The 221,709-nt window shown below is 34.2% G+C and overlaps 1 protein-coding gene and 2 pseudogenes across 2 annotated transcripts; all 3 read left to right on the forward strand.

Moving 5' to 3' along the window:
- The first annotated feature begins 66,197 nt into the window (after window positions 1-66,197).
- On the forward strand, window positions 66,198-219,716 carry LOC118192827 (uncharacterized). Of its 2 annotated transcripts, XM_085810773.1 has the most exons (5): window positions 66,198-66,355; window positions 141,640-141,664; window positions 198,816-199,000; window positions 199,169-199,259; window positions 219,200-219,716. In XM_085810773.1, exons 3-5 carry the CDS (start codon window positions 198,911-198,913, stop codon window positions 219,451-219,453), a joined length of 435 nt encoding a protein of 144 aa, XP_085666899.1. In that variant the 5' UTR covers window positions 66,198-66,355; window positions 141,640-141,664; window positions 198,816-198,910; the 3' UTR covers window positions 219,454-219,716. The 2 variants fall into 2 exon arrangements, with proteins under 2 accessions (XP_085666899.1, XP_035219745.1); XM_035363854.2 differs by lacking the exon at window positions 141,640-141,664 and having other exon boundaries at window positions 66,199-66,355.
- Window positions 114,511-115,480, forward strand: LOC118192825 (protein lethal(2)essential for life pseudogene; annotated as a pseudogene).
- On the forward strand, window positions 137,223-138,281 carry LOC118192826 (alpha-crystallin A chain pseudogene; annotated as a pseudogene).
- Window positions 219,717-221,709: the final 1,993 nt, after the last annotated feature.

Below are 221,709 nucleotides of genomic sequence, written 5' to 3' on the forward strand. Positions count from 1 at the left end.
AAATAAAGAAATAAGAAAAGTAAAATAAAGAATTCTGTACAAGGCAACAATACAGGTACCTACAAGCTGAAAATCATTTTGTTCGTCAAACTGTTCACAACAGACCCATGCACTAAATTTATAAGTTGAAGTACATCAATGCTCTTCAAGGCCCCGCCTAAACGAGAAAGCGGTTACAGACTCTGACTGCCGTACCGAAGGGCCGGAGCTTGAATCCCACAGAAGGCAAGGATTGTCTACCTTCATAGATGACTGTGGCCGCTTATTAGGTGCCTCCATAATGAAAAGCCCACCGCTTCTGTCCTTAGCAGAGGTCAAAGCCTAAAACGGCTAGTGCCTGCCATAAAAAAATTTTTTGTCAAGGCTGCTGGTCACATATAACCTACAAGTTAAGGCTTATTGGAAGTTCCCCCAAAGGCCAGTGATGAGGTAGAAGAATAAATTTCGATATTTGTTTAATTTAAATTAAGCTGAAGTATATCTCTTTCAGTCGAGTGTGCTGATCTCATATTACTTAACTCACTGATCAACCCATAGTCATACTACCCATAGTATACTATCAACCCATACTATCTCAGTGAAGTAGATTTAGCTAAACTATTAAAATGAATTAAAATCGTTATAAAATATTGCCTGTAACCAAAGGACATCGTTAACTGCCAAACTCATGCTCACCAGTCACTGCCAAGTAACGGTTTCAACGGTGATAAATTGCAGTCACCAATGCAGTGCTGTCGAATTTTGTTGCAGTGGAGGCTTTATGGTAGTTTCGGGGAAGCGCATTTTCAAAATTTTAGTAATAATTTTTCCCGAAGTTACCGGAAGGCCGGGCAGCGCTATATAAATACGACTACGACAGTTGATAATCTGTTTTAATATTAATTCTGAGTAATTTCAAATAAGTACATTTAAAAGAATAGCTGAGCTGACTGTGTGAGTGATATCAGTATTTTGCTATATTGCTCATGTGTTAAGGAGAATTTGTGTTATATATGTGTTCTTTTTTAGTTATTTACAGCCGTTATCCTTTCTGTGTGCTGTTATCAATAGCAATAAATTATAACTTTCTTGTTTAAAATAATCTTTGAATAAATAAGCTTATTATAAACGTAAAATATGCTTTATATATAAAATATATATGTATGGTACTATATTTATATGGCTGATATGCATTTGTACGCTACTTTCATTAATTTTAGTCCATGTATTAAACAAAATTTCTTAAAAGTTATTATAACTTCATTAAGGCAAATAACTCAGGCCGGAGTTACAGTTTAGACAGCTATTTTAAAGAAACATAAATATTTACATAGATTTTACAAAATACAAAAGAGTAAAGTACTTTTAATCAGTGTAACGAAAATGCAACATTTTTGTTTTCTGAATAGTGTGAATGAGAAAGTCTCAGTTCGCGGCCAAACGCTGCTTGTCAGTTACACATTCATTTTGGCAAAATTACAATTTTTATACCATTCTGGTTAAAATATATGTACTTTAAATGCAAATTTATGTATTTGATTATGTAAGTTGATTGTTATTGTAATGAATTACATAGTATAGTATATGGTGACAAATAATTCCTCGACCACTGAATTTACAATAGAAAATACCTAGATTTAAGATAGAGCTCTTTCTCCGAGATTTCATTAACATGCAAATTGATAGAAGTATTAGTGATGTAACCGAACTTCGAAATCGCATGAGTAATGTAGTTCAGAAAATAACATGAAAATTACACCTCAAATGCTAAAACATGGTGACAATTTACTGTTTGCAGAACTACTGTTGGTCATCTTGTGGAGAGCAATAAGTAAATAGCCTAATTTTTTATGGAATTTGTTTCGAAACATTTATATATTCATGTTCTAAACATGTGTTTTTAATTCCTATTATTTTCCAAAATAGAGACCGGATTTTGAGTTCCCTTCAATACATTAATTTGTATCAAGCATGGTTGAATATCAGTCTAAAAATATTAATATTCTGAACGGCTTTTGTGTCCCAGAAAGAAAAATTTACATTTTTATTACTCGTTTTAATTGATAATAAAATTTCCTCTTTGTCTGGAGGATTAACAGTCTTAATTAGCAACGACGTTTTATAGAAAATACATTTATTAAAGAATGAAAAAAGGAATCTTACGAGGTAAATATGAATAACTTTAATCTTTAAGAACAAAACCCCTTTTTTAGACAAAAGAACCCATAATAGCCTTAACTCTCAAAATCATTCTTCTATCATTGCACTTATGCAAATAACTGAGAATTTATGAATATGAAACAGAAAAAGAAATGTTGTGAAAATGTTTTAATCATATTAATTGCAACAAATTTAAAAAAAAATCGTGTAACGTTAATTTTATGTATTTGGATGCAATTTTATCTAAGAATATTTATGCTTTATTTCTTTATTTGGAACAACTGAATAAATTTACTTTGTTTGAAAGCCGTATTACGCAATTCTTTTTAAACCTTTAATGATTTTGTAAGGATTTATTCAGTTACTAACCAGTTATTTTATGTTAAATAATATCTCTACTGTCTTTCCGTTTTCCTACCAGAATGCTAATTATTAGTTCATGTGTATTCAAATAAGGTAGAAAGAGATAGCATTTAAAGAAAGTTTTTAGATCGTAGAATTAGAGCGTGTTCCTCCTGCTGAAGGCCGCGTTACCAGTTGAATCTATTGGTAGCGGTGTATCTGCGGCGTTGCGTTAATCTCGGCTTATCTCATTAGGCTTGTCAGGTCGATATTAAACTTGAGCCAACTTGCTCACATTCTTTTTTGTGTGGTCTTCGAGTTGACTTACTATTTACTTTTGAGTTACGCCAAAAAGCTGTCTGGTTCTGTAAGCTTGAGGAGTGCGTTTTATTAATTTATCTGAGGTAATAAAAGTGTTTTACACCATTTACAAATCTCTTGTGAATTCCAAGACATAGCGATAGATCGCATAAGTCTTCTAGAGTTCTCAGTTTATGTTAGCAAAGACGGTGAAACTCGACAACTTTATGAACTGTGTAGTTATACCTAGAAAGAAAGTGCTTTAAAATTGTTCAGAGAATAGTACAGCCAAAGAATCTGTAAGGAAGAGATTCTTTGGTACAGCTACCCCGCAGTGGAAAATCCATTGGAAAAGCTTCAACCATCAAATGTTCCGCAGCATAGCCTACACAGCTGAGCCCAGAAAAATACTCTGTATTAAATCTCTCAAAGTTTGGGATCTCAATCAGCTTCGGTTAATTAAAGTTTTATCCTCGAGATTTGTCGGAGAAATAATATAACAATGAAATATGAGAGTGATCTGACAAGTTATGACCTTTCCAACTGAGGTAATACGTGTCCTAGCCAAGTGCAGCTTTTGCAATGTGGGTTTTCTGTACCCCTCTATGATACTAGTACTTCAGATCAGCATTTTAAGACCTGGATTTTGCCTTGGATCTGTGCCAAAATTTTCTCTATATAGAGTCTGCTTTATCACTGAGCCAATGAAGCTGTCAACCTGCATCTGGTAATATATAAGTGATGAGTTAAGTATTTGAACTGATTGATACTTAAGTGTATAACGCATTTCTCCCGCTTTTCTAGCGTGCCTTCGTGGTGTAGTGGTTCTGCACGCTGGGCTGGTATTTCAGAGGGCCGTGGTTCGATTCCCGGCGAAGGCGGTTGCTAATTTTTCATCTCTCTCGCTTCCAAAAAAATTACCTAATGCTTCTACAGTGGCGCTCGAACTTAAAGGGTTGTGGATGATGAATCTCCACACCCAGGATTTGGCGGTTGGGTTCTCTAAAAACCCCAGTCGTCCTTTAAAAAAGGGGGAGTATATAAGGCATTTCTCCCGCCTTCCTAGCGAGCCTTCGTAGTGTAGTGGTCAGTAAACTGAGTCGTGTATTTCAGAGGTCCGTGGTTCGATTCCCGGCGAAGGCGGTTGCTAATTTTTCATCTTGCCTGATTCCAAAAATCCTAACGTCTCTACAGTGGCGCCCGAACTAAAAGGGTGTTAGATGAGGATTCTCCACACTCAAGATTTGGCGACTGGGTTTCTCAAAAACCCCAGTCACCCTTTAAAAAGGGGAGTATATAAAGCTGTCTGGTTTTGTAAGCTTGAGGAGTGCGTTCTATTAATTTATCTGAGGTAATAAAAGTGTCTTTTACACCATTTACAAATCTCTTGTGAATTCCAAGACATAGCGATAGATCGCTATGTCTCCGCTTTCCTAACGTGCCTTCGTGGTGTGGTGGGTCTGCACGCTGGCCGGTATTCCAGAGGTCCGTGGTTCGATTCCCGGCGAAAGCGCTTGCAAATTTTTCATCTCTGCGGCTTTTTGAATTAACCTAATGTCTCTACAAGTGTTTCAATGATTTTGTACGCAAGCGTTACCGGTGGCGAATGCTGCTTGACCCTTTGTACCCCCACGCACTCTTGCATTAAATTCACAGTTATATAGATGCTGACGTTCAAATACGCAGATATTCACCAGGAAAGATACTAGAAGGCAAACACAAATGATCCTTAACATGCTATATACTGCAATAATAAAAATGCCTTTCGTAGGTTTATACTTATTGAAAACACGATTTTCTTCCAAAAGCTAAAAGAATGAAATTACTTTTTATTGAATGAAAAAAAAAATAAAAAAACATCTCTTTTTTTAAGAAGTTTGTCAGATACTGTGTTTAGTAAAACTGTATGATAGCCAGAATCAATTTCCCTTCGATTCTGAAGAAAAACATTTTAATGATAAGCGCATTTTTTACGCAAATAAAATACGAAAAAAAGCACATTACTTCCTTCATCTAAACTTCTTGGATCAAAAATATTCCTGTGTATTTTGGAGAGATAAGCTCGAAAGCTTTAAAAGAACTCTGATACCGTCTGTGTAGTAGGAAAGACATGTCGTTGAATAATAAATCTTAAGCTATGAAACTTTCACGACTCAAGATTTATGAAGAAAGCTATTACATAACTGAAATAAAACCGAGAATTTCTTAACGGTGTCAGCATCAAGAAACTTAAATGAAGAAAGGGTGCGGTTGCCATGGTTTCATCACACATTTTTGAAGCTGAAAAAATCTCAGAAAACATTATGTTGTTTGCAGGAGAAAAAGAAGCCCATTACGTGACACAGAATTTTGTAAATATTTCTGTAAATGTGTCTGAAAAGTCTTAGAAACAACGAAATAAACTACTTCCTTTTTCTTTTTTCTTTTTAATAACATCTAAAATAGGTTGTAGTAAAAGGATTGCAAACGATATTCTGCTTGGGAGCGCAACTTTAAATAATATCTTAATAAATTTACAGAAGTCAGTTACTTTTCTTAAAACAATTCGTTTATTGTAAAGGAACGATCTTTGTGCTAGATAATTAAATAACTTATTGTCGGCCATTTGTGTGATTCTTCTATAGTAAAAGCAAACAAATTACAACAAAAACGGTCGATTTACGAAGTATTATTCTTTTGGTTAATAGAGTATTCTCATATCACACGACATTTAGAGTTTGCCTCAAAATAGGAAAGAAATTTTATGTAATAAATAATAAATAAAAATACCTTGGAAAAAAGTGGAAAACGTGATAATTTAACAGCGAGAACTAGTTGGTGGATTTTTTTTTATACGTTGAAATGCGTTTCAGTTTTTCAAATATTACTTTTAGAAGATAAATTAAAGACTGGACTATGACAAATCTGAGGCCGGGTGGCACAGTGGCTAGCGCATCGCGCAGCAGCACTACAAGTCCGGGCTGGGCAAGATCGACTTAGCTTTTCATATCTTGATTTTCATCCCTTGGGTCGATAAAATGAGTACAGAGTTCGCTTGGCGACTGAACACTGGAGGTTCTGCGACTAGCTGACCACTTAATCAGGGCATATGCTTACGCGCCCCGGGTCCCACGATCAAGAAAGCAGATTTCGGGTCACTGCTGGCCTTGGCCCATCAGGGCTATAGTGCCACTGAGTTTAGTTTAGTTTATGAAAAATCTAATGGATAACCTACTGAGTACTGAACATTTATTATTATTATTATTATTATTATTATTATTATTATTATTGTGGAAAAATATTGTTCGAAATGTTCTTCCGTCAGTGTCTACACGGCATTTAACACATTATTAGAGGATAATATAATGCAACATTAGGCTATATATGTACCAGCATAAAGATCAGTTTGTTGTTTCCGCAATCTATATAGATGTTAGATTCATCAGATCTACATTTGAGTCAAAGTCCCACATTAATGCCTCCAGTCACAAAAGATATATTTATTCTCTCTATAATGTTCTGCAAACACTTTGACCCACCGAAAGCCGAGCATTTACACCGCTGAACAGTAGTAATTCGATCTGTGTTCAAACTCTTGTGAGCGAGCTGGGTGCAAGAAAATTGTCGTAGTTAAAATTGTCGTATTAACAGTAAGTTACATATTATATGAGTAAATAATTGTTAAAAATGTATGAGTAATAACTATATGATATGAAAATAAAATTCTGTTCTTCAGAAGAGGAAATGTAGGAAACAGGCTTTATAATATCCAGTTTCGAAGCGTTGTAGTATCTACGCAAAGGCATTGGTCTTATGGGTATTCTACTTTTAACTAACATTTGATACTTGCCACCTACCTGTTAATATATTATAAATAGCAAATATTGTTAACTCATGCTCCATAGCATTCTATCTCAAAATTTTGTTTTAGTTTAAATACATTCTTCGTAAAGAAGCAAGTACAAGCTTTGTTAAAAATAAGCAGTTTTCGTTTTCTGATTGCACGTATGCAGAGACACACTGTAGTTTAGCTTTAGGTTTAAAACCGGAATCTAGACATTTATATGACAAATGCTTATTTGTTTATTTATGAAATTTTAGGTTGCAGGAAATAAATTGCTTTAACTAATACAGCGAAAAAAACATTATGTTGTTCTGATTTCAAAATGTTTATACATGCTTAAAGTTTCCAAAATTGAGAAACAAATGTGTATTAAAACTCAGAACTAAATGCTTCCAAAAAGCATCGATTTATTGCCCCGATCATCTGGCAGTAATGAGTCGTGAAATTCACCGCCATATGTTGAGAAGAAAAATATACTCAATCAATATGGTTTGTGCATTCTAAAGTTATTGGTTTATTAAACTTTAGGAATGCTATTTATCAACATTTATATCTGTATGTTTTTGCGTTTAAAATTTTTAAACATTTATATTCATGCATTTATTGACTCTAATGGGTAATTAAAGGACTTGTATTTAGTTTTGAGGCTGCAGTTTTACTAAAATTATTATAAATAACAAATTAGTGAAATTCATACTCCGACTATTTTGTAAAACTTATTTATTAAACAAAAGGTAAAGAGCAAAAAAAGATGCTACATGTTTGATATTATTAAAAAATTAGCGATTTTTTCTCCCTGTAGCAAATTACAAAAAAAAAAAAAAAAAAAGAAAAAAAAAAAAAGAAAAACCTATTTACAAAATACCAATATTACATGGCTGGTATGATTGTTAATACATTGTATGTCTCCCAGACGATGCAATACAGTCCGTACAACGCATAGGCATGCTACGTATCAAATTATCGATCTGACCTTGGGGGATATTACACCACTCAAAAAGCAATGCTCTCCGAAGCTCCGGTAGATTTGTAGGAGGCGGTTGACGGGCTGCAACTCGTCAGCCAAGCATGTCCCACACGTGCTCTACTAGATTCAAGTCCGGTGAGAATGCTGACCAGTCCATACGGGTGATATCCTCCGATTGAAGGCATTCGCTTACGATGTTTGCACGGTGAGGACGGGCGTTGTCATCTACAAACACAAATTGTGCAGCCATGGCGCCCCGAAACAAACGTACATGTTGTTCCAGAATGACATCCCGATAGATTTGGCTTGTCATGGTTCCAATTTGAACATGCACGTCAGTTCTGGAACCCAGAATAATTTCACCCCAAACGAGCACTCCTGCGCCACCGTAACGGTGTCGTTCAATGATGTTTTCTTGGTGGTAATGGGTACCTGGAGCTCTCTATATGAAAGTCCGGCGAGAATCAGACTGCAAGCTAAACCTGGACTCGTCGGAAAACATCACGCAAGCCCACTGTTGCGGTGTCCACAATGCATGCTCTCTACTCCAGGCTAACCGCAGGCGACAGTGAGTTGCAGTAAGTGGAACGCATCTGACAGGTCTACGAGCATATAGACCAATATGCCCTAAGCGTCTGTACACAGTCTGCCTTGAAATTGTCGTACCAGTGGCTGAAGAGAGCTGACGAGACAGGTCTGAGGCTGTGCTCCGCCTGTTTCTTTTGGTAGTAACTGCCAAATACCGGTCCTCATTCGGCGTTGTAACTCTGGGGCGACCTGTGCTGTAACACCTACTCACATTACCATCATCTTGGAATCGTTGCCAAAGCCTGGAGATGATACTCTGGGCAATTCCAAGTTCGTCTGATACTTCCAGTTGGGTACGCCCACATTCCAGATGGCCAATAATTCTACCACGTAAAAAATCATCTAAATGCGTCCTTTGTGTCATAACTATTCGGTTATTTCACTGAAATGCTTATAAAGCGCCTGCGAACAATTTTACTTCTTTGCCTGTATTCCTTATATATCACTCTCTTACACTCTCGTCATTGTGACGTACCAGCGGTGTCATGTGGTTACTTCCTGAAATTTGCATATGATTCTTGAAGATGTGTGTAGTGATTTTACAGGTGATATATTTATTTTAGAGTTCGATTTCCGCGTGACTCCGAATTATCCTTAATTTATGGACATGAGTGTAGATCAAATTAATCCCTTATTTGCAAACTCAAAAATCCTTAAGGAACGTGATAACATATTTTGAAGTAAGTTTCCCAAGCTTTTGGCCTTTTGCAGACCACTCACTTTATGTTACTTATAGCCCATATATTACAGGTAGTTCTCAGGATTGTGCTCTTCAAATGGCCAGGATATAAGGTATTTCTCCCGCCTTTTTAGCATGCCTTCGCGGTGTAGTGGTTAGCACGCTCGACGCGGATTCGAGAGGTCCGTGGTTGGAGTCCTGGCGAGGGCATTGCTAATTTTTCACAAATCCCGCTTGTAGAAAATCCTAATGTCTCTACAGTGGTGCCCAAACTAAAACAAAAGGTGGTGAATGATGATTCTTCACCACCAGAATTTGGCGATTGGGGCCCCTAAAACCCCTGTTGCCCTTTAGAAGGGGAGTGTATAAGGTATTTCGCCCGCTTTTATAGCATGCCTTCGTGGTGTAGCGGTCAGTACGCACGACGCGGTTTTGAAAGGTCCCTGGTTCGAGACCCGGCGAGGGCATTGCTCATTTTTCACATCTCCTGCTTCGAAATAACCTAAGGTCTCTACAAGGGCATTGTCTAGATATTCTTCTAATTTGACTGAATATTGAATCAAACCAAGAACGAAAGTTTTTTAGTTCTTTCCCTCTTGCATAAATGATTATTTACATATATTTTACTTTTTCACTTAATATATACATCCTTTCACTTGATACAAAATCCTCATGTATATTTGGCATTTCTTGTAAAGAAGATGTTGCTTGAAATTTTAAATCTACCGTAAATTTAATAAAGAAGAGCTAACCTAGTTGATGAAACTCAGTTCTAAAATATAATAAATAAAAAGAACCAAGAGCATAGCTTAAATATTCCATTTTGTAAAGCAGTACTTCTTAAACTTTTTTTCATTCTCTTTTTATAAGACATTTTCGCGGTCCCTGTATTAAATATAAAATAAAGAAATAAAAATAAATATTTTCGTATATATACATATTCGCTAGATAATATGCGTATGAAGTAATTTTAGGATTTGTTTCAAAATTACAAAAAAAAATACAAAAATTAATGAAAGAAAACCACATTCTAATAAGGCGTATATGCTTATTTTTTACTGCATAAAAATTTAAAATCTTAGTGCAATATTTGACACTCTGGATGTAAAGATCCTTTAGCGTTTTTCAGAGTTGAACAATATTTGGATTTAATAAGCGTTAAGGTTTGAAGGCATTTTCATATGGTTTTCTAGGATTTTAAGAGATCTGTGATTTGTTTTTTCAATTAAAGTTTTACAATTTTGTTTCAATTACAAAATCGTCGATAGAGAATAAAGAATTCTTTAGAATGAATTATTTTCCACTCTCTTTCCCCAAAAAATCTATCTTTTAATAAAACCTTCAGTCTTATTGTTCGAAGTAAATATTTTGCTATTTGTTCCTGCAAGAGAAAAATTGAGATTTTTAGTTTCTCAAACATATTTGACAAAAATCAAAGTTTTGATAACCATAAGTCATTTTAAAAAAGAGCAGCAACATCAGATACTTTGAAATTAAAAATTTAATAATTTCATCTTTTAATAACAATAATTTTCCTAAACCTAACAACCATCTTTCTACGTTTGATAATGAAGCTTTGTAATTAGAGTCCATGTCTTTACACAGATTTAAAAATAAGTGGCTGTTAAGGTCACGACTTTTAATTAAGTTTATAATATTGGCAGCATCCTGAAGCATATCGTTCAGTTTCGGTGTTAATTCTTTTAATGCAAGGACCTCTCGATAGAACAGGAAGTATGTAAAAGCTACATGATCAATTCCAGCAGCATTAAAAAATTATTTAAAACTAATATTTTCACGTGTAACCGCTTTAGACCCATATGTGCACAATCCAATGCAATTTTTTCTTCTAAACGTTCAGCTTAAAATATACGTCACCTTTACTATATATACCTTGTTACATGTTCCACTAAAGGACAGAATTATTCATCGCTGTTTTCTTTATAAATGTGTCTGACGTGTAATAACAGCCGAGTCTTTTTGAATTATCAATTGCATCGTTCAAATGAACTGCAAATTTTAGGTTTCCTTTGAGCTTAGTAGTAAGTTGCTAGCATTGGTCGTTGCTAATTTAAGAAATTCAATTGGCGACAATGACGTTTGACAAAAGAATTTTCTGAATTCCATTTCTATATTTACTTTTGTGAAGTACTTCTACTATTTTAATAGCAGCAGGTAATATAAGATCTCCTCCAATGATCTATGACTTTTATTTTTAGCAAACAGATATGAAATTTCGTATCTCCCGAGTAACTATTTTTCTCTAACAAACACAAATTTCTCAAAATATTGTTTTTTCATTAGCTTTTAACAGTCCTTCGATATATTTTTTTGCGGGGAGGGGTTAATTAACGTACGAAAGATGCCTGGATCCAACATGCATTTTTGGCTTTGATTGCTTTGTAGCATTGTCCATCTGTCTCATTACCTTTGTTATTCAAGTTCACCATTATTCATGGGTAAAAAATATTTTTATTATAAAATAACATCTAGTAACTATTCAAATAAATACCAGCTTTGATCGAGTAAAACAGTTAACTACAATATTGCATTTTGGGAGGGGGATGTAAACACTTGTTACGATGAATCAGAAATAACTTACTGCACTGAAAAAGCGCTATCACAACGCTCTAGTCCGTTTTAAAAATAGGGACTTCGGAGTCATTTTCAGCTACCTGACTTGCCTCGTAACCGAGGAAATGACAACTGCACCAGAAGTTTCAAGTCGCCTAGCTTTTTCTTCCATTCTATTTCATTTTATTGTATTTCGCTTAAAGAAAAACACGTAAAAGAAGTAACTAACTTGAACTACAGTCTGAAATAAGGTTAAACTAATCACTGTTACGCGATGATGACAATGTTCATTACGATTGGAAATGGGGGAGAGAAGCAAAGACATTTAAATTCCTATTTTTAAGAGACATACTGTAGGGTATATTTTAATTTTAGAACAGTTATTTCAATTTAGTTAACCTTTCCTATCTTGCTTCGTTTCAACTTACAATTCCCCACCAGAATGAGTTTTTAGAATCGCGTTGAAAGCAAATGCGTAAGAAATAGTATTAAAGGAAAGTTCAAATTACTTTGTGAGAAAGAGCTAAGAATCCTGAATAACGAGCGTTTGCCTTTGGGCTAAGTCTCTCTGACTGCTGTTAAGCTCGGCCGTTATTACGTGCTTTTTGCTAGTTCGCCGGCTAGTTTAGATTACGGCCCAGCTATGTCAGAATTGTGTTAGCTTCGACTAAATCTCTTAGTTAGTTATAGTTAGCTCTTATTATTTTTTAATTATTATTAATATTTTTTTTTAGTTTTTTTTTTTTTTAGTTTTTTGTTCAAGCCTGAGTGGAGGCTTTGTTGTAAGCTCAAGAAAAGGGCCAACTGTTCATCTTGTTTTCAGTGAATAAAGGGTAAATTAACCTTTCTTGAGTTTACTGTTCCTGTTCTTTGAACTAAGCGATAATTCGCTTAACATTTCATTAGGGTCCTCAATACTTAATTTAGCAGAATAAAAGTGAGGAACTGTACAATACTAAAGTTCTGCCGAGCTGATCTTATTTTTGGCACGTTAATGTAGCTCGGGATATTGTGCACTGTGCGTATGTTTTGATGTTGAAACAATATGCTTAAATTGCAATGCCTGACCTGTATATTATGATGCATTTAGAGGTATATTTTAATATGTAAACATAATTTATTTCTCAACGTGACAAGCATTACGATTTCGTAATTGCGCTGTACAGAAAACGTAATATATTAAATTACGGATAATGAAGAAACTGATAGTTCTTTAAATTCATATATCTGAGTGGAATTTTCGTGACCTCAACATTTCATTTTGCGATCCCATTTGGAACTTACAAAGTGATGATTAAAAACTGATGACTGAACTTGAAATGTTGTACAAATCAAAAATACATAATACATTCCAACATTTCAGCATATTATCTAATGAAATTCAAAGGCAATATTATTTCCTAATGCGAATACGTTTATTCATTGTTTATTGTTTTAGCTTACGTTGAAATGAAGAAAGATGCTTTGCAAAAATATTCGAGCATTACTTCAAAATATTTATTACGAAGACTATTAGGGAAGTTCCTTACCGACCATATGTTCGTTATATGTAGATTTCTATTAAGTATTTTATTTTCGAGAAAGGAATAGGTTATTAGTGGAGATTTAAAATAAACTCTACATAAAAGTATTGAACCTAGCAAGAAAACTGTAGTTCGTTAAATCGTATTTGCAAAATAGAAATATCATCATGTTCGTACAAAAGTCGGTCTTATTAAATTTTTGTTAAAGCTTTGAATAATGTGGGAGCTAAATTCTCTTATTTTTAATAGAAATTTCTTGAAAGAATTAGGTTTAATAAAAGAGTAAATTTTTATGGTAGCAGAAATCATACAATTTTCTGAAATCTAAATTTCATGTATATTTAAAGGAAATGGAGAATAAACGTTTGGAGGAAAAAATTCTAAAATCTATGATGATAAAATAGAGAAGCGTTATTTATTTTATGACACCTTGGACTGAAATGTCACATTAATTTCTTCGCTCCCATTTGGATTTCTTCTCTCCCGTTTTCGTCTCTCCCTTTTAGATTTCCTCCTAAAACGTTTTAAACTCTTTTAGATGAGTACGAGAAAAGTTTTGTTTAGTTAGTTCCAATATGGTATAGACATACAATGAAAATGGAACTCATATATGATAGCTGGCTATAAGGAGTCTTATATCTATCATATATAAGTTCAAAAATAAAACAAAACAAAATAAAATTACTGTGTTTGATAATTCGATTCATGTAAAATATAGATACTTAATGATTTATTAAATCGCTGTATCTGAAGTGATTTAACTATTAAATATATATATACTTTAAGTTTTATATTTTATGTTTTTCCAAGTAAAATATATTTCCTTATTTCCCATATAATTGATGCTGATAATGAAACGTCAATATCTCATTTGTATTAAGTTTGTGTTAAGTTTGAAATCTTTAAGAAACCCTCAAAAAATTGCAAAAAGAAAAAGCGCGCTTTTAAATGTCAAATAATTTAATTTTCTAGTAAAGATAATTTTTTCATATCAATCACTTATTAACATCTTTAATCCGGTCTTCCTTTAAAACCCTTTCGTCTTAATACCTTGATACAGATACATCTCGTTGTGGATAAATCTTGATATTCTCATCTTATATGGAATTGAAAGGTAAATATTACTAAGCAGAAAAGAAACTGCTACTTAAATTAAAGGTTGGAAAAGGACTTAAGCTAAATAAAATTTTAAAGTAATTATTCTTTTACTAAGATAGGAAAAGTAAACAAATTTATAAATCAACAAATCAATAAATTTAAAAATCCATTGATTTTTTAAGTTCCATTTCTCTTATCTATCTACAGATGAATAACCTTTCTTTATGTGATCTTTTGCTCTGGTAAGGAAGGTTAAGTCAAATGATCTCTCATTTTAAATTTTATTTCAGAATTTTTAGATATGCTTATTCAGATTGTTTCTTTTATGTACATTTTAACCTGATATATTTATCAATTTGTATTTCTTGTTTCATTTTTACCGGGATGTACTTCAGTTTTCTGAATTATGAAATTGGCCATCTTTTCCTTGATTTTGGAACTTGTGCTTTTGATTGCTGCTTTCTTTACTCTTTACATTTTCTGATCATCTAATAATATAAAACCGTACACTACATTTTATCGAATTTATCTCTCATTTTAAACTAGATGTACACAGAGAGTGCATTAGAAAAGATTCCACGACTATGTACCTCTTGAAATATTAGTCGCGGATCTATTAGACATTCAAATTTAAGAAATGATTCAAATAAGGATTCACATAGGAATCAATAACGTGGTGCGTTTTCATGAATAAAATACATGAAACTTAAATTTCTGTTCAGATTACATGCGAAGAAAGGTTTCAATGAAAAGGTATACTTATCGTAGCTGAATAGTCAAAATAAAATTAACCGAAATATTATCTTTTTTATTAGAAATAAAAAATTTCTGTGAGTGATAATGTGATAGTGTGGATAGTAGAATTAGAGCCACCAAATTTTGAACACACGTACATTTTGAATGCGCTTCGAAACCCGAATTTTGAATTCAAATATATTAATTTATTTTAAGTTTTGTGCGAACTTAAGTAATATTTTATTAACAAAATCAGCGTTTTAAAATCAGTGTTATGTCCTTTCCCAAAACAATAAATACACTTTTATTCTTCACATGCCAGTGTGGATTTATCTTTCAAACTTAATCAAGATTTCAAATTTCAAATCAACCTTTCAAATTTTATAAAGAAATTCAACTATTTATAAGAGACATCTTTCCACTACCCGAAATAAAATACTTTAATCTTCCACACGCTAGCTTATTGCCATTCAGTAAAGCGTAAGATGTTTAAATTATTTTTCAAATTTAATTTAATAGATTAACAAACAAACTGCTTTAAACGGAACACAGTTTTTAATGATATTTTTATTACTTTGATTAATAACTAACTGACCTTCTGTTATTATTCACCAGAAGTGTTTCAGGTATTCATTAAAACATTATTCTGTTCAGTCTATTCCATACCTTACTATATTATTTCTAAGTCAAATATCTTGATCTCTTTCGATGTTCTTTGAGAATAATTCTCCAAATTTCAATTGCGTCAACAGACTGCGTTTCCACGATTTTGTGCTATTCTGATTTTTCTCATCATTTAAGTTCCCATTTGCAAATAAGGCTTCAATTTGTTTTCATTTAATAAATCAGAAAAATTTCAGATCTTTTTTTTAATCTGTTTTTACGCTGTTTTGATTTTCTTTTCTCTCTACTGATATTATCAGTTTCGGAACTTATTTTATCAACTATCAGTCAAACGTTATTTGACCCAACTTTCCTACTTTCCTATATTTGAATCTAACCAGCATATCACCAGTCATATTATCAGGTTCAATGTTCCGCCTTACTTTCTTTGGGAACATGCACAGACCTGACTCGGAACAGGGAGCTTACTAAAGCTATGTTCAATAACTGTGGGAAGTAGACAAGATACACAGGAAGGGTATACAAAACCCTTTATTTTTCACTCTTTGCAATAATTTCCGTACTTCGGAATACAGAGACCAACTACTTGTGGTCTGAACGTAAGAATATAAAATATAACTAAACTCTAACTTAAATTTGGAATAATCAACAAGGGCCTACGTGTAAGATTGGCCGGATATTAACAGGAAGCCGTATGTAGTACAGAGAACTGTTAACACTACAATACGTTTAAAAATTATCACGAGGATTAAACCTCTGGCCTGGAAGGCAACTAGCAACTGAGTAAAACTTCGAAGGTAAGCAGCCTGCTTCGACTAACTCCTTCCTCTCTCTCGCTTGGCAAAAAGCCACAACTTAAGTACTTGGCGTTCGCCAGACAAATTTTGCATAAATAAGTTAACGCTATTAATTCTGGCCGGAACTAGAAAATAAGAAGTGATAGTAAAGATTTAAAATAAAAATAAACGTTAGTAAAACTTAAGATCCATACATACTTCCCGCCAGAGTTAATTAGTTTGAAACTGAGGTCTAAAACGACCTTGTTGAAAACTTTTAGCTCTAGAATCTAACGCGAGGCCAATCTTTTACAAACATTTCTCACTAGAAACTAGAAATTTTAAAAAAAAAAATTTGTTTTTACAATAGCAGCTCCATGGACACCCAATTTTTCATCTGTACTGCATCTAAACAGGAGCTTTTATTCAAATCTGGTTCCTTCCAGAGCTAGTTTAATGAAATGTTACACAATGAAATGGCAAGTAACATGCATATTTATATTTCTCTTAATATTCTTATTTCATTCATGACTATTTTAATTATCTCTCCCCGTGCTCTCTGACATGTGTTGTAAAAGAACACCAAACACGAATGTGTTTATGTATACGTGTTCAACACTGCCTCCTACAATCAAAACACTAACGTGTTAAAATTCAACATAACCAGACCTCGTAACACACCCTATCTTCAAGTCTAAACCCTGAGGTACTATTCTGAAAGTGGCTAACTCTGAAGTGTAGCGTCAGAGAGCCTAACTACATCATTCAACCTTTACCACATATTCGCCATGATTTAATCTTTACAGTCACACGAATAACAAATTTTTAACATTACTTTCACTTTTACCATATCACGGTATTTCTTAACATTTAAAGTAACAGAACATATCAACATGCCGTTAATTTTACAGATTTTAAAACATACATTAGTAGTACATTGTTAACTTCTATTCTTTTCCAAGCAAGTGCCAATTCTTCTACATTGAAATACTACATTTCAAAAGTCTTTCAGACTAAAACTTCTTTCTTGCCAGAATGTTTTAAATAAAATTTATACAATAACTTTTACAATATTTAAGTATTTACACATTCCTATTATACATCAACTTTAGTTTTACGCGCGAGTAATTGAAAAACATAATACCAAAATCGGTAACAACTCATTTCTCGCCTTTTTGGCGAAAAAGGTAGACCTCACATGAGGTAAAACTTTTTGAAATCTGCCACTTGCAGTAAGAATGAAAGATTAACTTAAGTTTGCAAAGTAACATAAAATTTTACTTATCTTTGTGATATTCGGACATTCTTTTCTGAGCCCAGTCCTGGAAGGTAGCGCAGATTCTGGTTTGATTTATCCTCCTTCTTGTGCGGGCTCGCCCTTCAGAGCCTTCCTCTAGAAGCTTTCTTTTTCCTCCAGTTCGGTCACCCTTGAATACCTTCTGTTTCGCCTCTGCCTGTGGTCTTGGCCGTTTGATGGCAGCTGGTCTTAGCGGAACCGGGACACTTCTTTCGCGTTCCTGCTTGGACCTCGTTGCTGGCCGTTCAAATTTTCCTTGTAACTTTTCCTCCGCCGCTGGTGGCCCTTCCGCAGTTCGGCGACATTTGCTGCGGAGAGTCCTGTCCGATGAGTTGATCTTCCGTTTGGAAGCCGGGTTATAGTTGCCGTTATTTCTCCTGGCTTTCTTTACATTCGTCGTACTTCTCCCTTCTTCATTCTGGGGGTGTTCGTGAGCTCTCTTTTCTGGACGGTGAAACGGCTTCTTTTTCTTGTTACCTTCAATTTTCCAACGGAGAAACTTTCTTTTCAATTGCTCCTGCCTCCTAATGGCTTGTCCTTGTGCTTGACGTTGTTCCATCTCTGGAGCTTGTGCCTGCCGTGTCTGCCGTGCTGGATCCTGCAAAAGATCTTTGAAAATTTGCATTTTATTACGATCATAGTAGGGTTTGATTTGATCAATGCTTGCGGAGCATGTTTCGCCATTCCTGGCTTTTAACACCACTACAGCGTGAGTATTTTTTTTTTCTATGACATATGGTCCTTCAAATCGTGGAAAAAATTTGGCAGTTTTATCTTCTGATGCTGAAGAAAGTGAATGCTTAATTTTTAACTCTTCATCCTCTACTTTATAAGTTACTCCCCGTCGTTTCATATCATAATAAAACTTCTGTTTTCTCTGTGCTACTTGAGTATTCTTTTTTGCTTCTTTAATTAATTTTTCTATGTCACTTATTTTAAATTCTGGGGCTCTTTGTTGCACATAAAATAATTTATCTAACGGCGTTATAATCTTTCTGCCTAAAAATAACTCAGCAGGAGTTTTGCTCGTTTTGCGGTCATGTTTTGCGTCATGTTAATATCATGTTTTGCGGTCCTAAATGGTGAAAGCAAATTCATTGACATAGTTATCCCAGCTCTTATGAAAATTTTTAACATAACTACGGATAATTTTCACTATATTTCTATTGACCCGTTCAGCAATATTTGACTGCGGCCGATACGGGACCATTTTTAAATGACGTATGCCCAGTTTTTGGCACATGTCTTCAAATACATTACTTACAAATTGAGGACCATTATCCGATATAACATTTAGGGGCGCCCCGTATTTTAAAATATATTTATTTAAAATAGAATTAGTAACTAATTTCGCGGAGGCTCGTTTTAAGGGAACAATTTCGGTCCACTTACTAAAATGATCAACCATAACAAGGAGATAGCGACTTTTATTTAACTGACTTTTTGGGAAAGGGCCCAATAAATCGACGTCAATTATTTCATTTGGAAATTCGGATTTAATACTATTTAGAAACCCGGCCGAGCGGAAATTAATATAATTAACTGCTTGACATGTTGGGCAGGACTGGACATACGCCCTTGTTAACTTTTGCAGTTCAGGAAAATAGACTGCCTCGCGTACGCGTTGTATAGTTTTTCGAATACCAGCATGAGAAGCTAAAGGGCTGTCATGCAACTCCTGCAGGATATTTAATCTAAGACTAGCTGGGATAACAGGTCGAAATTCGTTGTTGGAATTCGTAGTTTTTGTATAAAATAATAGACCATCTAGTAGTTCGTAATGGGCCGCCCTATTTCTTATCGCCACAATATCTTGGTGGCTAAAATTTTCAGGATCCTTTAAATACTCATAAATGCTTCCAAACTCAGGATCCTTACCCAGTTCGGTTATTACAGTTTCTCGGGAATTTATTGTACATGCTGTGAGCATTGCCACCTTTACAGTATTACCTTCTTCATCTATTTTAATTCTGGATAGGGCATCTGCTACGATATTTTCCTTTCCGGGGGTATGCTTGATTACCAGATTATATTCTTGTAGCTTGAGTGCCCATCTTATTAAACTTGGGGATAAGTTTTTCCCTGAGTACAATCTAGTTACCGCCGCATGATCAGAGTACACTGTTATTGGCGCCTTTCCAAAATAGACTCGGAACTTTTGCACTGCTAACAGAACTGCAAGTGCCTCTCTCTCGGTCGCGGAATAGTTTCTTTGTGTTTGATTTAAAGTTCGGCTAAAAAATTCCACGGGCTGCTGATTTTGTGAACCGCATAATCCGCATAATCCGCATCTACCGCATAATCCGAAGCATCCGCTGAAATTTCTAAATTCTCATCCTTTTCAGGAAATTTCAATGCTTGCTTTAATTTTTCGAACGCACTATTGGTTTTGGCCGTCCACGAGAATCTTGCCTTTTTCCTTTTTAATTTTAACAATGGTTCAGCAATAGCTGCAAAATCTTTTATAAAGGACCTATAATATGAACAAAGTCCTAGAAAAGAAGAGAGCTTCTTCGCCGTGTTTGGAGTCGGATACTTTTGTACAGCAATTATTTTTGATTCGTCTGTCTCGATTCCTTTCTGAGATATTTTGTAACATAAATATTTTAATTCAGGGGCTGCAAATTTGCACTTTTCGACATTAACTTTTAGACCGGCCTCATTTAATAAAGAAAACACCTGTCTTAAATCCTGTACATGTTGGTCGAGATTATCACTAGTAATAATGATATCGTCTATATAGATAAATGTGGACTTTCCAGGAACAGGTCTTAACACAATGTCCATACATCGCTGAAATGTTGCCGGGGCCCCTGAAAGGCCGAACGGCATACGCGAAAATGCATAAGTGCCAGACTTGGTTATAAAAGCAGTCTTAGGCACGTCCTCATGCCTAACCCCTATTTGAAAATAAGCAGTCGTTAAGTCTAAAGTCGTCATATATTTGGTGAATTTTATGTTCCTTAGAATTTCTTCAATTATAGGTAACGGATATATCGGATATTTAGTTATGGAGTTTAATTTACGGTAGTCAATGGCGAATCGCCACCTTTTTGGATGTGTCAATGGATAGCCATTATTTTTCTTACATAAAACCACCGGGCTAGCATAACTACTTGAGATGGGCGTTATGATCTTTTTACGTAGCATATCGGTGATATGCCATTCTATAATTTTTTCCTTATTCTTATCATACCGGTATGCTTTGTGGCGAACTGGCATTGAATCTCTGGTGTCAATACTATGGTTAGTAACCTGAGTAAATCCTGGAATATCACTAAATAACGAAGCAAATTCACTTACCACTTGTCGGATTCTTCGTTGCTCTTCATTAGGCAGGTGGTCAAGGTTTAACATCGGCGGTTCAGCCTTTTCTTCTCGAACTGGTTTCATCGTCAGCTTAAGGGACGCTTCATTAAAATCCAGCGTTGCTTGTGCCTCTGAAAGAAAATCTATTCCTAAGATATTATGTGCTTGCAGATTCTTTACTATGAAAAACATAACCTTTACTTGTTCGTCCTTGATACGGATGTATAGTGGTAATTTACCTATGCACTTACATCTTTCTCCTTGCGCAGCTAACACTGTCGTATTATCCGAATTATATATGCGATATTTACGAAAATACGTCCTAAAAAAATCTTCTGCCACACAGGAACACTGCGCGCCTGTATCCAGGAGTGCGGTGGCTGGGATATTATTCACCAACACTTCAATCTTCGGAAGAGTCAAATTTTTCACCATTACTGTATTTAAATTGAAGGAAGAGGGGTTTTCTTGGCCTTCGGATTTCCGCACCCTCCCGTCAGCAGAAATCCGTTTTAGTTTAAATCATTTTTCATTTCCATGCTTTCCTTCTTTTTCCGCTGGCCTTGAGACTTTTTTTCTGGATTTCTATTGAACTGTCGACGTTCGCCGGCTGTTTTTGAATGCTCGGGTTTCCTTGCCCACTGATTCGCTTTGCTTCCGTAGCCGTGTGCTTGACTTTGCTGTGGTCTTGGCGCACCAAATTGGTTTCGTTGTTGATATTGGCGTCTTCTTTCAATGTCCGCCGTTCTTCTACTTTCAAACTGGATTGCTAGCTCAAATAATTTTTCCAGTGTAGTCGGATTCCTTAATTCAATAAAGTCTTGCACTTGGGGAAGTAACCTCGGCAAAATCACTTGAATTATCTCAGGATCCGGACGGTTTCCATACAAGAGTTTTAAGACGTGAATTTTTCTTAAAATAAAGCTTAAGAGATTTTCGATTCTTTGCTGATGTATGCTGAAAAGTTCCGTTTCTAATTTCGCACGATCCCTTACAACAGGGAAGGCTTTTAGTAGGGCAGTCTTCAAATTTTCGTAAGTATAGGTGGGACTTCCTGCTTGACCCAAGAGACTTCTGCCTATACATTTGAACCAATTAAGCGCTTGGCCCCTCAAAGCGCTGGTAGCTAAGGTAACTTTTTGAAACTCGTGCACGGGGTAGAGCATGAAGTGGTCATCCAATTTTTCCAAACAACTGGTTACCGGTGCGTTTCCATTAAATGTTGCTTCTGGTTTCATCGAAGCGCGCATGGTCTGGACGATGTAACCAAATCTTTCCAGGGCGGCAGCTGGCATTTCTGGATTCTGAGCCGCTTCTGCAGGCAGCACAGGTTCTTCTTGAAACTCGGCCATGGTTATTCTTCTTCGTTGGGCGCCACTATCAGGTTCAGTGTTCCGCCTTACTTGCTTTGGGAACATTCAAGAACCTGACTCGGAACAGGGAGCTTACTAAAGCTATGTTCAATAACTGTGGGAAGTAGACAAGATACACAGGAAGGGTATACAAAACCCTTTATTTTTCACTCTTTACAATAATTTCCGTACTTCGGAATACAGAGCCAACTACTTGTGGTCTGAACGTAAGAATATAAAAATATAACTAAACTCTAACTTAAATTTGGAATAATCAACAAGGGGCTACGTGTAAGATTGGCCGGATATTAACAGGAAGCCGTATGTAGTACAGAGAACTGTTAACACTACAATACGTTTAAAAATTATCACGAGGATTAAACCTCTGGCCTGGAAGGCAACTAGCAACTGAGTAAAACTTCGAAGGTAAGCAGCCTGCTTCGACTAACTCCTTCCTCTCTCTCGCTTGGCAAAAAGCCACAACTTAAGTACTTGGCTTTCGCCAGACAAATTTTGCATAAATAAGTTAACGCTATTAATTCTGGCCGGAAGTAGAAAATAAGAAGTGATAGTAAAGATTTAAAATAAAAATAAACGTTAGTAAAACTTAAGATCCTTACAATATCTTTATAGTCTAATCTATAATACTTGTTCAAATGGTCATCATTTTTTTTCCATTCGGATCAAAAACTGGTTTAGGTTTAGAAATTACTTTAAGCAAATAAAAATTTTTTCCTAGCCCTTGTTTCTTCTGTGTTGACTCGATTATTTCTTTCTCAAATTCTAGTTAAGAATCAGTTTTAGAATTCGTAACCTCAACATGTGATTCTTCAGAAGCACAATAATCATCATTAAAAGTCTTTTTTATTTTCTTATCGTGTTTTTAGGATCGAAATCTTTTTGAATATAACTTTCATTAATATTCAATTCATCTTATCCAGACACTTCTTTTATTTTTAATTTTTTAAAACGTTTTTTCTCTTAAAAGGTTTCAAGCGTTTAAGCTTTCCTGTTCTTTCTCGTTTTTTTTTTTTTTTTTTTTTTTTTTTTTTTGTTTTCAATATATTCTTCATGTTTCTTTCTTTTTTTTACTGTTAACATGTCTGAGAAAATCTTCAATTGTTCTTGCGTATTGTTTAATGAACTCTGAATCCGGCTCTTCGGATCAGAAGTTATATTTATGCTCGAACAATTCTTGCATTTGCACACTTATCATCACTCAGCATTGCAATACCTGTAATTTCTTCATAGGTAGGGATCTTATCAGTCTTATCGTTTTTCTTATACTATTAGTTAAAAATAAATAGATAAACCTCACACGGTGATTATTTTCTTTAAATTTCTGGGACCTTAATAGCGAGGGCACATCCTCAATTAATTCCTTGGCTACTTCTATTAAATCTTGTTGTCTACCCTTGGCAAGAAAAGACATTATTGAAACAGACAGTGTATCAAAATTAATTTTAAAAAGCTTTTAGCCAATATTTAAATTTTTAAATTATCTAACACAACCTAGCAGCCATTTATTTGTTATAAAATAAGAAATTCCAATATGTCACAAAGTATTTTATTTCAAAGAAAACACTCAGTCATATTCCTTACATTACAATAAAAAGGCTCAATAAAAATCTGCCAAGATTTGCTCTTAATAAAGGAATTAAAGTAAATAAAACTTTCAGGCCTTTAACCTGATTCGCGCAACGAAATTCTTGATTTATATCTCTAATATAAGAGCTGAAATTTCAAAATGGATATATTCTATTATTACGTAATAAATCAGCTACTCTAACACATGAGCTCAAAAAAGAACAGACTAATCCAATTTGACATTTTAATAAAAAAGCTCAAATTTGTAATAATATCATACTATTAGCATTCCTTTCGTTTTTTAATATGAGCATTCGTTTCAGGTTTTGATCCCAGCGATTACCACCAGATATCTGAAGATATCTGATAATCTGACGTGAAGTATTTAAAGAAATTTCACCATTTTGGTCTAATATCATTTTTTTTTATTTTTCAAGCTTGCAAAACTATGACATTTCAAGTGAGGATCTTTCAAGGAGTACTTTTACATGTCTCTCTGGATGTTTATTTAGAAGCGTAGCAACGCAAAGACATTATAATGTACACTGATTTAAGGAATATTTTTAAATATTAATTTCGTTAAATTCGCTAAAAACAAAAAATAAGTAAAAACCAAATTCAAAATACAGGCTTCGAAGTGCCTACGTTCAGATGCAGGACTACGTGGTTCGTGGTTCTAAGGTGCAGCTGTCTTTCCACGAGGCGACGATATCACATACGAATTCCTTTTTCAATTTTTAATAATAGCCATTCCTGAAATCAAAGCGGTATAGTTTCGGCACATACCTTTAATTAATTATAATTCTGAAAATCTTTCTCAGATATTGCTTAACACAACTCATCACATTATACACTGCTGGCCACTGTAAATGCAACACCTGAAGGAAGCATGCAAATAACATGACATTTACAACATGCATTAGCGGAGGCGAGATATGCAAATGATCAGAGTTTCAGCTCAGACGCACATCAGGCGCGCCTGTGGCGCTACTTCAAAGCGCTATTTAAGGCTTGGAGTCTTCGACGATTTCAAGATCGTGTTGGAAGAAACCATGGAGGTAGGAAGTAAGATGGAGTAGCTCTAAACAAGTTTCTCCCGTACCCTGCTCTGAAGCACTGGCGATCCCTACGTGGTGACCAAAACATTGGGTCATTTAACATTGAGTTCAATGGGATTTGACGCGTTCGGATGTAAATATTTTGTAATTACGTCGTAAATATACATATAAATGTATATATTTTCTTTTTCTACAACACTTCAGAGTTCTAAGTATATGAAAACAACATATTTTTAAACAACATTTCATTATGAACGGAATTAAATGCTATACTTTTCACAGGACAGTTTTCTCAGAATGGTTTAATTTGAATGAAATATTTTCACAAGTTTTCGTTAAAAAATTAAGGTAATTCAATTTTATTCGGTTAAGGTACAAAAATTAAGATCAAAGTTTATTGTACTATTAATATTAAAATTATGCATTATTTCTTTTCTATTTATAGAGCTTCTTCCTAAAATACTTTCTCAAATATGACATGATTTTTGGGCTTCTGAGGCATCTTTTAAATCGAAAAATGAAGTCAATTTATAATTAATGCTCTATTCGGTTCATTTTAAATTAGAGAATTATTAGGAATTAGCGAAATACTTTAAATAGTACTTGACTTTCTCTGAACATTTCTGAAAGGGAATAAAATAAGGTTTTTTTTAAGTATTATTTAAAACTTGTAACTGAGTTATTATAAAATGTAAGGGGAATAATTCTTTTAATTATACTTATCAGATTTTTTTTACCCTTCATTTCAACAATACATATTCCAAAACTCTTTATTACGTTCTTAAGTGCGCATCTCATAGCATTTACTTTACAATACCCTTTAACAGATTGCTTTCCAATACGAACAATTCTTGCTTAAATAGTTTTATAACGTATTTGTCAACAGGATTTCAATTTATGTTTACAATTCAATATTAAGGTTATTATATATTTATTTTCACCTCCGTCGATTACCCTATTTTCAAATTCTTATAAGCTGTCGTGATGACGTATACAATTTTAAATGTACCGTCAGGTATCTTTCATTCTTTAAGCATAACATGTTTCTTAAAATCTATATTTTTGTAGTTCAACAGCTTAGAATTTTATAAAACAAATTCATAATCAAAATCGCTGTTGTTAGTTATCAAAAAATAACCAAGATGTGATTTTTGCGTAAATGTCACTAAACTATACAAATTGCTATTATCCATCACACTATGAATGTTTCTTTCATGCGAAAGTGTCCCTTTTTCGATTTGTATGGAACTGTCGTGTGTCGAAATACTATCAGAACCCTGTCAAGGGAGCTTCTGAATGTAAACAAAAAACACCCCATCTGGTGACCGAAGCTTCAAAGCAGTGCTTCACTTCTCGTGCCGGTTGGCCACTCCTTCCTTTCCTACCTCTATGGAAGAAACCAAACTACTGTAATGCCGATATGTAACCGTTAGATGCAGGAGTGTACGACGGATCGACGTGTTCGATCGCATTCACCTCAGTGCACCACTTCACGTGATGACAGGAACATTGTGCGCATGGCACTGACGGATCGCTCGGTCACATCACGAACCATAGCACAGCACATTCAGTCTGTAACGCATCATCCAATGTCTGCCCGTACCACTCGACGCCGTTTACAGCAGAGTGGTCTGTCCGCAAGACGTCTATTGTTTCATCTACCCCTGACGCAGAGCCATAGACATCTCCGACGCCAATGGTGCAATGAAAGAAGGATATGGGCGGCAGAATGAAATGAAATTGTCTTTACTGACGAGTCGTGCTTCTGTCTGCAACACCACGATGGTCGGATTCGAGTCTGGAGACACCGTGGAGAGAGGATGCTGAACAGCTGCGTTATGCACCGCCACACTGGTCCTGCGCCGGGTGTTATTGTATGGGGCGGTACTGGATGTCACTCTCGGACTTCTCTAATACGCATTGCCGTTACTTTAAACAGCCAGCACTACATCTCCGAGGTCTTGGAGCCAGTTGACCTTCCTTACCTTCAGGGCTTGTCCACAGCCATATTTCAACAGGATAATGCGCGACCACACGTGGCACGTATTGTCCAAGGGTTCTTCGTCAATCGCCAGATTGAATTGCTTCCCTGGCCGGCTCGCTCTCCGGATCTTTCGCCGATAGAAAACATGTGGTCCATGGTTGCTAAACGATTGACCCAGATTACATTCCGAGCTGCCACACCAGATCAACTTTGGCAACGTATGGAAGCTGCTTGTTCTGCTGTACCCCAAGAACGCATCCAAAGTCTCTCTGAATCAATGCCGAGGCGTGTGGCAGCGGTGATCTCCAACAATGGTGGCTACTCTGGCTACTTATTCTGGAAGGAACCACACTTCACAGAAGTCTATAAATTTAATCATTTGATACTTAGTCAACATGTTATCTACTAAATAAATTTTGTTGTGATATTTCTTGTCTTGCTTGTTGTTGAAATTTGGGTGGACAGCAGTGTATATTTGAATGAATTTCTAAAAGGCGGCTTTACGTCAGAGAACTATTATTTTATAATGTTTGAACTGCAATTTGTTGAAAAGCTAAAAATTCGAAATTTTATACTTATAGAAATTCCACTTAAATTTTCTTCGCTACTCAGGCATATATTTCTGACTTTTCCAGAACTGATTCTACACATTAAGAGCGATTTTCTCCTTGAAGATCTTTAATAACATATATAGCTTTGTAAATGGAACCTTCTTCGGGTACTTAATTTCTTATGTATTTCCCAAAAAGTACCAAACCAAAATTATCTTAACCGAAAAATCTACGTTATTTGACTCATTTCTTAAACTGTAACCTAAGCTCTACAAGCTTAATGACTTTTGAAATGTTTAATAACTTTTAAAATTTTTTGCATAGTTAATACGTTCTTCAGGCAATATAAATATTTATGTTATTTGCATCGTTCTATAATGCATTCCATAATCATTCTTTAATTTCTATTTGCTCTTTTTTCTCAAGAGATATTGTTTTATTTGTAGCACTTGTTATTATACTGACTGTTAGAATTAAAAAAAAAACTATTTTGCAGTTGCATGTAAATCTTTACTGCATATAAATTTTCTAATCTCTCAAATCGCCATTAAAGTTGCTATTTTTAATGGCTCTTATCCAGATAAATTTATATGAAAAATGCTATCTAACAGAAGAGCAAGAACAATGATTTTATACAGATAAAGTTAATTTCCAAATTCTTCTTTTTCTCTCTTGGCTTATTATATATATAAATAAATTATTTTTCCCCAAGCAAATATCAAAAGGCAGTATTGTTATCGCTATTTTCCTTTCAGCAGAAGTCCTGTAATATATCCTCTTAAATTTAACTAAAATTACTCAACCAAAGAAAACATTGTCTATTGTAAAGATCTCAAAAATTTCTCTCTCTCTCTCTGTATATATAATATCCTATTAAAGGATTACTTGAAAATATATGTATTATCTCATTAAGAGACTAACTGAACCATAAAAATATTTCGGAAGCAGGTAAGCAGAAAGATTTTTGTTCTGAAACAATTTAAACTCATAATCTAAATTTCTCTGTCTCTTAAAAACGAATGCAAATATCTATTTGCTGAAACGACGATATATTTGATTTAGAAAATAAGACTATAAATAAATTTTCAAGAGTTGAATCATTAGAAAACGTCGAGCATGACTTAACTGTAATCACGCATGATTTAACTGCTATGGTAACAACAGAAAATTTTTTCTCCACTACTTCTAATAATCGTCTTCAGTTTTATTTAACCATGCAACTGCACGTTTTCATTAATTGTTAAAAATATGTTTCAATGTGTGTTAAACAATAATCTTCAATACAATAATAATAATAAATAATAATATATATATTGACATATAAAAGATTAGGATTAATTAATAATTAGTGTTTGCTTATTCTGAAGACCTTGAAAATTGCATGAGTTTACAACTTCGAAGTACCAAAAAATGGTTTTGTTAAAATTTGAAGTTGAGATAGTTGTTAATTAAAAGTTCTAAAAATCGTATTAATTTTAAGCATAAACTTTGAGAAGATTTCAAGCTAATAATGTCTAATCTTCTTAGACCTACTTCCTGCATTTTTATTAACGATCACTTTTGAATATAAAGTGACTGCAACAGTTTTCCGTAGTTAGGATTTTTTCTCAGAACGATTGTGCCGTTTTATTAGTCTTTTCCAAGCATCCCGCTCTGGTTACAGTCCTAGTAAAACTCTGTTAGTACTTCCACAGGAAATTTACTCATTAAGGTTCTACCATCGAGGACACGTATAATATTTTAGAATTTCTTGCCAGAAATCAAATGACAAAGGAAATTCAGATTTAAATTAATTTTATGTATAATTTCTGCTCTGTGTTGTCACTTTCAGTTTATGTGAAAATAATCTACATTAAACGCAATTTGATTTCCGAATTTAAATCACAATACTGGTTAATAGTTGAAGTTTTCTTATAGAAAAGGAAAGCTATATTTGCGTAGTGAAGAATTACATTTGTGGAAGACTATAAGAATTTATTTTAAGAAAATAATATTTTTGTCTGCATTATCAGTTCATATTTTGTAAAATTTTTCAGTGCGGGAATCCAGCAGTTGCAATCAAAGAGGAAAGTATTAGAATTTAAATTTTTCTATTTAAAATTTGTATTAACATTAAACGCCTTCCTTGAACTATTATTTCAAGCCAGTACTATTTTCGTACTCTAAATTGCTAGTTCATTCAGACTTTCAAGGATAGTTATTCCCGCAATATAAAATTTTAAAAAATAATGAACAAAAAAAAAAAAAAAAAGAAGCTCACAATACTTTAGCATAAGCCAGGCTATAATTAAAAACTTTTAAAAAGAAATGAGCAGATTAAAGATAGACAGTTCGCAGATTTAAAGTTAATATATTACCAACACATTGTACTTACACTTTTTAAAGCTGACATCCACAATGTAATCTGGTACTTATAAACCTTTAGAAAGAAAATGGTTGCTGAAGCATGGTTAAAGAATGATTCTTAATTTTTTTTTTTTTTTTTTTTTTTTTTTTTTTAGAATAAAATTCTATAAAGCATACAGTGGTGAAAATTAAAAGTAGTTATTGTTGTTTTAAAAAGAGTTATCTCAGCCTGACGGCATTAATTAGGTAATTTAATATAATTTAATATTTTCTTATTCTTAAGAAAATTTAATAGTTTTGAAAATATCAAATTTATATATATTTTGAAAAATTAATACTTTTTCTATTTTTTATATATGAGATCATAAAGGCTTCTTAGGTACGCAGTAACTTATTACTGTTAATAACTCGTAGGACAACTAGTGTAGCGCTAATAACTTTTCTTGCGTTTTCAGATTTTAACTCTCACCGTTTTCTAATTTTTGTTTCTTTTTATTTATTTATTTATTTATTTATTTCCTTTTTTAGTTAGTTAGCGTTAGGAAGTCTACCAAAAGTAAGTGGAACTGAAAAAACTATTTTAATTATAACTTTTTAAACTGAAAAAATGTAACAATCTGTATAGTATCCGTGATTTTATAATGTTATAAGGTATTTCTCCCGCCTTCTTGCATGCCTTCGTGGTGTGGTGGTCTGCAGGCTGGGCGCGTATTCCAGAGATCCGCGGTTCGATTCCCGGCGAAGGCGTTGCTAATTTTTCATCTCTCCTGCTTCCAAAAATACCGAATGTCTCTACACTGGCGCCCTAACTAAAAGGGTGGTGAATGATGATTCTCCACACCCAGGATTTGGCGATTGGGTCCCCTAAAATCCCCATCCGTCCTTTAAAGGGGGGAGTGTATGAGGTATTTTGCCCGCCTTCTTGGCATACCTTCGTGGTGTGATGGTCTGCACGCTGGGCGCGTATTCCAGAGGTCCGCGGTTCGATTCCCTACGAAGGTGTTGCTAATTTTTCATTCTCCTGCTTCCAAAAGTACCTAATATCTCTACAAGGTCAAACGCAATTCAGCTTAATCTAAATCTAAACTAACTTTCTCCAGCCTTAGAGACAAATTTTCATTTTGGCTTTTGCTACAGCTACTTACGCCAAAAGAATGCAAGAGAAATAAAACATTCTAAAATCTATTATGTCTTCAACATCAAGTACAAACTAGAGTGCGGAATGCATTGGACAGAGCGCGAAATGCATTGGTCAGAGTGCAGAATTAACACTTCCACAGGAAACTCATTCACTCGGTATCTACTGTCTAGGACACATTTAATATTTTAGAATTTTTAGCTTCAAGAAATTGCTTCCGTAAGATGACTTCCGCTGCTCGTCTAAATTACAGACAAAATGGAATTCAATTTGTTTGCAGTTCGCAAGTTTAAAGCATCCGGTTCATTTAATTTTACTAATTACTGATTGATATTCAACAGCAAATGGAAAACTCACCAACTGTTGAATAAATATTGGTCGCGTCAGAAACAACAGCAGGAGTACTTTATAACGGCCTGAGATTGGAAATCCACATTCTCTAACTTGGATTCTAACTTTTATTTAAAACTCCTAGATATATTAGATACTCCTAGATATATCCTCCTTAGATATATTTGCATACATTTGCTGATACATTGCCAACTGTATTCAATGTATCAGCAAATGTATGCAGATATATCTTAAAGTACGTAGTACGTATAAGTATGCAGATGAAGCTATTTTTTTCTTTTGTTTTCAGACTTATTTATTTATGTCTTTTTTATTATTTTATATTTTCTATTTTTGACAGCTGTTTGTAAAAAAAATTATGTAAACAAGTCATGAATGTAGTAATGAATGATCGATATACTAGAAATAAGTTGCTTCTATCCACCTCAATTTACAACGTCATGATCAATTTTTACTTGCAAATAACAATGTACTGTTAGACAATAATGTGATTTCTGTTATAAACTGTAAATCAAAGAATTATTTCCGTTATAAAATTGTAAATCAAAATAAAGTACTTTAACCAGTCGCGTAAAGACTCAAGTCTTTACAGCAACAGAAGATTACAGACACAGATGATTAATATGTACGTTAGAATTACAGACATCTCTTTAGAATTTACATAAACTAAATAAGTGCATTAGATTTATGAGCTTGAGAGTTTAGAAACATATAGCACTTGGTTTCGTAGACTGTCTGCAACTTTTTTTTAAAAAACGAAGTTATGTCTGTCTTTATAGTTTTTATGCAAATTTTGAGCCACAAGTTACGGTAAGATTAATTTAAATTTATTTTATTCATATATTTGACTTTTAGGGAAATGTAAAGCAGTAGAATAAATTGTCCTTTTTTATAAGTGGGGGGAGGGACTCTTTTTCAATCCTAACTTTTAAAGAATATTTTGTTGCTGTAGCTGTTGGGACTCGTCTCACTTGTCTGACATAGCATCACAACAAGCCCACGAAATTCATCGCGGCAAGGAGTACAAGATTGCACCTGTTGTTAGCAAGAGCGCCATGCAGATGACAGTAGGACTTTGCACAGTTCCGCCCCAAATTTTCATGGAGTATAGTGTCATATTTAGAGTGTCTCAAGCCCCACAGGCACTATACATTTACAAACATGCATACTTTCTCCGGGATTCAAGCCCGACAGAATAAGGAAAAGCCAAACATACATAACAAATTTTAAATAACTGTAAAGAGCTGAGAATTTAAAGAATTTTTGAAGTTTCATTCAAGATTTTGTAAATTGTTTGAATGTCTTTCAATAAAATGGATAAGAATGTGAAAGTACGTGTTTGTACAGTTTTATGTAATTTTTTATCATAAATTCTCAAATTAGAATTTGCAAATTTTAAAAACATTAAAGATTTTCCTTTGCGTAAGTTTTAAAGCCATTAAAGATTTAAAGACATTAAAGATTTTAAAGAATTTTAAAGACATTATAAATTTCCCTTTGATAATTGCTGTGAGTGGTTAAAACATCAAGCTAATAAATAAAAAATCCGTGTTTCGGATACCTGCGGTAAAAATTTTAATGGTATGTACAAATTAATTCCATATTTTCCTTATAATTCTTGAGAAATGTAAAAGAACAGAAGGACTTAATGGAAACCTTCTTTATAAATAGTAAAGAACCTTTAGTTATTAGAGAATTTTTTGTAAAGACTGAATGTGAGTATGAAAGTTTAAGTAACTGCATTTCTAAAATAGCGACAATGATATTTCTATTGCATGTTATTTCGTTTCTTTAGAAATGTCAGAAAAGCAGAAATTATTTTGCCTGACTGAAGTTCAAATTATTTTTGAACTAAGAAACTGGAAAGTATGCATTAATTATTAAAATATTAGCTACATAAAACTCCCAAATCCATTCAAAAAGCACTTTGGTACTCCTATTAGTGAAAAGAATGGTGATTAAAAGTTAAATATAAAACTGTGATAATAGCTGCGCAGTTCCAAAACGTAGAGCATTAAAAGCGTTCGAAAGGAGTTATGTCTAGGCTAAGATATATTTTTCAAGTTATTAGCCGTCTCTGTCTTTTAAAAGAAAGTAAACCTCATAAAATCTCTCAGATATAGTTCATACTTTCAAAACTTTATATGTGTTTCTGTATTCTTTCTTATTCTTTTATTGTGGCAGCAAAGGAAGAAAAAAATAAATGAAATCTTTATGTTTCCATCATAAGTGAGAATTTCAAGAACTGTTAGAAATTTTGTAAAAGTTAACAGAACAAAAGAAAATGTTTTCTTCGCTTTAAGTCTGATTATATTTCAAAATTGTATTCGGTTTGCTGTTAAGAAGTTATAAATAAAAATTTTGCTTGAAACTTTTAGAATTACCTCTAAAAATGTGAAAAATGAATCTTTTCTCCACCGTTATAAAAATATAGATCGAAAGAAAATATTTCAACCAATTATGGAAAGTTCCAAGTCTTTAAAGTGGTCTGTTACTTATATATCATATCTCTTAATTATTTCTCATTAATATTTGTAATTTTGTTTTTCACAATTATTAGTTTTTCTTTTGTAATATATAGAATATGAAATATTAGTCTAATCCATTTCAAACATGTTGTCACCCTAAATGTACAATTACTATATAATTATTGTAATATCAGATCTCTGATATGTTATTTTAAATGAAATAAAAAAATATGCTTACATAAGTATAAAATTTAGACTGATTTTATAAGAAATTAAAAATACATATCTGTAAATCATATTAATTAAAATTTATGAATTAATTTATAAAACAGTTCTATTCCCGATAAGCAGATTGCTGCGTTAGTTTTCTTAGCTTTATCCGCAACCAGCGAAAATACAAACAATTTCCTTTACAAAATCCTTCATGAAGCCATTCTTTATAAGTCGAACAATCCTCGCGGTCTTTGCCATAATAATTTTAATCAGTCATCCTTAATAATAATTTGCATTAAAAATTTATTTTTATTGCTAAATTTTTACTTTATTTTTTAATTAATAACTTTGTAGATTATTAATTTTTTTTATCAACCAGTTATTTATGTTTAATTAGCTAGCTTTTCTGTCTTTCTCGCTTTCCTATTGCCTTCCAGAATGCTAATTTTCTAGTTTGCGCGTATTCAAATGAGGGAGGAAATAGATAATACTTAAAAGAAGGTTTTATATGGTAGATAGAATTAAAGCGTGTTACGCCTGCTGAAGGCCTCGTTGCTAGATGCTTTCTCTTGGTAGCAGTTTTTTGGTAGTGTTGCGTTACTCTCGCTATTAGGCGCGCTTGCCACGCCGATATAGGTCGGAGCCAACTTCCGCGTTTTCTGTCTGCTTAGTCTTTGGGTTAACTTACATTTTAGTTGATTTGAATTCATTATGTTTTTGATTTGCGCCATAATTGCTCGCAATTTCTGCAAGCACGAGTAGTGCCTTCTGTTAGCTTTTATATGAGTTAAGGTTCTTTTACATCCTTTACAGATCTCTGTTTTAATTTCGAAGACATAGCAATAAGTCGCTTACGTCTTAGGTCGAGTTCTCATAGTTTATGTTACCAATGAGAATTATTACTCGATAACTTTATTTTTTCTTTTTTTACTTTCTTTTTAAAATTATACAAAATTAAGACGGGAAGGATGTGATTTTATAGTAATCGGTAATTAAATTCTAGAAATTTAAAACTATCTAATATAGACTATCCAGTAAACAAGAAAAGGCTAAAGAGTTTTCCTGGTATTGATAACTCTACGCTTACCACTGAGATACAACATAGCAGCTCCATACATGTGCTACCTTAATGCAAGAAAACGTCTAGGATGAGATTAATGTGGAGTTGTCCGAATTTAACGAAATGCGATTATTTAGTCTTCTCATATACCTAACGTAGTTAGGTATATGAGATGCCATTCTATTGATCAGTTATGTTTGAAATATCTTTTTAAATTTTTTTTATATTTATATTATTATCGAGAAATTTTACGTTGACCCAATTATAGATTTAACCAGAGTGGCAGCAACAAATTTATGCTGGAATATTTAACTGAACGCACATCAAGGGCATTTTAATAAATAACTGTTTTAGTACTTTAAAAGCTTTACCAGTACTAACAGGCTTCTTTAAAAGTGTATTTATCTTCAGTGCCATAACCACAACCTGTCCTGAACAAATGAATTCCGGCTCGACTTCATTTTCTGTTCCGCCCATTCTGAAAACTAGCTTGGATAATTGCGATCAAAATTGGCCTTTCTGAATTTAGCTGGAAAATTAAACATTTTTCGACATATTCCCCCAAAAATAAAAAATGATGAAATTGTTAGAGGACAAAAAAAATCCCAGATCCATTCTCAAGAAAGACCCAGACCCATTCTCAAGAAAGTTGTCCATCCTTAAAACTTATTGATTCAAACAACAGTGAATTCCTAATGATATGAAATATCGAAAATTCAGTGTATTTTGATGTTATATAAAAGTACATTTAAATTTAAAGTTTTTATTATATTTAATAAATATACAAGGTGTAATAGGAAAGATACTGACTGCTTTGAGAAATGACAGAATATGGCAAACGTAACAATTTTCATAATATAAGATGTCGTGGAATGGGAAATGTGAACACGAAAATGCAGTAAATATGAAGAACGGGGAAAACGGAAAGTGATTTTAATAATGGATATTTATAAGAATTGTTCAACTGAACAACCACCACTATACATGTATCAAAATGACGTACCTTTGAAAACTCCCCGGCATGACACATACCGGGTAGTTTCAAAGCACGAAGTTAATTTTAGAGACAAGGTCTTCATTTAATGGCTATTCAAATGCCCGGTAGTACTTGAATAAGCAGTTTTCGAGCAAACAGACTAGACGTGACTAGACCCGTTCTTTTGTAACTTTTGATCCTTCTTTGGATCACTTTTGCCTCGATTACCTTCTCTAGGACTGTATGAAAAGCCTCGCGTATGGAAAGCAGATTGACTCTCCTGAAGCTCATGTCGGTAGAATTATCTTCATGCTGCAGAAACACGTGACATACCGGATAACTTCCAAAATGTATGCCTATCTCCCCGTCCTCATTTTGATTCAATTTTGCATCTGGTAGTTGCTCATTTCAACAATTCTTGTAAATATCAACCATTATTTCTTATAAATATAGATGATTAAAATGACTTTTCAACTTCCCGTGTCCTTTGCACTTACTGAACATCTGCGTTCACGTTTCCTATTCCACTACGCACGGTGTTATGAAAACTATTACTTTCGTGATGTTCGGCAGCTCCTCAAATTAGTGATTATTTTTCTCATACACGTTGTATATTATTTATGTTTTAACTACTAAATTACACTCACTTCCCAAAGGTTAAGCACGGAGAGGAAAATGCTAATTTCCGAAAGCCAATCAGAAATGAAGAAAATGCAATTCGCTGCAGAGGTAGATAGAAGTATGCAAATATGTTAGGTAACAGCCAATCACGCTTTCATGTCAAGAAATATGCAAAAAAGGCAGTCTTATAAGAAGCCAGCTTTATGAAGGGTTACAGAAGTTGATTGTAAGTGCTGATAGAAGGTGTTTAAAACTTTCGTACAATTTCTTTTCAAGTGTAACGTTGCGCGCCTCCAACTTGCACGCAACCAAGAGGTGACTGTTAAAACTGTATAAAACACAGTCTTGTGAAGGGTTTAAGTCCCTTTTTATTCAACGTAAAAATTACAATTGCGTGCTCTTGACGCTCACAGACTGTGCCAACTCGGCAGTCAAATAAAAATAATAACCTGAAAAGAAACTAAAGACAAGACTCTAACTACGAGGTTCTCTAAAATAACTAACTCACCGCGTTTTACAATACCGCTGCTAATTCAGCAGATTTGCAGCTCACTTGAACGATTAACACTACTTCCCGCCAAGCACATAGGCCGAAACGCGGGGTTCTTCAATTTCTCGCTAACTACCTCCGCGCTCGTGAAGTAAGAATATCACACACCGAACTCGTTTCCTTCCTATTTAAATCATAATACTTCCGCAGATAATTTGAATCCTTGCGCGTTCTACTAAAATTTACATATTCTGGCATTGGCAGTTCCAGGGGAAAGTAAGGCTTGACAGGAAAGATAGTTTAAACTTAAAATAAATGTTAGTTAAAATAAATATAAACCCTACATTTGCCGCTGCCAGAATTTGGAAAACTTGGAAGCAGGCCCTACAAACGACCTGTTGTAAGTTTCTCTAATTCTGAACTAACTGGTGAGAACCTCGTTTACACAAAAAAATCTTATGTAACAATTTGTATACTAAAATTCTGTTGATCGTTATAAAGCTCTCTTCTTACAGCAACTTTTCCTGGACTTCATCAATCAATCTTGGTCTTTCCTTCCAGCATCTGGAAGGAATAAGTATCAGTATCTTTCTACATACATTATAATTTACACTTTCTTGACACAATAAATTTTTGTTTTTAAACGATTCGTTTTTCTTAGTTATTGCTTACTTTGTAAGGATCTTAAGTTTTACTAACGTTTATTTTATTTTAAATCTTTACTATCACTTCTTATTTTCTACTTCCGGCCAGAATTATAAGCGTGAAGGTTTTTATGCAAAGTTTGTCTGGCGAACGCCAAGTACTTAAGTTGTGGCTTTTTGCCAAGCAAGAGAGAGAGGAAGCAGTAAGTCAACGCAGGCCGCTTACCTTAGAAGTTACGCAGTTGCTGTTCGCCTTCCAGGCCAGAGGGTTTAATCCTCTTGATAAATTAAACGTATTGTAGTGTTCACAGTCTCTGTGCTACATACGCTTCCTGTTATTATAAGGCCAATCTTCCACGTGTATTATTCTAAAGTTAAATTAGAGTTTAGTTTTATTTTTATACTTTTTTACGTTAGACTCCGAGTGGAGGGTCAGTGTATTCCGAAGTACGGAAGTTATTGTATATAGAGAAAAATAAAGGGTTTTGTATACCCTTCGTCTGTATCCTGTCTACTTACCACAATTAGTGAACATAGCTTTAGTAAGCTCTCTGTTCCGAGTCAGGTCCTTGTATGTTCCCGAAGAAGGTTAGAAGGAACATTGAACCTGATAGTGGCGCCCAACGAAGAAGACTAACCATGGCCGAGTTTCAAGAAGAACCTGTGCTGCCTGCAGAAACGGCTCAGAATCCAGAAATGCCAGCTGCCGCCCTGGAAGGATTCGGTTACATCGTCCAGACCATGCGCGCTTCGATGAAACCAGAAGCAACGTTTAATGGAAACTCACCGGTAACCAGTTTTTTGGAAAAATTGGATGACCACTTCATGCTCTACCCCGTGCACGAGTTTCAAAAAGTTACCTTAGCTACCAGCGCTTTGAGGGGCCAAGCGCTTAACTGGTTCAAATGTATCGGCAGAAGTCTCTTGGGTCAAGCAGGAAGTCCCACCTATACTTACGAAAATTTCAAGACTGCTCTACTAAAAGCCTTCCCTGTTGTAAGGGATCGTGCGAAATTAGAAACGGAACTTTTTAGTATATATCAACAAAGAATCGAAAACCTCTCGAGCTTTATTTTAAGAAAAATTCACGTTTTCAAGCTCTTGTATGGAAACCGTCCGGATCCTGAAATAATTTAAGTGATTTTGCCGAGGTTACTACCCCAAGTGCAAGACTTTATTGAATTAAGAAATCCGACTACACTGGAAAAGTTATTTGAGCTAGCAATCCAGTTTGAAAGTAGAAGAACGGCGGACGTCGAAAGAAGACGCCAATATCAACAGCGAAACCAATTTGGTACGCCAAGACTACAGCAAACTCAAGCACATGGCTGCGGAGAAAAAGCGAATCAGTGGGCAAGGAAACCCGAGCATTCAAAAACAGCCGGCGAACGTCGACAGTTCAATAGCAACCCAGGAAAAAAGTCTCAAGGCCAGGGGAAAAAGAAGGAAAGCACGGAAAGGAAAAATAATTTAAACTAAAACGGATTTCTGCGGACGAGAGGGTGCGGAAATCCGAAGGCCACGAAAACCCCTCTTCCTACAAGTTAAATACAGTAATGGTGAAAAATTTGACTCTTCCGAAGATTGAAGTCTTGGTGAATAATATCCCAGCCACCGCACTCCTGGATACCGGCGTGCAGTGTTCCTGTGTGGCAGAAGTCTTTTTTAGAAAGTATTTTTGGAAATACCGCATAAATAATGCGGATAATACAACAGTGTTAGCGGCGCAAGGAGGAAAATGTAAGTGCGTAGGTAAAGTACCTTTGTATATCCGTATCAAGGACGAACAAGTAAAGGTGATGTTTTTTATAGTAAAGAATCTGCAAGCACATTTGATCTTAGGAATAGACTTTCTTTCAGGCGCACAAGCTACACTGGATTTTAATGAAGCGTCCCTTAAGCTGACAATGAAACCAGTGCGTGTAGAAAAGGTTGAACCGCCAAGGTTAAATCTTGACCACCTGCCTAATGACGAGCAACGAAGAATCCGACAAGTGGTAAGTGAATTTGCTTCGTTATTTAGTGATATTCCAGGATTTACTCAGGTTACTAACCATAGTATTGACACCGGAGATGCATTGCCAGTTCGTCAAAAACCATACCGGTATGATAAGAATAAGGAAAAAATTATAGAATGGCATATTACCGATATGCTACGTAAAAAGATCATAACGCCCATCTCAAGTAGTTATGCTAGTCCGGTGGTTTTATGTAAGAAAAATAATGCTTATCCTTTGGAGCATCCAAAAAGGTGGAGATTCGCTATTGATTACCGTAAATTAAATCCATAACGAAATATCCGGTATATCCGTTACCGATCATAGAAGACATTTTAAGGAACATAAAATCAACCAAATTTATGACGACTTTAGACTTAACGACTGGTTATTTTCAAATAGGGGTGAGGCCTGAGGACGTGCCTAAGACTGCTTTTATAACCAAGTCTGGCACTTATGCACTTTTGCGTATGCCGTTTGGCCTTTCAGGCGCCCCGGCAACATTTCAGCGATGCATGGACATTGTGTTAAGACCTGTTCTTGGAAAGTCCACATTTATCTATTTAGACGATATCATTATTACTAGTGATAATCTCGACCAACATATACAGGATTTAAGACAGGTGTTTTCTTTATTAAATGAGGCCGGTCTAAAAGTTAATGTCGAAAAGTGCAAATTTGCAGCCCCTGAATTAAAATATTTAGGTTACAAAATATCGCAAAAAGGGATCGAGACAGATGAATCAAAAATAATCGCTGTACAAAAGTATCCGACTCCAAACACGGCAAAGAAGCTCTCTTCTTTTCTAGGACTTTGTTCATATTATAGGTCCTTTATAAAAGATTTTGCGGCTATCGCTGAGCCATTGTTAAAATTAAAAAGGAAAAAGGCAAGATTCTCGTGGACGGCCGAAGCCAATAGTGCTTTCGAAAAATTAAAACAAGCATTAACGCAAGCCCCTGTGTTGAAATTTCCTGAAAAGGATGAAAATTTAGAAATTTCAGCGGATGCTTCGGATTATGCGGTAGGAGCGGTACTTTCGCAAAATCAGCAGCCCGTGGCATTTTTTAGCCGAATTTTAAATCAAACACAACGAAACTATTCCGCGACCGAGAGAGAGGCACTTGCAGTTCTGTTAGCAGTGCAAAAGTTCCGAGTCTATATTGGAAAGGCGCCGATAACAGTATACTCTGATCATGCGGCGGTAACTAGATTGTACTCAGGGAAAAATTTATCCCCAAGGTTAATAAGATGGGCACTCAAGCTGCAAGAATATAATCTGGTAATCAAGCATACCCCCGGAAAGGAAAATATCGTAGCAGATGCCCTATCACGAATTAAATTAGACGAACAGGGTAATACCGTAAAAGTTGCAATGCTTACAGCGTGTACAATAAATTCCCGAGAAACTGTAATAACAGAACTGGGTAAGGATCCTGAGTTTGGAAGTATTTATGAGTATTTGAAGGATCCTGAAAATTTTAGCCACCAAGATATTGTGGCGATAAGAAATAGGGCGGCCCATTACGAACTAATAGATGGTCTATTATTCTACACAAAAACTACGAATTCCAACAACGAATTTCGACCTGTTATCCCAGCTAGTCTTAGATTAAATATCCTGCATGAGCTCCATGCTTCTCATGCTGGTATTCGAAAAACTATCCAACGCGTACGCGAGGCAGTCTACTTTCCTGAACTGCAAAAGTTAACAAGGGCGTATGTCCAGTCCTGCCCAACATGTCAAGCCGTTAATTATATTAATTTCCGCCCGGCCGGGTTTCTAAATAGTATTAAATCCGAATTTCCAAATGAAATAATTGGCATCGATTTATTGGGCCCTTTCCCAAAAAGTCAGTTAAATAAAAGTCGCTATCTCCTTGTTATGGTTGATCATTTTAGTAAATGGACCGAAATTGTTCCCTTAAAACGAGCCTCCGCGAAATTGGTTACCGATTCTATTTTAAATAAATATATTTTAAAATACGGGGCGCGCCTAAAAGTTATATCGGATAATGGTCCTCAATTTGTAAGTAATATATTTGAAGACATGTGCCAAAAACTGGGCATACGTCATTTAAAAATGGTCCCGTATCGGCCGCAATCAAATATAGCGGAACGGGTCAACAGAAATATAGTGAAAATTATCCGTAGTTATGTTAAAAATTTTCATAAAAGCTGGGATAACTATGTCAATGAATTTGCTTTCGCCCTTAGGACCGCAAAACATGATACAACGGGCAAAACTCCTGCTGAGTTATTTCTAGGCAGAAAGATTATAACACCGTTAGATAAACTATTTTATGTGCAACAAAGAGCCCCAGAATTTAAAATGGGTGATATAGAAAAACTAATAAAAGAAGCAAAAAAGAATACGGAAGTAGCACAAAGAAAACAGAAATTATATTATGATTTGAAACGACGGGGAGTAACTTATAAAGTAGGGGATGAAGTTTTAAAAATTAAGCATTCACTTTCTTCAGCACCAGAAGATAAAACTGCCAAATTTTTTCCTCGATTTGAAGGACCATATGTTATAGAAAAAATAACTCACGCTGTTGTAGTCTTAAAAGCCAGAAATGGTGAAACCTGTTCCGCAAACATTTATCAAATCAAGCCCTACTTCGATCGTAATAAAATGCAAATCTTTTCAGATCTTTTGCAGGATCCGGCACGGCAGACACCGCAGGTACAAGTTCCAGAGGTGAAAAAACGACAAGTACAAGGGCAAGCCAATGAGAGACAGAAGCAAGTGAAAAGAAAATTGCCCCGCGGAAAAATGGAAGGTAACAAGAAAAAGAAGCCGTTCCACTGTCCAGAAAACAGAGTTCACGAACACCCCCAGAATGAAGAAGGGAGAAGGACGACGTATGTGAAGAGGACCAGGAGAAATGACGGCAACTATAACCCGGCTTTAAAACGGAAGATCTACTCATCCGACAGAACTCTCCGCAGCAAAAGTCGCCGAACTGCGGAAGGGCCATCAGCGGCGGAGGAAAAAGTACAAGAAAAATTTGAACGGCCAACAACGAGGTCCAAGCAGGATCACGACAGAAGTTTCCCGGTTCCGCCAAGACCAGCTGCCATCAAACGGCAAAGACCACAAGCAGAGGAGAAAAGGAAAGTATTCAAGGGTGGCCGTACTGGTGAGAAAAGGAAGCTTCCAGAGGAAAGCACTGAAGGGCGAGCCCGTACAAGAAGGAGGATAAACCAAGCTACTATCTGCAGTACCTTTAAAGACTGGGCCCAGAAAAGGATGTCCGAATATTACAAAGATAAGTAAAATTTTATGTTACTTTGCAAACTTAAGTTAATCTTTCATTCTTACTGCAAGTGGCAGATTTCAAAAAGTTTTACCTCATGTGAGGTCTACCTTTTTCGCCAAAAAGGCGAGAAATGAGTTGTTACCGATTTTGGTATTATGTTTTTCAATTACTCGCGCGTAAAACTAAAGTTGATGTATAATAGGAATGTGTAAATACTTAAATATTGTAAAAGTTATTGTATAAATTTTATTTAAAACATTCTGGCAAGAAAGAAGTTTTAGTCTGAAAGACTTTTGAAATGTAGTATTTCAATGTAGAAGAATTGGCACTTGCTTGGAAAAGAATAGAAGTTAACAATGTACTACTAATGTATGTTTTAAAATCTGTAAAATTAACGGCATGTTGATATGTTCTGTTACTTTAAATGTTAAGAAATACCGTGATATGGTAAAAGTGAAAGTAATGTTAAAAATTTGTTATTCGTGTGACTGTAAAGATTAAATCATGGCGAATATGTGGTAAAGGTTGAATGATGTAGTTAGGCTCTCTGACGCTACACTTTAGAGTTAGCCACTTTTAGAATAGTACCTCAGGGTTTAGAGTTGAAAGTAGGGTGTGTTAAGAGGTCTCGTTATGTTGAATTTTAACACGTTAGTGTTTTGATTGTAGGAGGAAGTGTGGCACACGTAGACAGAAACACATTCGTGTTTGGTGTTCTTTTACAACACATGTCAGAGAGCACGGGGAGAGATAATTAACATAGTCATGAATGAAATAAGAATGCTAAGAGAAGTATATTCTATATGTTATTTGTAATGTCATTGTGTAACATTTCATTAAACTAGTTTTCCTTCCAGATCTCTGGAAGGAACCAGAATTGAATAAAGCTCCTGTTTAGATGCAGTACAGATGAAAAAAAAGATTGTTGTATATCCTGGGAGCTGCTATTGTAACAAATTTCTTTCTTTTAAATTTTCTAGTTTCTAGCGAAGTTGTGTTTGTAAAAGGTTGGCCTCGCGTTAGATTCTAGAGCTAAAAGTTTTCAACAAGGTCGTTTTAGACCTCAGTTTCAAACTAATTAACTCTGGCGGGAAGTATGTAAGGATCTTAAGTTTTACTAACGTTTATTTTATTTTAAATCTTTACTATCACTTCTTATTTTCTACTTCCGGCCAGAATTATAAGCGTGAAGGTTTTTATGCAAAGTTTGTCTGGCGAACGCCAAGTACTTAAGTTGTGGCTTTTTGCCAAGCAAGAGAGAGAGGAAGCAGTACGTCAACGCAGGCCGCTTACCTTAGAAGTTACGCAGTTGCTGTTCGCCTTCCAGGCCAGAGGGTTTAATCCTCTTGATAAATTAAACGTATTGTAGTGTTCACAGTCTCTGTGCTACATACGCTTCCTGTTATTATAAGGCCAATCTTCCACGTGTATTATTCTAAAGTTAAATTAGAGTTTAGTTTTATTTTTATACTTTTTTACGTTAGACCCCGAGTGGAGGGTCAGTGTATTCCGAAGTACGGATGTTATTGTATATAGAGAAAAATAAAGGGTTTTGTATACCCTTCGTCTGTATCCTGTCTACTTACCACAATTAGTGAACATAGCTTTAGTAAGCTCTCTGTTCCGAGTCAGGTCCTTGTATGTTCCCGAAGAAGGTTAGAAGGAACATTGAACCTGATAACTTCACATTCATTCAATTTTTCAAGCATTAATTTAACTTTACCCTGGCTCTCCACCGTGTGTGGTGTCAAACGGGAATATTCGTGTTTTAGTCTTACAACACTTCCCCTAACCACCATGATTTGTTAGAATTCAACGACCAAATAGACACACCTTACTCGACATTCTACAACTCAATGAGCTACTTTAATATTCTTAAAAATTCAAATGTAGGTGGAGAACCCTACAAAACACATTCATTCTAACTTCCCCCTCATTCATCTTTAAACATGCAGGCTTTCGCTCTAAAGCATGACTTTACAGTTTAATACTTAAATTTTGACTTAATTGCTTTTAAGCATTCACTTTTAGCATCTACAATTTTATGCTTCTAGACTAAATTCTACTTTTACATAATATTCAAGTATTTACGTACATTTACAAAATTTTAATACATATGATTTTTACAATTTACCATAAAATGAATAAGAGAAAATAAATTTTTACTTTACTCATTCTTCGCCAAGCTGGCGGCACTGAAACTAAAATTCTTATTAATACAAGAATACGAAGTTATTTTTATCTTCGGCCAAATTTTGGCTTTAACATAACAGAATTAGTCTTTCGACCAACAGAAAATGCTTGTTTTTAGCTTTTACACTTAAAGAAAATAATACTTTTGCCTTAGCTAAATAAAGTAAAACAAAACTACGTCTCAACCGAGACATATTGACTTTCGTCAAAACATAGAACTTCGTACTTATGCATAACATTTCGGAACAAAAGAGAAAAAAAATTATAGAAGGTTTTAACATATCTTTGAGTTTTCGATGCTTGAAACTCCGTCATTCGTTTTTGGCAAAATTGTTCCCAAGTTAGAGGTTTCATGGATGTCAATCTTCTCCTTATTGCCCTCCGAGTATCGTCCACACTTTTTCTTTTGCGTTCTCTACATGCTGGCCTCTTGGCGGAGTAATCGTCTGGTTGTTGACATTTCCGTTTTTCCCTGGGACGGCTGGTCTTGACGTCCTCCGGTCTGGAGTCCTTCTTGAATTTCTTCTGTTCCTCGTATTTTTGTGCCTCCTGTTGGCGTTTCAGTTTCCGGAACGGCGGCCTCGCTGGCACCTGACTCTGTGGCCGTGTGCGCGTTCTCCTTGATGTGTAATTTCTCCTGCTATCCTTTGTAGGTGGTGTTTTTCTCTTTACCACGGTTTCTTTACCCGGTGCATCTGTATTTTTGTTTTTCTTAAACGCCGGCGTTTGAAAATTATTTTTTCTTTTTGATACCGACGTCCGGGCTGTAGAAGGGCTAGGTCTCTCTTCAGTTCTCTGTTTCTTGGGTGGTGGAATAGTTGTTGTTGTCTCTGGATCTTCTACTTCGTTTAGACTTGAGTCCTGCAAGAAACTTTTAAGGATTTCAAAATCATTTGGATTATAGTATTTTTTCACCTGGTCGGGACTTGCTTTACAGATTTCCCCTCTCTCGTTCTTAAGATATAAGACTACTCCTTTGATTTCCTGAATTACATAGGGGCCTTCAAACTTTGGAGCTAGCTTTGCCATAAAATTGTCTGGGGCACTTGATAAAGAAAATTTCCGCTTCAATACTTTATCCCCAACTTTAAAATCTGCTTCACGGCGTTTTCTATCATAATATATTTTCTGTCTATTTCTTGCCGTATCCGAGGTTTTAAGCGCCTGATCAATTAACTTTTGCACATCTTTTTGTTTAAACTCCTGCTCTCTTTGTTGCACAAAGAATAATTTATCTAAAGGCGTAATTAATTTTCGGCCTAAGAATAATTCTGCTGGAGTTTTTCCCGTAGTATCATGATGTGCCGTTCTTAAAGCATAAGCTAATTCATTTATGTAGCCATCCCAGCGCTTGTGATGTGTGCTCACGTAACTGCGAATTATTTTTACTATGTTTTTATTAACTCTTTCTGCTATGTTAGCCTGTGGTCTATACGGAACCATTTTGATATGGCGTATGCCAAGTCCATTGCATATGTTTTCAAATATTTGACTAATGAATTGTTTTCCATTATCGCTAATGACTTTTATCGGTGCACCGTATTTTAAAATGTATCTGTGTAAGAATGCATCTGCGACTGTTTTGGCTGACGCGCGTTTAAGTGGAACAATTTCTGTCCATTTTGAAAAATGATCTACTATTACTAAAAGAAAACGATTTTTATTTAACTCGCTCTGGGGGAAGGGACCAAGAAGATCTATGCCTAAAATTTCATTCGGAAATGTAGCGCGAATGCTATTTAAGTACCCGGCCGGGCTGTAATTAATATCATTTATTAACTGACATTGATTGCAGGACCTGACATACGCCGTTACTATTTTGTATAATTGTGGGAAATATACCGCCTCGCGTACCCTTTTTAAAGTCTTTCTGACCCCTAGGTGGCCCGCTGTTTTTGCTTCGTGCAACTCCTTCAAAATGCTTAATCGAAGCGAGGCTGGGATGACTGGCTTATACTCAAGATTTTCGTTTGTTGTTTTCGTATAAAATAATAAATTATCTATTATTTCATAGTTTTTTTGCTCTATTTCTTATCGCATCGATATTTGTGTGCTCGAAGCTTTCGGGGTCTTTCAAATAAGCATAGATATTTCCAAATTCAGGATCAGCTTTCAGTTCAGTAATAACCGTATCTCTAGAATCTAAAATTTTTTAAGTCAACACAGCGCATTTAAGTTCATTTCCTTCATCGTCCAGTTTTATACGAGAAAGTGCGTCAGCTACATTGTTTTCCTTACCCGGTTTATATTTTATTGTGATATTATATTCTTGGAGTTTTAAAGCCCATCTTATTAACCTGGGCGTTAGGTTTTTTCCCGAGTAAAGTCTACCAACAGCCGCATGATCCGAAAAGACTGTTACTGGCGATTTTCCGAAATAAACTCGAAATTTGTGTACAGCCATTAATACGGCTAATGTTTCTCTTTCTGTAGCTGTATAATTCCTTTGTGTCTGATTCAACATTTTACTAAAAAATGCCAGAGGATGGTTATTTTGCATAAGAACCTCACCCACCGCATAGTCTGACGCATCTGCTGCGATTTCCAGGTTTTCGTGCCCCTCCGGGAATTTTAAAACAGGGGCATTAATAAGCGCTTCTTTTAATCTTTCAAAAGCTGTGTTAGCTTCCGCTGTCCACGTAAATTTACCCCTTTTTCGTTTGATTACTAAGAGTGGTTCAACAATATTAGCGAAATCTTTTATGAAAGATCGATAGTAAGAACATAACCCAAGGAAGGAAGAAAGTTTCTTGGCGGTGTTTGGCGGTGGGAAATTCTTAATAGCTTTTATTTTTGAATCTTGCGTTTCTATACCCTTTTGCGAAATTTTATAACCGAGATATTTAAGTTCTTTAGTTGCGAACTTGCATTTTGAGGCGTTAATTGTAAGACCGGCCTCTTTTAATAATTTAAAAACTTGTTCTAGATCATTAATATGTTGTTCCAACGTACTACTCGTTATAATTATATCATCTAGATAAATTAAAGTTGATTTTCCTAGGACAGGATTTAGAACAATGTCCATAGCTCTCTGGAATGTTGATGGGGCCCCACACAACCCAAAAGGCATGCGTAAAAATGCATAAGTGCCCGATTTTGTTATAAACGCGGTTTTATGTATATCTTCGGGTCTCATAGCTATTTGATAGTAGCCAGACGTTAAGTCCAAAGTAGACATATATCTTGTCGATTTGATCTGTCTAATGATCTCGTCTACAACCGGCAAAGGGTAAACTGGAAATTTGGTAATACTATTTAGTTTTCTGTAATCAATAGCAAACCTCCAAGCCCTTTCATCCGAAGGAGGAAACTCGTTCTTTTTCCTACATAGTACGACTGGACTCGCGTACTCACTATTTATGGGCGTTATTATTTTATTCTTTAACATCTCCTGAATATGTTCTTCGATGATTAAGTCTTTTTGTTTGTCATAACGGTATGGCTTAGTCCTACAAGGTTTTCGGCATTTAATTGAATCTTGTGCGTCACTATTTGGCAGTTTCCTGGTTTTTCTGAAAACAAATGAGAAAAATTACTCACCACTTGCTGTATCGCTTTCCTTTCCTGGTCATTCAGATGGCTAAGGTCCAATTCAGGTGTCTCCACAGGTTCCACCACCCTCTGGTCCATCTCCAACACCACGGAACTATCTTGAAAATTTAATTTGGCCCTCGCGGCCCTTAAAAACTCCATACCTAAAATAAGAGAATGTTGCAGATCTTTCACCACAAAAATTAATACTTTGAGACTTTCCTCTTTTACCTGTAAGTTTAATGATAATTTCCCGATGCAGTGACATGTTTTTCCTTGCGCCGCTATAATTTCCGTATTTTTGGTTTTAAATAATCGTACCCTATAAAAATTCTTTTTGAAGAAATTTTCACTCATAAAATTTCCTTCTGCTCCTTTATCGATGAGGGCTTCTACTGGTATATCGCCAACCAGGACTTGTATAATTGGTAGCTGTGAGTTTTTTACGATGACCGTATTTAAATGTCTATTTGAGGGTTTTTTTAAAACTTCCGGGGTCTAGACCCTCCCTTTCACAGGCCCCTCTACTCGTTTAAAGCTTTCCTTTCAATCTGTGTCTTCTGGGTACGCGGATGCTTATTTTCAAATTTTCTTTTTGGGCCTTGACCTTCGAGTTTCGATGCGTTAGCTTGATAGCTTTTTCCCCCATAAGAGCGATTTCCATTTCTGGTTTCCTCCTTTGAAGATTTCCTTCGGGTACTTTGAGAATATGTTTCCCCTCTCGCTTTTTCCGCTATTCTGCGATTTTGAAACTTCACCGCCAATTCGAAGAGTTCCTGCAATATGCTTGGGTTTCTAATTTCAAAGTAGTCTTGAACAGCGGGTAACAATCTTGGTAATATTATTTCAATAATCTCCGCATCGGGTTTCTTTCCATACAGCATATCCGTTAGCTTGATTTTTCGTAGAATAAAGTCCGTCAATTCTGCTGTATCCCGTTGATAGAAACTATATAGCTCGGCTTCCAGCCGTGCGCGATCTTTCACTATGGGGAAGGCTTTTACTAACGATTTTTTGAAATTTTCAAATGTATATGTCTGGCTTCCAAATTCCCCTAATAAAAATTTGCCTATGTTTTTCCACCATAGCGCGGCCTGTCCTCTTAGTGCTGATGTGGCGATGGCAACTTTTTGTCTTTCAGGCACAGGGTAGAGCTGAAAGTGGTTTTCTAGACCTTCTAGAAATACCGCCACCGAATTTTTTCCGTCGAAATAGACGTTTGGCTTGATTGACGCTCTCAAAGTCTGGACCAGGTATCCAAATCCTTCCAACTGAGTTGTCATTTCTTGGTGTTGTCCAGCGGCTTCCATCCAATTTTCGGCCATTTCGGTTCGATAAGTGTTCGGGCGCCAATGTAACGTTGCGCGCCTCCAACTTGCACGCAACCAAGAGGTGACTGTAAAAACTGTATAAAACACAGAGTCTTGTGAAGGATTTAAGTCCCTTTTTATTCAACGTAAAAATTACAATTGCGTGCTCTTGACGCTCACAGACTGTGTCAACTCGGCAGTCAAATAAAAATAATAACCTGAAAAGAAACTAAAGCCAAGACTCTAACTACGAGGTTCTCTAAAATAACTAACTCACCGCGTTTTACAATACCGCTGCTAATTCAGCAGACTTGCAGCTCACTTGAACGATTAACACTACTTCCCGCCAAGCACATAGGCCGAAACGCGGGGTTCTTCAATTTCTCGCTAACTACCTCCGCGCTCGTGAAGTAAGAATATCACACACCGAACTCGTTTCCTTCCTATTTAAATCATAATACTTCCGCAGATAATTTGAATCCTTGCGCGTTCTACTAAAATTTACATATTCTGGCATTGGCAGTTCCAGGGGAAAGTAAGGCTTGACAGGAAAGATAGTTTAAACTTAAAATAAATGTTAGTTAAAATAAATATAAACCCTACACAAGACATACGTGTTTATATGACTTCCAGAAGACGAATGGAAGATTCTGAGCGCTGATGTGCTGTGGGGCGCATTGAAGCAGGACAGTCGATCACACATGTTGCTCTTTTCTTCGGCGTTCATCATTCTGTAATTTCACGTTTATGGAAACAATTCCAAATGTCCGAAAACTCGTAGCCGGTCGCCCAAGGTTACAACCGCGGAAGATCGATATATTGCTATTGTAGCTAAGCGGAATCGCAGAGCCACCTCCACACGTGTGACATCTATGGTTACAGCATCCATTGGTAAGGCGATATCTGAAGCTAGTGTACGCCGAAGATTACATATGAGTTGACTGTACTCTTGGGTTCCTCGAGTTTGTGTTCCTTTATTTGTCCAATGAAGAGGGGCACGATTACAGTGGTGCCGGGAACATGTCAATTGGAATGTGTCTGACTGGGGCAATGTCATGTTAACTGATGAGTCAAGATTTGTTCTGGAACCAGATGACAAGCGTATAAGGATATGGCAAGAACAATGAACACGCAATCAGTCCCAAAACATCACCGAACATCACGCATTCCGAGGCGGAAGCATTATGGTGTGGGCAGGGATTTTATTAGGATACCGCATTCACATGCACATCTTTTAAACGGGGTTCTTTGATGGCTGTCCGCTATCGAGATGAAGTCCTAGAAGCCATTGTGAAATTGTACGCTGCAGCAGTTGGCCCTACTTTTGTTTTAATGGACGATAACGCACGTCTCCATAGAGCTGACATCGTCGATGTCTACCTGGAGAGTGAAGGGATTGCACGTATGGCGTGGCCAGCATATTCGCCCGACCTTAATCCTATTGAAAATCTTTGAGATGCTCCCGGCCTTCACATTTCCCACCCCCAGCCACTCTTATTGAGCTGGAAACTGCTCTACGAGAAGAATTGCGATTGCATAATTCTACGGTGGTTGACCACCTAATTGAAAGCATGGTCACAAGGTGTAAACTTTGTATACAGATGAGGGGGGATCACATACCCTATTAATGCCCTTTTTTTTATTTTACGCTGTTTATTTTCACTTTATACATAATTGTGTTTATGTCTCCAGTATGTCATTATCTGATAACTTACAAAAATTTAATATTATTTTCATTTCTGCATATAATTATTGATTATATATGCTATTTTCCTGCCGAATTTTGTGTCAATCAAAGCAGTATTTGTTAATTTTTTTGCATTTTACATCTTCGTGCTTAACTTTTGGAAGTAAGTGTATTTTTCTGTTTTATAAATATAAATATGACAGTGCTGCCATTGATTTTGCTGCGCTTACCTGGAGCCTGCGTTTAACTTTACCAGCCTATTTAGTTTACGTGATTTCCTTGCCGTAAGCAGTCTTTGTTGTGAGCCGTTTTCTAGATTCTGTTGCCGCCCAGACGGGTGATGCTAACTGCCGCACCGAAGCCCCAAGGTTCGAATCCTTAAGAAGGTATGCACCTTTTTAAGGTATGTACCTTCTTAAGGATTTGAACCTGGGTGCTTCGGTGGACCTTGGTAAAATCATTGTTCGTAAAAAAAAAAAAAAAAAAAAAAAAAAAAAAACGCAGATTTGCTGTCTGAAGAATACAATTTAGTTGCTCTTAAAGAAAAGGAAATGTGGTGGAATGGACCACCATGGATAAGGAAAGACGAAAATCACTGGCCGCAGTTCGAATAATGAAATTTTTGATTTGTTTGAAGCTGAGCCTGAAATGGAAAATTCTGCTACTTTGTTTTGTAAGAATTGAATCAGAAACTCTTTTTGACATACGAAAATTCTTCAAAGTTAGCAACGTATTACGAATAACGGCGTGAATTCGGAGAATGGCGAAGAATTCACGCTATAAGAAGAATGCGTATGAAAAATGGGATTACAGAAGAATTTCAGCTGGCTGAAAAGCCCTGGATCGAAAGAATACAGATAGAATACTTTCTTCAAGAATATTTGGCTTTGACTAAAGGAAACCCATTGCCAACAAATTCAATCATTAGGCCGTTTAACCCTATTTTAGATGAAAGATGAATAATTTTAGTCGGTAGGCATCTTCAATATGTTAATATTTTGCACCAAGAAGCACATCCAGATTTGTTGCCAAGTACTTGCCACTTGTCTGTTCTTATTTTTAAGGCCTGCCAGGAAAGCGTAAAACGAATGGTAGTATAAACAGTGACCAGTCCTAGGGGAAAAAACGCGTAATTTAGAAACCAGACAAAGAATTAAGATTGTTATATGTAAATTCATTTTATACCTGAAATTTCGGGCGAAGCCAACAACTCAGGTTCCTGCACCATTGCCAGCTGATATCCTTTTCAAACGACAGGATTGAATTATTTAGGACCATTATACATAGCAAACCTAGAACTGAATTTACTATGGAAAATCATAAAAGGGATAGAAGTAAAAAATTTGTTTGGGAAGTTAGTTATCAAGCGGAAATTTATCTTCGAAAAGGCCTCTTGATGGGGAGGTTTTGGGGAGCGCTTAATGAGATCAGTTAAGATGTCTCTTAGGAGAATCTTAGAAGAACATCAGTTTAAATTCAGGAAATGGAAGTTATATTCATAGAGATAGGGGGAATAATCAACTTCAGGCCCCTCACTTACGTTTCAGTGATACAAAATGAACAAGAACCACTAAAACCGGAACGTTTCTTGATCGGAAAAAGATTATTGACTCTACCTCGAGAAAGTAAAGGGATTCCTTCCTCTGAATCCTAAATTTTGAAAATGAGAAGACACTAAGAAGATTTACTTAATCGAATTTGGGAAAAATGAAAGGCATCATCCTTCTCGAGCTCAAGTCAGCTCATCAATCACAATCAGTCAACCGGCCCACAAAACTTCGAGAGAACAGTGTGGTTTTGATAAAAAAATGACAACGCACCTATACTTTTACGGCGAATGGTCATTGTGACAGAACTGCATTCTGAACGTAAAGTTGGTGTACGTGCATGCACTGTGAAGCTTGCGAATGGAACACTCATTGGGAGACCTGTGCAACTGTTATATCCTCTGGAACTTTCAATCAACAATTAATGAACATTTTCGTCTTCTGACGAACTTTTCGGCTCCGAAGGAAGTTGTGAAGTCAAGCAAATATATGGCGCTGATGCACCATATTTGTTTTAAAATTATGTTAATGTAGCTAAGATGCGTTGTGTATCTAAGTTGTCTCTGATTATGTCGTGGAAATAAAGGATTAATATCTAAAATAGGTTCAATTACTGTTCCTGAAGCTCATCAGATCAATCAAAATCGTAAAAAAAAAAAAAAAAAAAAAAAAAAAAACAACCTTATATTTAGCGTAGGTATAATGAAACACTCAATCGATTTCGAGGGCAGCTAAAGGTCCCTCCTCATCAGGAGAAAGAAATACATAGAAAGAAGAAAATAGGAATCACAGAAACACGTGGTGCTTATCAGCACTGCACGTGGTTATAACTAGATTTTTAATCAGAGTTGCACTGGCCGCCTACTTTTACTGAGCCAGGCTGTCTGATCAAGTATAAAGAAATATTAGCGAAGTTAAAATAGGGAGCGAGGGGCAAATGCACATTACGCTCAAAATCTGAACTTCAAATAATGGAAAGCAACCACTGAACGGATTTTTATACCCTCTGGTAGTACCAAGTGCGAGGAGGTAACGCCATCTATCGGCAAAAATAATTGAATTAAGACAGTAGAAAGGGGAAATTAACAAGTCTTCAATAGCGTATCATAGCTGGACTTTTAACCATAATTTTGATTTTGGGTCTGCAAAAATCATCCAAAAGGCTTCTTCCATAGGCGAATTGGATTTTCTTGAGGCTTTTCACATTCACAAAGATTTAGAAAGTTTAGTTAATGATTTGAAGTCCAATCCAGTCCTTCCTAATGCCTTTAGTGTTCTACTGTCTTAATTCAATTATTTTTGCCGATAGATGGCGTTACCTCCTCGCACTTGGTACTACCAGAGGGTATAAAAATCCGTTCAGTGGTTGCTTTCCATTATTTGAAGTTCAGATTTTGAGCGTAATGTGCATTTGCCCCTCGCTCCCTATTTTAACTTCGCTAATATTTCTTTATACTTGATCAGACAGCCTGGCTCAGTAAAAGTAGGCGGCCAGTGCAACTCTGATTAAAAATCTAGTTATAACCACGTGCAGTACTGATAAGCACCACGTGTTTCTGTGATTCCTATTTTCTTCTTTCTATGTATTTCTTTCTCCTGATGAGGAGGGACCTTTAGCTGCCCTCGAAATCGATTGAGTGTTTCATTATACCTACGCTAAATATAAGGTTGTTTTTTTACGATTTTGATTGTCACATTAGCGTGTTTCTCTTCTAGTCTACTCATCAGATCAGTTAAGAACTTTCTGTTTTATTTGAACTGGTTGTCGATTGAACTCTCTTTTGTTTATATAAGAATATAAATGGTATAAAATGTGATTGCCAATGCAAAATGTCATCAAGAGCTGTATTATTGTTTTTAAACGGTGTACTTTGGCCCACTAATAACAGATACTCTATTGATATAAAGATAAATGAAATAATCTCCATTTATCATTTATACTGGATGGATTAGTAACAGCTTTCTATTTTAATCGAACGTTATTTTCTTCGCAAAACAAAAATAAAAATACCTCTTTTAAATATTAATAACTCCAGTAAGTTCTTAAAAAATAAAAGACAAATCACTAATCTCATTCAGAAACTCTGAAAAGTTTTCAAACGTTCAGAATGAGATGAAAGGAAAGAAGAAAACTCATACTCAGCAACTGAAAAGGAAGCACGTTGGATTTGGATCTTCTTATATCTTCTTCAAGGTCACAGACACTTCTGGCTACTTATCTGAAGAGTCACGCGTGCAGGGAAAAAATAATAATAAAAAAGACTAGTATTCAATAACGTTAAGACCTTTCTTGTTCTGGAGTCTGCCCGCAAAGTTGCACAATCTTAAGAGATTCGATAAAGATGCTATCGATTATTTTCATCGTCGAATTCTATGTGGCTAGGAAAAAAATAAAAATAAAGCAGTATCATAAAAGTGTACTTTTGGCCTAAGGACATTCTCGAATTCATACGCTCAATATCTATACAAATTGTAAGATACAACCTTCGCAGTCAAGTGCAATTCAGCTACTTTTGGCTTCAAGCTCAAATTCAGTTTCACAATAAAATGCTTTTATTGGTTCAAAAGGACAGCCTTTGTCAACTAACTATCCTATGGTTTATTATTATACAATTTAATAATATTTAAGTCACGAAGTTATTTTCACGCTTTTTGGCTTTGATGTAAACTTTTTTCAATAAACGGTTTTTGGTAATATTTACTTTAGTAAAATTAATCTTATACAATATATAAAAGTTATTAAAACCAAGTTAAATATAAATAAATATGTTTCATATACCTTTCAGGTTTTAATAGTACATTTGATCTCAGGACATCCGAATTGTTTGGATAGCTCAAATATTCGGATATAGTCCCTCTGAATATTAAATCCCCATAATTTTGTTGACTTTTATTTCCAATTCAGATACGTATGTACTGCAGTGCAAGCAAGGAAATTTTATTTTTTCATTATCATACTTTTTCAACAAAAATCATCCAATTAAAAAGATGACAAAATACTTTTATTAGATAAAACCAAATGCAAAACTCCCTTCATTTACTAAAACTAAAGGCTGAAAGAAAATTTTATTTGCCTAAATACAAAATCCATTTCTTTATTAACTCAAATCTAAGCGCACCAGGTTTCCATTTCTAGAGTACTAAATTTAAACAAAAGAATTAACCTTATTTGAGTAAAAAAATGCATAACTTATTCTTTTACACTACAACTAATCTAGAACTTTTTTATTATATTTACTTATTCTTTATTTTTATTTTTTGATTGACATAAAGCATTAAGTAAAATTTTAACAAAATTAGCTTTATTTAAGTAACAAACCGTACATCCTATTGTTTTACAGCTAAAAGCTAATCCGAAACTTTTTTTATTGACACAAAATATTAAAACAGAAAGATACATGTACTTGCAGGGTAAACAAAGAGCATCATATTGTCTACTCTTATGTCTAATGTAATTGTCTACTGTTAAAAATCTACATATCTACTAAAACATACACTGTTAAATTATTAACAGTTCCAGTAAAATTATTCACTGATTGGTGTTAATTTTTTTTATTATTTAAGTTAAGGAAAAAATTAAAACATAAATACACAGGGTGTCTCAAAACTTTGTTTCTGAATATGGAGTGAAATGGAATGGCTTCGAGTACAAGAGAATATAATTGAGGAATTATGCTCGTGAATGTTCAAATTGATGACTATCATTGTCCAGACAACGCTGAAAACGTGCACCAAGGGATTCGCAAACGTCACGAAACAGATCATTAGGAACATCGCGACATTGTCTTTCAATTTCCAATTTCAGTGCATCAATTGTTCTTGGTTTAATGCGATAAACTTTATCTTTGAGATATCCCCACAAAAAGAAGTCAATGGGCGTGAGGCCTGGGGAACGCGGAAAGTATTCAATAGTACCCCTTCGTCATATCCATGTGTCTGCAAAAGCTGCATCAAGATGAGTTCGTACATCGCGATGGTAGTGGGGAAGTGCTCCATCCTGCTGAAAGTAAATCTCGTCGTCATCACTAAACATCTCTGAAATTTATGGATCGACAAACTTCTGAAGCAAGTTGGGGTAATTCTCATCATTGACAGTTCTGTTAAAAAAAGTGTGGGCCCACATCATACTGGTAAGTTTACATGGTGTTCAATTGTTACATGAAGATTTACAGGACCCCAGCACGTGCAATTATGGCGATTAATGGAGCCATTTAATTTAAAGGATGCCTCATCACTCCACACAATTTTGTGTGGAAACACAATTTTGTGTGTGTTAACAAGAGGAGTATTAATAACATTTTGATAACCTTTACCATATCCATTAATAACAATGTTTATAGCAAAATATTTGATGGTTGAACAGCTAGCTCCACACAGTAGTTTCAGCATTATTTATCAGAATTATAATTATTTATTATTTTAATTCCTCCACACAAAAACAAAAAAAAAAAAAGAAATATATTGGGTGATAATTAAGCTGTCGTGGTGATTAGGAGGACTGTTGTAATTTTAATGAAATTTAATGGAATTTAACTGCAGCAGGCAAAACTTTCATATAGTATTGGTATAATTTTGATAAAAAATAGAATTTAACTGCGGTAGAGGCATATACAGGTAAATTTTACACTGTTGTGCTCATTTTCAGAATGACGTGGATTTAAAAAGCTAGTCAAAATATGTAAGAATCAAACATATTGTAGTCTTCTTTAAATTCAGTGTCTTATAATGCCATGATATTACCAGGTAAGTGGTTACTTCCACTGGTTCCAAAATATTATACAGTGTATTTTAAGCGTGTTTTAAGATTGTAATTATGCAGCGTCTAATAAATACAACGTGTTTTTTAAATTACACAACTTACAGTGATACGCAGCGGATTTCTGTAATGTGAATGATAAGTAAAAGATATTCGGTACTGCAACTTAGTAACATTTTCAGTAGTTTAAAAAAAGGCAAATATAATATAAAAGAAATTTTAAAATTCGCATCTGAATCTTTCAAATATAAATAAAGTAATAAAACTCTGCAGTTAATTATTATATCTATATCAATACATTCAATTATTCTTTCGTCTTAATTTAAAAAAACTGTCCTTCTGATGATAGATTTGGCAATGAGTAATAGAATTAGCAAATCAAATTTTCACTCATAATGTTATGGCTGTTACTGGCGTCCACTTTAATGCTAGTCATGTACAGGCTTATTTTCTGTCTCAGATGGTACACAGAGAGCAATTTGATCATTCATCGAATTTACGAGTTCAATTAAAAGAGAAGATACGAATGTAAAAAGGGGAATTAAAACATACAATTTACATATGAAGTAGAGGCTGCATCGCCGAATGCAAATAGACAACTAAAATTAGCATGAAACATAATTCCGCAGTCCCACCACAACGCTTTAAAAAGGGGCATGTCGGACCTATGCGTCAGTTCGCAAGCAGTGATAGTCTCTGCAGTTTGAGGCAGCCGAAGATACCATTTGTACGATGAAATGCGTTGGATGGCTGTCGGGATGCTGTAGTCTTGTCCAAGACAATCTGCTGACACGAGAGAGCATCGTAATGTCATCAATAGGCTGTGGAATTGTTACCAAAGGGATCAAAACCCCTGTAGAAGACATGGGTCTGGACGCCGGAGGATTACGACAACGGCAGATGATTGCTTCTTGATGCTATGTGCAAGACTCCGCAAATCACTAACAACATGGATGCTGGTATCACATCTATCTGCTGCTGCAGGACGACTCGTATACCGCCAAAGTGTGTCGCATCGACAGCAGAAAGCTGTACTGTACGCCCGAAGCCTTGTGGATTGTGTTCCTTTGTCCCTACCGCATGTAAGAACACGGTTGAATTAGGCCGTTAAACTTCGTAGTTAGACAGAGCAGTGGAACCATGTAGTCTTTGTAGATGTGTCTCGATTTAACATCCAGAACGATTCCCGAAGGGCAATGATATGGCGATAGCCAGGGATATGCTATCGGGCGCCAAACATCGTTACTATTACAGAGGTACGAACATCGTAAGAGACCATTACAGAGAAGAAAGCTGGGCTGGGATAGCAACGTATGGGCTGGGATAGCAACGAACGGTCGCATCGTCCTCTACGTTATGCTTCGTGGTTCGTCATAGCCGTCTGATATCGCGACGAAATTTTACATTCTCCTGTGCGTCCCTTTATCGCTGCAATGTGTACGAACGGTTACTATTTTATGTATGAACGATAACACATGGCCGCAAAGAGCTCGAGGTGGTGCGAAGTTATCTGGAGAGTGAAACTATTCCACATCTGCCGTGACCTACTACATCGCTGGACCTGAATCCCATAGAGCATGTGTGGGATATGTTGGGACGACGGCTGATGGTAATGTGCACTTTTCACGAGCTCCGACCTACATTACTACAGGATTGGGGACTACTGCCATAACAAGCGATCAACGGCACTATTGCCGGCTTGTCTCGCCGTTGTCAAGTAAGTATTTCAGCTAAAGAGTTTCGTATACGTTATTAGCGTGATGTTTAAATTGCACATTCTTCCGGTCCATTTGGTCTTTCTCTAAGTGATGGTCCTAATATATGTTTTTTTTTATGTCTTTGTTTTATTGTTTGATTTGTGGTATAGCAATATAGCACCAACCTCTTGGATCAGTTTTATTCATATCCATTAAGTAGTTTTTGTTTTATTCCGTGTTTTGCCTTTGTTGCTTCTTTTTCAGCAGGAGTGTAATTTATAGTGTGGAGTAATGCGATGTTTATTCATTAAAATTTCGGGAGAACTGGACGTAAAAAAAGAAAATTGCTCTTCATAAAAAAATTACAAAAATAATGTGTGTGCTCAGTACAAGAGTCAGACTTTTAGGATATCTGTTTGAATGCATTACAATCTGCCCATATAGTCGCCTGATTGCACATTTTCGAAAGAGATTTTTTTTGGAGAATATTAATTTTTTTTTTCTCTTGCGTACTAAGTGTTCTTTTATTGTTATTATTAAGAGATAAAACTGAAAAGCTATTTTTAGTTTTTATTACATTCCTACGAACTTTTGAACTTTAATTTATAACTGATATTTTCTGATAATTTATAACTGATATTTTCTGATAATTTATAACTGATTTTTACTGATATTTTCATTTCTTCGCTTAAATAAAGATTTATTCTTGAACGCTCATAGCTCGAGAACAAAATCTGTCACTTTTAAGTCATTTTATTTTTCCAACATAAAAATACCTCTATTTCATTTTAGTCAAGCCTCAAATTTTTAGAAAAGTGAACCTCTTTTTAGAGGCAATGTAATGTGGAATTTTGGATAGAAGCTCAGAGAAAAAATAAACCATCCTTAAGCTTAATGTATATTAATGAGCCTTCAAGCAGAAACGTTAATTTTGGTGTACATAATAAAAAATAATACATTACTCTAAATTCAAGAATAAACGGTGAATGCTCGTAACGCCACCGCCTGCAAACTGAGTGACATTCGGCTGTTCTCGTACGTTGAGGTAGATAGACGGAAGGCGGAATTTCTTTTGCTAGTTTTAAATACTTTTTTCCAGCTGATACGGTACACTTAATACACTGTCCTGTTATAAGGGCAAAAATAAACGGAGACAACAAAGTAACTTACAACCTATCTTCTTTTAAATTTTCTGAAAACAAATTTAATAAATTCTTTTATAATTTCCTATAAAATCGGCATTCACTGGAAAACTACGTAAATATATTTAGTTAATCAAATATATTTAGTTACAATTTTATTACAAGATTGCATTAAAATTAATTATTACTAACCCACCGTTTCAAATATAAAGGCGGAAAGGCATCAAGCCTTCAATTATTAACTTCCACATTTAAAAATTATCTTTTCAATAATAGTATTTATAATTTAACAGAAAAAGATTAGATTAAAAATCTGCGCCTAAATTTTAAATGTTCTGTACCAATTAAAATTTTAGCAGTACCATCATGCAGTACGATACTACTTTTCAGTGCAATAAGGTAACTAACTGATTTTCAGTGAAAATAAAATCAGAAATTTAAGGGAGAAGTGTACAGATGGCGCCACTGAAAGCGAATCAAGTGTTTTCAGTGGTCTATTCTTATTTATTTGACAAGCGCATCATGCTTACAGAGTGTCTCGCCTTCCCCTCTCCCTCGAAACATATTTTGATTGCCGAAAACTGCAAATAAAGCGTTATATATCATCTGCGTGCGAAAACTATTTCGATAACTCACAGATTTTTCACATTTAGCTGGCAATTTGTGCGCAGTTTTATCATAAAAAGAAAGAAAAAGAAAAAAATGGAAGAGCCACAAGCGTAAGCAGAATGATGCACACAATTTATCGAAAGCTGTGGAAAAACGGAAGAATAATTAAAGCAAATGGTGTGACTGAATTGAGGGAAAAGCTTAATAATAATAATATTAATAATGCATGTGTTCATTTTCTACTGTATGAGAAAATGTTTTGCGAATAACCTAAACACAATTAATTTATTGTGTATTTAATTTTAATTGTCCAAATTATCGAATATCCACTGCAGTACATTTTATGCATGTCGCCCCAAAGATAAATCGTCAGACTATGGAAGGGATTTTTATGTCAATTTTTTGGATATTTATGATGTTTGTTTTTAATTTTTACTTTTTGAGCAATATACGGTCTATGAACGAATAGTTAACAGTCATGGGATGTAAACTGCAGCTGATAACATGATGTTGAAAAAGCACACTTACCCTTAAAGTAAAGGATGACAAATGGTGGAAGGATATGGAGCTTCTTGGATGGTGAAAACTATGAAAGGTAAAATTTCGATATCGAAATGTATTATGATGCAGTGTGCTTTGTTAGGGGTAGTCCGTCAAATAAACTTTGTAAGAAGCAGATGCTGGAGGTTGAAACTATAATGTTAGTCAACAGTTGTCTCACCATCAAAATGAAGACTAAATAGACATGGATTTCCATGAGTGGGCAATAATTCGAAAGAAATGTAGCACCTGTTCAATCGACGATGTCTCTATAAAGTGATCAACCAGTGGCAACATGAAAGGATTCTTTCGCAGTTGCGAGACTAGATCTTCGACATCACCGTGATCCGAAAACACCGTTCTTAGAAGTAAGAGTAATCAGTGCATTCTCCAGAGATCCTAGGACATGAGTCAGTGAAACGATGAGCAAAGTCTAATCTATGAGATAATCTATATGGCTTATTTGCCGACAAAAATCAACCAAACTAATATCATAAGCAATCGACAGGCGTTAACTATAGACGATTACCAGGTGTGAATAACGTTTGACAAATTTATGCTGGGGATTATTGCTAAAAATCCCACATTTTTACTGACCTGATGTTTATAGATCAAGTGATTAAATGGGAAAGGGAAATTAAGAGAGTGAAAAGACGGGTAACTGGTTATCAGTCGACGCCTACGCTGTTCTCCAGAGTCAACTCCAAGCACCCTTTCGCCTGAATATGTGGTTGGGATCATTAGTGCCGTGTCCATTGGACTCTACTTTCTGTTAGCAAAGTTTCACAGTTACTAGTACTCAAGTTTCTAAGCAATCGAATTACCGATGATGGTGGAAGGCACACCAATAGCCATACATCAATTCAAGCGGATCATGCGTAATAAAGTTACTGTGCATTATGCTTAAGTATTTGAGCTCATTTAAATTCTAGGTGTGGTAGCAGATAAATTAGAAGATGTGGCACCATAACGCGCGTAGCTTGTCATAAATCCGCAAAATAATGAGACTGAAACTACTGTACCTCCAAGTCCATTGTATTCAAACTGAGCCATACGAACCAAAATTCACTGTATTCAAATTGCGCCATACGAACCAAAATTCCAGCCTGTAACAAACCTCTCGAAGATAATTAATGGAACTTCTGGTTTCTTCAAATTTTGTATACATACAATGTTCTTTTATAAAGCGACAGAGAGCTCCAGATGTAAGCTATTCGAATATAATGAGATTTATAATTGTTCTTTTTCCTCTTTTTTTTTCCATGATTTTCCCCCAATTTTTTTAAAATTACAATTAAAAAATTAACGACTCATAAAATCATCTACGGTTTTATCATTAGGATAGTAACAAATATTCTATTGTTTCTCTGCGTGTTCTCTTATCTTCGCTTTTGTCGTTTCGGTTCTCTAGTCAAACTGCCATGTGAAGAAGTTACAATACCCAATTCTTAGAAATTTAGCTTAAGCATTAATTTAGAAGTCAAACAACAAAAATCAGCGTAATATTTTTCAAATTTTCGCCGGACTAGTGTTTCGATAGTTTTACCGAACCATCATACTCAGCTGCAAAAGCTCAAATGAACGAGATAAGATATAATGATTAGCTAAGGTAAGCTACTGGCGCCATCTGTTGATGAAACCAGAACTAAAACATAATTTCTTTAAAGGCTGAAGGCAAAGATGGATTGGAATTAGGTCGTTAACTAGAACAGAAAAAATTTTTTTAACGTGAAATGCATCTAGAAAATCCAGTTCATTAATGGAAGATGTTTTTTGAATAATTTTGGTAGCAGAAAAATTTAAAGTGGGATTTTCGGACCAACAATGTTGGGCAACAGAAAACTTCTGTGTTTCCTTTTTTCTAACATATGCCTCATGTTCCTTAACGCTTAATTTCAAGGCTGTCTTAGTTTGGCCAACGTAAATTAAGCCACATTGGCAAGGAATCCTGTAAATACCCCAGGCATTCATATCCGGAATGGAGTCCTTGAGTATGGAACTCGGAATTTTATTGATGAGAGGATATCTTATCTTATCTTATCTAATCATTATATCTTATCTCGTTCATTTGCGCTTTTGCGACTGAGGATGGTGGTTCAGTAAAACCATGGAAAACCATAATCTTGTGAAAATTTGAAAAAAATATTACGCTGATTTTTGTTGTTTGACTTCTAAATTAATATTTGTTCGGCGTGTTATTGTATCTTAATTATAACAACAGTAACTAACTGTAAACATAATGATATCTTGCATTGCACGTAAGTGAAATTCATTAGAAAAATAGTTATTGTTAGTATTTGTCAAGAATATAGTTTATTAAAGTCTATACATAGAACATGCAGAAAATTCTGGATTCCGAAATTTCTGCTTATGGGAAGAGTTTGTGTGCGAGGAAAAACATCTGAAAGGCCTAGCATAAGGACAGTTAAAGAAACATTGGTGAAATATTCATTCGAAGAAAAATAACCCATTCAAAGAAGATGCTGTCTTCTGGATTTCTTCCGAAAGCAAATGAATTTACCAATCTGAAGAGAATATCTTGTGCCCATGCAATATAATTCCTTATGCAGTATGATGACCGATTGGACACACAGTTCTTAGAAGCACTAAGAAACAGAGTAATATCATAAAGAAAAAATTGTCGAAGAATGAAAGTATGTTTCAATATATATGATGTTTAGAAACCAATAAAATGCTTGAAAAGATATCTGTCGTCAAAGGAGATGAAAATCATTTTTTTTTTTTTTTTTTTTTTTTTCATTCAAGTCGACGAAACTGTGCAGTTTTATATGATGATGCAAACACAGTGTTAAAGTTTTGAATTTAAAAACCTGCACTGACGAAAACAAAATGAAATAAATAAAATATCAGTGATGGTAAATCAAAATTCCTTCACGCACCAACTTGAATGCCATACATTCCTAAGGAGTAGAAAACTTTACAAAGTTAAACTGCTTAAAATTCTTATACTTTTTAAACCAATCCTAAAATATTCTTTAACTCTGAATTATTTGAAGAAGTGTTATGAAAGTCAAATGCAGAACTTTTGACCAAAATGCGAAGGATTTTACTGTAGAGGATGTTTTGTAAGTCTGGAGATACAGGGCAGATTAATTTTGTGTTCTTTACTAACATACTAAGTAAACAGACAAACTAACAGACAGATAATTCCTGTGGATGGGATTTAAAACATTCAGGTGAAGTCTCATGCGGTACCTTAAATTCCTGTAAGATTGTTTCTTAAAATAGTAGACCGGCTAGCTGCTTAATTGCTTACTTTGCAGGTATTAAATTGAAGTCTGAGTTTTTTTTTTAATTCGTGACTTCTATACTTTCATAATTTTTAATGTCTTCGTAACTTTTTGAAACTTTAATCTGCACTTTTTGAAATGCATGAGAAATGTTCTTCTGCCTGTAGAAGTTTAGAAACTGCAGAAATTATATTTTATGCTTTCGGTGTGTAACTGAAAGTTCATTTAACTGCATTCCGGAATCCGTAATTCATATCCCTGCGAGGGGTGGCTTACTTCTCGCATTTTCCGACATTGAAAAAATATAAGTCTGTACAAGTACCACCAGAGCTAAAATATTGTGTGCGATATTTCGTCACCACCTGGATTTGGCGACTTTAAGTGGGGGAGAATATAAGGAATTTCCCCTTTTCCCTGTGTTCTAGTATCTCATTTTCCATTGCATGATGTAATTGGTAGCACGTTGGTCTAGTAATCGGAAAATCCAGAGTTCGAATCTCAGTGAGGACATAGCAGATTTTTCTGATAAATTACCTAATGTCTCAATAACAGGCGTCCGAAATAAAATGTGGTAAAAAAAAATTTTTTTTTTAAATTCTTCTGTCATCTGTCTCTTTAAAGTTAAGTTTATGTTATGGAAAAAAGGTATTGTAAGTTATTATTTCGATTTTTCCTTTTGTTCTTTTCGTAACACAACTATGCCTTTAACTAATATATACTCCTTATACATATTCACTGCACTCCTTATTCACTGCTCTAATAAGTGGATATTCATTATTGTGTTCACCCACAAAACTGTGAATATTTTATAAAATAATGTGCAGTATTGTATTTTAAGATATAATTTTGTAATATTTTTAAGCTCAAAAACTGGAATTATACTATTTTTCATTGAAAATAGAACAGCATAATTCTGGAAAGCGTATGTACATATTTGCGCACAAAGTAGAGAGATCTGCTTAAAACAATGCTTACTAGATGGCGCTAACAGAAATCGACTTTCAATCGACAACCGCTTAAGTCAAAATGAGTTATAAATAGTTCAGCAGTGTTATAGGCCATCATGCAATGGAACAAAGTGGTTATTCGCTATAGTGAGCAACCCCATCAAACTGCTATTGCCCAATGTATATGAGTGAGCAAAAAAATGCCAAGAGAATCCATGATGTCAAGAAAGCTTTAAATTTACACTGGTGTACGCATTTCATATTGCAGGTAAGCTATTATACATAATTATCTCGCATTCGATTTCAATAATAATTGTATAAATTGTTTACGTTTCATTGATAGAAACATTTCCTCAAATAGAATCTTCTTCGGTTCCTTTTTCTAATTATGGTTATGTTCAATTTTGTGACGCAAATATACTAAAATAGCATATTTAGGTTTGAATCGATAACTCGTTTAGGTTATAAATTATTAAAAGGAAAAAAATGTAATATTTTGACAATTCGATACTTAAATAAAAATTATCTCACGCTCTCAATATAGTCTATTTTGAAAATTTTATAATAAATAAATATAACGACCTCTATATCAACGGAATTGAAAAAAATTATTCGTCAAGATTAATAGACAGTTAAGTAATAAAGATTAAAATTATGCTAAATCAATTTAATATTCAAAATTAAATGAAACTTTGTTTCAAATTTTTACACTCTCTATTTCTAATAATTTAAATGTGATAATTTAAATCACATATTTCTTAATAAATTTATTTTAACAAAAATCGCGCTATATCAGAATGTAATGTAAAACGAAAAACATTACCTGAATTTTGTACTAAAGCTATTTAAAAAACAAATTAGTCCTTCTTTAAAACTGGGACTGGGATTCTTTATCAATAATACTCTCAAGGCGTTTGATGTTCAGAGTAATTTTATTAAAGTTTACTTTTGAAGTTTAACTGACGAGCAGTATTTCAAATAGTTTGTTTCTACGGGTAAGCAGAAAAGACTAAAAAATGTTAATAATACATTAAAAATCCTGGAAACTGTAAAATAAACGTACAATAAAAAACAAGTATAATTCAACCTTCACTTAAAAGTTGTTTTGCTTTTTTCATCAAAAGCTGAATTAAGAAACTGTAATATTAACTTGTTTCAGAAGCATATAGAAATCCATGTCAGATTGTGTTTCGTAAATTCACAAACTATTACCTGAGCTTTAAGTGTTTATATATAGTAAAACAAAACTGAAGATAAATCTGTTCAACAGTTCAATAATAATGCAAGCAACTTTTTGTTCAGAATAATATTCGCAATGCTACGTTTGTAGTAAATTAATGTTAAACGTAATATTTGTAGATGCATATTTAAGGACTTTAGAATATTAGAGCAAGTAATCGGCTTTTTAAATTACTCATAATTACCTGTTTACTATAGAATTATATATATATATATAGTACATATATAACATAAATATATGTAAATTCTAGCTTAAATTTGCAATAGTCCTTTTACTCTCTATTTTAATTTGCTTATTTCCTCGTTCTGCCCTAAAAGTAGTAACTGCTTATAATAAATCGCTCTAAACTGCACCATTTTTAAGTTAATCCATGCCATATGATTTTTGCTCAATGGTGCAAAACCAAGCACAAAACTAATCACAGCAACAGCCGATTGCGTTTGTCTCTTACATAATGCCTCAGCCAATACAGTTTCAAATTTGGGAATCGAAACTTAAAATGAACCAATGTGTACAAATCTGAATTCATACTAAATCATCTGGAATCGGATGTCTAGCTTAAACTGGAATGATATCTACAAGTTATTCTCAACGGCGCGTCGAGAGTGATATTTCCTAAAATTTTCATTTTCGGTATATTTGATTGGTTAACATCTTAAATTTACTTTTAAGTTCAGTTAGGTATTTACAGTACTAAAAAAAAAGTAAATAAATAACAAAATTCTGAAAGCTTTCAGATTTTATATTACAACCAAAAGGACCTTTTTTTTAACGTTCTGTGTGATAACTTTATTTATTAAATATCATGTTCTTCTCGCTTAAACCATAAAATTCAATTCAACAGCAATATCAGAGAATAATTTAAAAACAGCATACCTTTAGAATGCCGATACCCAGTCTCGTGCGCTGGAGGTAAAAATGTTTTCCCCCCGTACAGTGTTGCCATTGCTCGCTTTGAAATCGTTGAGTTTGTTAATCAACAGTTCGTTACAGTTTTACGAAATATAAAATATAGATAATAAAACAAATTGTAAATTCCAAATTTCGGATGCAGGACTGCGTTATTCAAAACTTGACGCCTCTAGGTGTCATTGCTTACTCACAGTGCGAAAAACATACATTCATGCAGATTATTCGTTATTTAATTTCTTTAAATATAACGCTGGTCTCTAATATTTAATGGCACCAATTTGAAAAGTATAACGCCGTTTATATTGAACCAATGCAAAATACCAAAACAAAATTAATAGCCCTTCTTCGCGAGTTGCCCCCATGGGCTAAAGAAAGTGCAGAAGTTTGCACTCACGGCGCAAATAAAATATCGAATTCCGATAAATAACATTCTAACTACCTAAATATTTGGAGATAAACTCCCACTTGATTGTCACTTTATTTAACTATCAAGTAAAGTAAACTGAACTAAAATAATGTTTGTCAAAATATTACTTTTCAAGTAGACTATCGATTCCTCTCGACGAGGAAATATCAACACTTAAATTCATCGTGTAAGGTCAAGAAATAGTTAAAATACTGAAGTAACTGCTAAACTCAATCCTGTTTATCAATCAATCAATCATATTTTTAATCGAAAAAATATATAAAAGCTAAACATTTACCATAATTAATAACAAAAATTTCATTGCAGGAACCTTTCTCTTTTACTAAAGCGAGAAGAACGCCTTCGAAATATCATGCTTTGTTTTTCATCAGTGATTTCGTGAAGCATCCGCTTGTCGAGATTCTTGCTTTTTCTACTGTTGCCAAAGGAATACAATAGTTTGAAAGTATATATTTAGTGCCTAGCCGATATCTGATCCAATTTAATCCATTAATTCATTCCAATTAATGGAGGAAGGATGATGTTTTGTTGTTATTATTGTTTCGCTTGATGAGACTTGTTTTGTTCTTTAGATCTCTTGAGAGAAATTTTGTGAACTACTAGCGAATGGATCTCTCATTAATTGTTCCTGCAACGAATGTTTTTTATGGTAACCGCTTTAGAATTTCCCTGTTTGAACTCTTAAATGATAGCAGCTTTAGATGGCTAGATTCGATTAACTTAAAGTCCACAGAATTCTATATTTAATGCTTGATAACTGCGTAAATCCCAGTATTCCTATCTTCCGCAACCAGTAAACTTTTACCTCACTCAATGGCTATTCATTTGCAACAAGCCAATATATATCGAAAATGGGAGCACCACGATATTTTTATTCTCTTGTAATCAAGAATTTTATGATGGCTAAAATAATTATCGTGTATATTTTAGTGTATTTAGCTTACATTGTGCAACTTACAAAGTTTTGCCATACATTTTATTTTGTGCCTGTTAATTTACAGAATGAGGAAAAGTAATAAAGAAATAAAATGTCCACCATTGAAATTAGAAAACTCGCCCCCTCTCCGGGGGTTGACGTAGAGAACTCTGCGACGCTACCGGCTAGGATCTGTACCTAGGCAGTCTCGGCCACGGGGGCATAAAATTTATGAACTTGGTGGTTCTGAAGGCCCCGGAAAAGTCACTCATTGCCGGCCCGATGGTCTGGCACCTCCTTGGGCGACGTGGCACTAGTAGCCCGGGAGCTAGCGTCCCCGGGATACGCTGGTTAATGTCCCACTGCGACGGGCAGCCCGAGCGACTGATAGGTAGCAAATAACGACCAGTGCTGCCTGAGAATGACCCGTGTGGTGCGCTAACCTCTCTGAGGGGCCAAAGCGGAGGTTGAACCTCCGCATCTGGTTCTGAGGAGTGGGTGGACCTGTAGTACGGACCATTATGGCTAACGTGAAGCAGGGCATGCCAATATGTTGTCGTTGTTGTTATTCTACCTAATTAGTATATCAATTAAGTATGTACGCATGATGTATATTATATAAAGGTCTTGCATCTATCCGATGGCTTAAAATTACACTGAGTTCATTTAAATTTCTGTTTGCTTTGGAAAGCCGAACTCAACATTGGTTCAAATCGTGAGTCTCTTGCCGCCAATGAATGTATAATTATACATATCTAATAGATATTCTGATTTTAAGATCTAACGTCGTTAGTAACTCCAAGCTAGTTTAAAAAAGAAAGGAATGATTTTTGAACATCTTTTAAAATTCGGTAAATACACCGTAAAAAATTAAAGACGAAGTTGAAAAATTAGCTTATCAGTGGAATGAAGAAGCAAAGAGGACTGAAAGACTAATCAGGAGATCGACCAAGTACATTAGCACATGCGCATATATGCAGCTAAACGTATTAGAGGAGTGTCGGAGGGGTATACAGATCCCTGGAGGAGTGAGCTCTGCATTTGGAGGAAGCTATGTCACGGCATATATCAGTTTGATTGACGTCAAGTTGCTACATGATTGTTAAATGTCGAACAACATATCTGTTATACGACATCTGGAGGCTTTTATCCAAGATCAAATCATTGTAAAGACTGAGTAAGGCAAAGTATCAGAAGTATGGCTGTAGAGTTCGAAATTGCTCACAGCATTGTTTCACGACTTTGGAGACAATTTCAAACTACAGGAACATCTGCCTTATGGTTCAGCAGTTATCGTCCACGAACAACCACAGCAAGAGACGACCGGTATATTGCCTTATAGGCAAGAAGGAACAGTAACTAAACAGCGGGAGAAATCTTAAGACACGTGGAACAGGAGATTGGATGACCGATATTGTGTTTTACCTTGGCTAGGTGGCTGCACAGTGGTGGTCTGTTTGCATGACGACCTGTATGATGTATACTATTAACGCCTGCTCATCGAAGAATGAGATTTCTGTAGTGCAGGGAACACTAGAATTGGATAAATAATTAATGAGGTCGAGTACTCTTTACGGATAAGAGAAGGTTTAGTCTGAGTTGCGATTCTAGACGCATACACATCTGGAGAGAGCGAGGAATACACAATAACTCCTTCAACATCATCAAAAGGGACCGGTATGAAAGTCGCAGAGATCTCGTTTAGGGAGACACAATGCTTGGTAGCCGTACGAACCTTCACATCTTCCAAAGAAGTTCAGTTACCTGCGACTGCTTTCTTTCCTTACATGCGTCTTTTCACAGGTGCTATAGGTTCTCAGTTCCTCTTCATGGACGACAACGCTCCACCTCATTGCACAGTTGATATCGAAGAGCTGTTGGAGAGTGAAGATATTGAACACATGGATTGACCAGCAAGGTCTCTGGAACTAAATCCCGCCGAACATGGAACTTTATAGTGAGACTTGTGGCAGCACGTAACTTATCGCCAGTGACGATTCCGGAACTGTGATTGGTGTTACAAAAGGAATGGGCAGCAATGCTTCAACAACTCATTGACAACGTCATATTCAGCAAGGACAAAGAACGTGTAACCTGCACAGCAGTCAGAGGATATCATATCCCTTACTAAAGGTTGGATATTTCTTGCTGGACATCTCTCACATGGATGTTTCGGCCTTCTATTGCATTGTGCTCCATGCTTTTCCAATACAGTTCCTTCTTATCACTCTGATTGCTTTTTTCGGAAGTTTTGCTTATATTACCCATGTTCTTACATCTTGGGGATCATGTGGTATTATTTTTGTTGATTTGGAAAGCTTTTGCACAACGTTATATTGAAAAAGCCGTCTCGTCCTTAATTTTTGCACACCAGTGTAAATTAAAAGTACTAATAAGCTTGTAAAGATCATTTTAATTTTATGACCCGTTATTTTATGTTATTTGCCTATCCTATCAAGCGTCGTTTCATTTCCCTGTCAGAATGCGTGCTCGGTATTCAAATTAGGTAGAAAGAAGTACTTAAGGGAAGGTTCTGGAGGGTGAAATCAGAGCGTGTTCTGCCTGCTTGAAGGCAACGTTGCTAACTTTAATATTCTAGCGATTAGAATTCTAGTTATCCTTGCCATTAGGCTTGTTTACGCCAGCTCCTATCACAGCCAGTTTGAGCGTCAGTTAAACTGTAAAGCCATTAGACTATACTTAATTAATTTTAATTTTAATCATTATCTTTTATTTGATCCCAAAGTGTTGGCTTCTGTAAACACGAGTTGTTGCCGACTGTTAAACTTTATTTGAGTTAATAAAAGGTCCGTTACACCCTTCCCTTGTCTCTGTGGTACTTACAACACATACTGGTAATTCGCATATCGTCTTTTAGAGTTTTGGATCTAGTTTGTGTCACCAAATAACGCCAGACTATATAATCTGATAAGCCTATATTTGGACGATTACTTTTCGTTCTATTCGACGGTATAAAATACGAAATTTTGAGTTGATTAGTTTGATTGTGTAACAAAGATGTGTGAAAAGCATTCCAAACTAAATACAAAAATTCCGTATTGAACTTAAAGAAACTTTCGGCATATTTTATTGTCACTGTACAAATACCTATGTGTAAAAAAAAATTTTAAGAAATTTTAAGGTTAAAATAAAGGGTATCTGAATGTTATAAAATACACAAAGTCTACTTGCCTAAGAGCAGGGATACTTTCGTGGAGGACAAGGACTTTTCAAAGGGAACTGTCTCGTATTCACGTCATAAATGGAGAAGACAAAAAATATATATGCAACCAATCCATGTATTTCGAAATGCCATTCTTCAGCTGTCTTATTTACTCAGTCACTGGTCACGCTAGTTTGGAATCAGATAATAATTTCAAGATTTCACCCGAACAACCAAATCAGAAATAAGCAGAGAAACTAGTTTAAATCGTGTAGCAAAGAAATTTTGGTACTTTTCTGTTGGGCATTACTTGGTGACAAACATAAGCGTAAGTGCGAAACTAGATCGTGGGAACCTAACGATATGTGTAAGTCTGAATGAGCCCGGATTCGAGTTCCGGAGAAGGATTGTAAAAGTATTGTTTCCGTGCTTAAATGCTAATTGCTTATGCTTATATTAGCCCAGTTGGGCTTTAATAAGCTATATTGATCTAATCCCCTAAGGACAATCAGAATGTCAACTATCAGCTAGTTCCCAGCCGGGAAATCGGAGCGGGTAAGGAGGGCCCATCGGCCATAGTGACAAAGTCCAATCATCAAAGTAACTTGACTCTCACCGCTGAGACAAGAGTAATAATCACGTGTATGGAGCTATAAAGATGCAAAAGAAATGAAAATACATGACATGTGCATAAGATACAGTGTTGAACATGTAATAAACAAATGAAAGTGAAGTAATGTACGCATAAAAATGTGTTATTTACATATTTAAAAACGAGTGGGCTAAGTGACAAAATTGTGATCCCTCATTCTGTGAGCCGTGAAAGGCCTGATATTGTAGTCCTCAGGAATGCAGACATAGTTCAGTACAGCATTAAAGTTTCCTTTACTGCAATTCAAACCTTTGTCAAAGAACTTGCTGTTAAGTTTTTGCAGATATTTGTCAATATATTCAACTTGTAAATCATCGTGCAGGAGTTTGTTACGGATGTAAAAATGCGCTCTTGTAATGGTGCATAAGATTGTGTTTTGAGTCACCTGCAATTTGTTGATATCTGAGCTCGTAGCAGTAGCCCAGACAGGGGACGCATAATACATAATTGGTCTTAAAATGGAAATATAAATTTGTCTTTTCCTTCTCAGATCTAACTGCGAGCTGCGCCCTAGCAGTACTTGTAATTGTTGAGCAATTCCTCTGGTCTTGTTTGCAATGTAATTGACATGCGTACTCCACGTGAGTCTTCGATTCAAGTAAACACCTAAATACTTGGCCTTGTTTGCCATCGGGACACGTTGGCCGAATAGGTAAAGTGGCTGAACTGAAACCAGTATTTTCTTCCTTCTAACAAGAAGATGTGATTTAGTCGCATTGATGGAAATCCTGGAGCACAACTCCTCAATGTCCATAATTATATCCTGCATAACAGAAATTGCCCTGTTAGGCTGAATAGATCTGACCGCTACAGCGGTGTCATCCGCATAGCAGGCCAGCAATGTATTTCTGTTGAGTTTATCCCGTGGGAAATCAGCCGCATAGAAAAGATAGAGTACTGGGCCAAGACAGGACCCCTGGGGGACGCTTGCAGCGATAGTTTTGTATCCAGAATGACTTTGCTTGCAGCTAACAGTAAAGTAACGATTTGCAATATAAGATCTGGTGAGTAAGATCAGTTCTCTAGGCAAATTCATCATTATCAATTTATATATTAAGCCCTTATGCCAGACACGGTCAAATGCTTTGGCCACGTCCAGCATGAACACTGCAGTACAACTCTTATGATGCAGAGCAGAGCCGATAAATTCCACAAACCTAATCAGTTGTTTAGATGTGCAAAGTTCGCTCCTAAATCCGTACTGATCTTCCGGAAGTACCTGTAAATAAGGCTGGAATTTCCTTAAAATTATTCGTTCAAAGATCTTGCCTATATTAGAGAGCAAGCTTATGGGCCTGTGATTCTCCGCCTTAGTGATGTCTTTTGCAGGCTTCGGTAGTAGGAAAACTTTTGCGTACTTCCAGCAGTCCGGGAAGTAGCATAACGTAATGCATATATTAAAAATGCTGGAAAGTCTTGTGTTTCCACCGCGCGGGAGGTTCCTGATCATTAAATTTGTAACTCCATCAATACCTGGGGCTTTCTTGGGGTTCAATTTGGAGATAATATCCGTAACTTCTCTTAGATTAGTTAAACCATCGGCATTTAGAACCGTGGGAGTACCTAGCCATTCTTCTACTTTCATTCTCACTTGGGTCTCAAAGTGAATATTACGAGGTGTCTGATTGGGAGAAAACTGCTTTTCAAGATGGGAAGCGAAAATCTGACATTTGTCAGTATCTGAATAAGCAGTCACGCCGTTGGCAATAATTGGCCTATCACACTGATGCATCCTCTTTAACATTTTTGTAAACTGCCAGAAGGCATCACTGTCTAAGTTTAACTCCTCCATTTTATCATTCCAAGCCTCACACTTTAATTTATGCATTTCAAGCTTAATATGCTTACTGATCCTATTTAACTCCGTTTTAATAATTGGGTCCCAGGTGATATTATACCTCCTTCGCAGCCTGTTTCTTTCGGCTATGGGAGATTTGATGTACCTTGGAATCTTAGCGATTTTACAAGACCTTTGAGTAACCTTGGTGGCCTCACAGTAAGAGTCATTGAGACATGTAGTAAACTTATCAATCTCCTTATCAATATCAGAAGGGCTTTTCATAGCACCTAATTTAGGGAGCCTAACTTTCACAACATTGTAGTACATTCTCCAGTCGGTATGGGTCTTAACATTCGTATAATTAATACTGGTGACCCCTAGCGTAGCAATCACAGGAGTATGATCAGAGCTTAAGTCGTCTCGAACCTCCAGCACCATATTAATTCCTGTATTAGACAAAATGATATCTAGAATATCAGGAGTGTACCTGATGTTGCTGAGCCTGAACGTCGGCACGTCAGGCGCAAATATACCAACTGGTTGGTTACTGATATACTCTCTCAGTACTTTACCATTGTGATTGGTGCTGCGGCAGCCCCAATCTTTATGCTTACTATTGAGGTCGCCACCAACAATCATTATTGAGGAATCCGGAATAATATTTTGTAACATTTCCTCAGTTAGCCTATTAGTAGGGGGTTGTAGATTGCCGCAAATAAGGTATCTCCAATCTTAGGCAAGCTAATAAAGGCAATCACAATTTCATAGCCCTTGTCTCTTTCAGTCGAAATTAAACAAGATGAATATTTATAATGAACGTAGATGAGTGCTCCACCTCCTCTGTGATGTAACCTATCACATCGGTAGGTTCTATAATTTTTGATGCTAACTCTGTCTCCTGGGGTGATGTGCGTCTCGGAGATCAGGCAAATATCAATGTCGTTCTCATACATAAAGTCCTCCAACTCATCTTTCTTTCCTCTCATGTTGTTAGCGTTCCACACTAACATCTTGATTGGCCTAAAATTATTATCTTTCCTATCCATGATTGGGTTCATTATTGACCGCGTTGAAACTACTAGCATTTGCGCTAGGAGCTAAATTTACTTGTAGAATACCGGAAGCCTTAATAGCCTCTACAAGGTTTTTAAGCCCTTCAAAAATACTTCTAGCTTCATCTAGAGTATTCTTTGTTTGCCCGCCAACAGCGGCGGCATAAGATTTATTGATAATTACTCTATCACTGAAATTCTTCAAAGGCGGATTTTGAGTATTTATTTTGGGAAATTCGGGCAACCCCTGTAGTTGCTTGTATGATCTAATTGGCAATTTATACATTTAGGTTTATCTTCTCTTGGCTTGGGGCAGCCTTTGAATAATGATCGCCAGCACATTTCATGCATTTCGGGTCATGCATACATCTTGCCTGGGCATGATGAAATGCCTGACATCGAAAGCATTGTACCGGCCCTTTCCTTCCTTTGTAAGCTTCTACTTTAACATTCAGCAAACATAATTTAGTTATATTATGTATCCCTCTCGCTTTTTCATTCCTCTTCAAAATAACTAGAAACAGGGGCACATTAAATTTTTCTCCATTTCTGCGTCTTAGTAATTGCGAGACTCGTTCAACTGGGAAACCTCTATCTATCAGTTCATCAGCTATCTCTGAGGTTGGCGTGTCGATCGGTAAGCTGCGTATAACAACTTTAATCTTCTTGTTTTCGGGTAAAATTAATGAGTGATATTTCACTCCTTTGGCATTAAGTAATGCAGTTAAACTCTTATGAGTTTCTATACTGTCAACTTTTAGCTCATAGTGGTCTTGAGCTTTCATTATACCTGATTTTAGCTTAATTCCTGCATCTTTAAACATTTCCTTATATTTTGACCAGGAGTATTTACCATCTTGTATAATAATCGGGGGAGCTTTATTGCTCACTTTATTTGGATGTATGAATTTATCCACATCCTGCTCATTATTTTCGGCAGAATTGGTACCAGTTTCATAATCATGAGCATCACCTATTAGCCCAGCCGGGCACGTGACCTCATCTGCAGCACCGATAGGCCGCACCATGCTTTCCGGCTGAGACGTACTCGCAGCCGGCTTCTCGGGGATCTCACTAGATGGTGCCACATTAGCGGGGGCTGTGTCCATATTATCCACGTCTGGGGCTGTATCCATATTATCAGAAGTTGTTTCCGTGGTCGGCTGAGCTGTCGAAACTTCTGACAAAACAGAGGAATCCGTCAGAGTAGGCTTTCGAGAGGGTTTTCTTAGACTTCTAGTAATATCTCCTTTAGGACCTGAGTCCGTGTCGGAGCTGTCTTCATCCAGTGCTTTATATTTTTTCGACTGCTCTTCATCTGAGCGCGCAGGGCTGCTGGCTCGTCCGACATTAGTTTTGTTGATTCCAGTTATTGAAGAATCACTGTCATTAACCTTGGGAGCAGGGATGTTTGGTTTGGGAAGAGAAGTAGAAGAACGATCAGCGTTCAATTCTCTGTCGATGAAAAGTTTGAGGCGTCGAAAGAATTTAAGGTCTCGTGCGTCCTTAGATGAGAGAGATCCATCAGCTTCTTTGATGCATTCTAAGTTGGTAATCTCAGAGGCAGGTGACAGGTGAGAGCAGGTCCGGACACCCGGACGGCTTACATAGACTAGTCGGGTATCGTCCGGAACCCGCAACTATCTGAAGCTACACTCCGAAAACAATACAATGGCAAAGTACATGGCCATACAAGGGCAAAATATAGAGGCAATAAAATCAATCATTCGATCCATGGTGGAGCGGATGGCAGAAAATGAAGCAGCGGAGAAAGCAACCAGAGTCTATTGCAATGCCGGCCTACTGTTACTGCGGCATGCACTCTGATCAGTTAAAATAAAAGAAGAGTTCCAATATCACAAAATCAGGAGCGAGCAGATGTACGTTTTACATGTACGACAGTCAAAACTCGAAATCTCTGAGCACGTGGCCACGCAAGCGCGGCGATTAGGCCTAGGACAGGATGATGAAATCGAAGAACCGGATCTGGTCAGAATCGTATGAGCACTGAATGTTCCTAAAACGTACTCGCTGTACCTCCTGCTGTGTGTCCGTGCGGCATGGCGGCACTGTAAATATACGGCGAGCCAAAAGTCCTCTCTTGTGGATTGGTGGGAATGGAGAGGGGTGGGAGACACCCGGATCTCCCCCTCCCGGGCTGCTCTCCCTCAAAATTGGGAGTGGAAAATAGAAGTGTTAGCTAGTGAACCCGGGGGAAGTTCAATAACTCAGCTTAAACTGTGTAAACCACTATTATGCTGAATTGAATTCAGAAAATTTCTCTCTTGCAGGTACATTATTTGGGATCCTTTTCCAGCGCCTTATTCATCCTAGTTTCCATTTCAATAATAATTACTAAAAATGTTCAAGAAGTGAATTCATATTTGAATACATCATTTAAAAATCTCCATATCCAAAACATATTCATCTTCCAATAAATTAATGCTTGGTAATTTGTCTTAAGTTTATTTTTTATTCTTCATTATTTCATGTAAGAATTTTCTTAAATTTACTGATAATTTTTTAACATTTTAACACATATAACATCAATTAACTCAAAATATAAAAAGGCAGTCATCAATGGAAGGTACCTTCACTTCAATGTATACAATAAGTTTCGAGAAAATGTTTCAGTTTGTTTCGGCCACCAGAGCTCTCTGCCTGTCTGTTAGATATTATTTCGTAATGCGCAGATTGTATGCGTAGCTCGCATTTTGTTTCTTGCATTCTTAAAACCGATCATTGTAACTCTGTCGTTTTACCTTGTGCTGTGTTGTGTTCGAAAGTTCAAACCGCCGAATAAAGGTTAAATTTTACAGTCCACTCGCAGTGATGTATTCTTAGGTTTATTAATTTAAAGTTAAGATACCGCTTCGCTACATTATTTGGTCCGTCGAGCCGGAGCTTCGAGAAAAACCCGCGCTTGTGAATAAGAATTCTACGTGTCCGTAATGGAGTTGATACTGCAATTTCGGTTTAGAATTCTCAAGACTTACGGAATGGATACAGTGTTCGATGTGAGTGAAATAGTTAACGCATTTTAATTGCATTTGAGATTTCCTTATTGCTACTATTGTTGTGTTTAAAAATTTAGTAAAATCGTGAATTTAGAATATTTTCAAAATGTCAGATATAGAAAAAAAAGCGAAAGAAAATTTTGAAAACACAGTTAACTAAATTCATTGAGAGAATAAATTATGATAACTTAGATAATGCTGAAGCTGAATTAATCTTAGAAAAATGTAAAATCTTTAAGGAAGATTTTAAATCTCTATTTAGAGAAATTTATACAAATTGTGATGATGAAAAAATAGACACTTTCGTTGAGGAAGAACAGTCGATTTTAGAGAAAATTGAGGAGGTTCACTTAAAAATTATTCGTAAGTTAAAGATTTACAAGGTAGTAAATGCAAATGGCGACAAACCTGTCGTACCTGAATCAATCTCTGAAAGTTTAAAGTTACCGAAATTATCTTTACCCACATTTAGCGGAAATTTAACTGAATGGATAACATTTAAAGATTTATTTAACGCTAGTGTTCGCAACAATCCAAATCTTTCTGGAGCTCAAAAATTACAATATTTAAAGAATTCTTTGAAAAATGATGCTTATCGCATTATTCAGTCAATTCCCATAGCTGATCAAAATTTCAGTATTGCTTGGAATTTACTAGAAGAGAGATTTTCTAATAAGAGAGAACAGATATTTGCTTTTATTAAAAGAATTCTTAACGTTTCACAAATACAAAAGGAATCTGCATCCTCGATATTAAGTTTAGTAGATAACGTAAACGAAATAACTCGCTCATTGGAAATATTAGATCAAAGGATAGATAATTTTAGTGATACTTTGTTGTTGTATATTATTTTGCAAAAACTTGACGTTTCGACAAAGTTGTGGTGGGAGCGTCAATTAAAAAAAGACGAAATACCAAAGTTGAATGACTTGATAGAATTTTTGAAGAATTACGCTAGAACATTACAGAACAGTAAACCTTTAGTTAGTAAAACGCATAAATCAGATAAACCAGTGTATAATAGGGTTATTTCTCTGATTTCTAATTCTACCTGCTTATTTTGTAAAGAAGATCATTTTTTATACAGGTGTTCTAATTTTTTAAATTTACCAGTGCGAAAACGAATAGAGTTTGTTAAGACTAATAAACTTTGTTTTAATTGCTTGTCTAATGTCCATAAAGTTAAAATGTGTAAGAGTGCAAACACCTGCAAGCATTGTTTTAAGCATCATCATAGCATTTTGCATTTAGAAAATAATTTCAAACCAAAAAATGCATCTAGATTCCCTTCACCGGAAGCACAAGTGTTTGTTCCGAAATCGCAAATTAAACCAGAAAACAATTTGAGTGAGGTTTCTCCAACTGTTTGTGCAAACAACTATGAAAATAAACACTTTGGAGCTCATGCTAATGGTAAACGTAGTCATGTACTTTTGTGTACTGCTTTAATTAAGGTTCAAAACTCAAACCAGGAATTCATAAATTGTAGATGTTTACTAGATTCAGGTAGTGAAAAATCATTCATTCGTCGGAAAACAGCTATCAATTTAGGATTGAGCATAAAGGATTCGAAGATATTAGTGTCATGCTTAGGTACTTTCAATACAACTACTACTGGAGAAGTTGACTTGTTGTTTACACCTCATTTTAATACTAATTACAGAATTTCAACGTCCGCTTACATAATAGACAAAATTACAGGAAACATTCCAAGTGTAACTTTACCTTTGAATTTATATGAAAATTTCCAGGATTTAACTTTAGCAGATCCTACATTTCATGAATCGGGAGAAATTGATATTTTACTTGGAGTTAATGTATTCCTTACTTTAATAAATGGCGAGGTAATTAAAAGGGGCAAAAATCTTCCATTTGCATGTTGTTCTAAGTTAGGATGGATAATTGCTGGAACTACACATTTTGAATTCCCAAACCGTAAGCAGGTTTCAGTCAATACGCTAAACGTAAACACGGAGGAATTAGTTAAATCATTTTGGGATTTGGAACAAATTCCCACATCGAAACCTTTAACTAAAGAGGAAAGATTGTGTGAAAATCATTTCGTGGAAAATCACGTGCGTAGTGAAAAGGGTCGTTACTCAGTAAAACTGCCATTCAAGCCTAAAAGAAATGAGTTGGGTAATTCCAGACCATCAGCCTTTCGAAACTTTCTTAGTCTGGAACAAAAATTAATAAAAACTCCTGAAGTATATCAACAGTATAAAGACTTCATGTCCGAATATTTATCACTTGGACACATGGAAGAATTATCCGATGATAATCCAGATAAAGTAAATTTTCATTATTATATACCTCATCATCACGTGCTAAAAGAATCAAGTCTTACCACAAAACTACGCGTCGTTTTCAATGCTAGTGCCAAAACTACATCAGGGATATCGCTTAATGACACGCTAATGAATGGTCCCAAGGTACAAGACGACTTATTTACTATTCTTTTGAGGTTTAGATGCTATCCCATAGCCATTACTAGCGACTTATTAAAAATGTATCGACAAGTTCAAATTCATGATGAAGATCGCGATTACCAAAAAATATTTTGGAGAGATGATCCATCGAAGCCGATTAAAACTTACAGGTTGTGCACAGTTACGTACGGCATTACTTCCGCTTCATACCTGGCTACTCGCGTACTCAAACAACTAACAATTGACGAAGGAACTAAATTCCCAAAGGCAGCTGAAATAATATTACACAATTGTTATATTGATGATGTCCTATTTGGTTCAGACACAGTAGAAGACGCAGTAGAGTTAATTTCACAACTGAGTGAACTTTTACAAAAAGGTGGCTTTCAATTTCATAAATGGTGTACTAATGATCGCTCGATTTTGGAAACTGCTTTGAGTGCTCGGAACTCAAATTCTTCATGTACAGTAGTTGATACTAAATCAATAAAATTATTGGGTTTGGAGTGGTATCCAACGCAAGACGAGTTTACTTGCCACCTTGGAAATCTCGAAAACAGAGAGTGTTCTACTAAAAGAATAATTTTATCTTCTATTTCGAAAATCTTTGATCCACTTGGTTGGTTAGCACCTTTTATAGTTGCAGCAAAAATCTTGCTTCAAGACATATGGAAATTACAAATCTCGTGGGATGATCCCTTGCCAGATGAAATCAATCAAAGATGGAAAATCTATTGTGAAGATATCGCAAATCTTGAATGCATTCATATTCCTAGGAGAGTATTATTGCCCAAATCTACAAATGTAGAACTTCATTGTTTCTGTGACGCATCAGAGAAAGCTTACGCCGCAGTGATTTATTTAAAGTCTTCAAATCATTCTTCAATTTCGGTGCAGCTACTAACATCAAAAACTCGCGTAGCTCCCCTGAAAGTAATCTCTATTCCTCGTTTAGAACTCTGCTCTGCAGTTCTATTAGTGCATTTGGTTCAAGCTGTGCAGAATTCATTGCAAATTCATGTTGACAGTATTTACGCATGGAGTAATTCAATGATAGTTTTGTCCTGGATACAATCAGAACCAACACGCTGGCAAACATTTGTAGCCAACCGCGTTTCAGAAATTCAATCAGTCTTACCTTCATCACATTGGAATCACATAAAAGGAAAGGAGAATCCAGCTGATTGCGCATCAAGAGGTCTTTTGCCTTCAGAGCTTTCTACTCATGACTTGTGGTGGACAGGTCCTCAGTGGCTTAATTCAAATAATATTCCGTTCTCTATCAACTTACCATTTTCAGAAGAGTCTTTAAGGGAACAACGGAAAAATATTTCTTGTTCAATTGGAACAGTCGCTTCGCAAATTCCAGTCCTTAATGAAGTTTCATCATTTTTGAAACTTAAAAGAATCATCGCATGGTGTTTTCGGTTTGCGAATAATTCAGCTAAATCTACCGCAACAAGACTTAAGGGTTACCTTAAAACCGAAGAATTGCAATACGCTAGAAATGCAATTGTTAGAGTAGTTCAAATGGATGAGTTTTTTAATGAATATAATCTTCTGAAAAAGAATCAACCGTTAAACTCAAATAGTAAGATCCTTTCTTTGAACCCGTTTATCGATAAGAATGGACTTATACGCGTTGGAGGAAGATTAAGACAATCCAACATCGCGCAGGACAGAAAATATCCTATTTTGTTGCCCAAGAAACATCACATAACACAGATTATAGTGAATCATTTTCATGAATCCCATCTTCATGCAGGCCCCCTGCTATTGCTATCAGTAATTAGAAGAGAATATTGGATAATCCACGCTAGGTCAGTTGTAAGACAACAGATTTGGAAATGCGTGAAATGTCATCGTGTACGAGCTAAAACATCTACCCAGATAATGTCTGATTTACCATCGTCTAGAGTCGTTCCGTCAAAGGTTTTCTCCAAAGTTGGAATCGACTACGCCGGGCCATTTCAAGTGAAGCCCAGGCAAGGTCGAGGAGTAAAACCAATGAAATGCTACATTTGTGTATTCGTGTGTTTTACTACAAGAGCTATACATATTGAATTAGTAGGTAATCTTACATCAGAATCATTTATTGCCGCTTTGAAGCGCTTTGTATCTCGAAGAGGAAAACCGATAGAAGTGCATAGCGATTGTGGCACAAATTTTATTGCTGCAGATAAGGAATTGAAAAGAGTAATAAACTCCTTGAAGGAAAATGAATTGGTTAATAAATATTGCTCTACTGAAGATATTAAGTGGATATTTAATCCTCCCGCAGCGCCACATTTTGGAGGATTATGGGAAGCTGCAGTCAAATCTACAAAGTTACATCTCAAGCGAACCATAGGTGAACAACTTCTAACGCAAGAAGAATTTACGACATTGCTAGCTCAAATTGAAGCTTGTTTAAATTCGCGACCGTTGTGTCCACTGTCTGAAGATCCATCAGAATTTTCTGCACTTACGCCAGGCCATTTTTTAATTGGTACCCCGCTAACTGCCTTACCAGAAGAAAGTTTACACGATCAAAAAATTCCTATATTGTAACGTTGGAAGCTTGTTGAGAAAATGTTTCAAAGCTTTTGGAAAAGATGGTCCAATGAATACATTTCTAATTTGCAACGACGTTCAAAATGGTTGAAAGTGCAACCTAATTTAAAGGTTAATGATTTAGTTATCATAAAGAAAGACAATTTACCCCCGCTACGATGGAAATTAGGAAGAGTGCTGGAAGTTTTTCCTAGCTCAGATAATATTGTGCGTATCGTGAAGATCAAAACCGCTAACGGAGTTTTCAAAAGGCCAATTCACAAACTTAGTGTTTTGCCTATCAATGGTTAAGTTTTTTTCCTAAAGCATTATAACTTTGTACTTTGCTTTAGCTATAATTAAGTTCCTGAATTGTATCAAGGCTTCTGTGCATCTGTTTTGAGAATAATTTAGTTTCATTGCATAATTTCATATTATGTTTTCTTGTGAATATTTTGATGATACATTTTTGCATAATTTAATATTGTTATGATAATTTCATTTTGTAAAAGCTATTTAGTTTGAAACGATGTTTCAACGCCGGGCGGAATGTTTCGGCCACCAGAGCTCTCTGCTTGTCTGTTAGATATTATTTCGAAATGCGCAGATTGTATGCGTAGCTCGCATTTTGTTTCTTGCATTCTTAAAACCGATCATTGTAACTCTGTCTTTTTACTTTGTGCTGTGTCGTGTTCGAAAGTTCAAACCGCCGAATAAAGGTTAAATTTTACAGTCCACTCGCAGTGATGTATTCTTAGGTTTATTAATTTAAAGTTAAGATACCGCTTCGCTACACAGTTGTATAGCCTAAAGATAATAAATCAGTTAAATTACCCATTCAACCTATATCTCAGATAAAAGTTTAAAAAATAGATTTATGAGTCCCACTGTTTTAGTTTTCACTTTCAGGAGAAAATAACTGATCTAGCCATCGATTGATAACTGATCTATCCATTACAGAAACTAACTGGTGCGCTGCAAATGTATGTTAAAACAGTTTAAATACGTCCGAATAATGTCACAGGTCACATTGAATAATGTTTGAAAAATGCTGCAACAATAAAAGCGCTTCATCATAGCGTTTATGGTAAAGAATTAAAGGAGTACTTTTTTGTACTTTTAAGGATAAATTCTCTTTAGAGTATACATTTACCTGATGACCGTACACAGATCTTATTTGAGATGATCTGTGTACGTGATGAAAATACAGATATGTTTGGCCTGAATATGAGACTGATGCGCTTCTTCCTAAAATAATCATAAGGAAATGATAGTCGGCAATATGCTTAGCTTAAATATTTAAAATATTGTTACGAATTGTGTATATAGATAGATAATTTTATGTGAAATTGTTATATACTGTATCATGTAACTTTAAAATCTAGAAAGACGATGCTCTGCCAGAAAAATAAGGATATAGGGGCAAGTCTGTTTAACTGAGCAAATGGCTGTCTCGTTAATTTGGCGAGATATCGCCAAACTAACAACAGTTTTGGCGACTAACTTTTTGTAATTTTCGCGAATAATTTTTTTTTTTTTTTTTTTTTTTTTTTTTTTTTTGGCGACTAATTAATTCTGGACAGAAATCGCTAAAACTTGGCGACCATTTGGCAGTATTTCGGTTCAGTTTCTGAATCACCGTAATAGATCCTGTAATTGAATAACTGTAATTCATTTCATATGTAATTGTAACCGTATTCAACCCTCATATGTCTTCCAGAAATTTCGAGAAGCGGAAAGTTGTAGAAAAATTTCGGGGCCGGATGAAAACTATATAATGCCGGAGAGAGTATCAGTTTTTGAGTAGTTGCAGTTGTTGTAGTAGCTAGTTCAGGGTTAGTCCGGAGTATTAAAATATCTATAGCCTACATTAACATCGCTCTTTAGATGTTCTTTGCATTACTGAATATACTCTGTCATACTGTGAAGAGTTGTACGTCTGTTTTTGTTGAAAGTTCCAGATCTGTGAATGTTCCTTTGATAAAGTAAGTTTTATCAACCTATCGTCGGGTCTGTGTGCGCTCAATTTATTACGAATTCGTACGCACGCAACAATATATTAATTTATCACTGGTCTTATAATTTCTACATTTAAAGTAATTTAAGATGTAAGTAGTTTTATCTTAAATGCGGTATTTAAATAGTTTTTTGTGAAAGACCTTCGGAGTTTAAAGATGATTTATATGAGGCACAGTACGCACAAGTTTGAGCCCTTTTTCTACTAATAAAACACTTACAAAAGTAAGCAGCCATCGTATATCTGAGACTATTTTATATTCTGGCCAGCAACATGTTTAAAACATTATAAATATATCAAAATAAAACTGTTGGTGTTTAGTAAGCGCATTTCGCGTCCTGGTAAAATAAACAGGATCCGAGGGAAGACAACAGAGCCATTTGAAGGCAATATGTCTTACAGATCCAGTGAAATAAATACCCGGCTACGTCTTGAATAATTAAGTATTTTCTTCATTAAAAACGTGCAGAATTCTCCATGTATCATAACAATTTTTCTCCCTTTTGGCTTCGCTATTTTGAACAATTATTTAATATAATGACTTTATATCTTTAATTTCCGGCGTATTAATTTTTAAACTAGCAAACCTGTCGTAGTTGCTGAATTTAAAATTGCTTCATGTCTTAAACTGAAATCTGCATAACAAAATTAAACTGCATTTTTTTTTTTTTAGTCCAAAGGGGCTTTTTGTCCCTGTCCCTGAAGGACTATTATTTTCGTTTTGCGATTTTGCGTTGAATCCCTATAAACGGCGAATCACTTTCCAAACTGTTGCCACCAAATGGTAGAGTCCTGTATTATATTGGAAGAAATTAAATAATGAAAAATAAATATATGCATATTTCTCGCATTATTATTTCTCGCTTATTAACAAGGTACATATAGCCGTCGAATTTTGAACGACGTAATCCTCCTACAAATATGGCATGTGGAAGACCAAATTTGAAATTTGGAATTTGTTTTATTATCAATTTCATATTTTGTAAAACTTTTGCGAATTTTTTAGTAACAAACTCAACGTTTTAAAAGCGAGCAATGGTAACACTCTACGGGAAAAAAAAGAAACCTTTTTATCTCCAGCGCGCGAAACTGCGTATCGGAAATTTTAAAGCTTTGCTCATTTTAAAATTATTTTGCGATATTGCTGTTGAACTGAATTTTATGGTTTAAGTAGAAAGAACATGATATTTAATAAATAAAGGTAACACACAAAACGTTGAAAAAACGCCCCTTTAGGCGTAATTTAAAATCTGAAACTTTTCAGATTTTTTATTATTATTATTATTTATGTGTACCGTCCTAAGGCACAACACGAAAGCAAGGGACGTCTTCATGGAGGACTTTTTAAGGAAAATTGGCTCGTATTAACACGTTACACATTGGGAAAACTACTGAAACCCACATGCAGCCAGCCTTGTTGGCGAGCTTCGAACCTCGGAGAACTACCAATGTTCAGGGACTTTACCGCTCGTCCGCTGGTGGGCCCAGTTTCTCTTTAACCTTATAATTTTTAGATTTTTTTTTTTTTTTTTTTTTTTTTTTTTTTTTTTTTTTTGTTAAATCTCAGAAGTAAACTTCGCGATATAAGATCGCATTCTGAAGCTGTTAAATTGCAATTATTTTTAAACAGTTATTCTGGGATTCCATTTCAGCTGCATCAGCATTTCAAATTGGAAAAAACCAATTGGATTTTCTTGCGTTTGTCTAAATAGCATTAAAGAAACGCAAATATTATATCATTTGCCGCAAAAACTAATTTAGCCTGAAAGCAGCATATAATTTAAAGTACGAACGAATCTTGACATGTGTAAAAGTAATAACTCTTTCAACTTACGTTAGTAACGTTTTATATAATTCGCTGAAAACGTAATTGAGAAGTACTTTAAGTTTTTCAGGCATAAGAAATTGCAAATGAATTCGTTAATTAATAACATATTATACTTGTATGGATTTATATTTATTTTCACTAACAAATTAACTTTAAGCTTTCCTGTAAGCCTTCATTCCTCTAATTGTCAATGCCAGAATATTTAAATTTTGGTAGCGCGCGTAAAGTACTGCACATTCTACTTTGAGGAGAAAAAGTTTAAATACCGAATTTAGAAATTAGAGAAATTTTTATAAGAGTTTCTGCTATTTTAAGTATGGCATATACTTGTAAATTTTATGTAAATAGTGATATATTTTCTGTGGAAAATATGTATTTTATGTTTTTTGTACTGTTTAATTCTGTAAAACATGTTTTTCACATCCCTCACGTGACAAAGAAGTCACCAACTTTCCCCCTGTTCCTCTGGACCCACTCAAGCATTTTTGTACTTGCATCGCTCCTTGAAGCACCTCTGTTATACGATAGCCGGTATACAGCTTGCATACTTAGACGCGGCGACAGCGGCAACTAGAACTCAAAATGAAAAGGTAGAGAGTATGGGCAATGTGAGCAATGTGAGTTCTGGTTCTGCATTTATTGCAGGTTAAAGTGGCTAACAGATATTACTTTGCTGCCACTTGACGCGGTTTTAGGTAACATGATTATCTGAGCCCTGTAGAGTAATTCAACTGCGTATTAATATCTTCAAATTTTTAGCTCAGTTTTTGTTATTTTACTTACCGCCTAACAAGGCGTAGTTTGTTAGCGTCAAATCGACGTATTGTGAATTTTAAGAGGGTTCTTTTTAGGGGTTCTTTTAGCCCTTCTCCTGTATGTACGTGTACTTCAACTGTCACATCAGAAGCTAAATAAGTAGATATTACATACTACTGAAATGTGTTTAGTAACAATATTTTTAAAGAATCTAAAAGAAACTCGATTGCCGTAAAACCTTTTTAGTACTGCATTATTATGTACATACATACATATGACTTATTTTAACCATATTAGACATCTTATATGCCTTTTTACAGCAAATTATAACATTGTGCTTTTTTTCTTAGTCTGTATACAAGTGTCCGTAAAAGTCCTTAACTGGCCTTTATTTTCACAGCCGCTTGGATGTAGACGTACATTTCCAGTTATAAAAATATTTCAAATGGCGCAGAGCAGATATTCATGCTGTGATCTTTTTATATTTAAAAATTCAATTTTGTAAGAATAACATAACTTAGGTCTTTGCACATTCCTCCATCCTTGTGTATATTTAGTAAACGTTTACAGCAGTTTTAAAAAATAAAACACAAAACGTTTGACTGTGAATTATGCTAAAAAATTGACAGAAATTTTTAATTTGGAAATATTAGATTTTTACTGTCTTTTTTAGTTTGCCCTAAGATGTCACTTAACAAATAAAGTAAGATCTTTTAAGGTTATTTTTTTTCCTTTTTAATGTCCTTCAGTTCTAATCTTCTAACTACTGAGGTGTAACATTCTTTCATCTATAATTTTTGTTACATATGGCATGCCAAAAGAATTTTTACACAAGTAATTTATAAGGTTTCAAACGTTAAAAATACGTTATTGATATTCTCTCGCGGTTTTATTACTTTAGAATAATAATTTAATAGCCTTACAGAAACATTCTTTATATTTGAAATACAATGCGCTCCAAAAGTTAAGGAACAGCATGTTTTTTGTGTCTAATTTGAGAATAAAGCAACATAGAAACAAGAAATTTACAGGACATGTTCACTAAACAGTTCTTTATTGAATGCGTCAGGGAATGTTTCTAAAGGTTCAACACAAACGTGAATTACAACAAAAAGTTGTACTCTTCGCAGAGAAATCCAGTCTTGGAGAAACAGTATATCACAGTTTTCTAAAGAAAAATGGGGTGGTAACATTACAAAAATGGGTTCTAATGAGGAATGTGTTCACCCTTACTTGCAACACATTCAAGCTCATCTAACGACCTTGGAGGAGGACTTAAAGCAGCAAACTCTCTCCCAAGGTAGTCCCCAAAATTCTCTATCAGATTCAGGTTTGGGGATTGAGCTGACCATTTCATTCGCTCCATACCGTGACCCTCAAGATATTCTTCAGCAACCCGAACTCGGTGCGATCGCGCATTGTCGTCCATCAGAAGAAATCCAGGACCAATAGCAGTGGCATATAAGCGGGCATATTGATCAATGATCTCATCTCGATATCTCACACCGATTAGAGTTCATCCATGGAACACATACAGGTCAGTGTGACCACCGAGAGAGATCCCAGCATAGACCATTATTCCACCACCTTTGTAACTGTGTCTTTCCACAATGTGGATTGATTGTATCTGATGCGTTTTTTTCCTCCAGATCAGCTGAAGACCTGAATCACTGTCCAATGTGAACCTCGACTCGTCTGTGAACAGAAGAGACGCCCGTTGTTGACTAGTCCAGGAAACGTGGTCTCTTGCCAAACATAAACGGGCACCTGTGTGTCCTCTGGTCAAGAGAGCACAAACAACTAGTCGTGTTCATACAAACCTGTATTGTGCAGACGTCTGCGCACTATAGTAGCTGCGATTCTTGTTCCTGTTGCCACTAAATGATCTGCCCTGAGCTAAGGCATAGTATAGGCATGTTACTCCTCCTTCGTGTCGAAAGAGCTAAATAACAGTCTCCCGCAGCTTCTGTAACTCTGGGTCTGCCTGGAACATGTCTCCTATACACAGAATCCTCGGATTCAAACTGATTCCATAGTCGAAGGACCACACTACGAGAGACATTGAGATGTCTAGCAGATCAGCTTATGAAATCCCCATTTCCATCCATTCGATCGCCCACCACCTCAACGAACCGGGCAAACGACTTCTCATGGCCAATTGACATACTCTGCTGTATATTATCCACGAAACTGTAATAAGAATTGAACATCCACTCTCGTGAACAAAAATTACAATTTTTGCATATTTTCTCCAATTCCTATATAAGTATTCATTTTTAAAAGTGGAGCTATTGTTTTTGCATATATTTTCTTAAAATTCGTTGCTGTCATGCATATGAACTGTGAATTTAAACTTTAGTGACATTTTTATAATGGTGAGCTTTGAAAAATATGCTGATTCTTAACTTTTGGAGGGCAGTGCATTTTTCATTCTTAATTTATACAGTTAAGAGTTACGTTTATCAATACTTTCCAGTCTTTTCTGTCTATGAAATTCTGTAATTAAAATCTCTTTTATGAATATTTCTGTAATTAAAATCTTTTCTCTCTCTCTCTCTATCTCTCTATACACGGTGATCAATACTTTCACTATAATCTGTATAGCATGCTTGCCATTTAATCTGTTAATATCAGAAACCTTTCCTCTAAACTGGTGTTTCATTTATTGTTACTTACAGATACAGACATTTCGCTATTCAATTTATATACTGCTCTTGAACATTATTTCAATTTTTAACTTTAAATATATCGGTCATTTCTTTCATACGGGATCAAACTTTCTCTGTCTGAATTTTTTAATGAATATAAACTTTTAATAAATATAAATAAAAGAAAAGGTGACGTATAAAAACTAATATTTCATGATTTTTAATAAATTTAAATTTTTTAAAAATTCCGTAATATAAATATTTTCCTTAGTTAAACAATTTTTGTATCTGTAAGTATTCTTCAAAGGCCAACAGTTGAAAAATTGAAGACTGTATGAGGTCTCGTGTGACTTATATATTGCCCAGTTTAATATAATATTTCTTGTTATAATTATGTAAATAATCTGATTTGTTACATTTTAAATGGGTTTTATCTTTTCAAATTTCTCACCTTGATTCCCGGATTTGAAAATATTAGAAATTTGGAAATCTCGTTTCGCAGACATGACTAAGTTTCTTATTCGAGTAAAATAGCATAAGAAATCCGAAATGTTGATCATGATATGCTCAACTCTTGTATAATAACTGTATTGAAAGCAAAAGAATTTCGTAGTTTAAAATAATTTATTTTTAATTTCCAAATTTTGGTTTGAATATATGTATACAAAATTTCCAGTAATTTCTCTAGCTATTTAGAAACTATATGGATTAACTAACTATAACAAAGTTTATATAACAACAGTTTTAAGTCTATATAACAACAGTTTTAAGATGTGGGATTCAATGAAAGGAGAATTTGAGTAATTAGTTTAACTATAGAAATTATTTAAATCTTTCTAAACTTGTAATCCTCTGAAGACAGAAATGCGTGAACAGGTAATTGTTTTTGGTCAGAAACTTCAGGCAGTGTCTCGTGGTAATTAGATTTTCGATAAATACACTTCAATTTGGATGGTTTCTATCCTCGTTGAGCTCGCCTTAGTATTTATTCTACCTGCTTGGGTTTGCGTTACCTTTTGACAGATGTATCACCCTAGTCTCCTAAAACTCCTCGCTAACACACTATCCTCAGACCGGATCGTGTGGGGCTCATAGTCTCACAGGACCACGGACACGTGTGTTCATAGACACGTCTTCTCTTCGGACTGTTCTCCCCTTCACTGAGCCAGTAAAGGCACGAAAGTAGTGACAAGGTTTGATGGCACCAAAGAAGCTGGGAAATAATTTTAAAAGCCTTCTACTTATATCCTCCCACTGTTTCTTGAGAAACATTTAATACCACTGAATTTTACGTTCCTCTGCTCTGAGTAGACATAAACTATAACCGTTAAGTGGGATTCGAACCAAGTGCAGATAAAAATGTACAATGATATAGTAATATGTATCGAAGTATGTAGTAATATTTTTAATGATGCAGCTCAAAAGTATTTTTTGCTATACTTATGTGATAAAGCATCTGTTTGTGAAGGTTCCCTTGATCTGTTAAGAATGGTCTAAATAAAATCTGGCAGAAATATTGAACATAAATAAAATATTTGTTAATTTTTCCTTGTGTAATTTCGATTACAAGTAACTTGGAATTTTAATAGTGGCAACACTGCTGTACATAAGCCATGAAATGCAAAAGTTTCTCCCTTGTAAGACACTTTAATTTCATACCTAACCTGTTTCACTATAACTAGACTATGTCTTCCAAAGCTACGTGCATATGGCATGGCGAAACGAATGGTCTCATGTGAGTGGCGATCTGAAGTTTTGCAGTGAAGATTTTCTCGAAAAGTTCCGTGGAGATGTTGGAAATGGAAAAAGGTTACAATAAAGTAATGCTCGACACTACTTAAAGGGTTATGAACAGGATTTAAACTTAAAAAGGCCCTAAGCTGTTTGAAATATGGGGCCCTTTATAAGTCTGTTATACTATATTTTAAAATTTTTGGGGCGCCCCCAAGACATTGGAGGCCTTAAGCTATAGCTTGTGTATCCTATACGTAAATCTTGCACTGACTATGATTACAAAGGATATGCTTTCTTATTCCGTATCATTAGGGTGGATGAGATATGTATATGATCGCGAGTGCCAAAACTAAGATGCCAATCAATCAAGTGGCATCATTACAAGTAACCAAGAAAATCAAAAGTTAATCAGAACCCAGCATCCTAAAAAATTGTCATAAGCATCCTAAATGATGCTTCATAACAAACCGCAATATTTCTGCCCGTTTTTGTAATTTAATATGCAATCAGTGTGACAAAAGAAGAGGTGACCCTTTTAACACAATCTTTCCATCAATAGGAGAACAGTGGAGGAAAATTAACAATCTTGGGGCTGATTTATTTGCTCGAAGAAGTCTAGAGTCCACATCAATGGGTAACAGAAGTTTCGCAGATGCATCTCTTTTGTATCAGTTGTAAATAGGTATTTTAGTTAGCCTTTAGATCAACCACACTTTTAATTCTTCTCTTATATTGAGCCCACCAGCGGCCGAGCGGTAAAATCGCTGAACACTGGTAGTTCGGTCCGAGGTTCGATTCCCGCGAACGGGCTGGCTGCATGGGCGTTTTCGTGGTTTTCCCCATGTGTAACGTGTATACGAGCCAGTTTCCCTTAGAAAGTCCTCCACGAAAGGCATCCCTCCCCTTAGGCAGATAGCCCTAGTGTGCTTTGCCCTATTCTCAATACACCATACACTTCTCTTATATTGCGTAATACGTATTGAATGCTTGAAGCTCCACAATATACTGAATCAAGCTTAAGTTCTTCTTTCCAAGCCTTACAATAAAATTCAGGAAACCTTTGGAATTGACAGAGAGACTACTTACAGTGCATACATTGGTATATGGGAAGTGTTTCATTATTTTTATCAAAACAAAATTTGCTATATTCGTTAAAAAATTGAAATTGCACTTAAATTTATTTTATTTAGAATCTAATTTTACTAGAACACGTGTTGGCCAGTTGCATTTCCAAACTCTATATTCAATGAAAATTCGTGAAGTTAGATTTTTTATGCGACGAAATCGTAAAGAAGATTAAAATAACTGATAATATAATATTTATCAAAGATTTCTGTATGTTTCATTATATGCAACAGACAAAGCAAGAATTGATGACAACGCGTTAGAACAAACACCTGAGTAAAGCTGAACAGAAGTTTTAATGTTTATGTTAATTAATTATTAAAATTCGAAATTTTAATTCTACTTTCCATAGTCTTTACCAGAATGCAATTTAGTCGTTAAATTATTTAAACCGAGAATTTGAATACTTTAGAGTGCAGTTTACGTTCTGTCACTAAGCTCTGCCAAAGATTATTCCGGCTTCCATTGTCCTAACCGACATTTAATATGTGCCATTTATATAATTCAGTCAGTTCGAGATCACTTTGTAATTCAAATATAATAGTCTCCGACTATTATATTTGAATTTAAATATATTATTTTAAATTATGTTAAATTATTATGTTATTTTAAACACTTGCAAAAGACGGAATTTTGTTTTAGGCACACACACACGTTTATTTCAGACAAACAACTGTTTCAAACAATATTTCTACCTGCTTTACCACTGAAAGAAAGACACACAATTTTTTTCTTACTTCCGCAAAAAATTAAGTTGTTCATTTTCAACAACCAAGCAGCTAACAATGTCGAATCCCCCATCATCAGCCACCATTTGTACTGGAGAATTAGTTTCTCCTTTGCATGGAAACCCCAAAACGATCCGCGATGAATGGCTGTTGCATATCATTTGACAAAGCAGAAAAAATGTTTAAAGAGTTTTTCTTACGAAATATTTTTAATGTGTGATACGACCTTTAGAAGGCACAATTGTTGCCTTCTGTTAATTTTAAAGAGTTGAAAAATATTATTTCAACCTTCGTCAAATTTTGACATATTAATTCGGGCCGGAGGGATAACTCGCTTGTCAGTCTAATGGAGTCTGAAGAACATTGACTTGAACTTCTACCTAGTTAGAAACCTATGCACTTCTGAATTATTTCGAAAAGGAATATCATATTTCTTATTACTGTACAGTGCAATAATTACATACTTAGTTTTCATCTCCAAACTTAGCTTAATTTGAAAAATATTTGAAATTTGGGAACAATATTATGCTGCATAATTTTTTTACATTTGCTTCAATGATGCAATCAGATAAATTTATAAAATGTTTCAACCCAACAGATTCTGAAATCCGATGTTGCTTTCGGTGGTTTAAAAGTAAATTTCGGCATCAAGTTTCTGAAGTGGTTTGAAGCTTTGATACCCCTGTTTCGAACTTTAACTGAACAAATATTAAACCCTAGTACCGTGATCATTGATAATTCATCACATTGCAGAAAATTATGCTTGAAATATGCGAAACTTCATGGCATGTTTTCCAAGAGAATACAAGAAATTTTTCCTAAATTCTGCGAATTAGCTTGTGAATAGAGCAATAAAGTATAAACCTGATGTAGCTACATAGGTCATATGTAACTCCAAGTGACATAATTCTGAAGCTAAAGGGTATATGCCTTCAGACTAAAATATAAATATTCAAAAGCAGTGTTAAAGAAATGTGCATCAAAAAGATTCAAACACAATTTCCAGAAACTACAACTATCGACGATCCTTAACATGTATTCACTCAATGACTCGGATACTGAGCGTGAAAGCTGCCAAGGCGTCAAAATAAATACATATTATATTTTTCATACTATCTACTTGTGTTAATCTTTATCGAACAGCCGTCTTACTTCGCGCTACTCATGCTTAAATAATCAGGAGTAGGACATGTTACAAACTTGGACCCTCAGTTCTTCTCAGTAAAAGCTATTTTTCATGGTCCGTTTATTGGAAATAATTTCCCGAACAGTTCATTTGCTTCTGAAACATCATGAAGCCGTTTGTAGCGTTATCGGTTACCATAGTAACTTAACATAACAGTCAGCTATCTTTTTTATCTCCCCCCTTCGTCCGTTTTTACGTTAACCAGAAAGCATTAAGAATTTGTTAGAGCATAAACACACGAAAGCTGACAGCCAAAAATATATTTCCTGTATCTTTTTTATAAATGTCAAGAAAAATGCGTTTTAAATAAAGGCTGTGTCATAAATATTGCACAAATATATCTCTTGAACAATTTTTTAGAGACGAAGATATTCAGTTTAAGAAATGAATGAAATAAAGCGGACTTTCAAATTATGACAAGGTTGATCTCGTGACAGTTTCTAAGAGACGCAGCTTTTTTAGAGTAGTTGATAAATCTCATGATAGAATAAAGATGAACATGCTGCTCAGAGGATAAATAAAATTATGTCAAAACAATTTTAAAATTTAACTTTCCATAGGCAAATAAGTCAAATAATTAAATAAAATTCCACCATCATGTAATCAAAATTTTCCGAAGTATCCTTTATTAAATATTTTGGGGATTATAGATAGATATCTTTAAAAAGAGTACACATATTAAATTTCTGAATAAAATTTAAAAGAGATACTTCATAAGCGATATAAAAACTAATTTAGAGGACAATTAACAAAGTAAATTAAAGAGAATTAAAACCACAAAATATCTTTTATGTCAATAGTCTGACAATTTATAATCTCTCAACACCATAATTATGATTTTTGTTTAGGAATTAAAAGAATGATGAGTACAGCTTACTTTTGCCTTTCTTTTCAAAGAATAGTGTTGCAGGAAACGTGTCAAATACTTTTTAACTGACATTTTACTACAAAATTATACAAGAGTTGGACAGAAAGTATTAACAACACATTAAACTGAATCGAATTCAAATTGCTGAAATGCAAACGCATCAGTGACCGAGAGTTAAAATCACTGATTACATCTCATCGAACAGAGCTATATTAAGCACGTCATAGGAAAAGCTTATGGTATCGCCTGTTTGAAAATTACTCTGAACGGCCTCTCAACAAAATGAGACGGATATACTTTTGCGTTATAAGGCCAATTCTATGCTACTCATCTGCAGCCTGGGCGTCAGCCTCAAAGGCTTCAGGTAGTACAGAATAAGATTCTGAGAAGAACCGTAAATGCACATTACCTAATTAGAAACCAACTGATTCATGGCGACCTGCAAATCGAACTTTAGTGGACCACATTAGTAAACTTAATAAGCATTTCCTCAAAACTAGACTTAAATGTGACACTGCAAATTTTTCAAAAATTCTTAGTTACTAAATCCAGAAGATAATTTGATCAGACACATTTGTCACTCACATGCTTAAAGATCACCAATTTGCAACCTAGCTTTGACTAAGCGCCGCCTGAGATAACCACTAACGTTGTAAAAGTCTTACAGTGAAGTCTTACGCCATGAATCAGTTGGTGTTAATAGTCATCCTGGCAGAAGGCATTAATTCTTCCGTATAAAAATATAAATATTAAAATGGGCCTACAAGGCCTGTGTATAAGCATAGATATGTTAATTACACACATTGTATTGTACAAATTACATGTGATACTAGTTAGATACAATCATGACAGTTATGTGCACATTTAAACATTATCTTAATTCATATTTACAATACTTTTATTGAGATAATCAAAGTAAACTTGTAATTCAGTTATACATTGACTGGATTTTCTATGTCATTTTTAACTGCTTTGCAACATTATTTTTAACATGTGTATACAAAATGGATAGTAATAAGCTTACATTACAATAGTTTTTGCTCTTACAGTCCTGTTATTATTCTACGGGGTAAGTTATTTTTCTAATATTGATTTTCAGTTTTTGCAGTACTATCTGGCTTAAACTGGGTAGGGAGTTACGTAACTCAATTTCCTGGTACCTTAGCTAGACAATTTGGTCACTTAACTCTCTACCTAGCTTTACTGATAACGTTTACTTGTTTTCTTGCGCGGCGTGACTTTTGTCTATCATCGCATTCCATTAGATTGCCACATATACAGTAAAGACGACAATGGCCTCCCCAATTTTACCTCCCTTTCTTGACCTCTTGACCGTTCTTGGAGTTTCATCTACTAGCAGATCAAAATCATGTCCCCTCAGTGGTTAATTTTCTCACCTAGCTTCATTATTTCTGTAGTCATTTCTGAGGCAACATAAACAGCTTCATAATCAGTACCAGAATCGGTGAACAGAGCTGGTTCATGAAAATCCTTCCCCCGTGCAAAATGAAATTACCAGCCACTTTCTCCTAAAATGTACTCCGTTTATTTTCCTTTGTTTTTTATTTGTATTATGCATTTATTTTATTTGTGCGATAACTAAAGTTTTGGAGCTCTTTCTCTTTAAAATACAAATTCTACAAGATTTTAACCTTCCTAAATTTACTTTGTTCCTCATTGTAAGCTATATTTTCTTCTCTTTGCTCTTTCTTTCTCACCCATTTTTTTTCTTATACTACGCCAGAATTTTACAGCCTTTTCTTTATAATCCCATGATATATAACTGGTACTTTAAATTTTTCGATATTCATATTTAATTAAAATCTCAAAAATCAGATTTTTCAGTTGCAGTACAATCTTTTAATTTAAAAAAATCTAGAGCTACATGTATTTATACCAAAAAATGAAAATGTAATTTAGATTTAAAAGTCTAAAAATTTTAGATTTAAAAGTCTAAAGTCCTTAAACTTTATGACGCTCAATTTTGTTAATTGTAGCTCCTAAAAATAGAAATATTTACACAAGAATGGCAGTTTACATATAAGTGAACTCGTATGAGGCATCTGAAATAAAGCGTAAAAAATTTGGCTATTATTGACTTGGTCAGACCGCAATATTTTGCAACGCAAAATTTATGCAAATATTTTTTTTTATAATAACTACATGAGTTAGGTTAAAATAACACGCCGAATAATGATTATTGGAGAAGTTAAACAACAAGAATTAGCGTAATATTGATAAATTTTGAAGGACTAGTTTCAATGGTTTAAAGCTTCTTCAGCTGGCTAAGGGCAAATGAATAAGTTAAAATAAGGTGATAAGAATGGCTAGAAAAAGTCAAGTTACTGGCGCCATCTATTGATGAAACAGGAAAACTAAAACATCATTTCCTTAAAGACTGTGGGTAAGGCTGAATTGGAATTAAGGTCATTTAATTAGAACATAAATATTTTCTTGGAATGGGAAACGCCTCTAAAGAATCTAATTGACCAATGAAATATTTTTTTGTTTTGAATAATTTTGGTTGCAGAAAAATGGAAAATTTAATTTTCTGACCAACACTACTGGGCAACAGAGGAATTAAACCACACTAGCAAGGAATCCTGTAAATACCCCTAAAATTCATATCCGGAATAGGATCCTTAAGTATGGAACCGGGAATCTTATTGATAGGAGAAAAAACGGCCCCAAAGTTAAATTTCTGTAAAATACGAGCAATTTTTAGCACTTTGCTTTATTTATCGCACTTTATTCTGCTATATATTATTTTTTAGCATTTATTTTGCTGTCATTCCTTCCCTTCTGTCGATTAACTATAAAAGTAATACTAAGTCTGTAGTTCTAGGTAACAACTTAGATTAATAGCAACCTCTGGCAAAATCTAAAAGGAAATTTGATGATCCACAAAATTTAATCGCCAGCAATGAAATACTAAGCTGCTATTCGGCATGGTACTTCTTACGCCAATCTGAAATTTGAATGATAAAAATAAGTTCAATTTTGAAATTTACGAAAGTATAGGCTATTCTTGTGAAATGTTTCACTTCCTTTTCGGCTTTGATTGATGATGTAGCATTGAGATATTAAGAATGTCAATTTATAGTTTTGCAGTATATGTCACAATAATTCACAATTATAATAATTTCTTAATTATCACAATAATTTCCTATCTCTAAATATTTTTCATTATTATAAGTCAAATTTCCAGTGTAGTTCAATATGATGCCAAAATATTTCTTGTAATTAAATAATTTATTATTAAATAATGTTAATCTTTTAACAGTCTACAGTTATGATTTTTGCATATAAAAGCCGAGGAAAACTTAAAACACATTTATCTCAACTTCATTTTTCGAGTTGTGGTAGTATTGCAACATAATGGTTAAATCATTCATGACTTAAACATTATGTTGTGGAATAACGGAAACGATCATATTAGAGTTATTCTCCGTTTCCTTTTATTTCATTTAATATCTTCTGATCCCTTTATTGAAACATTTTTTAATAATTATTGCTGTAAGTTTCCGAAAATATCAAAATATCAAACGAAGTTCTGATATCATAACGCGAACTAAAATAAAAGAAAATCAAACATACTTTTAACTAAATGAAGGATGAATAACATAAAACATTCATAGAGGTTGATTTAATCTTTGACTCTCCATTCCAAGTAGGTTATCTCTATTGCTTTTGGGTAAATGAATAGGAAATCATTTATTCTTTGTGTATTCTTTGTATTTCGTCTTCGAGTATCTTTTATGAGGACAGAATATTACTGTTTCTTTCCCCTGTGAATGAATTTAACTTTATTTCCTGATATAATTTCTAGCAACAATACAGAAAACGGCAGTGCGTTTAAAATGAAAAATATCATTATGATTTTAGGCTCAACAACTTTCCACAAAATGTCCCTCGAGCACTGCAAGTACAGGAATATTATACAAGAATTCTGGTTTAAAACTAAGCAATAGCTATAAAACGCTAGAAAAATGTTAGATACATTTTTCATGTGCACATAATATTAAAAATTGTCTCAATTAGCTTATTATTATTATTCCCACTGAACCAAGTGGAATTTATGACGTAATTATTATTATTATTAAATGTTGCTTTTTATCATTTTTGAAGAAATTGAGTCTTTCTGATTTTGTTCGATGGTAGTAGTTCTGCTTAGATTTTTCATAACATTGCCAAAACGGTTAGTAGAAATAAGAAGTAGGTACATTCTACTTCTTACTTAATGTATTACCTAAGGATACAGAAGAGGTAAATGCAAGCCTCATTGAAGCTGATATCTATCGCAAATAGAAAACATTTAGGATGAGAAAAATCTTTGATATAATTTTTTCCCTTTACCACATGATGTAAAATAGCCAGTCATGAGAGAACATTAAGGTTACTATCAAAGTAAAGCCAGATACTCCTTAAAACCCTTTGCGACACGCATATTTAAAATATATTTTAATCTTTAAAAAAATGCCTTAGAATAAGTCAGATGGACTTACTTAAGTGCCTTTAAGGCTTGAAAAAAATTCTGCGCTTTTATTTTTTACGGGGGAAGGTGGGATACCGTTTGTCCCAGCATGCAATTAGCACATGTCTTATAGCATATTGTTGTATAGCAGGAAAAAAAAATCATATGTGGAATGAATAAACAAAATAAAGCGTGCATTCTAAAATATTCATAATAAACACACTAAAATGCATTTTGTACTTATTGCATATATGCAATTTTGCATATGCACATTTTGCATATATATATTTAATATTTTTAAATTTTAGGAACAAAAGAAAATATTTTCTTGAATATTATTTTAAGATTAAAATTTGATACTTGTACATATGATACTAAATAAAATATTAAAATTGGCACTTGATTCAAAAACATTTATGTATGATTAAAATTGAAAAAAAGTCATTTTTCATGAAACTTTGAAAAACATGTCGTTTCATTCTTTTGTAAGCATGGAGGCACTTCACATGTTTCACACATCCAAAATGTTCGTCGTTCTTCTTTCGATGTGCTGCAATATGCACATCTTCTCCTGCTCGTTCTCTTTGGCATGTGAATTACATTTTTTAGTCTCTTTTCTGGTTGTACAAACGGGTTTTTAGTTTTTATTTGAACTAGGGATTTCAGTTTTCTTTTCAGCTCTTTTTTGCCTGCAAGTGCCATTAGACCTTCTATAAATGAGAGAAGAAAATCTTTCATTGTTTTTACATCATGATCGGGTTCGCGAACAAACTTTACTATACTCGCATCTAAAAAAAAAAAAAAAAAAAAAAAAAAAAAATCATGTGCCACCATTTCTTGCTTTTGCGGTCTATTTCATATAGTACTTTCAGTTGATCAATCAGTCGACATATCCCATATTCTTATTATATGAAATAATGCTGTTTGGGCACAGTACTTTTTTTGTCTTTCCATCTCATTCTTTTCTATTACTTTCTTTCATTTCAGTTGCCTTTTCCAAGCAAGACAGGATAGAAACAGATCTTTTATCCTTCCATTTTATGCAATAAATTGAATCATCGCTTACAGTGCCACATGCATAGATGGGTCTGTGTCTTTAAAAAGCGAAACAAATTATAACTACTCCCCTTTCTTCTTCAGCAATAAATTCAACCTCAGTTATTCTCTCCTGGATTTCAATTTCATCTGAATCAGAACTTACATCTGAAGCATATGAGTCGCAATCAGATGGCAGTTCAGCAAAAAGATCCAAAGCTTCCTGAGTTGTTAATTTTTTTCTAGACATTTTAGCACATCAGAGCATACAACGGATGTAAAAACGCGCGCAATCACGAAAAAAGTAGATGGAAAGCATCTGTGAAAAAGAAAAGAAAAAATAATCGTGAGTGCTGCCATCTATTGAGCGAAAATTCAAGTGTGTGGTGGGACAAATTTTAACCCACTTATTTCAACTGCAAAATTAATGTTATAAAATATTGAATCCCATAAAGATTTTTGAAAATAAAATACCTTTGAATATTAAAAGAATCATACATATCATAAATTGTATACCAAAATTTATAAACTTAAGCCCTGGTATATAGTAGTAACATCTACTGAGAAAAATAATAACTAAAATAGATTATTTTTAAAAGATTAGAAAATATCTAACGGAAACTGCTAACTGAGAAAATAAATATTAATTAGGTGGGACATATATTGACCCACCATGCCGCAAAGGGTTAAAAACCACACAGATTTTTCGAAGCGTAAAAGTGATTGATTGAGAGAGAAAGAATCTGCAACTTTCTGTAGAAGGGAGAAAAAATACCGAGTATTTTTCTCTTTCAGTATAAAACTAGTAGAAAAGTTGTTCGCAACAGCCAGTTGCTCCAAAGAAGAGAATGTTTGATAATGTTCTAAGACATTACCTGTACAACATAGCATGCCGAAAATCATGCCATTCTTTTTTTCAGTTTCCGAAGTATTTTAGTTATTGGTCTCTGTAAGTTATATCTTTGATCCAGTCCCTATTTCAGGAAAAATGCTATTTACTGCATCATTTAAGGCCTGCACATGCATTCTGCTGTGATTTACTTTTTTTTTAAATAAAATGATTGAGTTTCTAAAATTTACTTACTTGATGGGTTGGAACGATATTCGAGACTGTCACTGTTTCACATATTATATATGTATTATGAACTTATATAAATTCACAAACAGTTGAAGATTATATAATTGCAATTTGAGAGAGAAAAAAATTATTTCTAATTGCATGTGTAACCAAAGTTAAATGTAGAAATCTAAATCAAAAGCAATTACAGCAGCTCTTTCAGCACAAAGTAAAACCAATAGGTAAATATGTAGTGTTATTAGGTTTGGCGGCGACGATATTTATTTTAATTTGGTGTACTTTAAATATACTGGGAGTATTTTAGGACATACTTTAAATTCTTTAATAATGCTCATGCAGTAAGATACAGAATAAATAATGTTTAAAAAATCTTATTATTATTGTTGTTTTCGTTGTTGTTAGCATCATCATCAGCAGCCTCCTTCTCCTCCTCAAAGGGCTATTAGTCTTGAACCCCAATTTTTCGTAGAATAACTTTTATGTTGTATTATTTTTGGTGTTGTTCAAATACAGAGAGGACGTCTTTTAACCAAAAGAATAAATAAATTAAATAAAATTTTTTTGCGTGAAAAAGTTAAGTAATAACATTAAAAGAAAGTTAAGTGACAAAAATAAACGAAATCGGAACAACAAAGAAACATAAAGGAGGAAATACCAAACGACCTAGAAAATAAACAATTCGAAAGTCCAGAAGCAGAAGAGCTGACATCGCGTAGAAAAACAAACCCTTTTTGGCGACATTAAATTCTTAACCACTTCCGATTATTACTATTATTAAATAATAGAGGCACATTTTATGCGTTACGCATTTGTCGGATGTTGCGCAATGCATGGCTTAGATAAGCCATTACTCGCTCTGACAAATACTTACGTCCTAGAAACTGGTAACTGGTTGGTTTGGTTTGGTTTGGTTTATTTGGTAACGGCATAGCACGAGAGGGCCCTCTAGGTAAAGGAAGGGATACGTTCCTGGAGAACTTTCTAGGAGTAACTGGCTTATATCCACGTTAATCATGGGGAGAAACACGAACACGCCCATGCAGCCACCCGGTGGTCGCCTCGAATAGAACCCAAATCGAAATGCTAGTGTTCAGTGACCTCTGAATTCGAAGCAAGTACATTTCTCTCAAGAGGAACAGGAAAAAGGTGAGATGATTATTTACTTCATGTGAAGCCTCGATGGTAGACATTTCCAATCATCCGAAAGTAGTATTAAGATCTAGTGAGAAGAGAGAGCCACATCCATATGAGAGACTGGGAATTACAGAATTCTTTAAAACATGCTACATAAGTAAACTCTAGATTTGACAAAATTCAAATATACCTATGAGGAAAAGAAACACATTGTAAGTGAAAGACAACTAGCCCTCCTACTACACGGCATCCTATAACACGGTTTCGCTATAACACGATTCATAAATTGCGAGAAACCTCTTACAACACGGTTTTCCTATAACACGGTTTCGGTTTAACGCGATAAGAAAATTGTCCAAACAATCCGAAGAAATTTAACGAACTTTGCGCGAAGTTTTTCCATATTGTGCAAAGCACCCATATAGTCATATAACACATAAGAATCCTTGTCTCGTAAGTTCTGACATTGTCTTCCAAGATCCGGTTGCCCGTAAGGATAAATTTCCTCAGAAGAACAAATATCTTTAGATTACCCGTATGAACAAATGTCCTCAGATAACAGTGAAGAAACCTCACTATCGCAGAAGGTGAACAACATGAGGTCATAATACTCGCTCTAAAACGCACAACCTGAATGTTCGGCATCCAAAATTCGAATCCTCGTCTCCATGGCCTGAAAACAAAAGTGTCTCACGCTGCTGGTCGGCAGTCTGCGCCGAGCCACGATGTGTTAAGGAAAATTCTTTTCGTCTTTAAAACATTACAGAAAATGAAATTGGTGGCATATTTCAGTCCCCAAACATGTCCGATAAAGATAAAAAAATAACGCTTAAGAGGAAATTAATTTTATTAGAAGTACAGATACAAATCTTGGACAGTCTTTTAAAAGGAGAAAAGGCATCTCACATTGGAAAATTTTTTAATTGGAATGGTGAAACAGTTCGGACTATTAAGAAAAATGAAAAAGAAATTAAAAGTACAGTTATTGCAGGATCTTTGACATAAGCAAAACGTACACTTCGCCCCCCGGTGGGGGCGGGAGCCAATAATTGAGAAGATGGCACTCAGCATTTGTACTGATGATAACTTTCAAAAAAGAATTTCGTTGGATGGTAATATCATTAAACAAAAAGCACTCAAAATTTTCAAGCACCTCAAAGAACATGGAGAACCGTCTGTCAACCCAGATTTTCTTTTGTAAAGATTCGTTCTTTACTTTACCTTTTGGCAAAGTAAAGAACCAACTGGTAAGTAAAGGTAAGTAAAGGTTGGTTCGAAAATTTCAAAAAGCATTTTTCAATTCACAGCATAAGAATTCAAGGAGAATCTGCATTGGCTGATTATGAAGGTGTTAGAACGTTTCCTGAAAAATTTCAAAGTATTATAGAAGAACAAGGATACACAGCAGTTCAAGTTTTCGATGCCGACTAAACTGGACTTTGGTAGAACAAAAATGCCCAGTAGAAACTTTATATCGGAAAATGAAAAAAACTGTATACTGATTTAAAGTATCTAAAAGTTTTCTAACGCTATTTTTGTGCAGTATGCCTTTATGACAAAACCCTTGTTAGTTTATAGATCTTTAAATCCTCGTGCACTTAAATGTGTAAATAAAAGCACCTTACCGGTATATTGGAAAGCAAATCCAAGCTGGAATGTATTTAAAGATTGGTTTTTAAATTGTTTTATACCAGACGCTGAACGTTATTTAAGGCAAAAAAATTCGAGCTTCGAAGCGGTTATTACTATTAGATAATGCTCCATGTCACCTACAAGATTTGAATCATCCCAATGTCAAAATACTGTTCCTACCACCTAACACTACTTCTTTACTCCAACCATATTGGATTAAGATATTTATACCTTTAAAACATATTACATAAGAAGAGCATTACAGTATGCTTTAGACTTCAAAATCGATTAATGTAATGGAAGCTTGGATGACATTTTCAATAAAGAACTGAATCGGCATCGTATCTTTGTCGCTGAAAGAACTGAAAGCATCAACGTTAAATGCATGCTATGTTAGAAGATATGGCCCTTTTCAGTTGAAATAGAAAACTGCGTGAATCGTCAGAAAATGAAATTGGTGGTATATTTGAACTTGCTAAATCAATCGGAGGCGAAGGTTTTGTGAATATGGCTATTGAGGACGTTCAAGATCTATTAGCGGAAGAAGAAATTGACGAAGATTTGATGGAAATGGCATCTAAAGCTGTAAATCAAATCGATTCTGAGGACACTACGGCTGATGAAAATTGTGAAGTTAATAATTTAACATTCAAAAACTTAAAAGCAGGGCTACGCTTAGCTGAAAATCTTTTCAAAAAATTAAAAGCAGGGCTACGCTTAGCTGAAAATCTCGAGTTATTTTTCTTGAGTGCAGACCCTTTCGGTGAAATAAGCCAAAAATTCAAAAGGGAGCTGGAGAACTGTCCAGGTCTATATTGAGAAATTTAAAATGACCCGGTAAGAACTAGTAAGCGAAGTAAAATTACAAATTTTTTAAAGAGGGAAGAAAATGCCAGAACTTTAAATGAAGAAAGAAATTCTGAAAGTGAAAGCGATCTCATTCCACCGAAAAAACGTTCTCTGTTAATTATAGAGCAATGAAAACGAAGAAATTTATTAAACTAAAGTTGCGTTAAATTAAAGTATGTAATATTTTTTGTACATACATATATATTTTTAACAAAAATTAAGTTGTTTATGTATAATTTTAAAAATATTTGTTTTTAATAAGTTTTCGGAATGTAGCCCCACTTTTTATACTGCCTCTGGGTCTCATGCAACAAGGTTTCACACAATACGACATTTTCTAGGAATATATCTACCGTGTTATACGAGGGTTACGTGTATATATATATATCCGAATAAGTATTTAAAATTATGTCGAAGAAGTAATGACAATGTCTGAGGTGACGATGTTTTGATGCCCATTTACTTGGTAGTAAATGGGCAGCAAATGCCCTAATGAATCTATCTTCATGCGGAATCTCATACCTGAGCCCAGAAGAATAATTCACCTTCGAGCATTAGACAGTCTTACAGAATGATTTCATTGCACTTTTGATGATGCAAAGCAATGAGGAGAATTTTAAAGTCCCTATACAATCAGTTGTTTATTATATATCTTTATGGGCGTTCCTGGCTATCTGCAAAATTTATTTTAGATAACTTGAAGTTTTGCAATATGTGTAGGAGAGGCTGCTACCCAGGCTGAGAAGGCATAGCAAATAACTATCAGTATCATTGCCGTACAAAAGAGTTCTTGTTTCTTGTTTTCTTGAGATCTAAATTAACCCATATCACACCAAGAATTGAACAAATTAAAATTTTTTTATAAATTCTTAAATATGTGTTTCTTTATGTTCTTTCTGAGTCCATGTACACTCATAAAACCAAAACATTAACCAAATTTTTATTAGTTTGATCAATACAGCCTGTCCTAAAAATAGGACAATGATATTATCCACTGCTAATTATTCTTACGTAGGTAGAATGGGAGAAAGTAATCTAACGTTACACTTTTACACATAATTGCTGGTTTTGTTGCACAGATCTTTAGTTGGTATCTTCTTTGTCTATTTTCTGGGATTTTCGCAATAACATGTTCCTTTTGAAGCTTTAGAAAATTTCCATTAACTTGTTGAACACCCAATTTTCTGCAAGATGGATTTCATGGAGTAGAAAGACCCAAATAGGCAACTGGTATGTATACCCAAATAAGCAACTGGTAACCTTCGAAAATCAAGCAGGTTTGCACTATCATCACTAAATGAGTGTTTGAGCTTCCATGAAGCAACTAGTGCTGTCTCACTGAGGAAAAGCCTTCGGAATACGTTCGAACTTGGGTTCACATTTTAACCCTTTGGGATTTACATCATGTTCGTTGTTATTTGAAACTAAAATTTCAATAGTGCCCGCAAACTCTTTAGGACTTACTTCATCACATATTATTTCTTCCCTCTCTCTTGTAGATAAATCATCAATCCTCTCTGTGTTTGCCATTGCATCAAGATCCGGAGGAAAAATCACTATTTCATTGTTTATGTCGACTGAATCACTATCATCGGCATCCCACAAAAATCCAAGCAGCGCTTCCAGCGCAGTTAAAAGTTCAGACACGCACCTGCCAGCTAGACTAAATAGCCTGGCTTAGTTGTAGAACAGTAATATTTGGAATGTAACAGAGAAAGAAAGAATTATCTCCATAACAAACTAATGGGATATATGTAGTAGTGGATTTTACGTTCGTCCCCCAAATAGCACACGACGTTGCAAAATGGCCGTGGTAACTTTTACGACATCTTTACAACGCTGCAAAGACGCAAAATATTTGCCGTTGCATCTTGGCAATTTGTCGATGTTGGTGAAGCGTCATGATATGACCGCTTTTAGACGTGGTAATTTTAGCATTTTTTTCATAGTTTATCAGAGTTACTTTTAGAATGAAAAGAGACTAAATCTGCCCTTTCAAGAATCTAAACTCCGCATAAGATTTAATTTGCAATGTTTCATTACTTTATTTCATCTAAGTATATTAACCTAAGGTAGATTCATCTAATGAAATATAAATTTAATATAAATACTTTTGATTGATTAAATTTAATTAGTACTAAAAATACGTGCTAAATTATTGTTTAAAATTTTGTTAAAATAATTAATACTTCAAATATTTTTTGTAACTATTATAGCAAAATATTTAAAAATGAAACTAATCTGTAAAGTAAGTTATTAAGTTATGCATTTAATATATTTTTAAAAATCGTATTTCCGAAATCAAAGCAAATCACATGTTAGCAATTATTTCACGACTGAAATATGACTTTATTTATTATTTTTGAAGAAGGGCGAATTTATTTGAATTAATATGGTGACATAATATGACACATTTTACCGCATACAATGCAAAAAGCACAATTTTCGAGAAGATATGATTGTGCGTGAATATGTATTCAAGGATACAAATGAGGCGATTTTAATAATTCCGAGAAAACGTCCAATATTAAAAGACGATGCCTATCCATGCATATTTAAAGGCTGTCCAATATATCTGCAGGAAAACTCACCGACAGTCAGGAGAAGAAGAACGAAAAAATTAATGGAAAAAGGGAAAAAAATATTAACAATTTTCATGGAAAACGACAAAATTAATGGATTTGATAAATTACTAATAAATGTTGACATAAAAATTAGAAAAACTGTGAACAAAAATACGAAATTTATTACCTATAAAAATTCTGATGAACTGTTTGTTATGTTTTTACGTTTTTGTCCATCTCCATACATTCAAAAATGCTTGTTTAATCTTGTACGGTACACTCGGGAATTTGCGACATTGACATTACAAATGTTTTAGCGAGCGCAATAAATATCTTTTTGTAAATATAATCTTGTGAATATTGTTCGTAATTCTATTCAGTTGAAATAATTCTTCTAGGTCATTTTAAAAAGATTCTATTAAATTATCAGAAGAACCGTCGAAAGGTTAAATCGCGGAAAGTTATGCTGCATTGCTCTTCAACCGATGACATTCCACGTACATTATTTACAGTTGCTTATATAAACGAACATATCGAAGTTTGCGCACTTTGGCTAGCTGCCAAAAGTTGTTAATTGCGCGAATACTTGAGATTCCAGCAGTTCTTTCAAGTAATTTGGTAAAGATGCCATCTGTAAGGCATTTGAAAAGACTGACTTCATGTTTGAAATTGAATCAAGCAATGACTGATGTAAATAATATTGATTATATTAAAAGCAAATGTAAGGCACTGTCAATCAAAGAACGCACTGTGAATTTTCTCATTGTTCTGTCCCCATCTACTTACTTCAACTGCAATCAGCGAGTGAAGTTGCATTGCTGTGAGCTCCTGTTTGGAAGCCTCTGAATTGAGAAGAAATCATTGTGAGAATGCGGAATTTATGCTTATTTTGTTTGTAAATATCTGCTCTACAAGAAGACACCAAAATTTTGGATTCATCATTTAGAAAATATCGGATGCAGTGTGCTTGCTAGAATGCTAATCGTGAATAGAGTGTTCGTGAAATGGTGTTCTCTTTTGGTGTTTTACGTGTTTCCGGTGATTAAAAAATTATATAGTGGTGTTCTCCAATCTTCTGTGGTTCCAGCGGTGCAATATTTGGATACCCCGATTAGCGCTGTGTTTTGGTTAAAACGTCCTAAGTGCTATATCGTATATCATTCATATTAATTGATTATTGTGTTCATAGTACTCAGAATTAATTCATATAAAACCAAAAATAACATACAACGGTAAAGCACTTTCTGGTTTTGCTGAAAATGCAATCAATGCAAAAGCAGCAACAATTCAAGCTGTTTTAATATGTTCATTATTTTCAAAATACAAAGAAATTATTGCACTGGTACCAACCCTCTGAGCGGTACAGGATTTTAGATCCATCATGAAGACTAGTACTTAAACAGCATTTATTAATTGAGTTTTTATAATAACTTATTTTAGTCTGTATTTTCATAAACTTACATTCATTAAAATGATATTTACATTATTAAAGAAAGTAAGAAAGCAAAATATTTTAAACTAGCAGCTTCGCTGCCAGCCTTCGTCTGGCTTTTAAATGTACCGGAAAAATGGCTGAAGGGAACACCAAACGTTAAATTTAAAAACTGCTTAGAATTTTACTCTGCAGAACAACTACATAAAAAAGTTATTACGTATAACAAAATTACAATGAAATAAGCAATATCCCTTAATACAAATATTAATTATCCTAATAAATAAATTATTCAACTTCCCTTTGCAAAATCTTAAGAACTCAAATGGTATAAAGGAGGTTAAGAACTTTGTTTGCTAAAAAAATCACTCAAAACTTTTCAATATCTGAAAAACAGTGAAATGAGCAATAAATAACATAAAAGAATACAAAAAACAAAACATTCTGAAAAGCAAAGTATAATTAATGATATTTTATCTTATATTTTCAAGAGAAAAAAATTACGATGAAATAAGCTATATCCTTTAATACAAAGATTAATTATCCTAATAAAAAAATTAACCAACTTTCCGTTGAAGAAAAAAAATCATGTAAAACTTTTCAATATCTTACAAATAGTGGAATAAGCAAAAATAACATGAAAGGAACTCAAAAAACAAAAAATTCCGCCCAGAACTTTACTCTACAGAACAACTTTATATAAAAAAAAAAAAAAAAAAAAGTCAATAAAAATCTATTATATAAAAAAATGGCAATGAAATATGCCAATCTCTAAAAAACAGTGACATAAGAAATACGATGAAAAATTGTTACCAAACCCATATTTCTAAAAGAATGAAACTATTCAAAATGATGCGATTTCATCAAAAATCTATCAACAACAATAAGAAAGGAAAATTGTTGCCAAAATCACATTTTTAAAGATGTGAGATGTGAGACGTGTACTCGGAAGCTTCATTTAAAAATTGTTTTAAAAATACAAAATATTATCATTTTTCCAAAATTCTGTTTGCAAAAGCAGTTGCAAGGATGAAAGTTTAACTTGTCCAAAAAACAAAGAAAAATAAACTGTACATTTTTCAAAATAAACTTTTTAAAAAAAATCCCGTTGAAAAGGTGTTAAACTCACTTTGTTAAATAAATTCGTATTTAATCTATTTATTGAAACACGAAATTTATTTTAAGTTGGTTTAAGTTAAGTTGTTTTAAGAAATTTATGTTAAGTTGGTTTTTTAAGGAAGTTGGTTTAAGTTCGTAAAATAGCTAAGAGCCTACGTTTCATAACGATGTGAAAATGGAGTGTGTAAAGTAAAATCTCGCTTTTCTATAGCTCATTATGCCTCAAAATGAGGCGATTTCGTCACAAAATATAAAATAAAAAAAAATCGAATTAGAATTTTGAAAAAATCGCTTCGAGGTGCACTGGCTCTTGTCTAGATGCACCTATGTACCAAATTTCGTAGCCGTGGGTCTATCAGCTTACGCGCAGCGCGAACGAAAGACACACACACTGACACACAGACAAACTCTTTCTTTTATTATATGTAGAGATTATCAGTTAATACATGCCAAGTAGCAAAATTTCTGATGACCGGATAAACCCGGTCATAACGCTCAGAGGGTTAATATGACTGCTGAAGATGAATTAGATATATGCAATTAGATATATACAAGAAGCAATGCTTTAAAACTGATAATAATGCATATTCTATAGTATGTTGTCTTTTGTATAGTATGCAGAAAAGGTTAATGATTTTAAACGGTGTATGAAATGTATCATCGAAAACATACTGTTAAGGAAACATTAGCATTACTATGAAATATTGTAATCAATAATTATGTGATATTTAAGTGTGTAATATTAAAAAACACTAAATATTTTTATTGATTTATTTTTTATATTTATTAACTACTTTATACATTCTTTCATTTGCATATCTTGGAGATGATCGCATTTGTTAACTACTCTATACAGTCTTTCATTTGCATATTTTAGTGCCCACCAGCGGCTGAGCGGTAAAGTCGCTGAACACTGGTAGTTCGGTCCGAGGTTCGAATCCCGCGAAAGGGCTGGCTGCATGGGTGTTTTCGTTGTTTTCCCCATGTGTAACGTGGATACGAGACAGGTTTCCTTAGAAAGTCCTCCACGAAGGCATCCCTCTCCGTAGGCAGATAGCCCTTGAGGCTTTGCCATAATCACACACACACACAGACATTTGCGTATTTTGGAGATATAGAAATTAATGGTTATAATTTTTACTATGAAACACAAATAAATTTATATTTTTATTCAGGTAAAATACTGATTATGTTACCTTAAGAACCGCTTCCTAATTTATTCTGACAGGGAAAATTTTCTATGTCTCTGAGATTTAAAAGAAATAAATGTGATAATGCGGTTATAATCAGAAACGCTCTTTTTTTATCCACATATATATCTTTACTTTTATTTATGTTTGATTGACTTTTATTTACTTAAAAACCTACTATTAATGTTATATATTTAAAATAACCACTTTCATAATTACTCTCACTTACATAATATAAGGAATGCAAAGATTTTTTTAAGAATGTATATATTCAAAAAATGCAATTATGTTAACCTTCCCGTTCCTCTCTTGCTCGTCATAAATTCGTCTTCTATAGTGAAAGAAGAAAAGCGACTTTTCTTTTATGAAATAGTTTTTAATTTTCAGCAGTAGAGGTAGAAGTAGAATTTTGGGCAACTCTAAAATTTACCGCGAATCAGTAGGCTAACAGTAAATGTTTGTTTTTAGTTAACAATTAATAATAAAATACGCACAATTTCCTTTTTACAAACTAATCTTCCCTTTAGTTATATTTGGTAATGCTTACTGTAACAAAACATTTTAGCAGTAAGCATAAAATAGCATAATTTCACAATTTCTTATTTTGTATATATTGTTAGATTAACAAATATTATCTATCGATAATAAATGTTAAAACGAATGTATTACTGCTGTGGAATTTAATATGAATAAACACAGGCTATGCATTGCAAAAATATATAAAATAAATTTTTGAATAAATCTTTTTCAGTTTTTCTACGTGAGCTGTAATTTATGTTTTGGAAAGAGAAATATTTGCATAAAATTTGAAAGAAGTATTTTCAAAATGTAATTATAGCCGCCAATACTTCGCCAAATAAAAATATAATACTAAGGAAGCATTTAACATCACTTACCCAAATTGGAAGCGATAAGTGAAAAAAAACTAAGTATTCTGCTAGAGCGGGAAATAGAAGAAGAGCGGTATAAATACAGGCGCTCAAGAAATGTCAGCCCCTTACCAGTGGTGAGTCCGGAAGCATTGTGAGCCTGTTATTTAACAAGTATTCTTTGTGCTCCTGAAAGTTCTTGTCAACCATGTCTCTCCAGTCTGTTCTTCCGCTGTTGTTTCAAAGAGGTTGGTGGGATATCTTTGATTATCCTCAATGTATAATGGATCAGTGTTTTGGAAATGAATTGCATGAAAATGACCTTCTACCATCTTTTCCTACCTACCGTGGAACGCTCGTGAGATCTCGTACGCAAGCTAATATTGATGCATCTGGAAAGTCTATGGTCAAGAAAGACGGCAACCACTTTGAAGTCGCTTTAGATGTTAGTCAGTTCAAACCGGAAGACCTGGAAGTGAAAATTGTCGGTAACTTTGTTGTCATCCACGGCAAGCACAATGAAAAAAATGACGAAAATGCATTGGTTTCTAGAGAATTCAAGCGTCGTTACATGTTACCTCGAAATTGCGAAACGGATATGATAACGCCAAGTCTCGGCTCTGATGGGATTTTAAAAATCAGAGTTCCAAAGAAAGTTATTCAAGAATCTAAAGATGAAAGAATAGTACCTATTTCTAAAGAAGAACCTAAGTCCGTTGAATATAGGAAAACATCTTCTCAAGAGGAAATTACTACAAAGACCTCAGAATGAACAGTGTCTTAATTCTGTAAGTTTTCTCTACTGGCTCTTTAGTACAAGTTGTCTGCTTAACGTGCTATTGTCTTCCCTCCTACTCAGAGACTTTAAACTACCTGAATTCCAAGTTGAATAACTACTAATATGCAATTGAGTTAAAATTGCTTTCTCTTTGAATTTATTTGTTAAAATAAGTTTAATATTCAAGTTGTGTGAAATGGAAGCAAAATAAAACTTTGAATCCTCTGTATTTAAAAGTGTATTACTTTAAACACTAAGAATTGGTATCTGATCAATCACTTGAATTTGAATTGATCAGTCGTGCAAGAGGGAACTAACTGTTTGAGACGAAATTTTTACATTACTTCCCATTGTCAAAAGGTAGTAAATTAAATCTAAAATGTTTCTATGCATGAATTTCTATCTTTATTAAGTTTTAAGCTAAACGGTTAAGGAACTAAATTTCTTGATGTTCATTAATAATAGACAAAAGCATATGCTATGTGTAAACTTTAACATTTCCTTTGAAGTTCAGGCAATATATAGCAAAAGTAATCCGTATTGAAGTAGCGCAGTTTTGCTTAAATCAAAATATTAAATGATATAGTAACGCTTCTTAACTTTCCAATAGCACTTCAGAAATGAAATTTCGGAATGTATCAAATATTCATAACCCACTGGCTCAGTAAGTTACAACTATAGTTCCAAAACGTAGCCACTTTTGTCATGAGGAAAATCTGACTGGAAGCGTTTTCAAGTAATCATGAACTCCGAGGTGTGAATTGACTAACCGCTGGTTGTTGAAAGAACTTTAAGCTTAAAGTAATGTAGTCATTCGTATTCGAATCACTTTTAATTCTGCTGTAGGTCAATGTTAAAAGCGAAATTTGATCTTTTCCTTTACAGGACAACAAGCAACTAGCTCTAGCAACAAGCAACTAGTATTATTAGTCGTATTTTATTTCATTCTTCTATGAAGTCGTGTGAAAACGCTGAAAAAGACTAACACACATGCGTTAACAGATCTTAACCGACATTATTGCTTATTCGCCAACTTTATATTAGTTTTCTATTCTCTTGTAAATGTTTTCTTGTTTCTAAGTTTAAAGTTAAAAAAATTTAAAGTGATTCATTTTATTTCTTTGGTTATTAAAAATTACTTTTATGTTTAGGGAAACTTTTACTACACATTAACCCTGTAACGGAAAAAATAACAAAATTTGCTATCTGAAATGTTCTTGATTTTGCTTTACCAAATGCGGTATAATTCTTATTTAATGGGCTAAATGAATACTGTGTTGGCATCATCGAGCCAAAAATATTTTGTAAGTACCTTGCTTCCTACGTCTAAATATTTTTTAACTTTCAAAGTTTTATATGCTTAATTAAAGCGGGGGCTAAAGTACTTAAGAAATTTCATGGCATCAAGTAGTAATTATTGTATTTTCCATAAAATATTGTAGAAAGAAATATAAAACATATAAAACCAGTTTTCTTTTAATGAACAGAAAAAAATTTTACTCCGCTTTAACTATTCCTACTATTTCGCGTAAGTTTCTTCTCGTAAATTTGCAGTATAATCGAATAATTGCCTGAACTTCTGCACAAACTGGTGATTAGACAATGACTCCTCAGAGGAAACTGGTTTTAAATGGTACAGTTTTTTGAATAATACTGTGTCTATTTGTGAATAAAGCTGGCTGAACATGATCATGCAACATAAATTCTAATTTCAGATAACGTCAACTAAGAACTAAGCTGTACTAAATAAGAACTAGATAATAGCAATTCCTGCGTTTAAAATTAATGTATGCAAAACAGAAGGGCTTTTCGTTAAAGCTCTTCTCAAAACATTTGACACGTTCAAGTGCACGTATAATTATGTAGCATTATCAGGGAAACTATGAAAGATAATCATAAGGAATTCTTTTTTTAAAAAAAAATTGAATAGTACTCGTACAACATATTTCTAAAAGTGCTTATTTAGGATATAATGTTGATGTAACTTACCGCCATACTCTAGTAGCCGCAGTGTTCCTCACCAAGCAAATCGAAAACTACTGAAACTTACTCGTGAGGGGGATTTTTCACTGTAAAAAGACTAAATAAAAATCTTTGAAAACGAGACTGATTTTTCAGTCTAAAATAAGCGAAAAAGGTTTTCAAAATATGTATTACAAACATTCGTTTACTTCGTATAGCAAAAGGGAAAAAAAAAAACTAGGTGACGTTTTACAAGTAAGAAATTTTCCAGTATATCTTTCTGAATTTTAATTGCACAATAAGCAGATTAGAATGGATTAGACTGGATGAGGAAGATTTCAGGGTTATATGTTTACGAGGAGGGCATGACTTTCTAGGCGAATTTTTAAGGGAAACTGGCTCGTAGTCAGGATACTCTTGCAGATAATCAGTCTTATGCAGACAGCCTGTTCACCGGGATTTGAATCTCGGGTCCCCAAATCGTAAGCGGAAGGAAGAGTAAAAAAAAGTCTGGGTACTTTTCAGACTTTGTATAACTAAGCTGAAAATACTTATTGGTCTTTAAACAACAATGGAGGAACTCTACTACACAATGAGCTAAATTTCTTGTTTCTAATAAAAGGCTTACCTGTCAGATGTAAACTTTCTGAATATTTTTGGATTGGATTTAGTCTAGCATATGTGTAGCTTTGCTATAATCTTTCCCCTTATAGCATATGTGGGCTATAAGGGGAAAGATGGCCTTTCTGTATCTTCTCTAAGAGAAATTGCCTTTTATACTCGTTAGATGAGGGAGAAAACACAAAAATCAACCATGCAGCTACCCCTTCGTTGCGATTCGAACCCCAGGCCGAAATACCATTGGTGAGCGACACTCAGCCGCTGGTGTGTGCGGAGATCAGCAAAAATGGAGGATTAAAATACAACGTGGTACAGATCGTGATCACTTAATTTCTGGAAGTTTTAAGGAGGCAGAGATAAGCTGCAAAGACTAGAAGTCTACATACTTAATCTTAGCCACAAAGGCCGAGAAGCGAAGTCTAATGTTATTTATAATGCGAATGCCGAACGATATCAGCCGGATGTAAGAGGTTAAGTCAATTAAGACAACAGAACTCGAGGGCTAACTGCCTATAGTGTAGAGATGCCTTCGTGGAGGACTTTTTACGAGAACTGCCTCGTATACACGTTACACATGAGGAAAAATACGAAAACCAACCATGCAGCCAGCCCGTTTGCGGGATTCAATCCCAGATCTAAATACAGGGTTCAACCATTTTATCGCTCTACCGCTGGTGGGGGGTGATGAGCAATATGGGGAAATAAATTGCAACCGGGTATAACTCGTCATCACTTAACTTGTCGGAATTTTAGGGACTCTGAGATAAGCTTTAAACAATAGAAGTTTGTCTGTTATTTTCAGTGCGAATGCCGAACAATACCCGCCGAAAGTATAAGATTTCGAAACCGAAAGGTATCCAGTAGATTGTTCGTGGTATATTGGCGAGTCTGAATAACTAGCACACCGATTAATTAACCAACGAACAATATCCGAAAAATGTTAATAAACACTAACTGGAACCTATGTATCCATTAATGGGTCTGTACCCATTAATTTAATATATCAAATTAAAATTGAAAATTCGGTAAAATTTGAGCGATAGCGAGAGAAATGTGCAAAAATTGTGATAACAGCTTTAAAATGAAATCCATGCACTTGAGTTTCATTCATCTATTTTAAAATCGGGGAAATAAACACGTATAGTATAAAATATTGTCAGATTGTTTTTTTAAGTTAAGAGTTAGCTTATGTCGCCTTGTTTTAAAAATAGAATGCAGTATTTGAAACGGGTAGCTGAAATTGCCGATCATTTGATGTGGAAACAAAGTTGTTTGCTTACCATTATAAAACTGGAAAAAAAATTTTTCAAATGTTCAAGTTCATAACATACCATTTTTAGCAACCACGAGGGTTAAAGAAAGCAATATAAAACTCGACTATTAGTAAAATACAAAGTAATGTTAAGCAAAGGAAACTATTTAAATCCGTTGGAGAATAAATTATTTATTTGAAAGTCCAGAAATAATGCACTTATAATACCTTTTTAAGCCTGCATTCGAAAACTTTGATTTTTTTAAATTCTATAATTGGAAAATTAAATATCAAATATATATATATATATATATATATAATTGGTATTTGGTATATAACATTATATATGTTTCCCAAACAGATATACCTTCGTTAAATATAGCATGAATATAAGATTGTTTTCTTCAGAAAATCCTCCTCGAAACCATGCTTACTTCTTACGCAATTAGCCCTCACGTGCTTTACCAAAACTGATTAACCCTTTGACTACTAGCGGGAGATGCATGTCCCAATGAAAGTTCAAAAATTACTGCTGGGTTAAAAGTTACTTAGAATCTCCTGAATGCTCGAAATTGTCTTCCAATAGTTGTAAAATCAAGACTTCCCTATGCACACAAATGAACATACAGAAAAGAACACAAATGAACAACTATGCACACAAATGAACATATAGAAAAGAACACAAATGAATAACTATGCACACAAATGAACATAGAGAAAATAACACAAATGAATAACTATGCACACAAATGAACATACAGAAAATAACACAAATGAATAACTATGCACACAAATGAACAACTATGCACACAAATGAACATACAGAAAAGAAAACAAATGAACAACTATGCACACAAATGAACATACAGAAAAGAAAACAAATGAACAACTATGCACACAAATGAACATACAGAAAAGAAAACAATTGAACAACTATGCACACAAATGAACATACAGAAAAGAAAACAAATGAACAACTATGCACACAAATGAACATAAAGAAAAGAAAACAAATGAACATGCAGAAAAGAAAACGAACACACAAAAAAGAAAACAAATGAACAACTATGTACACAAATGAACAACTATGTACACTAATGAACAACTATGTACACTAATGAACATGCAGAAAAGAACAAATATGAGGTGCCCAATGTCTAATGTTGGGTTAAGCAAAGAATGCTTTATCTTGTGCCATACGATGTAAAATCTGTTTCATACAACAAAGTTTACCAGAATAGTAGGTGTGCTTATAGCAATTCGATCGTTACGTGTGGGACATATGTATACCCCACCATTAACTACGGCTGGGACATGTAGCTTGAAAACCGTTTATTAAAAAAAAAATCCCAAGTGCTAAATGTACCTTATTTATGGCATATTTTGGATAGAAAACAGTAATTGTTTTTTAAATTCCTGTGTCAAAAGGTTAAGCAACCAAGCATCGATGAATGTGGTAATATGAGCCGAGTAGTTAAAAGCAATGCATCGTAATCTTCAAAGATAATTGCGGAAGACATGGACGTTGTCCACAAAAATATTTTGTGTTTTGTAAAAATTTGCTATTCATCGAAAGTTATATATTTAACTTGAGCTGATAAAATTACAGTTCACAGAAATGAGCTGAAATCCCAAGTATTGCATCCCTCTGTAAATATGGGGGTAAAGACATTATATGCACTCCATGTCTTTACGAAATAAAGTTTTTTTTTTTTAATTCTACAAAGAAATGGTGATGTTTATTCACGAGATTTTAACAATTTTCTATGCTAGCGAGATAGTGACCTAATATGTTTTCACGTATGCACACGTAATTTTTGCTAGCTCATAAGATGTGTATAATATTGAAATAAGTTATTAGAAACCGGAGTAAGAATAAGAAACATATCAAAGAAAACTATTCTAAAAAATCTTTCCGGTAGAGAAGCTGAGAAATCACTTAATGTTACTAGAAAAACTATTTAAATCAATGTCAAAATATCTACAATGTGTTAAAAGTGACTATCTACAATGTGTTATAGAATGGATATTCTGCTAACTATTAAAACCGAGTTATTATTTTTAATATAAGCGTTTACTCATAAATGCGTAAAAGTTTGAAGCTTTAAAACGAATTTCTTTCGTAATTGAATTTTAATTTTATTCAACTGTAAAGATTCTGTTTCAAGACTAGTATCTTAAAAGTATTTCAAGCTTTCTAATGGCAGTCTTCTTGCAAATGTTAAAATCTAAAGCTTTCAGAATTCAATTAGATTTCTTTTTTATTTATATATTTAATACTACGCCGCTTGCATGACTAAGATTATTACTTTTAAATCGCATGGTTTGTTAATTTATAGCAGAATAAATTTGAAAGAAAAATTATCTTGCGCTTTGCTGAACAGCAACCAACTCGCGTAGAACATAAAAATAATTTAATTCGGGCAGTCGCATCATATTTCTTTCAAATCGTTGAGCTTGTTGATTAAATTCTAAAGATAAATAAATAGATTGCCTTTTCCGGATGCTAGCACTCTTCCTTATACATCTCCGCTTTTCTGATTAAGTTAGAAACATAAATTTCTTACGCTTTGCTGAGAGAGAGCGCAAAGCTTTTAAATTGTTGATCTTGTTAATCAAAAGTTCAACAAATTACGAATATACGAAAATACGAAATAAATTTGGTGGCACCCAAGTGCCACCGTTTTCCAAATTGCGAGGAACATGCATTCATAAAGATTCTTTATTATTTAATGCAATGAATTCACAAAAGCTTTTTTCTTTAATTCAAAAGTTTTATTACTTTAGACTTTTTTGTTTACATTGTTATTAAATCTTTGGTCTTCAAGGTTATCCTTTGCAGTTTTGTTGCTTTTTAACGTCTGAGTGTTATAGCTGTGGAGTTCTGGACTAATATTTTGCTTTTTTCCCCCCATTATTTTGTACATTTCATGTTTTATTTGCCACGGATCATATTCTCTAAATAGGTCATGTAACATTCCCCTTTACTTTTTTGGAGCTGCCTAACAATCGCCGAGTGGTTAAAACTTCTGAATGCTGGGAGTTGACCTGGGTTCGGTCCCAAGCGATCCGACTTGCTGTATGGTTGCTTTTCGTGGTTTTCTCCATATGTAACGTAAATATGAGCCAGTTTCCTAGGTCCTCGACAAAAACAACCCATCCCTTAAGCAGATAGCCCTTGTGTTCTTTGCCATATTCAAAATAACCATCTCTGGAAGCACCACCAGTGGCCGAAGACCATTCAGCGGTAGCAGTGGAACCCGAGTTCTAGCCTTGATGAACAGGCCAGCTGCTTGAATGGTTTTCGCAAATTTTTCCCATGTTTTATGGGAATACGAGCCAGTTTCCTTTACAACGTCCCCCACGAATGCCACTTGTCTTTCCTTAGGCAGATAGCCCTTGTGTGTTTTGCTGTAACTAACTTAACCTAAACCATTTCGGACTTTTTCGGCTCGCACCAGTCTCTCTCTCTTCTTCTTCTTCTTCTTTTTTTTTTTTTTTTTAATTTTACATGCTTTTTTGATACTTCCAGTGAGAAAGTGTACTACTTCCGTCATCATGTCATTTCGACGGCAGTAATATTAAATAAATAAGAATAAATATAATTTAAGTTAGGCATTTCAATAAACAAAGAACGAAATAAAATCACACGCTTCGAAACCATTTATTGATGAGTTTGAAAACAAGAGCCGTGTTTTGAAAAATAAGAACATCACATTTAATTGAAGTCAGCATTTGCTCATGCATTTTTCTGAAGAAAATTCTTTGACTCTTGTAATATACATTACTTGTATACTCTTGTGTACATTACTTATACATCACATTACTTATATACTGTATATTACTTATACATTGCCTTATATACTGTACATTATATACTCTTGTATACATTATATAAAATTCCTTTTTTATATCTTTCATACTAACAGGCCCACCTGTAAGTCTAATAGTTACGACCACTGAACGCTGGTAGCTAGACCAGGTTTAAGTCATACTGAACTTGCTGGCTGCATGAGTGTATTCATAGTTTTTCTCATGTTTAACATGAATACAATCATGTTTCTCTCGGAAAATCTTCTGCAAAGCCCTCCTTGCTCTTAATCAAGTACCCCAAGTGTTCTTTGCCTTACTGAAATTAATAAACATAATATCGATCATTTAAAGAGCAGTTCAATGGCGTAAAGAAAATTGATTTTTCCAAGTTTATATTTTGTATGTTCTTTTATATCTAAAACATATTACAATATTGATACTTTGAATGGTAATGCCCAAAATAAATGAATCCAAAACGTCATTGCGAAAGAAACCTAATGTGATACCGAAACGTGTTATTATTCCTTATTTGGATATAGAAACTAATTTAAAGGAAAACCTACTTTCTTCATTTTAAGCATCTTATGTTATCTTAAATGAAATTACTGATAACTGTGCTTATTAAATTAGCGCATACCTGAAAATTTTCATAAATGCTTAATTTTATTTATGGGTCCGTACTATCCAACTGTATTAACTGAGCTCTAATATCTCACCACATCAGTTAAAAATTAACTATTTCCTATAAAGATGAATTCCTTAACAAAGATAAAAGATTTAAACAGCAATTACGTTTTTAAATCTTCTCAGTTTCACTTTGAGATATAGTAACAAAGAGAATATAAAATAAGCATACGCAAGATTCTGTTTCATGTACGTAATATCGGAAGATAAGAGGTAATCTTCAGTATCATGAAAGCGCTATTTATTGTGCATTCAGTGAATATTTTTATCTCAATCGCAAGAAAGGGGGGTCTAATTGTTCTCGAAATGCTTAGATCCGTTTCACATATGCTTGAACTAAATGGAAATGGACAATACAATATGCAAAACTTCTTTACTTCTGCAGCGAACGGGCTGGCTGCATGGGCGTTTTCGTGGTTTTCCCCATGTGTAACATGTATACAAGTCAGTTTCCCTTAGAAAGTCCTCCACGAAGGCATCCTTTCCCTTAGGCAGATAGCCCTAGTGTGCTTTGCCATAATTAAATAAACTAAACCATCTTTACTTCTGCAATGTGATACAATATCTGCTGGAAAATACTTATGAATGCCAGAATCTTCTATATATTCTACTGGCGATATTTTAATACTTCTGTGCGTCGCAGAAGTATCTTCAGTATATTTCCTTCTTTTAAAAAATCGGGCAAATTGTTACCACGAAGGAAAAATTTTTACTTTACCCTATTCATTTCGTTTCCTTCAAAATTTGGGCATATACCCAACAGAAATTACGCTTGGGGATATAGGAAATTTTTCTGACGACTGTTTCAGTTCCAGGGGTGACGATGACGTAAGCTGTAGGTTTGAATTCGAATTTCTTTACGCTTTAAAACAAAGGGGGAAAACAGAAGAAAGGATTATCAAGTTTCAAACGAACTTGAGTAGTTTTACGATTTCAGTAAATGAAATTTGCATCGGAGATCAAAGTAGTTATACTGTTCTGAGATTAAAATCGAACTGATCGACGATTTTGTTCCATGTGGCAAAACAAAGATTCATATATTTATTTTTACTTCATCAAAATAAATAAACAAGTAAAGAAATGTACATTGTTTACCACAAACTTTTCTGCTTTGAAAAAGATACGCATATAACTTGAGTTGTCCAGATGCCATTCTTCTGGAAATCCATTTAACGCTATAGTATAACGAATTTTTATTTGTTACGTGAACAAACTCAGGGGGGAAAAAAATCTAATAATCTGTAGCTGATTTCAAATATTCAGCAGATTTCCAACAAAAGGCCACGTTTAAACTTCTCAAATTATTAATATTTAAGTTTTTTGAGTTATTGATATTTATTTCTTGCCACTATTATTTTAGTTTTAGAGAAGATCGATTATTTCCTTCTAATAAGGTTTGGTTTATTTTATTACGACAAAGCATACGAGGGCTATCTGCCTAAGGAAAGGGATGCCTTCGTGGGGAACTTTCTAAGGGAAAGTGGCACGTATACACGTTACACACGGGGAAAACATAAAAACACCTATGCAGCCAGCCCGTTCGCCGTGATTCGACTGAACTACCAGTATTCTGCGATTTTACCGCTCAGCCACTGGTGAGTTCTTCTGCTAACAAAATATGGCCCACCAATGGCCGAGTGGCTATGACAGCTGACTACTGATACTTCAACCTGCATTCGAATCTCGGAGAACGGGTGAGCTACATTGGTATTTTCATCCTTCTCTTTAGCCCATCAGCGGCCGAGCGGTAAAGACGCTGAATACTGGTAGTTCGGTCCGAGGTTCGAATCCCGCGAACGGGCTGGCTGCATGGGTGTTTTCGTGGTTTTCCCCATGTGTAACGTGTATACGAGCCACTTTCCCTTAGAAAGTCCTCTACGAAGGCATCCCTCCCTTTAGGCAGATAGCCCTCGTGTGCTTTGCCATAACTGAATAATCCAATCCATCCTTCTCTTTCTGGGTACGTAAATATAACCCAGTTTTTCACAAAGCCTTCACCAAAGATATTCTTATTTTTGCCTTGTATTCTATTAAACAATCTTATCACACAGACTTTCTATGACTCACTTATAAGATTATACATAAATTTGGGTACATGCTTCACAGCAGTAAGCTATTTAAAAGATATATTTACAGAATATACTTCGCTTTTAACGAACTGTATAAATATTCGAATTTATAATTCTTTCAAAATTCGTCAACTGGAAGCACACGCATTGAAGTCCGGCTCTCAATCAGTCGTTTTTCTGTGCTGGGTGGAAACATTTTTGTTTAGCTGAGTATCGCAAAACACATAACGGATAATTTTCCTAATAATAATAATTTTCCTTCCTGGCCTTTCTAACGTCTTCCTGAAAGAAACTGTTTTGTATCTCTATGGTAAAAACGCATATGCAGTCAAGTCCTTTCGCCAAGAATTGAACTCGGGTCGAAATATAGGCGATCAGCGATCTTATTCAGGCAGTCACAGAAAAATCTGAGATGTTTTAATTCCCGAAGCCAAATTTAATAGGAACTGTGCTGCAGTTGCTTTAATGAATGTATTACTTGATTAATAATAATAAGATTTTTTTTTTCTTTAGATGGGGGATTCCAACGATTTTCTTTCATTATTATCAGAATTTCCTATGAAAATGCTCAAATGCTTATCGCTCAGTCTCGTGGGTTCACAGATTCAAGTTTTTTGCTGTGAAAAATTTGAATCTTTTCAATTATGAGATAGCATGCGCCTAACAGTTTTCTCTAAAATGATATAAGCCAACTTGATACTTCCATTGAGGAAAGATACTTCCTTTCGATTAGATGAGTTCCTTTCTATTGTGGAGAAAAAACATTTTAACGCAAGAAATGTACTGGCTCTTAGGTTAGTTATTTCACCAAACAAAGAACGAAACAGAATAAAACACTTTCTTAAAATTATTTATTGGAAATATTTATCCTGAAAACAAGAACGTTGTTAAAAGAGACAGTTTTATTTAACATTGAGCCATACGCAACGTTGGCACGTGTATCTTTCTGTAGAAAACTGTTTTTATTTATTTATTTATTCTGTGCCCTGCTACACGGAAAGGAAGGGATGCCCCGTGGAGGACTTTTTAAGCGAAACTGTCTCGTATCCACGTTACACATGGGGAAAACTACGAAAATCCCCCTACAGCCAGTCTGTTCGCCGGGACTCGAGCCCTGCACCTAACTACCAGTGTTTAGCGGCTTCTACCGCTCACAAATTTACATTTTAATTTGAAGCGAATAAAAATTACTGTTTCTGTTATGCATTGTTTCCAAATGTATGAAATTAAACAAAATTTAAAAGTAAATAGAAATATTTAAATATGTGCATAAAATTTGTGTTTCCTATGTGTGCGTAGATAGCGTGCGTAATTTAGCGTAGTAAGAAATAAGGTGCGTTTTTTAACGAGATCGTTTATTTATTTACTCTTTTAAAGAGAATAGGAAGTTAGTTCAGCGAGTACATTTTGCGAGGAATCGTTCTTCAAGTAGTGGAATATAACAGTTACCAATTATCAGAAACTATACATTGTTTTCATGTTGTCAGATCTAACAGCTTAACATAATAAATGCACAATAACAAAAATGCGATGGAAAAGTGTTCCGTCAGCCAAACGATAAAGTTACAAGTAGGGAACACTAGGGTTGAAACGAGCAGCTGGGCGAATAAGTTTTGAGAACACTAATAATACGTACTTTCGTACCAAGTTCGATTCCAACCCAAATTATCAATCCTTGTCTGTGCAATTGCTTCTTACTAGTGCGACTCAAATATAACATGTACTAAGCGAAATCATTTCTAAAGGACGACCCTTGAAAGATTTACTGTAATATTCAGCTTTTATACTTTAAATGCATCACAGGGTGAGAAGAAATAAGTTCTAAAACTTTTGTGATTTCGAGACAAATTCTGTTTTTAGATCTTAGCAAGGTAACCAAACCTGCTGAACAAGCTCAACCAATAAAATGCTTATAACTTCATAAAATTTTATTGAAATATTTGTACCACTTTTTTAAATCGATGTATGTAATTTTTTAGCACAAAATTTACTTTGGTTTCTTTATTGGATCATGACAATGCACGCTAGGGCTGTCTGCGTCAGGGGAGGGATGACTTGGTGTAGGACTTTCTAAGGGAAACTGACTCGTACACACGTTACTCGTGGAAAAAATGCGAAAACAGCTATGCAACCAGCACGTTTACCTGGAGTGGAACCCGTATCGAACTACCAGTGTTCAGTGACTTTACAGCTCGGCTGCTGTTGGGCTCAGTACAAAATTTAGTCTATGCAATATTCTTATACTAGAACTATAGTTCTATCTATCTGTGCAGAGAATATGCCAACTGAACTGCATTTCTAAACAGTACTTGAAGCATTAAATATTTTGAGCCGATGATAAAATAATTTAAACTGATACTGACAATTACTCAACTGTTCTTAATCAAGGAAGAAATTGTACAGCGAAAATGGAAGCATTAGGGGGGAGATATCAGCCATCGTAATTAGGATAGAATTTTTAACTCGGGGAAGGAAGAAGTGAAATTCATGGAACTGTCTCCGATTAAAACGTGAAAATTCCGGAAAATTTCGGGCTTTGGATTTACATTGCGTTCGAGGAAAATTCGCAGTTTCTATTTAAATAGAGGATAATATAAACCGTTTTAATTTCTGCGATGTTATCGTGATTTCTTAGATCAGTTTCCAATTAAATGGATGATAATATTATATTGCACACGCATATATTTTCTTCTTTAATGCGGTAGCTGTAGTATTACAACAGTGTTTAAAATTTAGAAGAGGTGAATTCGGTATCTTTGTAGAAATCAAAATTATTTAAATACTGAAGATATCGCAACAATTAAGATAGAAATTAAAAAACAGAAAAAATTCCCAAATTAAGTGATTTATTTGATATTTACGAAATTCCTGAAAAATGTCCTACAATTAGCCATAATAATAGCAGAAATTTACCCAGTCATAAAATTATTTCTTTATTGTTTTATCAGCGGCAGAGGAGATGCACTAGACATGAAACGATGCTTGAGGTTCGGTCCGGGAGTGAATGGGCTAACTGTATGTGATTTGCTTTAACAGATATAACTCTCGAGCGCTTTTCGAGAATCGAACCTAGGAGTAATTACCAGTATTTAGTGGTTTTAGCCATTTGACCACTAAACAGAGCTTTAAATAGCCTAATGTTTGAGGTAAATTGTAATTCTAGCAGAAGCGCGCCTGATCGCTATGTAAGAGTTCCGGCACTTCTTTTATGTAAGTGAATTACATTATCTGCAAACAAATTTCATTTTAATAATAAATATGCCTTAAAAACTGATTCTACTTCTGAATGCATGCAAGTCTTTGTATAGAGAATTTTAATACGAAATAAGGCTTAAAAATTAATTCAACTTCCGAATGCATGCAAGTCAGGGAACAAATACTTTGATGGAGGTTGTGGCTTTTAGCGAAAAAAAAATGTCAAAGACTTATTGTCCAAGAGGTACAAAAAAATTATGAGAACGGGTAAATTTTTCATTCCCAAAAGTACTAGAAATTCTCAACCTGCTCTTGCGTGTCCAATGCTTGTAACTTTCCACTGTAAAAGCTCCTGCAGATTTTTCGAACGATGTAATCAAATACGAGGTCAAAAATTGTCACTTGCACAGAGCCTTACTTTTGTTCTCACTTTGTTCTCGGATCGGATTCGGGGAAATCTTCTTCTTCTTCTTCTTTTTTTTTTTTTTTTTTTTTTTTTTTTTTTTTTTTTTTCCCGTGTTGGTTCTGCTTGACACCTAGAATTATATCGGCAAGGCATTGGGGTCAGAAAATGTTGGTACCATCTCTGTTTTCGAAGTTATGCTTCTTCGCAAACATATTTTTCCCTACTCTGACTTCTGTACTACTGTTTCTAGCATTTTTCTCTATGCTCTAAAGCAGGGTTTCTTAAACCTTTCTCAGTCGCGACCCCTTTTTATCACTGAGATTTTTTCGCGACCCCCAGGACCCCATAATACTAACAAAAATTTTGTGGGACTCCATAAGTATTGTGCAAATCCGACACATGCAATGAGTGAAACTGTCAATTTTTTCACTTGTACTATTGCAGTTTTAGATCATTAACTTTAATTTCTAATTTTAAGACACAGAACAATGGGCAAATTTTAAATAAGTAACAGACGAAATGACAGCGTCACGTGCAAAGCAAGGAAAATGAACGTTTATATTATAAAAAGAATGCGTCGAAACGTTTTCGTTTTTTTTTTTTTTTTTTTTTTTTCCTGTGTCTGTATTGTCTTAACTTTATCTATTTTCAGACACATTGTGTAAAAATATTTAGTAATTGTAAAATTATTATAATAAGTTAAAGAAATATCAAAACTGATAAAATTTTTGGCGACCCCTTGGGGTTGCGATCCACAGTTTAAGAAACCCTGCTCTAAAGTAACGTTTGAATCGTTTTACCCATTTTAATTGGTGTAGTGGGAAAATTAGTTTTGTTTAAGTGAAATTGGAGGCTAGCTGAGCTCTTTCTTAGTTTTTGAATGAATTTGGAATTCCAGCCGGAAGGGCAAATAAGACGAAGTGCGATATTTTATTTTCTATTAAACTATTAACTCTTTGAAATCCAGACCCTTCGCTAAACTGTATCCTCAAAATACCGAACCGCCCGAAATACTTTTCCACTTTCACAACATTTTCCTCCCCTCCCCGTCCATTAACTTAGAAAATAGGTGTGGAGATTTCGAATGACATCCTTTGTACTTTCTAACAAAGATTCCATTAGCCTTTGACCCCGTTCTTTATAAAACTGTTCTGAAGGTCAGACCAACAAGCTTTTCTGGCTTTGTTATGATCACAACTTAGATTTTGTTTATTTCTGTTATTTTTATAGGAAGGAATAAATTGATTAAAAATAAATATAATCCTTAAATTTTTAAACTGCGATTTTATTGCTGTTTAAATCTTAAAGGGACACTGTACCACAAAAAAATCAACAACGAAATGTCACCAGCAAGCAAAAGATAAGAAACCTCTTAGGACAAGCTGTCTGCAGTAAACTGATACAATGCATTTTTGGATACTGCACCTGCTACTGCATACCTTAGGGGGAGGGAAGAAAACAAGATTACAATCTCGGCTATTTTCGGGCGGTTCTGGTTGTTTCAATTTAGGGCCGTGTCGGGCGGATTGGTTGTGAAAGAGTTAATCATTAATTTAACAGCTCACCAGCGGCTGAGCAGTAAAGTTGCTCAACACTGGTACTTCAGTTCAGCGCCGGATTTAGCATTTTTCCTAGGCGGGGCAAAAACTTAAAACTGCCGCCCTCACCCATCTTCCTTTAAGCTTCTCTAACAAATTTTAATTTTTCAAATAAACATGGAAATAGGTAGGGTTTGAGATAAAATGTAAAATACATTTTATAGTAAGAAATTCTTTATATGCCATTTTTGTTATAAAAGATATATACATAACTAATGGTTTAGTTTCTTTACTTATGGCAAAGCATAAGAGAGCTACCTGCCTAAGAGAAGAGATGTCTTCATTGAGGACTTTCTAAGAGTAATTGCCTTATATACAAGTTACGCATGAGCGAAACGACGGAAACACTCCTGGAGCCAGCTAATTCATGAGATTCTAACTCGCGCTTACAGGGAGGGACCGAAGATTAAGGCGTTTACGGGGTACCTTTGTAATAAAATTACATATTGGGTTGCCAGAGGGACAGGATCATTTGACCTTGCCAGTGACTCCTGGAGTCCCTCTATTGTTCTCTATCTGATCCTTAGAGTCGTATTCAGGTGTACTTTACTTTTAACTGTTTTTTCCATTAAAAGGTTTCCGAGTGATTAATTATAAATATTCTTAAAAGAGATTTAAAACCTGGCTTTAAAGCTCTTAATGTTGCAAGAATTGGAGGCTTCCTTCAGCCCACCTGCACACGAGTGTTCCCATAGCTCAAAAGAAAGAGCTCCGTATTTCCACAAACAAGGGTATAAGTACAGAATTCAATTTTAACAGAAGATTTCTACAAGCGTCTATTTCATTAATAAACTTCATTTTCATTAATAAACATCATTAGAGCAATGGTATATGATTTAAAAACTTTAAAATTAATGGTACTTGCATTAAAATCAGTAATGTTAAAAATCTGTCTAATAGGGGCTGTTAAACTACAATGAACCACAAAATGCCTAGCACCACCATTAACCTGACAATTATTGCATAATTTATTTTCCTGCAGATTAAATCGGTTGAAATAGAACGAAACCTACCATGTCCAGTTAAAAACCTGATTAACGTAAATATTGTTCATACATTTCATCTTATTCGTGATTTTAATTAGTTCCACAAATCCTTTGTTTTTGGATGAAGAGAAACACTGTATTTTCCATTTGTTAACGTAAAACTTGCATTTTTCGAATAGAAATTTTCTTCGAATTTGTTACTTCAATATCCATCGCATTGACATTTGAGACCGCCTGCCTGGTCAGGCTGTTGGCCCTCTCATTACCAATAAAGACTATATGGGCTTTAAACCAATGTAGTTAAATGTGAACTCAAAGTTTCTAAATGACTCCTAATTTCGACAAATAATGGATTGAAATTGTCTGAGCGGGAGAGAGCATGGAAAAGTGACAAGCAGGCAGTGTAAATATTTACAGACGTGAGTATAAACAAGGTATTTTTAATCCACAATAAGGCTTGTTTGAACTCTTCACTTTCTGCTTGGAAAACTGAATTATATATATATATATGTATTCAATGTATTCAACTTAAACATTCTACAATCCACCTCAATTCCAGTAATAATAGTAATAAACAACAAAGGCAACTACTACGCTCACCCCAACCACAGAACCGTCTGTATAAATAGCAAATATATCAGCAGTTGGATTACTTTTATCGAAAACAAAACCAATCTATTGGAAGGATGTATTAAGTGAATATTAAAAAATTTTCAAAGACATTCTTTGTAACTAAATAATCTTCATACATTTTCAATTCCATTCATCCAGTCGTAAGTAAAATTTTCTCATGATAAAATTCGTATAAAATTGAGAGAGGCCACATCCCAGCCAACACAAAGACGGCCTCCGTAGGGCACCGTTCTAAAACATCGGGTTTAATGGAAATCCCAAGCTCTCTGAATACTGTCTAACTTCATCCGTAATCTAACCAGTTCCCCTGCCCTGGATCCGTAGGCTCCAGTTCCATACATGATAATTGGGAGCACAACATTTAGGTAAATCTTCCTCAGAATGGAGGATTTCAAGGCTAAAATCTCAGCTGAAAAGTTCTATATCAAAAAGTTCTGAAAAAGTTCTATACAAGTTTAGTAAAATCAGATCAGATCGTCTTTGTATCAACTTAAAATGTTCTATAAAATTTAATTTGTTATCAATCATAACGTCTAAATATTTCATATTATCTACTAATTGTGTTCTTTTGCCTTGATATTTCAAATTTGGTGGTCTAGTCTTTTTCCCTCCTCTGAGAAAAAACAATTCACATGTTTTTTTCAATATTAAATTGTAATTTTTCTTTGTTTTGCCAATCACTCAGTATTAGAGAAGTTTCATCAAATAATATTTCCATTTTTTTCAAGAGAATCGTGTTTCATAAGAATAATAATATCAACAGCATATGCAATTAATTCCACATTTTGAGAAAACTCCTGCTTCAGCAAGTTATCCACTATAATGTTCCAGAGCAGGGGAGCACTGCAGAGCCCTGAGGGCATCCCTTATAAATATTCATTACTAAATCTTTACTCTTATCCTTAAAGGAATTAAAAACAATTTTTCTATTACTAAAATAACTTTTAAATAGATGAAACAAATTTCTAAGTATTTTTAAATCAATTAAACCATGCAACAAGGAAGACCAACCAACAGAGTCAAATGCAGCCGAAATGTCTAGAGAAATCAAAGCTGCGTGTTGCTTACCTCTAAAACGTCTGACATATCCAACAACCCGGTAAAGTGCACCTGTTCTAAGGGTAAATCCATATTGAAACTCACTAAGTGGACATTTATTAACCATAAAATGTAAAATTCTGTTAGTTACCAATTTGTTTAGCACCTTACCCAAAATATTCAAAAGAGTAATGAGTCTTTGCCTTCCATTTAGGCTTAGGGATCAAAATAATTCGACAATTTTCTAACGAAAAAGAGTAAACTTAAGACAGGCTTTAGATAGGCAAACAAAAAAATCTGGGTAGTAGAAGAATAGTCTTTTAATCAAAACAGAATGTGTGCGATCCGGACCTGCAGCAGCGACATTCCTCAAACCCAGTATAATACTCTTAGCTTCATCAAACTTACATCTCTTGATTGGCTCAGCTACTAAACTCCCTACCATAAATAGTTGGTCAGTTAAAATTAAAACTTGAATTACATACTTTTAGGATATTCTTTGATTTTTTCTAGATTTATATTATTTAAATATTTTAATATTACAGTTTACAAATTTTTAATAAAACAAAGATAGCAGCTTGTCACTCAACTATAATTTGCAAAACACACTTACATCACTTAGGAAATACTTTTACAGATCCCAACGCTATATGGTAGGTAAGTTAGAATTAAAACTTACTATTTACTTGCTTTTAAGTATTTTTTAAGTATTTTTTATGTAGTATTTAAGTATTTTCTAGATATGTAATTATATTTTTAAGTACTTGTTTTTTATAAATTATGAATTAGTTATTTTTAGTTTCTTATTGGTTTATATAAATTATGTCTAGTTCCTTTTTAGTTTCTTTTTGATTGATATGCATATTCGTGTCGGGGAGGTTTCTGTAGACAAGGGTTTCTAAATTAATTTTTCTGAAAAATTTAATTAAATTTTTTTAAATTTAATTTAATACTAGACTTTACATTGCTTAATTCTCAAAATACTTCATTATTGGTATTTTCCTTTTAGAGTTTTATTTTAATTACTAATTTCTCAAGGTACCACTTTATTGGTATTTCTTTTTGAACATTCTTCACTATGTATTTACTTTTGGTTTTGACTTTTACCCTTGCCTGCATGAATGACGAAACACGAATTGAATGATTATAGAGTTAGATTTGGAGGCAACTTCTCCTTGATAAGTCTGTCTCCTGCCTGCTCAACAGTCATTCACTTATGCATTTTTTTTTTTTTTTTTTTTTTTTTTTTAATTTTTAGATGAATTTTAATTTGCTAAATTGGTGAATTTATTTTCATGGTTTGGTTTTGCACTTGATCTACTTATGCTATCTGAATTTAAATGATATTGTAGATTAGTTCGAAAATTAAATCTTTTATATGTTTGCACATTTTAAAATTATTTTAACTTTAAATTTGCTTTTTACGTATATACATGTTTGTTAAAATATATATATAACCAGAAGATATATATATATAAATATATTTTCTAGTTCACCCAAATCAAACACCTCTTTAACATGTACAGTATTAATAGCTTATTCATCACCCATACCATCAGGTCTTTTCACTTTCAGCTGTAAATTTCGCTTTCCAAATGCCGTCTTATGAAAACCATGGTAATAAGCAAAGCTTCTTAAAAAATAATTCTCTATATATACTCTCTTGGTCTTCCTAATTAAACGTTTATAAATAGTAAATTCTCTTTTATACTCTAGCTTAAGTAAAATTCTAGTATTATCATCTAATCCAATCACCTGTGAGCTTCTCCTATATCCACGGATACGTCTTTTAAACTTTTTCAATTCGGGCGTCCATGAGATTACATTTCGAGTTTTCCTCTGTATCAGCAGATCGCAATCTATTCTTGCCTGAAGCAACATTCCAAAATCGTTTACTACACCAATAATTGTTCACTGTCACTTACAACACTAATTCTCTCACCAAGCCTCATTATATCGACTTTACGTTTCTTACATAAGCCCTGTTGACTCTTAGAATATTTCTCGATACCAAGGCCCCTGTTCCATGTTGAAGACAAGAATCTGTCATTTCGAAGACAAATTTAACAAAAATTTTCAGTTTAATAAATCTACGCCTCCTTGGTTTAATATACTTCCTCAATTTTTCTTTTTGTTCAATAGCACTTTCAAGCCTAACTACTTCATCTTTACTTCCTAGTTTCAACAAAAAGTTTCCATTTTCTCTTTTAATGGACTTTTTAATCTTAACCTTAATAAATGTTGTATCAAAATTTGACAACATTCCAAATACGATCTTGCGTCACCCTTGAATTTGCCGCCCGGAGCACAGACCCCGGCTTGCCCCCCCTTAGATCCGGGGCTGCTTCAGTTTAAAGTTCGAATCCCGCAAACGGGCTGGCTGCATGCTGGTTGCCGCTGTTTTCCCCATATATAACGTGTATACGAGCCAGTTTCCCTTACAAAATCCTCCACGAAGGTATCCCATCTCTTAGGCGGCTTTGCCATAATCACATAAACCAAACCAAACCATTAATTTATGAAATTTTTATTTACCTCTTTACATTTTACTTAATTTCATTATTTTAATTATTAGTAATTTTATTTTAACGGCCTTCCATAAATCTTCTACAGATCTAATTTGAGAAATTATGATCTGCAACTGAAAGGCCTTTCTGTGCTTTGTCACAGTTAATTAAACAATGTGAAAACAAGCCAGTTTATTATCTACTGTTCTCCAAGATGGCCCTCGAGGGTTTGGCCGTAATAAATAACCTATCATCATACGAATTAATTATTTGGTGCATTAAATAAATAGCTGAAATTAGTGTTTTCTCAAACTTTTTTCCTGTAGCGATATAATTTTTCGCTACTTCACGTGAGATGTTATTTGTTGATAACTGCAACGCATAAAATAATGAAATTTGCGAGGATTGTTAAAAAAAATAAATAAATAAATAAATGCATTAATCTTTTAAGAAATAAATTGTGCATATGTAAACGAAAATTTGATAAACAAAATAACAACTAGGACTTAACACACAAGCGCCGAGAGGTCGTTTGCACAATATTATTTAGAGCTAAAAATTCCAGTTGCCGGATTAGTCAAAATGATCAAAAATAAATTCTGGAAACACATCTTTTAACTCCCCCCCCAAAAAAAAGTTATTTTACATGATTCTTATTTGGGAGAACTTTTATATTCGAATTTATCCTACCCCCTCCCAACTTTGCGAGTTCTTTATACAATACCCAAATCGTTGAGTATTTATAACAAACGAACACAATTTCAAATTGCATGTATTATTTCTTTATGCAGAGAGTAAATTTAAACTTTGATTAACGATTAACTTTGTTTAGTATTCAGTAAAAATGCATTACATCTATACATAACAATAATCATTAGCATTATATTTGCATAAAATTTAACTCAACTGGGAAATTACAAGATCTAACTTTAAATTTAGAAAATTTAGATTTATAAATTTAATTATTTCATTTTAAAATGTTAAACTACTGCTTTGATTACTTTGACTTCACATCTGCATATGTTTAAAAGCTAACTTTAAATTAAGTGAAATTATTATATTTGAGTAAATACATCCAATTTTAGGATTTGCGAAAATTTGAACTCAGAATCCTGAGGAGAGTCGACGAGATGTATTCTTGGCGAAAAACTGAACCTCATCATAAAAGCGCAAAATATCGCCAAATGGAAGCAGCAATGAGGGATAAATCAGTATTACAGCAACCTAGCTATCGATAAGCGTCCTTTGGAGTTTCTTCCACATGCTGGAAAGTACTAGAAACCTTTAGCAGAGAGACTATATAAACACGTTGCCAGGCAGCGCTCGTGAAGAGAGAAATTTTGCGCTTTTGCACGTGTTTGACCTTACGATACTTTTCTGTTTCCGCTCAGCGAGTGTTTCGTTGTGCTGCATCTTCGTGCTGACTTTTGTGCTTAGTTCTACTTGAAATGGCTTTTGCACTGATACCCGCGCTTTTTGGCAGAGACTGGTGGGATACTTGGGATTATCCAACATGTATTATGGATCAGTTATTCGGCACTGAAATAGTGGAAGATGATCTCCTACCAGCATCCTCGTACCGTGGTTTGGTACTTAGGCCACGCACTCAAGCAAATATTGCTGCATCGGGGAAATCTGAGGTGAAAAACGACGATCAGAATTTCGAAGTCTCTTTAAATGTTAGCCAGTTCGAACCCGAGGAGTTGGAAGTAAAAGTTGTTGACAACTTCGTCGTAATCCATGGCAAACATGAAGAAAAAAGCGACGAGAAAGGCTTAGTATCGCGGGAGTTTACCCGACGGTATATGTTACCCCAGAACTGTGAAGGAGATAAAGTAACATCAAGTTTAAGCCCTGAGGGTGTCTTAACAATAAACGCGCCAAAGAAAGCCATTGAAGAGAAACCGAAAGAAGAAATTAAAGTGCCAATATCCAAGGAGGAAGCTAAAGCTGTTGAAGACAAGAAATGATTAATGTAGATCGTCGTTACTAAGTTGCAAATTCAAATTTAGTGCTGATGGATTTTCTTGCTTTAAAAAGAATGAAAAATTCCTGTTTAGACTTTATTTATTCATCATTATTGAACATTAAAAATTATCATTTCACTATTAAGGACTGTAAATTATTGTTTGATAATTGAACTATCGCAAGTTGTGATATGTAAAAGGCTGCAGTGTACGTAAGTGTAAAATTTGTATTATATGTAGTCTTTGTAAATTTGTACTTGCATAGCTTAATTAATAAATATGTATTATTTATATTATTATATGTTTTCTTTGTTTGATACCTGACTAGAAAAAACATAAAGTATTTATTGTATACTGGTATTTACTGACTTCATGTGTACCTAAAAATTATGCCATTATCTTAAAGGTAAGTAAGAGACTTGACATTTTGAGGTATATATTTATGTAATTGCATGATTTAGTAGATTTCAACTTTTTGATGATTAAGTAACTTAAGTATTTTAAAGTTATGCATAATGTAAGAGGTAATCAATGTATGTTGTAGAAGTGATCAAAGTGTGTTTGAGGAATTTACTTAAAATGAAAGTTTGAAGATCATTTAGTAAAGTTGAGCTATTTGATGTCAACTGAATTGTACCAGCAATCTTAAAGGTTAAGCAGAGCAAATAGAAAATAGATTAAATGATTTTACTTGTGATTCGTAGGAAATGATATTCTGAGGTTTGTGAAATTAATTTTATCAGATTTTACATGGGAAAATTTCTGTTGTGATCAATAGTTAATGCTTTTAGAAGTAATTACTGAAGGAAATGGTTTTGGTATGTATGTAAAAGTATATGTAGAGTGAGGATAAATTGAATATTCATTGCATTATTGCAGAACTTTAGTCTGTGAAAGGTAATTTTATCTTGAGTTTCAATGAATTGTCGGTGGTTAGTCTAAAGAGTAGGTTTGAGATAACAAACTGAAGGTATTCCTATGAATTGGATTAGTATTTCATGGAGGGATTTTTTGGCATTCTAAAATGTCTGATATTTTTAATATCGTAATGTTGCTGTTACAAGATAACTTTACATTTTGTTAAATATATTTCTAATTTTGTTTAAATATTAAAACTTCCGTCTTTGTTAAATGTATTTCTTATTTTGTTTAAATATTGAAACTTCCTTCGTTCAGTAGTTAAAGTACGAAATAAAGCCAAATGTTTAGTTTTGCAGACAGCAAATGTTAAGCTTTAAATATTTGTGGTTCATTGCATTTAAGTACTCAACGCTGCCTAGAAAAGATGATATATTAAATTTCATTGTAGGGATGTTTTAAAGAGCCAAGAAGTGTTTTATCATTAAGTGTTAGCAAGTGAAAGCTGTTAAAAAGCATAGTAGTTGGTGAAATGCATGTTTACTGTAATTTAATACATATTTGAAATAGTAGTTGGCATCTTTTTAAGCTAGTTAGGTGTACTTCTGCTAAGTAAAAATGGAACTTAAAATATAAAAATTAAGGAAGTACAGTGTAAACTGAAATATTAAACATGATTTAGATATAAAATTTTTTAACATTTTGTAAAAATGTAGGTAATTAAAACTCAAGCTTTGCAAGGGAATCGGTGTGTAATTATCAAATTTCATTTTCTCAGTAAAGTTCTAGAGTGTTACTGGCATATCTTTCCCATGCAACCATAGTTTACAGAATTCTGTTGATCTGATGGTAGTTTGTACAAACTTGAGGCTGATTATAAATCATTGCTGCTACATAAAAAGTTGTTGCCACCAAATGTTAGAGCCCTGAAGTATATTTAATGAAATTAAATAATGAATAATCTGCATGAATATAAATATCGTATTGTGAAAAAACATCACCTAGACATGTCAAATTTTGAATAACGTAGCCCTCCATTTGAAGCTGAGCAGCTGAAAACCCAAATCTGGAATTTGTTTTATTATGTATTTCATATTTTGTAAAACTTTAAAAATTTTTTTAACATACTCGACAATTTCAAAAAGCTTCATTAATATTAACATTGCGTGAATCTTTAAAGCATGGATATTTTATGCATGAGGTTTCTTTATGTTTCTTGCTGGTTTTATGTTGGTAGTGTAGCAATGTGAAGACGTTACAATGTCTAATACTTTCGAAATCCGGTTTTGAATCCCCTGTGAAAAAACATCCTTTTGAACCTAATAAAAAATCTGAAGGCTTTCAGAAATTTTTTTATGTAAAATTTAGTTATTAAATAAATGTTCAGGTACTGAAGCTTTTTCAGAGTACTCTTGAGTTTTGATTTTGTATATGGTTTATAATGAGGTGAAAGTGTTAAAATCCCATAGGTCTTAAAAATAAATTGACCAAACTGCCGATTCACGTAGCTATTTATCAGTTTGATGGAAATAATCAGGTGGAAAGAAAATGATTATTATAGTGCCATTGAACAACATTGCCATGTTGTTGTGCCTGTCTTTAATTAGCTCGTTGTAAGTGTAAATTTTTAGTTTGCTGTTATTCGGTTATACCAGTGTATTGGGATTTAGTTGATTTTACTGAGCTGTTTTTAAAGTATTGCTACTAAACAGTACTTAAAATCATTGCAAATTTAGTTGGTATGTCAGTTTGTAGTCACCATGAATGTGTTTAGGAATTTGTAGTTGCAAAAGAACTTCACTGCTAATGTGTTATATAAATTTGTGTTTGATATCAACAATTTTATTATAAATACGTGTTCAATTTAAATTTATGGGTGATTACGATTCATTATGGATATGACATTAAAACAGTTTACATTGAGGTATAAACATGCAGGTATTAAGGCAAGGCTAATTAGAGTAAGAGTGTATGTGTAATTAGAGTTAAAAGTAGGTAATGTTAAGGGTGAGAAAGTAATCTTACAGTATCATCTTGCTAAATGGTGTTTGGAATCGGGATGTAACTCGAATTCTAAGATTTCTTGCAATCTCAAATTCAGAACTTCTAGATTTCTGAAATGTTGACTTATTACTTCTCAATAAATTTTAATCTTGTTAAATTTCAAGAGAGTTGTAAACTTCTATCTGAAGAAATTTGTAGAAGTTTGATATTTTGTACTGCATTGCACAAACCTGTTAAAACATTAGTCCAGTCTGAAGATTAATTATTGATATCTTAACTTTGTTAGAGCAAAAGTAGTGTGATTTATCATGAATGAGATAAATTTTGATGGAAGAGGTTACACTTTATAGTGTAATTCAGGTTTCTTGAAAATTTGTAGGTTTTCATTATTTATATAATTTAATGGAAGGAAAACCAAGATTTCATGTGTTTCCAGAAGATAATCTCCATAAGAAATGGGTTGTGAAAATAAAAAGGGGAATTTTTTCCTAATCCATATTACTTGTACTCTCTCTGAATATTTGGAGGAAAAAATGCTTTCTTTGTCAGCTGTTCTCTACAAAAATAATTATCAAATCCAAATGCTATGTCAACAAAATTCAACTTTATTCCAAAAAAGGAAACTGATGTAAATAAATTGCATATTAAGTGAATCATCATGAGGTTTAAATAAAAAAAAAAGGTACTATATGAAGTTTTGTTAGAAATAATATTATGTATTAAAATATGTGTCTTTATTAATATGCTTATTAGTATAGAGGTAAAGTAAAATTTTAATTATTTCCTTTTTGTTAGATTTTTTGCTGCTGTCATTTATGAAGTAAGTTTTTTATGCTTTCATAATATATATAGTTTATTATTGTGAAGTTTTTAGCTACAAAAACACAATGAAGGGCACAGAGTGTTTTATTGAAAATTTGCCTATTTATAAGACAGTTCTGCAGCCTTATTTATTATTCATATGCGTAGGAATTATTATGTAAGACATTGAGGTATTTGATTATTATGTAGACTTTAGATGTATTGTCGGGTAAGAATTGATGACAATGTTGCTGTACTTAACTGCCTGTTACAGAGCACATTGCTTAAATAACTGTACATGAGAAAACAAGGTTAATTACATAGTTATTTTTTTCCAGGAGTGTAACTGTGTTACTATTGTGTACAAGTTCATATGTTTTAGTGACTATTTAAAAATGTATAGGTAGAATATTAGGACCAGGTTGTTTGATAGTGTTATCTGAAGTTATTTTTTTAAGTAACAAATTCTGTAGTATATAATATACTTATTAAGATATGAAATGCTTTAGTGCAATGTGCTCTCACACTGCATCATCTGAAACAGCAAAAATTTTATGAGCAGTAGCTGAGTCCTAGCTTTGATGCTGTGCGTATGATCCATTTTTACATAATGATCTGGTATTTATACTTTGAAGGGAAAACTATTAAATACTTGCTTTGTCAACTTACTGTGTCAATGGAGCTGTTGAATCTTTGTAAAATATCAACTTCATTTCTGAATGTAGGATTATGTGTGTACTTTGATAAGTCCCAAACCAAAAATAAAATATTCAAATTATTATGCTGTAATAAACTGGTAAAGATCTTTTTATTACCTTGTAAATATGAATTAAGTAATATAAAGTGCAGAAGAAAGACTGTGATTTGCATGAAATGATAGGATCACTCTTTAAAAAAATGTATCATGTGATAATAAACAGCTGAATTAAATGGGTATTTACATTGGAAATCTGTATATGCATTGGAAATCTGTATTACATTGGAAATATGTATATGGCATTGTAAACTTTTTGTTTCGCATACATGGTGTGTAATGTGTTGGTATTAATTCAGCTAAAGTGAACAGAAAGAAAATTAAGCTGCTTTAAAAGTAATGATAGATAATGTACAATGTACTAGGAAATGTTTATGCCGAAGTTATAACTTATATTCAGTTATGTGTAAATACTCTATAGTGTATGTATTTAGATTCTTTTTTAATATTCACTGACAGAAAGAGAAGATTTCTGGACTAGTCAAAAAAAGCATTAGGGCCTTGTCTTTTTATGCAGTACATTGCACATAATGAGAAACAATGTCAGGTTCATCAGGGACTGTTGTAATATCTAGTTGAATAATCGGTATCTAATACGCTATACAAAAATGGATTTTTCAAACTTTTAATGGGTCTGATATGTTGACTAGCATTATAAAGAGTACGGCTGATGGGTGTTTCTTATCAATATTAGTTTAAACATAATTACTGTAAAGCAGGATGAGCCCTAAACTACAGATGTTAAAAGTTATTCTGATTATCTTGTATGAACCAAACGATAACTGTGGTACGAATGCTGTTTGTTTCAGCAATGATGACGATAGTTACATAATTACTTAATCAGCTGTTGCAGTCTATAAATATTAACTGTTGTGAATTTATGATAATACATGGATTGGCAACATGAGGATAACTAGAACTATTAAGGGTTCAAGATAATGCTTACCAGCATATGATGATTATTATGCCATATGCATGGTTAATTTCGTTCTGAGGGATATTGTTTGAACACTGGGATGGTGTCTGATGAATTATTTTTCAGTTAGTGTTGCCACTTCAATTATGGGCTAAATGCTGATAGTGTCTTCATAGAATTAAGTCATCAGTGCTATTTTCTGTTTTATATTTCAACAAGCTGATTTTCCGTTTATTGTAAGTAGCAAAATGGCCTAAAAATGGAAGACTGTACATCTGCAATAATTCAGTTATATCACTTTTTCTTCACAGATTAGTGTTACTTATTCCTAAATCAAGAATCTGCAAAAAATGCATATATTAATTTGAGAATGCATACATAGATCTAGGAATAATAAATAGAACAGGAAAAACATGCATATACATATTGAAGCAAATTGAGTATCAGAAACATATGTTATTTACTTTATAAATAACACAGCTATTAAATTACATAAAATTTATTTACATTTATTGAAAACTACTATCCATTTGAAGGGAATCGGATGCCTTGTGATTTTTAAATTAAGTCAACTGAATTGCACAGAGTTATCCGTGGTATATTCAGGAGACTGTATGTACATACAGGCTGGTATATTTTTAGTTAATTAAGGAAAATTATAAGAGTGCTCAGAGGATTTCCTGAGACTTGTTGACATTAACAATTTAAGTTATAAAGATACCTTTTGCTTAAAAATATATGAAATTAAAATTTTCATTGTAGGCGTATGAGGAATAAAAAAAATTTGAAGACTGTTTTCTGTAGCTGAATTAGCCAAAGGTGCAAAACATTTTTCTCTATTGAATCAAAATGACACTAGATATCACTAGTTAAAATTTAGAGATTTTTTATAAATAATGGTGAAATAGTAATGCATGTTAAGGTTAGAATGTAAATTCTTAAAAGATGCCTTTTATTGTATTAATTTCAAGATAACTTCAAAACAACAAGATAACTGCAAAAGCATTTTAAAATTACTACTGTTGGATGTAATTTTCATTTAATGAAATTTAATATTATGTGACCCTTAAAATTAATGCTGGTAAAAGTGGTTTAATGTTTGGCAATTTTTATGTTGCTTAATACTCTTTTGCTTTAAGCTATAATTTACTAATCAGATCTGTATAGAGACTCTGTGTAAATATTTAAATATGCCATAATGTATATGATTAAAACTGCTGTAATCTGAAAGCCAGCATTATTTTATAATCTGTTTTTATTTGTATAATCTCATCTATGACAAACAAACATATTTAATCATGCAGTCCTTTTTTAAATGTGTATTTATAAATAAATCATAATACAAGGCTGTGTATTCATTCCTTGTAGTAATAGCATAGCCTGCAATTGGATTTTTTCACAATATTCTATATAAATATATTAATAGGCTTTGCAAATGTGGATAGAGATCTAAATGCACACACATGCATTGTTTCCTAAAAATTTAAAAGATATAATTTAGAAGCTTTTTTATAAGAAAGATCCTACATGTTTCATTATTTTACACTTTGAATAGAAAAGTGTTAGATATCAAATCCCATGCTATATAATCCTGGAGTCTAAAAATATTATATGACTAGAAAAAATGGTTGCATGAATGTTTTAGTAAAAGTACGTTAATATTTTAGTGAAAGAAGATGGAAAATACCTGTTTTGCTGGGGAAATGTGAGCAAGTAATTTGGGTAAATGAAGATCTGCTGTGTGTGTCATGCAATAGATTACAGCATATTTGATTTATGATGTAGTAATTGAATATTATAGTTTACATGTACAGTACTTCCAAGCAGGAAAAAAAAATTGGCATATCTTTTAATAATAAAAGTGGTGTCCCATGTTAATTCAAGCAATCATTAGAAAAGCACAAGTGTTGAACAAAAATATGAAAACACCTCATCAAATTCATATTTGAACTGGAATATTTATTCTTGCAAAAGCTTTTGGTGGTGCTGATGTAGTTCTCACTAACGTCACCAGTACAACATCCTCAATACAATGCAAGTGTCATTCATTATCGAGATGGTGTTCTGTGCAGTTGTGATTGCATCATGTTGGAGCTAAAATGATTCGAACATCGGCGAATTGTTTATCGGAGCTAAAATGATTCGAACATCGGCGAATTATGGGGTGCATATGGTGGGTTCTTCTATAATCAAGGTACCTGAAGCGTTTTGTGTTTCAAGAGGCACAGTGTGCAAGATGTTTGACTCGTAGGGCGAAAAGTGGAAGAACTGAGTCCTTTAAATCACAGCACGGTCAAATGTGTGTTGAGTGATCATGACAGATGATCATTGAAAGAGGATTTTGATGAAAAATAATAGCCTTAAAAGTGACCACTGAACTGAAACTTGCAAACCCTGTCAGCATCAAAGCAATACAAAGAGAGCTCCATTTTGGGGCAAGTTGCAATTCAAAAGCCACTCATCAGTGATCAAAATGCCTATAAGGAAGAAAAATGGTACTAGAATTATAAAACCTGGCTTGTAGAGCAATGGAAGACTTATTTGGTCGATTGAGTCTTGCTTCAAACCGTTTCCGACTTTTGGGCAAGTTTACATCTGCCGAATGCCATCTTGAGTGCATGATAGGCTGTTTGCTGCAATGAATGAAACATGATGGGAATTTGGTCAGAGATTTGGGCAACCATATCATGATATTCCCTAGGACCCCTCAATACTGTGCAAGGTCACATTACTGCCAAGGGTTATGTGACCATTCTGGCTGATCACCTCCATACCATAATACAAATTTTGTTCCCGAACAGTCATGCCATATTCCAAGACGACAGAGCTCCTTCAGTTCCCATCTTTCTTCACCACTAGTTTTCTGAGCATGAGTGGGAACTTCCACATCTACCATGGCCGCCACAGTCACCAGAGAGCAATATTATTGGGCTATTTTGGAGAAAAATCTGTGCGCTATCCACTGCCATCATTGTTAACTGAACTTGTCAATGTTTTACTGGAAGAATGGTGCAAGGTGTCCTTGCAAAGCATACAAAACCTGTATTTATCAATTCTGAGAAAACTGCTGCAAGCAGTTTTGAATGCCAGCATTTTTCCCACATCATATTAGTCACAGCAATAAGGTTTTATTTCAGTGCTTCCATATTTTTGTCCAATCCCTGTACATTCTGCAGTGTACAACTGTTATAATAATGATTACTTAGTTGGGAGCAGAAACCATACATACAGGAAAAGAGGCTGCAGGCTTTATTGCCTTAACTTTTGATCTCAGATATATACTTGCAATTATAAAATTTCTAAAAGTGTGTTGGGAAGTTTTGATATAATTTCACATAGTGGAAAGTTTCTTACAATTTTTTTTATAATAGTCAACAAAATATTCATAACACTGTAACTAAATAAAAGCAAAGTGTGTTAACTTTACATGCAAAATTTGCAGACTTTCAAATTTAAGAAATTGGATAATTTTACTGTGATTATTATCATTGTGATTTAAGACTTCTTAGAACACTTTTTAAGAATAAGTGTGAATGAAATTTCTTGTTTAACAATTAAAACGTTTAGCTGCAGTTAAAATAGCACTGTTTATTCAGTATGCAGCTAGTTCATGGAATTATTTATTAAATCTAACTTTGCAAATTTTGTATTTAAAAGGGTAGAACTTAATATTTTTACTAAAATTAATATTATATTTATTAATATTATGTCTGCACTCTAACTCTGGACCTTATGATGCTAACCAGGTGCTTCCTATTGCGGTACAAAGGCACACAATAAGGAGCAAGAAAATTCCTTACAAATCTTGATGGAGACTTATAGTCCAGGAAAAAGGCTGTCAGATTGAATATTGAAAAAGAAAAATTACACTTTACATTTTAAACAGTAATGGAGCCTTTCTGAATTTGCTCTAAAAGGTGTAAACACGCTCTGTATTTCTGATTATCATTTCATATAATTAAGTCCTTGTATATGTAGAAAATAATTTTATAAAAATTAATAGTAAACTAAAGAAAAAAATTTAGCCTAAAAATTAGCACAAATAGATATAGTTGCTGACTGTAGCTTCAATGAAGTTCTGTCCAGCTCTTTACAAAATATTGCTCTTGCAATGATTATCTCAAAAGTTGTTGAGTTACATGCAGAAAGTACTTGGGCGAAAAACAAGAAAGTGGGTTTGGAAACTGTTTTTAGCCCGAAGGAGCATTAACTTGGAAGAACTGTCAGTCTTGAAATGGGATTTTGCGTTGTATCATTGTAAGAGGCTGAATCACTTCTCGGATTGCTGCCACCAAGTATTATGGCCCTGTATTATTTTAAAGAAATGAAATAAAGGAGAATGTGCCATGAATATAGGCATGTTTCTCGCATTGTGAAACAATGACTGTACCTATAGCCGTCAAATTTTGAATAATGTAGTCCTCCACCTGAACATGGAGATCTGGAATCCTGAATTTTGAATTTGTTTTATTATGTATTTCACATTGATAATTTATATTTGGTCAAAAACAACCACATATTTAGGACTAGAAATAAAAATAGTCTCTAATTTTTAGAGAGAATTTTAAAATTTACTAGACAACTTTCAATTTGTGTTTTTATATTGGTAATGTTTTAATATGCATACATTCAAATTTATATGATTGTTTAACCACTTGTGCTAAAAAGACGTGCCACGCATGTCGAGGTGCTTTTGTCTTGAACTGCGAGTGACATGAACACCACATCGATAGGCATTTATCACAAAAATGAAAATAACATGGTGCACATGTCGCCTAACAACGAAATTGTTTATTTCTTGAGTTACAGCTCTGGATTGCACTTACAGACGCAGAGTGCCGTAAATGAGACACCTTACCGCTTGTTATATTGTAGCACACGGCACCGCGACCATGAAGCTTAGTCGTAACGCAAGTGGTTAAAACAAAATTATTAGGAAACATGTCTTCATAGGTTTTACCATTCTGATAAATCAAAATTCATAAAGAAGTCATTAAGGAGCTATGAAATGCATTGGACACAAAAGTAAGATTGAGAAGATATTTACAAAGTCTTTGAATATATTACCTAGCGCATTGCAGACCCACTGGCGCTAGGTAATATATTCAAATAATGCAGACCTGTATTATTATTAAAGACATATTCCTAGCTAGATCTACTTCACAACCTTCTCGGGCACTTTGAGACAAAAGTGAACTTTTATGCTTAAAAGAGGTACCTCCAATACTGTCTACTCTTTCATCAAGCTAGGCCCTTAAAATGTAATGATGTAGCTTTAATGGAATGCTTCTATCATAGTGTCTAGTCAACACCACCTCGAAGAATGTAGAAGGTGTTGATCTAGGTCTCAAGGCGACGTTATTAAATGGGGTCCGTGACACTTAACTGACAAGACAGTTAATCGACAAGGACATTTAACTGACACAATATTTAGCCAACATTGACATTTAATCGACACGGACATTTAGCCTACAGGACATACCGCATGTTTAGTTTACAACACGTACATATAGAGAAAAAAAAACGCATGACAGTGTTTTAGTAAAGTTTTTCCATATTTATGTGAAAAAATCCAACAAGAAGGTTTATAAATAAGTATCATTTTTCACTTTAATGCTGAAGAAACTCTGGATTTTAAAATTAAACAGAAAAGCATTCTTAATATTTTAATGTCTATTTTGAAATCAATTTCGAGAGTACTTAGACATGCGTCTTTATATTTCGGTTTGTGTTGATTTGGTTTATTTGATTATGACACAGCACTCGAGGGCTATCTGTCTAATTGAAGGGATGTCTTTGTGGAGGATTTCATAAGAAAAACTGGCTCATATACACACATATGGGAAAAGCCACGAAAGCGCACATGCAGCCTGCCCAAGAGGTGGAATTCGAATGCCGGACCAAATTGTCAGTTTTTAGCTACTTTAGAGCTCGGTAGTTGGTGATCTTGGTCTGTATATTTCGGAAGCAAGATAGAAAATTCAGCAGTGTTGAATAAATGCCAGTGGTGGCTAAATGTATGTCTCGATTAAATGCTCTGTCAACTGAGTATTCGCTATCAAATTAAATGTGTATTGCAATAATTTGCCTGGAGTCAGTTATATACTCCAACAATTTCTGATGTTGTCTATTACCACTGAGGGCTTGGTTAGACATTAGAACCGTCAGTCGTGATATGATGATCTACCTGTGCTGAAATACATGCATTTATGAACCTAATTGACTTTCTGTAATTACTGCATTATGATTTTTGTGATTGTGTTTGACAGCGATCTACAAATTCTATCAACTCGAAGAAGGCATAAAACTATTTTGTCGACTGGAAACATTAATATATATATATATATACGTTTAATCTCTACTGCTGTTATAAATGTAAAGCTTAAAAATATATTTGAAAATACATTAACGTTACTAACACTTTTATATGGAAATTGCAAAGCAAATTATTATTTCATTATAATTTTACTTATGTAAGTGATTTACTTCATACGATTATTTTAGGTAACAACAATGGCAGAAATAAAGTATTATTAGTCGAAACTTTGAAGGACTATTAATTTTGTTTTGACATTTTCCGTTGTTTCACTAGAAATGTCAGTTCACTTTTCAAATTGTTGCCACCAAATATTATTGCCCCATGTTATATAACGAATTAAATTAAATAACAAAGAATCTGCATAAATGTATGTATGTTTCTCACATTGGGATAAGAAAACAGTACCTAGAGCCATCAAATTTTGAATAGCGTAATCTTCTACCGAATATGGTCATCTGAAAGCCCAAATTTGGAATCTGAAATTTGTTTTATTATCGATTTCATATTTTGTAACACTTTAACGAATTTTTGATTAATAAAGTCGACAATTTCAAACCGAGCAATGGCAAAATTGTATGAAAAATAATAAAAAAAAAAAAATTATCTCCAACGCGCGAAACTGTGTATCGGAAATTTTGAAGCTTTGCTCATTTTAAAATTATTTTGCACTATTGCTGTTGGAGGCTGAGGTGCGAAGCACATGGAGAACAGGCACCTAGGCTAAAAGCCTCATCCTGTATGTAACGCATGGCAAAATGACATAGCTTTCCTACCGTAACATTAGTAAATGTTCACTGATGATTCTAAAAAAAAGAATTCTCAAAAGATGGTGTGATGATAAGAGGTGTGATGATAAGAGCCTTGCATATAACATCTTCGGAGAAGAAGGTAGACTGTATAAGACGTAGAAGAGATCAAGTCCGGAAAATAGTTGTGTGAATTTCCTGCTTTTGTATTTGTCCGTCATAGAGGGACTGCTAATTCTTTTCTAATCTTCGGATTCCGCGAAATTGATGAGCAGCATAGCTGCTTGGAAGCCTGTTTGTAATTTTTCTGCAGAATTTTTTGCTGATCTGATTTTGCCAGTATAGGAGATGATGGAAGTTAAGAATAAGTTAATCTTTTCTTTTTGAATCCATTTCATTGTGTCACTGAGGTCTTCAGGGGGTGGAGTAATTTTACCTTTTTAATTTCTCACTGTAGGTAGCTTAACTGTGATTTTTCTGCGCTTTGATTTCGGCAGTCTTGGAGCTAGGGAAGTTTTCCTCGGAGAATTTGGGAGCTTTAGGCTGAGGAGGGCTGCTTTTCTTTTCAAATCTTTTCTTATACTCGCTGCAGCCTGTATAGCTGCTGACGTGGTAGAGTCCGCAGAAAATACATTTAGGCTCGTCTTCTGGCTTCATGTTGCATTGGTTGTTTCGATGTTGTTGCCCGCACTTTACACATCTGACGGGATTACTGCAACAATATTGCGAATGACCGAATTGCTGGCAGCGGTAGCATTGGACTGGTCTTTTCTTGGAATTTAATTTCTGTATGGTGATGTTAAAACTAAACAAATTCAGCTGGTGAATCTTATTGCCTTCAGGGGATCTTTTTAGTTCGAGTAGGTAGATTGGGAGTTTAATTTTCTGTCCTTCGTGGGTTTTGGAGAACTGCTTGACTTTTTCTATTGTATTTTTCCTGAATTTAAGGTCTTGAAGTATGGCATCTTCTTTGATAGTAGCGTTGAGGTTCTTCATGATGACTCTAATCGGCTTCTCGAGTTCAAACTGGTATGAATGGTAGGGGATGTTTTTTTCAAATAAGAGTTCGTTCATTGTACTGTAATCCTTCAAGTTCTTCGTATACACGAAAATAGATTTTCCTTTCATTTGTGATTCATGGAGATCTGTACAGTTTAGTGTAAACATTTCGTCCAGAGTCATCCAATCAACATCGTCTTGTGAAAATACAATGGGTGGGGGCGGGTTGTCAGCGTTGGCTCCTCCTTCGGAGTTTTCCTCGGCGATTTTCCTAAGTACTTGAAAGCGGTTTTCTTGCGGTATCTTCATCGGGATCGGTTTTTCATGAATTTTAGCAGTCTTTTTTGTACTGCAATCATTTTCATTATTAGGAATGGCAGGTACTTGCTCCGTTCGTTGCTTCTTACTGAGCGTCTCGTTAAACGAAGTTCAATGAAGTCGGGCTCCTGGGTCAGACCCTATCCCAATAGAGTAAATTATTCTAGTTTTCGAATTTTGAACATAGCATTTGGATGGCGTAGAATATGAGGTTTTTGGAGTAATTACATGAAGATCGTACGACTAGGTAGATATGAATAACAAATCTTGTGAGGGAGTAGAATGTAAAAGTAAAGTCCATACTATTGCAGGGTGAGAATTGGAGACGAGACAAAAACGTGACGATAATAATTTCAGGGTGTAGCGATGAGACGTTTTGGCGGAGAGTGCGTAGCTAGGTGAGGGAGCTTCGTCAGCCGTCAGAGGGAAGTCAGGAGATGCAAGTCAGTGAATGACTTGGAGGAGAAGCATAACTGAGCAAGTTGACAATAGTGTGCTAGGGGGGAGGGGCAAGGCTCTTTCCAGTAGCATACTAATTTTCAAGGACGATCTAAAGAATAGGAGGAGGGGGAAAGTTAAATTATCCTTTTTATGGTTAATTAATTATATTATGTAGTTCAATATTAAGTATGCTTCCCAATTTCGCACACACAACATCCATCACGATCAAATAGAACACCTAGTTTCTTCCCTCATTACCCAATTCAAATCAAGAACAAACACTAACAGCACACCCTTAATCATGCCGTCGGAAGTTAGTAGCTATATCGAGAAGAGGAAAAATAGAAAAAGCCTGGGATTTGATAATGTTAGCAACAAGATGATTAAGGAGATGGGCCCCAAGATGCTCTGCAAATTTACGAAGCTAATCAACGGGATGATGGAAATACAATATTTTTCGACCAACTGGAAAACTGCTGTGATCGCGGCAATACTAAAGCCGGTAAAAGATCCATCCTGTGCCACCTCCTACAGGCCGATTAGCCTGTTATCCATGCTAAGCAAAATTGCGGAGGCGGTTATTTTAAAACGCATCCAAGATTTCATCAGAGAAAATAACATCTTAATCCCTCAATCGTTTGGTTTTCGACAAAAACACTCAACGACCCATCAGCTCTATCGAGTCACAGAATTAATTGCTGACGAACTGAATAAGAAACGCAGAACTGGAGGCATCTTTCTCGATATTTCGAAAGCGTTCGACTATGTATGGTTACAGGGTCTGGCATACAAGTTAATCACTCTGGGCTTCCCAGATTACATCATAAACACCATTAATTCCTATCTGTACGATAGAAAATGTGTCGTTCGTTATAAACAAGCATACTCTACACGCAGAGAAATCCTTGCAGGCTTGCCTCAAGTGAGCTTACTCTCACCTACCCTTTTTTTAATTTATACGAAGGACATTCCGCACCAGCCTCTGACTACACTAGCATTATACGCAGACGACACTGCAATCCTCCATCAAAACGCGTCTATGGCCGTAGTAGTTCAAACATGACAGGAACACATCCATGCGCTAGAGTCCTGGATGGTGAAATGGAAAATTAAAACAAACGTGGAGAAGTCCGAGGCTGTTTACTTCACGCAAAAAGTCAATATTGATTTGAATGTCACTCTGAATATGTACAACCAAAATATTCCCTGGGCCAAGCAAGTGAAATACCTTGGTGTTATTTTATACCAAAAACTCACATGGGCCTTACACGTTACATATATCTTGAATAAGTTTCGGGGTACTAAAGCTTTACTCAACCCCCTAATTTCCCGAAATTCTGGTTTATCTATAGACAATAAAGTTTTGGTGTATAAATCCATTTTGCGTCCCATCGTTACATATGCTTGTCCTATCTGGGGGTATATTTGTGATACGAGAATGCTAAAAATTCAACAAATACAGAATGTCACCCTAAGACAAATGGCAAACTGCCAATGGTTCATACGAAATGAGGCAATTCATAGAGAACTAGAGGTTAATAAAATCAGCGTATGCATTGCTAAAAGTGCCAAAAAATTCTTTCGTAATATTGAAAAAGTTAATAACGTCTCAATTCCTGTTATGAACTACAATATTCAAGACAGAGCAAACAGGAAAAGACCAGGAGCAGTCTTGCTCCATTTAAACAGTTAATAAACTCGACGTATTTTTAAATTTAAATTTTGTATTCAAAATTGTTTCACAGTTTATTTCATCTGCTCAATGTTGTTTTGGCCCCATAATTATCTGAATCCTGGATCTTTTTACGTTTTTGTTACCTTATTATTTCTATGTCTACGAGTTACTTAAATCTTATCAATTGTGTCGCCATCTAATAGGCATTACCGTAAATATTTCTTTTTGTCTTGTCTTGTCTTTTGAATGGTTAGGAGGCAATTAGCAGCCTCTGCTGCTTTAACCACCGCTTTTGAAAAAAAATGCCCTTAGGCGTTGGTATATATAATTGAAAAATGGTCGTGTAACGCCGCGCCTACTAGGCGAAGCTGAAGCAAATACAAAGGTATGTAGAGTGAAAAAGCATCTGGGAGCTGTTCGAGCTGTGACAAAAGATGTAACTAGCTGAAAAGTATGCTTAATAAAGCATTTGAAAAAATAAACATTAAGTAATTTAAATTAAGTATGCTTTTGAAACAGGTTCAGAATGAAATGGATCGTAATTATACTGGTGGGAGTGGCTCAAATGAGGAATAAGTCAACAGTAACATATTTCTGATGAATTTCAAGAGTTCTCGTACGAGAAATGTTAAAGTCATATAAATTAACAGTATTCACAAACAGTTCACACTGTACAAAGTTCTGGAATAAACACACTTTTTAAGAAACACTTGTAATTTTAAAAGACACAATATTTCAGCATAAGTCACAGTTTAGAAGTCGGGATGGTGAAACACATATAATTAATTCAGTTTGTGTGTCCCTAACAAAGTCTTTTTATAGGAACACTAATAAAATATAAAATTCTTGAAAATAATGATATAAAGTAATAATCCACTGAGCTTTTTTAAGTCCTAAATAAGTTGAAAAAAACACAAAAGTCTCTAGTGGGGAAATATTTACAGTATGTACAGCTATTTACAAGTTTCACCACCTTGTATTATGAAAAATGCTCCTAGGACGCTTAGCAGCATTTTCAAGTGTTGGATCATAATTGATTAGTTCCTTAATATGATCATATTGAGACTGTTCAATTTTACTATAAAAGTTGTGGTAGGTTGAAATAATTTGGTCAGCAATTGGTCTGATTTTGAATTCTTTGTGTATTTGCAAATTTCTAACGAACCAAGGAGAATTAACTATTTCTCTTAGAATCTTGTTTTGAAAGACTTGTAACTTGTGTCTGTACGTTTTGAACACTGTAGCCCATATGGGAATTGCATAAAGTAGTGTCGGTCTAATCAGCATCATATATACTCTTTTCTTTAATTGAATGTTTAATTTTGAGTCTCTTTTGATGAGAGGGTACAGAGCCATTTTAAATATTTCTTCTATTACTTTAGTAAATTGTACAACTGTGTCGCCATCTAGTGGCTACTTTTCTACTCACTTTTTAACTTAACTCCGCAGTTTAACAAAGCATTACCCCCTTCTGTTCCTGATTTGCTAGAAATTCGTTGCTTGCCTTCCAGGTTTCGTATTGGACGGCGTTACTCCTGAACCAGCTAGCTCCACCCTTCGGTCCTATTCGGAAAATGTTTTCACCTGTTATTACAGTATTTAGATCTCTGAGACCACGCACACTACATCCACGCCAGTTTGCTGATTCTCTTAACCGACTTTACTTGACAGAGTAACTACTTGAAAGATGATATACGAAGACTTATCAATCTAACGCACTGAGATCTTACCCTCAGATCGGTTTTACAACTACGTTAGGTCAAAGAAAAGTTATGCGCCGTGGAAATGATGTTAAACTCAGGATGAGGCTTTTGCCCAGGCGCCTGTCATCAAGTGACTTTCACCTAAGTCTTCTTCAATATTATGTTAGCTCTAAGGTTGAATTTTACCTGATCATTTTGATATATCATGGTGCCTGATAGGCTGATTTTAAGAATAGTAATTCTCTCTTTATTATTAATTTTTTAATTTTTTTAATAGAAAATATTTATATTATTGCCTACATCAGTATTGAGATAGTAAGATAATAATTAAGGCAGAAACCAGTACTTATTAATTAGACGATAGAACGGAGGATGGCTTTGGGCCTTTTTCTGTTTGCTGCAGCGTTTGTATCATAATTCAAGATTGGAATTGAGGGGTTATTTGGCTTATCTAAGTTTTGATAGAATTTTTCTGAGAGTTTAATCATAACTTCTAATATTTGAGGAATTCTACATTCTTGGCGAATTTTTTCCCTTCAAGCATACCATGGACAGTTGGTAATCTGCCTTAAGGTGGTGTTTTGAAGTGTTTGGATTCTGCGTAAAGAGGTTTTGCAAACATATCCCCAGACTGGGCAGGCATAAGTGAGGCAGGATGGCCTTATAAATGAGTAATTTTTGGTCTATTGCTAAAACGCTGTTTCGAGAGATTAAGGGGCTTAGTTTACTTTCTCGAAGCTTGGAAATTACGTGTTTGATGTGGGGGTTCCATGTGAGATGGTGATCTAGAATTACACCGAGATATTTGACTTTCTTGGTCCAGGGGATAGGAGTACTGAAAAAGAATAGTTGCTCTGAGATGTTTCTTTTGAAAATGACTACTGTGGTCTTATCAGCATTGATTTTGATTTTCCATTTAAGTAGCCAGGACTCTAGTGCGTGGATCTATGTTTGTAAGTGTTGGACAGCTGAGCTAATAGAAGCATTTTGGAAGAGAATCGCAGTATCATCAGCGTACATAGCAATTGTTGTGTCCTGTGTGTGTGGTATATCGTTTGCATAAATGTTATAGAGTAGCGGTGCAAGTGGCGCCCCTTGGGGGACACCAGCACAAATTTTTTGTTTATTAGAGTAGCTGTTATTGATGCGAACTATAAAGTATCTATCAGATAGATAGGAATAGAGTGTTGTAATGATGTATTCTGGAAAATCCAGTTTGATTAGTTTGTAAATGAGGCCATCGAGCCAAACACGGTCAAACGCCTTAGCTATATCAAAAAATATTGCAGCAGTACTAGCTTTTTTGTGGAGTCCAGAGGAAAGAAGTTCTGTTACCCTGTAAAGTTGATGTACTGTTGAATGATATTTCCGGAAACCATATTGTTCGGGAATCAGGACTCCTCGTCCTTCTGCATTCGTTAGGATTGCTTTAAGAATGATGGATTTCGCAATTTTACTGCAGGAAGGAAGTAAGCTAATCAGCCTGTATGATTTACTTGGGTTCTTTCCCGGTTTTGAGATGGGAACAATGACTGCCGTTTTCCACTGCAGAGGGAAATAACGAAAATCAATAATGTATTGAATGATTCGAGTCATTCTGCATATCATCTGTAGCCCCATTTTTTTATCATTTCATTGGTAACATTGTCATTTCCTGGGCTCTTTTTCTTTTTCATATCCTCGATATAGCTAAGTACGTCAGCCGGATTAACTGCGATGCTGTTGTTAGTGCGTGATTGTGAAAAGAATTGTGTAATAGTGTTCTTAACTGTTTGTTTAGTGGCAGTATCAGAAGTGTTGTTGGTGATAAACTGAGTAGCATAGTAATCTGCTAAAGACTGAGCTTTCTCAGTTTCCGTGTAGGCGATTGAAGTTTGGCCTTTAAGGGGCGGAATATTCGTGTAGCTTCTTTTGTACCTTGAAGTGATTTTCCATAGTGAATTATCGTCTGTACTGAGTCCTTCAAGGTAATTAGCCTAGCGTTTACGTGCGTGTTCTTGTGTAAGGGTCCTGACTTGATGATGTAGAGCGTTTAGTCTGAATTTATCATCTGGATGCCTGGATCTTTGCCAAACTTTTCTAGCATGGTTTCGTTTTTTAATAAGGTCTTTAATCTGCTTATTTTGCTTGATTTTGTCCTCGGAAATAGATTTGGAGTTAGCATCAAAGGCTGATCAAAGATCATTAGTGAAGTTTTCTCGGTGGGGTGTGCTGTGGCTGCTTATCTCCAATTCTATTTCTACCGGATTATGATCCGAAGAAAGTTCGTTTAATTAAATTATGCTGGATGGATGTTGAATATTTTTCAGAATGAAAAATTCCAGCGTGGAGGCGGAGCTAGGGCCATAGCGTGTTGGGGTGGGAGGAGCTGAAATAATAAGATTGGCTGAAGTTTCAAAATCAAATAAGTCTTTACCATTAGTATTGGTTGAACTGGGCAGTTCCATACGCGATGTCTAGCGTTAAAGTCTCCACCTATAATGACTCTGTTGTTGAGTTGGAATATCGCTTTTAAGTCTGAGACGATATTATTAGCAATTGTGTTATTTCTAACAGAGATGGAGACTAAAGTGATCTGCGAGGTTCAGTGGGTGGAATGATGTTAATGGCTACGGCTTCTGTGGCTAAATGCTGTGAAAGTGTAAGTCTGTAATGAGTGAGGGAGAGTTTTATTAGAAGTAAAATTCCTCCAGCTGCTCTGCCTGTTGTAAGCCTATCATACCTGTGAAGATCATAGTTTGCAAAATGAACTTTGAAGTGAGGACCAAAGATGTGTTCTTGTAGGAATTAAACGTCAGGACTATACTCATTAAAAACTCCCTCAGTTCTTGTAGCTTTTGGGAGAGGCCACATGCGTTCCAGGTGACGATATTCATTGTACGGGCGTAACTATCCATATTGGGTGTTGTTAAGCTTTTCAAAAATAAGGAATATAATGTACATTTTTTCCATTAAAGTTTCTGCGTTTTTCAGCTGGGTTAGGTTCTTATTAATCAGTGACGTTAATTTTGAGAGATTTTTTAGGCCAAAAATATTTTCTAATTCTTTAATTACTTTGAAAAGTTCCATAAAACCAGTGGAGGTGATATTGCTTGAATTTGGTTAGATAATGCTGAAACATAAGTGTTTTGTGATTGAGAGGGGGGATGTGAGTGAGTAATTGAGAACTTGAACTCGTTCTGATTTGTTGGGAGTGTTGGGAGTAAAGTTTTCTGTGTTGTTTGATTTTTTGTGAGAATGTCTGCGTGCTCCCCGGCAGGGTGAGATTTGAGGCAGTTTACACATGTTGGATTGTCTATGTGGCCTTTTTGTGGGCATGTGGCAGTGGTGTGCTTCCCGACGCATTTCACACAACGGGGAGCTAAAAAGCAGTTTTCTGATGATTGATGCCATTTCTGGCAATTATGGCATTGGGGAATGAGATTTTTGTTAATGTATTTTTCGATCTGCACAATGAAAAGTGACATATGTGTGATATCGAGTATTTCGTCTACATATGGTTTGGGTAAAATTTGAATTTGGAAGAGGCATAAGTTGTCGAGTGCGATTACGAGTCATTTGTACGACTTTGTGTACGGTGAAACCTTCTTCTGTAAGTATATCACAGATTTCAGTAATTTCCATGTCAATTGGGAGACCTCTGATAACTGCTTTTATGGGGCGTTGGTGTTTGGGGTTTATAATGTAATGTTCTACGTGTTTGTCCTTTAGAAACTGTGTAAGTGTTCTGTGGTCGTCTGGGGTATCTGGTAAAATTCTGAGAAATTCTCCACTGATTTTTCCGAAAAAGTTTGCTTTTGATGGTCTGCCAAAAATTTTAAATACGGTTTAAATTTGTAGTTTTCTGGTGGCTTAACAATGATTGGTGGAACTGATTTAGATTGAGAAGTGTCTGTGAAGGGTCTATCTGAATTTTGAGCTGAGGTGGATGGTTGATTTGTGGTGTTATCCTCAGTTTGGGTGTCATGAAAGTTATTAGTGGAGTTCAGAGGACTAAATTTGTTTCTGGTGGCTATGTCTGAGGGGATTTGGGTATTTTTGAGCTGCTTTGCGTATTTTACAGGCTTAACAAAGCCATCCTCAGTTTTCGAATTCTCATCTGAATCATCTGAATTATCTTGTTTCTTACGTTTAAAGCTTATGTTTAAGTTTGCATTTAAGTTTTTAACAAGGCTATCTAAGGGGTTCCTAGCACACTGCTTTGAATAAAAGGTCAACTTACCCTTCAGGTGCTCCAACATTTTCTTCATCTCACGGATATTCTTTGCGAAGATAGACGTATACTGGTCCGGATCCGATACACAGTGTATAGCGTCCGTTTGGATTTTCATCTGTCTATTTTGCTCAATACTTGCTTCGAGTATTTTGATTTCCATCACTGTATCCGCCATAGCTTTTTCGAAGTCAAAGTCTGATGTATCCATGTTTCCGTTCTCAGTAGTAGAAGTATCCATAATCGTTTCGGCAGTATTAGGAGGCAGGTTACGTTCAGCAGTCGACGGTTTATCCGGAGGAATAGCAATGCCCGACAGCAAAGGACCATGGTTGTTCTCCATCTAACACACTAACACAGAGAGCACAAAAAAAGGGGGGACTGACTTACTGAGTAGTTTGGACGTTTTTATTGCGTGTTCCATCGTAAATCTATTCTGATCTTCAGGGGTTTTGGCTTCCTTTAATCGCTGTTCAAATTCCAAGTGATAGTCAAAGAGTCAGCTCCAAATTCCTGGATAAGTTTCTGAATTTTTTAGACTCTAATACTTTCCGCATTCGTGATTTCCTTCTCCGAACTCGTATTTTCCTTTTTTGGTTTTCGCTTTTTTCCTTAGTCTGGGTTCTTTAAGAAACTCCTCGCATCTTGAAGTGGATGGCATGGATAAAGTAGATAATCCAGAATCCGTACAGTCGCTAGCCTCATCATCCATAATTCCTACCCTAAAAACGGACATGCTTGCCGTGCAACCCTAAGGGTCATTCGCAGAAGTCAAAGAAAATATTAAGTATAAACTAAAAGTAAACTAACTGACCGCCTACGGGACTGGGCCAGTTCGTGGTAAATTGAGCAGTTAAACCAAAGTGCGTCCAACACGCTCGGAGTCACAGCTCGGAATGATTTGCTGTTGAATTGAATTTTATGATGTAAGTGCAAAGAACATGATATTAAATAAATAAAGGTAATACATAAAGCGTTGAAGAAACGCCCCTTTGGGCGTAATGTAAAATCAGAAAGCTTTCAGATTTTTTCTTTATTATTTTATCAAATTAATTATTTTAGATATTTAGTTTTACTGTTCATACAGTATTCAAAATACTTTTAGAATTTTGATTTTTGACTTGTTGAACACTGTTTGAAGACGACTGCATTATGATTGTTATGATATTATCACAGAACGATTATGATATTCCCGCCTACACATACTGTTGAAATACACAAGAGTATCTAGTGTTTCCCACATAATAATCTTATTGTTATTAGTTTGTCACATTCCGTTCTTTGTTGTATATAAGGCAATACATGATCATCTCTCATGAGACTTTGCACTTGTCAAGAGATAATATTAGCCTATGTATAATAGTAGTATTATCTAAAATCCATCCCATATGAGTGATTACTGAGTGAGATTGATTGTCTGCATTTTTCACTCATAATCTGTCATCTTCGTGATTTGCATTTTTGCAACAATATATCATCATTAACGTTGTTTACAAGTGTATTGAAGGGTTCACTATATTGGAGGGAAATTTACGCACCTTTCTTGATTTCCAAAATGTCCAGTGAACTCTTCTTTTTGCTGTTATTGCTACAATTACTTACGTGGCTTGTGCTTTAAATTTGAGCAAATGCGAAAAGTTTTCTCATTAACTCAAATTGTCTTTCAGTTAATCAATAGTTGTGTTTTTATTAAACAAACAAGAAAATTTCTTTTTGGCTTGAAATGTAATGCATTGCACCCACTATTCTTTTATTGGGCCTTAGAATAATTACTGCAATGGCCAGTAGAGTATACAATTTAATTAGTCATCCTAATTAATTCAATCGTGCATGTGCTTAGTTAAGCAAGAACAACCTTTCTTTTGGCATTGTTAGGCGTTTTAATTCAGTTTTGTCTCGTTGAATTCTGAACGAATGAATTCTGTTACAGCAAATATTATTTTTTATTGAAATGGAGCACTTTCCACACACGTGTAAATTCGCCGAGTATAAAACATTTTAAAATGTGTCTACAATTTTCACTTTATTGTTGCTTGTTAAAAAGAAGATTGTAAATTTTTGTTGAAATCTGAGTCGGGACGCGAGTGAGGCGTTTGACTTAAGCTATGATCTGGGAGGGACGTCAGATTTGTTATGAAATTATAAATTCCTTTTGAAAAGGAATTATGACTGTTAACTTTCAAATTTAATTCATGTAAAGAAGTGTCATTTTAAAATATCATATAAAATAACAGGATATTTTTAATAATATCTACAATAATTTAAAAGCATTATGTTCTTTCTGTTGACTTTCATTTTTGACGCGCTATGGCTGACTGACTTCCATTAATAATTTTTCCTAGTCATCTGCTTAATCAGCCTGGCGTCTTTCAGTTTGCATTTGACTCTGAGTAGTTTCAACCTAAGAATCAACAAAATTAAATTTAATAACAATAAAATTATTTATTAAAAAATTTAAGAAATATATTGATTTACGTTATCAGATCTTCTCTTATAAATGCAATGAATTCTGCCATGGCTACCGACTTCGTAAGACGAACTCTCTTCATATTTTGTAACATTTTCTAAGAACATAAACAAACACATATTTGTAGAGTCCTCTATGTTTTCTCTACATCATATCTTTAATTTCTGTACATTTTAATTTTCGTAAAATGGCATCACAAAAAGACTGTTCCAAAGATAAACATTCATTGGAATTTCGTTTTAAAAAGATCACTTGATATTTGTTCCAATCCCGTTTCCTCGTCAATAAAAGTGTTTAAAGAAGTTCGTTCTTTATAGTGTATTAATAATACCTTAGACTTTATGTTCTATCAGAATGAGACTTTACGTTCTGCTATTTAGATGACAAGCTAATCGCTTCTCTAGACGAAGAGTCGGACCGTAAGCACTTACACATAGTTTTTCAAAGGGTAAATGTCTATGGTTTAAGCATCAATATTGTAAAATGTAGTTTTGGCACTTCTAAACTTAATTATTTGGGGTATGAAATCACACCTGAAGGGATGAGACCTCTTCCGACGAAAGTTGAGGCTATACAAAACATACCCGAACCCACTTCAGCTATCAGCTTGCGCAGCTTCTTAAGAGATGATCAGTTTTTATCACCGCTTCATCTCAAAGTGTGCCAAGCTTCAACAACTTCTAACCTCACTACTCAGCGGAAGATGTAAAAATAGTAAAATACCGCTAACTTGGACCGAACATTTTGCAATGCACCCAAAAACCTCAAAAATGTGCTTTGTCACGCTACTGTGCTGGTTTATCCCTCAATTGAGGCTACTATATCTCTTACATGCGATGCTTCAGATACAGCTATCGGGGCCGTCATTCATCAAATTGACCAGGGAGAGATACGTGCTTTAAGTTTCTTCTCACGCTCCTTAACAGACACACAGAGAAAGGACAGCGCATATGGTAGAGAGCTCTTGTCTATCTACACTGCAATAAAGCAGCATATTAGAGGGAAGGTCTTTCAACATTCATACGGACCACAAACCTCTCACCTTCGCTTTTCAACAAAATTTAGACAAAGGCTACCAAACAAACAAGACATTTGAGTTCTGTTGCTCAATTTTCAATGAATATCCGCTTCGTCAATGGAGAAGAAAACGTTGTTGCAGATGCTCTTTCGAGAATTAATACCATCTCCACATCAATCGATTACGCAACTATTGCATAATTTCAAGATGGTGAAGAGTTAACAATTTATAAAAAACAGCCCAAGGCTGAGAATGGTTCAGATTCCCATTCCAGGCTTCGACAAATTGATTTATTGAGATGTCTCTACCAACAGTAACTCACCATATATCCCCTCAAACTTTCGTCGACAGATATTTTCATCTAGTCATACCCTATCTCATCTAGGGATTAAAAGCACAAGAAAATTAATCACGAAAAGATTCATATGGCCAAATATCAATAAAGACTGTCAATTATGGTGTAGAGAATGCCAACGATCTAAGGTTCAAAGATATAAAAAGTCAGCTCTTATTGACTTCACGGTTCGACCTGAGCATTTTCAACACGTTTACATTGATATTGTTGGACCCTTGCCTTCATGTCAAGGTGTAGGATGTTTACTAACGATGATTGATCGTTTTTCAAGATGGGTTGATGGTGGATCAATCAGCAGAAACAAAGGGAAATGATCTCAACCTGGATTTCTCGTTTTGGAATTCCACAGCGTATTACGTCCGATCAAGGACCTCAGTTTGAAAGTCAACGCTTCTCATCTTTGAGCAAATACTTCGGTTTTCAAAAATCCAGAATACCGGCATACCTTCCACAATCGAACGGATTGATTGAGCGACAACACAGGATTTAAAGGCAAGCTTGAAATGTCATATACAACAAAGCAAATCTTCGGTAGACGCTTTACCGTGGGTTATTCTCGGAGTACGCTCTACACTGTTAAAAGATATAGGATACTCTTCAGCTTCTTTACAGAAGTCCCCTCTGTTTACCAGGAGAATTCATCACCACTACCCCTAATGTCACACACTCAGAATTTCTGCGAAAGCTACAAAGTATTATCCGTAACATGAAACCTTCTGCAGCGACTACTTATGGCAATACGATTATTCGTTTCCAAAAACCTTTTGAATTGCTCACATGTTTTCGTGTACACTAACGCTGCCACTTCATTTTTGCAACCAGTTTATCTTGTGCCTTATGTTGTCAAACGCCGAGCACTAAAGTATTTTGACATTGAAATAAATGAACTGCCAAATGAATTTCAATTAATAGAATGAAACCTTGTTTTTACCGTAACAGACAGTGATGAGCAGCCTCTTGCAACCCACAGGTACATGTGTTATCCAAATCCGTACTCACCGTTCGAACCTCGGTGTATAATTTCGCCGCCGATCAATCACATCCTTACCACAGGCAATGAAAGAACCGTCAGGTTTCCACCCCTTTTTTAAAGGATTATGACTTCTATTTGTTTTCACTGGGAAGGGAGTATGTAGCGTCCTCTATGCCTCCTCTTCATCTTATCTTTAATTTCTGCTCGTTTTAATTTTCATAAAATGGCATCACAAAAAGACTGTTCCAAAGGTAAACATTCATTGTAATTTTGTTTTAAAAAGGTCACTTGATATTTGTTCCAGTCCTACTTTCACGTTAGTAAAATTGTTTAAAGAAGTTTATTTATAGTGTATTAATAATACTTTAAATTTTATGCAATACACTTCATATTGAACATCATCTGTGTAAGATGACCATTTTCGCAGAAGAATTCTTTCTGGAACCACGGTGGTCGTCTTGAAAACAGCTAACTATTTTAAGCAACTGCATTGAGGTTTCTTGAATATGTATCCTATACGACATATTTTCCATTGAACCTAATAAAGAGGTTTAGAGGAGTTTTGTATCATAAATAATCCAGCAAAATTAAGAACAGCCGAATTAATATCATCAGGTTATTTTCAGAAGCACTGATCTTTTAGTACATCGTTTACAAGCAGAAAAATTTATTATTGGTACTGAGGTTGATTCATGTTTATAGCAATTACCTGCACAGCCGAAGCTTGCATAAATAACGCCGTAGTATTTGTACCAATGAGTCTGAATTTGCCTCCCGTTGCCTTGAACTTTAGTTTTTTTACGAAGTTTCCACTATAAAAAACATTTTAAATTGCATATTGTTTCAGTTTATGCCATTCGTCTAAAAGCTTTTTCCAAAGACCATCATCAACTAAATAGACTGCACTGAAACGGCATCGAGAGATCAGACGAGGACGGCAGAAACTGAAATGCATTATACATTTATATGTATATAATTTTTTGGGCTTTATTTCTTCAATAATTTTTACCTAGTTTGTGATTGTAAGTTTTTGTTTCTATATTTAATTTGAGAAGTATACCTCTGGTTACATTTATAAAAACATTTAGAACGTTTGGAGCAGAAACGTAAGAAGTCAGCAATGCTTTTCGGATCTTTCGATTGCCAGCCGGAAGTGGTTCCAGTTACGTTAGGAAGGCGAAAATTGTTTAGAATTATTTTCATCTATTGCTGTAGCTTTTATAATAATTAATGGACGGTATTAAGCAAACCTTTTTTTAAGCTTTTATGTTATTTGTATATGAAAATTTTACAATAATTTGTATCAGAGAAATAAAAGAGGTTTAGAATTTGTCGCAAAAGAATTAGCCTGCAAACTTATCTCCTCGTTGTTCCCTTTAGAAATTTTGCGTTAAAATTGTTTTCATGGAGAAATTTCACTGCAGCTTCTTCCATCGCTGGCAAATTCGACAAGTGTATATTCTAAAATTTTAAGCATAAAATACCATGATTTGTTTTGTTAAGCCGTTGGAATATAACAAAAAGATCTCATGCGAAAATGGCGATGTTGCTTGACTGAAGGACTGTTATGCGTACGGTTGCCAGAATTTGGCACCTTCTGAAAAATGGCGACTACTGCTAAGGTGAATGCGATAACACGTAATTATCTAAAGTAATTTATATAAAAGAATATATTTAAATTAAAATGTTATTTTACTAGATAAGTTTAAGGAGCTAGAGTTTCGAAAGCCTTAGAAAGTGAAAAAAAGTAATGAAGAATCAAACGGCTATAAAGCTCTCAATATTGAAAAGCTGAAATCAGAATATCAAAAGGAATTACGGAGAATATAGCCTACTTTCTTTTTGTTTCGATTAATTGTCCGGATAATACCCTAAGCCAGTGGTCTCAATATGGCTGGCCGCAGGCCTCCGGCGGTCCTGAAGCAATTTTATGCTGCCCGCGAATACACTTTATTTATGTATTTGTTGTAAATACGGTGCCGATTACTTCTGTAAGCCCCGTGTTGTATATATGTGGTGCACGGGGAGTCTGTATGTTCTCAAAGGAAAAAAAAAAAAAAAAAAGTTTGCACATTGAAACAACTAAAACAGTAATCTCTATTTGCGGACGAGCTCTGAATCATCGAGTTTGTTGCATTGCTTGAAGAATTTGAAAGTGAGTACTGAAAAATTATTTAGTATAAAGATGTGAGGTAGTTATGTCGAGAAAATGTATTAAAATAGTTTCTTGATTTAATACATGATATCAAACTTTTCTAAGCATTAAAATAAATAAATGAATAAATAAAACCATCTATGAGCTGTATACAGTGATACATGGATATCAGATTAAATATTATGTTGAATTAACCGGACATTTAAATATTCTCAGTAAAGTGCTGCAAGGAAAGAATAAACACAAATCAAAATAATCCCTGTATCCTAAATCCTACTTTATTATTAATACAATGAAAAATCTAAAACATATGCAAAATAATTAATTATGCATCTTCTGTAAACACTTTTAAAAAAGAAAATCTGAAAGGTTTCAGTTTTTAAATTACGTCCGAAGGGGTGTTTATTAACATTATGTGTTTTACCTTTTTTTGCTAAATATCATGTTCTTCGTACTTAAACTACAAAATTCAGTTCAAGAGCAATATCGCAAAATAATTTAAATTGAGCATATTTTAAAGAATTTCCGATACACAGTCTCACGCGCTGGAGATAAAAATGTTTTTTCTGTACAACGTCGCCATTACTCGCTTTGAAATCCTTGAGTTTCTTAATCAGAAATTCGTTAAAGTTTTACAAAATATGAAATCGATAATAAAACAAATTCCAAATTTGAGCTTCCAAATGCCATATTCGCAGCAAGATTACGTCACTTAAAATTGGATGGCTTTAGGTACCGTTGTTTTATCACAATGCGAGAAACATATATACATTTATACAGAGTCTTCATCATTTAATTTCTTCAAATAAAATGCAGGGCTATAATATTTGTTGGCAACAGTTTGAAAAGTGATACAGCGTTTTAAAGATTTCAACGCAAAATGCCAAAACGAAAACAATAGTCTCTCAGGGACAAAGCCCCTTTGGACTTCGAAAAAAAAAAAAAAAGTTATTACGACAAGAATTTGAAGAAAGATATATTGATTTTAATCATTTGTAGATTTTCATCTTTTGAACTGCCAAATTTTACTTTATTTTTATTACCATTGAAACAAACGTGAATAACGCATAAGAAAATGTACCAACGGAGCCAATTTATTTAACAGTGTGTTACAAATCTTATTCAAGGATTTGATGATACAGATTGGGTTAAGTTTTATTCGTATTTGGTCAAAAGATAAATACCTTCAGAAACGAATTTTTGCAATAAAAACAATCGCTTTGTTTGGAACATTTATATGTTAACAGTGGTTTTCGCAGTTGAAAATTAATACGTTTGAGGAAGAAAAAAAAAAAAGATTGACTAGCGAGCATATACAACCATAATGAAGATAATCTTCAGTAACTTTTTTTCAAAGCTACAAACTTTGTCAGAATTGAAATTCCATCAAGTATCAAGCTATAGTAACAAATAAAGACTTCATAATTGTTTCATAATTGCAAATATAGGCATATATTACTTCACGTGTCGAAGAAAAATTTAGTACATAAAAGAAAGAGGGTTGTCATTATTTATTCCCAAGCTCTGTCTCATTTCGAAAACTTTCTTAGGAAATTTGAAAAGTTTGCGTAAAATTTATTTATTTTTACTCTAATTAGATTATTTAGTAATTAAATCAACATATTAGAATAATTTGAAATAAATATCTATTAAAAAAGTTAACATTTAGCTATTAGTACTTTTGAACTGCCAAATGTAACCAAGAGAAAATTCCTGCAGGCACCAAAATCTAGGTTTGAAGTGAAAAATAAATATAAATTTGATTTTTCCCCTTGCGTAATAATTATTTTTGCGTTTTATTATTATTTGATAGATATCTTTAGAGGATTACTTCACGAACTAATAGAGAGCATATAATTTCTAATAATACATTACTGTAATAATATTTCTTTAAAGAAAACATAAGTAATACTTCTCTAAAGAAAAAGAAATAAAGAATTTAACCGAAATGAAGAATCCCATAATTTTAACCGGGAAGAGAAGGAAAAATTTATAAGTTTGAGAAATCAAAAGTAAGTATAAAGAAAAACATTGCAGAAAATATAATTGAATGCTATTGGATTAAGTTTTCGATTAAACCATGTTTGAGGCAAATCATATTTTAAAAATATAATTTACAAAGGAAAAATTCCTCGCAACAGGCTGCGCACAAGTTTTTACGTGACATCAGGTTATATAAAGGCGTGATATAGTTAAAGGTACATAAGGCACAATATATCCATACTATAAAGCAGTCAAATCAGTTTGTCATCAGTCAACGGTAAAATTTTGTAATATCATTCTTTAAAGCGTAGAATATATATGTATTTGAAATCTAATCAGAAAACTCGGTGGTGTTAAAGAACTATGTTGCCACTCTCAATATATTTGTGTTTCGAATTTGATAAACAGATTCAGCGATTTAAACGAAATATGTTGCAGCTGCCTGAATTAAAATATTATCTACCATGCGGCAGTTTTTGTCGTTTAGGAAAGCGTAAAATATTTAATATTGCTTTCAAATTTGTTCTGTTATTAATTAACAAACTAAGCGATTTAAAATCAGTAAACGCAGATTCATTTCAATTGCTATTAATTACTAACTAGACCCGTGAAATTACACTAACTGGATTCATTAAAATCATCTATATAAGGACGTGTGCCCATTTGCTTGTTTGTGTGTAATTCATTCAGATCTGAAGTTTCGTTCTCATCTTGATGAAATTTTGCTCGCTGGATCTTCAAAACAAGAGGGAGGTCACAATCTGCGAAAAATTACCTCATGGTAACCACGCTCAGGCCATTTATATATGAATATTGCGCTCCATTATCCATCTTAGATTCAAGTAGCCGTTGTTGCTCAGTGGAAGTCATACATGCTAAGCAACGAATTTATATATTTTTTTTTACAAAAAATAAATGCTAATATTTCTACACAGTTCCAATCGTCACCCATCTTACGTTCGCGCCGCTGTACGCCGTCGCGCTCCTTCTATCAGTTCTTACTAAAACCGTTAAATCTTGTTCATCTTACTAAAACCTTGTTCATCTACTCTTTAGAACAGTGTAGAACTTTACAGAGCAGCGTGGAACGTTTAAAGCAAAATTTATATGCGCTCTCTATTAGTTCGTGAACATTTCGAAAACGGTGAAGAATTTAAAGTGGGTGGTTATTCTCCTGAAGCTCATTTTCGAAAAAAAAAAAAAAAAAAAAAATATAACCTGTCATAAAGCAAGTACCACTCCCTACTAAAACCATTGCTTGAAAACGTGTCAGTTCTACATTGTTCTACAGATTTTCGAAAATTTTGCACAAGTACTTGGTAAAATTTTTCATAATTCACTTTGTACCAAAATACGGGGAAAATCTCTATCTACCTGAAATTAAAAAAAAAAAAAAAAAAAAAAAAAACTGCCCCCCTCCCGCTATCCCCCTAAATGAAACCTCTTCACTCTGTTATGTTAGGGCGTAGCCCGGTCCACCGAAATCACCCTATATGCGGTCAGGTCGTAAATTTACAATCCCTTTTTTTCAGGTGAAGAGCTGAAAAGGAGGGGATAATCTTGCTCGGGGTCTTGAGAAAATGTGAGGGTCGTTTAAACATCTAACTTCTCTACATTCGGTTTTATACAGAGGAAAATACAAATTGAATTCTTCGAAGGAATGCAATTTTGTACAATGAAAATGTACTATTGAACGATAAACTGTAAGACAAATAACATCTTTTTTTTAAAGCCATAGGAGTAGAAAAGACAGATATTTGTTACATGAATGAATTTGTAGTAAATATTGAGTTTTTCATTTCGAATGCTATGTTCCATGTATGCGAAGTAGCTGAGTATCTGAGAAAATAGTCATAACCCAAATGGCTTTCCACCTTTTCACGTCTTAAAGGACTGTTTTTCAATTACATTGTGGTCGCTGCTTTTTGGTTAATTTTCTAATGACATATAAACAATAATTGTTTTTATTTAAGACTTATGAACAAAATAACACAAACTAGACTGCAAAAATTCTTCAGAATGTAGTTAAATAATACTGAAAAATACGTTATTGATGCACTTTTGGGTTTTATATGTAGTAGTTAATATGGAATCCTTAAATTATAAATATCATCTTATAGATATATATAGGTATATATAAATGGAACCAAATATAGAATAAGGTATAAAATATCAAAGAAAAATATCTTTATTACACAATGTTCAGTACCATACGCATATTTACGTAATATCAATATGAATGGTTAGTTATATGTATATTTACGTAACATCGATATAAATGGTTAGTTAAGTTTCGTACATATATAATTTATTTTTATATTTTGTATTTTTTGCATTATATTTAGTATTGTATACGTATCTGAAGTTTAATTTTACTTGTTCTCCTTTGGGTTACGTACGACTTTAAATGAGAAAGAATTCTTAGGGCCTTCATAGGAATTACATTATATACAATCAGTTAAGATCCGACTTTTTCTTTCTTTTAATCAATATATATATATATTTAAATACAACTTTATAAGCATACATAAAATATAACAGTTTTTTAAGCATACATAAAATATAACAGTTTTTTAAGCTACTTATTTATATATCTATTGTTTGGTCTGGTTTGTTTGATTATAGCAAAGCATTCGAAGGTTATTTGCCTAAGGGTAAGGGTGCCTCGCGGAGAACTTTCTAAGTAAAACTGACTCTTATGCACGTTACACGTGGGGAAAACCACGAAAACGCCAATGCAGCCATTCCGTTCACCGGAATTCGAACCCCAGATTGACCTGCCAGAGTTTAATGACTTTGCCGCTCAGCCGCTAGTAAACCACACACACACATACACAAATATACATTAAATTATATTTACATGTCGTTTATAACGTATAATTGAGTGAAATTTAATCATAAAGAGTTAGAAAATATTCTACGAAATTACTTCACTTCGTAGACGTTTTGTAAGCTTCACCATATTTCTTAAAGAGAATCTCGATGCTAGTTCCATTTCCAAGCCGTTTATGTACCTTATTTTTTATGCTTTCAATTATATTTAGAGAATTATTTCACCTGGTTATAGCTGAAAATGCAGTTTTTTTATTTGAAGAATTTAAGGGTAAGAAGAGAATTATGTCATTTTCTAATTATTCTTGAAGCATTTAATTTTTTTTTAAAGGCACATTAATACGGATCACTGAACTAAGGTGCTCGATACAGGACAGATTAATCAGCTACTAAATTTTGATTTTCATTGAGTAAAAATTAATTCATCTGCATTCTATAAGAAAGTAAATATTCAAAAAATGTTTTTTTTTTTTCCTATTCTCGCAGTCATAATATTTTTCTTAAATATTCAGCTAATTCATATTCAAATATTCCAATTCATTACAATTAGTAATAAATCGATACAGTAAATAAATAATTAAAATCAATTAAATGGAATTTTAATTGATTTTAATTGCAATTTTCCCTCTGATAAACCTCTCTTTAGAGTTCAATAGCAGTCGATCAGCTTTTGTTGGGGTTCATTTTTCTTTATAAGTATGCTTACGTTATATATGTATGTATGATGCATTGCTCATACTCGTCAATTGCAACTTTTAATATCTCTTGGGAAAAAAATCAGTATGGGAATCCAGAAAATGATTCTTAGTGACGCTAAAACTATTATTACTAGACATTGTCATGCCACAGTGTTTTAAAAAAAATCCCATTGTTTAATGGTAAATTCTATGCTCATATCCTAGTCTAAACTTAAAAGTTGCGAGTCAAAATTAAGGGAGTTGCTCTTAGGAAGCCTTATTTAGAAGTAGTTACAGGAAATGTTAATCAACACTCATTATCTTACGGATTAAACATTTACTCCCTATTTGATCACGTGTATGGAAAACAGATATTCGTCATTCATAAAGAAAAGAAAGGTGAATTAAATGAGTTATATTCTTGTTTTTCCAACTGCAAAACCATCTTAAGATACTATCGGATTTAATCTTTAAATTATTCCAATAATAATCAGAACAATGGAGCCATTATTCTTAATTATAATTTACTAATGCAAATCTATTTTGGTTTCAAATGGCTTTCATTAATTACATTAATGATATGGATATTTACTAATCTATTACTATTACTAAAAATAGTTATAAATACTTTATTACTGATATGCTTATGTACTATTTTATTAAAAAGCGTATTTATTAAATTATTAATAAATTATAATTAATTTATTAATATTAATTTATATTATTAAGCTGTTTAATAATACATAAAAGAGCACTTCAAAACTTTTCGTATCCTATGTAATTTGTCTCCATTCTGGTACCACGTGCATCCTTATACCCATTACTGACTTAAAGTGAAGAACAGAGGTGAACCCTACCTCCTTTAGAACAGAGGTGAACTCTAGCTCCATTCAAGTTTTTATTCCTGATATACTGAATGAGACCTAAAAACACTTTTCTTTTAAAATATATCTCCTCTTATGATCCCTGACACAGCCGTTTACTTTCCCCTTCCGTAATTAACGTCAGTCTCTTGCTCTTGACCGCATTTGCAAAGCCACAGGTCCACCTTGCAAAACAAAATTTGCCCTATGACCATATACGGACTACGCCAGTAACCTCTTAACTCTGTATAAAGTCCAGGCAACGCCGGATACTTCAGCCAGTATCCGGTACCCATCGCTTATTAAAAGCATTTCCGTTCCAAACATATTTAGTCGCTTAATACAAACTCAATCGCTTAAGCGACTGTCGCTTAATAACAACTTAGTCGCTTAATAAAGAGATAATGAGTTTAATAGAGGGCGATTCATGAATTAGAAAACGTGATATCGTTTTTATACTTTTCAAGTAAAATAATAACTAACAATTAATTTATTATTTAACCCTAATACAACAATTAAAAGTTAATTCTAAAATTAAACTATTTACACAATTTTGATATTCATTTTAAAATTTTTTATAAAATTGTCTTTATGATTACGTTTTCGAAGAAATTTTATCTCTTATAATCAACTATTCTATCTACCTTTATTTCATATTGTTCAACAACAGTATTTCGACTGTATTCTCAATTTCGTAAAACTGCTGATAACATTTTTTGATCAGAACTTTCAGTTCAAGAGTCTAATAGAATTTGCAATGCTTTTCTAGATTCAATTGATGACAGCCTGTTGTGCATCACTTTAATTACCATTTTCTGCAGTTCTTTTAGCATTTTCATATTCAGTTTTTATACACGTTTTCTTAATGTTGTAAATTGACATATATCAAATGACATGTAGACAAAGCGAAATCTCATAACTTCCCTCACTGATTATCTTCAACATTAGCTATAGTTTGCAATTTCTCAAAGGCTTCTTCTATATAAAAGCCACATTTTCGAAGACAGGTTTTTAGCTAATTTTAAGATATTAACTCCTGCAACGACAATTAATATGCATGTCTTCTAGCAGATATATCGATTTACTTACCCCTTTCGAAGTTTTTGCATTTTCGTAGAATCCAGTTCTGTTCATCATTTACTAAAAATTTTTTCTGTAATGACATTTGAAAGCTTTTATAATACCTTAAAATTAAAGACTGAATTTTGGAATTTGTGGCTGAAGTCTTTTCACTTGGCATTTCGATATTTTTTTTTTTTTTTTTTCAATGTGAACAGTTTCAGTTTAACACAGTCCGTTAATATATACAAGGCCAGATGTGGTGGTCTCTTTGTTATGGAGGCACCTAATAGGTGGGCCACTATCGACTCCTATGAAGGGACGGACAGTTGCAACCATGCTTTCTCCGGGATTCGAACTCAGGCCTTTCGGTATCGCAGTCAGGCTTCCTTAACCACTATACCGCCTGAGTGGTACATTTCGATATGTTACCAGTTAAAAACACAATAAATTAAAAAGTGGTTCTTCCAGTGATTTATTCGAATTTCAAAATATACGTTTTTAACCAACAGAAAGATTGCCCTTTATCGATTTAGTTGATCTGCCACTTTATGATTACAAGCAAGACCAATACTTTCTTTCCTTTTCCTTGAGTTTGGGGGCCCACCAGCGGCCGAGCGGTAAAATCGCTGAACACTGGTAGTTCGGTCCGAGGTTGGAATCCCTCGAACGGGCTGGTTGCATAGGCGTTTTCGTGGTTTTCCCCATGTGAAACGTGTATACGAGCCAGTTTCCCTCAGAAAGCCCTCAACGAAGGCATCCCTTCCCTTAGGCAGATAGCTTTAGTGTGCTTTGCTGTATTCTCGATACACCACCTTTCCTTGAGTTTGCAATTACTAACTTTAGCTGTCTTTAAATCGAAACTCATAGACGATTAATGTATGGAAGTGCTTAGAGGCATTTCATGAAATTTATGACTCTGTGTAAACGTAATGTGTTATCCCAAAGGTGACGATTTTGAATGTGTAAACTTTAAGAGGTGCGGTACAGAAGTTGCACTTCCACCTCCTGTCAACTATTATTCCAGAGGAATCCTTAACTCATTTATCATGTCTCTTAAAGATTGCTTTTGTTAACCTTAGACATGGAAATTCTGCCCCCGTGAAGTCCAATGCGGATAAAAATGTCCTACAGATACAGGGAAGGGGAGGCAAGAAAATTTTGATCAAATCCATTTTACACTGCATACCTGAACGATAGAACCATTTCCTCTGCAATTAAAACCATAAGATTGTCTGCGTGCAGGGCAGAAAAAGGAAATACTGTAGCCCTTTTCATAATCTACAGTTATCGTGATTCAGTATTCGTTTCATATTATGCGCTGAGTCATCCATTATTAAACTGCTACTCTGCTTGTATTCCGTGATATTATTCGGAGTTCCATAACTGTTGGCCACGCCTCCTCTGAAATACAGAAGGGTTTCATTTCATCATTAATAACTACAGTGGCTGAGATTTTTTTTTCTTTTTTTGCAATGCTTTTATCTATCGATAACGGCATATTCGTATCTAATTAAACTTTACAAGGAATACTTAACCGTAACCTCAAATTGCAGCTTGCATGTTAACAAGAAGTGGCCTTCGTTAAGTCTGTTGTAGCGGAAACCTAAAATAACCCTAACCTTAAACGCTACAATGGATCTTCTTTAGTATTCCCAAGTGTACCTCCTAGATGGCTTTTCAAAGAAGACTGTCGTCAGAATAATTTATTGCAGAAATTGAAGTTTAAATGGTTTCTTCGTGATGTGAATTTTGGTTCACTACACTGAAGCTGGAGCATTATTTTTTCACTCAGCTACCAGTATTAACTGCCTTCGTATCTGAGAAATATTAATAATCTTTTAGCGCAAGATCTAATTTTAAAGAAATGCTGAGTTCATCTTCATATGAAAAATCAGAAAGTTATTAAAAATGGGATAACAGAGTAGCACTATGAAAATTTTGACTAATGTCTTCCCGCATTTGATCTAATAACTGTGAAGTCCTAAAATTTGGTCATAGAGCATTATATATATATATATTGTTTGTGCCTTTAACTGTTAAAATTTCTCATTCTCGAATTTATTTTCATTGCATAATTTCGGGTTTTCCCCTGTAATTTAGCCAAAATATCACCAAAAATTAGGCACTTTTCAGTGAGCAAGACCGGCTTCGATGCTGTTGCCTGATCTTTATCACTTTCAACTTAAAGTTCTTCAATTTTTAATCGTCTAATCCGATTAAACTAATAATCGCTATGATCTTTTTAGCCCAGAGGGGCGTTAGCTCAGAAGGGCTATCAGTCTCAAAACGGCATTTTGTGGCGTTTAGCTATAAACGACGAATCACTTTTTTAATTGTTGCCACCAAATATTATCGCCCTGTATTATTTTTAAAGAAATTAAACAATGAAGAATCTGCATGAATGTGTGTATGTTTCTCGCATTGAGAAAAAACGGCGATACCTAAAAGCCATCAAATTTTGAATAACTTAATCCTCCACCCGTACATGGGCACCTGGATGCCCGAATTTTGTATTGCGAATTTTTTTTTATTATCCTGTTTCATATTTTGCAAAACTCTAGCGAATATTTGATTAACAAACTCGATGATTTCAAAGCGAGCAATGGCAACACTGTACGGGGGGGGGGAATTATCTCCAGCGCGAGGCTATGCATCGGAAATTCTAAAGATATGCTGTTTTTAAATATTTTGTGATATTGCTGTTGAACTGAATTTTATGTGCTTTTAGTTCGAAGAACATGGTATTTAATAAATAAAGGTTACACAGGAAACGTTGTAAAAACACCCCTTTGGGCGTAATATAAAATCTGAAAGCTTTCCGACTTTATTTTGTGTATGTAACCAATTTTACCTTATTTTAATAATTTTCTTTCTGAATTTTCGTTTACAAATGCTTTCTAGCCTATAACTAACTAAACCTTTGTTTTAAGCAAATAAGTATATATTTTTATGTAATTATGAAGAAAATGATATTAAAAAAAGGTTTATTGGAGGAATATGCTTTTCATTTGAGTAGTATGGAAAGTCTTAATTTTAATTTGTATGATGAGCCATAGAGTTAAAACTGTAAATAAATAAATAATATACAGGTTACATTATATGCAGAAATACACTGCAGTTCCTGACCTAAAAGGAATTAATCATAAAATAGAAAATGTTCTTAATCGCACCTCATTCATGATTCCTTTTCATCTGGTCGAGTGTGTTGCTTAGTAACTGACATGCATTTGGAATATAATTATTCGTTATTATAATGCAACGACTGAGAGGGGATATTTCAGCATGATTGATCCGTCGCTTAGACGCCTAGTTTACTATGACCTAAACGGGCTGTTGATCCTTGCTTCCGCTAACCCAAATGGGTGAAGAGGATAACATGTAAATGATTGTAAAAACAAAAATATATTAGTTTTCATTTTTGATGTAATGTATGGCACTGATTTCGTTTAATTTTTAGAAATGAATTTTCTTATTTTTTATACTTTTTATTCCTCATATTTTAAAAGCATTTAATAGTTGTACATTAAAAATATCAATATTTAAAGGTGGAAAGCTAGCATTTTACAGCTCTGTTATTTATTACTAGAGCTTATAATGATATTTACATAGAAAGGAATATGAATCATGACAATGTATACGCTATTGCGAAAGATTGTGTGATTATATTTTGAACGAATGCTAGTAGACCTTAAGGTTATTTTACAAAATAATCAAACAAGGAAAGCTTTGAGACTATTCACTGATTTGTCGCGCACCATTCATTATTTAAAATGTACAAAACTAAAATCTTTATAACTTCTTAGAAGAAGTGCCAACAAAAAACTTCTTTTTTTACGGAAAAAGTAATCAGTTAAAAGAAAAAACTGTGATCTGAAAACTTCAAATCCCAGATCCAGACTTCGAGGGATTTACTATTACAGTTTCAAAAATTGGACAAAAGTGTTTTTAAAAAATATAAAAATCATAAAATTTTAAAATATTGTTGACTGTTATTATTATACTGAATCTAGTTCAACTCCTGAAACAATTTAAGCTAAACAGTTACAATAGGAGTTATGACAGGAGAATAAGTTGATCAGAAATTAGAGGTAAGGTTTATAAAAATCATATATTCCAAATGAAGCTGTTAAAAATAACAATGCGAAAGGCAAGGAAAAATTTCTAATATATCTATAAATTGTTGCGTGCGTACGAGTTCGTAATAGATTTAACGCATGAGTCCGATAAAAGATTAATAAAATGTATTCTTATCAAAAGAAATATAACAGAGGGTTGGAATTTTCCTCAGAGATATTCGTACAAGTGTTCACAATATCACGCAATATAATCAGTCGTTATACATCCAGCTACTAGAAACGTTAAAATATAACGCAATTCGGAGAGAAAGAGAAAGCTAATTCAGATATCCAAGTTCGCACGGAACTAAACTCGCAACAACAGTAACTAAGGAACTGAGCTGAGATGTCTCTCCGGCTTTTTGTAGCTTTCAATCGGTCGCGAGAAATTTCTAGTAATTTCTTTGCTTCTTGAGATTTCTGCATACCAAAACGAGGATGGAATTACGATTACAGCTAAGACGGTAGTCAATTACATTTATTCAATTTCTGTTCAAATAAAAGAATATGTTTATGCAATGTTAAATGCACGTGCTCCTGTATTTTTACTTTTCCGGCATAATTTTCTCTTAAAATTTTTTCACGCGCTGCTTTGCACGGAGAAATAAAACAATTTTCATTATAATTCTACCAAAAATATCTAACTAAATACAAAATTCGTAACAATATTATTTTATTGTACATTATAGACATGGGTAGAATTGTGTGCTTATTTATTTCATAAAGAAAAGAATTCTTCAAGATATAGCTGTGTAATTAAGACACAATAACACGCCGAATAAATACTAATTCAGAAGACAAACAACAAAAATCAGCGCTATATTTACAAAATTTTCACAGGACTAGTTTCAATGGTTTTACCGAACCACCATCCTCAGCTGCGAAACCGCAAATGAACAAGATAGGAAAAAATGATTAGATAAGATAAGAAAGCCTGGACAAGAATGAGCAAGTGGCGCCATCTGTTGGGAAAACCAGAACTAAAACATAATTTCTTTAAAGGCCGAAGGCAAATTTGGATCGGAATTAGGATCGTTAACTAGTACAGAAAATTTTTTATGAATGCGAAATGCCTCTAGAAAATCCAGTTCTCCAATGGAAGATGTTTTTTGAATAATTTTGGCAGCAGAAAAATTGAAAGTGTGATTTTTGGACCAACAATGTCGTGCAACAGAAGACTTCTGTGTTTCCTTTTTTCTAACATACGCCTCATGTTCCTTGACGCGAAATTTTAAAGCTCTCTTAGTTTGGCCAATGTAAATTAAACCACACTGGCAAGGAATCCTATAAATACCCCAGGAATTCATATCCGGAATGGGGTCCTTGAGTATGGAACTCGGAATTTTATTGATGGGAGAATAAACAACCCGAAAGTTAAATTTCTGCAAAATATGTGCAACTTTATAGCTAACTGATAGCTAATTGATGTCCTATAAATACCCCAGATATGAATTCCTGGGGCATTTATAGGATTCCTTGCCAGTGTGGTTTAATTTACATTGGCCAAACTAAAAGAGCCTTAAAATTTCGCGTCAAGGAACATGAGGCATATGTTCGAAAAAAAGGAAACACAGAAGTCTTCTGTTGCGCAACATTGTTGGTCCAAAAATCACACTTTCAATTTTTCTGCTGCCAAAATTATTCAAAAAACGTCTTCCATTGGAGAACTGGATTTTCTAGAGGCATTTCGCATTCATAAAAATTTTTCTGTTCTAGTTAACGATCCTAATTCCGATCCAAATTTGCCTTCGGCCTTTAAAGAAATTATGGTTTAGTTCTGGTTTCACCAACAGATGGCGCCACTTGCTGATTCTTGTCCAGGCTTTCTTATCTTATCTAATAATTTTTTCCTATCTTGTTCATTTGCGGTTTTGCAGCTGAGGATGGTGGTTCGGTAAAACCATCGAAACTAGTCCTGTGAAAATTTTGTAAATATAACGCTGATTTTTGTTGTTTGTCTTCTGAATTAATATATAGCTGTGTAATTTTTCCATGGATCACTCGCATAACGAAGTTTGCAATAAATATTTCTATTAAGTGGCGATATTTTTTATTTTGTCAACCTCGAAATCCGATATTTAAAAACAATAAAAACTTCGAAGAGGTTTCTTTTGGAGATGTGTAAAATCATTCTACCCTCATAAGATGATAATTACCGTATATTCCGGCTTATAACGCGCACTTTTACTCCAAAAAATAAGTTTGAAATTTACGGGCGCGCGTTATACGCCGGATATAAAAATGATAGATTTAAAAGTAAGGAAAAGATGATCGTACAAAAATGAAACTTCTTCATGTACCCAAGTGCTCTTTATTTAAAAGAAATGACTTAACTTATGAACTTAAAAATTTTTTGTTATCGGGTAACGTGAAATGTTTGTCGTATTTATGTTCCGTTATATTTTTAGGCGCATCATCGAATTCTGTCTCGGCTTCACCATCAATGAGTCTCGGCTTCATCATCAGTTCCATAAGTAAACAATCATCTTCCGTTCCACCTCGATTGTTAGATATACTACTTTTTTTAATGACGTTTGAATAATGTTGGGTTTAAGTACATTCCACGTTTTTATTATCCACTTACACACTATTTTTAGACTGACATGACCCATTTGGCTCCCTTTTGTAAATGTTTTTTTCATCTTCTAAAATTCACGTATTCCACTATCGTTTTAAATTTTCTTTGAAGCGTTTATTGATACACAATTACTGAGCTAATGATGTTAATCCGTCTGGAATAACTGCTATGTCTGTATTCAACAATCTCTCCCAATTCTCTTTCAATAATTCCTTCGTATTATCCGTTAGATGGTATGTGAACAGATCTCAAATTAAAGACCTTTCTGGATTCTTTAAGGCAACAGGACGCTTTTCCTAACATTTCTTATCCACAGTTTCACACCGTTTTCGTCCATCTATCCTTTCTCATAGATATGAATGAAAAAAAAATTGCGAAATTAAATTTTGGCACTGTCTTTCTTTTAAAAATAACCATGGGTTTTAATATTTGTATCGTTTGCTAAGCGAGGAAGCACTACGGTTAGGTGAGATTTTTCGTGACCTTTTATTTTTTATGTAAACCGTATCTGTGCCTTTCACATCAATCACACACGTATTCGTTTGTCAATTCGGTATGCCGTTATTTGAAATCCTGGTAAAAATCTTCGAATGATTGATTTGAAAATTAATTTCCCCCTTACAGTGTTGGCATTGCTCGCTTGAGGTCGTTGAGTTTGTTAACCAAAAATTCGTTAAAGTTTTACAAAATATGAAATAGATAATAACACAAATTCCAAATTTCGGCTTCTAGATGTCCATATTCGACGGAAGGACTACATTATTCAAAATTTAATGTCTCTAGGTACCTTTGTTTTTTTACACTGCGAGAAACATATATATACATTCATGCGGATTCTTCAGTATTTAATTTCTTTAAATATAATGCAGGGCTCTAATGTTTGGTGGCAGCAATTTGAAAAGTGATACGCCGTTTATGATGAAGCGCCACAAAATGCCAAAATGAAATCAATAGTCCTTCGGGCTAAATATACTGCAAAATGATTTGTTTTGGTACCTTTTATCATTTTATTTTAAAATTCAAAATGAGATAAACCATTCACGGGTCATTCTTCCCAAGAAGGAAAAATAAATTTAATGAAACTTATTTTTAATTTAAATGTTCACCAGCGTAATATTTACAAACTGTGTTGTAATTACAATAATAACTGGAATCATAATTTTTTTCGGGGGGGGCACTTAAAATTATTATTTGAAATATGAGTGATCAAGGACATGATTATCCGTTCCTTGACCATGATCATGGATTTAATTGGATTATTTGTAATAGGCAAAGCATGTTAGGGCTGTCTGTCTAGGTTAAAGAAAGGATGCCTTTACGGAGTACTTCGAACTTGAGTATAATGACGTTACGCCATGGAGGTAAGAAAGGAAGGAGTGGCCAACCGGCACTAGAAGTGAAGCACTGCTTCGAAGCTTCGGTCACCAGATGTAGTTTTCTTTGTTTACATTCAGAATCTTCGCTTGACAGTGTTCTGATAGTATTTCGACTCACGACAGTTCCACACAAATCGAAAAAGGGACACTTTCACATGAAAGAAACATTCATAGTGTGATAGATAATAGCAATTTGTATAGTTTAGTGACATTTACGCAAAAATCACATGTTGGTTATTTTTCGATAACTAACAACAGCGATTTTGATTATGAATTTGTTTCATAAAATTCTAAGCTGTTGAACTACAAAAATATAAATTTTAAGAAAAATGTTATGCTTAAAGAATGAAAAATACCTTACGGTACCTTTAAAATTGTATACGTCTTTCGATACACTTGATAGAGTATTCGCTACTTTTATTTTATGTTCCAATCGCCAAAATGTTTTAAATAAAATAAATTTTTTCACATCCATATATTATTGTAACATGTACCTTTTAAATTTTTTAGAGGAGAGGCTTTACTGTTGCTCATTTTAAACTCGTCATTTTAATTTTATATATCTGAAAAACAATCCCTTTCGGCTTACACGTTTTACTTATTTGGGTTAATTAAAAATAAAATATAGTGAATGCACAGAAATTAAAGATTTGCACATGCCGGAAATGAAAAATATGAAATATGTATCGGTGTATCGGTATTTATGCATGTGCTTGCAAAAAGCATATATCTGCCTTTAACAAAATACATAAATATTCATTAAATTATTTATAAATGTATTTGAAATGAAGAATTTATTCATTTATACACAACTGTGAAAAAATCTAATTATTAAAAGTAACTATTTATAATGATTATAAATGTTATCTAAATATATAATAACCTTAATATTGAATTGTAAACATAAATTGAAATCCTGTTGACAAATACGTTATAAAACTATTCAAGCAAGAATTGTTCGTACTGGAAAGCAATCTGTTAAAAGCCATTGTAAAGCAAATGCTATGAAATGCGCACTTGAGAAAGTAATAAAGAGTTTTGGAATATGTATTGTTGAAATTAATGGTAAAAAAATCTGGTATGTATAATTAAAAGAATTATTCCCCTTACATTTTATAATAACTCAGTTACAAGTTTTAAATAATACTTTAAAAAAATCCTTATTTTATTCCCTTTCAGAAATGTTCAGAGAAAGTTAAGTACTATTTAAAGTATTTCGCTAATTTCTAATAATTCTCTAATTTAAAATGAACCGAATAGAGCATTAATTATAAATTGACTTATATTTTTCGATTTAAAAGATGCCTCAGAAGCCAAAAAATCATGTCATATTTAAGAAAGTATTTTAGAAAAAAGCTCTGTAAATAGAAAAGAAATAATGCATAATTTTAATATTAATACTACAATAAACTTTGATCTTAATTTTTGTACCTTTCGAATGTGGTAAACTTTTCTAAAGCTAGGAAATATATATATCGGTTAAGCTATTTTAACGAACAAAAATTAAACAGAATTACACATTTTAAATTTCTTTTACAATACTTATTTTAAAATTAACAATGCTGTTATTAAAAAAAAAAAAATCTGAAATTTTTCAGATTTTAAATTACGTCCAAAGGGGCGTTTTTTAACGTTTTGAGTGTTACCTTTATTTATTAAATATCATGTTCTTTGCACTTAAACCATAAAATTCAGTTCAAGAGCAATATCGCAAAATAATGTTAAATTAAGCATATCTTTAGAATTTCCGATATACACAGTCTCGCGAGCTGGAGATAAAAGTATTTCTTTTCTATATAACGTTGCCATTTCTCGCTTTTAAAGCATTGAGTTTGTAAATCAAAAATTCGTTTAAGTTTTACAAAATATAAAATCTATAATAAAACAAATTCCAAATTTGGGATTTCAGATGCCCATATTCGCAGTAGGATTTCGTCATTCAAAATTCGATGGCTCTATGTACCATTGTTTTATCACAATGCGAGAAATAGACAATCATTTATGCAGATTTTTCATTATTTAATTTCTTCAAATATAATGCAGGACTCTAACATTTTGTGGCAACAGTTTGAAAAGTGAACCGACGTTTATGAGTCCGACGCAAAATGCCAAAACGAAAGCAATAGTCCTTCGGGACTGAAATCCCTTTGGACTAAAAACAAAATCTGAAATGTTTCAGATTTTAAATTACGTCCAAAGGGGCGTTTTTTAACATTTTGTGTGTTACCTTTCTTTATTAAATATCATGTTCCTCGCACTTAAACCATAAGATCCAGTGCAACAGCAATATCGCAAAATAGTTTTAAAACGAGCATATCTTTAGAATTTCCGATACAGAGACTCACGCGCTGGAGATAAAAATGTTTTTTCTGCACAACGTTGCCATTGCTCGCTTTGAAATCCTTGAGTTTGTTTATCAAAAATTCGTCAAAGTTTTAAAAAATATGAAATCGATAATAAAACAAATTTCAAATTTCAAATTTGGTCTTCCACATGCTCATATTCGTTGGAGGATTACGTTATTCAAAATTCGATGACTCTATGTACCGTTGTTTTATCACAATACGAGAAATATACATACATTTATGCAGATTTTTCATTATTTAATTTCTTCAAATATAATTCAGGACTCTAACATTTTGTGGCAACAGTTTGAAAAGTGAACCGACATTTATGAGTCCGACGCAAAATGCCAAAACGAAACTAATAGTCCTTCGGGATTCAAATCCCTTTGGACTAAAAAAAAAAAAAAATGCAGATTTTTCATTATTTAATTTCTTTAAATATAACACAGGGCGATAATACTTTGTGGCAACAGTTTGAAAATTGATTCGCCGTTTGTAGTGAATCGACGCAATACTGACTGCCGTGCCGAAGGGCCCGGGTTCGAATCCCGGAGAAGGCATGGATGTTTGTAAATGTTTAATAAAAAGTTGTAAAAACGTTTGTTGGTAAATGTCTTCGTTTTCAATATTAACCCTCACGGACTGGAGGAAACGGCGTTTGCCAAAGTCCTCATCTCCTTTTTTCTTGCTTAAACAGCAAGATTGATACAGATACAGAATTGACGCAAAATCGCAAAACGAAAACAATAGTCTTTCAAGGACAAAGCCCCTTTGGACTAAAAAATAATTTTTATTTACTTAGATTCAAAAGCTCATGATATAATTTTGTTTTCGTTTTTTTCTGCATTAAACAAAACGAATGAATTATTTCTTATTGTAACAAACCAATCACCAAAACGTAATATTTTCGTTCGGCTAAATAAGATTAAACTGAAACATTATGACGTTACATTTTATTGATGTAATATAATGATCTGCGTACAAATAAAATAAATTGATATTAAATAGTAAAAACATTCATTTCTTATTATTTAAATTAACGAAGTATTAAAAAATTTAAGTGCTTTCATAAGTATTTTTAAGTGTTATCTTATTTAAGTTAACAACTAGCTAAATAAATTAAGAACGAGCTTAATTTTACTTGTCTAGAAATAAAACAAGCGATCCGGAATATTGAAGCTTCGGATATTTTTCGTTGGGCATCTCACTGTAAAAGCATCACTTTTCAAAATAAATAAATAAATAAATAAATAAATAAAATAAAATAAAATAAAATAAAATAAAATAAAATAAAAAAATGCTCTCGAATGCATTATTGTGATAATAACTTAACCTCCAAGTTACTCTTTGATACCTTGAAAGATATATTTTTTTATAACAGTTATTTTTAATTTAACTGTGCATTCCTATCGTTCCTCGTTTCAATTTACAATTCCCTACCAGAATGAGTTTTTAAAATTGCGTTGAATGCAAATGAGTAAGAGGTAGTATTTAAGGAAGGTTCAACTTACTTCGATAGAGAGAGTTAGGAATCCTAAGTAGGACATGCTTGCCTTCGGGCTAAGAAGCTGGTTAAGCTTCGGCCGTATATTATGTGCCTTTTGATAGTCGCCGGCTAGTTTAAATTAAGGGCCAACTACGTTAGATTTGTGTTATTAGCTTCGGTTAAGTCTCTTAGATATAGTTAGTTCTTATTTCTTATTTTTGAGTTTAAGCCCGAGTGGAGGCTTGTTGTAAGCCCAAAGAAAGGGGCCGACATTTCATCTTATTTTGAGTGAAATAAAGGGTAGTTAACCTTTCTTGAGTTTACGATTTCTGTTATTTGTACTAAGCTATAAGTCGCTTAACAGTTCGCAGGTTTCTTCGATATTTACTTAGTAGTATAAGAGTAAAGACTCTACAACCTATGCCGCTGTTACTGAGTAATACGCTTACACCTATTATGGGTCCACCAGCTGCCAAGCGGCAAAGTCTCTCAACACTGGTAGCTCGGACCGGGTCTCGCATTCCGACGAACGAGCTGCTTACATAGACGTTTTCTTGGCGTTCCACGTGTGCAACGTGTAGACAAAACCAGTTTCCCTTAGCCATCCACGAAGGCATCCCCCCCTTAAGCAGACAGTCCTCAAGTGTTTTACCGTAATTAAATAAAACCAAACCAACCAAACATCCATTATGCACAGAAATTTCCCGACTTCGAAATAATTGATAAAAATATATGAATTTATTATTTTAATAATATTGTTACGAATTCGGTACTTAAAAAGCTAATGTTAGTTAAATTATAAATTAATTGGCTTTATTTCCAGCGCAGTGCAGCGCGTGACGAATATTAAAAGAAGAAAGCTAAGCCGGAAAATTGAAAATATAAGAGCGCGTGCATTAAATAAATATCTCTTTGATTTCGAGAAAGTACTGGAAAATTCTAGCGCGTGATTTTAAAAGCTTATAAAAGGAAGAAAACATCTCAGTTCGTGGTAGTTGCTTAGTTTGTTGTTGTTTAGAAAACTGCTCTTGTTGATTGTAGCGAATTCGCGGATTAGCTTTCTTTAGCTGTTTTGAATTACGTTCTATTGGACATTTGAGTAGTTAAAAGATAACTACTGTGAGATATTGTAATACTGCATGATAATTTGAGAAAATTTAAGCATTTTTGTTGTGATAATAATAAATTTTTGTTCATTTTTCATCGGACTTGTGCATTCATTTCATAACGAACCCGTACGCACGCAACAATTTTTGGTGTCAGAAGTGGGATTTGAATGCCAATAACAAGAGCGATGGAAGAGCAATTAAGGCAGTTAATATCAGCCTTTGCCTCATTTAAAGAAGAAATGAAGTTGGGCCAGGAATCCGTTAAGGACGAAATGAAAGCTGTTCAAGCTGGTCAAGAAAAGATTGAAGCATGTCAAGATGAAATGAAAAGAGAAATTACCTGCATAATAGAAAATAAATTTGAAGCTATGGAAGGCAGAATTGACACAGTTGAAAATAAAGTTGGACAAATTGAAGAAAAAGTTTCTTTCGTAAAAGATCAAATTGAAGAAAGAGTTTCTAGTTTCTTCCGTGAAAGAAGAAATAGAAAAAAAAGTTTCTTCTGTAAAAGAACATATAGAAAGGAGAGTTTCGGCTGTCGAGGAACGAATTGAAGAAAGAGTTTGTGCCTTCCAACACCAAATCGAACAACAAATTGATGAGAGAGTTTCTGCAGTTGCCAAAGAAATGGAAACTTTAAAGAAATTCGTAGCGACGGCAGGGAGCAAGAGTGATGATTTTAAATTCTTACCGATGCCTGCTCGTCCATTTCTGAAGCTATCCACATATGATGGGAAGCATCCTGGCAAGTGTACAAGACCCAGTTTTCTATCGTTGCGGATGCGAATGGATGGGATTCCCAAGCTAAGGCCTGTCATCTCGCCGCTTCTTTAAGAGCCGACGCAGCGGATATCCTTCAGACTCTTCCCGAAAACAAAAGGTTAGATTTCGAAGCTCTGTCCGGCGCCTTGGAGCTGCGCTTTGGAGAGAAGTGTTTAAAAGACTACAGCAGGCTCCAATTCAAATCTCGTCAACAGAAGCCTACCGAAACACTTCAGGAGCTCGCCACAAATGTTGAAAGGCTGTCCCATCTCGCCTTTTCGGAATGCCCGACAGAAACAAGGGAAATCCTGTCCTTGCAATACTTTATCGACGGCATCCGGGATACTGAAATACAAAAAGCTCTACGAATGGCGAATGTAAAAGATTTAAAAAGCGCTCTAGTGTACGCCATGAAATTCGAGGCAGCCCAGCAAGCCACTCGTCGAGACCGCAACCCAGTCAGAGCTGCTCAAGTCCAGGAGCCAGGGGATCAAGTCACCGCTCGTCTAGACGATTTAACTAGACAACTGAACGCGCCTTGAGACGGAATATTGGTGAGAAGAAACCGACCGTTAAGTGCTGGAACTGCGGTGGTGAAGGACACATACGACGAAACTGCAGAATACCCCAGGGTACGGATGTTAAGACCGCTTCTAACAAGCAGCAGGGAAACTAATTAGTGGCCATCTCGCGGGGCGGAGGTTGCCAGATAATGAAAAGTCCCAGTTTAAAGCGCTTCAGATTTCTGCAGTGAGAGGCGGCAGTAATGGACTTTTCATAATAGGACATATTAATGGAGTTCCCTGCAATATGACGATAGACACAGGAGCCAACGTTACCATCATCCGAAAAGATTTGTCTCAACAACTGGGAAGCAAACTTATCTGGACGCCGCCGTGCGTTACCCTACAAACTGTGTCCGGTGAGAAGATCGACATCAATGGGAAAGTAAATGTTAACATCACGTTTGGAAGTGCCGCTTACCATCACACGGCATATGTAGCAGAGATCACTGATTCTTGCATACTCGGATTGGACTTTCTAAGGAAATACAATTTTTCCTTGGACTTTAAAAATAACGAATTGCATTCTGCGTCTGAGGACCTAACGTTATTTGGAATTAATAATGAAGAAGTTAAATCTGTCCACAGAATCATAGCACAAGACAATATCACAATACCGGCAAGAACAGAAATTTTACTCCCTGGATCTATAGCCGAAAACAGAGATTTCCGTTACGGCATCATAGAATATCCCAATAACTGTAATAGCCCGAAAAGAGTACTAGTAGCCTCAACACTCGTCGACCTATCGAGAATGGTTATCCCGGTGAGAGTTGCCAATGCAACTGAGAAGGCGAGAGTTATTAAGAAAGGCCACGTGGTTGCAGCATGTACTCCAGTAACCAGCGTTGAAAGAAAGAGCAATATCCAAGAATCCGTGTCCTCATCAGAGAGCATTACATCGAAGTTATTGCAGAATGCGCAATTGAACGATGAAGAGAAGAATGCTGCCGATCGCGTCATTAAAGATCTTCAAGTTGTTTTCTCCCGCTCGTCTTCTGACGTGGGTCGAACTAGTTTGACACAACATAGAATAGATACCGGCGATCATCCCCCGATCAAGCAACATCCAAGACGTCTACCGTTTGCTAAACAGGAAGAGGTGCGAAAACTGTTAAAAGATATGGAAGAAGGCGATGTCATCGAGCCTTCAGCGAGTCCATGGGCATCTCCCATCGTTCTCGTCAGAAAGAAAGACGGCTCAACAAGATTTTGCGTTGACTATCGCCGGTTGAATGAGGTTACGAAGAAAGACAGTTACCCTCTTCCTAGAATTGACGACATTCTAGACACTCTTTCTGGCAGCAAGTGGTTCTCAACACTTGATTTAAAGAGTGGGTATTGGCAGGTAGAAATACAGCCTGAAGACCGAGAAAAGACGGCATTTACTACGGGACAAGGGCTTTGGCAATTCAAGGTGATGCCGTTTGGACTGTGTAATGCGCCGGCAACATTCGAACGTCTTATGGAGACTGTTTTGAAAGGTCTTTCCTACGAAGCCTGCCTGATATACCTGGACGACATCATCATCGTCGGAAAGAGTTTTGAAGAACATTTAGAAAATCTTAGGAAGGTGCTTCAGAAACTGAAAGAAGCCAATCTGAAGCTGAGTCCCGCTAAATGCAAATTGTTCCGAAAGGAAGTGACTTACCTGGGACATGTCATCTCTGCAGAAGGTGTGCGCATGGATCCTGAAAAGGTATCAGCGGTCAAATCCTGGAAACGTCCTGAAAATGTCCATCAGCTGAGAAGCTTCCTAGGGCTTTGCACCTACTATAGGAGATTCGTGAAGGACTTTTCTTACATCGCAAGACCCCTTCACAAGCTGACAGAGAGCAAGCAAAGATTCTTGTGGACAAAAGAATGCGAGGATGCATTTAACAACTTAAAGGAGGCTTTAACATCTGCTCCAATCCTGACGTATCCTCAGCTCGACCGACCATTTATTCTTGACACCGACGCGAGCAATGAAAGTGTCGGTGCTGTTTTGTCCCAAGAAATAGACGGCCAAGAACGTGTAGTGGCGTACTGGAGCAAGTGCCTGTCTAAACCGGAGAGGAATTATTGGGTCACCAGGAAAGCGTTGCTCGCCATAGTCAAAGCTGTAGAACAGTTCCATCACTATCTATGCGGCAAAAAATTACTGCTCCGCACTGATCATACATCATTGACCTGGCTTTTAAATTTCAAGAATCCTGAGGGTCAAATAGCCAGGTGGATATAGAGACTCCAAGAATATGACATCACTATCCGTCATCGTAAGGGATCATCACACGGGAACGCCGACGCCCTGTCTAGACGACCTTGCCAAGAAAGCTGTCGCTATTGTTCCAGGGTGGAAGCGAAATACGAGCTGCTGACTCCGGTCGCAAGACAAATTACAACATCAACATCGGCTGATCGAGACCCGTGGAGTGATGATGAAGTCAGGAAAGACCAGCTGGAAGACCGCGACATTAAACCCATAATTGATTTAATGGAGTCATCAACCAGAAAACAGAAAACCTACCTGGCAGGACATTTCTATCTGTAGTCCTACAACCAAACAGTATTGGGCACTCTGGGATTCACTTCACATTCGAAACGGCGTCTTATACCAGAAATTTGAATCGGATGATGGGAAGACGTTCCGATGGCAGCTGATACTTCAAGATCCCGCATTCCTAAACTACATAACAGCCCTACGGGAGGTCACTTTGGAATAATGAAGACCTTACAGAGAGTTCGTGAGCGCTTTTACTGGAATAATGCAAAGGATGACGTGCAAAAATGGTGCCGATCCTGCGATGCCTGTGCAGGTCGGAAAGGACCAAAGAGACGCAGCCGAGGCAAGCTGCAACGTTACAACGTAGGGGCGCCTTTTGAACGTATCGCCTTTGACATCTTACGACCTCTGCCACGAACTGCTGATGGAAACAAATACATACTCGTTGTCATTGATTACTTCACCAAGTGGCATTAAGCGTACCCTGTTCCTGATCAAGAGGCTGTCACAGTAGCTGAGGTAATGATACAGCACTGGATTTCCAGGTTCGGAGTGCCTCTTCAGTTACATTCCGATCAGGGAAGGAATTTTGCCTCGGCAGTAATCAAAGAACTATGCAAACTACTCGGCATTGACAAAACTCAAACGACGCCATTGCATCCCCAGTCGGACGGCATGGTAGAGAGGTTCAATCGAACCATCCTTAATAACCTCTCATTAGTGGTTTCCAGAAACCAACAGGACTGGGACAAGAAATTACCACTCTTTTTACTGGCTTACCGCAGTGCTGTCCACGAGACTACCGGCTATTCTCCATCACAAATGCTCTTCGGACGTGATCTTCGTCTGCCTTGTGATCTATTGTTTGGCCGCCCTCCGGATGCTCCTTCATCGTCTGAGGAATATATTCAAGATCTCCAGGCCCGGTTTGAAGTGATGCACAACTTTGCACGAGAGCGAGTCAACTTGGCGACGGAGAAGATGAAGACCCGCTACGACACAAGAGCTACTGAACATCAATTCCACGAAGGAGACAAGGTGTGGTTGTGAAATCCGACTCGACGGAAAGGACTCTGTCCGAAATTACAGTCACCTTGGGATGGCCCGTACACAGTCCTAAACAGGCTGAATGACGTCGTGGTTCGGATTCGTAAGTCTTCGAACTCTAAACCTAAAGTCGTTCATTACGACAGGTTAGCACATTACTATGGCCATAGTACGTAATGTAAATAATTGTAAATAGTGTAAGACCATGGTCTTTTTTGCTTCTAAATTTGTATTTTGCATTTGATTTGTATTTTGTATTTGATTTGTTTTATTTATTGCATTTATTGTTCATGTTGTTTATTATTGTAATGTAATGCTTATTATTGCATTCATGCTTTAGCTGTAAGTTTGGCTTCCAGTCCAGGGATTGTACTGCCCGGGACGTGCAGTCCTTGAGAAGGGGGCAGTGTTACGAATTCGGTACTTAAAAAGCTAATGTTAGTTCAATTATAAATTAATTGGTTTTATTTCCAGCGCAGTGCAGCGCGTGACGAATATTAAAAGAAGAAAGCTAAGCCGGAAAATTGAAAATATAAGAGCGCGTGCATTAAATAAATATCTCTTTGATTTCGAGAAAGTACTGGAAAATTCTAGCGCGTGATTTTAAAAGCTTATAAAAGGAAGAAAACATCTCAGTTCGTGGTAGTTGCTTAGTTTGTTGTTGTTTAGAAAACTGCTCTTGTTGATTGTAGCGAATTCGCGGATTAGCTTTCTTTAGCTGTTTTGAATTACGTTCTATTGGACATTTGAGTAGTTAAAAGATAACTACTGTGAGATATTGTAATACTGCATGATAATTTGAGAAAATTTAAGCATTTTTGTTGTGATAATAATAAATTTTTGTTCATTTTTCATCGGACTTGTGCATTCATTTCATAACGAACCCGTACGCACGCAACAATATTAATTACACTCATGTCCATAAATTAAGGATAATTTGGAGTCACGCGGAAATCGAACTCTAAAATAAATATATCACCTGTAAAATCACTACATACATCTTCAAGAATCATATGCAAATTTCAGGAAGTAACCAGATGACACCGATGGTACGTCACAATGACGAGAGTGTAAGAGAGTGATATATAAGGAATACAGGCAAAGCTTTATAAGCATTTCAGTGCAATAACTGAATAGTTATGACACAAAGGATGTATTTGGATGATTTTTTACGTGGTAGAATTATTGGCCGTCTGGAATGTGGGCGTACCCAACTGGAAGTATCAGACGAACTTGGAATTGCCCAGAGTATCATCTCCAGGCTTTGGCAACGATTCCAAGATGATGGTAATGTGAGTAGGTGTTACAGCACAGGTCGCCCCAGAGTTACAACGCCGAATGAGGACCGGTATTTGGCAGTTACTGCCAAAAGAAACAGGCGGAGCACAGCATCAGACCTGTCTCATCAGCTCTCTTTAGCCACTGGTACGACAATTTCAAGGCAGACCATGTACAGACGCTTAGGGCAGATTGGTCTATATGCTCGTAGACCTGTCAGATGCGTTCCACTTACTGCAACTCACTGTCGCCTGCGGTTAGCCTAGAGTAGAAAGCATGCATTGTGGACACCGCAACAGTGGGCTTGTGTGATGTTTTCCGATGAGTCCAGGTTTACCTTGCAGTCTGATTCTCGCCGGACTTTCATATGGAGAGCTCCAGGTACCCGTTACTACCAAGTAAACATCACTGAACGACACCGTTACGGTGGTGCAGGAGTGCTCGTTTGGGGTGGAATTATTCTGTGTTCCAGAACTGACCTGCATGTTCAAATTGGAACCATGAGAAGCCAAATCTATCGGGACGTCATTCTGGAACAACATGTACGTTTGTTTCGGGCGCCATGGGCGCACAATTTGTGTTTATGTATCACAACGCCCGTCCTCACCGTGCAATCATCGTAAGCAAATGCCTTCAATCGGGGGATATCACACGTATGGACTGGCCAGCATTCTCACCGGACTTGAATCCAGTAGAGCACGTGTGGGACATGCTTGGCCGACGAGTTGCAACCCGTCAACCTCCTCCTACATGTCTACCGGAACTTCGGAGAGCATTTCGTTTTGAGTATTGTAATATCCCTCAAGATTAGATCGATAATTTGATACTCAACATGCCTAGGCTTTGTACGGAGTGTATTGCATCGTCTGGGAGACATACAATGTATTAACAATCCTACCTACCATCTAATATTGGGTTTTGGTAAATAGGTTTTTTTTTGCAATTTGCTCCAGGGAGAAAAATTGCTAATTTTTTTAATAATATCAAACATATAGCAGCTTTTTTTGCTCTTTATCTTTTGTTTAATAAATAAGCTTTACAAATAAGTCAAATTTGTTTTGCTTCTAACTCTTTCTTTGCCTGATTTTGCATTATCCTTAGTTTATGGAGTGTATTTCCATGTATAAATTAAATTGGTAGTCAAAGGATAGGTTCTAAGACAAGATCTAAAATATGCATTTAAATTTACAACTTTTTTATGATAGATATATTGATTCAAAATACAGCCAAATCTCAGAAGTACATTTCACTTTTTCTTTTCTTTATTATTCTTGCTAATATTATTCGTAGAAACTTCAGTGCTAATGATAGCTTGCATAAAAATACAAAGTCTCACGGAGACAGACTAACATAGCTTGCATGAGTTTTTTTATAGTGACCGAAATGGGAAAAAATACTTAAGAAGACGTAGAAAAGAAAGGAGTTAAATATGTGTGATTTTTATTCAGGTTCAAATGTGCTATTGGATTCCACTTTACTCCACGCACACTTCTATTTTTTTAACTTTTCCTTGACTCATTGCATATAAAGGCAATGTGTCAATATCGCCTTTTATGGACTAGGTCATTTATCTTTGTCAAGTCACTTTTGATATATGGGCGGCATGCAGTCATTTATCACTACTACTACATAATCTCATTTGCCATACTTCTTGAACACTTTTATCGAACCTTTTGAACGATTTTATTCATAATATCAAAATAAAAACAAAATTTTAAAAAAAATGCAAGCTGAAAATTTTAGTTTATAATGCACCGCCTCGAAGACTTTACGACTAAAGTTTAGAAAATTTAAATAAAAAAAAAATGTATTCAAAAATTTTAAATAAAAAAATCTGACTTGGATACCGCATGACTTCCTTGTACGCTTATTTCCTCGAATTATTCGAACGTAATTATCCGATCCGTCAAGGCACGTTGAAAATGCACGTTGCAAATTTTGAAATTAAATATCCCAGTCAATTTCTGTCGTACGGAAATAAAGCTTCTTCTGCCTTTTTTTTTTTTTTTTTTTTTTTTATAACGAGTATAAAACTGAGATCGCATTAAAAGTTAAATTTCGTTATTTATTCAAAATTAATTTTTATAAAGTTTGGAATTGCCAAAACATGATTATTTTCGTCATTTAAAACACTTCTGTAATTCGAAGTATATGTCTACGCCAACTATTGCGAAAATAAAGGTCGAGCAAGGACATTTAAGCCGAGGGAGAGATAACTTTGGATACTGACTTTTTGGAAAGCTATTTAAAATACTTACTAAAGTTTTTTCTAATAATTCATAGCTTTAATTAAATTTCTTTGCCTTGAAGCTGATATAAAAATACCTTTTTTAAATAATGAATTATTTATATACTCTTAAAATAGTCCAAAATGATTTTTTTTTTTTTAACTGAACTTTAAAAAAGCAAAGAGACGAATTTGCGCATGGCCTGCTAGGTAGAAAATTATAAAAATCAAAAAGAAAATCTCGGAACTGAATTGAAATTTTTTTTTTTTGTTCCTTCTGTATGAAGGTACACGTTACGTACTAACTGTTTTTCTTGTATGATTAATGTGTTTTCTACGCATTGGCGACATCTTGTTCTTGGCGCCGGTCTTGGCGCATGTTGGCTAGAACGCCACTCATGTAAAACTACGCATTTGCAGTTTTGTTTTCGCCTATAGCGGCAGGCAACACATTTAGACAGTTCAATAAATAGTTAAAGTTCATAATATTTACGTTTGATTGATCATAGCTAAACACATCTTATTCACAACACAAACGAAGGTTTGACCAATTGCTTCTCCAGGTAAAGAATTACCAAATGGAGTACATGTAAATTTAATGAATCTTCAAATACGATATCTTAACTGAAAATAATACAAAACAAAACAAAATAACATTTTATTAATCTCCTCTGTTTAAAGCTTCAAGCAAAACTTGTCAAGGGAAAAGTGTTTTGAAGCCTTAAACTAAGTTGATTAGTGAATTCCAAATACATGTTTAAATCATTTGAGACGCAAAACCGCTTTTAAGTATCAAACCTTCACTTTACAACAACAATTTTTATTTCTTAAATATTCAGATCTTTTCCCTACATGTATTCGTACCCAAACGAGACCAAAAATTATAGAACGAAAGCTAAAAAACTAAAACATAAAAGAAAAAAAAATTTTTTTTAATTTAATTTAATTTAATTTAATTTTTTTTACAGAAAAAAAAACCTGAAAAATACAAAACGCTTGGATAATTAATAGTGCTTCAAAAGCATTATTGGTTGTTAAAGTTTTAGTTCCATTTACATTATCAGCATTATGTAAGAGTCGTATGACATGCATTATTTCCAAAATGACGCAGTGGAGAAAAAGGTATTACTATTTTTAGAAAAGAGAGGGAGAATTTCCAAATTAAAATTAAGGGGCTATTGCTAATTTAAATTATATTTTTTTATCTTCCTTACATATATATATGGTACTGCCAACTGCAATGGAAAAGGGAGGTACACAAGTTAGATGTTCCATAGCATATGTCTGGAACTGCACAAATAAGCAGTTCCAGGCACAAAATTTCAACGCTCTACGGCTTCTTTTCTAATGGCTTTCCTGATATGTAACATGAACGCTAACCATTTTCTGACAGAAAGTCTTTCTTTGATATCATTTCTTCCGTTAGGTAGATAGCACTTGCATGCTTTATTATAAAGAATTAATCTTAGCTGTTTTCTAAAATGTTTAATTAATTTATTTTAAAGCTAAATTTTTAATTAGTTTAAATTAAAATTTAAAACTATTTTCTAAAATCTTAGCAATATTCTAACCTTTTCCGAAGAGGAGCAAATCGTTTTTTTCTTTCTCCATTCTTGTTCGAAGGAAGTGTTACTGAGGCTTTAACTTTTTATACCGAATAAAAATCGTCGATTATTCTTTTGTACGGTGAATTAATAATTGAATTAAACAGACATACAATTTTCTATGTTCTTATAATCCATTGTCTTAAAGTTCTGCCTAGATTGTTCTTGGTGATGGCGACACGTTTGATTTGGCACAACCGCCGAGTTCCCATCGAGAAAGCATATTCTAGCTGTGTAGTATTGTGTCATTTGTAGAAATCGGTAGTGGTAAATCATGATCTTTCCTTGACGTATACCGTCTACGAGGTTGTATTATCTTACGAATGTTATGTTATGTTTCTGTTGTTTGTTTGAGATACTTTGCGAAATTCCAGCATTTACAAACTGCCTGCTAAATCTAGCCAGCTTCTAGACTTGTAGTTTTCTCTAAGCTAAAATAATTTAATAAATCTGTATAATGAGACATTGTTGAACATTCCTTTAAGTTAAACTTCCTCTGCGGTGCCATGTTGATAAACCATGAAGTGTTAAACTCAAAGCCAGTTTCCATCAATTACATTTACACAGCGAATCGCATAACAGACTTACATAGTAAAATGTTTTGCATTGGCACTAAATCGTTTAGTGTCTGGTTTGCTGCCTAAGTATTCTGGGTTTTTCACTAAATTTCTGATTTGTATTGTATTATTCTCCTAATTTTGTTTAGTAATATATACATTTTCAGGGCAAAATTAAAATCGCCTCTAACAGAAATAAATGAACCTCCACCCGTTAACCTAACATTTCGTCTTTTTCATTCGGAGATATTTAAACATAAGAAATACATCTTTCAGATTATTTTTTTTTCAGTAAATAAAGAAATAAAAGGAAAGATACAATTTAAAGACTTTCTTCAAAACAAGAACATTGTTAATTTAACAGTGGCTAACACCAAGCGTTGGCACTTACATTAAAAAAAATAAAAAATAAATAAAAGTATGTTACACTGTAACAGAAAAAAAAATCCGTAACTGAGGACTGAAACTATGCCAAATCACACCTTAGGACCAAAAACGAACGGAAAGAACAGTAACTAGTACAGTGAACCTCAATAATTGATTCCGAGAATCATCAACAATTTCCATAATGCTTCAAAACAACAAAAGTTGAGCCCATGAACTTTATTTATGAACTTTGGACTGAAACATCTGAGTTCAGTACAGTCTTACCTATAACAAATATCCTCACATAAAAAGAACCAGACATTCAAATATATTAGCAGTATCAAATCCCATATGTTTATCTACTTATATAAAAATGCAAAACTTCTAGTGCAACAATCTCTAAAGTTTCAGCTTTACTGTATTGGCTTAATGCAATATTGTAATGAGTATACTCAACAGTTTGTGTTATAATTGCATGTTAATGAAATTTTAAATATGGCGTTACTTATGCAAGGATTTTTAAAGATGTCTTTTGATACAGAATCAATAATTTCTTTATAAAAGTCAAGAGTCTGCCGAACACTTTGCTTGGAAAAGCATTGCAATGAACATTAAAATTTTATTTCCATTATCTTAATAGTATTTATATTTGTTAACATTTGTGTAAATAATACATCTATTAAAAGATCCAGTTTTCGGTAGTGATTACACCTATTATTTAAGGAATAAAAATTCTGTTAAACATGCTTTAGTTTCATAACTATGCCGTTTTATAACAATTTTTATCTTATTTGTTTATTTAGGTAGTTTTGAAGAAAAATGACTGATTTTTTAATTACTTATCACGACGTACACGAGATGGCAGCACCAACTATATTTTACTTATGAAGCTTCGTTGATGATTGCTTCGGCACCTGCCGATTTCAAAATTGATTGCGGTGGAAGGTGCTATATAAAACTATACTTAACACGCTGGATAAACAAAATGGTAAGAAATATTAAGCTCTTCAAGAAGGCATTCATTAATTTATTTATTTTTATTTCAAAACCATCGATTTCATTTGATAAGGGTTTAAAAATTAATTTTCAAATATTGTAATTAAGGAATCATATTTTAATGTTATTTTTTATTAGATTATTATTTAATTTTTCTAAGGAACGGACACCGGGTTCCAGGCGGAACTACCGCAAGATCCATTTGCTGAAATTTTTACTATTTCTCCAATATATTCTGAATGGTACTTTTGGTAAGTTGGCTTCCCATACTTGAGAATGAATATATAAAATTAAAGCGAAAGGGAGAAATTATTGCATTTTGGTTGTAATTTTCCTTAATTAGGTGACAAAAGATGATTATATAACTGTTCTTTCTAGGTGGAAGTGTAATATTCTCCCAAGTCTGATAAATTTATCTTCCTGAGTATAAGATTTAATTTGTAAATATTTCCTGGGAAAGAATGTGTTCTGTACCGCCTGTTATGGGGAACAAACTTACGATATAAACTTTAATGTTTTTGATCAACATACTATATGCTTGTTATTAAACAGCGGTATTAAAATATTAAAACGGAATTATTTAAAAAGTAAGTGTGATTTTGAGTGGGAAAAAATTCTAAGTACATATGTTCAAAGTATATATTATATTCTAACTACACAGTATTAATCAAATATTAATCAAATGTAGGTTTAAATTCTGGTATCAGCTATACAAGGGTAATGAACATCCTAGTGTAAGTAATAAATACAGCATAAGGATCTAACATTAAATACAAAACACAGTCTTAATTGAATGTCTTCAAGAGTTTGTATGCCGCGTGTAATTCATGTTCTCAGTTTAGTTTCAGTTCAAATTCATAACAAAAGCGTATGAGTTTGACGCTTGAGTAGGTATATAATGCCGTGCACTCACCAATTCCTTTGGCATCATTTATAGATTTATTTAAATAATGGGTATGCCTTAAAAATTTGATTAGGGTCCGAAGACTACCGAATACTAGTAATTTGGTCTGGGTTCGAACCCAGGCGAGCGGACTGGCTGCATAGTTGCTTTTCGTAGCTTTTGCCATGCCTAAATATATAAGGCAATTTGCCTTGGAAATTCCTCCACGAACGCATTCTTCATCTTAGGCTTATAGCCATCGAGTGAATTGCCTTATTTAAATAACTTAACCTAATGACTGCATTGTCAGGGCCTTTAAACTTTTGATGAGGCATGTGAGGATTATGCGATCTTTTCAAGTGAAATCTCAGAAATGCAATCACAGGAAATTTTTTTATGAAAAAATATATATAGAAAAGTTAACATTTTTATGCCATATTACATACTACGGCATGTGTTACTCTATAATATAAGCCATATTAACATCATGTTGCAAAACGTGGACTAAATCTAGACTAATTATGAGTTCTATATAATGCGGACGGTTTCATTATCCATACCATGAAGGAACATTATCCATACCATGAAGAAACATACCTAGAAGTTCGTTTGGACTCACAGCTTTGACTAGGTTGTTGAATTCTTCGTTTCTTGGAAATAACTCCAAATCTAGTAATATAGATTCAAAGTGTTGCAAAACACCGAGTTTTATTTCTTTTTGTGCCAGGATGATATCATTTGAGTCATGTTGCATTTGGTTTTGTTTTTTCTGGCCAGTCCGATTTTTTTATCATACGGCCGGCTAGGAGGATCGGGGCTGTGCCATTATAATGATAATGTTGTGTAGAGAATTGTCTGATCGCGTTATAAAAACTAGGTGAATGATTTTCTGATTTAAGAAAATCTTAATTTTATTTGATTCTGAATTATTTATTTTAATGCTTTAATTTTGGGGAAAAACAGATGCTTCTGGGAATATTATTTAGTTTCAAAGAATATTATTTATTTTCCTTTTATTTGCAATTTTTGTACAAGCTTGATTCATTGTGAAAAGAAGCAGGGAAAGGAGGCGATTTTGCTAAGTCATGATTTCGCGCGCTTTGTCCTTTAGAATGTTCTAGAAGAAATTTCATTGTGCAATTGACCTTAGGACAGGAAGTACGTGACGGAAGGGTCAGAGGTTGCCACTTAACCTTCGATGTAAGTCATTCAGGTTGGCGATCGGGGGGTCCGGTTGTTGGCTAATTGAAGAAGGGCGCGCATGCGCGATCACCCTTTTTCCTCATTCAGGGGTTGAAACGCAAATTTTGCCCAAATTAAGGGGGCGATAATTGAAGCCAGTGTGGGAGCCCGCGTTTGTGAAGGAGACGAAGAAAATTCGAGTTTGAATCACTTACTTACTTTTGACTAAGACTGTAACTTCGAGCTTGCTCTTCGGTTGAGCGATAGAAAAGATGTAATTTACGAAGAGAGATGTTTTCCGGCGGGGAGCGGCAAATATGCTCCCCGGCCGCGTTTTGGCTAAGAGGCGAGATTGAAGATGGGCGAGTTTTACTGAAATGTTTAAAGAGACATTTTTGCCCGACTTTGGACGAGTTTTACTGAAATATTTAAAAAGACTTTTTGCCCGACTTTCGAAGGTGAAGGATTGTTAAGCTTCTGGGCATGAATAAGTTGTGATTCCGGCTGAGAACGGCGGAGGCTATCCGGCCGTTGACTTGCTATCGGAAAAGGAAAAACCGGGGATGATGAGGATTTTCACAAGTATCTTAAAATAAGAAAAGTTTTTTTTTTTTTCTCCTGCGAGTATTAAATTCCAAAAATTATAGGCCAAGTTCCACCCCTCCAATGTGAGATTTTATTCTCGACATCCGGACAGCGAGCTTGAAGATTCTGCTCGGGTGCTGGTTCCAGTGGCTTATTTTCTTCGATGCTGAGCGTGTGGATGTGTTGCTGAAAAATAATGGAGTCGGTGTTCTTCTACATTGCGGTCAGTGATACCGAAAGCGTGAGACTCCTTAGACGCCAGTGTTCCCCTTACGGAATGTATTACTCCCAGGACTTAACGTGGACTATTTATCCCTGATTTCTCCCAGAATGCAAGGCCAGCCCGAGACATTTCCGGGTGCGTTTCAAGTCGTCGACATAACAGATAAGTTTTGCTTTGTTATCAATTTTCCTTCGAACTTTTGGAAATTGGAACTTTACTTTAAATTGAATCTTAAATTAATTTTAAAGGACTAAATTGCCTCCCTTTTTCTCCTTTTTAATTTATTCATAAGAGACAAACCTTAAAGTTTGTCTCTTATGAATTAGGATAAACCTCTTATGAATTAGGATGTAATAATATAATTTGTTTGTGTAATCTTCCTTAGAACAGATGTTGAATTGCAAATAATATGTTTTCTTTAACCTCTTAGAAATTACAGAACGTGTACCTGTTAAATTAAAAGAGTCATGTAATAGATTTGCAAAATCATGAATTTAAATGTAACAAAAGAAAATGATAATTTGAAGAATTCACCTGTGTCTAAATTAAGAAAATTGAACTGTAACTAAAATAAGAAACTTGAGTCTCTGATTAGGATAAGATTTAATTTTAATTGTTGAGGAATTTGAATAAACTGGTATTTAATCTGGAAACCTATTATTTATGTTTTCTTTATATCTTTATGTGTTTTTCTATATATATATATATTGATTTTACATGTTGTTTATTCGATCTTCTCACGGCGCGGTCCCGGATGCATTTTCACAACGCAATGCACTAAAAATTCACTTATATGATCACTAAAAGTGTGGTAATTAGCTAACTTTTAAGAGTTTAGTTTCTCAGTTGATATTTAGTTAGTTACGGTTTCACCTGTCTGTTTCTGCATTAAGTTCCTCCCTAAAAGAGGAAGTAGTAGCACAGCATTGGTTCCCATGATTTTTATGGCAAAGTATAGAAACAGAACATTGGTGTCGTAACTAGTCAACAATAATGATCATTTTCGTTATTTTTTTTAATATTTTATTCAAGATAAGTGCAATCACTTTTAGGGTGAAATTTATATCATGTTGAATTGTGGAGGCGAAGGTGGTGGGTTTGAATGCTTTGCCGTGCATCAAATTAAAGACGGCACCGTATTTCGCAAGCGTTACAATAGTTTGGCTTTAATAATGCTGCTTTTATAGCTACCCTACACTTCTTTAAAACTACGGCCAGCGCAGCCTTCTCTTCAAGAAAAATAGTAGTTTTTGCATTAGGCTGCGCACTTTGCTAGTTTTGGCTATCAAGAGATTTTCCTACCAAGCTATTTTACTGTGTTTTAAATATATTTGTTTTCAAAATTAAGAGAATTTGCACATTTTTTCGAACTTCTGGAAAACTGATGGACAGATTTTAATTAGTTTTTAATTCATTACAAGGAGTTCTTCAGAACACGTTAGGCTTACATCTTCAATATTATCGCTTCTTTTGAGCGATAGAGCTTTTGAGAAAGTAGAGCTAATTTCAGAAGTTAATTGTACGTAACTCTATCATGCATAGGCAATTAAATAGTATCTAAAAATATGTCTATGTTTTTAGTCAGTGTCTGCAGATTTATACAAAAGACTCGTAAATGTATTATTGTTGCCAGGATGCTGAGTAAAATAAGCCTCGAAAATGTTGCAGTGAGCCAAAACATGTTGGTAAACTGTAACTTAAATAATGAATGTTGTCATTAAGCATTTTTTTAATAAAATTGATTTCATTATGTTCTGTTATTTCACAGATAATTTTAGTCTAATTATGCTCTCCTTCCATTTACAGCATAACGTATGGTGTTTAAATACAATATCTCGAGAAAAGACTATGTATCTAAAATGGCATTCAGATTGAAACAAAATAAGCAGTGTTTAAAGGATCTTACGATCTTTACTCTTTCTGCAAAGTTCTAAAACGTTTAATATTGATAGTAGTATAAAAATACGGGTTCTGCTGCACGCGGTGTGCGGTGTGGGCGTGGCCAACGACGTCACACAGAGGGCGGGACCAAAGGCAACGTCATCACACCAGGAGGCGTGGTTTCGAGTGGAGTTGAGTTGTTTTTAGATTGCTGATTGAGTTGTAGACCTCCTGCTTTTCATTTAAAGTTAGTTTTTTTTTTAAATTGGCAACGGGAAATATTTTCTGCATCTTAATTTTGATGATATAGCGATGCTGCCCTCTATTAATGAAAAAGTGAATTATATGTTTTAGAAATATATTTTTTAAGTCTGGTGTTAAAATTATTCAATGTGCGACTCTGAAAACAATGTAAAAGAAACAAATATAAAGAAAAGACTTTCCTTTAATGAAACTACAAGATAATTTTTTTTTATTACTCAATTTTATTCTGATACTTTTATTCTTTTTAGTTTTCCATGAAACTTTAACTTATTTCTCAGGTTTTCTGTTCATAATAACATATTTATTTACTGTCATATTTTTTTAATACTTAACGTTTCTAATTTGTAATATTTTATTTAATTTCCACATACTATTTTTTTTCATACCTTTCATACCATTTCAGCATACCCTGATTTTTAACTTATATATTATATTTCACAAACGTTCCCGCACATGCTGTTTATTTGTTACACTACTTAATTTTAGATGCAATTTCACACTTTTTTTAACGTTATAATGTTCAATATATTCTGAATTTTAACTTCATTTACTTTTTTTAAACCATTCTAGTATTCTATACACACTTTAACTTAGTGGTTTGAAATTCTATTTAAAAAGAAACGTTTATTTTTCGTGATCTTAGTTCTTTTACTAAATTTTCTACAGAATTTCTAATTTCTTTTACATGTTTAACAATATCTTCCTTACATTACCGAATATTTTTTTTAAAAAACTTAAGTCTATAACTGTTAATTGCGTTTCTTACGTTCATGATTTCCCTTCTGTGTTTATATTTCTTAATTCTAGTTTAACTTATTTATTATAATGTTTTTATTTCTGTCTCATCATTCGTAATTCCAACATTTTATCCCTTTTTATTCATTTTAACGATATGGATTGTTTTCATTTACTCCATATTCAAATATTTCCTTCCAATTTTTAAAATACTTGTTTTATTCTCCGATCATAATAGATCATCTACAGGTTTTACTCAGAAATTTCCATTCACAACTTTACAGTTTAATACCATTTATATCTAAATGCATTTCTTTCTCATATAGTTTTACGATCTTCAAAGTTTCTAACATCATGTTTAGTTTTAAATCCCTATTACCTTTATGTGTGTTGATAATTTTCATTTCTAATTTTACAACCACGTTCAGTGTTTCATCCACACATACCAAAATATTTCTTACATCTTCTGGTATTTAGTCTATGTCATATTTCAGTACTTCAAATGAATTTACACTGCTCACACTATTATTTTTTCATGTTTTAGAGACACTGACTATATTAATTTTACTATTTTTCATACACTAATTGCATCTATGTCAGCACTCATGATAAAGTAGCAATTGTTTTGCATCACATGCATAAAGAAATTCTTAAAACCAACTTTTTCAATATCGTACTCAAATTACTGTTTTCCAGATGGGAATTACCAGTATTCTTTGGTTTTACTCTGTTACATCTTTTTAAATTTTAACATCTTACTTTTAATTCTAACATACATCTTTTAAACAGTTTTTTCTTTTAATGATAGCCTTACCTTATTTGTTCAAAGTAATTCTTTCATTCACCTTCTTTACTACCTTTCAGTACCTTCATAATTCACTATGCAAACGCAATGTCTTTCACTGACATTCTGTTTAATAATACCACAAGTTTCCTTAATTGACAAAAAGCGAATTATTTCTCATTTCAAAATAGAACTACTATATTTTTGCACAAACATTACCTTTATCCATTCAAGCCACCCCTTAACCGGTAACTGACGTAGCGATAGGAAAGGAGATTCTTATCATATGCTCTTTCGACATTTGAGGTTTCTAGAACTTCTTTGACAAGTATATCAATACCATCAGAAAATATACTTAACACTTTTACCCAGTTTAAAGGCAACATACTGTTATAAGAATGGTTTTAGTTAAATTTATAACACAAATAAACGCATTTTGTGCTAAATAGGCATAAACATTTAGATTCAGAATATTTCTTTTTAATCCGATGTAAGACTTGAATTTCATTCATGATACGGATTGTCTCTTGATTTTCTTTTTGTTTACTTTACACTAATAGAAAATTTTTATTTTACAAGTTCAGCTTTTAATGAAATAGAAATAAAAACTACGATACACCTGCTGTTTTTAAGAAAAGGAACTTTGATATATTTCTGGAAATGTAAATGCTTTTAGAGTTTTCTTTCAATAACGTTGATTTTCATTACTTTACTAACTTCAATAATTCTCTTATTAGCTAATATGAATGAAAGAAGATTGTCAAAAATGTGACACAGTATAATTCTTACGAACATATGTACCTTTACCAGCATACAGATATTACCGATTGAAATGAAGAAAGATACAGATATTTTACTCCAATCTACATTAAATTAAAAAAAATATTTAAACTTTCATACATTCCAAAGAATAAACGAAAATTCAATAGATATTGTCATGTTTGTATATATGAGATAAAAATTTTATGAATGGTATCTAAAGTAATGCTTAGAACTTCATAAAAGCGAACATTCACTATGTTAATACACATACCATCAGTTATTTACATTAATCAATGTAATATTAATCATTACATGTACTATATGCATATATATTTAAAGTTTAATTGTCTTACAATTGAATAATTAACTATTGAGAGAAAGAGGTTCATATCTTACACTATTTAATTCACATGGAACAAATTTTTCCATCAACCACATTGAACCACGTTTATTAAATTCGCCAAAGCTCTTTTATTTCTGCATTTTCACACTCACGACACATTTTAAATGTAACTATTGATTACCATTTCAAACACCGATATCATAACTCAGTGTAAAACTACATCATAACTCATTTTTTCCCTACTAACTACAATTTTATATATTCAAGAAGTACATCTAAGACATGATCATTTTCTATGTTCTAGCAAATTGATTCAATTGCGAACATACTATTAAGACTTGCGATTTTAGAAGACTTGCATGTATTAACGATGTCAACGTTTCTTCGTTTTTGTAAGATTCGTATCAAACCATGTCGCATTCGAATGTGGTGTAAGAGATCACTTTTTCTCTTAAACACTTGTAAACAATGGATACAATTTATAAGAAGAGAAGTATCATACTGTTTCAAAACATCATCATCAGCATATTTCTGTTTCTTTTGACACCAACAAAATAAAAAAAAAAAAAAAAAAAAGGTTCGTGAGATTTTCTTCAAATTCTGTTTTACTTGAAAAAAATGTCCGAACATTCAATACGATGTAAAGATTCATATTGTTTTAAATTCTTATGCTCACTAAATATTTTTTATCACGATTTACTCTTAAAAGTAACTTTATAAGTTTTCATATCCTTTTTACATGAAAAGAACTTGTGATTATTCACTACAAAATTCTAAGACGAGAAGCTTCGCGACTTTTCAAACTACAAACTTAAATTTCTTAGAACATACACTACATCTGATGTTTCTTTCATGAGATTTCAAATATCTCTTCAGATTACTCGTATTCAAGAAACCTTACAAATATATCACATAAGTTCAGCGAATAATCGCTTCATAAACTCTTAAATTTTCAACACGAGTGAATCACTTGAAGCATATACTGCACTGTAAACATACAATACTTAAAAAAATTGTTATAAAAAATAAAAATACATTCATTTCACCAAGAAGCTTTTCTATTTAAATACATTTATTTATTTCCAAAGAACAAGTTTCTGTATTATACATAAAATATACTTAGAATTTTCTTTCATTAGTTAATATCAAATTAACAACAATATCCATTTACTGATATTTGATATACATGTTTGCTTTAAAATTAAAACTAAAATTTCAATATATTTCTATTAAAAAAACATAATGAAAAAAAAATACTCATAACATCAACCAAAGACAGAAATTTAAATAGAATAGCTGTACTTATATTAGTGCATATTTATAATCTTCATAACATTTCGATTCAAAAAACCTATTACAAAATAAATGAAACATTTTTTTCTGCCTTAAAGAATCTCTTATATTTTTAAAATTAATACATAAAAATATATCTTCACCAATATATTTAATTCTGTCCTCAACACTTATTATAATGCAATCATGTCTTGTTTGTGAAGGATGATTTACAATGCAACCTTCGCATTTATATAGCTTTTTTATCACTGAATTTAATTCAGTTTTGATAGAGTTTATGAGTTCTTTAAAAAGTTCATCATCATCACTTACCATATCCGAACAATTGTTTTTACATTTGATTTGCAACGGTAAAATAATTTCAAAAATACTTTTATATAAAGTATTAGATACATCAGGAATAATTTCTTTCAATTTTTTTTTTAAATATCACAGTTTACTTTTAGGTATGTAGGTTTTAGTTTAAAAGAATTTTCATCTTGTTTAAAAACTTGTTGAAAAATACACTCACCTTCTTTGTTGAAAACTACCAACTCATTATTGCAAATGATGCTGGCACTCATATAGAAAAGATTAAATTCATATATTTTTGAGGAAAATTCTTGCCATGTTGCAGGAGTTATAACAACACCGCGTGTAGTAGGGTATAATATTTTATTTTGTTCCACACATTCACGTAGATGAATGTTCATTCTGTTTTCAAACTGATTTATGGACACAAAATATCCCCAACCAAGAGTCCACTGTGCAATCAACTTCGAACTTTCTTTTTTCTGTTCTCGATTATTCGGCATGAAGATATTTTCAGGAACAGACTTCATATAGTGGGCAAACCAGTCATCCTCTGGAAGTTCATCCTCATTATCTTCCAATCGTCGTTTTTTAATTTTCGAAATTTTTATGTTTCGGAATGTGATACTAATTCTAGGATCTTTAACGTCAGGTTGAGAGGGTATTCCGTGGATCCAAAATTGATTCGTTGGGTGTTTCATTACAAGGAAAGTTCCATGAGTTAAGTCCACGCTTCGAGATGTGAAATTTCGCCTGGTAAATACCATTTGACGTTTTGCACCTAAACTGATGATAGGTATATCACTTTCAGGTTCGAGACAAGTTTCATTGTCTTTATGCGTTGAAATTTTCCCCACTCCGTCAGGATAATAGTTCAATAAAGCAAAATTATATTTTTTGCCAGTTATCGTTTCAACATAATCTTTTACATTTAGAAGAATTTGAGTCCATGGTTCTGCACAAATGCTCGTTCCAGAGAATTCGTAACTAAGTCCTTCATCACCAAAACCGAGTATTTTTCTTCGTGGAGCATACTGAGTCCCATTAATTTCAAAACTAATATTTTTAAAATCATAATTTGATAGTTCATCTAGCAAAATATCAGCTTCATTTCGTGAATAAAATTCTTCGTATAATTCCACATTTAACTCTGTATCACATATATTCCTCATATTCGCTTTTGAATCTAACGACAATTCTGAATGATATAGAAATACGTAGCATTCTTAAATAGCAAAAATTATCTAAAACATACATTAACGAAATGATTTCATCAACACTTACGGTAATACATTCTTGTCATGTCTTGTTTGTGAAGCCAGTCTTTCCGGCGTCATATGTGTAAAAATAATCATGATAGGATAGTGGGAAAGAGTTATAGTGTCCTAATGTTGTTATTCTGAACCTCGATATTACATATATGCATAAGGAGAATCTTAAAAGCATCATCCACTTATCATGATAGAGTAATGGAAAATTTCTAGAACTCTGATAATCATACGCGAAAGAATGTATTATCTTAAGGTTGTTGTTGCTATTCCAAATTTGACAGTACATACAGAAGTGAAGGAAGATCCTTGATAAGCGCTGTAGACTTCACGTTATCATGATAACGTGCAGCACTCATCAAGGGTCTTCCTTCACTTCTGTATGTATTGTCAAACTTGGAATAGCAACAACAACCTTAAGATAATGCATTCTTTCGCGTATGATTATCAGAGTTTTAGAAATTTTCCATTACTCTATCATGATAAGTGGATGATGCTTTTAAGATTCTCCTTATGCATATATGTAATATCGAGGTTCAGAATAACAACATTAGGACACTATAACTCTTTCCCACTATCCTATCATGATTATTTTTACACATATGACGCCGGAAAGACTGGCTTCACAAACAAGACATGACAAGAATGTATTACGATAAGTGTTGATGAAATCATTTCGTTAATGTATGTTTTAGATAATTTTTGCTATTTAAGAATGCTACGTATTTCTATATCATTCAGAATTGTCGTTAGATTCAAAAGCGAATATGAGGAATATATGTGATACAGAGTTAAATGTGGAATTATACGAAGAATTTTATTCACGAAATGAAGCTGATATTTTGCTAGATGAACTATCAAATTATGATTTTAAAAATATTAGTTTTGAAATTAATGGGACTCAGTATGTTCCACGAAGAAAAGTACTCGGTTTTGGTGATGAAGGACTTAGTTACGAATTCTCTGGAACGAGCATTTGTGCAGAACCATGGACTCAAACTCTTCTAAATGTAAAAGATTATGTTGAAACGATAACTGGCAAAAAATATAATTTTGCTTTATTGAACTATTATCCTGACGGAGTGGCGAAAATTTCAACGCATAAAGACAATGAAACTTGTCTCGAACCTGAAAGTGATATACCTATCATCAGTTTAGGTGCAAAACGTCAAATGGTATTTACCAGGCGAAATTTCACATCTCGAAGCGGTAACTTAACTCATGGAACTCTCCTTGTAATGAAACACCCAACGAACCAATTTTGGATGCATGGAATACCCTCTCAACCTGACGTTAAAGATCCTAGAATTAGTATCACATTCCGAAACATAAATATTTCGAAAATCAAAAAACGACGCTTGGAAGATAATGAGGATGAACTTCCAGAGGATGACTGGTTTGCCCACTATATGAAATCTGTTCCTGAAAATATCTTCATGCCGAATAATCGAGAACAAAAAAAAGAAAGTTCGAAGTTGATTGCACAGTGGACTCTTGGTTGGGGATATTTTGTGTCCATAAATCAGTTTGAAAACAGAATGAACATTCATCTACGTGAATGTGTGGAACAAAATAAAATATTATACCATACTACACGCGGTGTTGTTATAACTCCTGCAACATGGCAAGAATTTTCCTCAAAAATATATGAATTTAATCTTTTCTATATGAGTGCCAGCATCATTTGCAATAATGAGTTGGTAGTTTTCAACAAAGAAGGTGAGTGTATTTTTCAACAAGTTTTTAAACAAGATGAAAATTCTTTTAAACTAAAACCTACATACCTAAAAGTAAACTGTGATATTTAAAAAAAAATTGAAAGAAATTATTCCTGATGTATCTAATACTTTATATAAAAGTATTTTTGAAATTATTTTACCGTTGCAAATCAAATGTAAAAACAATTGTTCGGATATGGTAAGTGATGATGATGAACTTTTTAAAGAACTCATAAACTCTATCAAAACTGAATTAAATTCAGTGATAAAAAAGCTATATAAATGCGAAGGTTGCATCGTAAATCATCCTTCACAAACAAGACATGATTGCATTATAATAAGTGTTGAGGACAGAATTAAATATATTGGTGAAGATATATTTTTATGTATTAATTTTAAAAATATAAGAGATTCTTTAAGGCAGAAAAAAATGTTTCATTTATTTTGTAATAGGTTTTTTGAATCGAAATGTTATGAAGATTATAAAAATGCACTAATATAAGTACAGCTATTCTATTTAAATTTCTGTCTTTGGTTGATGTTATGAGTATTTTTTTTTCATTATGTTTTTTTAATAGAAATATATTGAAATATTAGTTTTAATTTTAAAGCAAACATGTATATCAAATATCAGTAAATGGATATTGTTGTTAATTTGATATTAACTAATGAAAGAAAATTCTAAGTATATTTTATGTAAAATACAGAAACTTGTTCTTTGGAAATAAATAAATGTATTTAAATAGAAAAGCTTTTTGGTGAAATGAATGTATTTTTATTTTTTATAACAATTTTTTTAAGTATTGTATGTTTACAGTGCAGTATATGCTTCAAGTGATTCACTCGTGTTGAAAATTTAAGAGTTTATGAAGCGATTATTCGCTGAACTTATGTGATATATTTGTAAGGTTTCTTGAATACGAGTAATCTGAAGAGATATTTGAAATCTCATGAAAGAAACATCAGATGTAGTGTATGTTCTAAGAAATTTAAGTTTGTAGTTTGAAAAGTCGCGAAGCTTCTCGTCTTAGAATTTTGTAGTGAATAATCACAAGTTCTTTTCATGTAAAAAGGATAGGAAAACTTATAAAGTTACTTTTAAGAGTAAATCGTGATAAAAAATATTTAGTGAGCATAAGAATTTAAAACAATATGAATCTTTACATCGTATTGAATGTTCGGACATTTTTTTCAAGTAAAACAGAATTTGAAGAAAATCTCACGAACCTTTTTTTTTTTTTTTTATTTTGTTGGTGTCAAAAGAAACAGAAATATGCTGATGATGATGTTTTGAAACAGTATGATACTTCTCTTCTTATAAATTGTATCCATTGTTTACAAGTGTTTAAAAGAAAAAGTGATCTCTTACACCACATTCGAATGCGACATGGTTTGATACGAATCTTACAAAAACGAAGAAACGTTGACATCGTTAATACATGCAAGTCTTCTAAAATCGCAAGTCTTAATAGTATGTTCGCAATTGAATCAATTTGCTAGAACATAGAAAATGATCATGTCTTAGATGTACTTCTTGAATATATAAAATTGTAGTTAGTAGGGAAAAAATGAGTTATGATGTAGTTTTACACTGAGTTATGATATCGGTGTTTGAAATGGTAATCAATAGTTACATTTAAAATGTGTCGTGAGTGTGAAAATGCAGAAATAAAAGAGCTTTGGCGAATTTAATAAACGTGGTTCAATGTGGTTGATGGAAAAATTTGTTCCATGTGAATTAAATAGTGTAAGATATGAACCTCTTTCTCTCAATAGTTAATTATTCAATTGTAAGACAATTAAACTTTAAATATATATGCATATAGTACATGTAATGATTAATATTACATTGATTAATGTAAATAACTGATGGTATGTGTATTAACATAGTGAATGTTCGCTTTTATGAAGTTCTAAGCATTACTTTAGATACCATTCATAAAATTTTTATCTCATATATACAAACATGACAATATCTATTGAATTTTCGTTTATTCTTTGGAATGTATGAAAGTTTAAATATTTTTTTTTAATTTAATGTAGATTGGAGTAAAATATCTGTATCTTTCTTCATTTCAATCGGTAATATCTGTATGCTGGTAAAGGTACATATGTTCGTAAGAATTATACTGTGTCACATTTTTGACAATATTCTTTCATTCATATTAGCTAATAAGAGAATTATTGAAGTTAGTAAAGTAATGAAAATCAACGTTATTGAAAGAAAACTCTAAAAGCATTTACATTTCCAGAAATATATCAAAGTTCCTTTTCTTAAAAACAGCAGGTGTATCGTAGTTTTTATTTCTATTTCATTAAAAGCTGAACTTGTAAAATAAAAATTTTCTATTAGTGTAAGGTAAACAAAAAGAAAATCAAGAGACAATCCGTATCATGAATGAAATTCAAGTCTTACATCGGATTAAAAAGAAATATTCTGAATCTAAATGTTTATGCCTATTTAGCACAAAATGCGTTTATTTGTGTTATAAATTTAACTAAAACCATTCTTATAACAGTATGTTGCCTTTAAACTGGGTAAAAGTGTTAAGTATATTTTCTGATGGTATTGATATACTTGTCAAAGAAGTTCTAGAAACCTCAAATGTCGAAAGAGCATATGATAAGAATCTCCTTTCCTATCGCTACGTCAGTTACCGGTTAAGGGGTGGCTTGAATGGATAAAGGTAATGTTTGTGCAAAAATATAGTAGTTCTATTTTGAAATAAGAAATAATTCGCTTTTTGTCAATTAAGGAAACTTGTAGTATTATTAAACAGAATGTCAGTGAAAGACATTGCGTTTGCATAGTGAATTATGAAGGTACTGAAAGGTAGTAAAGAAGGTGAATGAAAGAATTAATTTGAACAAATAAGGTAAGGCTATCATTAAAAGAAAAAACTGTTTAAAAGATGTATGTTAGAATTAAAAGTAAGATGTTAAAATTTAAAAAGATGTAACAGAGTAAAACCAAAGAATACTGGTAATTCCCATCTGGAAAACAGTAATTTGAGTACGATATTGAAAAAGTTGGTTTTAAGAATTTCTTTATGCATGTGATGCAAAACAATTGCTACTTTATCATGAGTGCTGACATAGATGCAATTAGTGTATGAAAAATAGTAAAATTAGTATAGTTAGTGTCTCTAAAACATGAAAAAATAATAGTGTGAGCAGTGTAAATTCATTTGAAGTACTGAAATATGACATAGACTAAATACCAGAAGATGTAAGAAATATTTTGGTGTGTGTGGATGAAACACTGAACGTGGTTGTAAAATTAGAAATGAAAATTATCAACACACATAAAGGTAATAGGGATTTAAAACTAAACATGATGTTAGAAACTTTGAAGATCGTAAAACTATATGAGAAAGAAATGCATTTAGATATAAATGGTATTAAACTGTAAAGTTGTGAATGGAAATTTCTGAGTAAAACCTGTAGATGATCTATTATGATCGGAGAATAAAACAAGTATTTTAAAAATTGTAAGGAAATATTTGAATATGGAGTAAATGAAAACAATCCATATCGTTAAAATGAATAAAAAGGGATAAAATATTGGAATTACGAATGATGAGACAGAAATAAAAACATTATAATAAATAAGTTAAACTAGAATTAAGAAATATAAACACAGAAGGGAAATCATGAACGTAAGAAACGCAATTAACAGTTATAGACTTAAGTTTTTAAAAAAAAATATTCGGTAATGTAAGGAAGATATTGTTAAACATGTAAAAGAAATTAGAAATTCTGTAGAAAATTTAGTAAAAGAACTAGGATCACGAAAAATAAACGTTTCTTTTTAAATAGAATTTCAAACCACTAAGTTAAAGTGTGTATAGAATACTAGAATGGTTTAAAAAAAGTAAATGAAGTTAATTTCAGAATATATTGAACATTATAACGTTAAAAAAAGTGTGAAATTGCATCTAAAATTAAGTAGTGTAACAAATAAACAGCATGTGCGGGAACGTTTCTGAAATATAATATATAAGTTAAAAATCAGGGTATGCTGAAATGGTATGAAAGGTATGAAAAAAAAATAGTATGTGGAAATTAAATAAAATATTACAAATTAGAAACGTTAAGTATTAAAAAAATATGACAGTAAATAAATATGTTATTATGAACAGAAAACCTGAGAAATAAGTTAAAGTTTCATAGAAAACTAGAAAGAATAAAAGTATCAGAATAAAATTGAGTAATAAAAAAAAATTATCTTGTAGTTTCATTAAAGGAAAGTCTTTTCTTTATATTTGTTTCTTTTACATTGTTTTCAGAGTCGCACATTGAATAATTTTAACACCAGACTTAAAAAATATATTTCTAAAACATATAATTCACTTTTTCATTAATAGAGGGCAGCATCGCTATATCATCAAAATTAAGATGCAGAAAATATTTCCCGTTGCCAATTTAAAAAAAACTAACTTTAAATGAAAAGCAGGAGGTCTACAACTCAATCAGCAATCTAAAAACAACTCAACTCCACTCGAAACCACGCCTCCTGGTGTGATGACGTTGCCTTTGGTCCCGCCCTCTGTGTGACGTCGTTGGCCACGCCCACACCGCACACCGCGTGCAGCAGAACCCGTATTTTTATACTACTATTGATTGTTATGCCTATAAACTGCAATCCATTATCACTTATATAAGCGTTATGTTTTTCCCTTATAATTTTTCTCTCTTAGGGTATTAACGATAGCAATTGGCTGTTCTATCATCATTTTGGTGTTGTCGTGTTTAATATGGTGCCGAAAGCCTTATAAAACCGCAGTTGTCAGACTTTCAGAACCTCTACCAAGCTTATATTCAGGAACAGGTACGTAGCATTATTCACACATTTATTCTGAACTTTTAAAATAAATAAAACGCTTTCGGTTCACGATTCTAAATGGCAGGCTTTTTTTAATTGAATGTGATATTCTTAACACCCCTCCACAGACATCCGTTGCATGGAGATAGGAAGTTAGTTCCTTTCTTGCCTCCATGATCTGTTGAGGTGAACTCCATAGGTCTGTTTCTTCTGAATAGGCTTTGCAGATCTCTTTTGATTATACGTATTCTCCATTTAGTGAACAACTGGCTAATTTCAGTCGCTTATAATTTAAGTGTATCTCTATGAATCAAACTAACGGCAGGCTGTCAGCGAATTTAAATAGTAATTATAGATTTACCGTGTAATTACTTTGATCCAGGGAAGTTTTCATTTGCCCGAATAGTACAAGGTTTGCCTTGTTGAATCATAGTTCCGAATTTGGTAATTTATTTACAGTTTTACAATTCTGAAACAATACTTAGGAAACGAATTTAATAATGGATAAAATTCAAATTTTTAGCTTTAATTTAAAATACAAAGGTATATTTGGAGAGTCAGTTGGTACAGTTTTCTTTCGTCAGAAGCATATTACTCTGCACTAATGCGTTGTCTCGATTGTCAAAGTGCTAATTAATTTGTTTCTGGAGATGGCAGATTACTTTAATTATCTGTTGAAATGCATAATTTTACCAGTTATTTGGAAGTAAAGCTGGTTATATTTCTTGCATTATTAGTCACTAGAAATTTTATTTTAGCGAAATCTGTAGTCATTTAATGACTACATATTAGTTTTTTTAAAATTATTATTGTTATTATTATGTGTAAACCTTGAATGATAGCTAAACGAATCTCTCGTTCCCCAAAAATAGTGAATACGTAGTGGGCACATAGAAAATGCATGCAGTTGCATTTTCATTTTATTTTTGGAATGGTGCAGTAAATTTTTAGCTATGGTATTAAAACTTTTGAGCATTGAGTATATTATGAAATTGCATTTACTTTTGACGTTTTACATTTATATCATGTTGAATTGTGGTAGTGTAACTGATCTGCAAGGTATTTTCTCCCTCTTTTCCGAGTGCCTTCGGTTAATTGGAAGCACACTCGACGCGTATTCGGGACGTCCGCGGTTCGAATCCCGGCGAGTGCAGTGCATATTTCTCACGTCTCAAGCATTTAAAAAAAAAACAACTTAATGATTCTACAAGTGGCGTCCGAACTAAAATATGGTGAACGATAATTCGTCGCCACCAGGATTTGGCGGTTGACGCTCCTCATCCACCAGTTTCCCTTTAAAAGGGGGAGTATATGAGGTATTTTCTCACCCCTTTCCGCATGCCTTCGTGGTGTAACTGGAAGCACTATCGACTTGTGTTCGGAGTCGGAGTCCCGGCGAGGGCACTGTACATTTTTCATGCCTCCAGCATCAGAAAATCCTATCGACTGTGCAGATCTAAATTTTTAGATACCTCTAAATTTTAAGCCAGTATCATAAGAAGAGATTTCATTTCATGAATAATAGCATGCATTAAAATAGATCAATGCGTATGTTTTCTTCATAGAATCTTTCTTAATCCAAATCAAAGACGTGGGATATGGCAAGGACGCCATTGTTTAATAGTTTTATTTATCAATGATAATGACTGACATTTCCTGCAACTCAGTTGACAATAAAAATTATCTAATAAAATTTTACATAAAATAGGATGTTAATAATTGTTGTCAAAACAGAATTTAAATCAGTATTTAAGTTAATATTGTAGAATTCCAATATTCAACAAACTGAAAACTGAATTACATAGTTTGTTGTTTTTTCGATATTGTGCCAATGTTATTTGCATTATACATCGTATGGATAGAGTTAGTAGGGACACTTTTTCTTATTAGTTTTGTTTTTGCCTTTGAATAGGTAAAACTTCTGATCAGTATTCAGTACAACGCGATGTCTACTTTTTAATTAAGGGTTGAAGATTTAATAAAGAAAAATGGGAAAAAAGAAAAAAATTTAATACATGGACAAGTTAGTTACATATTAATGATACTTCTCTTCGTAATTGTCTTCCAGATTAAAACATTTGTCCAAACACATCACATGTTTGTCAGAAGATCTTACCGCCTGACAATTAATGCAACCTGTCATACTATCTTAGGGAAAACATCAGACGTTCTTGTTTTACCTTCCTTAACATGGAAATATTTTCACTTTTCTTGTAACTTATGGTACAATTTGCATGTAACATATCATATATGAAGATTCCTCCTCCATGGACACTGCATAATCTGCACTGAATTTCAGTTGCATTTTGGCTGTTTTCGGCTTGAAGAAGTCTAATAACAAGGCAAATCGCATACTCGTTACAAGCATAACTTTGACTAGCGATTTTTGCTTGTAGACTACATAAGCTGGAATCGGTAGTATGACGAATAGCATAATGTAATATGTTTATAATTTTAATGTAGGGTAATTTTACATTTTATTGACCAACTATTAGAAACGTGATTAAATGTATCTCTTATATGAAAAAAATTAGATTGGCCTTGAACACAATCTATTAGTAAACTTCTATTTACACTCCGATATGTTTAATTTTATATACATTATGCAATGCTTCGTGAGAAAAAGGTAGAGTAACAAAGGTAGAGTAAAAAGGTAGAGAGTAGTATATCTCCGACAAGGACTGTCGGAGATGCCTGCTAATCTGTACTTTATTCTTGAGAGATCTGGCGTTCGTGCTGGCTAGGAAAGTGTTCGAGATGCACGAAGCCAGGCAAGAGAAAGGCGTGCCGTGTGTATTATCCTGTTGAAATGCAAGCTCAAGGGTCCGTGAAAAGAAGGCAACACTATGGTGCATAGAATCGCATCGATGTACCACCGTACTATAGAGGTGTCACAGATGACAATCAAATGAAATGCCATCCCATACCATAACTCCTGGTTGTTGAGCTGTGTGGCAGCGGCGATGAGACCACACCGCCGTCTCCAGATACGTTTTGCTGTTTTTATTCCAAGTAATTTGTTAAATTTAATACTGGTTGAAATTATTGTTGTGAAATTACATTTAATGAAGTTTGTACTTAATTCATTTATTTTCCTGTTACATTCAGCAAAATCTTTCAGTAATCCTTCACTAACGAATTCACTAACTTTCAGTTTTAGCACCGGAAGGAATTATACAGCCTGACGTCACCTTCTACACTCAAGTACAGCCTTGCAATGGAAAAGATAATTCGCCCAAAACTGATGGAATTGTAGAACCTAACAGCCGACTACCAACTCCTTGCAAGCCACTGGAACCCGCGTATCAGCCTATGCAGCTCTTGACCATAACAACTGTGAGACTGCCTTATTTAACATCTGACCTAGCGCTTCCACCCGGATATGTATCTCTACGCGAAGCTAAATAATATTTCAGTTAATGATTTTGTAATGGGAAGCCTATGGAACCCGATTATCAACCAGATCAACAGTTAGCCAATTCACTAGATTTTGGCTAATGCAATGATATAAAGGGCCTTATATAACTGCATTCCTTTTGTAACCAGCAGGGAGTTCAAATTTACTATTATAATTGCGAAAGGTAATGATATGTTGTAGACATTTAAAAAATTATTTTAGAATATTTAATAATTTGTAGTAAATGATGTTTCAAAAATAAAATATGTTTTTAATTTTACTTTCTGTTTTAATTACTGCATCTCAGTTTGAAATTTTTGTTTTCTGAATGTTTTAAAGCTTGTGCTACAAAGAGCAGTGCTAAAATATAAAGCTAACTGCTTTCAAAAATTAAGAATATGCGAATACCTAGTATTTTCCACATACCCACGCAGAATTTTATTTCTGTGCTTCTTAATAGTATATTATAATAATGTATTTACTATAAAGAAGCATTCACATGATGGCTTAACGATCACAACTGGCTTAGAACTTCGTTACAAGGCAACTAGACCTTGTCACTTCACGGAAGCTGGTGTAAAGATTTGTATCTAAATGTCCTGAACTCAAGTTCTTTAGTATATTTATCCACCATGTTTGTTTGTGGCTCAGGTTCTGTTCGACAGGTGTTTATAACGACTGTGATATTTAAGTCATGCTGTGAACGATCCGTAAGAAGTTCGACCATAAATTCTTCTACCACTGTCAGAGCCGCTCAATCGGTGGAATTTGCGGCCGATTTTTATGTTTATAATGAGCATATAAAAGGTAAAAAACTTTGCATAAGATTCTGGATTACGGATTTCCTACTTCATCAACATATCCTATTAAGAAAGATAAGTAAAATATGCATGGACAATAGCTATATTCATTTATAATTTAAATTAAATTACGTGATTTAATAATTAATTAAATATATTGGATTTACTCTATAACTTGAAAATCGGTGCACCAAGAAGGAGTTTTCCGAATAGAAAGAAAATCGGTAGATGTGATGTACATGCGCTGAAAACGAAAAGCTAACATTATCGCGGGAATTAAATGTTTTACTCAGGAAATACAGCTACAACAGGAAAAAGAATAAGGTGCTGGCCCACTTCTGGGTCTGATGCAAACTGTTATCCGGTTGGGCATTGATGCCCTCCATGCACGTTCCAGTTGGTGAGCTATATTGGTGCGAATCAAGGACTGTTGGAGATGCCTGCTAATCTGTACTTTATTCGGAAGAGATCTGGCAATCGTGTTGGAGAAGCGCGAAGCCAAGCAAGAGAAAGGCGTGCATTGTGTATTATCCTGTTGAAATGCAAGCTCGAGGGTCCGTGAAAAGAAGGCAACACTATGGTGCATAGAATAGCGTCGATGTACCGCCGTACTATACGGGTGTCACGGATGACAATAAAATAAAATGGCATCCTATACCATAACTCCTGGTTGTTGAGCAGTGTGGTGGCGGCAATGAGACCACACCGCCGTCTCCAGATGCGTCTTCGCGGTCATCTGTGCTCAGTTCGAAGCGGGTCTCGTCGCTGTAAACAGTTATTCTCTAGTCTCCCTCGACGCAGTGGAGGGGCGGCAAAGCAAGAGTGGCTGTCTTGCTTATGCGGCTAATTCGACCTGACCCCCTTTCCCGAGCTGATCACTCGTAACGTCCATATGTTGGGAATGGATAGTATGGGGCAGATTAGTTGCTTTCACAGGGCTAGAAGCATCGATACTACGGTTGTCCATGCAGGCTGGACGGGAAATGTAAGGGTACTGTCAAGTGTATCTCGAGCTCTGTGATCACTAGATGTTAAATAATGTTAAAGTTTGCCCTTGGGGTTTTCGGCCTCCCGGGATCACCTCCGAAGTGAGTGACCAATATAACCGTGTATGGGCTACTTTTGCCTGGTTTTGAGTAGTCTCGCTCTGGTCTGTGAGATTCCAAGCCAAATGCGCAAATCAGACTTTGAAATTGCGGTGGACAACGGTCAGAGGCAGTTAGCGCAATGACCTCCATGACCTCAGCTACCTTCGTTGAGTTGTCTACCAATGATCACTGCAATCACTGGTGTTCTAGCTACACGTCGATTCGTTAATAATAAAAACATCAGGGGCTATGAACGCTGATCGGACGCCTTCTCTCGTCGCTCTCTATGCCCTCGCCTTCTGCTGTCCCTCTCGGTCTACCGCTTCTTCCTTGACTCTCTGTACAGCCATATTCCCTGCCAACATCGTGGAATGGTAGC

Source organism: Stegodyphus dumicola, chromosome 2 (genome assembly GCF_044657685.1).
Source record: "Stegodyphus dumicola isolate Sdum_Otavi_A_Nest chromosome 2, ASM4465768v1".
NCBI lineage: Eukaryota > Metazoa > Arthropoda > Arachnida > Araneae > Eresidae > Stegodyphus > Stegodyphus dumicola.

Coding starts and splice junctions, on each gene's coding strand:
- LOC118192827 (XM_085810773.1), top strand. CDS start 198,911: ATGATTGCTTCGGCACCTGCCGATTTCAAAATTGATTGCGGTGGAAGG. Junction 199,001..199,168: donor CACGCTGGATAAACAAAATG/GTAAGAAATATT, acceptor AATTTTTCTAAG/GAACGGACACCGGGTTCCAG. Junction 199,260..219,199: donor TATTCTGAATGGTACTTTTG/GTAAGTTGGCTT, acceptor ACTAACTTTCAG/TTTTAGCACCGGAAGGAATT.